General features: G+C 40.2%; 2 long non-coding RNA genes across 4 annotated transcripts; one reads left to right on the top strand and one right to left on the bottom strand.

Annotated features, from left to right (window-relative positions):
* Positions 1 to 31,237: 31,237 nt before the first annotated feature.
* LOC145344075 (uncharacterized) lies at positions 31,238 to 188,485 on the top strand. 3 transcript variants are annotated; one of them, XR_013886831.1, is made up of 7 exons: positions 31,238 to 32,391; positions 46,781 to 46,887; positions 48,817 to 48,903; positions 55,436 to 55,486; positions 154,450 to 154,537; positions 154,974 to 155,038; positions 174,365 to 174,539. It is a non-coding gene; the product is annotated as an uncharacterized LOC145344075 (long non-coding RNA). The 3 variants fall into 3 exon arrangements; XR_013886833.1 differs by lacking the exons at positions 31,238 to 32,391; positions 46,781 to 46,887; positions 48,817 to 48,903; positions 55,436 to 55,486; positions 174,365 to 174,539 and adding exons at positions 152,078 to 153,067; positions 174,972 to 175,019; positions 188,387 to 188,482; XR_013886832.1 differs by lacking the exons at positions 31,238 to 32,391; positions 46,781 to 46,887; positions 48,817 to 48,903; positions 55,436 to 55,486; positions 174,365 to 174,539 and adding exons at positions 152,078 to 153,067; positions 188,387 to 188,485.
* Positions 188,486 to 193,358: 4,873 nt separating this feature from the next.
* On the bottom strand, positions 193,359 to 201,392 carry LOC145344077 (uncharacterized). The gene is made up of 3 exons (XR_013886836.1): positions 201,090 to 201,392; positions 199,448 to 199,540; positions 193,359 to 193,434 (listed from the first exon to the last, which is right to left on the bottom strand). It is a non-coding gene; the product is annotated as an uncharacterized LOC145344077 (long non-coding RNA).
* Positions 201,393 to 230,647: the final 29,255 nt, after the last annotated feature.

Genomic DNA, 230,647 nt, shown 5'->3' with positions numbered 1-230,647 from the left:
GCGGAGAGGGAGAATATGTGCAAGGGGTAGGGGAAAGAGAGATTGTGTGTGAGGAGCAGAGAGGTAATGAGATGTGTGTGTGTGGAGTGGAGAGAAAGCAAGAGTTTGTGCAAAGGGTGGAGAGGAAGAGAGAGTGTATGAAGGGTGGGGAAGAAGATAGTGTGTGCGAGGAGTAAAGAAGTAGTGAGAGTGCGGGTGTGGGGTGGAAAGAAAGCAAGAGTTTGTGCTAGGAGTGGGAAGGAAGACAGAATGTGAGTTTGTGAGGTGGGGAAGAGAGTGTGTGTGAGGGGTGGGGAAGAAGAGATAATGTGTATGAGGGGTGGGAGAGTGAGTATGAAGGGTGGGGGACCGTGTATGAGCAGTGGGGGCGTATGCATGAAGGGTGGATGAGTGTGACGTGTGGATGGAACAGCATGTGTGTGAAGGGTGGGGAGAAGAGAGAGTATGCAAGGAATAGGGGGGAAGAAAAAGTGTGCGTGAAGGGTGGGGAAAGCAAGGGTGTGTGTGAGGGGCATTGAGGAAGAGGGAGTGTGTGTGAGGGGTGGGGAGGAATAGGGAGTGTGGAAGGGGTGGTGGGAAAGAGACAAGTGTGTGTGAGGGGTGGGGGAGGAAGAGAGTGTAGACGAAGAAAGAATGTCTACAATAATGATTTTAACAACAATAATGGCAATGTTGGCTTTAAGGATCTATTCTGGCTGCGAGTTAAACATGTTGGGATTTTTGGTCAAGATGTAATTAAAACAGATGCAGGGCATAAAGTTACTGAGAATCATGATGTGGTTTGGGAACTGTGACCTGAAACTTCCTGTGTTGACTAAATATGAGAATTAGCTTACTTTGAGGTAGACATTATAGCACCGGGTTTTATGGGTTTTACATGAGCTACATGCTATCTGAACCAAACATAATAGTGTCATTTATAGGTAATTTCATTGGCTGTTCGAGCTGTGTGATTGGTTTCCTGTTACACCATTGGCTGGGTGCCAGAGAATCTTCTGGAAGCATGTGAAACAACTTGTGGATAAAAGAGATCTGTCAGTCCTTCATCTGCAGCAACAATCTTGCAATCAACCATCGCAAGAAGTATGCCCTCAAGACTATCTTCAGAAAACACCACAAGAATAGATTCTACATTGGGAATGGACTTGGCCACTTCATTCTAACCGAGTAGAGTTTATTTTCAGTTAAAGAATTAGAGTTAATATTCAGTTAAGAGTTAAAGTTCAGTGAAAGAGTTAAAATGTTGCAACTGTTTAAGTTTCAGTTGGTAGCTAACGTGTTAAATAAAGGAAGATTGTTAAGAGAATTAAGAGTTCTCCTGTTCTTGTCACATTAAACTGGAATGCTTGGAGGATGTTTAAATTAGTATCCAAGTCACAAGACAGTGTGCAAGGAATGGAGGAAGAGAAAGTATGTACAAGGGATAGAGGGAAGGGAAAGTGTGTGAGGGATGGGGAAGAAGAGAGTGTGTATGAGGGGCAGGGAGGAAGAAAGAGTGTGAGTGAGGAATGGAGAAGAAAGAGTGTGAGTGAGAGGTGGGGGGGAAGAGAGAGTGTGTGTGAAGGGTGGGGAGGAAGAAAGTGTGTGTGTGAGGAGCAGGGAGGAAGAAAGTGTGTGTGAGGGGTGGGGGAAAGGGAAAATGTGTGTGCTTTTGATCTTCATTTTGTCAAAGCATTCATATGCATCTACCATAGGCTCTGCATCCTTTGTTTCTCGATCCTGAACCACATTTATTACAGTATGCTGAGCCTTTGTCATTTTGGTTCCAACAATACTAGCCTGAGCCTTGGCCATAACTGCCTTTAGAGTTTTTCCAGAAGATGTTACCCTCTATTCAGTTAAGCTTTTGATTGTGTCTGCTTCAGACTCTGACACAAAGTTCACTTTGGCCCAGTTTAGTCTGATTCTCTCTAGCTGGCTTCTCCCTAATAAGGCTGGATAGTTACCTCTAATTTAGTGCAGGGGCAGGTCAGCAGTCTGTCCTTTCAGCTGCACATTTACATTGACACGGCCCTTCAATGGAACCACTTCTCCAGTATATGTTTTGAATATTATCTTTGAGGGTTTCAAGTTGACGCGTTGTAATTTATCTTGGAGTACAGTTTCTGGTACCAATGACACAGTGGCTCTGATGTCCACCTCTATTTTTACTGGTTGTCCATCTAAGAAAAGTGTGACCCAGTAACAGTTGGTTGAACCAGCAATTGCCAATGCATGGAATGACAGTTCATCATCTGATTGTGACTCTGGACCTTTCTATTACCTTGCTTCGCTTTATTTTGTTTCAAACAAGGTGACTCTGAGCTTGTCTGTTCCTTCCCCAGCTTGCAATTAATTGTTGCAATACTCAATACTTACAGTAGAGGGAGCACTGTTCCAGAATATTCCAAGCAGAACACAGTAGCCTTTTTAAAAAAAAAGTGCTGTTTTCTTTTGAAACCTTTGTTTAAATGCCATTTTTTTGATGTTGTTGCTGTTATTTGGTACCCCTCTGTCATCAACTTTGGCGTAGTGATGGTTTTATCATTTTAATTCTTTCTGAAAGGCTGCAGGATTGATCAATGATTTCTTATTTATCAGTGTCACCATTAGATTTACATTGACATTGCAATGAATTGCTGTGAAAATCCCTGAGTTGCCACACTCTGGTGCCTGTTCAGGTACATTGAGAGAGAATTTAGTATGGCCAATGCACCTAACCAGCACGTCTTTCGGATTATGGGAGGAAGCCAGAGCACCCAGAGGAAACCCATGCAGACGGGGAGAATGTGCAGACTCCACACAGATAGTGATCCAAGCCAGGAATCAAACCCAGGTCCCAGGCATTGTGAAGCAGCAGTGCTAATTACTGTGCCACCATGCCATCCTTAAGTTGCTTTGAATCTATTGGTTGATCCGCTTGCGTTTGGAAGAATGAAAGATTATCTTATCAGAGTATGTAAGATTCTGGGGGCTTGACAGGATGGTTACTGAGAAGTTGGTTTCTCCTGGCTGGAGAATTTGGAATGAGGGCATATTGGCTCATAAGTAGTTGATCATTTAAGACTGGGATAAAGTGGAATTTCTTCACCATGAGGAATGCAGATGATCACTCCTTGAATATTTTCAAGGCTGAGGAAGTGAATCAATGGATTTGGGAATCAGGTAAGAAAATTGCATTAAAGTCAAAGATCAGCCATGATATTATTGAATGACATAGCAGGATTGAGCGGTTGTATGGTCTACTCCTGCTCTTATTTCTAATGTCACTTGATGTGACTGTCAGACACTGAGAATGCACTTACTTTGGAAACTTACCTAGAGTTGGAATCAGCACATGGTGCATCATAGGGTGCAAGTGGATTGCAACCAGGTCATGGATAAGCTTACTTGAGGGTGAAGAGGCAGATAGGTATTGCTGCAGAAGATTTCCAAGTGGACATAGGAGGACATTGCATGGGCATGCATACCAAGATATCAGGTGCATTGGCTGACTTACCAGGTCGCTTCCTCTCATTGTCAAGAAGCAAGTAGAAGTCCGGCTCCAAGTTAGAGGAAGGCATGTTGCAAAGGTTTACTGGACAGTCTGTCCATGTGGCGTTAGCCCCCTGTTGATGGTTATATTACTGACAATGGTGGGGTGGCATAGTTTGATTCCTGGCTTGGGTCACTGTCTGTGTGGAATCTGCACGTTCTACCTGTGTCTGCGTGGGTCTCCTCTGGGTGCTCTGGTTTCCTCCTTCAGTCCAAAAGACATGCTGGTTAGGTACATTGGCCATGCTAGGTTCTCCCTCTGTACCCAACAGGCGCCAGAGTGTGGCAACTAGGGGATTTATGGAGTAACTTAAATGCAGTGTTAATGTAAGCCTATTTGTGACACTAATAAATAAACTTCTTAAAAACTTTGAAAAGAGGCCTTTAAGTGTCTCTTAATTTATCACTTAATTTGTCCATTGATCTTTGGGTGGAAGGCAGTCCTCTGCCTTCTTCACTGCTGAGAATTCCAGGGCATCAGGAAAGTGACAGGGTGCAAACTATGAACAAGCATAAAAATAACTTAAATAGTAAGTCATATATTTATAGTAGCAATCTTCCACCTAATTTCTCAACTGGATGAATTAATGTAAAGTTTGAAATTGTTAGAAATAAATTAACTGTGATAAATATTTTTTGAATTTCTTACCATTAATTAATTAATGTTCACTCTGCCTTGGAAATTCAAACTATTTTTTTCTTTCTGTCTGGAATTCCTTTCAAACAAATCTGTGCTTGTTTATTTCCTAATTCAAAAAGAATTGGAGTTTACATCCCAGAAAAATCAAATATTTTGTACATCATGTACAGGAATGAGACAGAATCTGGTGAACTGGTGTGGCAACAATTATCTCTTCCTTAATGTCAACAAAAATAAATGCGAGGTGATTCATTTTGGTAGGACAAACTTGAATGCGGATTACAGGGCAAACAGCAGGGTTCTGAGGAATGTGGAGGAACAGACCAATCTTGGGGTTCACATCCACAGATCTCTGAAGGTTGCCACTCAAGTGGATAGATCCGTGAAGAAGGCTTATAGTGTGTTAGCGTTTATTAACAGGTGGTTTGAATTTAAGAGCCGTGGGGTTATGCTGCAACTATACCAGACGTTGCCAATGATGAGTTGTTCAGCTTAGGGTGGCCCTTCCCAATTCCAGAATATTTTTGGATTGTTCATCTGAGTTGTGATCCAATTAATAAATTTTTTCCCTGGAGTGGGGATGGCATAAGCAATCTGATTGCTTTCTTCTATTTCATATTTGGCTTTTTTAGGAGCTTGACAAACGTCCATGACGCTTTATGTTCATTCTATTTTGGATGCAAACACATGAGTCTGGCAAGATCTGTTCTTACATTTATACAATCGAAAACCTATCTGTTTTCCTACATAGGATAACTTCAAAATATTTATCTTCCTGTTGCAGAGAAGGCAAGTCTCATGACTTTAGGCTTTTCACATCTTTCTCAGTTGTTGAGTGACTAAATTGCATATTCCTTTGAAGGATGTAATTTTTTTTAAAAGATATGATCTGCAACAGTAGCAACATTGGGTTTCCATGCAGAGACAGATCAAGGCTGAACCTGAGGATTTCAAACAATAGCCAGGAAGGAAAATGGAATTGGTAGCAAAGGATACAGCATTTCTGGCAGGTGCCAAAGACAATGGCTTTTGTCTTCTCAACTGGACTGATTAGGTTTACAGCAAACACACATTAAAAAGGGGAAACTGCAACCACACAGTGTGTAGGCTTTTGATGTTGGAATTCAAAGTTCCTTACTCATTCTGTACCCTTCCTCATGTGGAATTCCATTACTGGACAAGCAACTGCTTCTGTTGCATGGCACCAAAACTAAATTAATGTTAACTGGAGACAACTGTAGGTCATTCAAGACTGAATAATCAGACAAGCAGTCTGAAAATACAGAAGTGGAAGGATAAAAATAAGTGGTGGAAAGCTGAGTGTCATCAGTATACACAGGGAAGCTGACCCCATCTGTGGGTGATGTCACTAAAAGGCATCTTGTGTTTGAGGTTCTCCAGAAATAATGGTGCAAAGAAGGCTAGAGAAATCACTGTTAAGACACATTTTCTTTGTTTTAAAAAGATGTTTTCATTGAAAGTTTTCTATTTTACAGTTTCCAGAAGATGTAACAAATTCCCAAAATCTAGTACAATACAGAGAAATCATTATTCTACATAAACATACAGAAAAGACCAGCAAATATTCATACAAATGACTCAAATTATCAGTTATTGCAATAATCATAGTCAGTGTCTCCTTTCGTACAGATGAAGAAAAGATACCAGAAAAGGTGTGGGAAATCACAGGATAACAGGGTAAAACTATGAGCACACAGTCCCATGATGCACATCCTCCTTAATGGGTAACAGAGTCACAGTTACACAATATATAGGATACCTTATAGAAAGCCTGAATTAGCAGCCCAAGACCTTCAAGCAATGAATGGACAATCCAAATTAAGGGAACATCAGAATACTGCCATCAGTATAAAATCTGACATATAAGCATAAGCTCTTATGTACAGTGTTGTGGGAAATTCTTTTAGGTGGCCTGATTAATTTAAAGACTAAATCTTTTCATTAAACATTTCATTTCACAAAGGCAAAAAAAAGTTTATTCAGTTCAAGGAAATTTTTCAATTAAACTAGTTTTATTAAGTCATTGAAATGTTAGAATCAAAAACATTACAAATTAACAATATTCAGACAAACATACAATTAAGGCAAGACAATCTCATTTTGGCCCAAAATGGGAGATCAATGAGCTAGCAGGCTTTTACAAAAGATCTCAGATTTCATGCTAAAGAGCAGAATTGGTTATAGTTTTCATTATCAGATTATTCAGATCAGCACTTAATTAAAAGCAATTTCATTCATTCACTGTTCTGTCAATCTAACAATGGCATGACCTTCAATCAATCATATTTTGACACTTTCAAATATTGATCTGTCATTCATCTGTCCATTTTATGGAAATTATCTCCCAAAAATGGCTTCTTATGATTCAGCATTTCTCTAACCAATTTAAACTGGTTCTATTGAAGGCACATTTATCTATTGGCTTAGATATGCATTGGTAATTTACTTTGTTGCATTATTTATGTCTGACTTGTGCTGATATCTTTCATGAATACATCTTTTATTGGCATGTTACAAATTCATTTGTTAGAGACATTATTAAGATGTTACTTGAATATTTTGTGTTATTCTCAAACCACATATTAAAACATCAGCTCTAATTTTTCTCATGTTGGGTATTTAGAATTAATCAGAATTCTCAACTACATACAGGAACGAGTAAGCCAAGGATTTGTACCCCTTGCCTAAGCTCGCAACACAACAAACCTCCCTCTTCTCCAATCATCTCAAAGGCAATGACCAGGCTCCCCATCACGGAAGAATTTGAACCATATTCCTCTAAGGATGTCCCACTGGCAGGGAGAAGAAGAATCATCAAGACCCCCATCAACGTGTGGAAAGATATGACCCTTCTCCTCTCAACAAGATAAGGAAAACCCTGTAGGATTAGCTATAACAAATTTATCTATTCAACACCCACATACCCGCATAAAGATAAGGAACTCAGGATTACGCAATAGATGCCAGATGTATTCTTTCAGCATATACTTTCGCAGGAAGGATACCAAGCACAGAATAGCATAACCTCATAAGGAGCAAGAAACTATCCCCATCCCAGGGAGCCCAAACCTAGAAGTTGGACATACTGGAAGTCTCCTTATAAGAGCACTTGGAGGAGGTGACCTTCTCTTCCAACCAGCCTGATTTCCAAACAGAGACTCCAACAACACTGAAGCAAAGCGTCCAGAGTCAAACTCAGGCCCCGCAGCTAATAGGATACTACACCCCAGGGGAACCAAGTTTCAAAAGGGAAAGCAATCCAGAAGCCCTCAGAAGGCGACATCTTGGGGGATGGCCTACTCCCCTGTCCAATATGACCCAGATAAACACAGCTACTACTACCCTAATCTGCTCAATGACACACTAAGGGCCAACAAGCGAAGAACATTCACATCACTCTTGCACATTGAACAAAACAAACTATCCCTTTTTTTTAGGTAACCTAAAGGCACCATTTAGGCCCTGCTATCAACGTGATTTGACCCATTTCCCAACATCAGAGAAATCATATGTTCCATAAGCCAAGTAATTAAGTAACCACTGCCATTACCTGCACGTCCAAATCACAAAAGACCAACCTAACAAGGCTAGATATCCAAAAATTAGTCAACTATGCCCTGGCATGCACCAGAACATAATTCCCCACTCAACAACACAAAACATGCCAACAGCAAAACAAAAAGAACCTGGTCTTTTCCAGGATATGTGATCTTATTCAGGAAACAAATAAGGATTCCTAAATCCCAGAACAACAAAATTACTAAAGAAAAATACGAACCCCAATACTTTTATTGGGGGAATTCTCCTTACCCACAAGGAATTAAAGGGCTATATCAACCATCTCTGTACCAAACCACTTACCCACCATCCTGCTATGGCGCTATTCATCTTATCTAAAAAAATTAAGTGAAGGATACTAAAAATGATACTCGCTTGGTATAAATGCAAGGATTACAGCGCATTTAAAAAAAACAACCCTCATGTCATACAACCAACTCAGCACGTTCCTCAATGGAAAGAAGGAGACCTACAAATTATGGCCTCCTTCATTCCATCATTGGAGCATGTGGGTAGATGAATACCATCAAAAAGAAAAAATAGACATGCCGACTTTCACGATATAACAGGATAGCAGGCTGCAAATGCTTCTGTGCTCATATATCATAACACCCTTGTCAGGATAGAAGACGTGAACATCACAAAATCAGGATTATTATCTCAAGGGAGCAAAATTCAGGATTAATTATTCCAATTAATTAAACCAATTCTTAACGGCAGTATAATATAACCATCCAGGGAGCTTGAAAAGGACAAAGCCATGACAAGATTATCGAACAACACTCAGGATCCATCCACTGTTTCACCAAAGCCTCTGGACCTCCACCATGCAGTTGTCCTGAAACCCTGGTAAAGAAAACCCTTGGCCCCAGTGGATGGCTAGGACACAATATTTCTGGCCAGCTTCAACCCTTCTCAAGAACACCAAGGATATGACAACGTAAGACCAATGATTGGAGTCTTTGACCAACCCCTAGCTTCGAAGACTGGATACAGTGTGCTTCACTAAATTCGACACCCCCACCCCTCATATCGAGATTGTAAAAGCATGGCAGCCAATTCTCAAATCCAGCTGAGAGTTCATTCCCAGCATCCCTTGCAGACCCGTGCAAGAATACTCCTTCTCCGGCCCCACCTCCCCAAGTGAACCAGGATGTCTGACTTACCATTCTGCAGGATTTTTTAGGTCTGAAGGTTGGCCCCCACCAAGGAAACTGCCCTCCTAACTAACAGGGCTCTCTTTCCGCTTCATCCATTCTCTTTAGGACATCTCACAGTTCATCAATTTGAATATAAAAACCCTTTGCCAGAGAGCCGAGACTGTCTTCCACAACTTCACTCATAAGTGGCGGCCATCATCTCAATGCCAATAGCATCACCAAAGTGTGGGCCTATGCATCAGCGAAACTGCTACTGCGAACTGGGCCCCACCCCGGCAGTCTCCGACCACCTCAACCAAACAAGAATTTTCTTGACTTGGCGTGGCCCATTTTATTACAACGAACATCTAATCCTTTTCTTCTCCCTTGTTTTCTCAGCACCTTCATTTTTATTCTGAGGTGGAATCTCTTTGGAATCTCCAACTCTCCCTTCTCTTACGTGACCTCCTACTCTTTCCTCACCTTCCCATTTTCTACTTCTCTCTGAACCAAACAGGTGCCAAAAAAAGCTTTGATTTAATCTATGAAATAGTCCATAGTCATCTGCTAACTCAGCTGCCTGCCTGGCAGTTTTAACTTTTTGCTCTTTCACATAAGCTTTTATTGCTGAAGGCAGCAAATCTTTAAATTCTTCTCTACAGATTTCATAGGTTCCATAATCTTTAATGCTCTCTATTTATCAAAATTAATCTGTTTAACCCTTTCAAATTCAATTTGATTTTGTCCAGACTGTTCCTTTATACTTCAGAACTTCTGTCTGTATGGCTCTGGTACCAACTCATAAACACCAAGCACAGCAAAGTACATTCATCATATTCCCCACATACTTCTTCTGACAGAGACATATACACTTCACTGGACTCTCTTACTGGTCTACTCTGTAAAAGTAATATTCAGCTTCCTTATGGTCACTTCATCTGTCTAGTTATTTTCTCAAATGAATTGAAAAATGCTTCCACCTTCTTAATATCAAACTTTGGAAAAGCCTGTATGAATTTAAACATCACCCCATTGGATTATAATCTGGAAGTAGGTTCCTTGACACCTTCCTCTTTTTAAACTGCCTGCATTTTAAGACAAAATTCTCTGTCTCGCTCCCTTTCTCTTTCTTCCTGGCTAACTTCTCCATTTTCAATTCCCTTTCATGCCTTCTATCTCTCTTTCATCCATTTCAAGTCTCTTAATTTCTATTTCTCTTTCTACTTCTAATTGTTTCATTTGTAACTGAATTTTAGCCAATTCACTTGCAGAACTTGCTCTTCAAATTAAAATATTTAGCTACATTTTCAATTCTGCCTGCTTTCTTTATTCCCATTGGCAATCCTAGTTGTAACTTATCTGCCAATTCCATCAATTTAGCTTTATTACTCTTTTAAATGATAGCACAGTGGCACAGTGGTTAGCGCTGCTGCCTCATAGCATCAGGGACCCGGGTTGGATTCCTGGCTTGGGTCACTGTCTGAGTGGAGTTTGCACATTTTCCCTGTGTCTGGATGGGTTTCCTCCGGGTGCTCTGGTTTCCTCCCACAGTACAAAGATGTGTAAGTTAGGTGGATTGGCCAGACTCAATTGCCCCTTAGTGTCAGGGGGACTAGCTAGGGTAAATGCATGGGGTTTTGGTGATATAGATGGGGTGGGATTGTGGTCGGTGCAGACTTGATAGGCCAAAAGGCCTCCTTCTGCACTGTAGGATTCTATGATTCTAGGATTCTAAGCCCTCCAATGTTATTTGTCTGCCGTCACCAAGTCTTAGAAATGCTAAAGTCATTTGCAGTCATCTACTCCAAAGTTTCACAATACCCTTCCTGATTCAATTCGCTCCTCATTCTTGTTACTTTTAAAATCACTAATTCCAGAAGAATCAAGGAAATATACTTTTAACATCTTGCCAAGGACCCTAATTTTGTTAAGAGCACGACTGATGTTAAATGCTGGGGTATTTCGGATCCCAGAAGGGAATGCCAACTCTCTACTGTATTTTACAATTATGGTATAATGTGAGGACAGATGTGAAGACCAGTGAAGGATGTCCCAGATGTTTATGCAATGATTTTAAACAAAAACAAATGTTTATTAAATAGTTAGACACACAAGAAAGTTTCCTATGAATGTTATTATTTGAAGGATATTATTGAGAAAGTGGAGACCTTAAGTGGATGACTAATGACCAGAACTATATTAAATTGTAATACTACCTGGTATAGGAAAGAAATTCAGCGAATAACTCATGAGATTCCATTAGGGGGACATTTAGGAATAGGGACAATCAGGCCAAGATACAGAAACACCTTTACTGGCCTACACTGCTCAAGGATGTAGTTAGATTTTGTTGGACATGCCACACATGTCGAGTGATAAGAGAACTGCAAGCTGTAATAAAAATCCACCTTTAATTCCTATTCCTACCTTTGAGGAGGCTTTCATGAGAGTTCTGTATGGGACTCCTTCAGTACAATCAGGATGAGCTTTAGTGCCCCTTTGGGCTCTACAATGAATCTTTGGGCCCCATCTGTCTTGGGCTTCTTGAAATTACATTGGACCCATACTCCCCATCAATTTTCATTGGCTCCTGGGCCCCAAATGCCTTAGTTAAGATTTTCATACTAGTGTTTAAAGCCCTTAATGGCTTCACCCATTCCTACCTCTGTAATCTCTTCCAGTCTAGAACTTTCCCCCAGAGCATCCTATTCCTCCAACTCTGTAGTCCATGTGGTATAGGTATTCCCACTTTGCTTTTAAGGAGGGAGTTTGAAGATTTTGGCCCAGTGATAGTGGAAGAACGGTGATGTATTTGTAAGTCAGAAGAATGCATGTTCGGGGTTAATTATGCTGGCTGCTTTTCTGAAGCAGCAGGAAGTATAGACAGAGTCAATGGATGGGAGGCTGGTTTGTGTGATGGATTGGGCTATATTCATGACCTTTTTTAGTTCCTTGCAGTCTTGGGCAGAGCAGGAGCCATACTAAGCTGTGATACAACCAGAAGGAACGCTTTCTACGGTTACAGATTGTGATCGAGTAAGATCCTGCTGTTAATGGTTCACAGCGCCTCATGGATGTCCAGTTTTGAGTTGCAAGATCTGTTCAAAATCCATGCCATTTAGCACAGTGGTGGTGCAATGCAGCATGACGAGGGGGGCATTTCTCAATCTGAAGACAGATGGCCATTTCTACCTCTTTAGGGCAGAAGAAATGGAAATGCTCTTCCAAACCTCACTAGGAAATCTTAGGCCTCTCCTGTCTCGTTGACCCTATCCCTTGTTCGATTGATGGGCCCCTGTGGGATGGCCTAGCAAATGATGTCATACACTTCCCTGGTTTTGGCAAGGAGCCTTGAAGGTGTGCAAATTTGGCAACTTCTGGCCTAAACCAAGGACTAAATTAATCGTGCTGTTTAAGTGAGGCCCAGGATTTAAAATATCTCCACCTTTTTTTTGCTGCCAACGTCAAAACTCACTTGTTGAAAACTGTCGCCCTATTAACATCAGGATCTTGGAGTCAATTTTATTTCACAATGCTTCTTTTGCTATGTTAAAGTTGCGGTATCAATGCAAGTTATATTTAGAGCCTTATTTGACACATTTACATTCTGTAAAGGTGCCTCACAAGAGGTTATTGCAGAAGGTCAGGGGGCATGGAGTTGGGGGTAGGGTGTTAGCGTGGATAGAGGATTAGCTGTCAAATAGGAGGCAGAGAGTGGGGGTCAATGGGTGCTATTCGGATTGGCGGTTGGTGACTAGTGGAGTGCCCCAGGGGTCGGTGCTGGGGCCTCAGCTATTCACCATTTATATAGATGATCTGGAGGAGGGAACCGAGTGTATGGTGTCGAAATTTGCTGATGACACCAAGATTGGTGGAACGGCAAATTGTGCGGAGGGTGTGGAGAGTCTGCAGAAGGATCTAGATAGGCTGGGCGAATGGGCCAGGAACTGGCAAATGGAATTTAATGTTGGCAAATGTGAGGTTGTCCACTTTGGTAGGAATAATGGTAGAAAGGACTATTACTTACGTGGCAAAAAACTGCAGCATGCGACGGTGCAGAGGGACCTTGGGGTCCTTGTGCATGAGTCGCAAAATCCCAGCCTGCAGGTGCAGCAGGTGGTCAGGAAGGCTAATGGGATACTGGCCTTCATAGCGAGGGGGATTGAATATAAAAGTAGGGAGGTCTTGCTGCAGCTGTATAGGGCGCTGGTGAGGCCGCAGCTGGAGTACTGTGTGCAGTTTTGGTCGCCGCACTTACGCAAGGATATTTTGGCCTTGGAGGGAGTGCAGAGGAGGTTTACTAGGCTGATTCCGGAGTTGAGGGGGTTGAACTGTGAGGAGAGGCTGAATAAACTAGGCTTGTACTCATTAGAGTTTAGAAGAATGAGGGGAGATCTCATTGAGACGTATAAGATGTTGAATGGGATGGATAGGATAGAGGTGGAGAGGCTCTTCCTGCTCAGAAAGGACAGTAGGACTAGAGGGCACAGCCTCAGGATAAAGGGGGGGCGGTTTAGAACGGAGTTGAGGAGGAACTTCTTCACTCAAAGGGTGGTGAATCTCTGGAATTCTCTGCCCGTTGAAGTGGGGGAGGCTGCCTCGCTCAATATTTTTAAGACGCGGGTTGATAGGTTTTTGATAGGCAAGGGGATTAAGGGTTATGGGGAGAGGGCGGGAATGTGGAACTGAGCCACGACAGATCAGCCATGATCTTATTAAATGGCGGGGCAGGCTCGAGGGGCTAGATGGCCTACTCCTGCTCCTATTTCTTATGTTCTTATGTATAAAAATATGATTTTCATGTTTTTCCATCAAGCACTGTGAAGAATGAACACTTACCAATATATCTACCTTCAATCTCCCTCATGATTGGTAGTGCTGGTGCTTACTGACTTCCAGTCTTTTCCTCTTGCTGACGGTGCAGGTAAGCTTGATTAATTTAATAATTAGCTTCTTGTTCCAAGCTCTATTGTGTTTCTGGAAGAAAAGCTGCATTTTTAATTAATTAGTTTTGGAATTTTCAGGCCTTCCCTTTAATTTCCAGCACTGACCATGCATTCCCCAACAACCCAAGACTCATAATGACTTCAGACCCTCGCATTTCTGTTACTGCTACTTCTGGATATACACATTTGCTCCCATCTGCATTTGATCGGATTACTAATTTTCACTGGCTTCCTAGCACTGAGTTGAAGGAGTGATAAAATGGACAGGTGATAAAGACCGAGTGGAGAAAAGAGAGAGGAGGATGGAATTGGGGGAGGGATGTTGATGGAAATCCTCAAAAGGAGTTGGAGAACTTTGCAATGGGGAATAATGGTTTAGGGAGTGGAGGAAGGGAGGCAAAAAGACCATGGAAGGTGAAGACACAGGGTGAACAAATTTATCCAAAATTAGCTTAGGTTTACAAGCATGATTTAGAGCTCCACCTCCTTCATACTACTTCCCAATGTTCTGCGGTACACAAGGTAGACTTCTTCCCTTTCCAATGACTTGAAACCTGACTGCAGTCCTGGGTGGATCCTTCCTCCAATTGATACCCTGACAACTTGCCTGCAAAACAGTCAAGATTCCTCTTTACAACTGCTGCCACTAACTGTGTCCCAGAAGTCATGTTGCAACTCCAAAGATAGTCTGCAGTTCTGGCTAGATTTCTCTCTCTACCTCAGACTCTCATCCCTACCTCCAAACCTGAGGATCTGAGAGACTGGCAAATTATTCCTGTCACCGGTACCTTGAAAAATGTGGTCTGTGGCTACCTGTAGCTCCCTGCCTTGCTTAAAAAAAAAACTACCCCATACCCACTATTGCAGCAATCTATCAGTAACCATCAGTGGCTCCTAACTATTACACCTGCTCCCAACGGTGAAGAAAATAGAAATGAAAACAGGATATCTGTCTGTTGCCTGCCTGTCTATTATCTATTACATTTTTATAAGATGCACACTTGCTGTTCACATTGCTCCTAGTTGCAGATTGTCTTAAAGTTTAAAGTTTATTTATTAGTGTCACAAGTAGGCTTAAAATTACACTGCAATGAAGTTACTGTGAAAATCCGCTAGTCGCCACCCTCCGGCGCCTGTTCATGTACACTAAGGGAGAATTTAGCATGGTCAATGCATCTAACCAGCGTATCTTTCAAGCTCTGGGAGAAAAACAGAGCACCTGGAGGAAATCCAGACATAGGAGGGAACATGCAGACTCCGCACAGTGACCCAAGCCAGGAATCGAACTCAGGTCCCTGGTGCTGTGAGGCAGCAGTGCTAACCGCTGCCACCCTGCCACCCCATGTCATCAGTATTTTGGTGGTCACATATTGTGCATCAGCAAACAAGAAAGCACTGGCAAATTAAAACTGAAAAGGTAAGAGGAAGCATATTAATCAAACATGAGAAAAACAGTGGGATACTGCCTTGAGATACAACAAAGGATTTATGAAAACAACTAATCCTACATGGTCAGGCAAGAAAAGCATCAATAAATTAAATTTAAAAAAATGAACCAATTGAATCACTCAAAATAATTTTTGAAAATAGATTTGCCTGCCATAAAATTAATTTAAAAATCCACACAAACATTGTATTTGGTGTCTATACAAGGTCTAATTTCTGAACTCACAAACATGCCCTCTGACCTGATATTTCTGATGTAGAGATGCCGGTGTTGGACTGGGGTAAACACAGTAAGAAGTCTCACAACACCAGGTTTAAGTCCAACCAGTTTATTTGATAGTAATCCCACAAGCTTTCGGAAATGGTGTTCCTTCGTCAAGTGTATGGAAGGTTCTGGTGTGGAAGGTGTGTGGAGCCTTCCACACACCTGATGAAGGAACACAGTTTCCAAAAGCTTGTGGGATTACTATCAAATAAACTGGTTGGACTTAAACCTGGGATTGTGAGACTTCTCACTGATATTTTTGCCCAGATCTGTGCCTCTAAGTTCAACATTGATTGTTAAGTCTGAGTTTGTATCAATAACACTCTCGTTGCTGTAATAATTCACTTCAATTTTCAGCAATATCTAATGATGATTTCTGAAAATTATTTTAATACTCATAAAACAAAAGAGTATCAAAATGGCTCATTTGTTGACAGGATTCTATTTGCTGTTAAATCAGAGAATTCAAATTTCCTGTTTTTTATTAACATAGACAATGTAACTTGAATGTGCCCATCCTCCATTCAATGACTGTCAGAGTTTTGCATCTGTTAATTATTTATAGCTATGGAGCATTGAATTTATTAACAGGTTACTCTGAAGTTAAGCAACTCCATATATTAATCAGCTGCCCTGTGCAATGCATATTGATAAATGACATTATCTTGGTGAACCTAGGTTTTGGACAAACTTCAAAATGACACCTGCTTATGTTACTTATTTTCCTAAATACTCAACAAAATTGTGAATGACACTTAGAAAGACCCTCTATTACTGCAATAATTATTGCTACAGTTATTATAATTACTGCAATATCTTAATATATTTGATACTTTCCTAGGCCCCACACCAACCCAAAGACCAGAGAATTGGTATAGTGCAGAAGGAAGCCATTTGGCCCCTCATGCTGGCATCGGTTCTCCAAATGGGCAATTCACCCATCTCCATTCTCCCATCTTCTCCTGGTAACTCTGCACATGCTTCCTTTTCAGATTACAGTTTAATTCCCTTCTGAATGTCTTGATTAAACCTGCCTCCACCATACTCTCAGGCTGCCAGGTTCTTGAGAGTTTTTTTGCAGAAATCTCAGGGGCAACAAAAGAACTACCAAAAGTCACCAATTGCATTTGTTGGTTTAGTTGGTAGTACTCTCACCTCTGATGAGAAGTTTGTGGATACAAGATCCAAATCAGAATATGAAAGGATAACCCAATCTGAGATTTAAAGGCAATACTGAAATAGTGCTATATAGTTAAAACACGTCTTTCGGTTAAAACCAAGACTCCACAATAATGGTCAAAGATGACACCACCATATTCCAACTGAATCGTTAATTATAAACCATGGGGCCTGAACTTCCTCAGATCGGCAAACATTGCCTCTCCATGCACAATTTCTTACTTTTTTTTACTCTATCTCGCATGACCTTCCAGGCCAGAGATTGGAGGATCAGATGTGGGAAGTCAGAGATTAGGGAGGATGGCGGTGGGGGGCAGGGGTGTTCGGAGGTGGGAGAGTTGGAGGTCGTGGGTTTAGTTGAAAGAAGTTGAAGATAGGAGTCAATGTTCAGGGGTGGTCGAGAGTGTTAGAGTGGGGTGGATCAGAAATTGAGGGAGTCAGAATTTAGGGGGTGAGGTCAGGAGGTTGGAGATTGGGTTGGGTTAGGCCTAGGGGATGGTCAGTTGGACAGAAGTGGGGGAGATTGTGTGGGATTGGAGATTGGGTCCAACCACAGTGAGAGGGGCTGGGGTTATCACCATTTCTCCCCCACTCCCCTCGAATCAGCAGTGGGTTAGCACTGATGCTTCATAACACCAAGGACTAAGTTCAATTCTGACCTTGCAGTTTGCATATTCTCCCCCAGCGTGGATTTCCTCTGGGCGCTCCAGTTTCCTCCCACAGTCCAAGGATGTGCGGGTTAGAGGGTTAGTGAAGTAAATATGTGGCATTATGGGAATAGGACCTGGGTAAGATGCTCTGTCAGAGAATCAGTGCAGACTCAATCACTTGAATGGCCTCCATCTCCACATCATCTCCTTCTCCACTGCAGGGATTCTATGGATTCATTCAGAGACTATTTCCTGAGGTGGATGTAGCTGTTACTAGGGGGCATAGTTATAAGGTTCATGGTGGGAGACATAGGAGGGATGTCCGAGACAGGTTCTTTACTCAGAGAGTGGTTGGGGTGTGGAATGCACTGCCTGCTGCAATAGCGGAATTGGACACTCCAGGAACTTTTGAGGGGTTATTGGATACGCACATGGTACACACCAGAATGATAGGGAGTGGGATAGCTTGATCGTGGCTTCGGACACAGCTCGGCACAACATCGAGGGCCGAAAGGCCTGTACTGTGCTGTACTGTTCTATGTCTGTGTTCTACTCCCCATACCCCTGACCACCCCGCTTGCTTGCTTGGTCTTTTTTCTAATTTAGCGGCAATTACTTGGAACCACTGGCAGAGGGAGTAAGATCTCTTTTTAAAAAATCAGGCAAACAACATAGCTGGAAACTGCCAACTCGGAATAAAACCCTGAGGAAAACTATAGCTGAGGGATTTTTTTTAGGAATTAGCACGTGTCGAAACGGCGATTTGAGTGACAGCACCACGTGACTCCGCAACTCTGCCACACAACATTCTAGCGTCACGAGACACCTGGGCTGCTCCCCCATTGGCCGAAATCCCCCCATACTACTTCCTGATTGACCGAGACCCCACCTCCCGGGGTCGGCGCCTTCATTTCTGTGCCGCTGCTGTCAGTCTTATTTACTGTGACACTGACTCATTCAATCTGTGTGAGGGCTATGCTTTGCAGAATTTCAGCAAACATTGCATAAAATTCCCAATAAAAAGATAAAATTAAAACCTATTCGCCTTCCATTAATTCTCAGAAACAGATGCCGTCTCGCCGGCCGCTTTCTGTAGATTATAAATAACCAGGTGAATTTCACATGCAGTGAGAGGTTAACACCCGAAGTGTTGCTGTACTGTATGATCTTTCAGGGCAATCGGAAGTAGCGACAGTGTTATTTTCAGAACAGTAATAGCAATATTTTACAGTGTATTCTTGGTTACTTTCTCCACTATTTTTAATCGGCTTATCTTGTTCGTGATTATGTCATGTGTTTCGTGAAAGTCCTTTCACCTTTTGTAAAGTGTCATTTATTGTGGTTTTTGTTTTAAATTTCCGTTTCCCAACAACACAAAAAAAACATGTTTCGAGTTCAATGCAACGGTCATTTCTGATCCAAACCGGTCTTTTCACGTAACGGTTTTGAAATGATACTTATATATTGATTGGAACCGTTTTAAAGATTATTCTTAATCTGTTCTTTGAAATGTATCATGTTTCCCGTTCACGCGCTTTTTTTGCGTATAAACAAAATCACAGGAGAAAGTCTGTTGACAAGTGCAGTGCGAGAAAGATTTCACATAAAACATTAACTCATCTATATAGATACACGTATGTTTTACATACTTTTATTTACGGCTTAAGATAAAGAGTTCCGATCCTTTCTGTTTCACTAGACTTTAAACAAGTTATAACGTTATTTTACATGCTTTATTTATTATATATATTTTTAACTAGGCGGGGCTAAATTTACTCAGTTTTCAGAGGCGGTAATTAATACTGGAATGAAGACAAATTCAAGCTTCAAAATGCTTAATTTTAACGTTTTATAAATGAGACATAAATTTTGTTTCGTCTGAATAAGTTAAGTTTAAATATTAAAAATAAATTTCAGAGGCACAGTGGTCGACCTTGTTTGAATTATACTTTTGATTCATCATCTGCTCTTAGAATAGAAAATGTTACACACCAAACTACCTATATGTATAGATTTTAAAAGTTGCATTGTGAATGTAAGCCTACCACTAATAAACTGACACTAATAAATAATACATATATCCAATCCTCATTTATAAAGTCACCCCTTTGTATTATGCTGCATTATAGACTGTTATCTACCGTTTCGCTTGTCAGATACTGCAGTTTTTTTTAAAAAAGGAGTGCAACTGTGTCTGGATTTCAGAAAGCTTTAAATATGCAATATGCGATATTGAAGAAATGCACAATGCAGCTGATTGAAATAAAATCCAACGTACATTTTTTTAAAAGCCTCCCAGTAAGTCATATGCTGTAACGGTGATCCATTTATCAAAGCAGATTGTGTCTTTATAAAACATGAAGTAAATAAAACGCATCTGTATTAACATTCAGGTGTGAAGTCGTAGTTGTGTAGAACATTAAGTCCGGTAATTATGTACTTACAAATTAATTCGCAATCTGTATCGGTGGCCTTTTCCTAATGTGTGTAAAATATGGCAAGCAATACTGCAAGGCGACTTAATTTCAGAGTGTATGAAACCAGCCTAAAACTTCTGTGTCATTTAAGGTCAGAACAGGCAGTTAGCAACAGCCCTCATTTCTCTCTCGAACGGATTCTGTTTATTGCCACATCACACAGGTTTAACCCTTTAACTGTTATACTGGAATTATTTGTTCTCGAAAAATGCTTAAAAGTAATTTGACCCCTCCCTACCGCAATAAAAAGAATGACTGCGTCAATGAAGAATTTCTTGGCATTCTGCTCTGTGGAATGAGGTTATTCATTATTACAAATTAAGAGAGGAATTTGACCATTTCGAGGATTGTTGCTAGCAATGGTATTATTTAAAATGTGGATTTGACCTTTTAAGGCGTCTTTATATTCAATACGTTTCCAAACAGACAGCTGAAAAGATGCACAATGTTAGTCCTGTAGCTTATTGAAATAAAATCCAGTTATATATATATATATATATATATATAATTGTGTCACAATCCAGTAACCCAAATGCTTACGGTGCATATTTTTAAAAAAACATTAAATGGACGCCTTTTTCATTTCAAAATGTTTGCCCTTAACATAAACGATTATAAAGGTGCAAAACACAATAAAGAATAAACGAACATTTTTACCGAGCTCCTTCCCTATGGCCGCTGGGGGCTGGGGGCTGGGGGCGGCGGGGGGAGGAGGGGAGTGGCATACCTTCGGCCTCCCGTCAACTCAATTGAACTCTTCAATCTTTTCAATGAACTTAGTTATTGGTCAACAAGGTGCCTTAAAGATAAACCGGTTAAGTACAGACTATTGATCAGAAACTGGCGAACAAATTTTGTTTGAACAAAGCCTGTGATGCGAGCAGCCAGTGCTTTCACTAACACTGAGCTGCAATGGCTATTGTTAATATTCACATCATACAAACTAGTTGCACTCGAAAACAACACTAAACATATTCTACTACATATGGGTAATAATGCATTTTTAAAAAATAACGAATAAAATATTTAAGTATTGAAATACTCGGAGACATGCAGTAAATGGGTAAAAATAAACGAAAAAAACTTAACAAAACTTCCGATGTCCTCATTCTTCCAGAGTAATGGAGTTGTTACTGTTGACAGGTTTGGATAGGTAAATTCCCCCAGTCAACGCCTCTTGCCTAAAACCAAGTCGTATAATCGGGAATTTCTTTCAAGGTCAACCGTGAGAGACAGAACCAGTATTTTATCCTGTGGTAAAAACAGAGAATTCTGAAATACTCAGCAGGTCCGGCAGCGTTTGGGAGAGGAAATCGGTTCAGGTCAAGGACCATTCACCTCTTGTTAGATGCTGGCAGGCCTGCTGAATATTTCTACCATTTTATATGTTCAAATAGTGTTTTGCTTTTGTATTTTATCCCGTGAAAAAAACTGAGAAATTATTGATACAATGCCGTCACAATACTTTAAGTAGATACTTTTACACACAGTATAATCCCTACTGCTGCTGATTCTGAAAGCAAGAGGTTTACAATGCTTTGACAGAGTAAATATTTGTTTTATCGGTTTGCAGAAAGAGGGAAGACTCTAGTCCCAAAGAAAGACTGACCCGGTTTAAGCTGAGTCCACTATTAAACGGCCCTTTCATTTTCCTCCCCAACTTTCGTTCTATCACACGATTCTTCAGCAAAATTAAAGTTAGGCATAAAGTAACCCCCAAAAACTCCTTTTTATTTTAAGCAGAAACAACACAATCAGAACCTGACTGACGTTTGCAAAAGTTACAGGGGAAAGATTTCCTGTAGGATTTTTCCAATACAAAAGGACGGATAATGACAGACATCCCTGGGTTATTTTTAAAACACCTTGTCTCAACAAATTATGAATAATATTATTAGATTAGGAACAAGAGAAACGCCGGATTTTTTAAACGCCTAAATGATCCGGTATTGTGCTGTGGGACTGCTTTTTAAATGTCAATGTTGTGATTAATGCACCAGAGAATGTGCTAGTAAAGCCAGTAACAGTGATAGATATTAACAAGTGTGAACCGAAAATGGGCTTCGCTTTGATACGGTAGGGCTATTATGTTGTGATAGAAACTGATCTGGAGAACAGGCTCGAGAAAGATCAAGCATCTGGAACATCATATGTAAAACCGACAGATATATCGAAAGTGGTTTGGGGAAGTGGTTTTGGTCAATGTGTGCTTACATATTACCGTACTCACATATTCACGTCCATATAAACATCAGTGAGATTTATTTTAACTGTTTTAAATATTTAAACGTTCATTTCTTTTCTTGGTGAAATCAACAGTTTACAAGTGACCACCAGAATCACAACCAGAAATAATTAGGGGCATTAAACTGTACATTCGGTCTCCTTAAAGTAGTTGGAAATATACAAATTTAAACACGGTGCTTTACTGGATTACACCTATTGTGTAAAAGGTGGAAAGTTCATTTCAGATTGATAACCCAAGAGCAAACAATGCATACTTAATAAAAACTTGATCCAAGGACTATTTCGTTTTCCCTCCAGGCTCCAAGTTTTCTTTCGTTTTGCTGAGGAAGAAAGTCTATTTGCTGTACTCCAGGCCTGTGGCGCATTTTAAAAGTGCTATCTCCAGTGGGAGAGGACAGTGGGGGAAAGTTGCTTGCTCAATTATTTAATTTTGCCTATTCATTTGGCCGGTTTGGGATGTGAACAGTATTTGTTTCCATCTACAAACAAAGGCTAAAAGTTAACCTAATACATTTCTGAGATATGCTCGACTGACCCTGGCCGCATCAAATCCCTGGCTTGTTTCTGAAGTATTCGCATTTTACCCGTTAATATTGTATCTTGCCTGAAGACCTTTTCACGAACCAATAAAATTAAACTTTTGGTATTAAATGCTGCAAATTCCTAGTTGATCTGAACTGAATTATGTTTTTTGCGCTTACTTTTGTTTAATTAACCCTTTCCTTGCACACTTCGGTATTTAAGACCAAAAGCATGCAGCAGGGATGTTACAGAACGTCGCAGTGGTGTGACTTACTGCAATGTTCGAGTTCTAAAAGCAAAAGGCGAACGTTGAAACGTTCCAAGGAGTAATCTCTAGGGAGTTTAATTAACTCATGACAAAAGCGAATCTTTATTTTTTTAAAGTTTATCTTCATAATAATATCTCACTTCTCGGGAAAATAAATATCTTCTACACACGCCTCAGAAAATCTACTCTCATTCGGACTCATGCCAACGAAAACTTCACATCTATTTCTTTCAGAGCCATACCTAAGGCCGTTAGTTTTGGGTTACTTTATTTTAAAATAAATCTCATTTCATGTATTAAGCATTAAGGGTTATGTTAAACTAAACTCAATCCTCTACTCAAAATTATACAAATAGATTTGTAAGTGCAATAGATGTCTAGTCTCGAAATGTATTAAATATTGTTGATTCTAAAAGATTTTCAGAAAATTAAATGTCTTGTGTAATAAACAGCTGGAGGTAAATACATTGAATCATTTCATTTAATTGCGGAACAGATGGAAATGAAAACAATTTGCTGCTCAAAACTTTGTAACTATTTAACACAAATGATACAGTTAACTTTTAAGATCTCTGTCCTTGAGAAATGAAAGCTTGTCTAGGTATCGTCGATGTACAAATATCCATATAGCCATGAATGAGTGCAAATTATTGTTCTGGATACTATAAACACTCATCGTTTCCAGTTTTTCTACAGTTGTTTGCTCACAGTTTCAATTTTATCTCTGTTGATCAAATTAAGTAATATTTGTTTAGTTTCAAAATATATCCAGGTAAAACTGTAAATTAGTGTTACATTTTTGCGTGCAGAGGGAGTTGCAGTTACATTTTATTTGGATGAGAATGAGGTCATTAATTTAATATTTTTAACTGGTGGGGCGAATAGGGATCAATGTTGCATATTCAAAGGAAAATCCGGAAATGAACACAAGGTTACATTTTCAGGGTGTGAATATGGGAATTGGATATTAATTCTTTGGGTAAAACTGGAGGGATTAATGCTAATTATTCTGGTGAGATCAGGTAAATTGATGTAATATTTTCAGATGAAAAATGAAGAATTAACATATATTTGGTGTGATTGAGAATTAATGCTACATTTTCGGGGCAAAAAAGAAATCAATGTTACATTTTTGGATGAAATTGGAAGTATTGATGTTACATTATGGATGAGAATAGAAGAATTGATATTACATTTATTTCTGTTGAAGAATGGGAAATTTAATGTTAAATTTGTGAATGAGAATGGGGGAATTAAATGTATAATTTACAAAGTGGAAATGGGGGAAAATAATGTTATATTTCTGGGTGAGGATTATGATAATTACTGTTACTTTTTGAGTGTGAATTAATGTGCTGATTTAAAAAAGGATAGATTTCAGGCTTATAATGAGGAATTAATGTTATAAATTCTGCTGAAACTGGAAGAAATTGTTGACATTTTTTGGTTTGGCATGGGAAAACGTTATCTTTTCTGGGTGGAAATGAAGGAATGAGTGTTACATTTTAGGGTGAGAATGGGAAAAATCAATGTTGCATTTTTTGGATGAGATTGGGAGAATTATATTTACAGTATCTGGGTTGGAGTGGGGAAATTAGCTCCACATTTTCTGAGCAAGAATGAAAATTAATGTTTCATTTTTTGATGAAAAGGGATAATTAAAGTTACATTTTCTGGATGAAAATGGGAGAATTGTAGTTAAGTTTCCAGGTGAATATGGAAATTAGTAGCACATTTATGGGTGAATATGGGAGAATTAATATTATGCTTATGGACAAGTATTGGGGAATTAATGTTACATTTCTTGGGTGTGAGTGGGTGAATTAATGTTACACCTATGTTTAAATATATGGGAATTTACGGTAAATTTTCTGGATGTGAATGAGGAAATTAAGTGTTAAATTTTTGGTTATTAATATTATATTTTCTATTAGTTGTATACTTTGTGAGAATTAAGAGACTGATGTTAGATAATCTGGGCAAGAGTTTGGAATTAATACATTTTCTGGGTAGCAGTAGGGAATTGATAAGTTTTATGGGTGAAAAGCAGAAATTAATGTTACATTTTGTGGGTGAGAATGCAAAAGAAGTCATGTTACAGAAAAAATAAAGATATCTGATTTTCAGTGACCTTGTCTTTATTGATGGTAATTAAATATTTTTATTTAACTAACTTTGCAAAATTGCTAAAATGGTTTAAACTATTTGGTTGTTTTTCTATACAATCTTCTAACTAGAATGGAGATTCAAACCCAGACAAATTTAAATTTAAGTCTATTACTTGGAATTAATTTTCACAGGTTGTCCAGATGCACAGAGAAAATATTTGGTAGAAAAGATTAGAAAGTCACAAAAAAGGAAAGAATGTGTTCAGACCAGGAACCTCACTTTGGAAAGTGTAAACTGGTAGTGCAGAATTTATCTAACTAATTTGTTGTTTGATGATACAGTGTAGAGAAAGGAAAAGCACAACATATATTGTCTCCCTGTGTAGAGGGAGGATGTGCACAGGCATAACTAGATGGGTTCTTAAAAATGATTTCATGAAATTGCAGAAGTTAGCACATCTATCAACTTTTATAAAAGGTAAAAGCTAACAGTGTATTTTTGGAGATTCAAAATTGTGATAATTGAACATGGGGAATTTTCAGAGTTCTGTAAATTCACATTTAGGTTTTCTTCTGTTGAGAGACATTTAACTAAATATATAATTGTTTTGTGATTCAATATTTCTCATTTTATAAAAAGACTCTATTAGATCATACATTTGACATTAAATCATATTTCATAAATACTGTGTACAGGGATTCAATCTTACTTTATCAATTTTTTTGTACATTAATTTGTTACCATTCTTACCCAGAAAATGTGATATTAACTTTGCAATCAAATCCAAATGACTTTTTTTTAACATTGGGCAGAGAATTCCTGGTTGATTATTTAGTGTCAGTCAATATTAGATCATACAGGGTTAAATTCTTTCTGGTGAATTTTCTTCTGCCTGGCTTCGCACCAGAAATAGGCAGCATGTTAGAATTGCATGCCAGAAGGTGGAAGCCTTAAGCTCACCTGAAATTTGTCCCCCCATCTAGTGAGTGATAGAAGTCAATTGGGTGCCCAGAAGTAACACATCAATTCTACGAGGACAAAGTTAGGTTAGGTGCAAGGCAATCAGGAGGGAAACAGAAAGTCAGGTGTTTAAGCAAGGACTGCCACTGTGGAGGTGTGAGGAGCAAGGTATGTTCCTCCTGGCTCCATATTGAGTTAAGTATCTATTTTCATTTTCCTTTATGGAAGCCTCACAAATCCTTTAAAGACTGCTGATTAGGTCATGTCAGCGTGCTTTATCCTACTAGGCTCAGCATAGGCTTTGTTCAGAACCACAGAATCCCTACAGTGCAGAAAGAGGTCATCTGGCCCATGGAGTCTGCACCAACTTTCCGCAAGAGTATCCTACTTAGGCCCTCCCCTCCATTCCATAACACTGTGTATTTACCAAGGTTAATCCACCTAACCTACATATCCTTTGGACATGATGGGGCAATTTAGCATGGCCAATCCACCTAACCTGCACATCTTTGGGTATCTTTGGACACTTAATTTTGGAAAGGGGATCAAAAGCAAGTGTTATTCCACTGTTCCCATCACCACCACCATTTGCATAGTGGTGTCCTGGATGTCTACACTGGAGCACTTACCAATATGGCAGGTGGCGTACTGCTGACGCAAAATGTATACACACACACTGCCCACCATATTGGATGATTAGGTGCCAATTTTACACATATAAAGTAGGCACAATGCCAATTAATTTCTAATACTTTAAGTTATTCCTTATAAGACATGATCTAACAGCATTACTATGTTGTACCAAAACAGCATACAATGTAATAAAAGCAAAATACTTCAGATGGTGGAAATCTAAAATAAAAACAGAAAATGCTGGAAAAACTCAAAGAAGGCTGTGAAGAGTAATTTGAGTTTGAAACATTAACTCTGCTTCTCTCTCTGCAAATGCTGCCAAACCTGATGAATTTTTTCAGCATTTTCTGTCCTTATTTCAGTGTAGTTTTGCCATCTGCCAGAATAATCTTTGGAATGGTTAAAAACCCTACCACCCTTTCCCAACAAAATTGCCACAGTAGCAATATACAGTCAGGATCTGATTACCATGGTGTCATAGAGTGTTAGAATTCTTACTCAAGCTGTTGGTTTTATTAGATCAATGTATTTCAGCATTCCATTGAAATGCACACGACATTTAGGTTTAAAGTCCCTGAAGAGTATGGCAAAGGTTATCACCAAGAGGTAGCATTGATGTATTATTTTGCTTTCTTGCTATTATCTCCTGAAGATATCAATACCTGTTGGATCCCAGTTTCAGGGCTACTAGGTGCCATTTATCAACTTGTACAATTGGCCAATATTTATACATGACGCTTGTCAGTGACTTTAAAGACTATTCAACCCAAAGGAAATCAGAGCTAAACAAGATCCTATCCTCATTTGACTCCGCACACACTCACAGCTGGGATTTCTATCAAGAGTGAATGCTATTGCCAAAAATTTCCATTTTTAGTCCAAGGTTACAGAGGCCAATTATAGCTCCACTCTGGGTGGAATCAGTTAACTCAATACTGACCAAACCAGGAACTTCCTTAAAACCAAATTAAAGTACCACAGGATGCTAGAGATCTGAAATGAAAACAGAAAGTGCTTAAAAACTCAGCAGATCTGGAAGAAATGTGGAGAGAGAAACAGAGTTAACGTTCTGAAGAAGAGCCATATAGACTTGAAACATTAACTCTGTTTCTTTCACCACTGATGCTACCAGACCAGCTGAGTTTGTCCAGCACTTTGTTTTTATTTCAGGAGCTTTCTTGATCTGTCAGGCTCACAATATGTTTAAAACATTTTGATGTTCAAATTAATTTTTAACACTTTATTTCCGACAATAACAGATAACCACCTGCTCTATTGGTGCATTCCCATAATTCAAAATTGACCAGTTCTCAGGGAGGTGAAAATTTCAAACTTTCTCTCCAAAAGGATCAATTGAAATTTGCCAGACTGAGAGTGGTAAGATTTTTGTTTGACAATAATTACAATGGAAATGGAACAAAACTGGGTAAATGGAGTTGAAATATAGATCCACCAGTGATTTAATTGAATGGCAGAACAAGCTGAAGGGGCTGAATGGCTTAATTTTATTCCTATCTAGATAAAATATTAGTGGGGCTTGGCACCTGTGTGCAAGCAATCATGCATCAAGCTCTTTCTCCAGTCAGAGTAACACAGGTATTTTCAGTAATTTGGGTCTGTCAATCTGTATTGTATTCTACAAATACCAACATGACGTAGAATGACAAAGCTCCTAAGAGTTCCATTTTTTTCCTCTTGTACCTCTATAGATATTCTTCTAGCAACTATTGGTACCAATAGTTTAACTCCAGTTTTTTCTAGCTCTGTTGAGAGAGTAAAGAAGTTTTGGATTTTTTAATTTGAAGAGGCATTTTTTATAACCACACCAGTATTTGTTTACGACTCATCTTTGCCTTAGGCTACATAAGCAACTGCAATGATGACCCCCACAATATACATCTGTCACTGCATTATCCAATTTGTTGCACCAGAATAAAATCCAACAATGTCTATTTTCCCCTTGATTTGCCATTTTAAAGCCATTAATACAGCCAGAGCCAATTTATAAAATGAAAGTAACTGCATTTCCACTGTTAATGACTTCATATATGCAATGTTTCAACTGTTACATGTAAGTAATTATTTTTGTATGTCACAGTGAAGTATCATTAGTAAAGACATTTCCAGCACAATTAACAAAAAATAAACAGGCAGAGATTATTGACCTCCGGTTGCCACTGCCTCGCTGAAGCAGAGAGAGAAAAATCTTCTAAATCACGCTTAATTTACTAGGTCCAAATGTCAGAAAATGAATTCAACAGAAATTTATTGAACATTATTTTCCAAGGTAGTTTTCTTGGCCAATGACCATGGACCTATCTGTTTGCATCAAATACTTTTTTCAGCTGCAGTCTTTTAGTATATATTTTTAGTAATTTTAATATAATTGCAACATAAATTACTTTGAAAGATTGCTAATCTGATTTGCCAAACAGCCAACGCCACCAGCTCAATTTGTCTTGTGCGAAATTATCCTGCATGTTTCCACATTGCATCAACCCAATGTGAGCAGTGCGATTAGATTAACACTTGAAACTTGTGTTAATTCAGTCTCTTTCTAGGGGTGAAGGATTATTTTAAAGGGTCGGCATAAAGTAAAATGGACAAATGTCCTCACTCTATACTTCTAAATGGTTCCAGGCTGTTCCAACTTTGTACCCGTTGCAGTCTTGCAATCGGTTGAGGTTTAACATTTAATGATGTTAATTGAAAATGCCTGAAGTTAAAGGTCAGAAATTTCAGAGTGGTACATTCATTCTCTAGGTTTAACTCACTTGTTTGAAATTTCATTCTTCATTATTTTAGTGAACGTGCTCATGTTTTTCAAAGGAATGGCTTAACACCTCTGCTAATATTGTGGAGAAAGAAATTTCAGACAAATTCGATAAACATTCCACAGCGTGACTGAAGCGCCAAAGTTTCTAACACAGAATAACTGACATATGTCAACGGAGCGGTTTCAATGGTAGTTGCAAGCCATTGTGAGTGGTGTGTTGGAGTGCACATACCAATCTTCCCTTTCCAAATGGACAGTAAGCATATGGAGGGTAGATATAAAAACAGTGGTGGAATGACACAATGTATCCATTAACAGAACATATCCTGTTTATCTCAATGTTAATACCAACTCCATGTTGCTTCCCTAGTCTAATGTTAGTGATATCATATCACATATCCCAATGGAATAGCTCCAGTAGACAAATGCAATAATGGAATTTTAATTTTAATCCTAAGATTCGAGAACTCAACCAAAGGCCGACAGGATTTTAAAAAAGACTGCATGGAAGATTTACTTACAATAGTTTAGAACAAAGTTTCTCGGACTAAATTCGAAAATAAAACTGAGGCCCTTAGAATTTCAATACAAATCTTTGCCTTTAATGTCTAATCCGTTTTAATGCGAATTGTCACCGACAGTCTTGAGTTTCTTATGTTTAATAAATGGCCATCTTGTCAGCGCTATGTCACAACTGCAACTTCAGGTGAAAAATGAGCATTGCACCTGCTGAGAGTGAGCCGATCAAGCGGTCACATCTCAACTCGTTTGCAGAGATACGTGCACCTTGCAAGAGACTGGTGGCCACTAATCTGCCTGTGCGACCATTTACTGCAACAAAAATCGAATTACAGAAGAAAACCACAACTGTCTCAACATCTGTGGGTCGTTTCACTCATCTGTTTAATTAATAAGATACAGATCTACCTATTCCAAACAGTGACAGATAGAGCAAGTTAAAATTCTGCATTCAGCTTCCGCTTTATCTAAGCTTGTACAGTGATTTATTCCCCTCCCATTAACTGTCAGCACATAAGAGGTTTTACTGAATCAGAAATGCTCAATACCGATTCATTTTCTATTGAGCCATGTGTTTGTTTATTCCTCAATGACTTCCAGAGAGAGGACACTGTGTACACCTTGGCACTGGGGCTGAATCCTTACGGACAGGGAACGTTGTTCTTTTGGCACACGACGACACGTAAACCCATCGCGGTTCAATGGAGGGACAGGAATAAAGTCTCGAACAACCTGGGTTTACACTACTTGTTAAGAGGAGCCATACTCGATATTGCAGTCTGATTCTCAGACGCTGGCACATCGGATCCCTTCACTTCCTTATAACAACGTGCAACAATGCAACTTTTAGAAACGTTCTCTCTGCCATTTTAGAGGGACAATGAATTGGAGATGACAAAATAACTTCAATTATTATTTCATTGAATTGATATGTTTGATTTGTTAAATAAATTACACTGATCTGGAGACGGGGCAGAACAACTCAAAGGACGACAGGATTTTTCTAAGTTCTAGTTTCTTGTTGAAAATTCAAGGATATATTTCCCCCAGTGCACGCGAATAGCAAAGATCATTAAGCATTACCACGCAACTCCGCAATAAATCTTTGCGTCTGTCTTTTCAAGTCGATATAACGTGTTGAGAGACGGTCCTTTAAACACTGAGGTCAGGCTATTTTAGTTGCTGCTTTGATATTTCGCGTGCAACATCAGAAACAACGCGGCCAGCTGGATTTTACAGCTGCGACACTGACTCTGGGATTTGCTGTTCCTCGCTCTACCTCATTCACCCCCTCCCCCCCCCCCCCCAGCAGCCCATATAGGGAGTTAAAAGTTTCATTTTCGCCCAGAATCTAACCCCGCAGCCCAAAGCCCACTTCAAGCATTTCGCACGGTATTATGATATTGTTATTACAAAATATACGCTCTTAGATTTGTTCATTCAAATTGTTTCCATTCTGCGATTTTGTCCTTTGCTGTTGACAGTTACATAATGCATTGAGCGCTCTTTGTGTATCTCTTTCCGCACACTCTCATTAAGGTATCGGATGTAACCATTCGCAACACAGAGAACTGCAGACTAGAAAGGACTTCCATTAATCTAAGAATGTGTATTTTATGTTAAATTGTATAAGAAGGCCGCAGATTATGTGAAGCTGGCTTTGGACTGCGGGGGTGGGGTACAATCAGCGTCCCATGTTGGATGAAAATGAAAGTGTGTTGCGCCCTGTCTGGTTACAGCGCGATTAAACATCAAAGAGGTTTAGTTGACTACCCAATTTCTTATCTAACGGATGTGATGATACAAGAGTGGTGACCGTTTTGGTTTCTCCGCAGATCGTCAGCAAATGGTTTATATTTTACGGGCAAATGAATGCTTTTCCAATTCTAGGAATATTATTGAATACAAATAGTTCAACGATCTAAAAGGATCCTGATTCTAACCCATAGCGTTGAATGGAAAATTATTTCATGTGGCATACAGAAAAAGATTAAATATTGTTTACGTTTAATTGAAATGACAGACAAAATAAAATGCAGGAGTTCCTTGGAATCTTGGAACCTATTGCATTTTTGGATGGTGCCGATGCTGCCGCTTGTGTTGTGCAAACATTTCAATTTTACCAACTGGGAGAGGAGCCCTGAGCATGCGTGTCCAGATCTAAGACTAGTTGCATGCCGTGCAAATGCTGCTTTCTAGCTCCTTTGCTATTTAGGGGAATCAAATATTTCAAGAATAGAATTTTCCAAAACTAACTGAGTATTACTTGAATTTTGGGCGAAAGATGCCATTTTACTGACAAAAAAAAGTCCTTTATTAAATGTACTTTATTGATTGATCAACTTGCTCCAAGATGGACCAGTGTACCTGTTTGGTCGAATGTGTATACGTTTCACTGTAGAGTGTCAAGACAGATTTTGCTGCAAGGTTGTATGTATGTATACACTTGCCCATGTGTTTAAGTGAAGATTTTCCTATACAGTAAAATGCCTGTGATCTACCTGCATATATTAAATTTGGCCCGTGAGTATATATTTTCTTGCATTATTGAATATCTATAAATTTGTCTGCAAAGCTAAATGAATGTGGAAATATGCATTGTTAAGTGGATTTGTGTATAAATAGACTTGTAGTCCTGTGTGTGCATAAAGCTGTCTGTACAATGTATGGGCATGAGCAGAATGTTGAGTTGAATGTGTTTGCATTTATCTCTGCAGCTGAGATTGTGCAGATTTGCATGTAGTTCAATGTGCGAATATTTTCTGTATAGTTTAGTGTCTGATTTGCATCCATAGTAGAATGTGTAAATCTACCTGTATAATTCTGTGTCTGAAGATTTGCCTGTAGGTATTTACGTGAATTATCTCTGGATTTTAAACTGTATATAGATATGCCTGTATTATTGTGAATGTCTAGAATGAATGTGTAGAATAATAGTTTCATGCATTTATGTAGATTTACCAGTAGATTATCTGTTTGATTTGTTTTTAAATGAGTATATCATTTTTCTTGTAGAGAATACCAGTGCTCATTGGTATTCTCACAAAAATACATATCTTTTTGTGTTAATATATCCATTACTCAAAATTAGTAATAGAAATAACTACTATAATATAACGCCTTTCATAACCTCAGAATGTTTTAACACTACTTCACATACAATGATGTACTGTACTTTTGAAATGCAGTCACTGTTTCAATTTAGAGAAAAGCGGTAACCAATTTACACAGTGCAATGTCCCACACACAACAATAAATAAAGTGACTGGCTAACTGCTTTCGCAACATTGTTTGGGGATTATATGTTGTCTTAATCTTTTCGAATAGTGTCATGGGATCTTTCACATCCATCCAAAAGGACCAACAAGGCCTGTCTTAATATCTCTAACAGTGCAGCATTCTTTCAGTACTACATTGGTATCAATTAAGGCTATACGCTCAAATCTTTGGATGTGAGCTGGAACCCATAACTTTGTGGTCAGATGCAAGACTGGCAAAAATTAACATCTTACATTTCCAGTTTCTATATTACTGCTACAATAGTAGCAAAGGCAATACACAAACATGTATTCAATAATGTTATATGTTTACTTGTCTGCATGTTGCAGGATTTGACTGTTTTTGTGTTATTATCTAAACTCTTTTCTAAGTCTGTTTATTTGGATATAAATCAACAATATGAATCAATGTTAATTATCAAAACTCAACATCCATTTGTCTCTGCACTTTTTCCTACAGTATAATAACACTTTCAATTTTCCTTTGCAGTGAGCATGTGGAATTCTATATAGTGTGCATTTGCCAAACATTGTATCTGGGATTTTATTTCTGGAATAGTATGCATATGGAGTTCCAGTTTCAGTAGGGATTTGTCCGTAGTCTGGTGTTGCATGAACTGATTGCATTTACACTACATTAGAAAAATTAATAGACTGTATAAGGAGGTCCCTACATTATAAAGAATATAAAGATTATCTGAAACATAATCCACAAGCAGGTCCAGGTAGAATATCTGCCCATTTCCTGATCATAGAAAAATAGAATCCTTCAGTGCAGAAGGGGGCCATTCGCCCCATCGAGTCTGCACCGATCACAATCCCACCCAGGTCCTTTGCCCATAACCCCATGCATTTACTCTAGCTAGCCTCCTGCCACTAAGAGGCAATTTCGCATGGCCAATCCACCTAACCCACAAATCTTTGGACAATGGGAGGGAACCAGAGCACCCAGAGGAAACCCATGCAAACATGGGGAGAATGTGCAAATTCCACACAGACAGTGACCCAAGCCGGGAATCGAACCCAGGTCCCTGCTGCTGTGAGGCAGGGACCCGGGTTCAATTCTCACCCTGCCGTCACTGATATTGACTATGTGTGCTATCCTCTATACTGTGAATTTTCCATTGATTATATGCTACACTATAATAAATCGCATTGTACTATATGCATAAGCATAGACCCTAATATTGACAGATTTCATTGAGCAGCATGTATGTAGTATTCCATGCTGTATATATGCACTGTACAGTGTTTATGTGCTTCTTTGTGCTGTGTGGATATTGGTATATTATGGATATTTCCAGATCAAAAGAGTCTAGCTTTTTTTCCCTTTCAAAATTGTATTGCATCTGTGGTGAAGCATGTGAGCAGAATGATGGACACTTGCTAGATACAAATATACAATATATTAACATATTTTATGTTTGTGGGCACCATCTGTCAACTTTTTTCAAAATAAGTTCCTATGCTTATATTTGTTATAGAAGCTGTCTTTGTAATTTTGTCACACTATAATTACACACTCAGCACTGGAGGCACAGCAGCGCTATCACAGGCAGGAAGTGTAATTGCAACACAGGTTTTGGCAGTGCAGACTGAGAAACGAAATTAAGGCACCATTGCACTGCCAAGTATAATTATATTGTGACTGGTTTACATGGGTAGTTTCTGTTACAAAATTGGACATAGGAACTTATAGTGGAAGACAGGTGTTATTTTCAGTTATATCATAAATAAATATTGCAATTCTTGTATAGGTTATACATTCAGTTGGAAATTATCATGTGAACATTTCTTTTGGAGATTCTCAGATTGAAGTGTGTACATTTGCCTATTTTACTTTCCTATAATGCCAGTAGGTGGCACTCTAAAGGGTATTTTATTATATATGTCATAGCCTTATTTATACCACCATGGGTGCTGTATTATTGTTTCCACAAAAGCACTCAAGATGGTTCTTGAAAAGCTTTTCCTCATCATCTTTTCTCTGTAATTGAAACTCTAGTGTTCAATATTAGGTTTTAAACACATATTTCACAATAGCATGCAAAGATTGATCAACTGAATTCTACTTTGTTTCTTTCATTGCATTCTTTAAAGCATTTCACTTAAAGGAAAGTCTCTCCTAAAGAGATGGGCTTAGACTTGATATTTTTGCACAGTTGTGATTCTGTTACTTGGATGCACGATGTAGTCTGAGAATGTGCAATGTAACCAGTTTCTTGGTTCTATCAGCATTGTTGTCAGATGAACTGTTAGAATATTTTCTTTGGTTTCTAGCATTTTGTATGCAAATTAATTAAAGAAAAGCTAGATGCTGAATTGTAAAAGCTTTATTCAGTTAGTGTTGTGAATAATTGTGGTTTAAAATATAACTAATGATGAAATAAAACAAGTTATTCATGTGTGTGAGGATGGAATAGTGGTAAGTGTTTGGCTTGAAATTTTCTGTTAATGACAAAGAAAGAAACCTGATGTTTCTTGAAATGGCCTAGCCACTTAAAAGAAAGTCAGAATGAATGCACATTGGGAGACCAGTATAAGAGGAAGCAGTGTGGCTAATGATTTAACAGAAAGCGGTCAGTGGGCATTGAACTTAAGTAAATCATAGAAGACACTGGGACAGGATGACATTAGTATAAGGAGTAGAATCATAAGGGTGAATCAATTTTAATTCAACTGTTTGTTGGGGTGGCAATGGCTTAGTGGGATTATTGCTAGTCTATTTATCCGAAACTCAGCTAACATTTTGGGACCTAGGTTTGAATTCCACCAAGGCAGATGATGGAATCAAGGATCTACTGACGACCATGAATCGACTGTCAGAAACACCCATCTAGTTCACTAACGTAAGGAAGAAAATCTATCACCCTTACCTGGTCTGGTCTGCACGTGACTCAAAGTCACAGCAACGTGGTTGCCTCTCAAGTATCTCGGGCAATTTGAGATGGGCAATAAATGCTGTAAGAAGTCTCACAACACCAGGTTAAAGTCCAACAGGTTTATTTGGTAGTAAACGCCACTAGCTTTCGGGGCTGTTGTGAGACTTCTTACTGTGTTTACCCCAGTCCAATGCCGACATCTCCACATCAATAAATGTTGGCCAGCCAGCGACGCCCATGTCCCACAGAAGGAACAAAACAAAATATGGAATGCAACATTGTGGAGCATCAAAAAGGTTGACAGAAACTCTGGTTATGGTTTGGATAAAATATACACTGAGAGCTGCATGGGATGAACACAGTGTTTCTGAAATTCTCCAGACTGTGAGATGGTAATTGTCGTTTTTAAGTATCCTGTGTGCATGTGCAACAATAACAAACCCTCTCCTCTACGGTCAGCTGCAAAGAGTCATCCTCATCCGCATGCGCACGCCCGCAGACTGCGCGCGGGTGACACTGCCGCGTACCATTGGTTATGGCAGCGCGCGCGAGGCGAGGCGGGGCGAGGCGCCCATTTCCGCTTCCGCTTGCCAGGTGAGTGAGGAAGAAGCAGCTCGTAGCCACAAAATGGCGCCGGATTTATCCTGCCGTTTGCTGAAGGAACGCAGCTGCCACCCCCACCCCTCCCCCCTCAGCCTCCAAACAACGGTTTAAAAACTAAAGACACTGAAAATATTAGTCTCGGTTCCTTGAGAAATCCGTCTGAATTCACTGCTCCTTAAACTTACACTTTACAGCTTTTTTCACTTCCAAAACCAAAAAAAAGTCAAGTTCAAGTTTGACAGCAGTTAAATGAGCTAATAAAAGCCGGTGAGATTTTAAAAATCGTACCTTTCGTGTGAAGGGAGCGATTAAAACAATTTAAAACGTGGGTTATTGATCAGGATCTTCAGTTAGCGGTTTTAACAATTTATTTAGCCGTTAACGATTTTTTAAATGGTGAATCGTTCAATTTTTCGGAAGCAGCACTTAACTTCTGTGCTAATTTCTTGAGCGCTATTTTTGACGGAGAATGGAAAAAGTAATAGGAAATGTCAAGTTTGAAGCTGACAAAAACTTTACACTTGGGGAGGGAAAATACTTTTAACACTGAATTAAGTCCAACTTCAAACGAATCAGATCACTTACGGTTGCGTAACATGAACGTCTGAAGGAAACTACTCTTAACGTGATCACTTTTCATTTTTCACTTTCCCAAGTTGGAGGGAAGTAGATTTTTTTTGAATAGCCAGACAGACATGTCTTTTAAAAACTTTCTTTCAGATGGTTCCGCACTCTCCTTCCCGCCGCCATTTTCAACAGTTATGATTTTTTTAAAGTTCAAGTTCATCGCTGGTAGATTCTACAAACACGGTGATATTCAATAAAACTTATAGATATTTGTTCTCAAAACGAGAAAATGCGACACTATTTAAAAGAACGAATTTTTACACTAAACACATTCGTCGACTTATTTTTTTCCGCTCTAGCTCGCAAGCAGTTTAAGCCAATAAATGAATTCCTGCCCATGCAGTTAAATATCGTGCCTTCCACAAGATAACGAAAAAACGTATTAAAACAACTCCAAAGTGTTACCCTGTTTTTTTTCTTATGACAACTACAAGTGTGTATATGTGCGAAGCACCTCACTTCGGAACAAAGGAAGAAAAAAGTTACATGGAAAGTGGAGCTGTAAAATCATGATTTAATATTGTTACTTAATAATTAAACTTAAATTCACATTGTATATCAGTGACGGAAGCGGGAGTGAAGTGTCGAGAAACCGGCAGCTGACTATCTGCTCTTTTGCTTTTATTTGTGACACCAAGCTAAACATAAACACTTAACTGTATCAACTGGTGCAACACAATGAATACGTGGATTTGTAAAATTAAATCTTGATTTCTCCTTGAGTTCCACAACGGTAAGACGATATAATCTTGACATGGCGTGAAAGAAGTATTGCTATAATATAGTTTTAAAAGCTGATTTGTTCCAAAATCTATTGGTAGCTCAGGTTTTGTTTTAATCTTTTCCCCAATTCATAACAAATAATGCTCGTAATTTTTCGCGTTTATGCCAATTGTGCGAATACACAGGGGGTTGAATAGAGAAGTCTTTCAGAAGTTTTTTACAATTTTGACTTATACATTTAAATTATGGAGATTAATATAGATGAACAGTTGATTCATAAACAAAGATGTAAAAATGAGTGGTAGTGTTATTCAATCATGAATAACATGATTGAAGGAATAATACTGACAACTTTTGGAAATTGTATTTGTACTATCTGCAATTTCAATTGTGGTTTTAAAACTGTAGTTGCTCTAAATATTGTTATTTGGTTTTGAAGAAGTGAGGTAGTGCAAAGCGTTTTAAGTGTCTTTTTAAATAAACTGTATTTCCTTATTTAATGTTTAGAAATGGTAATCAATATTTCGTTATGTTAATAGATATATTTTCGTAGGAACACAAACAGCATTTTTAGAAAAAGCTAACTGAAGTTTTTTTAAATTTAGAAGATGTGCTCAGCTCCCTCTTTCTATCTTTATTCTTCTTCACCACCCCTCAAGCATAGCAGTTAAACTCATGAATTTCTCCCTATAAACTATAACTGTTCTCAGTGTAGACATGATAAGAGTTGTCTTTAATGGATGGGGTGGATTTTCTTGTAAAAATAACCCTGGATGGATGATTGATTGTTCATCTACTGAGAGTTCCAGCAAGATCTGCTGAAATAAGCTTGCTGAAATGGCCTTGTCTGCCCCCAAACGTGGGTTGAGGCTGGATGTAAACATAAACTCACGAACAGGAGGCTGAGTTAGATCGAGGCATTGGAGGACTTGACATATGGAAGTCAGATTATAATCAATGTAAATAGATCTACCCTTGTTTATTGCGTATTGGACTGGGAATAAGAGGCATTGCTTAAAATAATTTGCAAAATTCATCTTAATATGATTCAGTTAAAAAACCAGTATCAGAATATGATTGAAATTCAATTATTGGTTGAACAGACTTAAAGGTTCCACCGAAAAATTTAAATGTTGTCATGATTTTGGACAAGTTTTTAATTATAGCATGGGAAGGTTGTTTCCATCATTTAGTATTACGTGATTGTATTGGCATTACTTTTATATTACGTGATTGTATTGGCATTACTTTTATATGTTTGTTTCTTTGTGCCTATGCAAGTGAAACAAATTATTGATAAAAAGCCAAAAATTGTTAAATTGCAGACACAAAATAGATAAATATTCTCTAGGCTTTTAGTTTTGTAATTAGAATTTAGACAGCTAAGTAGGTTAGCAAGCAAGGAATCAAAAATATTAATCTCTGAATTACTCCCAGCACACACACAGCCTTATAGAAATAGGAAGATAAAGCAGTTGAATGCATGGCTGGGAAGATGGTGAAGATGGGAGGTTGTTAGACTCTTAGAACATTGGGACTGGCTCTGGATGTGTTAGTACCTGTTCAAGCCAAGACAGATTGCACCTGAATAGAGCCTGGACAGAGTTCCTTCTAGGTCATTTTGCTAGTGCTATTGGAGTGGATTTAATCTAACTTGGTAGGGGTGTGGGAACTAAGATAATATCAGAGAGGAATACCAAAGTGCACTGAATAATGGGAAAGATAGATAGCACTAGAACAAGGAATGGCAAGTTAATATGTGAAGTCATAATAAGGGAGAAAGAAATGGAGTCTAAATCAGGGTTAATATGCAAGTTTGTGAATGTGCAAAGTATGGTAAGTAAGGACTGAGTTAAATATTCTTTTATGCATGGTTGTTGATGGCAGGGTGTCCAGGAAAGATAGGAAAGGAAGGAAAGTGGAAGAGGCAGTATTGATTAGGAACATTGTAGCGCTGGAGAAATGATATTCTAGAGGGGTCAAGAACATAATGTATTTGGCTGCAGCTAAAGAACAAAAAAGATGCAATTACATTGCTTGGTGTTGTCTGCAGGCCATCAACGACTGTGAAGGATGCAGAGAAACAATTTTACAAGGAAATTACAGAAAGGTGTAACAATTGTAGACTAGTCATAATGTGGAATGTTAACTATCCAACTATAGAGTAGGGATAGCAATAGTGTAAAGGGCGGGGGATGGTCGAACAGTTCCTAAAGTATGTTCAGAAACAAATTCAACAGTATGTTTTCAACTCCAATGACAAAGGAAACACTGCTAGATTGGCTCTTGAAATAAGGAGGACCAAGTGCAGGAAGTGCAAGTACAGCAGTGGAGATAGTAATCACTGTGTCATAAAGTTTAGGATGACTATGGAAAAGGACAAGGAACAATCCAGAGTAAGCCTAATTAACCGAGTCTGGGAGTTGGGGGGAGTCTTCAATGGATTAAGACAAAACCACAAAATGCTGAAAAATCTCAGCAAGTCAGACAGCATCTGTGGAGAGAGAATAGAGCTAATGTTACTCAAAACATTGATTATATTCTTTTTCCATAGCTGCTGTCAGTCCTATTCAAATTTTCAGCATCTTATGTTTTTGTTTCAGGTTCCATGATCCACAATATTTTGCTTTTATTCAGTGCGATAAGAATCGCCATGGGCTGAATAAATTGGAATCAAAGGTTAGCAGGGAAAATGGTAGCTAAACAATAAGGCAGTCTTCAAAGAGGAAATATTTTGGATGCAGTCTAGATATATTCCCTCAAAAGCAGAAAATAGGGCAAACAAAGCCAGAGTGCCCTGGAGACAAAAGTGATAGAATTAAGATAAAGGATAACAATTGTGTTTATGACAGATTTCAGGTAGAAAAAAAACAATTGAGAATCAGGCTGATTACGGAAGGTTCAGAGAGCAGGTGAAAAAGCAACTATGAGAAGCAAAGTGGAAATTTGAAAGGAGGCTGGCAGCCAACATAAAATGGAATCTCAAAGTCTTTTATAGGCATATAAATAAATAAGGGCAGTAAAATGAGTTGCTTAGTGACCAAAAAGACAATTTGCACCTTGAGGCAGAGGGCTTAGCCGAGGTATTAATGCTTTGTATCTGTTAAATAAACAAGGAGATGCTACCTGAAAGATGAGGCAAAGTCACACACGAAGGATTTAAAATTGATAAGGAGGAAGTATTGGATAAACTGTCTGTACTTAACAGTGGATAAGGCTCCAGAACCAGATGAGATGCAGTAAAGGACACTGAGGGAAATGAGAGTGGAAATTGCAGCAGCACTGGCTACAATTTTTCAGTCTTCCCACTTTTTGGCTAAGTGCAGTGCCTTTTCTTGTGTCTTGTATGTCTGTCTTGTGGGAACCATGAATTGGATTCAATTTGAATTTAAATTGTTTTTGGAGCAAGCAAGGAGATGGGTTCAGGTCTGCTTTGTCCACTTTGTGCATACGTTTTGTAACTTTAGGAATGGATTAAAAGATTTAAAAAATAATTTTTCAGTCTTTCTTAGCCTTGGAATGGTGCCAGAGGATTGGGGAATTACAAACCCTGGTTCCAAAAAGGATGTAAATATAAGCCTAACAGCTACAAGCCAGTCATTTTAACTTTAGTGGTATGGAAACATCTAGAAACAATAATTCAGGACAAAATTAATAGACAAAATAAATGCAGGTTATTGTTCATAGAATAAAAGGGACAGTAGCAACTTGGATATGAAATTAGCTGAGAGAAAGGAAACAGAATAGTTAATGGATGTTTTTCGGCTGGGGCATGCTCTGTGGTGGAGTTCCCCAGGGGTCAATGTTGGGACCTTTGCTTTTCCTGATAAATGTTAATGACTTAGACCTTGGTGAACAGGTTTATGGATGATACAAAACTTGAAACTAGTGTGAACTGTGACGAAGATTGTGTAGAACTTCAAAAGGACATAGGCAAGTTGGTGAAGTGACAGGACAAATCGCAGATGAAGTTCAATGTGGAGAAATGTGAAATGATTTATTTTGGTACAAAGAACATGGAGAGACAGTATAAACTAAAGGGCACAATTCTAAATGGGGTGCAAGAACAGAGGGATCTGGGTATATGTATCCTATGTCATTGAAAGTGGCAGGACAGGTTGAGAACATGGTTAATAAAGCATATGATGTCCTTGGCTTCATTAATAGCATCATAGATTATAAGAGAATGGAGATTATATTGAACTTGTACAAGACACTAGTTCAGCCTCGATTGGAGAATTATATTCAGTTCTGGGCACTGCACTTTAGGAAGGATTCAAAGAAATTGGAGCGAGTGCAGATAAGATTAATGAGAATGGTTCCAACGATGAGGAACTTTAACTATGAAGGTAAATTGGATAAGTTAGGACTGTTTTTCACGAGAAAGGCTGAGAATAGATTTGATGGAGATATTTAAAATCGTGAAAGGTCTGGACAGAGTAGATAGGGAGAAACTGTTTGCACTCAGGATCAAGAACGAGAGGCCGCAGATTAAAGTAATTGGTAAAATAAGCAAAAGTGATGTGAAGAAAAGCTTTTTCATGCAATGAGTGGTTAAGGCCTTGAATACCCTGCTTGAGAGTGTAGTGGAGGCAGCTTCAATCAAAGTATTCAAAATGGAATTTGACTGTTAAGAATATGCAGTGTTACGAGCAGAAGTCAGAGAATAAATGTAAAAAATAGGAGCAGAAGGCCATTCAGCCCTTTGAGCCCACTCTGCCATTCACTGAGATCATGGCTGATCATTTCACATTGTTTTTCTGCATCCTTTGATGTTTTTAATATGTAGAAATCTATCAACCTCAGTCTTGAACATATTCAACAAATGGGCTACCACAACTGTCAGGGTTGAGAATTCAAAGGATTTCACCCTCTGAGTGAAAAAATTCTCCCTCATTTCAGCACTAATTGGCCTACTCCTTTTTCTGAGAGTGTGTTCCCTTTTTGTTGACCCTCCAGCCAAAGGAAACATCCTTCCTGCATGGAACCTTTCGAGACTTGTCGGAATTTTGTATGCTTGAATGTGACCGCCTCTCATTCTTCTAAACTCTTGAGAATAAAGGACCAGTCTGTTTGGCACTCAGTGAATTTCTCATTCAGAGACCCAGTGCAAACACAACAGGTTGAATGTCCTTCTCTGCTGTAACAATTTTGTGATTTTTCAGTCAACAAAAATATTTTGAAGACCAGTTTAATCAATTTTTTAATGCCTGAATTATTTTAACTTCAGCTGATTCATTAGAGTTACAGTAAACCACTGCAGTATGATCAAACTACTTGTGTTTAAACTGATAATTTATGCAATAAGAGAGAATACTAAGAAAGACTGAGAAAGGTTTTCCCATGGAGTTCATTTTAATACAAGAAAACTGAGTTTGTTTTTAGGAAATTTAACAATATGGTCATTTTTTTGATATCAGGTTCTTATCTCTAGAGGTTCTTTTACTGATTTATATTATCAGTACGCAGTGCTGTGAATGAACATGTTCTCTGAACTACTACTTTATGCAGCTGGACTACTAGTCCAGTACTTTATGTAGTTACCTTATCATCTCTTCTCATCTGAAACCTGACCAGATTCTCAACTGCTGATGATGAAAGTTTACTTTCGTGGCCTTCCTGCTAGCTGACATTGTTAATGGTTCCCCTCTCATTTACTGTCCTTCTCCCTTTCAAAATTCAAAACTACAGTCATCATTCCCTTCACCAGAAAACTTACCCTTGTCCCTTGTGTCCTTGTAACCAATCTCGAATTGGTTTGTCACTTAAGTTCTTGAACGTGTTGTTGTCTCTCAAATCTATGACTATCTTTTGTGTAACTCTGTGTTTAAATGACTTCAATCAGGTTTTTGTCCCTGCCACAGCTGTGAAATGACTCTAACTAAAGTCAGAATCAAGATTCCTGTGACCATAGTGCATAATCCTTCCTGATCTTCTTGACCACATGAGTTTTCTCCATTGTCTCTCCACTTTGTGAAACTCACATAATTTGAGTCCACAATTGCTTGTCTGATTGTAACCAGAATGTGTCAAACAATGCCTTTTTTTCTTGTCTTTGCCCTGTTACTTCTGGAATATTTCAATAATCTATCCTTGACTTTCGCCTTTGAAGTCACCTGCAGATGTTGGGTCAGTACTCAATGCACAGTTCAACTCCTCAACCACTTGTCTCCACTGCTTGTTTGATCGATGAGCCACAGTTTGTTCCTGTTAAACACTGGGAAGACTGAAGTCACTATCTTTAGCCCCAGCAACAAACACCTTGCAACTTCATCTCTTCCTCAACCATTGCCTTTGGCTGCAATATTGGCATCATATTTGACCGTGTCCTAAATTAATGATGGCAAATCTCAAAGATGGCCCTCTTCAATTTCTGTAACATCATCCATTCCTGCTGCACTTCAGTCTTTCTGCTGCTGAAATCATCATTCATTTCACTGCAACCCAAGATTCAACCACACTCCCCTCCTCCCCCTCACCCCAGAAATTGCCATTCCTTAACCCTGGCCTTTAGCACACAGTCCCTGCATTTATCCTACCATTGGCGGTTGTGCTTAGGGTCCCTGAGATCCCACCCTGCTATTTCCTCATTATTTATTTTCCTCCTTTAATGCCTTTCTTAAAATTCCCTTCTTTCAGCAAAACTTTGGTCATCTCCATTCGAATGCTTTGTTTTGGCATCCATTTTTGCCTGATCATGCTTTTGTGAACTGCCATACAGCATTTTTCTTTATAAAGGCACTGTATAAGTGGTTGATAACCACATTAATTAGCATCTGCCACTCAGCTTTTCTCTAAAGCTTAGGCTTAAAAATTAATGTTTAGATCCAGAGCTGTAACTCTGTTAGCAATAATCCAATAAATCTGAGCAAGTGCAAGAATTCCTTATCCTGCATCATTTTGATTCTGCCATGTGAATTGTGGATTATTTCAATTGGAAGGGAATATTTTATTGCTGTATGTTTTTTTGCATTTATTACCAGTCTCTCTCTTTGAAAATTAACTCTAAAATAACTCAGGAAGTTCCGTGTGTTCTTAACTGTTTAATTTTTGGTTTAGAGGGAAAGCGGAAGTAGAGATAGTGTGCCCAGTTCTCCCAAAATAATTCTAAGTGTTGAATTGGCAGAAAAAATGGTGTAATACAGAATTGTTTCTTTCAGTGGGAGTTCAGACTCAAGTCTCCCATACTCTGTACAGTGCAGAGGTCACAATCGTGAATATCAATAAAAGCTCAGGGGGCCGGGGCCTATTCACGTTGTTGTCTGACAGTTGCGGAACTTTGCACATGCACAGTGGCCTCGATCTGTCAGCCTTCCATTTGCTGGCCAACTTGATTGCTGGCCAGCTCGGGACCCCCGGCAGTGTTGCTCCTCCAAATGCCCCCACAGCCCAATCGTGGGCCAGCCCTGACCTCACCACCCGCCCCATCCTGGAACACATCCCGCACCTCCCCCCCCACCAAGCAGTGATGATTCACCCCCCTCCCCCCACCCCAGAAGACCAGCCTCTCCCTCAACCCATTCTGATCACTGGCCTCCTTCCAGCCCCAACCAAATCCCAATGCAGAGTGGTAGCAGGATCCCCCAATCCCATTGATCGCCCATAGGCCCATGCACAATACACCCTGCCCAGCTCCCAGTGGGCAGTGCCAAGGTGCCCCTTGGGCATGGGCAATTTACCCCATGGGCACTTTGCCCCTTGGGCAGTGCCATGTGGCACTGGCAGGGTGCCCATACCCAGGGAGCACAACTGTCCACCGCCCAGCCCTTGGGGGGGCCTCAATTGCCCCCCTTCACTCCAGCAGGGTCTCCCACTAGTTCCCCAAACATGGGGAGCCACACTAAATCCCACTGGAGTGAAATACTCTTGGCAGGGTGGGAGATGCTATTGCGCCCGGAGAATTCAGTCCTGGCCTGATAAAGATATTTAAATTACATTAAAAACAGATTTAAATAATTTACCTGGGCTTCCTGCCAGTGTCCAGCACGGTCTTGACTGCGCCTGTTCTCCGCCAGCGGGAACACATGCGTGAATCCCGCAAAATGGCCGACATACGCATCCCCCAACCCGCCACACCAAAAAACTAGCGTGTCACAATGGGAGAATTGGGCCCAATGAGTCATTTTCATTCATTGGATAAATTGATCAAAGTACCAATCTGAAGTTACCAGCAAATTTGCATTTTGGTGGTTCAACCTCTTTCAGATTCTGTTGACAAGATGCTTATTGTTTTGAGAAAATAGGAAAACCAATCGGGTATCCACATAATGTGGACCTACAGAAACATGTTAAAGGGGATGGCTAGGCCAATTGGGGAGGTAGGGATTTGACGCGTAGCACTTATAAAGTTGTCAGAATTGGATTATGTCAAAGAGAACAATTTAAGTCACAAAATTACCAAACATCTTAATTGTTAATTTTGTCAGATCTGCACTGGGAAATCCTTTTAAGTTGTTTCTTGTTCTGGATAGTAAATGCATCTAGTACATAGTTTAACAACTCCCAAAATAATGTAATAGCAGTTATAATGAGGCCCAATTTGCATATTGTAAAAAGGCTCTTGTATGCTTCTGGTGGCAGCATGCAGGCTGCCTAAATTGAAGCTGAAAAATAGAGTAGCAGAGAGATTGAAATAAATTACATCTGGGGGAAAAATGTGGAAAGACAAAAAAAGTAATTTCCTACTGGTTTACTGATTTTGTGATAGCTCAGCCAATTCCCAAGGAGAGGCAAATGCTGAATAAAAATGTAATCACCAAAGGAAATAGCTTCAGATTTACTGAAGACATGTCTGTTTAGACCTGCAGGGAGTATGCCTCGACTTTTAAGAGACAGCCAGATGAAACACAGCTGTAGACCAGAAGCTGAATAGCACAACTGCTCTAGACCAACACTACAGAGATCAGGTACTATGATATTAAGTGCTTTTCTTGTAGCACCTGTTGCACTTTAAATATATCTTCCATAGATATAAATAAATCCTTTTTAATTTAACATGACCAGGAATCAGTTAACCACACTATTGTTTAATTGTCCTTGAAAATGTTTCACAAATTTTCTCCAAATCCTGGTGCTGCTTCTTCCAGTACCTTTTCACCTATCTTTATTTTGAGGAAAAACTTTATTCACAAAATTTCTAAAAGTACTTTACAATTGGAGTTCAAATTTGACGTTACAAAGAATGCAATATGGTTCAATTTCTTTCAATAGCGTATGTGGCACTCTGAATTTGGAATGGAGATTATATTTACAATATACATTTTCAGTGAAATATTCTCCGGTGCATATAACTCGAGGGGCATGGGTTCTTGCCTCTCAGTATACTATGGTATGAAGGCCTTAGACTATGGTCTTACCCACTGAGCCTTAGTGGCCACTGCCCCAAGATTTATTGCACTCCTCAGCACAAAGTCCTGGACTTTGGAATGTCCCTGAATGCAACACTCAGTTGTGGACAACTCCTTGCACTGGAAGAGCAGCAAGTTTTGGGTGGACCTAAAAGTGTCTTTCAAGAGTTCATGATCCTTCAATAGCAGTTGATATTTATCTTGGTGTGCATCTTTGAAAACAACCAATAGTGCACACAATCTTATGTTAAGGAGTTGCTGAGGATGCATCCTGATGAAAATCACTGATTTTCTTTCCAAAGGCACATTTCTGTAGAACATAGATTATGGCCTCTTCCCCACCACAGCCACCTCAGAGGTAGTGTAGAGACTACATAGAATCCTACAGTACAGAAGGAGGCCATTCGGTCCATGTGTCTGCACCAACCATAATCCTACCCAGGACCTAATCCCATGCATTTACTCTAGCTAGTTCTCCTGACACTAAGGAGCAATTTAGCATGGCCAGTCCACCTAACCTGCACATCTTTGGACTGTGGGAGAAAACTGGAGCACCCAGAGGAAACCCACAGATACTCCACACAGGTGGTGATGCAAGCCAGGAATCGAGTCTGGGTCCCTGGCGCTGTGAGGCAGCAATGCTAACTACTGTGCCACTGTGTCGCCCTAGATGTGCAAGAAGTATCTGATGGGGAGGCCCCTTTACAACTACTACTAAGCCATGTCTTGGTGCATGTTCAAAAATTCTGGCAATAAGGCATTCTGCCAAATGACTTTAGTAATCTTATCAGGAAACTGTTCTATTGGATTCACAATCTTCTTTTTCAACAGAACCTCAAGGAACAAACCACTGTCTGACTTGTGATCATAAAGATTTTCTGTATACAAGGGTCAGATTGTATGACATGATCCAGTTGAGAGAAGCGTTCCATAGCAATGTGGCAGGCCCATTCTTTGCAACACTGGGGACAGATAGAATCTTAGCACACAGTAATAATTATTACAAATTGGGTCCACCAAAGGTAGCCTTTCTAGTCCAGTAGCATCAGTCAATCCTGTATGCAATCTGACTATTTTATCAGAGTTGACACATGCTGTCATCCATCAATTTAGACAATGGTGTAACCTTGGAATGTATCAATGGCATCTCTATTTAATCTCAATTTGATATCAATGTTCTTCACACAAATGCTTCTTTAGTCTCTCTGAAAGCATACTGAGCAAACACTTGGGGACACAAAGCCTGACATGAATCGATAAGTTGCATTAGAACATACATAATGCAGTTATGATTGGATTTGATTCAAACAGCTTAAGATATCTTCACATGGCAGTATACAATATAGAACATGATGATTCCTTATATCTTGGGTTTAATTAAGGTAAACTTTGACTATTTATGACTATAACCTTCTCACAGCTTTTTGTTGATGACTCTTGCAATATTCTTGACTGGTTGTCTTTGTGTGTATTTCTCACAGTTCACAGACAGAAAAGGAAGGACTGCCAGAGGACCTGAGACCAAACATTCCATAATGCAACCACTGTGAGATATTTTTTGATCATCATGATAAGGTAATAATACATTGTTTATTATTTGCGTCATTATAAGAAATCAATATCAAAAATAGTGTGTTGGCACATTAACTACCTATTGTCTTAAACCTCTATTTGATTTTATTTGGTTTAGAATTGTCACATGTATTATCATAGTGAAAAGTATTGTTTCTTGCATGCTATACAGACAAAGCATACCGTTCATAGAAAAGGAAATGAGAGAGTGCAGAATATAGTCATAGCTAGGGTGGAGAGAAAGATCAACTTAATGCAAGGCAAGTCCATTCAAAAGTCTGACAGCAGCAGGAAGAAGCTGTTTTTGAGTCAGTTGAATAATCATGAACATACTATGCTTTAAAACATAACATTTAAAGTTCATGCTTTTAAAATCTGTTCTGTAGAAAAATTGTATTAAGACCCCAAAATATGACAACATTTGTTGAATTTATGCTGTATCCTGCAATTTACTGTAAGTAATGACATAGTAGAGCCACCAGTGCTTTACAATGAATAAATTAAATTGACAAGCTACTTTGTCTCAGACTGTGAAATAAATGTTAAAACACTAAATTCTGGACTTTTCAAAGAAATTTGTGGAATGTCATCTTGATTATTGATCAACATTTTTTTAAATATGGATAACATAGAAACATTTCAAGGAATTCCAGTTAGAAATTTTGATACAATGACAATATTTACTGTGCCAGTCAACCATTAAATTATTTAATCTGTTGAAAACTGCTTAATATTGAACTTTCACATTTAATCTTATTGACATAAATTTTTTTAATGTGGAAATTATCTTCTATATGTTTAGAGAGAGGTTGTTCTATGTGCAATAATATGACATTAGAATTGTTTGAATAACTCAGAGTAAGGCTTACCAGGGCCAGACCATAATGAATGAATCATTAAATTAATTTTCATTTACTGTTGCAAATTGGGATTTGTTGTTTCCTTACACTGTGACCCATCTCCACAGATTTCTTTCTTTCTACTTCTTAATAAACTATAATTAAATCAATGGGTCAAACACACTTTAGATTTAGCCCATACAAATAAGGTGAACATTTCTGCTGGTTTTTCAGGTTGAATACAAAATTAGTTTAAGCATTATCAATTAGTTCCCCTTCGACAGTGACCTGCAGTAGAGAACTGAGCTTAATTCAGCACTGTTTCAATCTCCTGTTGTATCTGTCCAATTCAGATATTTCAATCAGCTTCACAATCAAAGTTTTACCCAGGTGTCTTTTATTTATGAGACGAACAAAGTACGGATACGGATATAATGCAACAAATGTTATTGAATATAGTTAACCAGTAAATTACCCACTATGTATACAAGAAAATTCCCAGGATTCGTCTATACTACCCGTAAAGATGGCTTGGTAGGCTGTAGATCTGGTCTGTGAATCCGTCTAGGTCATCTTTGTGAAAGTGATTCTTGTTGGCCTTTTCTTTGCTTGCTTCCTTCCTTCCTTCTCTGGCCTGGTCTCGTGAGAATTTTATGAAACAATTTTTTTGCCAGTGGAAGTTTGTGTTTATTAAGGATTTTAAGTAAGCAAATTCTCTAATAATGCACTAAATTCTCTGCTCACGTACTCATAGAATATCAGAAAATTGTGCCTGTCAAAATCCATCCATTCATTTCAAGAACTAGAAAGTTAATGAAAGGAAATATAGATTAAAAAAAGGCATCATTGAAAGTGGTGGTGGTGAAGGTGTGGCCAAAGAGCTGCTGATGGAATGGCTGTGTAGGAAGAGAGCAGGGTGGAAGTGGTTCTCCAAAGCCATGCTGGTCAATCACAAAATAATTGACCCACTGTCTCCACCACTGCTCACTTCTGCAGGATTCTGTCCCTGCCCCTGCCCCTTAGTTCTACAGCCCCTTTTACTAATCTTCATTGCACTCTCACTAATAGATTCCAGGACATCACATTGAGGCTTGCAAAGCTCTATGCAGCATTTCCAGTGCTATTTGACTTACAGTGAGTTATGCAGTTGAGTTCTAGTGTATGCATCTCTGTGTACGTAAGGAGTGTTATTATAAAGATGTTGGCACAAGAGGAAGACATTTGATAAAGTTAAAATACTGTGGATGCTGAAATCTGAATTAGAAACAAAAATTGTTGGAAAATCACAGCAGGTCTGACAGCATTTGTGGAAAGAGAATTAGTCAATGTTTAGAGTCAGAATGACCCTTCGTCAACTCAGAGATCAGCCGTGATTTTTGCCAGCATGACACAGGAGGACAGAAGATGCTGTCCCAGATGTATTAATAGGATTGAAATGAAGTCAATCCTATGCAAAAAGGCTTTCTGGATGCGAAGCCAATCTCACTGACAAAACATAGCTCAGAAGAGACCAGGGCGCAAAGCAGACTTTTGGCCTCGCATGCAGTCTTCCCAGTTTGCTGCACTGATTGGTGCGGTGAGCAAGATACGATGGTGCCCATGAAATTTCAATTATATCAGTATCAGGTGCCTTCATACCATGTTGCGCATAAATGTTTGGGAGTAGATATGTGCCGCATAAATCTAGGAAACTCATGCAAGCTGGACTTTTGCATGGGACAGAGGTATGTAAATACACAGCAACAATTTTGGAAGACATATCTGAAATGGCACAAATTAAACTTGCAGGTAGTACTGACTTAGCTACATTTACCTCAGTAAAAAGAATTCTGTTTTCTGAATCATTCTACTCTTAAGATAATCTTTGGAACATATATAAACAATGAATCTTTGAGGATTTTATGAGATAATTTGTTTGCTAATGAAGGTCTGTGTTTATTAAGGACTGTAAGTCCAATAAATGCTGCTCTTGCCCCATATTATGTTGAGATGTTGCAGCAAATTTGTAGCCTCCTTTAAATAGTAATTCCATGTCCTTAATATAAGCAGTTTGGCATTAATCACCACTTATAAAAATCTTTATAAATCCCAAATCAAGCCTCACCTTGAAGATTGTGTCTAATTCTGGGCACCACGTTTTAGGAAAGATGTCAAGGCCTTAGAGTGGGCGTGATTTTCTTTGACGTTATATGAGGTGCTAGAGAAGCTGAATTGTTCTCCTTATAATTGAAAAGATTAAGTGGAGATTTAAAAGAGATGTCCAAAATTATGAGCCATCTGAATATAGCTAATAAGGAGAAATTTCCGCTGATGCACCTATCTGTGGAAAATGGGAAAAATGGGTTTATGGGGAAAGAGAGGGTAATTGGGATTAATTAGATAACTCTTTCTGAGAATTGGCATTGTATAAAATACTAGTTAGGTTACAGCTGGAGTACAGAAGGCAGTTCTGATCACTGCATGAGAGGAAAGATATGATTACACAAGAGAGGAGATTTATAAGGATATTACCTGAATTGGAGATTTTAGTTGTGAAGAATAGTTGTTTTCCTTGGAACAGAGGTAAATTGAGGGGAGATCTAATTGAAATGTAGAAAATAATGAATGATCTAAAGAGAAGGGATAGGAAGCCCTTAATCATCTTTGGTTGTGAGGTCCATACCAAGGGCATAGATTTAATGTAAGAGGCTTAAAGTTTTGGGGTGATTTGAGGGGTTGGGACCTGGAATTCATTGCTTGAAAGGGAGTTGGAGGCAAAAACACTCTTAACATTTAAAAAGTACTTGGATATGAAGTAACTAACAAGTCTAAGAACAAAGTGCTGAAAAGTGGGATTAAGATATATGGCTGCTTGTCAGCAGAAACAGTAGGACGAATGACCCCCTCCTGTGCTGCAATTTGCTATGGTTTGGTGTGGTACAATGGATCAAACAGCCATTTTCAATGCCATAAGATTCTGTGATTCTTGTAATAGCAACAGTCAGGTTACTCCACATGGCTGTTGAGTAATGAGTGATGTACTAACTGCAGATATAGCTAACCTAGGAGTGCTAAGAAGTGTGGAGAGAAAATAATGTGCAATTGATTACCGTTAATTATAATACAGATAATATATAGAATTTATAAAGTTAATACATGAATTTTATTAACTCAGTATGGAGTGAGAGAAGAGAGGACAGCATCATGAACTTAAGCTCTAGCCACACCATTTGTGCTGGACCCTTGAGCTGAGTGCACATGGACTAATCAGAAGACAGATATGATGGTATCACTTTAAATTCTGCAGAGAGATGTTATTCCAAAGCTTTTGGAAGCAGTTTTTGATTGTTAACCCCAAGATCTAAGGGTTAGTGGTGACAACATTCAGTTTGGATGCACTGAATTGCCTGAAGCCCGTTCTATCAGGGGAAAAATAAGAATTTCTTGGTATCACCACCCTCTCCAGTGGCATTGCAATAAGTTATATCTTATATCAGATACTGCATTGACAATATCACAAGACTGTTGTGCCCTGCTAATTGTTTGAAGTGCTCTGAGTTGGTGTTTTGTTCCTGTGTGCTATGCATGTGCAATATCTTTATTTTTAAGAATAAGACCCTGGAGTTGTGAGTCCACAGGTTTCGGAACTAGGAATTGACCAGACAGTTTATTTGTAAGGTCAGTGATACCATGTGCAGACAGATAGACATCCTGTTCTGCCTCAGTAGTTGCCATCAGTAGTTTGGGTCCCTAATGTTTTAACGTTTGACTCTGTAGTAATTTTTATTGCTCTACTTACCATTAACCAACCAAGAAGCTTGACAATGAATCCATTCCCAAGTGTCTTTGAATAAGGCATGCATAAGCAGACTTGTTCATGACTTGTTCATGGTCATTGAATAAGAGACATTCATCCTGGGAATACACTTTTCTACCTTTGAATCAACTGCAGCATTGTCAGTGCAAGCAAAACTCTCTGCTCTCTGTCCAACAACAAGGCTGAGTTTCAATTTCAGAAGTTCCTATTGTACTATTGCAACATTTCTAATTGCAATATCAAATAGCCATTTTCAATGCCATTAGATTCTATGATTCTATTTCTGTTTGCAATATTAGCATTACAAGGGGCCTCTATTCAATTTGAAATTAACACCAGATCATAAATTAGAAATTGACCTAACGGTTCTCCAAGTTAAACACAAATTACCACGGGTGTTGAAGTCTGAAACAAAACAGAAAATGCTGGAAAATCTCAGCTGGTCTGCTAGCATCTGTGCAGAGAGGACAGAGCTAACGTTTTGAGTCTGGATGACCCTTCATTAGAGCTCCAAGTTTGTCTATGAAACATAGTTACAGTTTTTAAAGGAATCTCGTGACCTGGATCTGAGGTGAGTAAACATTGCGTAACAATAGAGGCATCTAGAACTTTGAACCATTCATACCTAATTCTGTGTGGTTAGGAACTTCAAAAAAACCCCATAATTTATCAGTAATTGTGATAAATTGGAAGTTTCATGGAGAAATTCTGCAAAGATAGCATTTGTACTGAGGAAGACATTTCACTGATCAGATGCTTATCATAGATTGAGGTTAAAGTAATGCAGTTTTGATTTTTTTAAATTCAAATGTTTGGTAATTTTTTTACAGATAATTTACAACACAAAAACATACCAGGTTTGGGGATATGGAATGTGCCACTGTTATTATAGTAATATGATTATGATAACACGACTTCTGAAAGTCGTGCTGGTTGTGTGCATTGACCTGAAATGACTGTGGCGACTAGGGGAATTTCACAGTAACTTCATTGCAGTGTTAATGTAAGCCTTACTTGTGACTAATAAATAAACTTTACTATACTTTTAATATCATAGACAAGGAACATTGATATTTCAGAGGATTTATTTGGTGCATTGTCTCTATGCTAAGAAATACTAAAATATTTACAGGGTGTGATGAAGATATTGTTCCATTAAGGCACAATATTAACAGCTTTTGTCAGGATTAACTTGCATGTTATAGGAGACCAAAGACTGTAAGAAGTATGTGTTCCATACCTTAGTATTAAATGAGCATTATTAATATTAAGTACGCAAATTCATCAAAATATAATGCAGTGAATGGCTGTCATTCACAATATTAAACTAATTAAGTGATTTTTAACTACACATTTCCTCAATGAATTTTTAGCAGTAATATTTTAAATGTTTGCTGTTTTATGACAACAATTTTAGTTGTGTCATAATGATGAAAAAAATAGCTTTAGCTTAATTATTACATGAGTGATATCCTATGCAGGATGGCAATTATGCTGTTAATTTTACAATTTCCAAAGATCTGTATGTCCTGAACACTGTTGTGAACCTGATTTATAAACCTTGATTTTACAAAGCTTTTCAGGAGGCAGGCCTGTGTAAGAAATTTGTATGCCTGACCCCTGACACCCAATTTTATGGCAATAATTTGAGGCAAATAATGAGATTGTGTTGCTAGCATGCTTAACCTCATTTCAATACATAACTAAACGGGAATAAGATCCCTTGTGCAATTTTCTGTCTTTGGGCAAGACTGTGGATTTTTTTCTGCATTTTAATGTACTTTTTTACTGTTTTTTCTGAGTGCATGTTTTGCTGGCCTGTCATTCATTTTTGTATTTTTTTTCTGTTCATTCTTTGCTCCATTATTGTGTGCTGCCTGTGACATTACACTGTGCAAAGAGATGAAGATGGCTATTCCCTTGAGGTTTACAAAAGTACTGAGTAATTTAGGTGAGGAAGAGGAATCCATCAGGTACAACTAAATTAAGCTGCAATGACTTCAAATGGTGTTGGATGCACTCGACATTATCGCGTGGCATACATTTATTGACCCCTCCACATGTAACTTAACATGTCACTGAAGACTTGTTCACTGATTTACTTTCATAAATATGCTCGGGCCACATGTTGCACATTAAACTGTATACAATATCTTGACCAGGAACAGCTGTTCTTTTAGAAGGATTAGCTGGATGGGATGCACTGTTTTCACCAGGTGGCATGATTCCTTGAGTGAAAAGTGTTGCACATGACAAAAAGAAATGTATTTGATTGTTTTATATACTTAGGAAGCAGTCATGGTGCATTCATTGTGTAGTATTCCACTGTGCTTACATTATTGATGAAGAAGAAATGCTTGATGAGTGGCTGTCTGGATAACAACTGTTATCTGTCTCTGTGGCTGCAATTTCATTGCAAAATACCTAATTTCAGGGGAGCATCAGTATTTTTGCTGAGGTGGTAAGGTTGCTGTTCTAATTAAGGATGACATTAATTAGAAATGGCTTTAGTTCAGAAGATCAAGATGTAGTATTGGTTTCGGTAGAGATAGGAAATAGCAAAGGAAAGAAGTCATTTGTGGGAGTAGTTTATAGGTCTCCTAACAGTAACCACATAGGGTAGAGTATGCAGGAAGAAATAATGAGGGCTTATAAGAAAGGTACTACAATAATCATGGACGATTTTAATCTTCATATAGATTGGACAATTTAGATTGGTAAAAATAATCTGGAAGCTGAGTTCATAGGGTCTATTTGAGCAGTACATTTTAGTGCCAACCGGGGAGCAGGCCATTTTAGATCTAGTAACGTGCAATGGTATGGGACTAATTAATTCCCTAATAGTAGAGGAACCTCGATGCAACAGTGATCATTATGCAACAGAATTTCATGTTCAGTTTGAGAGTGAGAAGCGTAGGTCTAAGACAAGTGTGTTAAACATAAATAAAGGTGATTGCAAGATTATGAGGACAAATTTGGCCGAAGTGAACTGGGAAGATAAGTTAATAGGTAAGACAGTAGAGAAACAGTGGTAGATATTTAAAGAGATATTTCATAACTCTCAGCAAAGATATATTCCATTGAGAGAGAAAGATCCATGAAAGGATGCACTATAAAAAGTCTGACAACACCAGGTTTTAGTCCAACCGATTTATTTGATAATAGACTCACAAGCTTTCGGGTTAGTCCCTTCGTCAGGTGAGGGGACTAACCCGAAAGCTTGTGAGTCTATTATCAAATAAATCGGTTGGACTAAAACCTGGTGTTGTCAGACTTTTTACTGTGTTTACGCCAGTCCAACGCCGGCATACCCACATCAAGGATGCACTATCCATGGCAAACTAAGGAAGTTGAGGATAATATTAAATTGAAAGAAAAGACATATAATGCTGTGAAGGTTAGTGGTAGCGGAGAAGATTAGTCAGATTTTAGAAACCAGCAAAGAGCGACTAATAATAAACTAAGGGAAAAATTAGAGTATATCAGAAAGCTAGCTAGAAATATAAAAAGAGATAGTAAGCATTGCTGCAAGTATTTAGTAAGGAAAAGACTGACTGAAGTTAATATTGGTCCCTAAAAGGGTTAAATGGGAGAATTAATATTGAGAAACAAGGAAACAGCAGATGTGTTGCAAATGTATTTTGTGTTTGTCTTTTGTGTCTGTAGAGGACACAAAAACATCCCAAGATTAATTGCAAATCAAGAGCTAAAAGAGAAGGAAGACCTTAAAACAATCCCCATGCAAAAAGGTACTGGTAAAGTTATTTAGAACTAAATAAGCCCCCAGACCTGAAAACTTCCATCATTGAGACTTAAAAGAAGTGGCTGCAGAGATGGGAAATACACTAACTGTAATCTTCCAAAATTCCTTTGAAAAGTCCCAGCAGATTGGAAAATTGCTAATGCAACAAGTATGTTCAAGAAAGGATGGAGACAATTATAGGCCAGTTAGCTTAACATCTGTCATAGGGAAAATGATAGGATTCATTAATGAGGAGTTATTAACAGGATGTTTAGAAAATCATGATATAATCAGGCAGCGTCAACATGGTTTTGTGAAAGGGAAATCATGTTTGCCTAGTTTATTTGACTGATTACATTTATCTGAATGTATCAGGCGGATGGTTAGATTGTTTGGTATTATTTAATTCTACCATGTATTGGATTCTTTGTGGAATTGATAAAATGTAATGTTTTGTAACTGGATTTGAAATGTAAATGCTTATCTAATTTTTTTTCCTGAATGCAGTGTTTTGAAAATTATTTGGAAATGCCGACTCTCTTTGAACAATCTGTTGATTATGCAGACCTTGAAATGAAAATAAGTCTGAACATTTATATGAAGAGACCTAGTAACATGTGGCTATTAACAGTAACTCGCTGGTTAATATTTGATAACAATTTACTGATATCCAATGGTTCAGAGGACTCATAAACTACATGAGCAGAACTTGTGTTATTTATCAGTGTTATCTAAACCCCCCAACATGTGTTATTTGAAATAAACATAATCCTGTATTATTGTGGTATTCAGTTGCAGCATGGAATAATTTTTTGAGGTTCAGTTTGGCAGCTCTGTGCACCATTGTGGACATTTATGGAGGTATTTGTGGTCAAATCACATGATGGTTTGATTTAATGGTTCCCCCTCATCACTGCACTGAAGCGGAAATGCCAAACCCTATTATTTAATAGATTAAAAGATACTATACATTGTTTTGTAGTTAATTGTATTGTGTGTACCTCATGTACATTGATTGTTAACTTGAGAATTAAGATGAAGGACATGATGCCTCAGGCAGTGTGCACTGATATTAATCCAAGGTCACTGTAACCAGAAAAAAGAGGCAATATATTGAATGATAATTCCATGTATAAAACATATTAAAGTTAACATTTAATAATACTTTCAGTTTTGTTCTTCTGCCATTCTGCACACTACTCACTATAACCTCCTCAAATGTAAAATTACAGAAGGTGGTGCAGGAATTTCTGCTGACATCGTAGGTCCCAAAAAGACCTGTTTATGTCCATTATATAGTTGTTCACAAGCTCTGTCTTCAAATCTATTGTTTCTCACTATTGCTGTGCTGTTCATCCATATCTTTTACTTCAAAAGGCAAACTATTTGCTCCGTACTGTCTACTCAATCCTATATTTATTTTCAAAAATATTAATTATGGCATTTTCCATAAATTAAATCTTTTCTCAACACCAGCTGGGAGAATAAGTAGAGTTTTCTCCTAGATATCTTCCTGCACTGTTCTTTATCTGGTCATTAGATCACATTTGCTCATTATTGAGTAATGAGCAGAGATTAGTGAATCACCTCATAGTTAAGAATCCTCTAGAGAAGAATGATCATAATATGATATAATTCAAAATTTAGTTTGAGGGCAAGAAACTGAAATCCCACACTCGTATTCTGGAGTTAAACAGAGGTAATTACACAGGCATGAGAACAGACTTGGGGAATAGGCAGGAAGACTAAACGGCAGGACAGTTGATGAGCAGTGGTCGTTATTTAAGGAGATATTCAATTCCCTCCAACTGAAATATATTCCAGAAAGGAAGAAAGATTGTAGAACAGTACAGCACAGTACAGGCCTTTTGGCCCTCAATGTTGGGCCAAGCTATGTCCGAACCCAAGATCAAGCTATCCAAGCCCCTATTATTCTGGTGTGCTCTATGTGCCTGTCCGATAACCACTTGAAAGTTCCTAAAGTGTCTGACTCCACTATCACAGCAAGCAGTCCATTCCACACCCAAACCACTCTCTGAATAAAGAATCTACCTCAAACATCCCTCCTATATCTCCCACCATGAACCTTACAGTTATGCCCCCTAGTAACAGCTGCATCCACCCAAGGAAATAGTCTCTGCACGTCCACTCTATCTATCCCCTCTTATAAATTTCTATTAAGTCACCTCTCATCCTCCTCTGCTATAAAGAGAAAAGCCCCAGCTCCCTCAACCTTTCCTCATAAGACCTACTCTCCAAACCAGGCAGCATCCTGGTAAATCTCCTCTGCATTCTCTCCAATGCTTCCACATCCTTCTTATAGTGAGGTGACCAGAACTGCACACAATATTCCAAATGTGGTCTCACCAAGGTCCTGTATAGTTGCAGCATAACCCTACGACTCTTAAACTCAAACCCCCTGTTAATAAGCGCTATTATAGGGTGGGGAAAAAGGCATTCATGGCTAAGCAAGGAAGTTGAAGACAACATAAAGACAAAAACTAAGGCATACCATATTGCAAAGGCCAGTGGCATGCTGCGAATTTGAGAGACTTTTAAAGATCAACAAAGTGTTACTAGAAAAGTAATAAAAAGAGCAAAGGTAAACTATGAAAGAAAACTAGCGTAAAATATAAAAAAGGAAAGCAAAAGCTTCTTTAAAATATAAAAGGCAAAAGAGGTGTTAAGGTGAATGTTGGTCCCTTGGAGGATGAGACCAAGGAGTTAATAGTGGGAACACAGAAACGGCAGGGATGCTAAATCAATATTTTGCTTCAGTTTTCACTGTGGAGGACACTAGTACCATCCCAATAGAAAGGGAAGAACTTAAAAACAATTATCATTAATAAGGAAATAGTACTTAACAAACTATTGGGATTGAAAGCAGACATGGCCTAAATCCTAGGTATTTGAGGAAGTGGCAGCAGAGATAGTGGATCCATTGGTTATAATATTCCAAAATTCTCTGGCTGCGAGGATGGTTCCTGGATTGGAAAATAGCTAATGTAACACCCTTAATCAAAAAGGGAAAGAGGCAGAAAGTAGGAAACTATAGACCAGTTAGTTGGGAAACAGTTAGAATCCATTATTAAGGAAATAGTAACAGGACAATGGAAAGTCAAAACACAATCCATCAGAGTCAGCATGATTTTATGAAGGGTAAATCATTTTTGACTAATTTGCTAGAGTTCTTTGAAGATGTAACAAACCACATGGAAAATGGGGGTCCTGTAGTTGTAGTATATATGGACTTCAGAAGGCAATTGATAAAGTATCACAGAAGGTTAAGGCACAAGGTACATGGGTTTAGGAGTAATTTATTAGTTTGGATAACTGGCTAACTAACAGAAGGCAGAAGTTGGGATAAATGGTTCTTTTTCTGGTTGGCAAGATGTAACTAGTGGAGTGCCGCAGAGTTTGGTCCTTGGGTCCCAACTATTTACAATCTATGTTAATGACTTTGATATAGGAATGAAAGGTATATAGTCAAATTTGCAGATGACACATTAATAGGTATGATAGTTGCAATGAGGAAATAAAAACCTTACTAAAGGAATAGGGTATAAAAGCAAGGAAGTGTTGCTGTAACTATACAAGGCATTGGTGAGACTGCACCTGGAGTGCTGTGTGCAGGTTTGGTCCCTTTATTTGAGGAAGGCTATAGTGGCATTAGAGGCAGTTCAGAAGAGGTTCACTAGATCAAATCCAAAGATGAGAGGTTTGTCTTATGAAAAGAGTTTGAGCAATTTAGGCGTTCCCCAAGGCCATGTGGTCAGGCCAGACCCTATGAAGTGTTGAGGCGGGAAGCTAATCTAGTGCAAGGGCACCTATCCGGGTCAGGAAGGATCAGCAGTTGGAGCCAAAGAGGAATAGTGTACAGTCACATAATTATTTTGTTGGACCCTATTTGCATATATAATTAATCATTGTATTGACAATGAAGCCCTTTTGTTCTGAAACCTCATTGAGTCACCCTTGATTTATTACAGGTGTCTTAGTGGTATTGTCATAAGATGAATAATTCAGAGACCCGTGGTAATGATCTGGAGGTCCGGATTCAAATTCCACCACGATAGATGGTGAAATTTGAATCTGGAAAAATCTGGAATTGAAATTCTAACAATGACCATGAAACCATTGTCAATTGTTGTAAAAACCTGTCTGGTTCACTAATGTCCTTTAGGGAAGGAAGTCTGCTATCCTTTCCTGGTTTGCCCTGTATGTTACTCCAGACTTCTAGCAATTTAACTGATGTTTAAAATGCCTTCTGTAATAACCTAACAAGCCACTCAGTTCAAGGGCAATAAGGGATGAGCAATAAGTGCTGGCCCAGCTAGAGGACTCACATCCCATGAACGAATAAAAAACATTTTTTAAATGAAATTTATGGGAACTCACGTCTTTGGTGGTGTTGACAACAGAATAAACGGTGCAGCTTAACTCTCTAAATATGGTTTATGTAGTGAAATGGATGTTGAAGATTATTAACAAAAATGCCCATGTAGTCATTAGAGAATTATAATAGACAAATGTTAACTGTGATTGAGATGACCAGAGCAATATGCTGTTGCCATTATACAATAGTTTTTGATTCTTAACGATGCCACCTTGAACAGAATTATACTTCTTGCTCAACATTGCAGATTTACATAGACCAGTGCTAATTAGCATCTATAATTGGGATCATTTTTAAAAAAGAACTTTTGTCTTATTAGCTCATCATTAAATGTTAAAGTTGTCCGTATTACTGTCTATTTAATTTTAAACAAGCAGTTTTGTACCAGGTAATGTTATGTTGTATAATTTTGCAGTAGATTAGTGAATCTTAATGTTTTCCTCCTTTTTTTGTGTTGTCTGGAAATGCATTCGTCATTCTTCAAGCGCTCATCAGTGAGACATACTAGGCACAAAGTGAAGCTTTGTAGGAAAACAATTTAGAAGAAATATTCAAAAGCAGTCATCTTCAGAGATTAGCTTTTATTATATAATTGGCTAAATATTGGCCTTGTACTATTCTGCTGTATTATTCTGCACTTTAATTTGTTTATCATAGATCACTGCATAGGTTTTGTGAAGAGGAGGTTGTGTCTCACAAACTTGATTGATTGAGTTCTTTGTGGAAGTGACAAGAAAAACTGATTAGAGCAGGGCAGTGGATATTATATACATGGACTTTAGTAAAGCCTTCGATAAGTTTCCTCATGGTGTGAGGTGAGCTGGTAAGGTGGATACAAAACTGGCTTGGGCATAGAAAGCAGAGAGTAGCAGTGGAAGGATACTTTTCTAACCGGAGATCTGGGACAATCAGTGTTCCATAAGGATCAGTGCTGGGGCCTCTTGTTTGTAATTCATGTAAATGATTTGGAGGATGGTGCGCGTAGTCTGATTAGATGATATAAAAATTGGGGGAGTAACAGATAGTGAGGAGGATTGTCAGAGGATACAGCAGAATATAAATAGGCTGGAGACTTGAGCCAAAAGATGGCACTTGGAATTTATTAAGTAAAAAGTCTGACAACACCTGGTTTTAGTCCAACCGATTTATTTGATAGTAAATGCACAAGCTTTCGGGTTAGTCCCTTCGTCAGGTGAATGGAGAGTTCTGGCCTCAGACAGAGCATATAAAGCACAGACAGTTTAGAGATTACTGATTAGAATGCGAATGAGGCCAGAACTCTCCATTCACCTGACGAAGGGACTAACCCAAAAGCTTGTGCGTTTACTATCAAATAAATCGGTTGGACTAAAACCAGGTGTTGTCAGACTTTTTACTGTGTGTACCCCAGTCCAACGCCGGCATATCCACATCATGACTTGGAATTTATCCCAGACAAATGAGAAGTGATGTGATTTGGAAGGTCTACTGCAAAAGGAAAGTATACAGTAAATGGTAGAGCCCTAGAAATATTAGCGTACAGAAGAATGAAGGTGACAATTAGGTGGACAGGGTGGCCAAAAAGGCATATGGTCGGTCGGGGCATTGAGTATTGGAATTGGAAAATCGTATTGGAGCTGTGTAAAACTTTGGTTAGGCCTCATTTGGAGTAGTATAGTGTACAATTCTGTCGCCACACTACCAGAGGATGTTGATGCATTGGAGAGGGCGCAGAAGAGATTTATCAGGATGCTGCCTGGTTTGGAGAATGTGGACTATGAAAAAAGGTTGAACAAACTTGGATTGTTTTTATTGGACTGTCAGAAGTTTATAAGATTATGACAGGCTTGGATAGAGTGGACAGTCAGAATCTTTTTCCCAGGGTCGAAGGATCAGTTACTCAGGGGCATAGGTTGAGAGTGAAAGGGGGGAAATTTAAAAGAGACGTACGAGGCAAGTTTTTCACATAGTAGATGGTGAATGCCTTAAACGTGCTGCCAGAGGAGGTGTGGAAGCAGATTCTGTAACAAGAGGCATCTGGATAGATACATGAATAGGTAGGGAATAGAGAAATATGGATCATGTAGAGGCAAAAAAGTATTAGATTAGGGAGACATCTGTATCAGCACAGACTTAGTGGGCCGAAGGGCTTGTTTCTGTGCTATACTGTTCTTGGTTCATACAGGTTAACCTTTGAAGCCTTGCAAGGTTTTTCCTAAAATAGTAAGTTGGACTTGGATGCCAAGTCTAAAATGTGAACCACCAATGTCAGTTTAGGTGACTACTGTTGTTAGTATGTTAAATATAATAATTTAAATAAATGTATATGCAATCACAGGAAATTATGCAATATAATCACAGGAATTGATTCCGTTCTCTCGCACTGACAGTTACTACATGTAAACTGAAGCAAAGAGTCTCCATTAACCTCAATGCCTGCCCTCAGCATTGTTTATGTTAACCTAGAGAGAGGTAATGCAACTTGGTAACAGCGGTAGTGAGTTGACAGCATGAATCAGCAGCTGAAATTTAAGTAAGAAGCCCTACCTGAAGCACTGTGATTGGATCTTTGCTCTCACATCAGGAGAGCAATGGTGAGTAGAGATTGAAGGTGATTTGGATGCACCCTCAGTATTGGCTGAGCTAGCAAGATAAAATATTAACAACAGTTTCAGCTGCAGTGATCAGTGTTGTTCAATTATGGGATATGATCATCGCTGGTTTGGCCAGCACTTATTTCTTACCCCTAATTGCCCTTAAAAAAGTTGTGGTGAGTTGCCTTCTTGAACTACTGCAGCCTATGTGTTGTAGAAAGACCCACAGTGCTGTTAGGAAGGGAGTTCTGGGTTTTTGACCCAGTAACTGTGAAGGAGTGGTAATACTGTTCCTCGTCAGGATGGTGTGTGACTTAGAGGGGAACCTGCAAGTGATGGTTTCCAATGCATCTGCTGCCCTTGTCTTTCTAAGTGGTAGAGGTCACAGGTTTGAAAGATGGAGGGAGTGACATTGAAGATGATGGATGAGGTGCGAATAAAATGGGCTGTTTTGTCCTGGACGGGGTCAAGCTCCTTGAGTGTTGTGGGAGCTGCATTCATTAGGCAAGTGGAGAGTATTCCTTTACACTCCTGACTTGTGCTTTATAGATGGTGGCAGCACCTTCTAAACCCATGACTGCTGCCATCTGGAAGGACAAGATCAACAGACATATGAGAACACCATCGCTTGGAAAGTTCCCTCCAAGTCATCCGCCATTCTGACTTAGAAATATATCGCTCTTTCTTCGGTGTTACTGGGTCAAAATCCCAGAATGTCCTAACAAAACTATGAATGAATCTACACTGTGGTGACTGCAGCAGTTCAAGAAGGCAACTCACCACCACCTTCTTGAGGGCAATAAATGCTGGCCTAGCCAGTGACACACTCATCCCATAAATGAATTTAAAAAATCATGCTTTAAGGCGTCAGGAGTTGGGTTACCCTCAGGTTCCGTTAGTTTATCCATGCCAATGCCCCAATCGCCTGAAAACTCCAAGCCTATGCAGAAAGTAACACAGCTCAGCGTGTGACTTCTCTTCAGACATGCAGGCATTGCAGCTTGCTGCAACTTCTAAAGCAAGTTAAGGTCTGGAATGCACTGACTGGGAGTGTGTTAGAGGAAGATTAAATTGAAGCATTCAAAAGGCAGTTACCTAAAAAGGAAGAATTTGCAGGGTTACAGGGAGAAGGCAGGAGAATGGCACTAAGTTAATTGCTCATTTGGAAAGCTGGCACAGACACAATGGATCAAATGGCCTCTTTTTTGCATTTCTGTGTTTTGTTCTGAAGGGGGAGAAGAGAGTACAATGGTAGTCAGGTTTCCAGAGATGGATGGTAAGCATCTGATGTTGCAGGCATATCAAACTGTTTAGGCAGAGGATAGAACTATGCTTCCTGGACCATGGAGCTGTGGATGCAGAGAAACAAGCTTGAAAAATTATGTTCATCATAGAAAATGAATGCAGAATCAATATCTCTGGTTTATCTGATACCAACCGAAAGGATCTATCAAAGCTGAGGACATTAGAAAATTAACTTAGAATTAAAGGCATTTTGAGAAAACACAGTCTGGAATTCATGCAGTATAGATAGAAAACCAACAAGAGATTGTTATTATTAACTTTGTTAACTGATGCAGAGAAAATGCAAAAGAATGTGACTTATTTGATGCTGATCTCTTAGACTGAATAATGGAGTTGCTTATCAACTCCACAGCTATTGAGGTGTTCCAGAAAGACCTCCTGAAAAAGCTGAAGGGGGACAGCGTGAAGAACAAACTACAAGACATACACAGATACAAGGTCATTGGGGCTGGGAGACAGTGTTTGCAAGCCTTAGGGTCTGGAATGCCTGTCAGTACAATATTCAAGACACGCAAGCAAAACAAGGTGCGCAGTAACATGGACTGTCCCAAAAACCATGTAAATGCCCACATAATGTGGGTATGCCGGCGTTGGACTGGCGTAAACACAGTAAAAAGTCTGACAACACCAGGTTTTAGTCCAACCTATTTATTTGATAATATACTCACAAGCTTTCGAGGGGACTGCCTCTTCGTCAGGTGAATGACGAAGAGGCAGTCCCCTCGAAAGCTTGTGAGTATATTATCAAATAAATAGGTTGGACTAAAACCTGGTGTTGTCAGACTTTTTACAATGCCCACGTATGCAGACATATAAAAAAGCCTGTGGGATGGAAGGCACTGAACCTATCTTTGCAGAAGCTCCTGCAGCAGGAATGCCAGAAGAAGCCAGGATGAATAGCGCTCAAATTGTAAAGTATGCCATCCTGATGTGAAGGAAGGCAAGACACTTGCAAGCATTGTGTGGAGTGATCCATAAAATGCGGAAATGCCTGACCAAAATGAATAATGTGAATTGAGATGACGGCATGAAAGGTGAACAACAAGCATGACTAATAAATTATTTTGTTACTGTGCATATCCTATTCCTCCACAAGATCTTACCCCAGAATTTAAAAGCAATTGTGTCTGACTTTACTTTAAGTCTAAACTCTTAAGCAATGCATTAAACAAAAGCAGACAAGTTCATAAGCAACAGATTATGACAAAGATCTTTCCGACTAACTCATGAGTGGAGAAAAATAAGATTGCAACTCAGTAAATCAGCTAATTTTTTGTAAGTAACCTCTAAATAATGCAATGTTCTTATCACTATAGAAACCTAATCAACTTGTAGTCTCCTTGATAATTGAAACTGATATTCAGGAATTTCAAGTAGGCGCCATGATTTAGCAGAGTAGGTCCTTTTTATCACTCAATAAAGAATTACTTTGACTTCCTGGATTATTAATATTTCACTGCTTGAGTTTAAAAATAAATTGTTAGTGATGTATGAACAGGACCAATCACAAGACATCATTTAAATTTGAATTATTTCTTTCTTCAGCAAGTGAGAACTTGCAACATTCAATCAGTGTAAGCCTATTATGAAGCTTGGAACTGTTATTACATTATAAACATTTTCCATATTATGATTGGATTTAAAGTGGATAGCCTCTAACTCAAAACTAGGCAAAAGAACCTAATTGTTGGGATATTTAACATTTTATTAGAAACTTGTTTCTGCAGGGAGGGTAATAACCAGTTTCAGCTTCCATGTCTTATCTGACAGTGAATAAGGGAAAAAGCTGGCTGCCTGAATTCAAAGCACTAAAACCGCCAGAGGCACCAGAATCAGAGGACTAATTTGGAAAGAAAGAGGAGATTTAGTTTGTTTGACAAGCTGAAACCCAGAGTCACATACAAACCAGTAAATCTCAGAAGTTAGCTGAAACAATAACAAAAGATACACTGTTGTAGAATGAGAAGCGGTGAATACTAATTAGAAGACATTTGAACATGAGTTATAAGTCATGTTTATATTAACTGGTTTTCTAATTCTTAAATAAGTTATGTTCAGAATTTAATACCTTAATTGCCAGTCACAACTTTTTATATTGTAGTGAAAATCAATTTTCACAATTTCCAGGGACAAATCTATAAGATACTTTATTGATTTTTATTTGCTAAGTAGTCTCAAAAAGGCATTTTATCAGATTGGCTGCCCATTATTTGCATGGTTGCTGAATACTTTTTTTTAAACTATGTTGGTATGAGTGTATGCCTACAAAAATGAAGCTTTTTTTTGTATAATTGTATTTCAGGAAATTACTGAACATATGATATTTACAAAATTTCCTAATCAGCTTTAAAGCCTGATTCTAGACATGAAAAGGACATTGTACAATATAGTATCTTATAGGTGACCACTTTGTTTACTTTTAATCCTATTGAGAATCCGGTCGTTGTGGTACATGTGGGTGCCAACAACGTAGGCAAAATGCAAACTGAGGATCTGGGGAGGGAGTATGAAAAGCTGGGAATGGAATTAAAAAGTAGAACCGACAAGGTGGTTATCTCTGGACTACTGCCTGAACCGAGTGCAGACGGGCGTAGGGTTGATAGGATTAAGGAAGTGAATGGGTGGCTCAGGGATTGGTGTGGGAGGAATGGGTTTGCATTTATGGGGCATTGGCATCAGTATTGGGGTAGGTGGGACCTGTTCAGGTGGGATGGGGTTGGTCTGAACCGGGCTGGGACCAGAGTCCTGGCGAATCGTGTAAAGAGGACTGTAGACAGGGCTTTAAACTAATTAGGGGGGGGAGGGTGTGAGGGTAGGTGACATTATGGGGTCTAGAGTTAAGGAGAGGGTACAGGTAAGGGTAGAGGCCGAGGATGTCCCAATAATAAAGGGAGTAGGGGGCATGTTTATGGTTGGTGGCGTTCCAGCAAGTAGGGTCCAGGTGAAGGCTGGGATGAAGGCACTTTATCTGAATGCATGAAGCATTCGGAATAAAGTGGATGAGCTGGTGGCGCAGATCAGCACAAATGGATATGATCTGGTGGCCATTACAGAGACGTGGCTGCAAGGTGACAGGGACTGGGAGCTGAATGTCCAGGGGTATCAAGTGTTTAGGAAGGATAGGCGGGAGGAAAAAGGGGGGGGCGCGTAGCTCTGCTGATTAAGGATAGCATCAGGGTGGTAGCAAGGGATGATATAGGAACCAAAGAACAGAACGTGGAATCGTTGTGGGTAGAGATTAGGAACAGCAAAGGGAGGAAGACGCTGGTGGGTGTCGTCTATAGGCCCCTGAATAATGATCTGGAGGTGGGGCGGGCTGTTAATGCGCAAATAAGTGTGGCGTGCAGGAATGGGACAGCCGTAATTATGGGGGATTTCAATCTGCATATTGATTGGTCGACCCATGTTGGATGCGGTGGGCTCGAGGAGGAGTCCTTGGAATGCTGCCGGGATAGTTTCCTCAAACAGTGTGTGTTGGAGCCGACGAGGGAGCGAGCTATCTTGGATCTGGTGCTATGTAATGAGGCGGGTAGAATTAGGGACCTTGCGGTGAAGGATCCTCTTGGGGAGAGTGATCATTGTATGGTGGAGTTTCTGGTGCAAATGGAGGAGGAGAAAGTGGGTTCCCGGACACGCGTCCTTTGTTTGAACAGAGGGGAGTACGGTGGGATGAGAGAAGAATTGGCGAATGTGGACTGGGGGAGCGCGTTGGAAGGTAGGTCTGCTGAGGAGCAGTGGAGGATCTTTAAGGAGATCTTTCTTGGTGCTCAGCAAAAATTTATTCCGATGGTTAAAAAGGACCGTAGGAGGAGAGGTAATAAGCCGTGGATAACGAAGGAGGTGAAGGAAAGTGTTAAATTAAAAGCGGAGGCATTTAGAGTAGCTGAGAGTAGTGGGTGAGAAGAGGATTGGGAGAGGTTTAAACGTCAACAAAGATTGACAAAGAAGTTGATAAAGAAGGGTAGGATAAACTATGAAGCTGGGCTAGCGCTTAATGTAAAAAAGGATAGCAAGAGTTTTTATAAATATATAAAAAGGAAGAGGCTGGCTAGGGTGAACGTTGGACCCTTAGAGGATGAGAAGGGGGACAGTGGTAGGGGATGGGGATATGACTGAGGTCTTGAATAACTTTTTTGTTTCGGTCTTCACGGAGGAGGACGTGAATAATTTGCCGGGTGTTAGAGATGGAAAGATGGTAGGACTGGAGGGTCTCAATGACATTACTGTTACTAGAGAGGCGGTGCTCGACAGACTGGAGGGGCTGATTGTGGACAAGTCCCCAGGACCGGATGGAATGCATCCGTGGGTTCTGAAAGAAATGGCGGAGGTGATAGTGGATGCCTTGGTGGTTATTTTCCAGACGTCGCTGGATTCCGGGCAAGTGCCGGAAGATTGGAAAACGGCTAATGTTACGCCGTTGTTTAAGAAGGGTGGCAGGCAAAAGGCAGGGAATTATAGGCCGGTTAGTTTAACGACTGTTGTAGGTAAAATGTTAGAATCCGTCATCAAGGAGGAAATAGTGAGGCATTTTGAGGGGAATTGCTTGATAGAGCAGACGCAGCACGGTTTCATTAAAGGGAAGTTGTGTCTGACAAATTTACTGGAGTTCTATGAGGATGTGTCTAGGGCGGTGGATAGAGGAGAGCCGGTGGATGTGGTCTTTCTTGATTTTCAGAAGGCGTTTGACAAGGTACCTCATAAGAGGTTATTGCAGAAGGTCAGGGGACATAAAGTTGGGGGTAGGGTGTTAGCGTGGATAGAGGATTGGTTGTCAAATAGGAGGCAGAGAGTGGGGGTCAATGGGTGCTATTTGGATTGGCGGTTGGTGACTAGTGGAGTGCCCCAGGGGTCGGTGCTGGGGCCTCAGCTATTTACCATTTATATAGATGATCTGGAGGAGGGAACCAAGTGTATGGTGTCGAAATTTGCTGATGACACCAAGATTGGTGGAACGGCAAATTGTGCGGAGGGTGTGGAGAGTCTGCAGAAGGATCTAGATCGGCTGGGCGAATGGGCCAGGAAATGGCAAATGGAATTTAATGTTGGCAAGTGCGAGGTGGTCCACTTTGGTAGGAATAATGGTAGGAAGGATTATTACTTACGTGGCGAAAAACTGCAGCAGGCGACGGTGCAGAGGGACCTTGGGGTCCTTGTGCATGAGTCGCAAAAACCCAGCTTGCAGGTACAGCAGGTGGTCAGGAAGGCGAATGGGATGCTGGCCTTCATAGCGAGGGGGATTGAATATAAAAGTAGGGAGGTCTTGCTGCGGCTGTATAGGGCATTGGTGAGGCCGCAGCTGGAGTACTGTGTGCAGTTTTGGGCGCCGTACTTACGCAAGGATATTTTGGCCTTGGAGGGAGTGCAGAGGAGGTTTACTAGGCTGATACCGGAGTTGAGGGGGTTGAACTATGAGGAGAGGCTGAATAAACTAGGCTTGTACTCGTTAGAGTTTAGAAGAATGAGGGGAGATCTCATTGAGACATATAAGATGATGAATGGGATGGATAGGATAGAGGTGGAGAGACTCTTCCCGCTCAAAAAGGACAGTAGGACTAGGGGGCACAGCCTCAAGATAAAAGGGGGGCAGTTTAGAACGGAGTTGAGGAAGAATTTCTTCACTCAAAGGGTGGTGAATCTCTGGAATTCTCTGCCCGTTGAAGTGGTGGAAGCTACCTCGCTAAATATTTTTAAGAAGCGGGTTGATGGGTTTTTGATAAGAAAGGGGATTAGGGGTTATGGGGAGAGGGCGGGAATGTGGAACTGAGCCACGACAGATCAGCCATGATCTTACTGAATGGCGGGGCAGGCTCGAAGGGCTAGATGGCCTACTCCTGCTCCTATTTCTTATGTTCTTAATATAAATCAAAAATATTTAAAATCAAAATCTGCATTGTGGGAAAAAAAATCCATTACTGACATTTATTGTTTTCTGTATTGATTGTGTTAGCCATAAGCTGCACAGGGGTGTATTTTTTATTTTAATTTTAGATTGGAATGCACACCAATTTTATTGCAAAACAGAATGTGTGATCTTCAAACAGTAATCGTTTTACATCAAAATGCTTTCTAAAATATATGTTTGTCTATTGTGGTTGAACTCATCTCTTTGAGCAATAAATTTCTTATGTGGCTTGTATCATTTCTTTTATAAAGAGAGACTTGAATTTCTCTTTTCACAACCACTAAACATTGCAAAGAGCTTTTAGCCAAATAAGTATTTTAAAAATGTAGTCAATGTTGTAATATAGAAAACGTGGCAACCTATTTGTGACTTCCACAAACGTAAATGTAGTAATGGACTGAAAATCTATTTCTGTGCTGGTCTTTGTGAGATATAAATTGATCAGGACACTGCTCCACGGCCCTTCCTTGAGATAATATTGTGGGATCTTTTGCCTCCATGTGAGAGAAAAGGTGGAGCCTTGATTTAACATTTCATCTGAAAGACATCACTTCTGACTGTGGAACATTTCCTCAGTGCTGTTCTGCAATGGGGCATCAAGTGTAGATTTTTGTACTCAAGCCCTGGAATGAAACTAAAACCCATAGGTTTCTGACTCAGAAGCAAGAGAGCCATTAGTAAACAGCTAAGGCCATAAAAATCTAAATGTTAATCAAAATTATTTCAAATTTCAATTTAGAAAGTTAAATTATCCATTGTTGTATGTTACACTATAGAGACATAGTACCGCAGGAGAGAGCCATAAAAGTCATTTCCAGAAATTAAAGGTCAAATCAAAGAATAATGGGAACATAATGTCCCCAGGGTCAAATAAAATAAATCATTTTAGATATTCTCACTCTGTTCTCCAAACACATTTGGTTGGAATTCCCACATGAATAGCACAACTTTGCAGTTGTACAATATAGTGTAATACAGAAGTATTGTATTGTATAAGTGCTGTTTAGTTCAAAAGTTTCTGTATGAGAAGAACAGTTACCTAAACTCCAGAATTGGAAATCGCCTCAGAATTATTTTGTGGTGACTATTGTGTGAAAGTAATACATTATGAAATTTAAGAACTGAATTATCTAATTGTGTGACATGACTTATTTTGTAAATTCCAGTGCATGTTTTATTGAAAAATGTTTTTATTTGCAACATATTAAACTTATAAATAGTTAACTTGCCTTTGCTGAACAAAATGTTACATTGCTGACAGATATATTTCTGTCCTAAATGCTTCTCTGTTTGCTTTTTGATCAATTACTTAAGTTATAAAAAACATGTATTCTCAAATTGTTAAAGAATTCTGCATTTCCTAAAAATGATGTTACATATTTATTCCCATGTTTACAAAACCATACTACAAAATATAATGATTAATACTACAAGTTTATTGAAAAGTTATTTCCAGAAGGTTGTTAAGAAATGCTGCAGGCTATATATGTTCAGTAATAAACATGTGATAGAGTTAAAGATAGAGGTATTGCCTCACATTTTAGAAGCTGAATATCTAAACTTATTCCATAATTTATTTTATACTTTTGGGAAATATCTCAATGAGATGAATAATTAATAGCCTGATCCTCAGGGATTTAAAATGTATCTGAAGTGTAGTATTTAGGTGCTGCAGGCAGTAGAAGTACACTGAAATGTAATAGCTTTTGAAGCTTTGCAACATTTCAACGTGATAAGTTTCTGTGTAAATGCTAGTATCTCTATAATAAACACATTATAAATGATGGTATAAAAAGCTTCATTGTAGGTCATGAGCACAATTTTCATGTAATGCTCAGAAACTGTTGCATTGTTGAAGATGCTCATAAGATGGAAGAGCAAAAGTGGGCTATTCAGCCCATTGAGTCTGCTTTGCCATTCAGTGAGATCATGACTGATCTGACAGGACAATTCTCAATTCTACTTTCTTATCTTATATCCATAATCCTTGATTCCTTGCTGATTAAAAATCTATATATCTCAGCCTTGAACATACTTAATGACCCAGCTTCTACAGCTCTCTGCAGTAAAGAATTCCACAAATTCATTACCTTCTGAGAGAAGAAATTCCTCCATGCATCTTAAATGGCCAATCCCACATTTTGAGATTATGCCCTCTGATCCTAGATTTTTCAGTAACGAGAAATCACTTCTCAGAATCTACTATGTCAAGCCCCCTGAGAATCCTATATGTCTCAATAAAGTACACATTGCTATCAACGACATAGGTAAACAAAGGGATAAGGACCTACAAGCTGAGTAGAGAAGGTTAGGAGATAAATTAAGAAGCAGAACCCTAAATATAATAATGTCTGGATTATTGCCAGTTCCACACACTAGCGAGAGCAGGAATAAGAGGATAGACCAAATGAACACATGTCTGGGGAGATGGTATAGCCAGGAGAGATTCAGATTCTTGAACCACTGAAACCAGTTTTGGGAAAGGTGGGACCTGCAGAGCTGTGGCCGTTGCCCTTATGGGGACTTTTGCTTGTTCTATTGGGGAGTATTTGAATTGTGGCAAGAGGATGGAAAAATTGCAAGTGAAAATGATGGAGTTAAACTGTTTACGCTCTCCATGGTAGACAATGGCTGAGTGGTACTATCACTAGACTATTAATCCAGAAACTAAGCTAATGTTCTGGGGACCTGGGTTTGAATTCTGTTGCGGCAGATGGTGGAATTTGAATTCAACAAAACTACCTGGAATTAAAAATCTACTAAAACCATTGTCAATTGTCGGAAAAATCCATCTGGTTCACAAATGTCCTTTAGGGAGGAAAATTATTATCTTACTTGTCTGGCGTATATATGACTCCAGAGCCGCAGCAATGTGGTTGACTCTCAACTGCCTTCTGGCAAGTAGGGATGGGCAATGAATGCTGGCCAGCCAGCGACACCCATGTCCCATGAAATAATTTTAAAAAGTCACACTGCCAAATGGATTGTTTTCGAGGTTGCTGAAGGAGATCAAGGAAGAGATAGCAGATGCTCTGAGGATGATTTTCCAATCTTCACTAGATACAGGAGAGGTACTAAAGGACTGGGGAAATGCAAAAGTATTTTCATTGTTTGACAAGGAATTAGAAGAAATGTCAAACAATTATAGGCCAATTAGTCTTACATTGGTAGTGGGTAAATTAGTAGAATCAATCCTGAGAAATAAGATCAACTGTAATGGAGAAAGGCATGGACTAGTCAGGGATGGTCAGCATAGATTTGTTAAAGGAAGGTCTTGCCTTACAAATTTAATTGAATTCTTTAAGGAAATGACAAGAAGGGTTGATGAAGGTAGTGCAGTGAATGTTGTGTACGTGGATTTTAGCAAGGCGTTTGACAAAATCCCACATGGCAGATTAGTGAAAAAAGTAAAAGTCCATTGGATACAAGGTAATGTGGCAAACTAGATAAAAAGTTGCCTCAGTAATAGGAAACAAAAGGTAATGGTTGATTGATGCCCTTGCAAACAGAAAGTTGTTCAGCAGGGCTCAGCGTTGGGACTCTTACTGTTTGTGTTATATATTAACGATTTGGATGTAAGACATGGAGGGCACGATTGGGAAATTTACAGATGACACAAATTGGCTGAGTAGTGGATAGTGTAGAGGATAACTATAATCTCCGAAACAATATAGATAGGTTGGTGGAGTGGGCAGCAAAGTGGCAGATGGATTTTAACGCAGAGAAGTGTGAGGTCGTGCATTTAGGGAGGCCAAACATTTATTGGGAGTACACAATATACTGGAATATACTAAGGGGGTAGATGAAGTGAGAGATCTTGGCATACAAGTACATTGGTCCCTAAAGGCAGTGGTTCAAGTCAACAGCGTTGTAAAGAAGGCATATGGAATGCTGTCCTTCACTGGCAGAAGTGTAGAATATAAAAGTAAGGATAGGACGTTGGAATTGTATGAAACACGAGTGAGGCCACAACTGGAGTATTGTGTGTAGTTCTGGTCACCACATTACAGGAAGGATGTAATTGCTCTGAAGAGAGTTCAGGAGAACTTTACAAGTATGTTGCCAGGGCTAGGAAAGTGTGGCTATGAGGAGAGTTTGGATTGGTTGGGATTATTTTCCTTGAAACAAAGAAGGCTGAGGAGTGATTTGATTGAAATTATGAGAAGAGAGTAAATGAACAAGATAAAATTGTTACCCTTAGTGGAGAATTCTAGAACCAGGAGAGACAGATTCAAGACAAATGGCAGAAGGTGCAAAGAGTACATGGGGAAGAAGGAATTGGCTGTCTGGAATTCTCTGCCTGAGTTGGTGGTGGAGGCAAAAACCCTAAATTCTTTAAAACAAAAAGTACTTGAATCTGCACCCTAAATGCTAAAAGCTACAGGGCTATTGGCCAGATGCAGGCAGATGCAGGAATGTGGATTAGAAAGGGCATCTGGTTGTCCTCAAGCTGACATGGATAAGATGGGCTGAATGACCTCCTTCTGTGCTATAATTTTTCTATGGCTCTAAGATCGCCTCTCATTCTAAGCCCTAATGAGTATGTGCTCAACCTCTCCTCATAAGAGAATCCCTCCATACCAGGGATTCAACCTAGTGAGCCTTATCTAGACTGCTTGCAATGCCAATATTTCTTTCCTTAGATATGGGGACCAAAACTGTTCACAGTATTCCAGATGTGTTCTAATTCATGCCCTATATTGGTGGAGCAAGTCTTCCCTAATTTTATACTCCATTCCCTTTGAAATAAAGGTTAACATTTCATTTACTTTCCCTGTTACCTGCTGATCTCGTATGCTACTTTTTTGTGATTTATGCACAAAGACCCTCAAATTCTACTCTGCTGCAGCTTTCTGCAGTCTTTCTCCATTTAAATGATATCCAGCTCCTTTACTGTTCCTACCAAAGTGCATAACTTCACATTTTCCTACATTATATTCCATCTGCCAAGTTTTTGCCTACTCACTGTACCAGTGTATATCCCTCTGTATATTTTGGATGATGTGTAAAATTGAGACCCTAGGCATGTAAAAATCTCATGTTACAGTTCAAAGAAAACTGAGTCCTCCTGGCGGTATTTCTGCCTGAACAAACATAATCAGAGACACAGTAAGTCTAGATGGATATTTGATTGCCAAATCGGATCGCAGAATATATCCAATGATTCACAACCATTTTATTGTAATACTGTGGTTCAGTACAAGTATCAGTTTGCACACTCTCCTTTTCTATCCTCTCCCTGTCCAGAAGCAACCCCACCACTCGGGTAAAAACTTAGCTCTTAAGTACAGGCTTCAATAGGCATCATCTGTTCTCAACTCACTCTGAAGCTTGTACTGGCTTACTCTGAAAGGGACCTGCATTTCAAACATTGTCATTGGCATTCATATCATTTATTGTTCACCAGAACTTACTATGTGTGAATTGGTTGCCAAGCTTACCTACATAACAACAGTGATTATTTTCAAACTTAATTTGATGCATATGCTGCAGTTTGGGAGATCCTGGTGAAATATTAATGTTTAAAAGCAAGATCTTTCTTTCAAATGTTGTGTTGAAGACAGGATTAAAATGCAGCATTCTCTACTTTTATTTCCAATTTCCGTTGTATGCTTTTTCTTATCCTTAATAGGTTACAAAAGGTTTAATTTATTGCTAGTAAAATTCTTGAACTGTATGCTGTAATCCACTTCTGAGAAAGATGTCAGGATGTGTGTTAACAGATGTTAAAGATGCCATGAATACAGTGACTAAACTATTCCAGATTTATATGAACACACTAGATTGCTGCCCACAAACTCTTAGAAGCATCACCTGTGAAAGAACTCAGGGCTACTATTTATTGATAAAATGCAGCAGCACCCTGAAATAGATGCATTAAAAATAAAGAATATTAAAAAACCTCCCAGAGTACTTAACTTACCTGTTGCTGTATAGTACCTCTTTGTTGCTGTTCCATTTCAAGCAGCACTAGTACTTTTTATTCATGCCTACTTTCTTCCCAAAATTAGCAGATGAACCCCAGCTGAAATAATAAATTAGTTGTTTCACTGTTTGTTGAACCTTTTGAAATATAACCTTTAACCCTGTTATTCTAATATTGTCTTGCACATTTCAGTTTTTGCTTTGTTGTATTAAAATATAATGACCCTATCAGATCCTTTTTCAATCCATGATAGTGTATTCTTCCAACTTCGATCTACCTGGCATTAGTTGGCGTAGAATAATATAAATTAGACTGGTTTTCTAGGTTTTTTTCAGTTAGGTTTGTGTGAAGACAGATCCAGAAGAATGTCTTGTTGAAGTACATCTTCTTGGAAACATTATTGGTGTTTAATTTAGCCTCCTATTAAATAGGAATAGAATAGATAGTGCATGCTTGGTATCGGAAAGAGCAGGCTCAGTGGGGCAAATTACCATTCCTTATTCCATGTATTTTTTTTATATTCTTTGCAAATGAAAACATGTTCAAACTGGTAAAAGTCTTATTTCTACTTGATAATTTGTCAATTTTAATTGTTAGACCTATAGACAGTACGCAAAAGAAACCCAGGCAAACTTTTTAATTTGTTAGTGAGGTTTGCACAGTGAGATTTCCTCTTTGTGTTGTGTCCTATTGTTTGCAACCTACCCTTTTTGGGACAACCAGGAGTTTAGTTTTGAGGATGGTTCAGTGGCTTGCCTTGTCTTTTGTCAACTTGTGTTATAGCATTTTGAGTGTTTGTGAACATCCGTTATAATCACAGTTGGTTAATCAAAGATTGTTTTCTTCATACTATCTTTATAACGCATTAAAGTACTAGAGTCAGGACATAGTGCTGAAAAGTTCATTTATAACAAACTTTTCTGTAACATATTGTAACTTTTGTTCATTTATTTTCTGCTACTTTGGTTATGGAATGAAATTTTCATTATCTAATGAAATTATTTTACAGAGCTTTATTCCAGATTTCACATCTAAGCTTGTTGTCTTTTTCATCCTTCTAGTGTCACAAAAAAAATCACTTTTTAAGTGATACTCAAAGAATGAAAAAGTGGTGAGGTATACTTGTTGTTGCATGTCTAACAGTTGGTTTAAGCACCATTGCTAGCACCTTGGGAATATATTCTGTTGGCCAAGAAATCATCTGCTCTGTGGGAGAAGAGAGAGAATAATTAAATAGAAAATTTGAGGGAGGAGGAATACAATAAAAAAAATTCTGCCAAAGCTAATTTAAAATAATTTTGACTTCTGTAATTGATCAGCTGCTTAAGGTAGTGAGTAGTTGAACCGTATAAACAAACAAGGTATCGAACTTAATCTCTGGCCAGTGCTGGTTTAACTGATCTGTCAGTTTTCTTGGTATTGTGCTGATAACTTATGATAATTGTTGAATATAGTCAAATGTAATCTGATTTTACCAATATTCAGTGTTAAGCTTGCTTGATATTATTGCTGATCTGTAGCTTTATTAGTCTTATTTCTACATGGTTAGAAATAAATTAGGAAAAAAATCTAAACTGAGGGTTTAAATTATAATTAGAACTCCTGTTTTCAAGTATCATGGGTGAATTATCAATTCTGAAAATAGAAAAATCTTGTGCTAAACCTAAAAGCAGATAAGAAAGGTCAAAAGGCTGCACCTCGCCACAGAAACTACTGCTGTGCCTATGATTGAATGGAATGATCCATACTTTTGTTCTCTGGGATGTATCCTAGAGGGTTTGGGACATTGTTAAGGCAGAGAAGCCAAGAAATATACTAGACCAATGAATACATATGTGAATGGTTCATGCTTTCAACTTAAGGATCAATGAAGTAATGTAATTCTTAATTTTTTTTTGTAAACTGCTGCTTAAATACTGCGATGCATTAATTTCACATATACTTAAAAATCATAGCTGATCCCATGTTGGTAACACTTTTTGAACCACTAAACAGACAGCTTAAAGGGATTTCAAATTTACTGCAAGGGTGTATAACCTCAAAAGTTAATTCCACAAAATATTCATGTAAGAAATATTCATGAGTGCAGAAAAGATTTACTAGGATGCTACCAGAATTTGATGGATTGAGTTATAAGGAGAGGCTGAATAGACTGGGACTTTTTTCTTTGGAGCATAGGAGGGTGAGGGATGATCTTATAGAGGTCTATAAAATAATGAGGGACAGAGACCAGCTAGATAGTCAATATCTTTTCTGAAAGGTAGAAGAGTCGAAAACTAGAGGGCATAGGTTTAAGGTGAGAGGGGAGAGATACAAAATAGAGAGGGGCAATTTTTTCACACAGAGTGTGGTGAGTGTCTGGAACAAGCTGCCAGAGGTAGTAGTAGAGGCGGGTACAATTTTATCTTTTAAAAAGCATTTAGATAGTTACATGGGTACAATGGGTACAGAGGGATATGGGCCAAATGCGGGCAATTGGGATTAGCTTAGGGGTTTAAAACAAAAGGGCGGCATGGACAAGTTGGGCTGAAGGGCCTGTTTCCTCTATGACTCTATAACTATGTGTGCGAAAGCCATTAATTTTGGTGGGACATATGAAGGTGTTCCGGGCCTGCTGATTGTTCCAGGATTATCTGCCTTGTCGAGGAACCTCACTGAATACAGGACAAAGTATGGCATTGTACTCTGCCATCTATTGCACATCTTCAGAGTGTTCTTGCATTGTCTTTGAATGGTTCTACTGCTCTGGCATAACCCTTAAGATCATTGTCCATATGCACAATAGTCAGGGTCTGACATCTCCTAAATCTCCACCCAGGTATATCATACTATACCACCAATAGCTTGTATAGCTTCCTGTGAGTTATGAATAACCCTGTGTCAATTCCTGATCTGTGTCAATTATCTGTATCATCCCAAGTTAGTTAATTGAGTGATTGGAATTGTTAGGCATCTGGATAAAATGTGAATTTCTTTGGCAGTGAAGATTGTGGCATTGGTTCCTTCTGTCATCCTCCCTGCATCCAACTTCTTTGGAGATTAGAGGAGCAAGGAATGCCATTTCCTGACCTCCATTTTCTCCTTCCCATTAGATGTATTGAAAGGTCTCCTCACTGGATGATCTTTACAGAAGAGAAAGCATTTCTGATTATTGACTGTTAACACAATTGTGTTTGTAGAATCAAGCCTTTCAAATATCCATCCCTTATTACAGCATTACTGAGTGAGTTCATACAATTTGCTTTCCCTTTCTGTGCCTTGCCCTTCCCAGAAATTATGTGCAGTATTTTCCAACATGAGAAATGCATGCTTGTATTTACTGGTCACAGACTTTTGATACTTGCAGTACTGAATTTCACTTTAAATAAATAATACTTGTGTAACTCTGAAAAAATTTAGCTTCTTCCTGATCTATTTTCATTCCATGCTTTCAACATGGTCATAGAGAATTGCTGATCAGGGGTTATATGACCACTTCGTGATCACTAAGAAGTTGGCCAATTTTTCACACAGCTGTGACTTTTTGAGTTGTGTATGATGGTGTGTCTTCCCAATGCGGCAATTGGAAGGCTGAACTACATTGAGGTTGGGACCTTGTCAACAATTTTTTTACTTAACTGCTGCTGCATTGCAGCTTGCCTGTCAGCTCAGAAGCAAAATCTGACTTCTTGTGCACAAGAATGGATTAGTAGTTGGACAGACGATTTTTGTGGGTCCTGGAAGTGCAAGCTGCCCCAAGAACGGCCAGGGGACCTCTGATGGCTTCTAAAACCCTAATCTAATTGTGTCTCTTGGGCCAAGTCAATCAAATTTGAAGTTTGAACCCACTTAATAATTTAATTTTAACTCCATTTCCTGCTTTCAAATTATTGTATTTCATGCTGGTATTACTTTAAGAGTAGTTCATTTTAAAGGCAAAAGTTCGAACCTTACAACAGCTTCTTCTCCAAGCTCCCTCTCCAGCCACCCTTCACCATCATTTTAGGTAGATAAATCTACTGCTGCAGGATCCCACCTAGAAACCTTTGTTGACTGGCTTTGATGATTTTCTGTTTGTTTGCTGCCAAAGAAAAAATAAGAATCACGACAAAATTGTACAATTTGCTTTGCTCTACAGCAAGCCTTAAAATGGCAAATGTTCAATTTATTTTGTAGTATTTTAGCAGGTGAATTTATCCAATAATCCAAGTGAACCAGCAGCTTGCTTTATTTGGAAGTGAAATTTATAGCTTAATTCTGATAAGGTTCTGGTGTTATCAGGATAGAACCTCTTAATTAATTCTGTCATGAATGTAAAAACTAAAACCCCAAAAGCTTCTCTTCAATAACCCATTCATTGCTTGTTAGGAAAATTATCTTATTTTTCCACATTTACTGGCTACTTATTCTCCCAACTTCTGCTTTTAACTGAACAATGTTTTTTTTTAAGTAGTTATTTGACCAGATGTTTTCCTATAATTGATTGTATTATTTTGAATAGCGTTTGTTGAGAACTAAATTAGACAACATTGTTGGTCCTGATTTTTCCAAGTTGCTGGAGATGAAGCAGGATTGTGCCAGGAAGGCCAGAAATGCTATGCCTGCAGGATCTCATTAACATTTTTTACTTTGTTTCCTGTCAAGCAGCCAGCCAGTTGAGGCTCTAATCAAAAAGCAGTATATTGCATATGCTGGAAATATGAAATAAAAATAGAAAATGCTGGAAATACTCAGCAGAGCAGGCAGCATGTGTAAAGAGAGAAGCAGAGTTAACCATTTCAGGTTGATGACCTTTAGTTCTTCAAGGTAGTAGTTGGAAGTGTGATAGGCTTGGGACCTCATTACAGCACTGCAGAAGACTTGCAGCAAACAGCTTCTAATAAACAGCAATTTGCACCTGCACTATTTGCCTATTATCTGAATGCACCTTCTCATTTCTCACATATGCTGGTTATGTCACAGAAATATGCATCAGGCTCATTTAAGGTGTAACTTGCCTGGTATTCAAGATAGTTGAATCCAGATGCATAGATCACCCAAGTCAGAATTTTGAAAAAGGCACATTTTGTGATGTAGGCTGAAGGCAGGAAAACTGAATGGTCTAGAGTTTCAATGCGAAATGAAAACACTTTGGATTAATTTTAGATAAACACCACATTTATCAAGTAAAGTATCATGAAAGCAGAGGCTTTCCTTGGATCTGACAGTATCTTTGAACAGTGTCTGGACATCATTATAAATTCAGTAGAAAATTTAGGGCAGGACAGAACTTAGTCTTATCCTTACCTGTATTCCTACTCCCAGTCCAAATCCTAGGGTTGGGCCAATTAAATGCTTGGTTGGCATCTAGACCTTCAAAACTTGGATGAATTGATTGGGATTTTGAAGCAGATGTGGTTACCAAAAGCAGCATGTAAAGCAGCTGGGGGAGCCAATGACAGTATATAGGATGAAAGATATAGAGGATGAAGTAAAAAGAGAACATGAATTTGTTGAGAAATTGCTAAAAATAGATAAGATGGTCAGAGAAAAGGACAGTTGGGGAAGAGGATAGAATTGGGACTGATGGGGTGATGTAAATAAAAGAAGGAAATAAGGGTAAAGGGATAAAACGATTAGAAACAAGTGAAGGTGGAGGAAGAAAGCAGAAATAAGTTTGAACTGGGGTGGCACCCAATATGTGAGTATAGATGTATGTATAATGTTAAGGACCAGACCAAAAACTCCAAGATATTTTTTGAAGTTAGTGTACTCCCTAACTTCTACATTTGATTGGCATCAGGATGAACATAAGGTGTTTCACTCCAGGCATGATTTAAGTGACGCACTAGGAAGCTTTTATCAAAACAAACTTTATTTAAAAACACAATTAGAATATAACAAAAAGAGTTGGCATATCTTTTAGCAGTCAAAATATGTAAACATGACAAAGTATCATTCTGAACCGCTAACTATCTCCATTGTTCCAATTCATCAGTATCTCCCATTACACAAACCCTTCTTCAGAATTAGCACAGAAACCAAAGATGCTTATGTGATGCTAGACTTACAGCTTCTCAACACTTCTGGACAGAGATCCAGACAACAATTTCCAGAGAAGGATACATCTTCAAGTCGGCAGAACTCCAGAAAAGTAACCTGAGCTCTCTGCCTCTTTAGAGACAGAAGACACTGCTCTCTCTTAACTCAAAAGCAGCATCTAAGATTGAATATTCTATATAAGCCTAGCTTCACCCCATCACATGACCATACTTGTCAATCACCCCAATCGAGTTTGACTCTGCAAAATCCCAGGGGAAAACACTAAGAACAGTAGAACAGTGTTAGTTTAGATTAAGCAATTATGCTGCTACAGTTATAGACAGAATGGCTCCAATAAAATGGAAGGGACTGCTAGAAACATCCTGCACAGAAACATAACAAAAATACATTTCTTAAAGGCACAGTATCATCACAATAAGAAAACTATGTGCAACGTAAATTTGCAATGGTAACATGCTCAATAGACAGCCCATGGTCAGCAAATTAGGTTGGAGAAGTTCAGAATCTTGGAGCAGGACAAATAAGTTAAGTATCATAATGGAGATCATGGCACTATAGTGCTGATTGAGAACTGCCAAAGAAAATCAGAGGAATTGAAAAGGTAAAATCAGAAAAATCCAGATAGGAATGGTCAGAAAACATGGAATCAGTGAAAATTCACAGGTGGTTCAACATGAGAACAGTATTGCAGTCAAGCCCTAGGTGGCCAGCAGAGTTCCTGTAGCAAAAGATCAAATAGGAACAAAGAAAAAAAAAATTTTGACTTAAAATAACAGCAAAATACTATGTTTGGAACTGGAAATAAAAAATTATTTATTTAAGTGGTTATAGATTGCTGTAAGAGCTGATTTGAAGTTGATGTTATTAGGGTGTTGCACAGGCTCCTGTTTTAGTTTCAGCCTACTCCGTACAGGCAACAGCTCATTCAATAAATTCGTTGTTAGTTTGAATCTGCATGTGTAGACCACATTCTTTTCTGTTTTTAAAAAAAACCCCACAACCCCTAACATAATTAGGATATTACAAAAAGAAAATTGGCAATGAATCGAGATTTTATTTGGTTGAAAGCAGCAAGAAAGGATCCTAAGTAGAAGAAAAAAACATGATGCATCCTAACGTTTTGAATATTAGAAAGCTGGGAAAAATCAACATCAGGATTAAAGATTGGAAAACTAAGTAAGAAAAAAATCTCTCTGTGCAGTGTTAAAGGAGGGGACTTTTCCAATCTGAGAAGGGTGAGATTCCAGGTTGTATCTGGCATATTTGAAAAAGAACAGATGCTTTGCTCTACGATTGGGGCCATATGAAAATAAATACATTAAATCAACAGCCTCCAGGGTAAAAAAGTACTGAAAAGACAGTTAAAAATATGTATATACTGAGCAGTCTCAGGTCATTAGTGCCCACAGGAGCATCAATTCAGACCCATGGGCCCTTTCAATGAAGAAAATTAATCACGGACTTTCTACGTTGAGCGGTTTCAGTATCTTGTATAAGTGAATAAAATTGCAAATGAATTGCCTGCTCTCGCTTTCTGATGCAATAGGAAGTAAGACCTTCAATTTGTTCTGATGCTTGGTTCATCCACCAAAGCCAGAAACCAAAGCTTGCAATAATTTGAAAAAAATCCTTGAAGAACATTACTATCCAAAGCCACTGATCATTGCAAAATTGTTCAGCTTCCCCCGAAGGAATCAAGTGGAAGGTAAAAGCATTGCTCAGTTTATGGCAAATTTAAAAAGATTCTCAGAACATTGTGAGCCCAGTGAGTCATCAGAAGATACTCTTTGAGATTGTCAAGTTTGTCGTCTCCAAAATGAGGCTATCCAAAGAAGATGGACATATTTTGACTTTAAAGACAGTAATAGAAATCGCAGTGTCAATGGAACACTGCTAAAGAGGTTTCACAGTTTGGTGCAGGAATGAATATCCACAAATTAGGAATTGCCCATAGAAGTCAAAAAGACAACAAGCGTGTGACAAATATACCAAAATGGACCATTTAAAATAAGTGAATGCTGGAGCAAGGGTAGTCAGTGCTAGAATTGTGGCAAAACGGGTCACATTGCAAAAGCTTATTCGGTTTCCTGAGAAGCATATTCAGAAGAAAAATCTGGATACCTTAAAGATGAAAAACATAAGAACATAAGAAATAGGAGCAGGAGTAGGCCATCTAGCCCTTCGAGCCTGCCCCGCCATTCAATAAGATCATGGCTGATCTGTCGTGGCTCAGTTCCACATTCCCGCCCTCTCCCCATAACCCTTAATCCCCTCTCTTATCAAAAACCCATCAACCCGCAAGCTGCATTCTACAAAAATAATTTACAACATGGAAGAAAAGATGGATATGCGATGCTCCAAATTGGCCCTTAGTGCCCAGAGATACGTAGGTTAGGTGAACTAGTCATGGTAAATAAGCAAGGTTATGGGCATAAGGTGAAGGGGAAGGCCTGGGTGAAATGATCTTTCAGAAAGTCGATGCAGACTTGATGGGCCAAATGGCCACTTCTGCATTGTATGGATTTTATGAGCAGGTTGGTCAATGGCAAAACAGACCTACAGCACCTGCTGGATAAATACAAGAGTGTATTCGAGGAGACACTTGGCTCAATGAAGGGAATTCAAATGAAACTCAAGATACAGCCTAATAGTCAACCAAAAAGTCTTGAAGCAAGAGTGTTGCTATATGCAATTCATCCCATGGTCAGAGAAGAACTAATATGACTTGTTAACACAAGTGTGTCAGAGTCAATTATGATGAGTGACTGGGCTATTCCCCATTGTACGAGTCATGAAACCAGATAACTCAGTTAGTATGTGTGATAATTGAAAAAAACACAGATCAACGTCTGCTTCCTTCTAATTGTAGATGTGTTTGCTGGGTTATCAGGTGGTCAGAAATTCGGCAAGATTTATTTTTCACAATCATATTTACAGGTGAAAATAGCTGCTAAATCTCAACCATTGCTTACTATCATTCATATAGGTCTTTGTCGTTTTAAAACATTTTTTTTTGGAATAACATCCACACTGGACCCAATCCAAGCATCAGTGGATCAGATTTTTAAGTGGTCTCTGTGGTTACAGTTTTATTTGGATTTAGTTATAGGGTCAAGTGAACAGGAGTATTTGAATAATTTAGAAGCAACATTGCAACATCTTCAGACATGGTCTGTGTATCAAGAAAGAAAAGTGTGACTTTAAGACATCAGTCCAGTAGTGGGTCACATTATTGATAGTAAAAATGAACATAGGAATTAGGAGCAGAAGGAGGCAAATTCAGCCTTCACATAAAGCACCTAAAAAGATGGAAGCTACTTTAACAGTACCACATTCATCGAAAGTGGTGCTTCTAAGGTCTTTTCTAGGATTAGTAAATTATTATGGCAAATTTATTCCTAACTTAGCTACATTATTGAAGCCATTGCATATTTTTTATATGTGAAACAGTCATTGGACTGGATAACAATGTGAGAAAGCGTATAAAGAAATCAGCAGAAGCAGAAATCTGACATTGGTTCATTTTAATCCGAAGCTACCATTACTGCCTGCTTGCAATGCTTCATCTTATGATATGTATAATTACTGCATATTATACATATTATGCCTTCAGGAGAAGAATGACCAATAGTTTTTGCTTTCCGTATTATGATTAGTGGTGCATCTAGCTATGGTCAGCTGGGAAAAAAAGCATTGAATATAATATTTGGCATAAAATTATTATTCATCATTATTTATGTGATCTTCATGTTACATCATTGACCCCTAACTAGTATTTTTGGGCTGTATATACGCACACCATCATCAGCTGCGAGCCGATTGCAAAGACAGCTTCTCAAGTTCAGATCCACATCAGAAATGATCCCATGGTGGGGGAGGTGATTGATATGGTGTTGAAAGGAATGATAGCTGGAATGCATCATACACATTCTGATTTGAAACCATTTGTGTCAAGAAAATGTGGGTTGACCTTCCAAGATGGGTGTATGTTGTGGGGAATCCAAGTGATCACTCTTCCTAGTCTGCATGGAAGAGTTCTTGAACAACTGCATGAAGGACATCCTGGTGTAGTTCAGATGTTATAGAAGCTTATAAAATTCTAGGGTAGATTCAGAAAGAATGTTCCTGACTGTGGGAAGTATAGAACTAAGAGTCATAGGTTGAGGAAAGGAGTAAACCTTATAGGTCTGAGGTGAGGAGAAATTTCTTCCCCCAGAGAGTGGTGGCTCTGTGGAATTCACTACTACAGAAAGTTGTTGAGGCAAGAATGTTGCATGATTTCAAGAAGAATAGCTCTTGAGGGCTAAAGAGATCATGGGATGTGGGGAAGGGCGGGATCAGGGGATATTGAATATGATGATCAGCCATGGTCAAAATGAATGGCAGAGCAGGCTCAAATAGTTGAATAGCCTACTCCTATTTTCTATATTTCTATGAAGAAATTAACATAGTTATTCTTGGTTGCCAGGTCTGGGTGCTCAGATTGGAGAAAAAGTGGGAGACTTTCAATCCTGTGTACAAATGAGAAATGCTTATTTCTTATTTGAGCTAATGCTGATTCTTATTGATTCTTATGCTAAGCTAATCTCCTTTGCCCCATTGGGAGTGGGCTAAAATGCCATAGCAATGATTGCATGTAGATCTTGCTGGTCCTTTTGAAATTTCTCAGAATCATCTCCAGAAGTGCCAACTTCTTTAATCCCCAATGTTGTGAATATTACTATGGAAGACTTATTTAAATCTGAGTTGTCTAATAATGTGTGTATGCTCCTATATCACACGAGAATGATGCAGAATTAATTCAAAAAGACAAAGTGTCTACTGAAGTTCCAAATCCTACTTCTGTGGTCAAGGACAGCCAAATTCCAGAACATGATATATGACCAAAGAGGAATAGACATCCTCCTGATCGACTTTCTTATTGACCATCTATAATGAGTAATGATGTACATAGTACTGTGCGTAAAGTATTATTGATCCTATTAATAACATTTGTTGTCATGACCACATGAAGTGGAAGGGATGTTATATATTTAAGTGGTTGCAGATTGCTTCAAGAGCAGATCACATGATTTGATGGGATGTCATTCAAATGTTGCACAGGTTGTTAGTTCAGTTTGTCCTTTGTACAGGCACAGGCTCCCTCAATAAATCTATTGTTGTTAGTTTGAATCTACATGTGCAAACCACATCTTTTTTCTTTTTGTTAAAACCACAAACCCTAACATAGTTAGAACATTACAAAAATAGATTGCTGGAAAAACTCAACAGGTCTGGCAGCATATGTGGAAATAGAAACACAGTTAATACTTAGAATCCATGTGATACTTCTTCAGAGCTGAAAGGAGGTAGAAATGTGATGATCAGCCATGACTGTAATGAATGGGGGATCAAGCTCAAAGGACCAAATGGCTTATTCCTGCTTCTATTTTCTATGCCAGTATAGAAAGAAAAAGCTTTGTGCAGCCTGGCTGGCAGGTAGAGTTGAGTATGTGGAGCAAGATAGATCAGGGCTAGTTGGAAGTTCAGGAGAGATTTCAAAATATGTCATGGGCACAGACAAAATTGTGTTAAGGCCTAAGAAAGGTGTTAATAGGAGCATAAAGGTCAGATAGCAGAATGTATACATAGTAGAACAAGGGTTAGGATTTTCTAAAAGAAAAAAAAATAAGAACAAGTTACAAACTGATCAGATGTGGTGAGGAGGTTCAGAAAATAAATTGTGAAGAAAAGTTCAAAATGGGAGTTCATAGTCTGAAGTTGTTGAACTCAGTCTTAAATCCAGAGGCTGTAAAGTGCCTAATCTGAAGATGAGGTGCTGTTCCTCCAGATTGCGTTGGGTTTCATTGGAACATTACAGCAGGCTAATGACAGAAATGTAGACATGAGAACAAGATGGGGAATTGAAATGCTGAGTGACAACAAGTTCGGGGTCATGCTTGCAGACTGAGTGGAAGTGTTCTACAAAGTTACCCAGTCAATATTAACTGGGTTTGTGTTTTGGTCTAGTTTTCATTTGGAATTAAATTGAGATGATTCAACATTTTTTACTTCAACCATTCACTATCTGACTGAGATAACTTTGCCATATCAAACTAGGCTGGCTTTAGATGAGGCTCCCATGTTGTCCTAACCAACTTCAGCAGTTAGCCAGGCTGCACTAAGTATTTTCTTTCTGCAGGCAGCGTATGCTTTTATTTTTGCTGACGGACGCATAAAATGGGCACAGTCTGATTGTTTACAATTCATATCATCCAGTAGAAACATACAACTATGGAAAATAGAAGCAGAAAGAAATAGGATCATTTGATCCTTCGAGCCTACTCCACCATTCATTATGATCATGGCCGATCCTCAAATTCAATACCCTGATCTCACCTTCCCTTCCATATCCCTTGATTCCTTTAGCTCCAAGAGCTCCATCTAATTTCTTCTCGAAATCACATGTTTTGACCTTAACTACTTCCTGTGGCAGTGACTTCCACAGATTCACCATTCTCTGGGTGAAGTAATTTCTCCTCATCTCAATCCTAAACTATGACCCCTAGTTTTGGACTACCCCATCATTGGGAACATTCTTTCTGTCTAATCCTGTTAGATTTTATAGGTTCCTATGAGATCCCTTTTCACTCTTCTAAACTCCAGTGAATATAATCCTAACTAATTTAGTCCCTCCTCATATGACAGTCCTTTCATCCCAGGAATCAGCCTGGTAAACCTTCACTGTGCTCCCTCTATAGCAAGAAAATTCTTCCTCAGATAAGGACTCCAAAACTGCACACAATGCTGCAGGTGTGGCCTCACCAAAGCCCTATATAATTGCAGTAAAACATTCCTATTCTTATACTCAAAACCTCTAACTGTGAAGGCCAACGTACCATTTGCCTTCTTTACTGCGTGCAGTACCTGAGCACACACTTTTAGAGACCGATGCACGAGGATACCAAGGTCTCACTGAGTATCCACCTCTTTTAATTCACACGCATTAAAATAATAATCTGCCTTCTTATTTGTTCTGCTGAAGTGGATAATCTCAAGTTATCCACATTATACTTATTGCGCTTGCCATGCATATGCCCACTCACTCAGTCTGTCCAAATCATGCTGAAGCATCTCTACGCCCTCCTCACAACTCACTCTCCCACCCAACTTTGTAGATAATACATTTGGTTCCCTCATCCAAATCATGGATGTACAATGTGAACAGTTGGGATCCTAGCAGAGATCCCTGCAGTACCCAATGTCATTACCTTTCAGTTAGAAAAATACTCACTTATTGCAACTCTCTGCTACTTGTTTGCTAACCAACCTTTTATCCATCTCAAGATACTACCCACAGTCCCATGCACTTTAACTTGTCATAGTAATCTGTCATGTAAGACCTTGTTGAAATCTTTTTGAGAATCTAAATAAACAACATCCACAAGTTCTCCCTGATCAACTCTACTAATTATATCCTCAAAGAATTTGAGTAGATTTGTCAAGCATGATTTCCCTTTGTAAATTCATGTTGACTGTGTCTGATTATGTCACTGCTTTCCAAATGCCGTGCTAGGAAGATTCCCTATTGTGCTTTCTTATGTGCTTCCCCAGTACTGATGTTAGTCTCCATAGCCTATAATTGCTTGTTTTTTCTCTACCTCTGTTTTTGAGTAATGGGCTTACATTAGGTACCTTCCAATCTGTAGCAACTAGTCCAGAGTCAAAAGAATTTTTAAAATGACCACCAATGGATCTACTAATTCTATTAAGTCTGCACCAACTCTCCGTCAGAGTATCTTACACAGGCACTCTCTCCATAACCCCACATATATACCCCACTAATTCATGCATCTTGGGACAAGGGGCAATTTAGTATAACCAGTCAACCTAATCCACATCTTTAGATTTCAGGAAACCGGAGCACCCAGAGAAAACCCACACAAATACAGGGGAAACGTACAAAATCCACACAGCCAGTCACCCATGCTGGAATTGAACCCAGGTCCTGATGCTGTGAGGTGGCAGTGCTGACCACAGTGTCACCATGCTGCCCATATTGGAAGAACATTCCCCATAATGTGTCCCTCTGGCAAAAGGATAAAATATTCTGAGAAACTGAACCATCAGCGAGACATTCATTGTCCAGAACTACACCATGTTTACATCAAATAACTTTGATAATTAACTGCAATTTAGAGTAACCAGTGAAATTTGCAAACTGACTTTGTAAAATTCAAATGAAGATAATTCTTTATTCAAACAAAAAACAGCAAGCAAGGTCAGATGTAGCAGAATTATTGGCAAACCATTCAGTGAAAATTTCTGTGTCTATATTTAACATGGGAAATTGACCGGAGAAACTTGTCATCATCAAAGGATAATTCCTTGTCAGTGGAGTGCCACTTATTAATTGTTTTTGTTAAGTTTAATGAAGGAAAAGTTACATGACAATACTGACCACAGCATTTGCTGTTAATTGTAAACTATTTCTCTATAAACCTGTAGCAAAAAAAAACAAATCACTAATCCTTCAGTGCAAACATCATTACACATTAGTGCCACCTTGTAAATTTAGCCAACATCTGTTTCTGGCTGTCACAGAATTCAACTCATTCATTGGTGGCCTGATATCATTAATTAAGTGGCCAAGAGCTGGATCCAAATTCAAATACAAGTTTTAAATGCCATTTCAGTTGAATGTCTGAGTCATGTTAAACTCAATTTTGTTTGATTGAAAATTATCCAACTATTCCCTTTGCATTCAAACAGTGTTTCCTGAATGGCAGTTAGATAATCATGATATTCAGCTGAGGCCTTCTGAGTTTTGATCCAGTTTCACATTCCAAAAGCAAAATACTGCAGATGCTGGAAACCTGAAAAAGGAGCAAAAATGCCAGAAAAACTCAGCAGCCCATGCAGCACCTGTGGAGAGGAACAAAATTAGCATTTCAAGTCGATCACCTTTCATCAGAACTGAAAATAGAAATACGGACATACAATTAGGACCAGGATTAGGCCATTTTCGAGCCTGCTCCACATTCAGTAAGATCAAGGTTGATCTGATGGTAACTTCAACCCTACATTCCTGCCTACCCCTGGTAACCTTTCACTCCCTAGATTACTTCCCTCTGCCTTAAAAATATTCAAAGATTCTGTTTCCACCGCCTTTTGAGGATGATAGTTCCAAAAAATCCTCAACCCTCTGAGAGAAACAAATTTTCCTCATCTCTGTCCTAAATGGATGATCCCTTATTGTAAAGCAACCGCACCTAATGCTAGACTTTCCCACCAAAGAACACATCTTTTCCACATCCACTCTGTCAAGACACCTCAGGATCATACATGTTTCAATTAAATAGCCTCTTACACTTCTAAACTCCAACAGATACCAGCCTATCTTGTCCAATCTTTCCTCATAAGAATACTCCCCTGACTCAGGTATCAGTTTAGTAAATCTTTTCTGAACTGCTTCCTTAAATAACCCTTCCTTAAATAAGGAGACTCAATACTGCACATAGTAGTCCAGATGTGGTCTCACCAGAGCTCTGTATAACTAAAGTATAGCCTCCCTACTTGTGTATTTAATTTCCTTCTCAAAAATTGTAATTTTCTATTAGCTTTCCCCAATTACTTGCTATACCTGCATACTAGCCTCTTGCAGTTTATGTATTAAGGCTTCTTGATCCCTCTGCATCTCCGAGCTCCGCAATATCTCAATTTAGATATGCTTTTTTATTTTTCCACACCTTCCCACATTATAATCCATTTGCCAGGTTTTTGCCCCAGTTTCAATGTGTCCTCTTCACATATCTTTGTGTCATCAGCCAGTGGAATGGGGAAAGATGCTAGAAAAACAAAGGATAAGGCCTGTGATACGGTAGAGGCTAGAAGATGTTAACTAACAAAAGAGAGTGGTAATGTGTAAGTAAAGAAGTAAGTGTTGTGTCCAAAGGAGGCATGAAGAAAGGAATAAGACAAGACCAAAATGGCAAAACAAAAAAAACACGGCATCCCTCCATCTTGTCCTGTGTGTTTTTATCACAGACTATTTTTTGGCAGCAATGTTAACTTTGTTTCTCTCCACAGATGCTGCCTGGCCTGCTAAGTTTTCACAGCATGTTCTTATATTAACTTAACTTTGTCTTTCAAGTTTAACAAATAAACCTTTAAAGCCAGTTTCAGGGAATGAAAGCTCAATCTTTTCAAACGTCCCACCTCCAAAATAGTGCAAAAGGAGCTGGTGAAAGGAAAAAACAATTTAAAATTATTTAGAAAGGATCCTGGCTATATTACAACAAAATGAAATACAGTTGAAACAATAAAAATTGGAGAGCATAACTGTAAAAAAAAGAGAGACAACGAAACACATTTAATTTAAATAATTCTTTATTTCACATTTAATCTGTTGATTTTATAGATTAGGGTTAATATTGCAGTAATCCAGAACCCCCACACCCCAGCCCCCCGCCACCCCCACCCCACCCCCCCGCCACCCCCACCCCACCCCCCCGCCACCCCCACCCCACCCCCCCGCCATCCCCACCGCCACCCCCACCCCACCCCCACCGCCACCCCCACCCCATCCCCCCGCCACCCCCACCCCCATCCCCCCGCCACCCCCACCCCATTCCCCCTGCCACCCCCACCCCCATCCCCCTGCCACCACCACCCCCATCCCCCCACACCCCTACCAGCCCCACCCACCCCACCCCCGCCACACCCACCCCCCCGCCACCCCCATCCCCCTGCCACCCCCCCCGCCACCCCCACCCCCCCGCCACCGCCAACCCCCACCCCCCTGCTACCCTACCCCCCCAACCCACCCCCCCGCCACCCCTACCCCCACTCCCCGCCACCCCCCGGCCACCGCCACCCCCACCCCAACCCCCACCCCCCCGCCACCCTGCCACCCCCACACCCCCAACCACCACCGCCACGCCCACACCCCGCCACCCCCACCCACCTGCCACCCCCCCAACACCCCCGCACCCCCCCAACACCCCCCAACCCCCCCAACACCCCCGCACCCCCCCTCCCCCTCCCCCCCAACACCCCCCCCCCTCCCCCCCAACACCCCCCCCCCTCCCCCCCAACACCCCCCCCCCTCCCCCACACAGAGGAATATTTGAGTGGGGGGAGGGGGGTAGTTTGAGCAGATTGATGCTGATTGCCACTCCTCAGAAGGTCCAGATCAATGTATGCATGTAGTAACTCTCAGAACTTTCCAACGTGCTTTACAATAAATGGGTACTTTTTGAAGTGGAGACACTGCTGTTGTTGTAGACACGCAACAGCTAAATTTGCACACTGTGAAGGCCCGAAAGCAGTAATAGAATGAATAGCCAGCTTTATTTATTTTTGCATGGCATTCAGGGCAAGCTGTTTGCCAGGGCAGTGCTCCCCGCACCACTTTGAATACTGTAGAGACCTTTTTTGTTCATCTGATCAGACTGATTGTTAAAAACGGCTCCCGCAGCAGTGCAGCAATTAATGTAATGAGTATTTGTTAGTTTCTGTTTTAACATGAAATTTTCTTAAAATGGCTCCCAAGTATAGACTGCCAGAAGTTACAAATATACTTACATGGAGAATACTGAGACAGATGGCAGTTATTCTAGAATTGGGGGCTTTAGATGATGTCATAAATGAACCATGACTGATATTTTGAGTGGAAACCTTATGCACCTCTGAGATGAAATTATTTTCTCTGGAATCTCTTTAATTCTTCCAATATTAATCGCTTAGCAAGTTTCCTGTGTTGGGAAGTCAAAACCAAATGTAATCTTCAGATTAAGTCAGGTTAGAGGCCAGAGAATAATTGGACAAGGGCATGCAGATACAATTCAGACTCCATTTTCAAGTCATTCTTTCTGTCTGTTTTTCAGTTATAAACACATATCTTTACATTTGTATTTGTAACTGCCAAAGTAAATGTGCCACTCTGCAATCTCACAATTTTACCAATGGTGACACTATACTGATTCCACAAAGGTATAATTATCATATTACAAGTTTTCATAGGTAATATTTATGTGAATCTAAGAATTTATGAAAAGGTTGTCAAGAAGCATGAACAAATATATAGTTTTGTAATATATTATAGCTACATAACAGTATTAATTTTAACAGAAAAGTTGTGTATTAGTATCACAAACTGCTGTCTGGAAAGGATTGTTTTTCTATTCTTACTGTTGATGTCATGATAGACAGCAGCTGTGACAATCTAAAGTTGTTACTTGACAATGTGTCACTGAAACGATAAAAGTAAGAAATAATCACAACCAGTTTGGAATTGAATTTGCATCAGATTATTGAGAAATAACATTAAAATGTAATCATTACTGCGTATTATATGTACACCATTGAAATAATTCAATCTTGCCCATTGTTTTAACTGATCACTATAGCTGTAGAAAGATGTTGTCTTCTCTCTCAACTCTCATTTCCATGGAAGAAATTGCAACTTAATTTCCCCAAAATGTTCAATCTTTTTGCAGAAGAAATATAAGAAATATAAATCTTAATGTTCATGTGCTATTGTGTTACTAACAGTTAATTGTTTGTATATACACATTAAACGGTTCATCCTAGCAACCTTTTACATAGCACTTGCTATTCTAATAAATGCTTAAAATAGTGAAGAAACATTGGTGAAGTTTCAATGAGTCTGTTCCAAATAGAATGATTCTGTACAATTAACCTGGGAGGGGGTAGGTGATAGTGGATGAGAAAGCTTTCAAATAAACTAATTTGCGTAAAAGTGCACTTACCCATAAATCCTAGCTGTTAATACTTCATGTAATTCTTCTGAAATACTTAAAATAACTGACAGTCACTTTTAAAACAATTTGGCATGTGTTGAGACCTTACTGAATGAAAGGGTTCAATAAAATTCTTCTTTACCTTCGACAGTTAAAACCTTACAATAAGGCTCATTTGCATGTGGGCGAGACTGCTGTTTTGTGCTTCTTTTTTTAAATTGAGTTTTTTGTTTTCAGCCTCCAATGGCAGATATTTACATAAAACAAGGAATCCCTTGTATTCCGTTGTGTTTTAGAAACATTTAACAAGTCAGACCACATTTTTATTGATGTTTTACAGACCAAAATGGCTACCAACAGCTTAATTTTACAGAAAGAAGGAACATCATTTGAGGCTTGAGGACTGCGGGGAATGTTTTTGTGCAAAAGATATCAAATTAGATAATGTAAGCAAGACAGAGTTTGAAATAATTATTGTAGTTTTCTTTCAGTTTTCTGCTTGGCAAGTTTGGGTTGTGGGGCAGAATTGTCCAAGTATCCAGCTGACTCTGTCTGGAATAAAGCCATTGTTGAACAATGAAGCTGTTTGTAATTGCTTGGCTCTGTGGCTGTAAATTATTGGGTTCTTTAATTATATATTTAAATGTCATTATAACCATAAGGCCACCACTTCCTAAAACAAAAAAAGTGTTCAGCTAGAGCTACCCTAGTGTTAGTGTCAATTTCAGCATATTAAGTAACCACAGGTAAGCACCTTACCTCTTTGTATGCTGCCAGTCCTCTGTTTATTGAAAGAACCCTGGGTTAACAGATTAGCAGTGTTCAAATAAAATCAAAAGTAGGTATCAATGAAACACATATCATTGATACTTTCAGATACATACAAATGCAGAGATAAGTTGAATATTTTGTCCAAATCTGGGGAGAAGGTAGCGGGGGGAATGTTTTATAGGTAATGGTATTGAACATCTGTGTGCCGTTTATCATTAATGAGCTAACACAACACAAAATCCAGTCTCATTGTGTCTGTTGTCAGCCAGCTTGAATATTATGCTTCAGTTGTTTTTGAAGCCTAATTTCAAGCTGCAAGCTGTTCACTTGTAGGACAGAATTGTTAGGGTTATCAGCCTACATTTAGGAGCTTATTTGGTGACAGCTTGCCATTTGTATGTATAAATATCAGTATAAAAAAACACTTCTCTAAAACCAGGGAAAATAAATAATAGATTGTCATGGAAAATTAATATGAGACATTTAATTTGTGCCCAAACCTGAAATATAATTTACAATTTGATTGATAGTGATAATGCCTTTTTAAATATACATGTAATATTGACCCAAAAATAAAAGTGAATTCTATATGAGGGGGGAGAAAGGTTAGCAGCATTTTGTCCCGTACAGAAAAAATAAAGCTTTAATTTGCAGGTAGTCAGACATAGAAAGATGAGGTCAATCTGCCTAGGTAATTGTTTTGATTAGTGGCAATTTCCACCAAACATTTTGCCTGTATTTGATGGGGTAATATAGTGTTTTTATCCTTTTATTAAGGAAGGCAAGAAAATTTGAATTTTGAGGTTTATGCAGATTTGTACTCTGGGAAGTTTTAGAATTGGAGTGGTGGTAGTGTTTACAGAGTTCAGCAGCATCCAAACTGATTATCAGAAATTACAAAAGTTAGGTTTGTCTACACTGATGTTTGTTTAGTTGTTTGTATGATGAGAAGAGCACAATAGGAATGTGCTTTAAGTAATAAATCTTCCAACTTGTTTGTAGATAGACATTTGCACCAAATCTATGTCAGTCTTTGATCAGCCAGAGGGGACATTTTCAACTTTGTAGGAAGGAGTAGGAGTCTTCTTGCTAACAAGTCTCATTCTATTCCATAGCTTGTCCAATTGAGAACAACCAAATCCATCTTCTTCAAACGTTGCAGGTATTAGGGAGGAATTGGCTTCATGAGAAACTGTTTGGACACCACCCCTGTGAAACTAGTAATTCATAACCAGAAGGTTATAAGAATAGTTCCCAAGACTACTGTCATGACTTCACTCAATTATTCATGATTCAACTGAACTGTTACATGGGAATGGCATGAAAATAATTTAAGGAAAGGAAGATTCTGCATGACCAGCTTCAATCCTCAATGGCAAATCATAGAACTGGACTGATGTGGTAACAGTGATGTCCACAGCTTGTTGACGAATGTAAGGGAGCAAATAGTCTGCAAGGACAAAAATATGGATGATGATAAATTTTCAAAACAGTGGGAAAAGATTTTTTGGAATACAAGCATAAATAATAAATATCAAACACATGTTTTGCCAGGAAATAAGATATTAAACGATTAATTCCCTAGGAATGAATTTCATGCTTAGTATAGTGAGAACATATTATGAATTAATTCCCATGATTATTCAGCTGCCATAATCTTGTAAAATGATGATTCATTATACTGGCAAATGCCGTTTCAATTTAAAGTAGAATTATATAAATCACATAAAAAACATTGACGATCTTTGCTATGTTTGAATTTTATTCCATCTTTAAGCTGCATGTTTCTTGGGATTTGAGTTGTGCCATGGGTTGATTCACCCTGGAACCTGCCTTTAAGAAAATACCATTTGCATTGACTGAGTTATATTGGAAATTTAATACAAGCTGTAGCTACTTAACTAAAGTCTGTAGTCCTGATGGTCGTTGATGCTTTTAGTTGGTGGAAATGGTGTATTTTACAGTGGTGACTATAAGTTTTAGAGAATGTGACAATTTGTGAAAAGTCAGAATCATTGGCCTCGGATTTCTAAAGCTAAGAAGTGGTGTATTTAATTTTGGAAGGCTTGTATGTGAAGAATGCCCTTATTATATTCAGATTGTGTTGGGTAAATGGGCATGTGAACCACATGAATGGGCATGTTTGTTGTGTTATGTATTGCATGCTAAAGGTAAGAAATTAAATTACCTCTCAGCAATGCTTTTATTTGGATTCTGCAACAAAATGGAAAATGTCAGCTGCATTGTGATAAGTTTTATATAATTAAGAATATATTTCCCTGTCCAAGCAATGTTTATGTTGTACTTAACAGAAAATGCTGGAAATACGCAATGAATTTGTCAAGATTTAAAACAAAAAGGTTACTATTTTAGGAGGAGTCCGTCATCAGAACTCAGGAATTATAACGTAATGAATTGCAAATGCTTGCTTGACAGGAAGTTTGTAACTAACTGTGCTGATTACTTCACAGTTATTAATCTGTCAATGTGGATGTCATTGCATATTAATGAGACATGGCCTTTAGTTTTCCACTAACATACAGTGTTAGCATAGACAATTGTAACACAAACCCTCATATATTCACACTGTATTAACAGATATCCCAGCAGTGATTTTGAGGGTAAATTTCACTTTGAAGTTCTAGGGCAGTTAAACTTGTTGTGCAGTCACAGTTTATGACATCATCTAAATGCCTCAATGTATTTGCTGACGTAGTCATTTCTTGATCTGCAATAACTTCTTCCTGAGTATCTAAGTTGACTCAAGTATTAAGTGATAGGATTTTTATACTGTTCTTGAAAAGTACTAATCACAGAGGTCCTTTTTGTAAATGTCTGCAGTGTTTGAGGATTCATCGACATCAAGCCCTACTTTTTAGATACGAAGAAATTACTAGGGGCTAACATTTAATTCAGTGCATTTGCCAGTCGAAGAATTCAGATCATCCTAGGACTAAGAATGATACCAAAGTGGTTTGAAATTGATATTTAACATTCAGTCATTTACTACCAGCTAGCTGCAACATTATCTGTAATTTGCAAACAACTGTTATTGCTCAGTCACCTATAGTTGATTAAACATTTGAAGTATCATTTGCAATTCATTGACATCAGTAGCAGCATTGCTAGTAATTCACAACTAAACATTGTATTGGCTGTTACCTATAGATCATATACACCAGTTGTAACATCATATATAATTTGTTCACAGCATATTTACACTATTTCTTTTTATAATATTTGCAAGACACAACAATTTTATTCAGTGACAGGTTCCACTAAAGCTACCTTGACAATGGGTCTTTATCTAAATTACAGCAGATGTGTGAATGACACATAATATAAGATTGTTCTGATGACAAATTACAGAATTACTATTTACTACAAAAAGTTACTTTTTCCAGATATTTTGCCGATTGCCTTTTTGTTTCTGTTTGCACATGCTCTCTCCTGTATTTGGATATAGGAAAGGTTATTTTTTGTGTCCGAGAAGAGGTTCCCCAGCCGGCGTGTAGCCTGCTGTTTGCTCCAGGTATCACATATGGTGAATGCAGTGCAACAGGGCAGATGTCAGTGATCTCATACAATCATGTAAGAGGATTATTGAAACAATGAGAGGGCAGTGGAAGCTTCTTGAGCACACAGTACCCAGTTCACAGGTGAGAGCAGAATAAAGGAGCTGAAAAAAGGAAACACAATCTGTTAGTTAGACCAATTGAGGTCATCAGAAACAATTATGGGGTGTTATTACAAACCCTCACCACTGAGGAGCTAATGAAGACACAATTATTAGGAACCTGGAGGCAGGCCTAATGAAGCAGAGGTAAATCACCTGAGTTGTAATTAATACTCAGCAGCAAATAAATAACAAGCTTACCTTTACTATGGTATTGCAATTAATGATTACTAAAAATACCAGTGTTGAAGAAAGCAAATGAGAAATAATTGCACTATAACGTTCACGCATTTTCTGTGTGTGAGATGTTGTTGGGCAAATGTTAAATCCGAATGGCTCACTAGTCGATTAGCAAACTGTAGTTAGAAAATAGATTTAAATTGAACAATTAGTTTAAATACAAACATAATCACAAAAATGTTGCCATCACCATCTTAAAGAGGCCTGAAAACGGCAAAATTGATTTTTTTTTGTTTAATACAAAATGGAATTTATTTCAAACAAATGTATTTTAGTTGGAGATCATTGTTGACGTAATGATTCCAGTAGGAAAAAAAAGATACTCAGGGCATTGATGCTGTGCCAAAGAAGTGTTTAATTTCCCTCAAGATGATTTTGTGACTAAACTCTACCATGCTGGAGAAATAGGAGACAAGTTACACTTCAAATTATGCCCACTTGTGCCCATTTTGCCGATGTCAATTGATACCTAAATTACCTGCCAGTCGCATTAGTATAAGTAACATAAAATTTCATAAACAAGCAGAATTCCGCCAAAATATTTAGGGCCAGAGAAAAGTATGAAACGCGCACTATATATACCTTTTTTATTAAAATTTCAAGCAAACTGCATATGATTCATGCAAGGAACAGAGATTTTGCTTTCAGTGCAGTTTTGAAGAGTTCATCTCCCCTCCCCCACTCCCAATTTTCTGCTCAAACTCATTTGCATCACTGCAAAACTGGGCAGTGAATCCTCATTATCTTTAAAGATGGTAACTTGATGAAGTTTGATTAAGACAACTGAGAATAGTTTTATCACAATAAGCAAATATTTTAATCAGTGTCAATCCACCACCTGAGTAACCTAATTTATCCATCCTGATATTAATTTTTAAAAATATTAAGTCTATTTTCTTGTTAGAGCAAAGTGTGCAGAAGACAGTGAAAGTCTACAAAGGGATATAAATAGTTTAAGTGAGTGGGCAAAGGTCTGGAAGGTAGAGTACAATGTTGGCAAATCTGAGGTCATCCATTTTGGTAGGAAAATGGACTATTATTTAAATGGTAAAAAATTGCAGCATGTTGTTGTGCAGGGGGACCTGGGTGTCCTTGTGCATGAATCACAAAAAGTTGGTTCGCGGGTACAGCAGATAATTAAGAAGGCAAATGGAATTTTGTTCTTCATTGCTAGAGGGATGGAGTTTTAAAACAGGGAAGTTATGTTGCAGTATAAGGTACTGGTGAGGCCACACCTGGAGTAATGTGTACAGTTTTGGTCTTCTTACTTGAGAACAGATATATTGGCACTGGAGGGAGTGCAGAGGAGATTCACTACATTAATTCTGGAGTTGGGGGAGTTGGCTTATGAGGAGAGAGTAAGTAGACTGGGACAGTACTCATTGGAATTTAGAAGAATGAGGGGGGATCTTAAAGAAACATATAAAATTATGAAGGAAATAGATGAGATAGGAGCAGGGAGGTTGTTTTCACTGGTGGGTGAAACCAGAGCTAGAGGGCAAAGCCTCAAAATAAGGGGGAGCAGATGTAGGACTGAGTTGAGATGGACCTTCTTCACTCAAAAGATTGTGAATCTGTGAAATTCCCTGCCCACTTGAAGCTACCTCATTGAATGTTTTTAAAGCGAAGATAGATTTTTGAACAGTAAAGTAATTAAGGATTATGGTGACTGGGCAGGGTAAGTGGAGCTGAGTCCACGAAAAGATCAGCCATGTTCTTATTGAATGGCGGAGCAGGCTCGAGGGGCCAAATGGTCTACTCCTGCACCTTATGTTATATTGGAATACATTAAATCAATTCTTGATAAATCACAATTGATAGCTTTTAAAATATATTTTTTCCTGTCTCTGCACCCAAAAGAAGCAATTAAATTTTAAAGCCTTCCTGAAGTTCTACAAACGAGTGTAATTAGTGAACTGTCCAATGATGATTAATTCATCATGGGAGCATAACCCTTCCACTGTCTCTTCTTTAAGATTAGCACGGAAACTTAAGTTGTGCTGAATGCAAATTGTGCTTAAATTTCTGCAATCTTTTGTTGATTCTGCTCAGCTAATTTTGGTTGAAAGAAATACCATGCAATGAGTTGAAACACCAAGGCAGCAAATTTAAGAATATGGGAACTGTGACTTATTTAAAGTGACTCATGCTGAAACTGTAAAATGCATTCACAGAAATAGAAAATGCAAATCCAGTCTCAATTTAGATAAATTTTTAAATTGCTTAAAAAGGACAATTTAAAAAATAATTACTTTATTTCTGCCAAGTCAAAGATGATGGTTGTAATTTTACGCCATTCGGAAACAGTGTTATTGCAGGAAATTAATTAATAAAACAGCATTTTGTAGGAAGGAAGAAGAAAGAGGAAATCAGTTATATATGAGATTCTGTTGCCAGAATTTTTTAGCATGTTAAGTAGTGCATATTCCTTAACTGTTAAGACACTGAATTACTACCTCTTACCAGGTCATTCATTTGTTTGCATTTGTGGGTGCTTTGCAAACTTTAGCTGCCATGTTTGCCTGTATATTGCTTTGGCACAACTTCAAAAGTAATCCATTTCCTGTGGATGTCAAAAAGATGTGAAAAGGTGCTGTAAAGATCCAAGTCTTAGCATCTCATCACAAACTGGATTTGGTGATCTGAAAATGTAAAAGCTGCTGCTTTGTTCCCAGGTGTGCCACTAGGATCGTTATTTCTCTTGTGTGTAAGATTCAAAGGATTATTTTGGCCTGGTGTCCAACATTATTACAGTCTACAAAATAAAATTATTGCAGCTGAGAAAGATAAGAAATTAAACATATTAATGTTTCTGAAATTTACAGTCTGATGGCATGAACACAGCATACTGAACAGATGAAGAATTCAGTCCAAACTGGAGTAGCGTCCTGGAGAAAGAGTTGGTAGGAGAAGTGACTGAGTTCAATCATGGCAAGAAATCTCTTTTTAAAAGAGGGACAGGAGTAACAAATGTGAAACTTATTTTTAGTTTGTTGTCAGTAGTGGATAATCACTTTTTGAACAGTCATTGGATGTTAATAAAGGTGTTGCTGCCTCTTTAAAGCAGGTCATTAATGATTGGACCCATTCTTTAAGGATAATCATTATTGACAAGAAAATGATTAGGGCTCAATAATGGTCCAAATCCCTCTGAGGGTAAGATATTCTATTTGAAATGGGTCTGCGCACAGTTTTGCCGAGACATTCCCTTTGAAAGGAGCCAAAACAGTGAAAAATAATCTCATTTTGTGTAAATTATTTGTAGACTGCTTTTATTTTAATGATATTTTATTCTTTCTCAATGAGTATTGTATTTCTTTTTTCTTTTACACTTCTTACTGATTTGCACACAACCTGAATCACCTATTTGTTTACATTTACATCACACATTGCTGATTGATATCATTAATAATAATAAACTCTATACCTGGTTAGTCATCTGTATTTAGTGGTTAGCCACATACTTTTGAAAGCCCAAAGTGGGTCATCATCTTTATTGCTGTGAAGTTACAAAAGGACAAAGCTCTGTGGTTATTGAACAGCTGCTGGTGTGCTGCTTCTATTTTACAGACCATTGTGCTGTTTAAAAAGCTGTCTTTAAACTCTTCATATTGCCAGCCAGACGTGAGAGTATTATCTGTTTTTGTTCTGTTGAGAAATCAAAGGGAAGAGTCAAAGTTCCTGATTTAAGATATCTACAAGATTGATGAGAGCTACAGCCTGAGATTTACCCTGTGACAGTGATTCTGTGACATCAAGTTTGAAAACTTGAAGGGGTGAAACAAGAATTCCATATTTGGGTGAGAATTAGTTCAGCATTAGAGGCAGTTTGATGACTTGATTTTAACACAGTGGGAGAGGGATGATAAGTGGCTTCTATCTGAAATGGTCTTTGAAAACTCCTGTGCTGCACTGTACTTGATATTATCACATTTCCAGAATATTTACAGTTCATAAGGTTTCATTGCCATTTAAGTCATGCGATTTTTATTTAATTAGGAAATGCAGTACTAACTTAACAAAATAATTCCATATTGTATTGAACTGGTTAAATTCTAAACATATTAGCATTTGCTGTTGATTACACAGAAGGCTTGCTTTTAGGCTTATGTAAAACGCTACAAAACATTGAAAAGAAAGAAAATAGTTCTGTCAGTTGTTGCTTATGGCAGTGTTGAGATGGTCTTTCCCTTCTGTGGGACTGTGAAGTTTTGGAGAGAATTCATTCCTTCAACTCTTTGGTTGCGGATGTGCTGGCAGGAAGGAAGTCAACATAGTCCGTTGTTTTGTCTTTTCCTGGTTCCAGGTACATTGAGTGCATCACTCATTTTTCTTGGCAGCTGTCTGCCAGATTCTCTGTCTTACAAATAAATTACTGGAGTGTAGGGGCGAACAGGCTGCATTAAAATTGAAATATAAATGAAAATAAGATATTTGACTTTAGAATGGGACTGTGTTATGTCGACAGACTCCTAATTCTGTTTTATCCTGGCCTCCTACTACTCCTAATTTGAAAAGTACACCTCATCTGGACTCCATTTACACAATGCTCAGGAAGATCTATTCATGTTTGTAGAACCATAGAATGTGTACAGTACAGAAGGAGGCCATTTGACCTTTCATGTCTCTATCGGTTCTCTGCAAAAGGAACTCAGCCAGTCCCACCTTTCCCCATAGCCCTGCAAATTTATTCCATTCAGCTAATTAACAATATTAACAAAGTGTTGGTGAGCTGTCTTCTTTGAACCTCTGCAGTCTTTCAAGTTCGGACATGTCCATAATGCTGTTGAGTTCCAGGTTTTCGACCCAGTGACAATGAAAAGGAATGGTGATATATTTACAACTCAAGATGGTGTGTGGCTAGGAAGGGAATTTGCAGGTAATTGTGTTTGCATGCATTTGCTGCCCTTGTTCTTCTAGATGGTAGAGGTTGTGGCTTTGAAAGGTGCTGTTGAAGGAGGTTTGGCTGAAGTGCATCTTGTATATCGTGCACACTGATGTGACTATGCGTCGGTGATGGAGAGAATGAATGTTTAAGATGGTGGATGGGGTGTCAATCAAGCGGGCTGCCTCTTCCTTGGTGCTGTCAAGTTTCTTGAATGTTGTTGGAGCTATGGTCATCCAGGTAAGAGGAGAGTATTGCTTCAGACCTGACTTGAACCTTACAGATAGATGTTGGACAGGCTTTGGGAATTGAGAGATTTGTTGCTTTTTCTATCCACCCTTAGCTCAGTGTCGTCCTTGATGTTGATACTGGGGAGACAGCATAACATCATGAATTCACATCTGTAGCTGCAGAAGTGGCTGTCTATTACCTTAATTCTGGAATTCCCTATCCCCATTTTTCCACATATGGAAATGCTAGCCATCATGGATTTAGCTTTTGCTGCTCTCTCCAGAGGAACCATCACTCTCCCCAGTATTTTGAATGGAATACTGGCTGGAGTTGTGAGATGCATGTTGGTGGTCCCCCTTGTTAGGCTGAGAATCCCATTCCCTCTTTGCAGGGCTAGGTAGATAAATCTTGGGCCCTAGTGGTTTTCCTCATCTGGGCCCTTTACTCCCCCTCCAAACCCTTAACCATCCCCCTCACATCTTTTAGGTGCCCAGAATTGGAAACATAGTCACTGCTTTTGTACTCTATGCCTCCATTTACAAATTCCATCAAAAGCTTGGGTTCCATTATGATGCCTTTTACAACCACAGCTTTGTCAGGCATTTGCACACAACTTGGTTGCTTATATCAGGCAACCAGTTCTGCTTTTTTAAACCAGGCCCTGTGCAATTGCCAGACAGCAAGGTCCAAAAGACTTGAACCTTAAAAGCACCACAAACAACAATCCTATGTACAAATGAGAATATCCTGAACCAGTTGTGACAACATTTATTGCCACATAACTTCTGGTTTCACTTCCAAGTTTAAAAGTGACCTTCCAGTAAAGTAGCACCAACCAATAATGTTCTATTTCTATTCAGACAAGTCGGATTTGTTAACAGAAAAATGTACTTTACTTTGACAAATATTTTCTCATTTTAATTGACACTAACCACACTTATAAATGTCCAGCATGAGAATGCAGCCTGTTGAGGGAAAAAATATCCTTCTAACTCTTTCAATGCTGCTAATGATTTACTTTTGATTCCCACTATAACCCCACTCACTGATAAATTAATGAAGCAAAGAAGTCCTAAGGTAAGACACCATTTAATAATGTTCATTTCCTGACTCCAAAATGTATTAGTTGTCATTCACTAGCCTCTGACTGCAAACATCACCAATCATAACCTGGTAATTGACCCAAGTGATGAAGTCTCAGGTTTCGATCTTTCACGGAAGATATGGACAACCGTCAGCTGCTTGAGGATGGGCCACGGAAGATGTAGCCAGTTGCGCCACAAGTGGGACATGAGGAACAGTTCAAGTTGTGACTGTGGCCATTCAAGTTAGACCATCACCCATACACTAAACCTCTGCCCTGAGAGATCTATTTCTGATGGCATCACAATTATTCACAATGCATCAGCTCAAGATGTTGAATGGATTGTTAACTTAAACATCAAACCATATCTGCTTCCCCAGCCATATGAATAAAAACAAAAACCTTCTTGCAAACCATCCCTCAAAATAGGACATTTTGGTTTGGATTCAAACTTGATTTTAAAAGTCACACACTTGGTTATAATTAAGAATATACTGGCTAATTATCAAACAGTGAAACTCATTCTCATCCAAAAGAATGAATTTGCACAAAGGGGCAACTCAGATTCTCAGACGAGATGCGTTTTTGTCACAAAGAAAGTTAACTTTCCTTTTTCAACACAAGGACTGTAAGATGAGGTACTCTGTCTAGCTGCAATGTTACTCCCTTCTGTGGGAGAAACCATTCCTTTTACTGATTGTGTTTGAGAGTCCAAGATACCAGACACCATGCCCTAAAGCAATTATACTTGAACACATAGTAGTGATTTTTAAAAATTCATTAAGAAACTGGATTGTTGACATACTGTCTGCAAAATACAGTGCCACCCTTGTTTTAACATGCTTTAAGAAATGTCTTATTTGTTCATTGGAAAAGTTGTATTTTTTGCCCACCAATGAACTTGTGAATTTTCAGCAAGTTGAATGAGTTAATTCAAACTGCAAAGGAAATTGTCCATTTAGCATTTTTCCTACACATAGCTGTAATTTTTAATAGGACCTTATTGCTCCAATAATATACAATGGGCTCTGTACAGCTCCACATTATCATCAATGTCAAGTATCATTATTTTTCATCCTAAGATGTCTAGCTTTGAAATGGCTAAAATAAAGATGTATTTATGAGGTAAATCTGAAGCTGGCATTGAATTATTTATTGTAAATATCAGCAAATTTCCTTTGAATAACAGTTGGAAGTAGCCCTTAACCAGTTCAAGGAATTGTGATCAATGTTCTCATTTTAGATGGGTGATGGTTTGTGCATTGGTTGCTAAAAGAATGACATAAATGGAGCTCTGCATCATGTTATGTGATTACCCACTTAGCTGGAAACAGCATCTAACATGTACTATTTAAATATATATTACTAAATATAAAAAGAGGTGGAAATGTTTTCCAATACAGAGACTGGGAAGAACCCAGGGTTTGCTTATTGGGTTTGTTCATCTTAGTCAAACAACAGTCGGCTCTTTCTACTGTCCATAGTATCCCCAGGTTAGGAAAGAATAAATCAATTGGGATTCCTACTCCCAACTGCTTTTCATTTATTCTTGTTGAAGGTACACATATGAATTTTGAATGAGAACAAACACAAGTTAAGAATCTGCTATCTGAAATTCTCAGGGCCAATCATGCTTCAGATTTCAGATCATTTTGGTTTTTGGATTCTGCATATATATATTTATGCCTATTTACATTACAACAGTCTAACCATAGGCTCCTAATATTAATACAATAGCTGGGAATGTAAGATGTATCACTGAGTTATAAATGCAGGGTACCTATGAAAAGTTCCCATCCATGGCACCATCTAATTCTGCTTGTAGGATGAGAGTATTGATGTACACTAATGGGAGGCATTCTTCAATAGTTCTTCTAACTTCATCTGCCTCAGCAACATTGGTTTTTGTTTCATAAGTTTGACTTTTGTTTTATTGATAAGCGTCATTTCTTGCTGACTTATAAATGCACATTGTTCAAGTGCATTTATCTATCCATCACACATCTTAAAAATATTGTCTATGGGCACTTACTCTGCTATATTCACTGCCATCCTCATCGTCACTGTTAATGCATGTGACAATAATAAATCAAATCAAATTATCAAGTTAATCTTAATGTAGCCATTTCTGCAATCTCTCCATCAGAGGAAGAATGCATGATGGGAGTATTGTTATCAATTTTAAACACTTCCTTGACATCTTCAACCTCCGACATATTTATATATTCTAATGAGATATATAAATATACCTTTTGCATACTCAACGAACTGGTTTACTAGATTTCTTTCCTTGTTTGCACAAAAACCTTTACAGTCTTTGTTAGTATTATTGTCTTTAATGAACAATGTTTTGGGCCAAAGGTCATGCCAGCCAATGGTCAAGGTGTCTTTATCCTTACCTTTTTACTCTTCACTCAATTGGCCTCTGAAATCAAGTTTCTGCAGCAACTCTACTTTCTTAGTAATTGATAAATAATTTTGCTTCCTTTTCTGATTGTTACCCGTAAGGGTATCTGATGGTCTTTTTGACATGTTCCAACCAAAAATTACAAGGTAAATCATACAAACAACTAGATTTCCCTCACTAAAGGTCATGTGTGGTAGGTGGGGTTTGCATTGGCTTGGGTTGTTTCAGCTCTGGCCAAGGATTTCCTGTGCTAAAATTCAGGTGCGGCTGGTGGGGTTCGTGTTGAATGCAGACAAACAACTAGACTTCCTGTGCAAAAAGTCAGCTACAGTCGGCAGGATGTGCATCAAATGCAGACAAGCAACTAGATTTCTTGTGCTAAAACTTGACTGTGGTCGACAAGGTTCATGTGGCTTAGATTGTATTTGCTGAATTGTGTCAACTGGGATCCAATGAAGTTTTAAAAAGTGTATCTGTCTTTCAGATTTGTAGATAAGTTTGGCTATGCTATCTGCACACTCCACAGTACATACTTTCACTTGAATAGCTTATAGCCTACCAACATTCAGGAATAATAGGCACTTTCTGCACAAGGTACTGGAAGTTGCCTCATGCCTGTGGTATTATGTATAATAGATAACTGGGAGTAATGACAAAGTTAGAATGTAATTAACCATAGGATCCAATAGTTGACATATTTAAGTCCTGGTTTTCATGCTGACATTATATAATTTTCTTCTTGTTTTTGTTTCTTCCTGATAGCTAGGTACTTTGGAATTGATAGGTGATTGTTGCATTCCATGCAGAGTTGCATGTTTTGCTTTGTACCTGTCAGAGCCTTCTGTATGAAAATGTTTCAAAATTCAAATATTTCAATTCACTGAGTATTATATGAAATGAAGCAGTATTTTTTGCAGCTATACATCTTGAATCAGTTTGATAATTAACAGTGAAATGTCTAAGCACATCACAGTGTCACAAACCACACTGATGTTACCTCCAAAGGTGTCCCAACTTGAAACGTTTGTTCATGGTAGTGTATAGTTTTTTGAAATATTGTGAGGAGTCATGTAAAAACCCAGAAAGGGACCAGTCCTGTCATTATGTAACAATTACTAAAGAAGATTAATTTATTAACATAAAAGAAAAATACACATAAAAATGGAGTACAGTACACTATGACACTCAGGTACCTGAATAACTACACATCGGGTATATAGAAATTACCCCTTGTTCCAAAATATATCTACAATCCCTTCCCTTCCCTTTCTCAAACAGCATCCAAATTAATAAATCAAGTCCCCCTTATATTTACCACGTCATACAGGCTGATGATCAAGTCTGGGTAAATTTCTTTTCCTGGTCCAGTGACGATGTTCAAACTGCTTCTACGAAAGTTTTCTCACAATGTCTTGACTCTAGGACATAGCTGCAACACTTCAATTTAGCATGCTTAAAGTGTTGAAACAAATTACAAACTTTCACTTTGTAATGTAAGCAAATAAGGTTGTGACAATTATAATCCTACTCTGCTTGGAAGATCAAATTTCTTTACATTATGAAATTCTAATTCACCTTCCACCTTTGCCTTTGATGTAGATTTTTCTTAACTTGTTCTTTTCTCCACCCCCCTGACATTGTTGATACAGTCTTGGTTATGAGGAAAAAAAGACTTGCATTTGTATAGCATCTTTCATGACTACTAGATGTTTTTGAACAAGTCAGAGCCAATGAAATAATTTTGAAGTGTTGTTATTGTTGTAACGTAGGAAATGCAGCAGTCAGTTTGTGCACAGCAAGCTCCCATGCACAACAACATAATAATGAGCAGACAATCTGTTTTTTGTGTAATTGTTTGAAGGATACATATTAGCCAGGACATTAGGATAATGCTCCTGCTTTTCTTCAAAATACTGCCATGAGATCTATTACGGGAAAAAAGGGCAATTACCTGGTTTATGGCAGCTAGTGCCATAAGAAGGAATAAGTCTTCTTTCACTTTGACAGACCTGGACTTTGACACTGGCCTTTGGGATGAGTTTTCACTCTGCCTGAGTTAGAAGGTTGGATGAGATAGAATTGGAAGAAAAATCATCTAATGATTTGGGCATGGAGTGGCAATCTGATGCTGATTGCCACTCTTAAAGATTTGTGTACATACAGCTCCCTGATGTCTCTGTTTCTTCACCCACTTTAAACTTGTAACATTTATTTTATATTGCCTTTCCTTATTATCCCTACCAAAATGTAACACTTCACATGTTTTAGTTACATTTAATCTGCCATGTATCTATTAAGTCTAGTATTTCCCAATGATCTATCCACACCCCCTCCTATTTCTCATCTATGTGTTGTCCCTTGAAGGCGTCCTCAGTCCCCTACTATACTTATACACCAATGACTGTGTGGCCAAATTCCCCTCCAACTTGATTTTCAAGTTTGCTGATGACATCACCGTAGTGGGTCAGATGTCAAGTAATGACTCGACGGAGTACAGGAATGAGTATCTGGTGAACTGATGTGACAACAATAATCTCTTCATCAATGTCAGCAAAACAAAGGAGATAGTCATCGACTTCAGGAAGCGTAGGAGAGCATGCTCCTGCTTCATCAATGGGGATGAAGTAGAAATGGTTGAGTGCTTCAAGTTTTTAGGTGTCCAGATTACCAACAACCCACCCATGCCAACACTATAGTTAAGAAAACCCACCAACGTCTCTACTTTCTCAGAAGACTAAGGAAATTTGGCATGTCTGCTATGACTTTCACCAACTTTTACAGTTGCACAAAGAAAGCATTCTTTTTGGTTGTATCACAGCTTGGTATGACTCCAGTCTGCCCAATAATACAAGAAACTACCAACGGTCATGAATGAAGCATGATCTAGCACACAAACCAGCCTCTCATCCATTGACCATGCTGACTACACTTCCCACTGCCTCAAAAAAGCAGTCAGCAAAATCAAGGACCCCACGTGCCCTGGACATACTCTCGTCCACCTTCTTCTGTTGGGAAAAAGATAGAAAGTCTGATGTCACATACCAACCCGACTCCAGAACAGTTTCTTCCCTGTTGCCATCAAGCTTTTGAATGAACCTACCTCACGCTAAGTTGATCTTTCTCTATACCTTAGCTATGAGTGTAACACGACATTCTGCACCCTCTCCTTTCCTTCTCTGTGAATGGCATGCCTTGTCTGTATAGCGTGCAAGAAACAGTACTTTTCACTGTATAATTAATACATGTGACAATAATAAATCAAATTAAATCAAATCAAAAACATTACCTGAAAGCACATTGTTAGCGTTCGAATATATATATATGATAACCAGCTTTGCCTCTCTATCATTTCCCAGTTATCTGGCACCCAGATGAACAGAATTTTATTCCAAGTAAATATTGAGAAGAATAAAGCTATTGTTTTTGATCCCTGCTTCAAACTCTGTACCTGGTCTAGTGACTCCATCCCTCTACCTGGTAATTGTCTGAGATTAAACCAGACTGCTTGCAGTCTTAGATTTGTATTTAACCTCAAGATAAACTTCTAATCATGTACTTTTATCATTGCTAAGACCAGCCATTTCCATCTCCATAACATTACTGGATTTAGCTACCTTAGGTTAACGGAACATCTGATGTTGAGTCTCTCATTTATGCCTTACTTACACTGGTCAGAGAGGGAGATTGTATGTGAATGAGAAACAGGCCAAGTGAGTATACTTGAGAAATTGGTTTAAAGTGAAAATTAAGGGGAAAGCGATGCTTTAGATAATGTTTGCTGCAGGAGGTAATGTATACTGAGTGGGGAGTTTGATGAAGGGCAGGGAAAAGATGTTTTTCTATTCCGTTCTTTTCAAGCTTAACAGTATTTGATTTGCATTTTGGTATGGCAATAGCAGCAGGTAAATCAGTAACTGTTATTAGTAAAAACTGTGAGTTTTATCGTATTTAAATATGATATAAAGTTTATTGGCAGTGTCAAAACCTACTGGGTGGTGTAGACTTTAATTTACTAAGTGGGGACCGAAAACAATGGCTTCATCTTTCTTGATATATAGTTGGAAGAAATTTCTGTTCATTGAGATGTGTGTTGAATAGCAGCTTGATAATTTAGTAAGAGGAATTCATTTACTAGCAATTATTAATTAATTAATTAATACACACTGGAGGTACAAGGCAGGTGTGATGTGCTACAACTAAAAGTTGATGGAACTTCTGGATACTGGTTTGATCCAAGGCAAACACGTCTGCAGGAAGTGTTTGCAGCCGCAAAACTTTGACTCGGAGTTATTGAGCTGAAAGATAAGCTGTAAATGCTTTGGCACATCAAGGGGGGAACATTACCTGGATACTTTATTCCTTAGGATAGAGTCTTCTGATTTGATTAGTGGTCAGGGACACAATGATGTGACTGCAAGTGAGGCATGTAAGAGGACCTAAAGGGCAGGAGCCTCGGCTTTTGCAATTGACCAACAGATTTGAGTTTTTTTCAGTTGTTTGGATGAGAGTGGGGGCTGCAGCCTGGATAAGCTAATTAGTCATGGCACCATGTTACAGGAAGCCATTCAAGCAAGGGGTAACAAGGGATGTAGTGATAGTAGGGGGATAGTATAGTCAGACGGATTGGCACCTTTCTCTGCAGTAAATAACTTAAGTCCAGTTGGCTGTATTGCCTGCCAGGTTTGGGGCATCTTGGGGCTGGAGAGGAACTTGCACTGGGTGGGGGAGGACCCAATCATTGTAGTCCATGTAGATACCAAGAAATAAGACAAAGAAGGGAGGCTTTGCATAGTCATTATGAGGAATTTGGCAGCAATTTAAGAATTAGAACCTCAAAAGTCACATCCTCTAGATTATTACTGCAGCCACGTGCAAATTGACATTGGAATAATCAGATTAGAGAGTTGAATATCTGGTTCAAAGACTTAGGGAGAAGTAGGTTCCAGTTCATGAGCACTGACACCAGTATTGGGGAAATCAGGATCTGTACTGTTGGGACAGTCTACACTGAACTATACTGGCACTTGTTCCCACAAGCCATATAACTAGGGAAACAGAGAGTGTTTTAGACTAAGTAGTCAGGGTAAAGGATAACATTTGGGAAGATGTGATCAATCAGAGTAGAGAGAAGGCAAAAGGGTATTATTATAGGAAATATAAAGCAGACCGTGACTAGACGGGGATGAGAATCTATTAGTAAATCAAAGATCAGACAAGAGGCATTAAAAATAAATAAAGGGTAAAACTAAAGTCTCTGTATCTGAATGTACAAAGCATTCAGAAATAAAACAGATGAATTGAGAGTGCAAATAGAATTAAATACATGTGATTTGAAAGCAATTACAGAGGCATTGCGCAGAAGAACATGAACTGGGACTTGAATATTGAAGGGTCCAGGACATTTAGGAAGGACAGGAAGCAAGGAAAGGGTGGAGAGATGGCTCTGTTAGTTAATTATGGTATTAGCATAATAGAAATGAACTAAGTTCAGGAAACTAGGTTGTGGAAATAATTTGGGCAGAGATGAGAAATGGTAAAGGCAAGAAGTCACTTTAGGATTAGTGTACAGCCCCTAATAGTAACCACATGGGATGGTGGAATATAAAGGAAGAAATAATGGAAGCTTGTCAGAAAGGCACAGCAATGATCATGAGAGATTTTCATTTATATACTGACTGGAAAAGTCAGGTGGACAAAGGTAGACTGGATGAGTTCATAGAATGTTTTCCAGATAGTTTCTTCGAACAGCAGGTCTAGTATAGCTAATCAGAGAGTAGACTGTACCAGACCTGGTGTTGTGCAACAAGGTAGGTTTAATTAATGATCTCATAGTGAAGGTGCCCAGAGGTAGCATAATATGATTGAATTTTACATTCAGTTTGAGGAAAAGAGGCGCGGGTCCAAGACTGAGGGGATGAAAGCTGAGCTGGCTAAAGTAAACTGGCAAATTAGGTTAAGGGATAGGTCAATAGAGATGCAATGGCAAATATTTAATGGGATATTTCAGAATACACAGAATAGATATATTCCAATGAGTAAGAAAAAGTTCAAGGGACAGACACACCACCTGTGGTTAACTGGAAAGGTTAAAGATTGTATCAAACTTAAAAAGAAAAAAACATATTATTGTGCAAAGATAGGTAAATTGGACAGAATGTAAGAAACAGCAAAGAATGACTAAAGATTAATAAGAAGGAAAAAATTTGAGTAGAAGAGAAAGCTAGCTGGAAATATAAAAACAAATAATATGAGTTTCTATAGACATTTCAAAAAGTAATGAGTTAACAAAGTGAGTGTTGGTCCTATTGAAAGTGAATCTGGAGAATTAAAAATGGAAACAAGGAGATGGTAGAAGAATCGAATAGGTGTTTTGCATTATCCTTCATTACAAAGGATCCAAGTGACAACCTAGAAGCAGCTGTAAATCAGAAAACGAAGGCAGAGAGGAACTCAGGAAAATTACAATCACCAGAGAAAGTGGTACTAAGTAAATTATTGGAGCTGTGGGCTGATGAGTGCCCGGGGCCTGATGGACTTCATGTTGGAACATTAAAAGAAGGGAGATAGCTGATGCATTGGTCTTACACTTCTAAAACTCCCTAGATTCCCTCAATCCTATTAGGTTGTAAGCTGACAAATGTAACTCTGCTATTCAAAAAGGAAGGGAGATAGAAACCAGGAAACTACAAGGATGTTTCCTTTTGTAGGAGAATCTAGAACTAGGGGTCACTGTTTTAATGTAAGAGGTTGCCCATTTAAAATAGAGATAAGGTGAAATATTTTCTCAGTATCGTGAGTCTTTGGAACTCTTCCTCAAAAGGCAATGGAAACAGAGCCTTTGAATATTTTTAAGGCAGAAGATGTAAGTTTCTTGGTAAGCAAGAGGGTGTTAAGTTATTGGGGGTAGGCATGATGCAGGTTTGAGGTTAGTATCAGATCAACCAAGGTTTTATCAAATGGAGAAGTAAGCTTGAGACGCTGATTGGCTTATTCCTGCTTCTCGTTTGTATGAATGTCCTCTCTATAAAGTTGAGGCTATCCAAAACTCAGCTGCCCATGTTCTTACCTACACTTCGTACCATTCACTTTCCCACCCTTCTCGCTGACTTGTATTGGTTCCATGTAAAGGAAAGTATTGATTTCTAAAGTTTCATCCCTGTTTTCAATTCCCTCCATACTTCTTTATTTCTGTAATCTCTTTCAGTCCCATACACCTCAGATCAGTCATCATCTAGTTCTGGCTTCTAGAGCATCCCCAATTTTAATTCTGTGCTACTGTTACCTCAGCCCTAATTCTGGAATTCTTTCCCTACACTAATACACCTTTTTTCTTGCTTTCCTCTTTTGTAACACATTTACTTATTGGATCAAGTTTTGTTGTCTAATGTAGTTCAATGTAATTTTATTTTATAACGCTCATGTGAAATCCCTTAGATGTTTTGTTCATTAAAGGCACTGTATAAACATGTTGCCATCTTTTTCTGTTTTATTGATGTTCTTAACTTGGTTCTCTTCTGTTATTTGTTCTGAGCTTCATTTATGCTCTGCTGTTCACTCTTCCTTTTCAAAATATTCTCACCGCAATGCAGTTGGGACTTGACACACAATTTCCAAATGTAAATTGCTGTTCCCTATTACCTTGAAACAATGGAACTTCTGCCTACTGTGGATTGTCCTTCTTTTTGCAATCCTAAGGCTTTTAAAAGCCAAATTTTGCACAATCAGATCACAAATATCTTCAATCTTAGTAGGTTCTGCACAGTGTGTTTTAGTTCATCAATTGGGTTTTCAATAGTGAGTAAAATCTTACTAGATATATAAAGCTCTAAATATATCAATAATTCTATTATTCTACCCTCCATTAATATACTTCGATAATATTGCAATAATCTGTCCCATGTTTCATCATCATCTCAAATCTTTGAACTGTCATTAACTTGTTTTATTTAAACCGAATTGTAAAAATAATTATATGTATTAGAGATTAATAATGGCATGAAATCCACCAAGGGCTTTGACCTGCATTCATACTGTAAAATTCATACTCTACACTCAAATAGCTTTTGGATTTCACTCACTTCACTGGTCTCTGAATTCAGACAACAGTTCATTGATACTTCATGCTAATTCCACCCTTTTTAATTTGTCATTACTCCACCATGACAACTTCCTATTATCACCATCTATTTTGTACTGTATGTTTTCTGTCATATTTTAATGTAAATTAATTTCTACCTAACTCGACATATGTAACTTGAGCTCTCTCTGTTCTCATTCACATTGATATTTTCGTGTTGCTTAGGATTAGAGCCTATTCAATTTATTTCCAGTTTTGCCCTCCTTAATATTTTTTCTCTTTGGCCCTCCTCAACTGTGTTCCAATGTCATGCCTCCTTTCACTCCCCCTCTGTCAGGTACTTCACAATTCCCAACCTCAACTCTTCAGTACTCCTTGACCTTCTCTGATTTCTTGTTACCATTCTAAGCTTGACTCCCTGTTAGACAACATTACAACTTCCCTCCATGGTTTTCGTGGCATCCTTTAAAGGACTTATCAAGGTACTCAGTAGTAAGCCCAATTTCACCATCCCACTTGTCAACTTGCCTTTCCGTTGCACATGCTTAAGACTAATCTTGCCAATCACTTTTTCATCTAAGTCATCACTTCCATTGCTAATCCTGTGGTCTCTATTAGCAGATCAACTTTCACTAATTCTTGATACATCTACCTCCAGAATATCTGTTCACTTTGGAACAAGGCCCTTGCCATCTATTAATTTATTGTAGGTGGTTGCCTTAATAGACACTTGGTTGAGGGCTGATGATACCTTCCCCCTTAATGAGACTTCTCAACTGGCAACATCTTCCGCCTCTAATTCCATCAAGATAGTAATGGCATGGTGCTTATCACAAAATCACACATTTGGTCTGGCCTGTATTACTTTGGCAATTCTCCTCTTTTGAACTTCTCATCTTGTTCCACCCCTCTTATCTTTTTCAGAATCATCATGCAGTCTTGTCCTCCCAGGTATGATGAAAGTTTTATCACAAAATTTTCTTTGCTGCTTTCCTTCAGCCTTTACACCAAATGAATGCTCATACTTAGTGATTCCAATCTCCATCTCAACTCAGCATTTCCTTGCTCCTCTGAGTTATCTACTCTCTTACCCTCTCTACAATCTACCCCTAAGTGTAAGATCCTCAAGCTACATCTTTGGCCATTCCTTGACCTTGGTATTTTGTGGTATTTCGCTACTCTCAAAGTTTCAATCACAGATCAGGCCATATTTGATAATTTCCTTGTATTGGTCACCACCCACATCCACCTTTCACACTCCAACCATACCTGTTTCTATGTTTGTTCCTGGAAAAAAACTATCTTCCAATTCACTTACAGCTGCACTTTCAAAATCCAAATTATTTAGTCTTTGACTTTCCATTCACCCCAACATTTTGGCAACTACTGATGCTCAAGTGCATCATCTTCACTTCAGTCCAAGTCCCTAACAAAACATTACTCTCTCTCGGCCTGGCTCTTCCCTGGGACAGCCCTCACCTCTGGTCACTGAAATCCAAGGGGCACAGACTTGAAGGGAGATAATGCACAAGTGGCTTAGCCATACACTGTGGAGATGCCGGTGTTGGACAGGGGTAAACACAGTAAGAAGTCTCACAACACAAGGTTAAAGTCCAACAGGTTTATTTGATAGCAAACGCCGTTAGCTTTTGGAGCGCTGCTGCTTTGTCAGGTGAATGCCCTGTTTGTGAACAGAACTCCCATTCACCTGACAAAGGAGAGGTGCTCCAAAAGCTAGTGGTGTTTGCTACCAATAAACCTGTTGGATTTTAACCTGGTGTTGTGAGACTTCTTACTAGCCATACACTGCCAGATCTGGCTTAAAACACTACCAGGCCCTACTTATGTCCGCTAAAACAGCTGACTACTCCAGAATCAGGGGGGTGGGGGGGGATAGTGGGTGGGGGGTGGGGGGGATAGTGGGTGGGGGGTGGGGGGGGATAGTGGGGTGGGGGGTGGGTGGGGGGGATAGTGGGTGGGGGGTGGGGGGATAATGGGTGGGGGGTGGGGGGGATAGTGGGTGGGGGGTGGGGGGGATAGTGGGTGGGGGTGGGGGGGATAGTGGGTGGGGGTGGGGGGGATAGTGGGTGGGGAGGGGGGTGGGGGCTAGGATGGGTGGGGGGTGGGTGGGGGAGGGTGTGGGGGGAGGGTGTGGGGGGGGGTGTGTGGGGGGTGTGTGGGGGGAGGGTGGGGGGGGGTGTGTGGGGGAGGGTGTGGGGGGTGGGTGGGGGAGAGTGTGTGGGGGGGTGGGTGGGGAGAGTGTGTGGGGGGTGGGTGGGGAGAGTGTGTGGGGGGTGGGTGGGGGAGAGTGTGTGGGGGGTGGGTGGGGGAGAGTGTGTGGGGGGTGGGTGGGGGAGAGTGTGTGGGGGGTGGGTGGGGGAGAGTGTGTGGGGGGTGGGTGGGGGAGAGTGTGTGGGGGGGTGGGTGGGGGAGAGTGTGTGGGGGAGGGTGTGTGGGGGATGTGGGGGATGTGGAGGAGGGGGTGTGGGGGGGTGTGGGGGGTGTGGGGGAGGGGGTGTGGGGGGATGTGGGGGAGGGGGTGTGGGGGGATGTGGGGGAGGGGGTGTGGGGGGATGTGGGGGAGGGGGTGTGGGGGGATGTGGGGGAGGGGGTGTGGGGGGATGTGGGGGAGGGGGTGTGGGGGGATGTGGGGAGGGGGTGTGGGGGGATGTGGGGGAGGGGTGTGGGGGATGTGGGGGAGGGGTGTGGGGGGATGTGGGGGGATGTGGGGGAGGGGGTGTGGGGGGATGTGGGGAGGGGGTGGGGGGATGTGGGGGGATGTGGGGGAGGGGTGGGGGGATGTGGGGGAGGGGGTGTGGGGGAGATGTGGGGAGGGGTGTGGGGGGATGTGGGGGAGGGGGTGTGGGGGGATGTGGGGGAGGGGGTGGGAGGGGGTGTGGGGGAGGGGGTGGGGGAGGGGTGTGGAGGGGGGGGGAGGGGGTGTGGGGGAGGGGGTGGGGAGGGGGTGTGGGGAGGGGGTGTGGGGGGATGTGGGGGAGGGGGGGTGGAGGGGGATGTGGGGAGGGGGTGGGGGGAGGGGGATGTGGGGGAGGGGGTGGGGGGGGTGGGGGTGGGGGGTGGGTGGGGGGTGGGGGGTGGGGGGAGGGGGTGGGGGGTGGGTGGGGGGTGGGGGTGGGGGTGGGGGGGGGTGGGGAGGGGGAGGGGGTGGGGTGGGGGGGGTGTGTGGGGTTGGGGAGGGGGAGGGGGAGGGGTGTGGGGAGGGGAGGTGGGGGAGGGGGTTGTGGGGGGTGGGGTAGGGGTGGGGGAGGGGAGGTGGGGGAGGGGGTGTGTGGGGGGGTGGGGTAGGGGTGGGGGATGGGTATGGGGAGGGGGTGTGTGGGGGGTGGGGTAGGGGGTGGGGGATGGGTATGGGGGGGGGGGGGTGGGGGAGGGGGGTGTGGGGAGGGGGAGGGGGGGAGGGGGGGTGTGGGGTGTGGGGGGGTGGGGGAGGGGGCTGTGGGGCCTGGGGGAGGGGGGTGTGGGGGGTGGGGGGGGCTGTGGGGCGTGGGGGAGGGGTGTGGGGGTGGGAGGGGGCTGTGGGGCATGGGGGAGGGGGTGTGGGGGGAGGGGGTGGGGGAGGGGTATGGGGAGGGGTGTGGGGGTATGGGGAGGGGGTGTGGGGTGGGTGGGGGAGGGGGTGTGGGGGGGTGATGGGAGGTGGGGGAGGGGGTGTGGGGGGGTGATGGGAGGTGGGGGGAGGGGTGTGGGAGGGTGGGGGTGGGGGATGGGGTGTGGGAGGGGGTGTGGGAGGGTGGGGAGGGTGGGGGCGTGGGGGGGGAGGGGGTGTGGGGGGGTGGGGAGGTGGGAGGGGTTGGGGGTGCGGTTGGGGGTGGGGGATGTTGGGGTGGGGGGGTGCAGGGTGGTGGGGGGTGGGTCAGGGGTGGGTGGTGGTGGTGGTGGTGGTCGTGTGGTGGTGGGGTGATGGGGGGTGGGTGGGGGTGGATGGATGGGGGGCTGGTGATCTGAGAAGCCTCGGAATAGTGCCAGTTTAGTGAAGATAATTGTCTGTGAAAGAGTTGGAAGTGTGCCCATAATTAGAAGTAGGAGTTCAGGTTTGTGAGTACCATGGATTGCAGTTTCAGGAGAAGATACAGAGCCATCAATTGAACCACTGTTGAGCAGTCATTAAGGATGTGTAAGTTAGAGAAGCTATTGAGAGAATTTAAGAAGGTAGATCTTTGAAAAAGAGGAAAATCCATTGTGGAGAACAATTATAATGAGATTTTGTGACTCACTGTGGTCACTGATGTCTGTGTAGATTGCTGAGAAATCTTTGGGGTCTTCGTTTGCCATTCAATGTACAGTATGGTGTGTTCATCCACAATTTGCCTGTTAGTTTATGTTTACCACATGTTAATTCTGATTGTTAATGCTTACTTCTCTGACTTTGTAAAGTTTATTTTATTTAACATCCATGGTTTTATATTATGGGCATCATGGTAGCACAGTAGTTAGCACTACTGCTTCACAGCACCAAGGACGCAGGTTTGATTCCCGGCTTGGGTCTCCGTCTGTTTGGAGTTTGCATGTTCTCTTCGTGTTTGCGTGGGGTCTTCCGGGTGCTCCGGTTTCCTCCCACATTCTGAAAGACATGCTGGTTAGGTGCATTGACCTGAACAGGTGCTGCTCTGTGGACTAGGGGACTAATAAATAAATGTTATTTTCCGAGGGGGTAATTGGGATTTCGAATCTTGCCTGTTTTAAACAAAAAAGTTATTGGTCTCTAACTACATCGTAACAAGGGCTTGAAATGATCATAACATAAAGTGCTGGAAAAGCTAGGCAGGTCTGGTAGTATCTGTGGAGAGAGAAAGAGTTAACATTTCAAGTCCAATCTGAGTGATTCTTATTTAGAAATATCATACTGGTTTTGAATCATTAACTCTATCTCTCCACAAATGCTGCCAGACTTGCTGAATTTTTCAAGACGTTTGTTTTTATTTCAGATCTCCATCAACCGGAGTATTTTACTTTTACTTTAACCTACATTATTCACTTATTTTGTAAAGCCCCGCACCTGCAGGTCCACCTGAGGCTCCCTTTCTGCCAGACCTTCATTGCTTTGCTGGGCACTCAGAAAATGATGTTGCCTCCTTCCCGATCCCTTTTACGTAAAACCCTGAGCTATTTCAGGTGGAAATTTCAGCTGTTCACTCTAAACCTAATGCAGTGGGGCTCCAAAAACCTTTGCGATCTGAGACAAACATGACGATTTTTTCCCTCAGAAATAGATGGCAATTGTAATTCGCCATCAGTCACTAATGTGACAAATTGTGAATCTAAAATAGTCTCTATCTTAACCTCCTCCTTGTCGTCCCTTTGATTTAATTTGATTTATTTTCAAGTTGGTCATTTTAAGTGTTGGCTAAGTTTTGTACCTTCTAATTCCATGAAGTTTCCCTGAGTGTAAGATCTTAGCATCCCTAAACTGTTTGCTTCTGAACGATTTCCCCCGTCAGAAATCTCCAGTAACTGTACTGCTGTAAACACCATTGAGATGTAAATAATGATATTTACATAATGCTCTTGTGTCGGATCCTTATTCGTTCCACCTGTTGGCGGTCACAGTGAACGAACTTATTGCCTCTTTTTTTACCACCAGAACAAGTAGATACTGTAAAACGCTAATGAAGCCTTTTCGGCACTTTGTCAGCTTTTAGGTGGATCATTAGTTGAGGGGGTGGGTGGAAATGGCGGGGTACAAATGCAATGAACTTTGTGGTAGCAAGTCCAAGAGCATCTGTGCAATGGTGGCTGCGATATAAAGGCTGTCTGTGTGAATCGTAGCGGCTGGTCTGCGAGTGTGCTGCAATGAATTGAACTAATTGAAGATTATGCCGTGGAGTTTGCCGTGGCTCAACGAGCGGATAATCCTTCATCGACTGCGGTCACTGCCAGTAATTGGAGCATATTACAGGGAGGAGTTCCCCTGCAGCGTCGCCGAAAACTGAGAAGCTCACTGTTTAATTACCGATTCTATAGAAACCGAATAAAATGAGTACGAGCGTCTGCAGGAAAAGATATGCAAGGTGCTGTGGCAGTCTGCGCATACTTAAACAAAAGGGATTTTATTTTGCCCCCTGCTCACTCAGACTACTTTTCCTTCTTCGACATGGCCAGCAACGTTTGGTTCAGTGTAATTAAACCGTGCCGTTTTGGGGAGTGGTAATATAGAACGAGACACGACGGACAGAACCAGATTTCATACCTTGTCAGACTAGTATGTAAAATACGTTTAAAAATGTCAGCATGTGTTTATTTATAGATTATAAGGTAGGAAACTGATATTGACAAGAATAATGTTGCCACCACGCAGGGAAGAAGAACCGGTGCCATGAATATATTTGCTTGTCAAACAGACTCCAAATCCAGCCCAATAAAGCCTTCCCGGTGATTCCAGCCCAGTTTCCCTCCATTTAATAAATCCAGACTGATACGAAGCAACCTTCTCCCCAACGTATTATTTGTCCCTTAAATATAAACTGTCCATTTAATTACGATCTTTTATAATAGATTGAGCCTAAAGGAAAACCTAACTTTAAACCCGGAGGTTTGTATCCTGAAATCAAATAGCGAGTGATGGAGCCACATTTCTTTTGGGACGCTCTTACCTTGCATAATGATGGAGGTCGGTTAACTCAGTTAGTTAGTGGGTTCAATCCCCGCATTGCCTGTGGTATTTCATGGAGGCTTGCCTCCATTATCGTGTCCCACACTTGCAAGGTGGTGCCCCTCAAGCTATATCTAATCAATAGTATTTTTCTAATGGAGCGAGATGGTGATTGTCCTTTGTGGACAATAGCAAATTACCTCACAAAGATATAAATTGTGTTCTTGTATTGACAGCTCCTGTGGAGTAAAATAATGATACTTTTTTTTCTCTGGAAAATCTTGTATTTTGTTGATAGTTGCATTTGCGTATTTCTAACCTAGTTGGTCCCATCCCTATCTTTAAGATTAACAGTGGAGAGATAAATGTGAGAGAAAACTAAGCATTTGCAGCTTCCTAGGGCGTGGATTCAGCTTGCAAATATGCAGTCACCACTTGTTCAACTTGTACAGATTCAAAAGGCCAGTTATAACAGGTAACAGCATGTGTTTCTCCATTCAGTGAATTACTGCATCCAAGTACTGATGTGAAAATCATACTTGTTTTTGTGTTGTGTTCTCTTACTGTAGGCAATAACTTATACAATGAGGGCATTTGTGCACAAAAGTGGTTACAAAATGCAAGAGTGACAGTTTTGCTTTGCAGTGGCTGTATTTAGTTGGCAGATTCTTGGTGGTAAAATTAAAATATTTGTGATTTTATTTCCATTATCACTGAAATGCCTGAATGACATTATTGTTACTAGAGAGGCGGTGCTCGACAGACTGGAGGGACTGATTGTGGACAAGTCCCCAGGACCGGATGGAATGCATCCAAAGGTTCTGAAAGAAATGGTGGAGGTGATAATGGATGCCTTGGTGATTATTTTCCAAACGTCGCTGGATTCCGGGGAAGTGCTGGAAGATTGGAAAACGGCTAATGTTATGCCGTTGTTTAAGAAGGGTGGCAGGCAAAAGCCGGGGAATTATAGGCCAGTTAGTTTAATGTCTGTTGTAGGAAAAATGTTAGAATCCGTGATCAAGGAGAAAATAGCGAGGCATCTTGAGGAGAATTGTTTGGTAGAGCAGACGCAGCACGGTTTCGTTAAGGGGAAGTTGTGTCTGACGAATTTATTGGAGTTCTATGAGGATGTGTCTAGGGCGGTGGATAGAGGAGAGCCGGTGGATGTGGTCTTTCTTGATTTTCAGAAGGCGTTTGACAAGGTGCCTCACAAGAGGTTATTACAGAAGGTCAGGCGGCATGGAGTTGGGGGTAGGGTGTTAGCGTGGATAGAGGATTGGCTGTCAAATAGGAGGCAGAGAGTGGGGGTCAATGGGTGCTATTCGGATTGGCGGGTGGTGACTAGTGGAGTGCCCCAGGGGTCGGTGCTGGGGCCTCAGCTATTTACCATTTATATAGATGATCTGGAGGAGGGAACCAAGTGTATGGTGTCGAAATTTGCTGATGACACCAAGATTGGTGGAACGGCAAATTGTGCGGAGGGTGTGGAGAGTCTGCAGAAGGATCTAGATAGGCTGGGCGAATGGGCCAGGAACTGGCAAATGGAATTTAATGTTGGCAAGTGTGAGGTGGTCCACTTTGGTAGGAATAATGGTAGGAAGGATTATTACTTACGTGGCGAAAAACTACAGCATGCAACGGTGCAGAGGGACGTCGGGGTCCTTGTGCATGAGTCGCAAAAACCCAGCCTGCAGGTGCAGCAGGTGGTCAGGAAGACGAATGGGATGCTGGCCTTCATAGCGAGGGGGATTGAATATAAAAGTAGGGAGGTCTTGCTGCAGCTGTATAGGGCGCTGGTGAGGCCGCAGCTGGAGTAGTGTGTGCAGTTTTGGTCACCGCACTTACGCAAGGATATTTTGGCCTTGGAGGGAGTGCAGAGGAGGTTTACTAGGCTGATTCCGGAGTTGAGGGGGTTGAACTATGAGGAGAGGCTGAATAAACTAGGCTTGTACGCGTTAGAGTTTGGAAGAATGAGGGGAGATCTCATTGAGACGTATAAGATGTTGAATGGGCTGGATAGGATAGAGGTGGAGAGGCTCTTCCCGCTCAGAAAGGACAGTAGGACTAGAGGGCACAGCCTCAAGATAATGGGGGGGCGGTTTAGAACGGAGTTGAGGAGGAACTTCTTCACTCAAAGGTTGGTGAATCTCTGGAATTCTTTGCCCGTTGAAGTGGTGGAGGCTGCCTCGCTCAATATTTTTAAGACGCGGGTTGATAGGTTTTTGATAGGCAAGGGGATTAAGGGTTATGGGGAGAGGGCGGGAATGTGGAACTGAGCCACAACAGATCAGCCATGATCTTATTGAATGGTGGGGCAGGCTCGAGGGGCTAGATGGCCTACTCCTGCTCCTATTTCCTATGTTCTTGTTCTTATGTTCTTATAAATCCTCACATCATGCTTGTTCAGTAGAACCACACATGGAATGTGAATGACCTGAAACACTTTTTCTTGAAAGTAGGTGCCATTGCTAAGGCTAGAGCCATTTTGTATTGGATAAAGTTCAGCTGGTGTGAGATGGCCTCTGGAAAAGTATTTCACAGGTCAGGACTTTACCACTTGATCATCCTTTACTGCCATTTTTGTACTGATGTGCACCCTAAACTACTTGGTGGTATATCTTTACTGTAAATCTTACATTAATAAAGAATGACTTCCAACAGACAACAAATTTGAACTGTAAGTGAACTGTGATCATTTATCACTGTTTCCATAGCCAGCAATAATGCTGTGTGTACCATTCACCTTTTCCATTTAATCTTACTCCATTGTAAGGATTTGAATTCTACTAAACCCCAGAGTAAGAAAATTATTGATGAGGCGTGTATTGATAAAAAGGATCATTCTTAATTTAGACTGCAAACCAACAGGTTTTATTGAACAACAAAGATTAATACTTAACATTCCACTAGTTGGGACATGGCATGATACAGAAGTCCAATATGTGTGAAGTCCGTCTTTAATCATGGAACTTATGGGATCTTCTCCCTACTTCTTTGAACCTGGGCTTTTGATTCAAAGTCCTTTTGAGATTTCAACTTAGTTATCTAACTGTAACATACATATAAATCTCTTTGCAGCATTAAGACTCTAACTCTAGCCTCCCTGTCTATCTTAATTGCTGAAGCTGCACATTTCACAGCAGCTGCTTGCTGAATGTTTCTTTCTCTCTCTGGCTCTCAAGCTGAAAGTGGTTTTCGAATGAAAACTTTTCATTTTAAGCCCCAATACTGAATTCTAGTGCTGATCTACATACTTAATTTTTGCAGCAATCCTTAACCTCTGATAATTATTTTAGTCACTTCTGGATTCTTATGGCAAACCCCCATGACAATTACCTGTTGACTGGCAATGTCCTATGCAAATGCTAACTTCCTAGTAAGTATCTTACTCCTAATTCTTCTCTCCTGACAAAATGCCTCCCAGCAAAAGTTTTGTGATGAACAAGTGTAAGGGGGTGGCATGGCAGTACAGTGGTTAATACTGATTTTGCAACGTTCAGCTCAGCTGTGTCAACACAACTAATAATTTCTAACCAGATAAGTGTTTTTCTGGCTTTCCCACAACAAACAAATGTTAATATATACTTTGTGATTGATGGCCCTAGTGCATTTAACCCTCAAGCTACCCTTCCATCCATCAGCATTGCTGACTTGGTTTCTTTTACTGCTAATGCTAGACTCGCTGCAGCCCAAATATGACATAAGACCATAAGACGTAGGAGCAGAAGCAGGCCATTCTACCCATTGTCGTCTTCACCATTTAAAACGATATGATTGATTGAAATGATAATTCTGAATTCCACTTCCCTGCTTTTTCCCCATGATTCCATTGCTTATTAAAAATCAGTCTATCTCAACCTTGAACACAGTAAAGACCTAGCTTCTATAGTCCTCTGCAGTAAGAAATTTGGCATGAAAAAGCAGTAGAGCTGAGGATTTAGGGGAGCAATTTAAAATTCAGCAAAAGAGGATCAAGGGATTGATAAAGAAGAGGAAAACAGAATATGAAAGTAGGCTATTGGAGAACATAAAAACTACCATAAAAGTTTCTATGTAAAATGAAAAACATTGACAAAAACAAATGTAGGTCCGTTACAGTCAGAAATGGGAGAATTCATAACGGGGAACAAAGAAATGGCTGAGGATCAAATTTGTACTTTTGCTAGAGTTCGTTATCAAGGATTTCATAGCTGAGCATTTGGAAAGCAATGGTATAATCCAAAGTCAGCATGGATTTACTTACTTGAGGAACGATATACTGGCACTGGAGGGAGTGCAGAGGAGATTCACTAGGTTGATTCCGGAGTTGAGAGAGTTGGCTTATGAGGAAAGACTGAGTAGACTGGGGCTATACTGATTGGAATTCAGAAGAATGAGGGGAGATCTTATAGAAACGTGTAAGATTATGAAGGGACTAGATAATGTAGAATCAGGGAGGTTGTTTCTGCAGGTGAAATTAGGCCTAGGGGGCATGGCCTCAAAATAAGGGGGAACAGATTTAGAACTGAGTTCAGGAGGAACTTCTTCACACAGAGTTGTGAATCTATGGAATTCCCTGCCTAGTGAAACAGCTGAGGCTATGTCATTAAATGTTTTTAAGGCAAGGACAGATAAATTTTTGAACAGTAAAGGAATTAAGGGTCATGGTGAGCAGTCGGGTAAGTGGAACTGAGCCCGTGGAAAGATCAGCCATGATCTTATTGAATGGTGGAGCAGGCTGAAGGGGCCAGATGGTCTACTCCTGTTCCTAGTTCTTATGTACAGAGGGGAAGTCATGCTTGATAAATCTACTGGAATTCTTTGAGGATGTAAGTAGTAGAGCTGACCAAGGAGAACTGGTGTATGTAATCTATTTAGGCTTTCCACAAACTTTCAACATGGTCTCATATAGCAGACTACTATGTAAAGTTAAAGCACATGGGATTACAGGTAGTTTCATGAGAAAACTGGTTAGCAGATAGGAAGCAATGAGTTGTCATAAACGAGTCTTTTTCTGATTGACATGCAGCAACTAGTGGGGTACCACAGGCATCTGCGTCAAGACCCCAACTGTTCACATTATGTATTAATGATGTGGAAGTAGGAACTAAATGTATTATCTCCAAGTCTGCAGATGATACAAAGTTAGGTGGGAGGGTGAGCTGTGAGGAGGAGGATGCAGAGATGCTTCAGCGTGATTTGGATAGGCTGGGTGAATGGGTATATAGAGTCAGATGCAGTATAATATGGATAAATGTGAGGTTACCTACTTAAGTAGTAATAATAGAAAGGTAGATTATTATATGGGTGTAAATTGAGAGACGTGGATACTCGGTGAGACCTTGCTGTCCTCTGCAACAGTCACTGAAAAGTAAGTACGTAGTAAAGAAGGCAAATGGTATGTTGGCCTTCATAATGAGAGGCCTATGCTGTATCAGTTGAAGCAACATAGTGACACAGTGGTTAGCACTGCTGCCTCACAGTGCCAGGGACCTGGGTTCAGTTTTGGCCTTGGGTCACTGTGTGGAGTTTGCACTTTCTCCCCGTGTCTGTGTAGGTTTCCTCCAGGTGCTCTGGTTTCCTCCCACAATTCAATGATGTGCGGATTAGGTTGATTGGCCATGCTAAATTGACCCTAGTATCAGGGAATTAGCAGTGTAAATATGTGGGGTTACAAGAATAGGGCCTGGGCGGGATTGTGGTTGGTGCAGAATCGATAGGCCGAATGGCCTCCTTCTGCACTGCAGGGATTCTATGATTCCAGTCTGTGAGAGGATTTGAGCATAGAAATAGAAATGCAATTATATAGGGCATTGGTGAGGCCACACCTGGAGTACTCTCTGCAGAAGGCAGAGAGTGGTTGTGGATGGGTCTTTTTCTGAATGGTGTCCGTCACCAGTGGAGTGCCCCAGGGATCTGTTCTAGGACCCTTGCTGTTTGTCATTTTCATAAATGACCTGGATGAGGAAGTGGAAGGATGGGTAAGTAAGTTCGCTGATGACACGAAGGTTGGTGGTGTTGTGGATGGTCTGGAAGGATGGCAAAAGTTGCAGCAGGACATAAATAGGATGCAGGACTGGGCGGAGAAGTGGCAGATGGACTTCAACGCGGATAAATGCGTAGTCGTCCATTTTGGCAGAACCAACAGGATGAATGAGTACACTATCAAGGGCAGGAGTCTTGGTAGTGTTGAGGAGCAGAAGGATCTTGGGGTCCGCGTCCACAGGACTCTTAAATCGGCCTCACAGGTGGAAGATGTGGTCAAGAAGGCGTATGGTGTACTGGCCTTCATAAATCGAGGGATTGAGTTTAGGAATCGGGAGGTAATGCTGCAACTTTATAAGACCCTTGTCAGGCCTCATTTGGAGTACTGTGCGCAGTTCTGGTCGCCTCACTATAGGAAAGACGTAGAAGCTATTGAAAGGGTACAGAGGAGATTTACAAGGATGTTGCCTGGACTGGGAGGCATGCCTTATGAAGTTAGGTTGAGGGAACTGGGTCTCTTTTCCCTGGAGAGACGTAGGTTGAGAGGTGACCTGATAGAGGTTTATAAAATGTTGAGAGGAATAGATAGGGTGGATTCTCAGAGGCTATTTCCCCGGGTTGAAATGGTCGCTACGAGAGGACACAGGTTTAAGGTGCGGGGAGGAAAGTACAGAAGTGATGTTAGGGGTAAGTTTTTCACTCAGAGGGTGGTGAGTGAATGGAATCGGCTGCCGTCAGTGGTGGTGGAGGCGAACTCACTGGGGTCTTTTAAAAGACTTCTGGATGAGTATATGGGGTTTTATGGGATTGGGGGTTATAGATAGGAGTTGATGTGATCAGCGCAACTCGTGGGCCGAAGGGCCTGTTTGTGCTGTAGTGTTCTATGTTCTATGTACTGTGCACAGTTTTGGTGTCTTTGCCTGAGGAAGGTGTCCTTGCCTGAGGAAAGTGTCCTTGCTATAGTAGGAGTACAGCAGAGGTTTACCAGGCTGATTCCTGGAATGGCAGGTCTGTCGTATGAGGAGAAACTACGTCAGGTAGGATTATATTCATTGAAGTTTAGAAGAGTAAAAGGGGATCTCATAGAAACTTGTAAAATTCTAATGGGATTAGACAAGGTAGATTCAGAAAGAATGTTCCCAATGGTGGGGGAATCCAGAGCTAGGGGTCATAGTTTAATGGTAAGTGGTAAATCTTTTAGGATTGAGCTGAGGAGAAATTTCTTCACTGAGAGAATGGTGAATCTGTGGAATTCACTACCACAGAAAGTAGGTGAGGTCAAAATGTCGGGTGATTTCAAGAAGAAATTAGATAGCGCTGTCGGGACTAAAGGGATCAAGGGATATGGGAGAAAGACAGGATCAGGATATTGAATATGATGATCAACCATGATCAAAATAAATGGTGGAGGGGATTGAAGGGCTGGACAGCCTACTCCAGCTTCTAATTTCTGTGTTCCTATCTAAAGAAATCCACAGATTCACTGCCCTCAGAGAAGACATTCCTCATCAGTGTTAAATGGGTGCCCCCTTACTCTCAGATTATGCACTCTGGCCCCAGACTTTCTCAAAAGGGTGAAACAACTTTGTAGCATTTTCTCAGCCCTGTCAAGCTGCCTGAGAATCTGATATGTCTCAATAACGTTGCACCTCAATCTTCAAAACTTCAATGAGTACAGACTCAACCTAATGTCCCTCTTCTCATAAGAAAATCCCTCCATACATAGGGATCAACCTAATGAGCCTCCTCTGATATATCATTCCTTAGATGTAGTCTGACTGATGCCTAGTATAGTTTTAGCAAGTTGTCCCTATTTTTCTACTTCATTTCCTTCTAAATAAAGGGCAACATTCCGTTTGCCTTCCCTATACCTGCTAAACTTGTATGCTAACATTTTGTGATTTATGCATGAGGACTTCCAATTCTCTCTGGGCTGTGGTTTTCTGCAGTCTTTCTAAATTTAAATAATACTTAACTTCACATTTTCCTATGTTATATTCCATTTGCCAGATTTTTGTCTCTAACTTGGCCTCTTTATATCCCTCAGTAGACTCTTTGGCTGTGATGGGCAGAGTGAGCCAGTAAAATCACATGAGAGCCAAGAAATTGGGGGGGGGGGGAGCAGGACAACCCGATTGGGGAGGGAGGGGGGGCTCACTGTCGATCTGCTTTAAGGTTGATGGGGGGGCAGGGGCTCCTGCTATCACTTTGCAGCTGCCATCAGTGGGGCGGTGAGGGGGGGGGGGGGGGTGGCGGGGGAGGGTGATGAGGGCTATATGTTCTGTTGGCGTGGGGCTCGCAATTGGCTGCAGGCACCTGAAACTGCAGGGAGGAGTGCTGGGTTGAGGCTCGTTCCAACAACAGAGGCCTGACAGATCTCAATCTCTCTCTATTAGGGCTCTGCTGTTGAAATTGTGCATGTCCAGCCACAGAGGTCTGCACATGCTCAATAGCTGCTGCCTGATCAGGCTGGCTGATGAAGTAAGCTGCACCCACTGCTTTAAGTAGCTAGAAACCATCTAGTCCACTTTTTCATGCACTATGTGCATAAAGTGGAAGTAAAAACTCACCCAACAAATGGATCTTCAACTCTCATATTTTCACTGGACACTTAGAATTATTCTCATAAAATTCCACCCTTTTTGTCATCTTCACCACTTGCCTTTCAACCTATTTTGTATCATCTGGAAATGTGACAATAATACATTCACTTCCCTCATTCAAATCACTAATATATACTGTAAATAGAGGCCCCAGTACTGAACCCTGTGGCACTCCACTCGTTACAGGTTGTTACCCTGAAAATTCCCCTCTTATTCCAACTCTCTGCTGCCTTTCAGTTTGGTAAGAAGTCTCACAACACCAGGTTAAAGTCCAACAGATATATTTGGTAACACAAGTCACAAGCTTTCAGAGCACAGCCCCTTCATCAGGTGAGTGGGAGTTGTGTTCACAAACAAGGTATATATAGACATAAACTCAAACTTTACAGCTCCCAGGTCCTGGGTTCAATTCCTGGCTCGGGTCACTGTCTGTGTGGAGTTTGTACATTCTCCTTGTGTCTGCATGGGTTTCCTCTGGGTACTCCGGTTTCCTCCCACAGTCCAAAGATGTGTGGGTTAGGTTGATTGGCCATGCTAAGAAATTGCCCCTTAGTGTCCAGGGATGTGTAGGTTAGAGGGATTAGTGGGTATGATATGTAGGCATATGGGGTAGGGCCTGGGTGGGATTGTGTTCGGTGCAGACTCGATGGGCCGAAGGGCCTCTTTCTGCACTGTAGGGTTCTATGTTCTGTGTTCTATTTGGAATGTTGTTAGTGTTTTCACTGTGAAGACTGATGCAAATTATTTGCCTGATCAATAACTCCACGTGTTCTTTCTTAAAGCTACAACAAAGTATTTTGGTTCTTAAAGAGGTGCCAACTTGATGACTTTTTAACATCCCAATAACATACAAATTCCCAGCTTATGTAGAATAAAATCAAGCCTTATTAATTACACAAAAATGTCAACCGGTTGAAGCCTTAACACCATTCAAAATTATTTTATTTTATATATATTACACATGGATAATATTTGAGATTTTTCACCCCTTTCTCTCCTCTTTGCACTTTGTATACCTTTTTATGTTGCTTCTCCTGAGAAGTTTTTTGGTTCCTCTCATGAGTGACCATTGAGAGCTAGTACAGCCATGAACTCTCCTCTTCCCCTTCTGGCACTCCCCGCTGTAATAATCTCGTCGAGGTCAGCCTTCTGATGCTATAATCCTTTTTTTTTACAATATGCACAAAGGACCGCTTCTGCCACTACAGTGTACAGGTCAAGCCCCGGAATCCTTTGACTGCTGGCCTGAGTGGAACCAGCTGGTATTAAACCCCTGGCGGCTTCTTCCCTATTGGGTGAGCCTCCACTTGCTTAATAAGCTTGTACTCTACGGGACCCAAGGGGAGATCTATCCCTTATGGCTAACATAACACCCATCCTGCCCCATTCCACTTCATCTAAAACAACACTATAGTTGTAAAGATTCTGTGTTGACCTCTACTATACAGACCAAATATTCAAGTGTGTATTTTGCCTCATTCTATGCTCTTCATTCTGTTCATTTAACAATTGGTTTGATTACTCTGCTACACCTGTAACTTTGTTTTGTACTATATCCTCCAGTATCACATAACTTAATGTTTTTCTTTGATTATGTATGCTTAGGCATTCCTTTTTTTTGTAAGGTTTAAAATATTGATTTTTAATTAGTTCAGTAACCTGCAATTCTGGAGTTGCAATTATATAACTGGTTTGGAACAGTACAATTGACCTAATATTTTTACTTAACTGAATCGTTTAATTTGAGATGTTCTGTTGTTTATTGCAGGGAACTCTCGAAGTTTTAACAGCTTTGGTTCATTAGTGTGACTCTGAAAGCCTGTTCCATCTGTCAATGATTTCAAAAGTTGCCAACTAAACTGAAAGCCAAGAGCAGACATTTGTTGTTGCATTTAGTTGTTGCAAATGCAGAGCCGAGTCTTTGGTAAACTGGATGTGGGAAGAGAAAAAAACTGTTCGTGTGTTTTAAGTGTCACTGTGAAAGGGGAAACATTTGGCTGCTATAACACTATAACACTAATAGTTGTGTTGTAAATACATTGACTCAGATAATGTGTGTTTTAGCAAAATTAAAATATATTTGACCTAGGATTTCTGACAGTGATATTTTTGCTGTACTGTGTGATGTGTTGAAAGCATGTAAACATAACTTGATTTAGTAATTTAAAAGCAAATTACTTTGGATGGTGGAATCTGAAACAAAAACAGAAAATCCTGGAAAATCTCAGCAGGTCTGACAGCATCAGTGGAGAGAGAATACATCTAATATTTAGAGTCTGGATGACCTTTCATCAAAACTGCTGGAAGGTCATCCGGACTTGAATTGTTAGTTTGATTGAGTAATTAGTTGATTTGTGATAAGGTATATCCATTTAGGGTTGTCATCTTTACTAAGTCTAGAACAGAAGGGAAGGCAGAAGAGGAGTGAGGCAGTAGATGAGAATGATGGCTTTAGCTCAGATTACTTTATCTTAATGCTGATAATTAAAATTCTATAACTGATGTCAGTGCAACAGAGAAAATATACATCTAATTTAAGCAAAAAATAAACTTTTAATAACTGGGTCATGTTGTGGAACCTTTGGACAGCACATTTAAAGACTGGACTTCTAATTAGTGTAACAATGCTAAGTAATGTGCAGCTGAGGTTGCTGCTTAGAAGTCTACCGGTGAAATTATTTTCCTGGACTGCTGATTATACTGTTGAATAAATGAGGGTAAAGAGGTCACAATCCATCATTAAACTGTGATGCATGAAAACCCATTGTTTATTCAGGTCAATTTGTTTTCATCGTGACAGCATCAAACCATAATAATCAGAGTAAGGTCAGTAAAATGATTAAGCACAAATGAGTGTATCCTATTTAACAGAAAGAAGATCACATTTCATGGCAAATGTCAGGGTTCATGGAATTATTATCCGTGGAACAAGATCCTTTTTTTAAAAAAACACTATTACTCTGCTTTTTGATAAAGTTCAATGCCTCAACACTTTTGTGATATTCTCTAATTATCTAGTCCTTTCTTATTGTTCAGCTTGTTCTCTTATCTCTTGTTTTTCTATTTGTCCTTATGTGTGAGAGATGCATGAAAACAAAGCTGCTGAGTAATGAAACCAATTGAAGTGCATGCAGAGGCTGAGCAAAGTATAAAAATAAGTTATGAGATAATGAATCTAGGCACCCATCAAGTACAAGGAATGAAATAGGATATACAGAGGGATTTGAGTGTGGAGATGAAAGGATCCAGAATAAGACAGAGCAGAGGAAAAGTTAAAGAAAGCCAAAAAAACTGAATGAGGTATCAGAATTGCTGAAAATTTTAGAATGTGGCACAATACTTTGAAACCTCTGCAAAATTGGTTCCACAATGAATTTTAAATTATAAAGCTGTTCTGTCTCAAATAATTGCTAGGTGACCTACCTAAACTTAGTGTACTTTAAGCACCAGAATTAGACAAATAATTGCATGGAAAGTGGCCAAAATTCAGAGGGTATATTCATTTTTTCTAAAATAACATAATTTCTAGAGACCCTTAAGTACTCTATAAGGATATAAATTGTATTGAGTCTACAAAGTAAGAATTTTGAAATAGAATATGAAAATCAAAAGTGCTGGAACTACTCAGAAGTCAGTTAGCATCTGTTAAGAGACACAGAGTTAATATTTCAGGTCGAGATGATCTTTCATCAATTGAAGAAAGATAAAAATGTAAGACTTTTTAAGCCGAGGGAGAGGGCAGGAAGAATATAAGGAAAACTATGAGATAGGGTGGAGGGCAGGAAAGTTTAAATAACAAATGTTTTAAAATATTTTTCTGAAATCTTTTTTTATTAATCTCTCAATGAAAAGTGGCTCAAGGTTTTGGATATTGCAAAGATGATAGTCTCTGAAAACATTCCAGCAAGAGTACTAAAAACTTGTGTTCCAGAACTAGCCGCGCCCCTAGCCAAACTGTATAGCTACTGGCATCTACCCAGACATGTGGAAATTGCCATGGTATTTCCTGTACACAAAAAGCAGGACAACTGCAACTCAACCTCATCAAGCTCCGGAGGTAAGATGAGAGTGACTGCCCTTAACATCAAGGCAACATTTGATCAAGTGTGACATCATGAGCCCTCACAAAACTGGTGTCAATGGGAATTAGAAGGAAAATACTCCACAAAGGAAAATGGTTGTGGTTATTGGATGGCCCAACCATCTTCAGTTGCTTCATCAATTACCTTCCCACCATCATAAGATCAGAAGTGTGGACGTTTGCTGATTGTGCAATGTTCAGTACCATTTATAACTCCTCAGATACTCAACCAGTTCATGCCCACATGCAGCAAGATCTGGACAACATTCAGGCTTGGTGATTAACATTTGTGCCACAGAAATCCAGGCAAAAACCATCTCCAAGAGAGAATCCAACCATCTTCCCTTGACATTCAATGGCATTACCATAGCTAAATCCCAACTGTCAACATCCTGGGAGTTACCATTGACCTGAAACTAAACTAGATAAATAGCCATATAAATGTTGAGACTATTAGAGCAAGTCTGAGGCTTAATTCTATGATCACTAACTCTCACCTCACAACTCCCCAGAGACTATCAGCCATGTATAAGGCACAAATCTGGAGTGTGATGGAATACTTTCCATTTGCCTGGTTGAGTGCAGTTCCAACAGCACTCAAGAAGCTCAACATCATCCAGGACAAAGCAGCCCATTTGCCTGGCAACCTGCCCACCACTTCCAGCATTCACTTTCTCCATCAGTGACAGCACTGTGTACCATCCATAAGATGTCCTGCAGCAACTCACCAAGGCTCCATCGACAGCTCCTTCCAAACCTACAACCTTTACCACCTAGAAGGACAAGACAGCAGATACACAGAAACACCACACACTGCAAGTTCTCCTGCAAGTTACATTCTCACTCAGAATTACGTTACCATTCATTTACTGTTGTTGGCTCAAAATTCTGGAACTTCCTTCCAATCAGCACATTGGGTGTACCAACACCACATGTACTGCAGAGGGTCAAGAAGGCAGCTCACCACCATCTTCTCTAGGGCAATTAGGGATGGTCAAAAAATGTTGGCCTTGCCAATGGTACACATATCCCATGAAAGAAATAAAGGTTTATATGGTGCAAATGAAGGAAAGCAAACATCAAAACTGCCAGCAGCGGAAAGGTGAGTCTGGATATCTTGAAATTTTGCTTAATTAATTACCTTTCCTGCAGAACATTTCCTTATATAAATTCAATAAATAGCTAGTTGTCTAAATTCAGAATCGGCAGTGTAGCCTCAGTACAGTTTTGGTACGCTATAGGTATCAATTTTTGTTCAGTAGTGTCACTTAATTTGTTTCATAGTGCCTTGAGGAGTTTGACACTCATTACCCTAAAATCTACTTGCATGATTATGCAACCTAAGAATCTAATAATTGAAATTACCTTCTGATTTCATAGTCAAGTTATTATAGCACAAAAGGAGGCCATTCAGTCCATCATCCATGCTGACTCTCTAAAGAGCAGTATAGGCAGTTCTATTACCTGACTCTATTCCTGTACCCCTGAAAGTTTATTTGGATCTGTGAGTCTTTGTGATTTATACATCTCTCCTCCTAAACTGAGTTAACAATAGATAAGATTTGGATTGTAAACTGTTTTATTCCACAGTAGGTAAAACACTGAGATTTATGATATAATGGTGCAAAAGTAAACAACAGAGAAGCACTTGCCCCCTATGGTGGAACATCTCATTCAAATTAAAAGTACATTCTGTTTTATTTCCAGGAGAGTCCTTTTGCAGAATTCTATTTAAGATTGACTCCTTGTCTGATTTAACCAATCTGAGAGGCTGTACAAATTCAAGGTACAAAATTTGTTTGAGTAAGCAAGCATGGCTGCTTGTCAGGGTTGTTGGGATAACTTTCAATCATGAATTGTAGTTAGCACTGATCTTGTCTATTGCTCCACAATGGGGAAGGACACTGGCAAGTTAATGGGGGCACTGCACAGTTTTTATAGCGCAGCAGGCCAAAGGACTCTGGTGGCAGCTGATTTGCAGGATTTGCACTGGCAGGTCTCCCCGCCTAAACTTTGTGTTGACGGATCCATGTTGAAAATGAGGATAAGGATATTAGTATGTGTTAACATACTTTAACATCTAATGGGCAGGTCTGCAACTAGAATCCCCACCCCTGGTAGTGTTCCCCCCTCCCTGCAGTGACATTATGTTGGTGGGGTTTACAACTGCCCTATAAAAGTCAGGACCTGGCATGGCAGCGTTGAACAGGAGTAAAGAGGTAAGTGCTATGGAGTTGCAGCCTCTGGAGTGCAGGGGAGGTTGGAGGCAGGGACTGGAAAATTTCTGCTTGTGGAGAAGTTCCTGGAGAACTGGAAGTGCTGTCCTCAGGCCCAGGGATGTTCTATGTAGTCTCTGTGTGGTGGGGTGGAGCCCTTTACTGAGTGATGATCAGATTACTATCTGCTGCCACTGGGTTGCTCCTCTGGGGTGGGGCCTTTTACTGAGTGGGGGTTAGGCTGCTGTCTCAGCCACTGGGCTGTTCCACTGTACTGGTTTTAAGGTGTGGTAAGGATTGCACTGAGTGCTGGAATTTTGGGGGCGGGGAGTGCACCGTGTGCTGCTTGAGAGCTCATCAATTCAGGCAGCTGGTGCTCGAAGCAGGGTTGCTCTTGTTAACACAGGCACTCATGCTGCATGTACTCTGCAGTAAATGGGAACCCATCTTGTGATAATTAGGAGTCTGTCCCTGCCCCATGTTCCTGATCTGCAATGTATGCCTGGAAGGGAATGCTGTAGTTACACTCATGGCAATGGCTCAAGGGAACACAATGGCCATGGCTGCATACCACCCTGTGTTTTCTCTCTCCCTGCCTGCCATGTTAACGATGCCAATGGCAGGCAATCAAATTAGGTGACACATGGCACCACAGACTGTTAAGTGTTGCCAGCATCCACAAGTGGGAGTACTGGTCCCAGTGAGGAATGGCGTGGGGTTGGTGCTGGGATCGTTGCAAACAATGACATGTATCTATCAATCACTCTCTCTAATCCCCATTGCGTCGAATGGATCTCAGTCTTATTGATCTAGAGCTGGCCATTGTGGTGGCGGCTGAGAAGGAGGAGGCAGCTCAGACAGTGGAGGGCATAGGTAGGCCAGGGGGCTGCCACTGATGGCCATGTGGTGGCTCCTGAAAGGATGGCTAGGATGCAGAGGTCTAGGCAGTACCAGAAGAGGACATCACTTCAGGGCTCATCAGAGGTGACGTGCCATCACTGTGAACTTGGCAGGCAGGGACAGCATGTAGGTTGATGTGCAGGCATGGCCATTATGCTCCCTTGAACCATTGCCTTGAGTGCAACTACAGCATTCCCTTCCCAGACATGTATTGCAGGTCAGGGACACGGGGCTGGGATAGACTCCTAATTATCTCAAGATGGGTTCCCATTTACTGCAGAATATATGCAGCATGAATATCCATCTAATGTCACCAGTGTGAACTGCTCTCACAATTAGTACCTTGGGAGGGGAGGTCACCTGCTCCCACTAGAAGTTTTACGCAACAGGGTCATTTCACGCACCCAGTGGCGACCTATGTGGAATCTCGCAGGCCTCAGTCCACAGATGTGTTGCCAGGTGACAGATGCCTTGAACGCTCAGGAGGCCAACATATCCATTTTGATATTGGAGAGGGTCAGCAGGAGGCTGGGGCTGCAGGCTTTGCCGCCATTGCAGGGATGCCCCATGTGCAGGGGGCAGTGGATAGTTCCCCACGATGTGATGGGCAACCATTTATTAACAGAAAGGGATTCAAATTGTTTGTGACCATCGGATGAACATCATGCAGGTCTGTGCACGCCACCCAGGTTACATGTAAGATTATTTGTGTTATGATACAACTTTTGTCCTACAAAAACAATTAGTATTGGCTTACAATTGCAGTATTAAGATTTTTTTTTATGGGAATTCTATGTGCTGTGGTGGTCGAACTTTCCTGGGCTCGTCAAAGACCAGCACAGGCTACCAGGATAGCTCATGAGGATAAGGGGTACTTGCTGAGTCATGACTGATGATGCCAGTGTGGAGGCCGCTTGAGTGAGGCCCACACTGCCACCCAGTCCATAGGGGACTGTTGCATAGGCCTGCTGAAGATGCAGTTCCACTGCCAGCGCCACTCTGGGGGTGCCCTCCAGTATGAACCTGTGTGGGCCTCGTGCATAATAATTGTGCACTGCATCCTGCACAACACAGTGCATCAGCAGGGAGACCAGTTGGAGGAGAAGGATTGACATCACCAGGCAGAACTCAACAACTTGCCAATGAGGAGCCAGAGGATGGAGGACAGGTGGCGATGGCAGGAATCCAGCAGGGAGGCCTGCAAGGGAACCCAGATAGCAACTTTAACTAGCCAGTGCTGTGCAGTGAGGGGGCTGCTCCCAACACCCTTCCACCACACCCCAGAAACCACTGCAGCCGCCACCCCATCCCAAAGCTGGCCACTCAACCCAAATGACTCTTCTGCTACTTTGCCCTCTCTCAACCCACTCCCCACCCTCTTTCAGCAGCAGCACCTCCCCCTCCCCCCCACTCCCCGAAATATGAGACATTGGGTCTTGGCTGAAACTGCTAGCAACTCTTTTTGGTGAAGGCTTGAGGATGCTACCCTGGTGCCTCTCAAGTCTGTCTCTTATCTGTTCTCTGAATGAACACTGTCACCTGGGCCCAGATAGCAGTAAGGGTTGGGAATATCATAAGTGTGTGGGGCAATGGGTCAGGGACTCGACATGGGGTGGGGGGTGCGAGGTGCATGCTGGGGGTGGTGTTTGACTAAGGATCCAGTGGATGTTGAGGAAAACAGGGCAGGCAGTGTATAACTTTTGGCCGAGGGGCTGATATCGCGCAGCACAGTGTGGCCTTGATGCACGAGATTGGAGTGCACTCAGCTCTGTGATGGGAGAATCAGAGACAGATTAGTCACAGCTGTGAGATGCAAAACATTTAATTGTGATCTTAGCATTGACCAAAACTTAACCCTGACTACTGCTGACCATCACCCGTGCCCTCTTAGTGACCCTACAACTTTCTAATCTTCTGTGGCCTACTGCTTCATCTAGATGCTCCCCCAGGATGCACATCAGAGGTGGAGGTGACCAACTGTGATCCACGCCTCGTTGCCTGTGATCCCCTGGGGCGTCAAGATCTGGAGGGCCCTGGCTGACTTCTGGATGACACTGATGTTTCTGTGCTACCCTATTCATTCAGCTGGCCCCGAGATGCCCCAGTGTGAGGAATGGGGGAATCAGAAGGTCTCAGGACGTCCAGAGCCTTTTGGGTGGAAGACCCCAGCATGGGCTGCAGCCCTTCCTTCTCCCTTGGGTGCCATAGGCCCTGGGGACACACTGTGAATTAGCTGGACTGAGCTCCAGAAAATCCAATGTCACCTGGCTCTGCCGCATGGTCTATGATCCCTCTGAGACCGGGGCAAGCTCTGGAACCCCTCACCATTAGTCCTGTGAGACTGGGCTAAGTTGTTGAGGCCCACCGCCATGGTCTGCTGTGTCCCCAGAATCCCTGTGGGAGCCCCAGCCATGGCCAGCAATGTCTCCAACATGCCCCCCAACACCCATGACCATGGACTGATGTACCTGCAGGATGCTAGCAACACCCTTGTCTGTGGCCTGTTGTGTCTCCAGAATTCCACTGAGAGCCCCAGCCATAGCCAACTGTGTTTCCAACGTGCCCCTAACACCCATGGCCATGGACCAATAATGCCTCCAGGATGCTAGTGACATCCTTGGTCGTGGCCTGCTGTGTCTCAGGATGGCCTGCACTCTTGTCACCCATGAGGCCAAATCCCTGTACCAGACTTTCCACTGCAGTATTGGCCTGGTTAACACACTGTGCTGGCAACACCACCTGCAATAGCTCTCTGACTCCTCTAAACAGCCTTGCAGTCACAGCATTGTCGCTGACAGCTCATCCACAACTCCCCGTGTTTGCTGATGTATCTCCACCAACTTCGGGATGAATGAACCGTGAGGCCCAGCATTTGGCTTGGGGTCAGCTGATCCTTGCCTCTGGCAGGCTTACATATGCCCCAAGCCCTCAGATGTACCCACCTTAACCAAATGTGCATCAGTGACTGCCATGTGCTCACCAGGAAGTGACCCAAAAACCTCAGACCTAACATGAGCCACCATCATGATAGTCTCTGTGTTGGTGGGTTGTGTGGTTGATGCCTGAGCTGAATCACTGGTGCTGTCCTTAGAAGATTCCTCAGGGCCTTCCTTTGAGTTGTTGCCCAAGGCGTCCATGCGAGTTGGATCAGGAGCAGCGGTGGAGTTGTGACATCATTATGGCCTGGTGCATCAGGGTCCAGTACTGTAAGAAAGAACACGTTAGTGGAGGGAGGAAAAACAGCCTGCGTAACATGTCACTTCAAAGACTTATGGATAGGATTCAGCTGATGCTCACTTGCACGCTGGACTCTGACCTGACTGTCGTTGACCATTCTAGGTGTAGGCCATGCTACTCTCAAACCGTCAACAGCCACAGCTCGGGTATGTCTTCACCAGTATTTTTTCCCCTCTTGTGGCGGCTGTGTGCTTTTTTTCTCCTATGGGAACATGGGGATTGAAAGCATGATGTATGGAAGGGCATGGAGTGCAGTGTATGCCAGGGTTGGCAGCTTGTGTTGGCTGTTTTGAGGAAATGGGTCCCCAAAGGAGGAGATGCTGATTGGGGTGGGGGTGGTTGCTGGAGGCAGTAGTAAGGAAGGGGGGGTGGGGGTGGGTTATTGTAGCTGCCCTTGAAGTGTCAAGAGATAGTTTGACATTGTAAGTACAACACATGTACAGGTTTCAGAATGGGATGCACACTCACCCTTGCAATCTGAAGAAGGTCATTTTTTTTTTGTAGCACTGTTCTCTGGACCAAGGGGCCAGAGTCTTAGCATTCACAGCAGATGCCATTGCCTCCCATAACACGCTTGCTGCAAGACCCCTCAAACAATGACCCTGAATGGGCTACAGCAGCTGGTGCCTCTCCTCCACTGCATCCAGCACATGTGCCTGCTTACTTTCAGAAAATTTGGGACCATCTTCCTGGCGTGACTGCTTGTGTGTCCATAATTGCAACTTATATACAGCTCTGGCTTGTTGAGGGATTCCAGGTGCAGTCAGTTTGGGCCCGTCATAGGCCCATTAGTTAAATTTCATTGTGAAAATGTATAGGCAACCTGGTTCAATAGAGGATGCTGATTGGATTAACTCAACAAGCTACTGTGTCCGGAGGGAGAAGGGGTGCCATCCTCGAGGCTCTCACTGAACAAGGGGGAATGCTCGCTGGCAGTGGGTGTGCGTGGCAGCACAGTGCTCTGTGTGAGAAGGGAAATGAGTGGAGAGTGATGGGGAGGCCAGGAGGCCAACTATGTCCGGGTCAGTGTGGGATGGGGAAGCCAGCTATGTCCGGGTCAGTGGGGGCTTGGGAGGCCAGGAGAGGGGGGTAAGAGGCCGCTAGTATCCATAGGGGGAAGTAAGAGGCCAGCAATCAGGTCAGCAATGTATGTGGGGGGTTCAGGCCAGCGATCTCAATGCTGGGGGGATTTGTTTAGTGATCTCCCAGTGATCAGCGCATGCGTGGTGGCCCATTCAGCATGCTGATTTCAGCCTCTGCAGTGGGAAAACGTCCCTCTGATTTTTCACACGATTTGTGCTAGTGCTCTCTGCAGCGCAGAGTTGAGGATTCATTCTGAAAATCCTGCTGAAAAAACTAGCGTGATTTACTCCAGTTTTCATGCAAATTCGACATTTAGAATTTTTTTGGGAGAATCAACCCCCATGTCTTTGAGGTAGGCTTTGACTGAAAAACACATCAATATAGCTCATGTACCTGAAGAAAAAGCCATAGAAGTTGGTGATATAGCATGCACTTGTAAGGAGCTCTGAGCCTTAAACTGCATGTACAGCACTTGAAAACACCAGTGCATGGTTTGTAATGAATCCAGAGCAGTCAGCCTAGCATCGGTAATGAACCCATAACCATCAATACTGTTTCCATAATGAAGCCAAAGTTAGCAATGGACAGCACAGCATGTGTACCTAATCCCAGAGTTAGTAGTATAATACTTCTAGTGAACCTGGAGTTAATAGCATAGCAGTGACAATAAACATGAAATTGTCAGCACAATGGCTGTTGTTAAACCACAGTTAACCACACATCTATAATGAATCCAGAGTTGTCTGCACAACAATTATAATGAACTTGACAGTGCAATATTTGTAATTAATTTGTAGTATCTTTATGCAGCCCAGGATCAACTGTCAACACTGATAGTGAGCGAAGAATTGATAGCACAGCATTTGTACTGAACGATGGTGATCATAGCATTTAGTTGTATATAAAGATTTTCATTACTATGATGTATTAATTATCCTATCTATATACCTCATTTTTCCAAGGAAGTCCTTTTAAAATAACAATTTCCAGTTTACTAGCCTTAACGAACTCCTTTCCTCCATGGACATCCAATCTCTCTATGCCTCCATCCACCACCACGGTGGGAGCTCATTGCTTGTTCACTGAATGGAGACCCACCCAGTCTCCAACCACCAGCACCCTTCTCCAGTTGGCTGAACTTCTTATATTGAACAATTTCTTATTTAACTCCTCTAATTTCCTCACATATAAGGTATCATTAGGGAACCCTTATGGATCATAAACATGCCTGAATTTTTATAGAATACGTGGAACATTTTTTGTCCCAGTTCTACTCAGATTCTTTCCTTAAACCTTATTTTTCTGATACTTCTGGGCGGCGCAGTGAGGATTAACCATGGGTTAGCAGCACACATCTCAGTGCCAGGGACCCAGGTTTGATTCCCAGTTTGGGTCCCTATCTGTATGGAGTTTGCACATTCTCCCTGTGTCTGCATGGGTTTCCTCTGGGTGCTCTGGTTTCCTCCCACAGTCCAAAGACGTGCAGATTAGGTGGATTGGCCATGCTAAATTGCCCCTTAGCGTCAGGTGGACTAGCTCGGATAAATGCATGCGGTTATGGGGATAGGGCCTGAGTGGGATTGTGGTCGGTGCAGACTCGATGGACTGAATGGTCGCCTCCTGCACTATAGGATTCTATGATACTTTGACTGTATCAGTGCTGCTTTCTCCTCATGTCAAGGACTGGAAAATTTAATCATTTTTACTTCCAATTTACACCTTTCTCCCACTTCAACTTGGTTCATCTCTGACTCTTCCCTTCTTGAATGTGTCTGTCTCAATTTCAGACTCTGAACACATATTCACTATAAGCTCATTTTTTTTTAACCAGCTAACCTGACTATACTTCATCACACTCTGAAGAACTCTATTCCATTTTCCCAATTTCTTCCACCTTGTCACATGTATTCTGATGAACTCTTTACCAGTGTTCCACCATATTTTCCTGATTTCTCAGCTGAAAATTCCCCTTCCACTATGGACAACAGGGCACTTGACCATACCTGTTTCACTTTACACACTCCTAATCTCCCTCCTTCCCTTGTCCCCAGAATCACGATAGGGAGTCCTGTCCTCACTTCCCATCCATCAGTGTCCAACCACAATGATCATCCTCTGCCATATCCTGCACCTCAGGCATGATGTCGCCATCAAACACATCTTCTCCATCCACCCCTTTGGACATTGCAAAGGTACTGTTCCTTCCGTAATGCTCTGTGTCCATTCTTCGGTCGCCCCCATTACCCCATCCCACAGCACCTTTCATCTATTTTCATAGGTCTAAGGCCCCAAATACTGTTTTCATGTGAAACAGCAATTTGTGTATTTCTTTCAATTTTGTATATTGTAATTGCTCTTATGATGCAATTTACTTTATACTGGAGCGACCAAATGCAGATTTGTGGAACACCACAGTTCATATTGTAAGCGTAACTGTAAGTTTTCAATTATCTGTCATGTTAATTCTTTTCTCCACTTCCACTTTACAAGAGGCCTAGGATGGAGAGGTTAATGTTCCAATGAAGCTGAATGTAAACTCACCTTTACTTAGGCACTTTTCAACCTTCTGAACTCAACTTAAAAGTAAATAATTCAAAATGTTGTAACCTCTGCCCCCAGTTTGTTATTTCTTTCCCCAATTTGGGATTTTTTGAATTTTAAATGGCAGCTGTTCATAACTGCCCTTCACGCCTTCTTTAGCGATGTCTTTTGTTTATAAAAGCAAATTACTGTGGATGCTATAATCTGAAAGAAAAGTAAAAAATGCTAGAAAATCTCAACAGATCTGACAACATCTGTAGAGAGAGAACAGAGTGAACATTTCAAGTCTGGATGACTCTGTTATCTTTTGTTTCTGTACTTTTAATGTTACCACTCCCTTTTGCCTTGCATCATTAACCTTTTTGACATTTAATCTCTCCTGTCTTCTATCATTCACTGAGTTTTTATTTCTTTTTCCTCCTTTCTCCATTTCCCTGCCTCCTATATTTGCTTAAAACCTATTAACTACAACTCTAACTTTTTCCAGTTCTGATGAAAGATCAGTAACCTGATTATCTGATTTGTGTCTTCACAGATTCTGCCAGACCACTGAGTTTTTCCAGTGTTTTCTGACTTTGTTTCAAATTTTCAGCATCTGATGTATTTTTCTCTTCTACAATTATACTGCCCCTTTCATTGCAATGCAATGTGAATTTTACATAACACATTGGTTAACTAAGTGCATGTCCTCATCTGGGATCCAAGTGTACAAAAATTGAGCAATGTGAATCTTCTGCAAAAGTCAACCTTGCACCATTTTTAGTTTGCACCAGCTGTGGGACAATTCCAGTCCTGCATAAAACAAGTGGATCAGTTGGAACTTGGAATTTATTCATATTGGAACTTCATCACAGTAGGATGATATGGCAAATCTCACAAGTGCCCAACTAACATTAAACGTGACTGACATGGGAAGCTGTGTTGTGTGGATGTCACAGAATCACAGAATTGTTATTGCACAGACAGGGGAGGCCACTTGGCCAATCGTATCTGTGCTGATTCCCCAGAGGGGCAAGTTATCTTGTGCCAGTCCCTCGTCTTCTCCTGGTGACCCTGCGCATTTTTCCTTTTCAGACAACAATCTAATTCCATCATAATGATCAAGAGTCATCCAGACTTGAAACGTTGGCTCTATTCTCTTTCCACAGATGGCGTCAGACCTGCTGAAAATTTCCAGCATTTTCTGTTTTTGTTTCAGATTCCAGCATCCGCAGTAATTTGTTTTATCTTAATTTTTAACTAATTGCCATTTCTCTTCCAGGAATGCCAAGCCTGAAGAAATACTGCTCTTCTTTCCGACAAGATTTCCATTTGTTTCTTTTGCTCTGTCCAATTCATTTCTTTCCATTTCCCTCCTGGTGTTTGACAAGGTCTTAACCAAAACTCACTTTCACAGCCATATTGCCTTCCTCAGTGACTGTCTCCTATCTCTGACTTACCCCACGTGGATTCCAACAGAGATTCCACCCCTCACTTTTCGAATCCACCTAGGATTACAGGTATCTCCAGGATATGCAATGTTCCTCGGACTGCTGTTCTTGCCACATCCTGAAATTCAGTGCCACACACTGCCATAGGCACATACTTGATATCTCTCTCCAGCACACCAACTCACACTAAGCCCTCCTTGTCCCCAGTTTCATTTCGTTCTTTGTCCCATCCGACATCTTAACAATAATTTTTTTCTCTTCCTTTCAGGTATTAAGAAATGCAAACTCCAACAACTCCCATCCAGGACTCGCCTCCCTGTCCCATTCCTTGGATCCCATCCCTTCGATCCCATCTCTTCTAACCCCAGCCCTGGCCGTATATTCACCATATCCTCCGACCTTCCCCTCTCTGAAGCTGGCCATGCTATACTCGGCAAAGGACTTGGCTTCGTACCCTTAAGTCCTCACCTCAACCAATCCTGGACTCAACTGGATGCTAAACTTTTCTTCTGCCGCCTTTATCTCCATGTTCTCTTCTTTAGGCAGAAGTCCTCCCCCCATTCAGCAGATCTTTTCATCCACCTCCAGCATTCTCCCTCCACCTGGACCCCATCCTCTTGCCTGCTCTTGATCTTTGCATTGAAAACTCTTGGTTGACATTGGCCGTCGCAATTTCTTTCTCCTCTCACCTACCCAAACCTATCGCCTTCTGAACTTGCTGCATTTTGCTCACTCAGGTCCAACCCTGACTTTATCATCAAACCTGCCGACAAGGTTAGTGCTTTTGTTGCCTGGTGTATTGATTTCTACCTCACGAGGCTGAGAGCTAACTCTCAGACATTTTCTCCTACCTTCCCCTGGACCATAACCCTACCACTGAACATCAAGCTACTCTCTCCAGGACTGTCACTGACCTCATCTCTGGAGATCTTTTCTCCACAGCTTCCAACTTCATAGTTTCTCAAGCCCTGACAACCCACGTTTGTCTCCTCCCCAAAATTCACAAACAACAGGCTGCCCTGGCAGATCCATTATGTTCTTGCTCCACTGAACTAAATTGTTTCTATCTTGATTCCATTCTTTTTCCTCTTGTCCAGTCCCTTCCCACCTACGTCACTGAATTCTCTGATGCCCTTTGCCATATCAACAAATGCCAGTTCCCTGGCCTAAATCGTCACCTCCTCACTACAGATATCCAATCCCTCCACACCTCAATTCCCACTAAGATGGCCTGAGAGCTCTTTGCTTCTTCCTTACACAGAAGCCTGAAGAATCTCCATCCACCATCACTCTCCTCTGTCTGGCTGAACTTCTCTCACTCAACAATTTCTCCTTTAACTTGTCTCACTTCCTGCAAATAAAAGATGTGGCTATGGGTACCCACATGGGTCCCAGTTATGCTTGTCTTTTTATGGGGTATGTGGAGCATTCCCTGTTCCAGTCCTACTCTGGCTCTCTCACACAACTCTTTCATCGATACATCAGCAATTATTTCACTGTCACTTCTTTGTGTCCTTGTCTGAACCTGGAAAAATTTATCAATGTTTGTTTTCAATTTCCACACCTTTACCACCTTCTCATGGTCGATCTCTGATACTTCTCTTCCCTTCCTTAGCCTGTCTGTTTCCAATTCTGGTGATAGACTGCCCACCAATATCTATTACAAGCCCACCAACTCCCACAGCTACCTTGATTACAGCTGTTCATACCGACATCCTGTAAGGACTCCATCCCAATTCCTTTGCCTCCACCGTATCTGTTATGATGATGCTACTTTACAAAATGGCACTCGGATATGTCTTCCTCCTTCCCAAATCAATGTAAACTGGAGAAACAGCATTTTATCTTCCGATTTGGCTCTTACAGCCTTCTGGACTGAACACTGAGTTCAACAACTTCAGAGCATGAACTTTCTCCTCCACATCTCCATTTATTTTATCTCACTTCTTTTCATCCGCAATCCTACACTCTGCACCTTTTAAATGTTCTGCCATTTACATATTGAGCTCTGATGAAGGGTCATCTTGACTCAATGTTAGCTCTATTCTTCTCCATTGTCAGAGCTGCTGAAATTTTCCATCATTTTCTGTTTTTGTTTTGAATTCCGTCTTGAATGCCTTAAATGGACCTGTGCATTCTAGATCTTATCAACTCGCTGCATGAAAACTTTTTCTCATGCCATCATTGCATCATTTGTCAATTCCTTTAATCTGTGTGCCCTTTTGCTCTCAATTGTTCCATGAATGAAAATATTTTTCCCCATCTATTCTGTCCAGACCTCTTATGATTTTGAATACCTTTATCAAACTTCCTCCCAACCTTCTTCAGAGACAGCAGTTACAACTTCTCCAATCTATCTACATCTCTAAAGTTCCTTAACCCTGGGATCATTCTTGTGAATCTTTTCTGCACTTTCTCTAATGCCTTTATATTTTTCCTGTGTCAAATCACATAGTGGCAACCTCTTTTATCATGGCATTTTGTGACAATCTAGCTAATGTAAATTTGTAGCATAATGAGGATGAATTAATGCACCATAGCAAGAAAATGCAACACTTAAATTGCTAGCTGCAGTCTAAACCTATTTCTGTACTAGGGCTTCCAGTTTGTGTATGTTAGGAATGCTTGAGATATTGTCCCTAATGCTTTCAATCATCCTTATTGAGGTATTCACTGTATTCAGCTCAAAAGATGTTAAGTTTCTGGCTGATCTGCACTGCAGATTTTTTTAACCATGCCACAATTTCCCCCACCCCATCTTCAATAGTTTAATTTTACAATCATGATCCTTGTTTAGAGGTTTCACAATAGCCTCACCCCACAATACTCTCTAATACTCTACTCACAATATTCCTCTAATTCTGCATCCAACCTTGCACCCTGCATCGTAATATTTTGTACAGCCTGCTCCTGCTTTTACAGCATAAATGGCAAAACCTTCAAACATCTTGACCTTGCAGTCTGAAATTCTTTTGTTAAATCCCTGTGTCCCTGGTTCCCAATCAGTGCTGCTCTTTAAAAATGGAACATTTTATTATATTAGCTTTTTGATGCTCTTAAGTATTTTGTAAACAATGGATTACTTCTGAAAGTTGGTGGCTGTTATTAAACCATAAAAACAAAATAAAACTTAGTTTATCATAGTGTTGTGAGAATTATTGTATGAGTGTTTTTATAATTGCATGAAATGCAATCCAGTTTTATAAACTGAATATTTTGAATAGGAATTATAGAACTTGCTCCACAATTGGAGGCCATACTTTCTAGGCTAGATTTTTTTTCCTTAAATACTTATGATCTCTAACCCACTGCTTCCCCCTACCTTAAGGCCGTCCTTAAGCCCTACTTTTTGACTACACTTTTGGTCACCCAGCCTGATGATTTCTTTGAGTGAATGTTCAAATTTGTGCCCCTGGGGTGTTTTACCACCTGAAGATAAGTGTTTAATACAACAAATAATGGAGGTTATTTGGTCTAGTTGACTAGAGATGGTTAGAGTGTGGTGCAGAATGATGCCATCAGCAAGGGTTCAATCGCCGTACAGGCTATGGTAGATAATGGAAACCTGCCACCTTACCACCCTCCCAGTTCCGACCCCCACCCCCAGTGGAATGTGGAGCGATGCCCCTCAAGCTATATAAAACAATTGATTTTCTCTGATGGAGAGAGCCCGTAGTCCTAGCCGTGAATAATACATGTTTTACCGGTTTCACCTAAAGTGTACCACTTGTTCAGTTCTTCTCCAAACCTATATAAAAATCATATATATATATATAAATAACCATAACAAAAATCAGTTAATAAACATTGTATGGAATTTCGTATAAAATCTACGTGTTTCTTTAAATTGAGCTGTCCTGACCGAATTGAGGAGAATCAGTGTTTGGAAGAGCGGCGTGATATTTAAGAGCGGTAGACGAAGCAGCGGAGACCGGCACCTGTCGTCTGCGCTAGAGTCAGGTTGGGGCAGGCAAGCGTTCAGTGGCTTGTTTGGAGACAGTGAGCCGAGAACATGATTTGGTGGGATCTGTTCCCTTTTACGATGTGTTCTCTGCTTGGTTCGTGTTACAATTCAAACCGTCATCTTTACAAATAACCAGGAGGCCAGGTGCGAAACGCAGCCACGGATGGCGATTAGCTGAAGTTGTTACCTTTTGCAACCAAGAGCCAATGGGTAACTGGCAAGGTCGGTGAGCACATGGCAGAGCGATGATGCCCTTTGCAAAAAAAAACCGGCTGAAAGACGGTAAAAAAAAATGAACCTGGTTACAGCAGACAAGGTCAAAGACGAGTGCCATACTGGAGCTAGTCCTATATCACATCGAACTGACAAAACTGCAGTGGACGGCCGGCGCTGACACATCCTTTCTTGTGTGGGGATTTGCCCTGTGCATGCTTTGATTGTTTTTGTTATTGCAAAACACATTTACCAAAAAGAAGTCAGTTATTGTTTTGCCAGTAAACGTGATGTCCCGTGGCACATGGAACTGCGATAACTGCCCCTGGAATCAGTGCGAAGCTGGCTTGCTTGCTGCTGGAAATTGCTTCTTTTATATCTTATCTCATTCGTGTGTCTTGTTGATCTCCCGATGGAGCTTCACTATTTTGCGCGTTTTAAGGTTTATGTATGGTTTAAAGAAAATTCGGATTTGCGTCACTAGCGCCTGGGATAAACACAACTATTTCAGTGAAAGGAATGCATGGGTGGAGGGCAGCTGTGTTTTCCGAGTGCTGGCCGGAAGCAATTTTAAAGCTGAATTATTGTGTAGAGTTGGTGCTCTCAATTTAGTGTATACTGTTCCCTTAAAAAAAAGTGCGTCCCTTCATTTATGTGTCGGAACTTGCTAAAGGGCTGAGAACTGATTAGCAGCGACTGAGCAGGGTCAGGGTGAGTGCGACCTAATCCTTTAAACAATTGTTATTTTATGTTTTGTTTAACGCCGTGATCATCAAAGAGATTAATAATTGTACTTATGATGCACTTTAAACAAATCATTTTATTTAAAAATAATGTTGTAAGTCTTGGCCGTGATCTTTAAGAGTGTTTGCAAATTTCTGAAGTGGCTAGAAAACAAATTCTTAAGAATTGTAAACATGCTGGTTGGGTTAAGAATGTGCTGGAGGAAGCGTCAGTATTTGGCAGGTACTGTGCAGTACCTCGTAGGTGTGGCTCTGGGATCATCAATTGAAGTGCTCTTATGTACGTTGCAGAACTGACAGCGAATGACATAGACAACCAGGGATTTAATACATTTTGACCAGCATATTTACCAGAGTTAATTTTCAACCATCAGTGAAATGTTTGTACTTCCGTTGCACTGAAGAAAATAGGTGCATCTGTACAAGGTCCAAATAGCTTTTCAAAAAACAATTACTCAATCCATTAAAACAACCGGGAGTTGTCTTGAGAGCTTTAACATTTAAAAACAAATTGCGAATATTCCTCGCCAGCCGTGAATAATCCACAAATGCAAAGTTTTATTGAATCAAATTCAATGCGTTTTGGAAAATCACAGAAGAATCATTAACTTACAGTATATCTTTTTAATTCCGATGTAATAAAATTAATGTCGGAAATTTGAAGTAAACCTGCGGAGGCTGGAAAATAGCAGTTGTGTTCAAATGTAAAAGGGAAAAAATAATGAATGTTTCCGGAGGAACTGTTTGCAACGAATGTTTTAACTAGCAATGCATCTGTTACATTGAAAGAGATGGGTGCAGTGTTGATGTTGTCTCTGTATTGGGGTGAAAGGTCATCGTGTAGAGATAAATTTGAAGGAATATATCCTCTCAGATTGAGAAAACATCTCTCCTTTCTCCAAGACGGTTTCTCAGTGAGCTGTTTATTTAGTTTCAAGATAGAAGTATAACTTTTTTTAGTAGGTGAATATGTTGTCCATTCTACATTATTTAAATCTCCTTTCAGATAATCATGGTACAGGTCAAAATCTTTCCTACCATTTTACCAGCAATGCTTCAACACATGATAAATCACTGTTTTTATGTAAGAAAAACATTAACATGAAGGAGCCTTAAATAGATAGGCTGGTACGCAAGCAGCTTATCGTGGCTGAAGAAGAAAGAGCAGTTCAAAAGGGAGAAAAAAATGGCAAATAAGTGCATGGACAAAAATGCGGATGCTGAAGCTTGTAATTAAACTTACAAGTTAAATTGGAAATTATTTAAATTACTTTATATGAATCTTTTTGCATATTATTTGTAGCCATTCTAATTCCTCAAATTTTACAGTGCTTTCTGCTTTGTCTGCAGGAGGAAAATATCTATCCAATGAGAAGGCCATTCCTATTGTCAGAAATATTCCATTGAGCCTGCATCCAACACCCAGTCTTGTGTACAAGTAAGATTGCTCTTGCTTTGCATGTATTAAATTTTTAATTGGAAGTTTTTGTGATAAGTCTCAGTACCACAGCTCATTAACAAACTGTTCAAGAAAGGTATGATCTCCTCAGCCATCCTCCAGTCCTGTCCTTGGGATGCTTACCTTTTGTTCTCAATCACCATTTTAAAGGAAGCTACAAACAGCTGGGTGTGCAGTTTTGGGACTAAAATGAATGTTAATATAATTAACAGTAGTTTTTAAACAGAAAAGCTTCTTTGTCCAAAGGATTATGATTTCAGTTCATAATGCATGTATTATTTCTAATGTAATTGATGCTTTTAAATGTTTGTACAAAATCAAACACAGGAATTGATTATTTTTGAGACATTTCACAGATTCAGGTGAAAGTGATTATCCAGAATGTTTTTTCCTATTTGTGATACTTTTCCCCCAGGATTGAAAAGTTGACTGATAACCAAGATGTCACGTTCTCAGCTTTAATTATTCTGCTTTTGGAAAGTGAGTTCTTTTACATACCTCCTCCCATTCCAAACCCTCTAATACATTGTGTCACAAGATGGAGTAACTCTGATGAATGAATATGCTCTTTTTTCCCTCTTGTCTGAAGACTGTAATTCACCTTGAAACATGTTGGAGTATGGTGGGACCTATCTGGTCCCTTCTCCAGTACCTTATCCAAGAAGAGGTAATTCTATGTAAGCCTAGTCAATTGTATAGCCATTGCAGCCAAGCTTGCTATGATTGACAACAGCATATACGTTGTAGCAGAAACAACTGATTAGTGGCCAGGACCAGGAATCATGGTCGATTTTTTTTTCTCTCCGTTTCTAAACCCATTGAGATTGGTGTGAATAAAAATGACCATCTCCAACCTGGCTGAAATCAGATAATTCATTACAAATCATGAATCAAACCCTCATCCAGAAGGCTCATAGCCATCTTTGGGCAGTATAATTATCCACTGAATAATATGAAGAGATATTTGAATCTAATTATAATAATCAAGTACGTAAATATAACTCAGGAAATAAATATGTTACTGTATGTTCAACGCTATGTCCAATATGTATAAAATAACACATAGGCTGGTGTATATTAGAGAGTAAAATGAAGAGGTAGGACCTTGTTATGGAGAGGAAAATGAACATGCTGGATTATGTTACAGAGTGGATATTGGCTGGAATGAATTGGAAAGGTTAGGGCATTGGCTGGAAATGTGCTGCAAAGAGGATAATTTGTTAGTTAATCATTGCATTCCCCATTTTGCATTCTGTATGTATTCACTCATTTAATTTTGTCAGTTGAACAAAGTTTCGGCCTATCAGGGAATCAAGGGATAGGAGCACTGGTGGGAAAGTGGAGTTGAGGTCAAAGATCAGGCATGATCATATTGAATGGTGAAGCAGTCTCAAGGGGCAGTATGGTCTACTTGTATTTCTTATATTCTAATTGAAATGTGAATGTAAGTGACAAACTGCAGCGTCATTTTTTTCAGCTTTCAATATCATTTAACAAAAATCTGTAATGGTTGCATTTTGATTATTTTAGTTTGCAATATGTTATGATGTAGCAAGTTGGAACCTGTGTTGTTTTGTAACATGAATCTGCTAAATGCTGATTGCAACCATTGATCATCTTGAAATAGTTTTTTTTCTCTCTCCCCACATTCTCCATTTAAGTATCTTTTTGTCTAGCCCAGAAAGAGTGTGGGCTGGAAATTTCCATTAAAAAAAATTCCAACTTTAAAGCAGATGACAGTGGGACAAGAGTAGGTCATATAATTGAAGCAAGCAGAATCCTTATGAATACATGCTATCGGGAATGAAAATAATGTAGCTGAAACCTCAAATACCATTTTTGCCTCTGGCCAGATTCATTTCCACCATGTTGCCATTGAATTTGGGAAACATAAGAAGTGGCCACTGTCAGCATAAATTACAATGATCTTTAGTTAGGACATATTTTTACAGTAGTTTCTTGTGAGTTTTAAGCTTTTAAAACTTCCATTTTGTTTGTACTTGTTGCTGTAGTTTTGTTTAGAAAATGTGTTCCCTACTTTTCCAGTGCTTTTTTTGTCACTCCCAGCACTTCTACTTCCCCCTTTAAAGAACTGCTGCAGGCCCTTCACATTCAGCTGCTCTGTTCGATTTTCTGCCTGTAGTTTGCAAGCTGCTTATCAGGGATGATGTTTTGCACTGGCGTATTATCGACTACTGGATTGGTTCCTTCATGGGCTGGTGGGATGACCTCTCTGTTTACCACATGTCTGCTTATATATCAGTCCAAATGAAAGTCTCTTCCCCATCTCTATTTGTTTACAGTATGTTTGTCTCACTTTCTCTTGTCCATAGTTCCTCCTCCACAGGATTTGTTTTTGTTTTTCTGTCTCCCTGTCCCCACTCAATCATCCAGTCCCCCAAGAGGGCTTCTCTAAATTTTACTCCCCTCAACAACTTCTTCTTTCTATTTGTTTCTTCTTATTCCCTGAACACATTGCTGATGGAAAAAGTTGGGAATTCATTCATCAGGAGGGAACCTTGTGCATTCATGTTTTTGGCCATCCTCCTTCACTTCACTTAACAGTAAAGAAGAAAATTGACAGAGTTAACAGATATGGCAGACAAATGTTATTATAATGGTATTTACATGAAATTTACAGTTACGAGAGGCGAACGCAATAAAATCAGTCAAATATCTTTGGTGTACAGTATTGATAAAGATCAACTGTACCTCTCTAGTTGATGGAAAGTTGAGCCCAGTGATTCACATCTACTGCATTTGTGTTGTGAGTTTTCAGGTGGGAGTACGGTCTAATGAGGACAGCATTGTAAACATCATAGGCTCTCATTTGTATGGATCACTGCTGCATGATCCTTCCTATGATGCTGCTTTTCTGTGGCAATCCAAAGATATTGTTCTTCAAATTCCTGTGCTTCAGGTTGGAGACTTGCATGCCAAGTCCTTTGGTCGTGTTCAGGCTGTTCCAGTTATTGGAGTCAGTCTAACATGAAATGATGTCTCGCTTGCATGAATCCTTGCATCTTAGTTGTGGCTGTGCAATATGTCTACAGGCATCGTTAAGCCCTCCATGTAGTGCATATTAGGCCATCATCCATTCTAACAACACAGCCTAACTGTCGCAATCAACGTTACTTGAGCGTTGCCATAATGCTTCCTGTGTTAGAAAGCTGCACTGTTTCTGTGTTGGTGACATTATGCTATCAATGGACCCCCAAAGGATCTTCCTCAAGCAGGGCATATGAAATGAGTTTAATTTACGTTCCTGCTTCTGATACATAGTCAAAGTCAGCACCATACAGCAGCCTATGTAGTATGCAGGCTTCTAGATTATTAGTCACGTGGCAATTGAGAGTTTGGGATTTTTCCAGGCTGTTGCCTGAATCTTTCTCAGTGCTATGGCAGTACTACCAATACAAGCTGATGTCTCCTCATCAAGGTTCATTTTACAGGAAGTGGCAAAATTGATCTTTCTTTCAGTTTTGTGTTATTTAATTGTAATGCTGCTTCAGACTGAGCTTTGAGCTCATGATGTCCTAATTTATTAGGTGTTGCAGAAAATGTAACTGTACTATGCATAACAGTTGGGACCTAATAATAAAAAAGTAGTAATTGATATAGGACCAAATACACAATAGTTGTTTTCAATGAGCCCTGAGATACTCACCTGACCGTGATGTACAACTTGCCATTTTGAGTTGCTAATTGGAGTTCATCTCATCAAAAATGTTACAGGCTGTTAATATTCTGTGAAGCAAGATTGAAATTAGTTCAAGCTGCTTATAATATTTATTTCTGCTGACTTAATCCTGATGTTTTTGATGGATGTCATAAAGCACAAATCAAGTCCTATATCTCACTACCAATGTAAACATTTAATCTGTGTACATTTCAGGCAGAGTTGATTGCTTATTGTTACTTCAAATCAACCATGCATTGATTTAGGCTGTCCATGCTTTCCTCGCAGCCCTATTAAACCATTGAGATATGACCCACATGAGCCATGCTATCAACGAACACATGTATATGGTCAGATTCTAGTGCACATTTCCCATCAACCAAAAGAGAAAATGCTGCAACATCTCAGCAGGTCTGGCAGCATCTGTAAGGAGAAAAAGGAGCTGATGTTTCAGGTCCGGATGACCCTTTGTCAAAGCTAAAAGGCAGAGAAGCTGAAATTAGAGAGTAAGCTATGACATGAAGATGTGGGGAGAGATGGGCGGGAGAAAGGTAAAATTGAGAAAAAGGGAGAAAATGGAATAACAGAGGAGGGAAGAGTGGGGTAAGAAAAGTCAATAAAAAAAGGTAGAGAACAGTTAAAAATGAAGCAGTTTTTCATGGAAATTTAAAGTGTTGTCTCTTTTCAGTGTATAGCTGATGCCAAATTCTAAGCCTCTTCTAACAAGCTTTTGATCTCAATATGATTGAAACCTGTTAAGTTCAACCTTTAGTTAACCTCAAATTAAGTGCAACTAGGGATATGGTGGCAGCTGTATTATGGAATATGTGGCATATTATAAATTCTGTATGGAACATCAAAAACAAAAGTGAATTCTTTTGCAGTTGGCTGGTAGGATGTGATTTGTCGGGTTTTCCTGATTATCTGGAGCAGCAGCAGTCCTTTACATGGTGCTTTATTGAGTTGAATGATATAACTAAACAGCAATTTGAGTTATGTGCTTAACCTTTTTTCAAAAAAATTCTCCACCTGACAGTAATGTTAACTGATCTTCAAAGGATTATTTCTCCTCTTATGTGTACTTCAAAAATAGTGTAGAAGTATATCTTGAGGGAATAGTGTATTTGTTGCTTTCCACCTTTGATTTGGACTCCATAAAGGCCAAATGAAATTGGTGAATTACTTGAACTTTATTCTTATAGTTTATGTTAACTTTTGAAAAGCTTGGCATGTTAATGCTGTGAAACATTCCATTAGGCATATCACCTAGGCATAATTTGCAAAATTTGCTGTCCAAAGGATTAGGAAGAACTAATATGATGAAGAGAATCAAGATGCTGTTTGTCCACAGTCCCATATGGTCAGCATCTCAATAATGTTTCCTAATTAGACTCCTACTGCCCAGCTTTGGAACATAAGAAATACGAGCAGGGGGAAACCATATGGCTCATTGAGCCTACTGCATCATTCAGTATCGTCATGGCTGATCTTTAACTCCACTTTCCCATCCACTCCCCATTTCCTCTGACTCTCTGAGAGACCAGAAATCAGCCTGTGACAACCACATCCACAGGCCTTTCGGTGAAAAAGTTTCTCATCCTCTCAGTCCTTAATAATAAGTTCTAGCACTTTCCTAATGACTGACATCAGCCTATCTGGTCTATAGTTTCTTGTTTCCTTGAACAGTGATTGTTACGTTTGCTAACTTCCAATTTGATGGGACCATTCTAGAATCTGGGGAATTTTGGAAAATGATAGCTGCAGAGACAATAGTTGTACTATCTCTTTTAGAATCTATGATGTAAGCCATTAGATACCAGGGATGTCACGTTTTAATTGCTTGTGTTTCATGGTGCATTATCGCTACTGATATTAATTGCCTTAATTTCCTCATTCTTATTAGTTTTAGTTTACCCTTTATTTCTGCTATGTGACTAGTCTCTTTTTCTCTGAAGACAGTCACAAAATATTTGTTCAGTCATTCCCCAAGAGAATTTCTCCTGTTTCTGCTCCTAAGGGACTGACATTTACTTTAGCTATGTCTTTTTCCATATATTTGTAACATTCTTACAATCTGTTTTTATATTGCTGGCCAGTTCACACTCATCCTTTTTTTCCCTTCAAGTTTCTGGAGATCCTTTGTTGTTTTCTAAAATATTCCCAATCCTCAGACTTGCTACTTTTCTTGCAAAATTATAAACTTTCTCTTTAAACTTAATACTGTCCTTCACCCCCTGACTAAGCCATGGATGGCTATTTCTTACTGAGTTTTTGTTTTCCAATGAAATGTATGTTTTTGAACATTTTTAACTATTTCCATTAATGTTTCTCACACTTTATTTACCACCATACCTTTAAGTCTATTTTTCCAGTCAAGCATAGCTAGCACTCTCACCATGTCCATGTAATTGATTTTGCTTAAGATGCTTGCTTGTGTTTGGAGTTGTTTTCAAATTTAACATGGAATTGTATTGTATTAAGATCAGTATTTCTGAGTGGATCTTTTGCTATGATATTATTAATTAACCCTGCCTCATTGCACAACATTACATCTAAAATGGCTTTATCCTGAGTTGGTTAGGCGCATTGACCTGAACAGGTGCTGGAGTGTGCCAATTAGGGAATTTCACAGTAACTTAATTGCAATGTTAATGTAAGCCTTACTTGTGACTAATAAACAAACTTTTATTTTACAATATTTTACTCCAGAAAACTGCCATGATGGCATTCCAGAAATTCATCTTCAGACCATCTTTGTCAATTTAATTGATCTAATCTACAGGGAGATTAAAATCTCCCAAAACTATTACATTGGCTCTGTTACAGGGCAGCTAGGTGATACAGTGGTTAGCATGTTGCCTCACAGCGCCAGGGTTCAATTCTGGCCTTGGGAGATTGTCTCTGTAGAGTCTGCAAATTCTACCGTGTCTGCATGGGTTTCCTCTGGGGCTCTGGTTTTCTCCCACACTCCAAAGGTTAGGTGGATTGGCCGTGCTAAATGCCCCTTTAGTGTTTTCTGACCCTTGCTATTCCTAGGTTTCCCCCCAGGTTGATTCTACTTCCTGATTTTCTCAGACATGATACTTTCTCACTAATTTTAGGTCATTTCTTATTATCAGGACTACACATCTTTTTTCCCATTTTGCCTCTCTTGAAATGTTGTGCGTATTTGAATATTTATTTCCCAACCTTGATCACCTGTAAGGGTCATCTCTTTATAATGGTGATCAGACCTAACGCATTTGTCTTTATTTTTGCCTCTAGTTCTTACTGAAGATGCTTCATGCATTCAGTGACTTTAGTTTTATATTTTTACTGCAATTCCCCACAAGGACCTGAGTCTCTGTTGCATCATTACCATTAAACCCTCTCCTTCCTGTGCTATTCAGCTTGCCTTTTACCTACATTGATATGCTTACTATTCTATTGTCTCAACTCTTATCTTTGAACTTCTTAATCTCTAATGACTATATTTGCTGGTGCACTCTTTGTGTGCTCTGTTCTTCCCTGTCACATTCTGGTTATCGTAAACCTGCTGCATATTCTGATCTTTGTTTGGATCTGTGGGCAAAAGTATGAAAACAAGTGTATGACACCCTAAAACCAGATAGTTCATCCATGTAGGACTCTTTAACTTTGCTTGGCAGCCATCCTAGAAGGGGAACTCTAATTTTAAATCTCCCAACAATGGGCCAAATGGTAAAGTCTTTGTTGGCTGATATGGCGGAAAAACACAGATAGTGCCAATAGAATGAATGACAATGTAGAACGAATAGGTGAGAACTCTATTTTGTCTACCAGTTCATTTTAGGGAAGGACAACTCAAATCTAAACCTGCATTCTTTCAGCTGGTGTACTTGTTGCACACATTGAGCATGATCTGCCTGGGACAAGAGAGTGGGACTCTTTTTGCACTAACCTCATCCAGTTATACTAAATGTACAAGTTAATGTGCAAACTTCAATCAGTATATCAGATTACAAAATCTTACAGTAAAGGGGAAGTGGTGACAAGGACAGAGAGAGGATGCTATTGACAGTCTTCTGGCCTTGAGTGATTGTCTCTGTAGAGTCTGCAAATTCTACCGTGTCTGCATGGGTTTCCTCTGGGGCTCTGGTTTTCTCCCACACTCCAAAGGTTAGGTGGATTGGCCGTGCTAAATGCCCCTTCAGTGTTTTCTGACTCTTGCTATTCCTAGGTTTGCCTCATTTTCATGGTCACCCTCCGTAGATTGGGGCAGATTTGGACTTTATATCCACTGAAGTTGGCAGAACAGTTCCTGTTGTAACAGTGTGGGGAAGGGGAAAGAAAACAAAACCGAAACACAACCTCTCCCCCTACTATACCTGCAAGGTCACCAATCCTGGCTGGTAACTAATCACCGTGGTTGGAATATAAAGAAAACTCCAGGGAAAACCAACTACCATATGTCACTCAGATCATGGAATGTCAGGGCATTGCAGAGAACAATAGAAAACCAGAACAGCCTTCATAGAATGTTGAGCAGGTACAATGTTGATGTAGTTGCTGTCAGTGAGCTGAGGTTTGCAAAGGAATTTCATCTTGAGGAAGTAGGTGCAAGCTACAAATTCTGCTGTATTGACCTCAACATTGAGCTGTAGACTTTGCCATTTGAATACTTCAAGCCTTGTTTGAAATCTGTATGCAATGTTTAGTAGCAGCAGTGGCACACACAGATAAGATCAAAGAAGCATTCTGTAACAGTCTCATCCAAGGAGTACCACGCCAGGATTAACTCATCACCCTTGGTGATTTTAATGCCTATATTGGTACAGACTGGAATAGATGGAGGAGAGTATTGGGATACCACAACATTGGTAGAGTATATTCTAATGGCCAGTTTCTCCTCTCTAAGTGCAATGAATTTGTCCTTACCATCACAAACGTAACCTTCCAACAAGCTAATCAACCAGAAACAATATGAATGCACTCCAGATCTAAACATTAGCATATGTTAAATTACCATTATTGTATGACAGTGACCTCAAGCATGTGCATTGCCTTAAGAGGTAGATGCTGGTCAGGAACTTGTTGAGAGCATAACATCCTTGAAGGTAGCACCTGAAGTGCTGTGATGGGGTCAAACTACAAAGGAAACTTGCAGACTTGGCTAAGAGATAGAATTATCATAGTGGTGCAGAAAGAGGCCATCTTTCTGTGGTGCAGAAAGAGGCCATCTGGCTCGTCGAGTCTGCAACTCTTCGGAAGAGCATCCCACCCAGGCTTTCCCCTCCATCCCAGTGACCCCCTCCATTTACCATCCACCTAACCTGCACATTTTTGGCTGGGGGAAGAAACCAGAGCACCTGGAGGAAACTCACACTGACACAGGGGATTGTGCAAACTCCACACAGACAGACACCCAGGGCTAGAATTGAACATCAGTCCTTGCTGCTGTGAGGCAACAGTGCTAACCTGGAACAAAAATTTGTTGTGGAGCATTCTCTTGTCCCAGAAGATAATATAGACATTGATGATTTTTGGAATACGTCACTTATGACATCTGAGACCCTTGGCTTTGTAGAAGTGGAAGAATCAAAATTGGTTCAAAAAGAATAACCAAAATGTAACCAAGCTACTTGATGTGCACAATGCTCATAGGTCTGAAATATCTGATAAAAAATTCACTAGCAGGAAAAGCCTGATAACATCAAGCAAAACATATGATGTGGATCAAATTAATATAAATAAAGGAACAATTGTGGGAGAACAAGGTTGCTGAGCTTCAGGAAGCTGTCGATGAGCGTGACCTGAAGGCTCTCCTTGATGGTTTCTGATCTGTCTGTGGCTCCAAAACCACTTGTCCTCTCAGCAGTTGGCAACATGCTCCCAAAGCACAGACATGAAATTCTCTGAGGAATCAGTATCAAAACTGGAGTTAGCTTCCTTTGTTATTCTGGGTGTGAAACATCCAATGTACAAGTTGAAATACTATATTGTACATATACAATACTGTGGATTCTGAGCTGAAATAAGTTGCAAAATCAAATAAATTACTAAATATAAAAGAAATATTGTGCAGATTCAAATTGGATCACATTCACGAATCTCTTCTTCTTCTAAGATAACCCTTTGGGTTTGATGGGTTATGCAATGGCTGATAAGTGCAATTTGTGATCTGCAGTCTCTGCCACATATGTGGGATAGATGCTGCTTGGAGGGTCAGTTAAATGAGTTGTTTGGAGCTCTTTGCACTCTCTCTATTGCCTTGACTTTGCCTCTGAATATTCATGATGGAGTCTCTTTATGTTCAATGTCTTCCCAAATGTACATTCTCCCATTTTAGTCAGTCATTATGAATCAGTGGAGATGTTTTACCTTTTCAGGGATGCTTTGAGGACATCCATGAAGCACTTCAGTGGAGGTGGCTTTGGGTGGTCACTTGATGCTAGGCATATTGGCTTGTAGGGAGATCTTGCTGTTGCACCATATTTTTTGCCACTGGATTCGGAGAATCTTTCAAAGATATTGCCAGTGGTGCTATCACCTTAGTCTCAAGTTTGAGATCCTATTTCTGAGAAGCTCAGTGACTCAAGTAGAAGTGATTTTGGTTTTGTACGAAAAGATGTGTGCAACAGCCTGCTGGAGTTAGTGGGATGAAGGGCCAGGGTTGTGGTCAACTTTGAAAAATTTATCCAAGGACTGTTGCACAGTTTTCTTACAAGTGTGAGGTTATCTACTTTGGCAGGAATAATAGTAGGAGGGATTATTATTTAAAAGGCGAAAAGCTGCAGCATGCTGCGGTGCAGAGGGACCTGGAGGTCCTTGTGCACAAGTAGCAACAACCCAAGTCTGCAGGTGCAGCAGGTGATCAAGAAGGCAAATGGAATGTTAGCCTTTATAGCGAGGTGGATCGAATATAAAAGTAGGGAGGTCTTGCTGCAACTGTACAGGGTACTGGTGAGGCCGCAGCTGGAGTACTGTGTGCAGTTTTGGTCACCGCACTCATGGAAGGATATATTGGCCTTGGAGGGAGTGCAGAGGAGGTTCACTAGGCTGATACCGGAGATGAGGGGGTTGGACTATGAAGAGAGACTAAATAGACTAGATCTGTACTCGTTGGAGTTTAGAAGGATGAGGGGGGATCTTATAGAGACGTATAAGATACTGAAGGGGATGGATAGGGTAGAGGTAGAGAGATTCTTCCCACTTAGAAAGGATAGCATGACTAGAGGACACAGCCTCAAAATAAGGGGGGGCGTGCAGTTTAGATCGGAGTTGAGGAGGAACTTCTTCACTCAAAGGCTGGTGAATCTCTGGAATTCCCTGCCCGTTGAAGTGGTGGAGGCTATCTCGCTAAATATATTTAAGTCACGGTTAGATAGGTTTTTGATAGACAGGGGAATTAAGGGTTATGGGGAGAAAGCGGGGAAAGTGGAACTGATCTTATTGAATGGCGGGGCAGGCTCGAAGGGCTAGATGGCCTACTCCTGCTCCTATTTCTTATGTTCTTATGCTTCTCCCTATAGATGCCCTAGTAATAGTTAATGCCATCATTAGTCAACCTGTTCAATTTGGAACAGCATTCTCTGTTTGAGTCAGCCTATGTGAAGATTTCCATTGCCTGTTCTTGCCAGTTGCTTCCTTGACAAAATTCAAAAGGACAATGTTCATTGTGGTTGCTCGGCTCATTGATTCTCCAGAGTGAAGTCTTCAGTGCGCAGTTCTTCTCGGGCTACATCAACTCTGCCACTGGTCTGCCTCATACACATCAGCAAAACTGGCCTCCCGTGCCAAGCTGATCATTTCATGCTAAACATAGAGACAACATTGTGAGATTCTCCATGGCCACTAACACACTCAGGCCACAATTTATGCCATGCATTGTACAAACAAAACAAAATGAATTCATTCCAAGAATCGGCAATATTGTTGATGCCCTTCATGATGTTGAAGCCACACCAATTCTCTGGCTAATAGTATGTTCTCACCATCTGTTGCCTTGATGAGTTGGGAGAAGTATGGGGAGGGTAGTGAGCCCTGAATACTGCTATTTCTCCCTGATCTATGGCTTGTTTCAAAGAAGTCACGTTGGGTGGCTGGCAGATCACTGTCCCATTTTAAGCCAAGTTATCGAGGTTGAGAGAATAACCTGGGCAATTATCTAAGAGGAGCAATATCTTCAAGACAATATTTTCTCTGGAAGGAAATGCCCATGAGACAGAAACACCATACAGAAGGAACCATTCTTGAAAGAGTGTCCTTGTCATCATCTAGGCTTTCTTACTTGCACGCCAAATGACATGCAAAAGTTCCAAAGAATACCCTCTTCAATGCCTGTTGTGTCTTGCAGCATTTCCACCAAGCATAACAGTTAAGCAATTTTTGAGAAGTTTAAATCCTAGCAACATCTTCTCCTCTTTAGAAATATACATTCTCTTGGTATTGACTTCCATTGGTGGTGATTAGCCACCTTCTTCAATGACTCTCTTCAAATAGGCAGCAAAGTCATTAGCCACTTCTATGTCAGCAGTAGCTGCTTTGTCAATCACTTTACAGTTGTGCAGTTAGGAATGCTGCTTTGAAATGTTCAAACCATCCATCTCGCATCGAGACTTTCCAACTGAACATTCATCCCATTCACTCTGTAAGTCTTCATAGAGGCGTTTGGTTTTTACTTAGATGATCATCAAAGTAAGAGCCATTTGGTGCTGGTTGTAGTCTTTGATCCAGACTGCCAAGAGTTTTTCCATACTTTCCATGATGCTACTTCTAGTCTGACTCACCATGTCAGCACTTGGGGTGTAACACTTGGTGCATGTTGTTTAATTTTAATAGCGTTACCAAGGATTGATCTCACCAGTGTAGGAGATAGCCCTAGTGCTCTGGTGTTGACGCTTTAAAACCTCTGATTTCACTGCTAGGCTGATAATTTTCCCTTTTTCTTCACTAGCACCAGTTGCTGAGTGTTTCTGACTCATGTTTAAGAGTGATTCCAAGAAGTGTAGCACTAATTCACAAGCCTGAAGCAAGGGACTTCTAAATGGCTCCTCTGCTTCAATTGCAGCCCATACCTCTCTTGTTTTCATTAAAATGGCCTTTCTGCCTCACCTGCTGAACAAGGGCCAAACTTGGTTTGGGCTGTGGGGGTGCAGAACTGAGCAGACGATCGTTACAGAAATCAGCCTTCTGAAGAACATAAGAAATAAGAGTAGGCCATCTAGTCCCTCAAGCCTGCCCCGCCATTCAGTAAAATCATGGATGATCTGACAGTGGTTCCGTTCCACTTACCCGCCTGCTGCCCATAACCCTTAATTCCTTTATTGGTCAAAAATCTATCTGTGACTTAAACACATTTAATGGGCTAGCTTCCACTGCTTCAATGGGCAAAGAATTCCAAAGATTCACTACCCTCTGGGAGAAGAAGTTCCTCCCCAACTCTGTTCTAAATTAACTCCCCCTTATTTTGAGGCTGTGCCCTCTAGTTCTTGTTTCCTTTCTAAGTGAAAATAATCTCTCTGCTTCTACCCTGTCTAGCCCCTTCATTATCTTATATATATCTCCCCTCAGCCTTCTAAACTCCAATGAGTACAGCCCAGTCTACTCAGTCTCTTCTCATAAGCTAACCCCCTCATCTCTGGAATCAACCTGTTGAACCTTCTTTGCACCCCCTCCAGAGCTAATATACTTTCTTAAATAAGGGGACCAAAATTGCACACAGTACTCTAGGTGCAGCCTCACCAGTACCAAGACCTCCCTGCTTTTATACTCCATCCCTCTCGTGATAAAGGCCAACATTCCATTTGCCTTTTTGATCACCTGCTGCACGCAAACTGACACAAGGACCTCCAGGACCCTCTGCACATTGGATTAAATAATAGTCCATTTTACTATTATTCATTCCAAAGTGGATAACCTCACACTTGCCAACATTATACTCCACCTGCCAGATCCTTGCCCACTCACTTAGCCTATCCAGATCTCTCTGCAGACTTTCTGTGTCCTCCACACAATTAGCTTTTCCACTCATCTTTATGTCATTCGCAAACTTTGTTACCCTACACTCGGTCCCCTCCTCCAGCTTATCTATGTATATGGTATACAGTTGAGGTCCCGATTCCTGCGGCACATCACTAGTCACCAACTGCCAACTGGAAAAGCACCCATTTATTCTGACTGTCCGCTTTCTGTAAAAGTACTGTGCACTGCATCCTGTATTTTACCTGTGTATGGGAGCAAATGCTTTGACTTTAAAATGGCCTTTCTGCTTCAGCAACAGAAGCTCCAGAGTAAGTAACTCAGGGCTACAGTATTGAAATCAACTTGTGGAGTCAAGAAATCAGTCTTTTCACACAAACAAGCAGTCAATTTTTGCAAAGAAATCTGGATTTTTTTTCTAGAGAACTTTGCTTCAGAGTTTTTTTTTAATTGCAGTTCCCTCGGGTTCAGACAAACAACTGAGCTTGAGAATGGCACCGATTGGGTCATGAAACCCAATGTCACATCAGCATGAAACAATACAACGTTGCACAATAACAATGCGTAAGTACTGGAGTACTGCGTGTAGTTCTCTGGTTACCACATTACAGACAGGATTGCATTAGATAGGCTGCAGAAACTATTTACCAGAATGTTGCCTGGGAAGGTCTGAGCTATGAGGAAAGATTGGATAGGCTGGTGTGGATAGAAAGGCACTTTTTCCATTAGTAGAGGGGTCAATAACCAGAAGACATAGATTTAAGGTAAGAGGTAGAAGGCTAAGAGGAGAGTTGAGGAGAAATCTTTTTCTGTTTCAGGTGGTGGGAGTTTGGAACTCACTGCTTGAAAGGGTGGTTGAGTCAGAAACTCTCGTAACGTTTATGAAGTATTTAGATATTCACTTGTGTTGCCATAACTTCCAGGGCCCTGGGCCAAGTGCTGGAAAATAGGATTACTGTAGTCAAATCTTTGTTGACTGGTGTGGACATGACATTCTGTTTCTCCATTTACTTTTTGGATACACTGTTGTGTGTGCTCAAAAGATCTCAACTTACGAGTGCACAGTTCAGGACAGACTGCAACCTCCTAATCTGCAAAAGCTATGGCTCACACAAAGATCACAGAACAGCTAATAAGTTTGTGGTTAACTGTACTGTAAGCACACATGCCAGAGGACATCCAGCTGCTTAGTTAGCATTTTTCCCAAGTCTCAGAATGCTTTGAAAAAGACAGAGAATTTGTACTAACCAGTATCTGACCACCTACACCATGAGCCCATGGATCCAATTAACAATGCACCTCTCAGATTAGTTCAGAAGTTCTGCTATTCTGGGAGTATCCTGTCTACTAACACCACATTGGATGAAGAAATGACTCATCTCCTGGCAAAAGCAAATTCAGCATGTAATATGTTCAACCAACAGGCTTTAAAAAAACCATGGAGTTTGCCTCAAAATAAGTAGTTCACTTGTGGTGATTCTCACACTGCTTCTCAATGGCTGTGAGGTATGGACAACCCTCCACTGTCACATAAAGCAGCACCTTTGCTGCTTTAAGATCTTTCTGCAATATCAAATGTCAGGAGAAAATCCCTAACTGCAAAGTTCTTGCAAATTGCTGCATATCTGGTAAGAAGAGCATACTCAATCAGAGCTCAGCTTCACCAAGTTTGTAAGGAACATTCCTGTATACAAATTATGATATTCTACTGAGAACAGAAATCTGCATTATATGATGTCCCAAACTCGGATACAAAGATATTCTGAAAGCCAGTCTCAAAGCTAATAACTTGGACCCCATTACATGAGGAAAAATCAACCTTGGACAGATCTAAATGGAGAAGTCTCTGATATCAAGCGATCTTGGGTTTTGAGAACAGAGTCGGGTCCCCACACAGCAAATGATCATACTGCAAAGCTAGTGCCTTTATCCACCCCTTCAACGGTGACTTCATAGATGGTATTTGCAATTGGATCTGCAAATCAAGAATAGGTTTAACATCATACATGAGATGACATCAATCTGGATGGTGAACAGTTGGTCCCATTGCTGAGCACTCACCTGTCAAAACAACAGGCAAATCCATCATGATCTCCAAAGACGCATAAAATGCAACATTTAGAGGGTTGGTAAGGTCGTTCTGAGGTAAGCTGGGTGATGCAGTGTAATGGAAAATGTTGAAATTGCTCAGCAAATCTGGTAGCATCTATGGAGAAAGGAATTGTCAGTTTTATTTCAGAATTTCAATATTTGAAATGTTTTACTTTTTGTTCAGTTGTAATCCTGTTGTTGTTGGTCTACACATAAAAGTCTGCATCCATTGACATTAGATTGACTGTCATTGGATGTGACAGTTGTGAAAAATGTCAAATTAATGCATTTCCACAATTGCTTCTTTTACCATGAAGATGCATTAAACTTCCTCTGTCTATTCTCTCAGGTAGATGTGAAAGGTCTTGTGTCATGATTAATTCATAGATGGGCAGTTTTTTCCCCTCAATATTTATCCTTTAATATTTATCCCTCAACTAACACCAAAAAGTGATGATCTGGTTACTTATTCAATTGCTGTTTGTGGAAACCTATATGTTTGAATTTGTTGTCTCATTTCCTACAGCACTTCAACACTATTGCAATTCAAGAAATATTTCATTAACTGTGAAATAGTTTGAAATGCTTTGAAGTCATGAAAGGCTTTATATAAATGCAAGTGTCTCTTTTATTATGACTTCAAAAGGAGACTGCAAAATTCACTCCCCCTCCTCCAAACAGTAGATTTGTTCTCTTCCAAAATCATTGACTGAAGTTATGGTGTGGGTGTGCATAAATGGCAACTCTGCAGTCCTTTTACAAGTGGTCATTCATCATATGCAATAACATTGTGAATACTAGTCAGACACTTAACCTTGGGGATATCGTAATCAAGTCTGATCTTGTCCACACACAATACTCTGGATTTTGTGGCTGTGGTTGGGATGGTCTGTGGCAAACTGACAACATTGTCCATCCTTACCCTTGACATTGACAGCAATTTTAGAATATCCTGAAGTGGTAGTAAATGCTAGGGGTCTGGCATAGGCTAGGCTTCGAGTTTTAACAATATGTTATTAAATTTGATGTAAAAGCAGAACTTGCCCTGAAAAAAGTAATTTTGTAAATGATTGACCAATATGTATTTAGGCTAAATGTTTAAAATAATTTTTATAGAAATTATTCTTTGAATTTTTATCTTCTCCCTTTAGTCAATGTACATGTGGCAGTGTTTTTTTTAATTATATAATTAAAAGTTTTTATTTAAGTGCCTTTAGTTTCCTGTTTGGGTGTCTGAGAGAATCCTTTCGTATGATCGAGTGCTTGGACAGCCAGATGACTGTACTGCTGCTATATGCTGTGGATGCCCAGTGATAGTGGTGAGATTTTTGCCTTCCCAGTAAGGTCTTGAGACTTACTTTGCGGCAGCAGTGATTGTGCTTGTTTTGCTGCTGATTGCAAACTCTGCGCCATGGATTTTCTACTGGGGCTCACTAGTTAGTACTTAGCCCAAGCATAGCAACGTGACTTGTAATACCATTAATATAACAGGAGCTTGGAATAGTTAACTCAGCTTAACTCAAAGCTGGCAACTTTGTGGTCCGCGTGGTTTGTTGCTACATCAGGTATTATAATCCTTTGGGAAAGCAAGGTCATCATTGATCAAAATATTAACTTGCCTGTTATGCCCTTCTGATATATTTGCATTTTTAAAATTTTATTTGTAACACTCTTCCTAGTATATATTATTCTATGCATTAAACATCTGAATCCCTTAATTGGGACTGTAGTTTGTAAATCACTCTTGGGTGTCCTTTATTCATTATTTTACGTTCTTCTGCTGGTATATCGGGCAAAGCTGATGGCTAGGTTGTTGTTTCTGATTTCTGCCACTGATAGGGTTTGGTTTTATCTTTCATGTTTTAAATGAATAAAATATTCAGTAACTTAAGACACAGAGAAATTATTATTGATGATTTAATTCTCACATACTAATAAAATGTTGTGAGCTTTAGGTTTATTGTTTTGGAAGAAAATAGAATTTTATTTGGAAATATGCCATGGGATTTGTAGTTTTAAAAACTCCCAAGTATGCCAAAAAATCTGTCATGCTTCCTTTTCAAACCTTCTAAATTGTTGAATCCAGATCCTTCCCCACAGGAAAAAGGATAATTAACCTCTGAGGGGAAAAAATCAAGCAGAAATGGAAAATTCAGCCAGGCAACGGGATAAATGATCTGCAACGTAAAATGTGAACGAACTCCTGAGAAATTAACAGGCGGCACTACTGCTTCACAGCACCAGGGACCCGGATTCGATTTCAGCCTTGAATGATTGTGTGAAATTTGCACATTCTCACCCACAGGCCAAAGATATGCTGGTTAGGTAGATTGGCCATGCTGAATTGCCCTTTACTGCCTCAAGATGTATAGGTTAGGGGGATTGGCATTGGCCTTATGGGGATAGGTAAGATGGTCTATCGGAGAATTGGTGTAGACTTGATGGATCAAATGGCCTCCTTCTGTACTGTAGGGATTCTATGAAAAACTGACAAATGGAGCCAACAGTAACTTCATCTGGAAAATGAAAACGTTGAAAGAAAAACTGAGGAAGAAAAATCTGTAGAATAATCTGAGTAATTTTAGAAATAAAAATAGAAAAGTTGCAAATTGGAAATTCAGTATTTTAGCCATGACGTAAACTAGAAAGTGCTGCAAATAATAAGCAGGGCAATATCTAAAAGAGAAAAATAAATGAACATTTTAAGCAACATCCTTTTAACAAAAGCGATAAAAGACTGGAAAAGTCATTTTACAAGACTGAACAAAGAGTGAAGCAAAAAATACAGGTAATATTGAAAAGTCCGCATATACAAACTGTTATGACAAAAAGAGGAGAGAGTAATCTGTAATCTATTTGATTGGACCTAAGGAACTAAAATTTGCAGTTACATTGCTTAGTGTAATGCAGTCTGCAGCTACCAACTAGCAGTTTATTAAGTTTATAGTTTATTTATTAGTCACAAGCAAGGCTTACATTAACACTGCAATGAAGTTACTGTGAAATTTGTAGAAGAACAAATTTGTAAGGAAATTGCAGAGGAGTACAAGAATTATAAAGTAATTATTATGGGGGCTTAAATAGACCAGGATAGTAGTAATAAGGAGAGGATGACACTTCAATAGTACATCGTTGCCTTAGTAAAGTGTTAGCTGGGCTTCATGTATGATTTTCTGACTCAGATGAGAATGCTGCCACTAATCTAAGGCTGACATCTAAATATCTGAACCTAATGAGTGTCTTAGAGACAATTTCTCATGATCACTAATCTATTTTTCTAGCATTACCGAATTAATCAACTGTAGATTCCTGAATCGGTGTTCATTGCTGTTTCCTAAGGTAGTGCTAAATGAAGCATGATGCAAGAATTACTTATTAAAATGCATGTGTAAAATCTCTGAATCACTTACACGTTATATTTATTTTGGGTAAACTGGTTGTCCAATTTTTTAGTTCAACCTCTAACTTTTCTGTTGACCTTTTTAGGGAGGAGGCATGTTGTTTACCAGTGTTAAAAAAGTGGCTCACTTTTGCAATATACAATGCAGTTCAGCACCTAGTAGAACTTATTAACCAATTCAGAATGGAGAATATTTGTCGAATATTGTTCCAGAAGGATTAAATCCCTCTGCGAATAATAGTATTTTCATAGATTTCTTCTTTTTGTGGATACTTAGGAATTTAGAACTTGTGTTTTTTTTTCTTTTTATGTTGACATTTAATTCGGAATCTATTTTGTATCAAAATGATATTACTAGGAACTAAGAGTTTTTGGCTAGTTATTTGGAAATGTTAGAAAGAAATAAAACTAAAAGTTGGACAACATCAAACCATGCGCTAATAGTCAAAATTTTAAAAAAAATACTGTTTTGGCAATCAAAACCAGAATAAGCTTTTTACAAATAGACAGTCATTATAATTGGCAGCTATTGCATCCATATAAGCCAGACCCACATGTAAATATTCATAATTTACTCCCATGTTCATTATATTCTGGCCATTATATATTAAGAGGGTTATCTTGGATTAAAAATAATCATTACTGTTTGCTTTTGTTTCTGCATTTTTCTGTTTCTGTTCCCTGTGGATTGTGTCAGTGTCAACTGGAATAACGAAGTGTGTTGCATTAACATGGAACTATGGACAAATACTTTCAAAGTTGTGATAACCTATACATGTGACAGTAGACAGTTCAGTTTGATGAGATGTTATGAGTAGATTTCAGCAGATGTCTCAAACAGAAACTCTGGCCAACACGGGCACACAATCTAGAGAAAGCAGTCTGTCACAATTTTTTATGCTGGAGGAGGAGGAAAAGACCCTGTGATGGTAAATAATTCTTAGAATATTTATTCTAAATGTTATACTTTTAACATTTGTCCTCCATGTGAATGTTGTCCAGACTTGTTGCATTAAAACAGATAATGGACCAGATTTTGCTCTCAAAGTAATGGTGAGGTTAAGGCTGCTCTACGTTACTTATGCATAAATGGTATAAGTTCATGTGAGGGTAGACATGCTAGGTCTTAATTGCTGCTAATCAACCTCTCTGGTACTGAAAATCAACTATAATGCATGTGATGTCTCATTCATTAAAGTATTAATTATTCGAGATTTAAAAGCTGTCAAATTTAAATGTTTGTTTTAACTTTGCCTTTTGTCTTTTTATCTGTCTTAACCTAATCTTTCTTTTCCATTCTTTAGGCTGGTTTCTGCGTGGGCTTTGAGACCCCAACATAAGACCAAATGCAGGTATTGAGTCCACATTTTGAATGGCAATGTGCCCAATAGTGGATTCTTCCGGGAGACAGCCCCCAAATTGGCCACCTTGCCACTTGCCATCTTATTAAATTTGGCAAGAGGACTCTGCATGCAGGTGCAATCAGAGGGTCTTCAACCCTACTGGGAGAGGTGCATTGATGCAGGTCATTGGTCGGGCGGGCACCTCAACGTGGAGGTACTCTGAGACATGTATTTCAAGTTAAAATTATGAGGCACAGTTCTAAAGGCCTTAACGGTGGAAGGGCATCCCCTATAGGCGCAACATTTGAGTCACAGGTGCAGCCTTTGCTGCTAACTGCCCCCCCCCCACCTTTCAGGGCATGGAGCCCCCGGCCGCTTTTATGGGGATGGCAGCCTTCACACATGATGGTGGGCTACTCTGCCAAAATTGGACCTGTAATAGATTTACAGTGCTATCTGTCACTATTGTGCACTCACCTAGCACCCAAAGGAAAGTTCTCTTCAGTAGGAATGCATCAGGGAGCTGTCCCAAAGCATCACCCTCCTATTTTCTCATTGCCGTCATGAGACCAAAAAATTCAGCTATTCTGTTTCTCTTTATGTGCCTGATTAGACAACTAATTTACCACCTTTAAAAGTTTATTTGTTGTTTATTTCTCAACCCTTTAATCTGATTGGTTTAGGATTTGCTTGCCCTGTTGACTCGTGTTCCAGATACTCTTTCCCACGTTGCATCATTATTAACTTGTACTTTCAGTAATTTGCCATGCAATTTTTTTAAGAATTAGACATACATGGGCTAAATATTTAACAGTTGTCAGATGCTCCAATGCAATAATGTGAGTTAACACCAAAATAACAGAAAAAGTTAAATTGAACCACTCTTTTTCTTTTATCGATTAACAATACTGTCATTAAGTAAAAAAATCCTCCTTTCCAGGATTATTTGATTGGTGAATAGTTTATCCAGTGAACAACTGATCTAAAGTGATGAGAAAAGTGCAGGGTTAAATTGCAAGGCTGTGCTAAAATCAGATTTTAGCTGGGGAAGTGGTAATCTATTTCAACAGCTCTCCATTAGGACAGGAAATAATGGTCTGCTCTTGATTTTCGATGTAGTGATCCTTGCTGGTTGTGGACATGTATAGACATCAAGTGAAGACAGGATTAGACTTGGCTCACATGTGAATAATGATCACTTGAGTGAGATACTGGAGGGCACCCAATACCCATGAAATTGTATACAAGCAAGAAGTGAACGCCTTCAGGAGGGGAAGGGAAAAAAATTGGCGAGGAAATAGAAAAATATTCTGTTAAATTGTGTTTAACCAGGCCTGTTTTTTGGCATGATGGGGCTTATTTTTCTCTTGTCTTTCTTGGCTGCACTCAGAGTTCTGTGCAGTGAGCCAAAAATTCTCATGTCATCTAAGGACACTGTGAATGAAGCAAGGTCTCAAGCCAAGCATTTCCTCTCTTAACCACTTGAATCTCAATAGATTTCTCTTTGTCATGGTGCATTTTTTTGGGATGTGTAACCCTTTCATAGCTACCTCACTGATTTATATATATATGTATCTATATGTGTACAATCGAGGCCTAATTCTTATTGTTCATTTGTAAACAGTAGTCTGTTCCTCTCAAAAATCCAAAAGTATACTCCAGTTTAATTCTTCCTACTTCAGTGTTTGAGATGGTTGTTTCAATGTGATATATCCTTTGTGGCCTATTGTGGACTTGTAAACTGATGATCTGATTTCCTAATGTTCACCTCTTCATTACTGTACCTTTTTGAGAGTTTTATCTTTTTAGTCTTGCAAGGATTTGTTATAACTTATGTAAGGTTGCTATAAGGTTAGATCTGGTTCACAAGGGAGTCCTAGAGGCAGACAAGCTATCCAAGATGTTCATTAGAGGCTTTAGTTGAAAAAACAAGTATAGCAGTTATTGAAAAGTTGTGTATTTTCATATTCCATATCAGTTTCAAGTCAGTGGTAAACCATGTAGCACACACTAGAGCTATTTGCATCTCACATTCTGAATTTCATTCAGTATGCTCAGCAGAGAGGCATGAGGATGAAAACTAAACAGAAAGTATATAACTGTAGCTCTCAGGCAAATGCTGCCTTCCTCATTAAAGGTGGTTGCTTTGATGAGCAACAAAGCGAGCCTGTCCTTGACACAAAGCTTGAGGCAAGTCAGTAGTAACCCTTTGTTTAACCATTCCTATCTCTGGAAAACATAGTTTTGAGCATTGTGAATTTGATACATTGAGAGAGGCCTGGAAATCTAAATTTCTCCCCACTGTTGAACAAGGCTATCAGGCATTAGGCATAGACATGGGTAAAATTAGTACTTATTAACTAAGGATAAGATTATTGCTTATTAATTTAAGGGTTGCTTATTTGTAAAACACCTGTGAGGCTAAATTGAAATTTTAAAAATATTTTTCATACAAGAAGCAAGGGGAGGGAGGAATTGATTGAATCTTACTGTAAAAATAAACCAGCTTGTTGGCTTGTAATTGGACTCATCTTCGCAGAGTGCTTGTTTTCTGAAATGCATGCAAAATTATAGTATCCATTCTGCAAAACAAAGGCCCTTCCTTGAATAAATTAGGTCGTAACTTGTTTAACTTGAATCGCAAGGGGACCAATATCCTGGTGGGAAGGTTAGCTAAGGCTACTGGGGAGACTTTAAACTGGAAAGGTTGGGAGGGATTCGAGATGAGGTGACTGGGAGCGAGGAGGTTAGCTTGCAAATAGAGAAGGATTGTAGACAGTGTAAGAGGGAGGATAGACGGGTGATAGAGAAGGGAAATGCTCAGACTGAAGGTTTGAGATATGTCTATTTTAACGCCAGGAGTGTGGTGAATAAAGTGGATGAGCTTAGAGCGTGGATCGCTGCGTGGAAGTGTGATATGATGGCCATTACAGAGACTTGGATGTCTCAGGGACAGGACTGGATACTTCAGGTGCCAGGTTTCAGATGTTTCAGAAAGGACAGGGAGGGAGGTAAAAGACGGGGGAAGTGGCACTATTGATCAGGGATAGTGTCACGGCTTTAGAGAAGGTGGACGCCGTGGAGGGATTGTCTACGGAGTCTCTGTGGGTGGAAGTTCGGAACAGGAAAGGGTCAATAACTTTGCTGGGTGTTTTCTAAAGGCCGTCCAATAGTAACAGGGATGTTGAGGAGCAGATAGGGAAACAGATCCTGGAGAGATGTAGTAATAACAGAGTTGTCGTGATGGGAGACTTTAATTTCCCAAACATTGATTGGAATATCCCTAGGGTAAGGGGTTTGGATGGGGAGGAGTTTGTTAGGTGTGTTCAGGAGGGTTTCCTGACACAGTATGTGGATACGCTGACAAGAGGAGAAGCTGTACTCGATCTGGTACTGGCTAATGAACCTGGACAGGTGTTGGATCACTCAGTGGGAGAACATCTTGGGGATAGTGATCATAACTCTTATCTCCTTTACACTAGCATTGGAAAGAGATTGGATCAGGCAAGTTAGGAAAGTGTTCATCTGGAGTAAGGGGAAATATGAAGCCATCAGGAAGGAAATTAGATGAGTAAATTGGAAGGAGGTGTTCTCAGGAAAAAGTACCGAAGTAAGGTGGCAGATTTTCAAGGAATGTTTGTCTAGAGTTCTGCACAACAATGTTCCGATGAGACAGGGAGGTTTTGGTAGGTTATGGGAACCGTGGTGCATGAAAGTTGTAATGAACCTAGTCAAAAAGAAGAGTAAAGCGTACAAAAGGTTCAGAGAGCTAGGAGATGTTAGGGATCTAGAGGAGTATAAGGCTTATAGGAAGGAACTTAAGAAGGAAATTAGGAGAGCCAGAAGGGGTCATGAGAAGGCCTTGGCAGGTAAGATTAAGGAGAACCCTAAGGCGTTCTACAAATATGTGAAGAGTAAAAGGATGAGATGTGAAGGAATAGGAACTATAAGATGTGAAGGTGGGGAAGTTTGTAAAGAATCGGTAGAAATAGCAGAGGTGCTTAATGAATACTTTACCTCAGTATTTATGGTTGAAAAAGATCTGGGTGGTTGTACTGCAGGCTTGCTGCGGACTGAAAAGATTGAGTATGTGGACATTAAGAAAGAGGATGTGTTGGAAGTTTTGAATACCATCAAGATAGATAAATCGCCGGGACCAGATAGGATGTACCCCAGGTTACTGTGGGAGGCCAGGGAAGAGATTGCAGAACCTCTGGCGATGATCTTTGCGGCGTCGATGGATCGGGAGAGGTTCTGGAGGATTGCGAATGTGGTTCCTGTATTCAAGAAAGGGAATAGGGATAGCCCAGGAAATTACTGACCAGTGAGTCTAACCTCAGTGGTTGGTAAGTTGATGGAGAAGATTCTGAGGGACAGGATTTGTGAACATTTAGAGAAGTTTAGTATGTTCAATAGTAGTCAGCATGGCTTTGTCAAAGGCAGATCGTGCCTTACGAGCCTGGTTGAGTTATTTGAAAATATGACTAAATACATTGACGAAGGAAGAGCGGTAGATGTGATTTATACGGACTTCAGCAAGGCATTCGATAAGGCCCTCCTTACAAGACTTCTTGAGAAAGTGAGAGGGCATGGGATCCAAGGGGCTGTTGCCTTGTGGATCCAGAACTGGCTTGCCCGCAGAAGGCAAAGAGTGGTTGTAGATGGCTCTTTTTCTGCATGGAGGTCAGTCACCAGTGGAGTGTCCCAGGGATTTGTTCTGGGACCCTTGCTGTTTGTAATTTTCATAAATGACCTGGATGAGAAAGTGGAGGGATGGGTTGGTAAGTTTGCTGACGACACAAAGGTTGGTGGTGTTGTAGATAGTTTGGAGGGATGTCAGAGGTTGCAGCGTGACATAGATAGGATGCAAGGCTGGGTGGAGAAGTGGCAGATAAATATGTAGTGGTCCATTTTGGCAGGTCAAATGGGATGAAGGAGTATAATATCAAGGGTAAGACTCTTAGCAGTGTAGAAGATCAGAAGGACCTTGGGGTTCGGGTCCATAGGACTCTTAAATCGGCCTCGCAGGAAGAAGATGTGGTTAAGAAGGCGTATGGCGTACTGGCCTTCATCAATCGAGGGATTGAGTTTAGGAGTCGGGAGATAATATTGCAGCTTTATGAGACCCTAGTCAGACCTCTATTGGAGTACTGTGGTCAGTTCTAGTTGTCTCATTACAGGAAGGATATGGAAGCTATTGAAAGGGTGCAGAAGAGATTTACAAGGATGTTGCCTGGATTGGGTGGCATGCCTTATGAGGATAGGTTAAGGGAGCTCGGTCTTTTGACGAAGGATGAGAGGTGACCTGATAGAAGTGTATAAGACGTTGAGAGGTATAGATTGGGTGGATTCTCAGAGGCTTTTTCCAAGGGCTGGAATGGTTGCTACGAGAGGACACAGGTTTAAAGTGCTGGGGAGTAGGTACAGAGGAGATATCGGGGGTAAGTTTTTCACTTAGAGAGCGGTGGGTGGGTGGAATCGGCTGCCGTCGGTGGTGGTGGAGGCACATTCATTAGGGTCTTTCAAGAGACTTCTGGATGAGTACATGGAACTTAATAGAATTGAGGGTTATAGGTAAGCCTGGTAGGTATGGATATCATTGATGCAACTTATAGGCCGAAGGGCCTGTTTGTACTGTAGTTTTTCTATGTTCTATGTTCTTTTTCTATGTTTTAACTTGTTTAACTAGATAATGAGTAGTAACAGTATTGTAGATTGCACTTTACAGGCTAACGTAGTGTATAAGATGACCCCTGTTCTCTGTGGTAAAGTTTAAACATTTTAAGTTTATCCATGGCATCTAAGTTGACCATTCATTTTTCAGCTAATTTAATTTTCTGCACATTTAGGTCTATACTTGCATTAGGAGTCAGCCTCAATTTTTCAGCTCAGAAATACGTGTATAGAATTATACTTGCTTTTTAAGTCGGTGCATGGGATCAAGCAGGGCTGTTGCCAAGAAGATGCATGGACGTTTAAAACACAACCACACAAAGCAGACTATGTATGGCAACCTACAAACAGAAATGAAGTGCAAAGCTGCTTTCGAGCTAAAAGTTGTAACAGCTAATTTGTCAAAGAACTACTATGATGCAGTCTGGGAATTTGTATTAGTGAAAAACTGGTGCGAGAATGGAAGATGTTGAAAACTAAATGTGCCATGAGAATAGGGACCAGCTAATTTCCTGATCCTTTTTTCATTTGTTCACGGATGTGAACAATAACACGGATAATTGGCTAGGCCAGCAATTATTTCCCTTTCCTAATTACCCTTTAGAAGGTGCCTTCTTCAACTGCTGCACTCCATGTAGTGTTGCAGCACCCACTCTGTTATTAAGAGGAGAGTGCCAGGAATTTGACTCAGCAGCAGTGAAGAGACAATGATGTAGTTTCAAGTTGAGATGGTGTGTGTTTGAAGGGGAACTTGCAGGTAATAGAGTTCCCATGCATCTGCTGCCCCTGTGCTTCTAGGTAGTAAAGGTCATGGGTTTGGAAGGTGCTATCGAAAGAACTTTGGTGAGTACTGGAGAAACAAGTATGAGAACGGGCCCTCAAAATTTCAGAATGGTAGCACTGTCATCAGAAATACATTGCTTATATTCTCACTTGTGGTCCAAATCAAACCTTGACTCCAGTGAAGAGTTCAGACCAACAGCTTGTTGGTGTAGTCGCTTTACGTAACAAAAAATGTTGAGTACAGCAGCAGAAGACCAAGGTTGCTAAGAGACTACCATAAAACCTCAGTACCAAAATTACCAGTTAAAGTTGTCCATCATCAGACAAGAGCAAAAACATAATTGGACCAGACCTTCCAAGGAATGGCAATCACTTGGATTACCACTCCACTCCTACCTTGTTCCTGTAAGATGGATTTTTGTATTTCTGGCCCAGATCTCTAAATCAGGACTCTTCCGAAATGCGGAGTGTATTTATTCTGGAGTCCTTTGTGGTGCAGGATCTTTGGGGGGAGTGTGTATGGCAAGTGGGTGAGGGGGTAGTGTGGCAGATAGGTGAGGTGAGGGCAGCAGGTTTGCAGGTGGGTGAGTGGGGGTAGGTGGTTTAGGGGCTAAGGGGGAGTTGGGTGGTGGGGGGCAGGATATAGATAGGCTGGAAAATTGGGCGGAGAAATGGCAGGTGGAATTTAATCCAGATAAATGTGAAATGATGCATTTCGGTAGATCTAATGTGGGGAGGAGTTATACAATAAATGGCAGAACCATCAGGAGTATAGACACACAGAGGGACCTGGGTGTGTAAGCCAACAGATCCCTAAAGGTGGCAGCACAGGTGGAGAGGGTGGTGAAGAAGGCATATGGCATACTTGCCTTTACTGGACAGGGCATAGAGTATAAAAGTTGGCATATGATGTTGCAGCTATATAGAATGTTGGTTAGGCCACATTTGGAATACTGTGTACAGTTCTGGTCGCCACACTGCCAGAAGGACGTGGAGGCTTTGGAGAGAGTACAGAAAAGGTTTACCAGAAATTTGCCTGGTATGGAGGGTCTTAGCTATGAGGAGAGATTGGGCAAAGTGGGGTTGTTCTCCCTGGAAAGACGGAGGATGAGGGGTGACCTAATAGAGGTATATAAAATTGTGAGGGGCATAGATAGGGTGAACAGTGGGAAGCTTTTTCCCAGGTCAGAGGTGACAAACACAAGGGATCACAAGTTCAAGGTTAAGGGGGCAAGGTTCAACACAGATGTCAGGGGCATGTATTTTACACAGAGGGTGGTGGGGGCCTGGAATGCGCTGCCAAGCAAGGTGGTTGAAGCAGACACGCTGGGATCATTTAAGACTGATCTAGATAGCCACATGAACATACTGGGAATGGAGGGATACAAACGAATGGTCCAGTTGGGCGCATGAGCGGCGCAGGCTTGAAGGGCCTGTTCCTGCACTGTACTGTTCTTTGTATATACATTCCAACAAGAAAGCAAAATTCTAAGGGGACAACCCATCATTGTGGTTTACTAAAAATGTTAAAGATAGTGTCAAACTTAAAGAAAATTGGGCAAAGATGTGTGGCAGAAGATTGGACAGAATATTGAAAAGAATCAAAGAATGACTAAAGCATTAATAAGGAAGGAAAATTAGAGTACCAAAGAAAGCTATCTAGAAATATGTAGATGAATAGTCAGAACTTTTATAGATATTTAAGTAAGAGTTAGCAAAATGAGCCTGGGGAATTAATAATGGAAACTAAGATGATGGTAGATGAATTGAACAAGTATTTTGCATCAGTCTTTGCTATAGAGAATACAAGTAACATCACGGAAATAGCTGTAATCAGGAAATGGAAAGGACGGAGGAACTCAGGAAACTACAATCACCAGGGAAGCACTGAAGTACTGAACATATTGTTGGAACTGCAGGTTGACAAAACCTTGGGTCCTGATTGACTTCAAACTCTGGTCTTAAAAAAGGTGGTTAGTGAGATAATTGATGCATTGTTGTTAATTTTCTCCAGAATCTGGGAAGGTTCCATTAGATTGGAAAATAGCATTGTAACTCTCAATTCAATGTAAAATGGAGAGAAACAGAATGCTGGAAACTACAGTCCAGTTAGCTTAGCATCTGTCATAGGGGAAAATGTCACAATCTATTAGTAAAGACAATGTAGCAGGGCATTTGGAATAAGCTAGTTTCAGCATGGTTTTGTGAAAAAGAACTGATGTTTAACTAAGTTATTGGAGTTCTTTGAAGAAGTGACATGTGCTGTGAATAAAAGGAAACTAAGGATACTTAGATTTCCAGAAGACATTTGATAAGGTGCCACATCAAAGAACAAAAAACATACAGCCTACCAAGTCTGAGCCGACACAGATGCTTCTCTAATCTAATATTTTCTTGCCTCTATGTGGTCCATATCTCTCTCTCTCCTACCTATTCATATATCTATCCAGATGTCTCTTGAAGGTTATAGAATCTGCTTCCACCTCCCCTTTCAGCAGCATGTTCCAGGCATTCATCACCCTCTGTGTGAAAAACTTGCCCCTTACATCTCTTTTAAACCTTCCCCTTCTCACTTTTGACCTATACCCATGCAATTGACCCTTCGACCTTGGGAAAAAGACTCTAACTATCCACTCTATTCAAGGCTGATATAATCTTGTAAACCTCTGTCAGGTGCCCCCTCATCTTCTGATGTTTCAGTGAAAACAATCCAAGTTTGTTCAAACTTTCTTCAGAGTCCATATCCTCCAAGCCAGGCAATATACTGGTAAATCTCTTCTGCACCCTTTCCAATGCATCAACGTCCTTCCAGTAGTGTGGTGACCAGAATTATACACAATATTCTAAATGTGGCTTAACCAAAGTCTTATACAGCTGGCAATATGATTTTCCAGTTCTATTCTCAACTCCCCAACCAATGAAGGCTGGCATGCCATATGCCTTCTTGATCACCTTATCCACCTGAGTTGCCCTTTTCAGGTGGATATACAGATATAGGCATGTGTGTGGATCTGCACGCCTAGATCCATCTGCATGCTAATATTTGTAAGGGGTCTACCATTTGCTGTATATTTTCCTTCTGAACTAGACCTTCCAAATTGCATCACCTTACATTTGTCCAGATTAAATTGCATCTGTTATCTTTTGGCCCAGGTCTCCAGCTGATTAATATTCTGCTGTATCATCTGACAATCCTCCTCAGTCCGCTACTCCCCCAATTTTTGTAAAATCTGCAAATTTATTAATCAGACCACCTACATTTTCCTCCAAATATTTCGTATATATTATTAACAACAGAGGCCCCAGCACTGATCCTTGTGGAATGCTACTTGTCACAGAACTCCAATTAGAAAAGTTTTCTTCCACTGTTACTCTCTGCTTTCTGTGCCCAAGTCAGTTTTATATCCATCTTATCAGCTCACCTCGGGTCCCATATGACTTCACCTCCTGTACCATCCATGAGGAACCTTATTGAAGGCTTCATTAAAGTCCATGTATACAACATCCACTGCTCTGCCCTAGTCATTTTTTCTTGTCACTTCCTCAAAGAACTCAATCAAGTTTGTGAGACATGACCTCCCTTTCACAGAACCATGTTGCCTATCGCTAATAAACCTATTCTTTTCCAGAGGTGGGTACATCCTGTCCCTGAGAATCTTTAGTAATTTCCTCACTACTGATGTAAGGCTCACAGGCCTGTAATTTCCTGGATTGTCTCATTTCCTCTTTTTATTCAGGAACAATGATAGCTACTCTCCAATCCTCTGGTACTTTGCCTTTTGCTAAAGAGGATACAGAGATTTTGGCCAAGGCCTTAGCAATTTCTTCCCTCGCCTCTCTCAGTATTCTGGGAATAGATTCCATCTGGCCCAGGAGACTTGTCCATCTTAATGTTTTTCAAAAGCCCAATACCTCCTCCCTTTTTATCTCAACATATTTTAGAATGTCAACATCCTCTTTTCTACACTCACCATCCACCACCTCCTTCTCCTTTGTGAATACTGATGCAAAGTACTCAAGGCCTCAACTATTTCTTCCTTTGTCTCTCTCAGTATTTTGGGATAAACCCCATCTGGCCCTGGGACTTGTCCACCTTAATATTTTTCAAAACCTCCAATAGGTTAAATAGTGGACAAAGATCAACTGAATGGAATGTAATACGAGGCCTCGGGCATGAGGGAAGGGGGAAATGAGTGAAGCTTTGGGCATGAGGGAAGAGAGGTAAGAAACGGAGCCCTTGGGCAATGAATAAGGGAAGGATCGGAGCCCTTAGACAATGAGCAGTGGAAAGAAGCAGGGCCCTTGGGCAATAAATAGGATCGGTGTGGAAAGGAGCAGAGCATTCGGGCAATGAGTGGGGCCAGTGAGGGAGTTAGAGCAGGGGCTTCAGGGAGGGCCGGGACATGGTGGAAAGGCTTGCAAAGTGGGGACAAAGGTGAGGTGGGAGAGAGTGGGCCTACGATGTTGGGGCAAGGAAAGAGTGGGGGCCTGCGAGGTTGTGGGGGGGGGAGGAGGAGAGCAGAGCTGCAAGGTGGAGGGGGGAACGAAAAGATCAGGGCCTGCGAGGAAGTGGGGAAGAGAGTGGGGTCTGTGAGCTGGGGCAAAGTGGAGAGCCAAGCCTTGGAAAGAGTGGGTGGCACAGTAGCACAGTGGTTAGCACTGCTGCTTCACAGCTCCAGGGACCTGGGTTTGATTCCAGGCTTGGGTCACTGTCTGTGTGGAGATTGCACGTTCTCCTCATGTCTGCGTGGGTTTCCTCTAGGTGCTCCAGTTTCCTCCCACACTCCAAAGATGTGTGGGTTAGGTTGATTGGCCATGCTAAAATTACCCCTTAGTGTCCTGGGATGTGTAGGTTAGAGGGATTATTGGGTAAATGTGTAGGGGCCTGGGTGGTATTGTGGTTGGTGCAGACTGGATGGGCCGAAGGGCCTGTTTCTGCACTGTAGGGTTCTATGTTCTATGAGTGTGTGTGATGGAGATGAGAGTGCGTGTGAGAGATGAGTGTGTGTGTGGTGTGTGTGAGATGAGATTGTGTCTGTGGAAGTTGAAAGTGAGTATGTGTGTGCATGACATGTATGTGCTTGCGCGAGATGAATGAATGTTTGTGTAAGATGAGAGGATGTGTGTGAGTCTGTGTGTTCAAGATGAAAATCCAGCATTGAAGCCGTTGTCTTCCCATTTGAACTAAAGGAGCAGGAACACTCCTCCCTTTAAAAATAACAAGGCAAGATCTAAGTACGTTTTTAATAAGAGAACATTTAATTATAGTAAAACGTATATATTTAAGAAATAGAAAAGACTTCTATTAATTAAGTTTTTGTACATCGGTATCTGTATTGAGCGAAAACAATAATTTTTTGTGTTTTGACTCTTTAACACAGTAAGAATGTTTGTCAGGGGCCTTGTCAGTACTTTTAACTGGAAAAGTTTGGAAAACCCTATCATAAGATAAAAGGCAAAAGACTAAGGGGGTGATTCTCCCATCCTAACGCGCACATTTTTTGGCGCATTGGGTTGGGACAAGCATGTGTTGGCCATTTTGCGGAATTCACGCATGCGTTCCCAACTGTGCGGAAACTGGTAAGAAGAGAGGTAAGTATTTTAAATGTGATTATCAGACCCAGCACAGAATTCTCCTGGCCCTGACAGCATCTCCCATCCCAGCAGGAGTATTTCACTTTGGCGGGGTTTAGAGTAACTCCCCACTTGTGGGGAGCTAGCGGGAGATTCTGCTGGAGTGAAAGAGGGACAGTCAGCCAAAGGGAGTTGGGTGGTGCCTTCTGGGTATGGACACCCTGGCAGTGCCAGCCTGTGCCCCAGAACTGCCCAAGGGGTAAAGTGCCCATGTCTAGGGGACACCTGGGCATTGGGCAGGGCCAAGGAAGAACAAGGACTTGGGGGCGAGGCCAAGGACAGGGCCTGGGGATGATTGGAGGGGGTGGGGGGTCCCGCTGCCACTCTGCATTGTGATTGGTCAGGGCAGGAGAGAGGCCAGCAATCAGGGCAGGCTGTTGGGGGGGGGGGGTCTGTCACCTGGAGGGATAGGAAGGGTAGTGGCCTGCTGAGGTGGGGGAAATCGCCACTGTTGGGATGGGGGAGGCTGGAGATTGGGGTGCTCTTGGGGGGGAAATCAGGGTTGGCCCATGAATGCTTGTGGGGCTGTGATTGGGTTGTGGGAAGGTTTGGGGGGCAGTATTGTGAGGGTCTCGGGCTGGCCAGCAATCAAGCTGACAGATTGGGGCCACTGTGCATGTGCAAAGCTCCGCAACTGTCAGACTACAGTGTGAATAGGCGCCCCCTGCCCCGAACTTTTAATGAGATTCACGATTGTGACCTCAGCATTGCACAGAGTGGGGAGATTTGGGTCTGAAGTTGAACTGAAAAAACGGTCGTGATTTAAACCAGTTTTCTTGCCAGTTCAGCACTTTTGGGAGAATCGCCCCCTAAAGTTCTATATATGCAACAAGCTGTAAGCAGAAATGAGAACTGGTAAACATTTCCCTTTGTTGTGTTTGTTGTTTATGATATTGCTTCCTCTACGTCTTCATGCTGTCAGTGTAGAAATGGTTCTTTAGGAAAAGACCTATTACTTCTGACTCAACCAACGATTTTTGCTTGGTTGTCTGGTGTTGATGAGTTGGGGAAGTATTTTGTTTAACACAGATCTTTCACTATAATTGAACAATTCAGTTTCAAGTGCCTACTTTTACTCTAATATTTGATTAAGAGACAATTGTTATGTTCAGCTTGGGATTTTTCTCTTACTCTGCATCAAAATACATGCAAAAAGTTACTTGTGAAATGCCCAGAGCTAATTATGCGATGTCAACTAATTGTAATTCTGTTAAAGACTCATACAGCTTTGACAATGTATTATGCATTTTAACGTGCTCCTGTGACACATTTCATTTCATTCCAAGGTCTTTGTGCGCATACATAGGAGAATGTACCTCCCTCCTGCAACACAGTAAACTATCGACTATCACTGTTTAAATTACTTTGATGAAGATGAATAGTCATGGGCAACCAAAATTACTGCAGCTGATTGAAGTGCCAGTTCGTTATTAACGTGCTAATTACCACTTTTATTAGTGCCGGTACATTAAATGATAACATATATGCTTGTGCCTCTGCAGCCATTGTGGATATCGTTGGTGTTTAATGAACTGCTTGTCAGGTGCATAAATTTTGCCTGATTACGTATTTAAGTTGATTTACAGCCTGGCTTGCTGTTTATGTACAGTATGGCTCATGGGACACAGTGGCTCTGTAATGTTTAACCTGCAGTGTCCCATTTGATTTATTTATTTTTAAAAATCATTAATTATGACAATTCTGTGCAATGAAATGGCATACATTTGAACCATATAGTCCAGCTTTAGAAGTTGTTACTCAGTAATTTTATCTGTAAAACTCAAATCTTTAAATTCAGCATCAGAAGAAATGCTTTATGTATGTGTGTGGGCCCATTTTACAGTTGTTTTTGTGCAAGTAGATCTATCTTAGCCATACACAATATGTCAAATTTTACTTTATAATGCCTCTGAAGTGACTTGCATCTAAAGGTGCTATAATTACAAGTTGTTGAGGTTTTAATCACTTCCTTAAAATATCCTGTGATCTGAGTAAGAGTCTTTAATTGATCAATTGATTATTTTATGTTCCATCCAGCAGACAATCATACACCACAGGAGGCTATTTGGTAAAGGCTATTCATGTCTCTTCAATAGAGCTTTCCAGTTGATCCCATTCCCCTGCTCTTTCCTCCCATAGATCAGTAATTTTTTCTCTCTTCAAGTATTTATCCAATTCTTTTTTGAAAGTTATTTTTGAATCTACTTCCACCACGTATTCAAGGAGTTCATTCCAGACCACCTGAACTCATTGTATAAAAAGAAAAACACGTCACCTTTTTTTTGCCAATCCCCTTAAATATCTGTTTTCTAGTTACTGATCCTTTTTTATTCCATCAAATCTGTTAATCACTTTGAACAATTCTTTCAATTCTCCTCTTAACCTTCTCTGTTCTAAAAAGAAAAGCTACAGCATTTGTAGTATTGCCACACAACTGAAATACTTCATCCTGATCCCATTCTATGACCTTGATATCCTTCCTAAAGTGTGGTTCCCTGAATTAAAATTGTATGTCTAGTTCATATTGTCTGTTCACATTTTTCTACCAAAGTGCATCATTTCATACTTATCTGTATTAAATTTTATCCGCTATGTATTTGCCTGTTTCACCAGTCTGGATACGTTATCCTGAAGTCTGCTACTACTCATTGTTCACAACTCATCCTAGTCTTGTGTTATCTTCAAACTTTCAACTTATGCCCTGTTTGGTATGAACATTGCTAGCAAGTCCAGCTTTGTTGTCCACCTCTAATTGTCCTTGAGAGGTGATGGCATAGTGGTATTGCCACTGGACTAGAAATCCAGTGACCCACAGTAATGCTATGGGGACCTGGGTTCAAATTTCACCACAGCAAATGGTGAAATTTAAATTAGATTCAATAAAAATCTGGAATTAAGAGTTTAATGATGACCATGAAACCATTGTCAACTGTTGTAAAAACCCATCTGGTTCATTAATGTCCATTAGGGAAGAAAATCTTCTGTCCTTACCCTGTCTCATCTACATGTGACTCCAGATCAACAGCAATGTGGTTAGCTCTTAAATGCCTTCTCAGTTCAAAGGCAAATAGGGATGGGCAGTAAATGCTGGAACAGCCAGCAACATACACATCCCATGAATTAATGAATTAAAAAATAATGTGGTGATGAGCTGCTTTCTTGAACTGCTGGAGTACATGTGGTATAGATATACCCCAGTGATGTGAGGGAGGAAATTCCAGGATTTTGACCGAGCGAAGCAGAAGGAACGGCAATATAAGTCAGGATGATGAGTGACTTGGTGTGGAATTTGAAGTTGATGTTCTTGTGCATTCGCTGCCCTTGTTTTTCAAGGTGATTTAGGTCACATGCTTAGATGGTCAAAGGAGCCTTGGTGAACTACTGTACCACCACATCAATCCCCTTCTTTACTTGATCAAAGAACTTTATCAAGTTATTCAACCATAAAACAAAAAAAGGAAAAGGCTGAAAATACTCAGCAGGTCAGGCAGCATCTGTGGATAGAGAAACAAGGTTGATACGGTTGACATTTCAGATAGATGAAAGTTCTAACCAAAAAACTGGAAACAGCTGCTGATGACTACACACTATTCACCACTACTTGCAACTCCTCAGATACTGAAGCAGTTTATATCCAAATGGAACAAGACCTGGACAAATCTAGGTCAGAAGGAAGGAAAGGGTTGTTGTGTGGAAGGAAAAAGCAAAAAGGAAGATGTTTGATGGGGTGTAAGACAAAAATAAATAACAAAAGGCAAGATGATACAGGGCAAAAAGAGAAAATTAAAAACAAAAAAAGGGCCCAGAGGAGTTGTAAAAAGTTAAAGAAGATTTATTACCATAGCTGCCATCAAAATAGAGGCTGAAGATATGATCTGAAATTGTGGAATTCAGTGTTGAGCCTTATTCTTCCCTTTTTGTTCTTTCCCCTCCTGTCCTCCTTTCTCTGCCACTGCACTTGCTTAAAATCTGTTACATTTCTAACTTTTTCTAGTTCCAACCAAAATCAACCTGAAATGTTAACTCTTTTTTGTTCTGTGGGTGCTGCTTGATCTGTTAAATATTTCTGGTATTTTCTGTTTCTACTTTCAGCTTTTGTAAAGATATTTTGTTTTTGTATTGGTAAAAATGATTTGTGTGTAACAAATCTGTGTTGTCTTTAATTATTGGCCCATACTTTCCCAAATTTCAAAACGTTAAAATCGAGAAAAATAGTCAAAGGTCAAATTAAACATAAATCCTTTGCAATAACATGATAAAATATTATACTCAGAAGTTACTGCAAGAAAAGCCATGTTGCGATATTTTCCTTCCAAGGTAGTTAATTAGCCGACATGGGCTAGGTTATGTTAAAATTTATATTGCAAACAGAGTAGTGACATCACAAGTTCTTTGAAAATTGACTTCGTGAGTTCATAACATTTAACGGTAATTTAGCAAATGGCATCCAGTCAACGTAAAGAAAGTATATTAACTGTTGCTGTTTTATTGGCTGGTGTGCAGAAAATAAAAGTACTCATGGCCACTTCGCCCTGAGCATTGCTCCTCCTGGAATCCTACTGCTATTTGAAGTCATTCCAGCTGTTCACCCAAGTGAGCTGTTAACATTTCAAAGCAGTAGGTATAATCCCAAATTCTTCAAGCATATGAACGAATGAACTTTCTATCCAGATTGATGTAACCTAGCCGTTTTTCTGCATCACCTGGACCCCATAAAAATAAATATTGTACCTTCAATTTTTATATTTGCCCTTTAGTCTTTAAAGTACGTGTGTTTTTCCCTCTGATACAAATGAAGCCATACTGCATACATCTTAAGTTACAAAGCCACTCTAACTATTTATTTTTGCTTTTCAGAGGTTTAGAATTAGGACTGTTATTGAGTTGTCAGATTTTTATGAAGCTGTTGGTCAGCTTTTCTAGGTCGACATGTACTGTATACTCAAGGGCGGACTGTGGCTCTTGGTAATGTTCGTTTACTGAGCCTGATCACCCAAGCTGTGTTTGCATTCTTGTTTGCACAGTACAGTAATCTGTAACCAGCCTTTGACCCTAAATAAAGTCTTTGTCAATGATTAAACAAGACCCAGAGTGAACCCTGACTTTGTTTATCACTGATATGTAGTTTTGAAGCATGGCAGAGAGGATTTTCTTGCACAACTAATTCAATATAGGGTCCTATGACCATAATCTTTTGCCAGTGTGTCCTGTGTTTCTGTGACATCAGTGTTTGGTTCTGGTTGAGTTATCTTGTCATGATTTGTTTTAGTTGTTGCTTGTTATGGTTAGAATAATTTATTTTGAACATTTCAATATTTTCATTTTTTGAAGTTATTATTGATATGATAATATCAAACCTTAAAGTACACCATCAGGTCAGAGTTAAATATCAGTAACCATTTTTATAGAAACAATTGTGTGCATGTATATATGTTTGTGCTCAGTGCAATCATTCATTCTTATCTATAACAGATATGTATAAATATTATAACATGCCAACATAAATGGTTTGTTTCATTGATGCAGGAGGGGAGCAAAGTAGCAAAAAAAAACTACTTAAAACATATGTATACTGCCTATCCAGAATGATCTTATTTACTACCCCTTTTATAAAGGAGACCTGGAAATGGCATCTGTTTTTACAGAAAAGGCCTTGAACAGCAATGCCAGTTACCATGTAAATGGAAGATCGGGAGATTTCGCAATCTTAATTGTGGCTGAATACTTTCTTTCTCAAGGGCTTACAAAAGGGGAAATCCTGAAAAGCCACAGAGAATCCTGGGATCAGTGTAGTGCTGGTGGTGCACTGTGAAATGGGCAATTTCAGAGCATTTACTTGTGTAGAATAAACTGTGGTTTTGCATGGTTTTCATCCAGAACCTGCAGATACAATAACACACGGCACCATGGCTGTTGGTAGCAGTTTCCAGTGGCAGTCTGGAAACAAGCAGTAGGGAAAAAAATGTTCAAAGTGTTGGCAAATGTTATCATCACGAGCAAAACTACACACATTGAGATTTGTGCTAAAGATGTAACAATAAATGTGATCAAAGTTCATCCAGGGCTTGTTTGCTGCAGAAAATTCCCATCACTTTTCTCAAGTATTGGCACAAATGTTGAAGCCTGTACACTGGAAGGGTCCCAATGTACCAGATAATTTGGAGCCTCCTGTAACGCGTCCTTGTACACGTGTTCTGTATACTTCCTGTTTCCCTTTCCATCAGAATACTGAAAGGAGGTGTTCAATTCATAACTCACCAATTGTGAACAATTCCTTGTGCTGTCCTTTCCTTGTGCTATCCTAGAGGATGGCTATCCAAAATGCAAATGCATTCTGCGTGAGAAGAAAATAGTACAAATAAAAATTGAGTTTTCAAATGGACTGCCAGAAAAGGAAATGGAAAAGCTCAACAGGTCATGTTGGTTCTTGTTCAAAAAAAATCAACTCTGCATTTAAAAAATGGTGTATTGCCAGAAGCCTAGAATTTCAGGGATCAAAGGTTATCAAAGTCAACCTCTTAGCAGCCTGTGGATGAACATTTTTGAAGTTCAGTCTTACAAACTGAAACAATGTGGGAATCATATTCACTTGTCACTCGTTATTGCCCTTCCAGCACTATCTACTCTGCATATGTGCCCCAAGATCCAATAGATAAAAATCAGGGCAGAAATCTGCCACAAAATAGTACAACCCAAAACCTATCCATCTTGACTTTGCCCCAAAGCTACAGAATAACAGATTTTGAGTTTATAAAAAAAGTCAAAGTTTTGATGCACATAAACCTTACGTAGCTGAAAAAGACATGTTAATATTGACTCTCTCAGGATGTAGTACACAAGTTATATACAAGAGGCTAAACAACTGATTTTGCAATTCAGGTGCAGGCCTATAATCAAAACTATAACAAGTTGCATTAGAGTACAACACTGTAGCCCAACTTGTCTGACCCACATTTTCATTGAATGCAGCTGCCTAATGGAAACACAAGATTACTCTAACTTAACCAACTTATCAAGAGGAGAAATTGCAGAGTTTTGGAAATACTATTGTATTTACAGTTTAAATTTAAATGTAGTAAAATTGGGTGTACAGAAGGTAATGGAACGACAAAAATAAAATTTGAATGACAATGAAAGGAGAAAAGTGGCAATCTTTTGTGACAATTAAACTGAAAGCATAAAGCCCTATTTTCAATTACAGCAGCTGCCTCTTAGACACCTGGCCCACTACAACAATACTGCAGAAATACACTAGAATCTACTCTTAGCAGTGCAGAGGATCAGAAGGACCCTGGGGTCCGGGTCCATAGGACTCTTAAATCGGCCTCGCAGGTAAAGGATGTGGTCAAGAAGGTGTATGGTGTACTGGCCTTCATCAATCGAGGGATTGAGTTTAGGAGTCGGGAGATAATGCTGCAGCTTTATAAGACCCTAGTCAGACCCCGCTTGGAGTACTGTGTGCAGTTCTGGTCGCCTCACTACAAGAAAAAAGTGGAAGCTATTGAAAAGGTGCAGAGGAGATTTACAAGGATGTTGCCTGGATTGGATGGCATGCCTTATGAGGATAGGTTGAGGGAACTCGGTCTTTTCTCCCTGGGGAGACGAAGGATGAGAGGCGATCTGATAGACGTTTATAAGATGTTGAGAGGTATAGATCAGGTGGATTCTCAGACAGTTTCCCAGGGCTGAAGTGGTCACTATGAGAGGACACAGGTTTAAGGTGCTGGGGAGTAGGTACAGAGGAGATGTCGGAGATAAGTTTTTCGCTCAGAGGGTGGTGGATGAGTGGAATCGGCTGCCATTGGTGGTGGAGGAGGTGAATTCATTACGGTCTTTTAAGAGACTTCTGGATGTGTACATGGGATTTAATAGGATTGAGAGTTATAGGTAGGCCTAGTAGGTAGAGATATGATCAGCGCAACTTGTGGGCCAAAGGATCTGTTTGTGCTGAAGTTTTTCTATGTTCTGTCATAATAAATGCCCTCAATTGGAAATGCCAAAATATTCTCTGTCAGGGAATTCATTTGTTGGTGTGTGCACATTGTCTGCTGATGCTTCATTGGCTTCAAGAGCCAATTTCTTGGCAGTATTTTTCAGTAGTGGTTTGCCATTGCCTTCCACACTCAGACAGGGTGAGGAGGCAGGTCCCTGGTTTACCTTAGCTGGAACAGGAACATGTCTTTTTAACAGTTATAACCGTGTTGAAGTAAAATTATTTTCTTTAGAACATTTTTTTGCTTAAGATTTATATCCATTCAGAAACATGATTTTTAAGCAATCCAATCAGATGTTAATTTGTAAATGAAATGCATTTGATGCTGCATTTCTTCAATCCTGACCTGCATACAGTAATAAGATTATGCTACGGCCAGCCTGTGTTTATTTAGTTGGTTCATGCAGGTGCTGGCTCATGGGCTATTAAGTTGATAGCATACTATGTAGTTTGTCTACACTCCTAAATTTTCCCTGTGACCCAGACATCACCTGTCTGCTACCATAGTTACTAGAACAACCTTTTGCAGAATGAATCGTGTGGACTTTGGAACAGTGGTTTCTGTCATTGTTCAGTAAGAAATGCTTGCTCCAGCATTAGTTTTTAAGTGTGCTCGAAATAGTATTGGGCCATGGGTGACTGCATTTGAATTGCATTGCTAGTGAGTCTGCATCTTAATTATGCAATGCAGGACAGTGAGAGCCTGTTACAAATCCACACTGATTTTTCTTTTTAAAACTACAATTTGCAAATGTATGACATGGTTGTTGAGCACTCTTTAAAAAAATAAAAGCTGATGAATAAGGTTGGGGGTGGGGAAAGTTGAGACTGTTTTAGTTCATTCGGATTGGCTGCAGTGCAGTCAAATATTTCTCTTTACTGAAACTCATTGGCATTTTTAAAATAAATTCCCTGCCTTTTTGAATCTCATAAAAGCTGCAGGAACTTTGTTGTACTAGCAAGTGGTTACATGCTATGTGTCATTTTCTTTTTCAACCAAATCTAACAAATGCTTTGAACAATAATGGTCCCCAGCTGTGCCCTCCAGTCCACTGTTCACCCCACAGTGCACTCCTGACTAGAAAGACATTGAAACATCTTGAAATTGTTTCACAATTGATGCAGCACTTTTTTGACATGTAGTCACTGTTGTAAAGTATAGGGAAACACAGTTGGTCCCATAAATAGCAATGAGTTGAATGATCAGGAAATCAGCTCTGGTGATGTTGTTTGAGACGAACATTAGCCTGGACAACGTTGAAGTAGTATGAAATCTTCTACGTCAACTTGAGAAATGAGAATGGCCAAGATTAAAATCTTCCCCAAACGATAGCAAATAAAGCACCATTTCAGCACCACATTGAACTGAGAGTTTCTGGGCAGGGGTTTTGAACCCAGTACCTTCTGAATCACAGTCAAAAGCAAGGAGCCATGCATGACATTAAATTAGTATTCTAGATGATTAACTCCTACAGGTATTCACAAGGTTCAAGCATGAATAATGTGCCATCTCCAACTAGAGATAACTAAAGGTCAATTAATGACATACATAAGAGCTGTAAGTCCCAGCCCTCAAAACAGTTGAATCCGCAAAGATAAATGGCATTTATCCCAGAATCCTGAGAAAGAGCTGGGATGAGATTTGTGAGGCACTGACAATCATTACGAGGAAAGTATAAGAAGCAATTTCAGTGTTGCTATAACACTGGTATCTACCCAACAAGATGAAAGATTGCCCAGGCATGTCCTCACCACAGAAAGCAGGTCAAATCCAATCTGGCCAATTACCACTCCATCATTGTACTCTCAATCACCAAGGTGATGGGAGATGGCAGTGTGATCAAGTGACATATTTTCAGCAATATCCTGCATATCAGTGCTTAGTTTGATTTCTGTCAGGTCACTAGGCTCCAGACCTCATTAAAATTTCTGTCAAAATATAGACCAAACACTGAACTCAAGAAGAGACATGAGACTGATTGCCCTTGATATCAAAGGAGCATTTAACTGATTGATTTGGTTTTAAAAAAACCTTGGTAGGTGGGAGGGGAGGAATCCTCCACTGATTGGAGTCATACATAGCACAAAGGAATATGATTAGAGCTGTTGGAGGCCAATTATCCCAACCCCAGGACATGGCCACAGGAGTTCCTTAGATTAGTGTCCTACATCCAACTCTCTTCAGCTACTTCATCAATGGCCTTTTCCGTAGCTGCAACGTATCACCCACCCTAGCATCTTTATTTAATTAAACTCTCTAGTCCCATCTGTGCTTACCTTATTATTATTTAAATAAATGTTCTACTTACTCTGATTGGGATTCTTTTAGATAAGATAAATGGGAAATACTCACCAGCCAATCACTTTTCTGCTTCTCTGTGATATATTTTTTGCTTTCCAAATGCAGATTCTCATTGGTTGCTAGTTCATTGGTCGGGATATAAACATTCTTGTCTCGTGGACTCCTGGAAGTCCTGCTCTCTCTCTCTCCCACTCCTCCTCCTCCCCCCCCCCCCCCCCCCCCCCCCAACCAACCAACCAACCTCCTCACTCTGGTCATTTTGATTCTGCAAAGTTTTCTTCCTTCTCCCCACTGTTAATATTCTCGCTATATATATCTTCATACTGGTCTTACTAATCTTGGGATGTCCTGTTCTCTCTCTTTGCTGTTATATCCTCACTCTGCTCTCACTGATTTTGAAATGCCCTGCTTTCTGCCCCCATTGTTTATATTTTTACTCTGGTGTAATTGATTCTGGGAAGTCCTGCTGTCCCTTGCATTGTTTATATTCTTGCTCCGGTCTTGCTTACTGTTATTAATGGAGAAGGATAGAATGATTGGATTATGAGAGAGAGATAAAATAGATAGAAAAATAAAAATGTATTTGATTTTGGCATGTTCTAGTATGTTATGAACGTTCAACCAATACTTTTTAAAAAAGAACAAACTTGCAAATCATGTGACCATTGGCATTTTGAACTGAAGACGGTCTCAAATTCAAGCAAATTAAAGATGGACATTCACAGCCATCCAAGGAATTTTTTACATTTCCCTTTAAGGATGGAACATCAATGAAAGAACTGTAGCATTCCAGTTGGTCCATCCTTCTATTGCAACATGGGCAAGAGAAACATCAAAATACAATGGGTGTTAGATGAATGGGATAGATTGTAGCAAACATCCATAGTATTATGATGATACATTATCCAAACTAGGCTGGGTGAATTTTAAGGTATTAAACAGTAACACAGCATTTATAATCAACAAACTACCCCCTTTTGGAAAAGGACTTTGAACTTGTGCATGTCACATAGTAAAGGAGCCAATTTGTTTCTTCCTTTCAAAATAATAGCAAAAAGCTATTCTGCAGACAAAATTCCATCAGAGAGCCATTGAACCAACAGCGAGTTATCTCAGCAACCATAATAATAAACAATAGCTCGAAAGTGAGAGAAGCCCGCTCCCCCCCCCCATTCCAACTTCAAATTCACTTGAAAACCAACCTTTTGGAAATACAATTTCAAGAAGTATTGCAGCCTACTGAAAGTCCTGTGCTTTGCTCTGGTATAATTGATTGTGGGAAGTCCTGCTCTCCATTGCGCTGCTTATGTTCTTGCTCACTCTTGTCAAATTAGGTATAAAGTGCAATAGAGAAGGTTAGAATGTTTGGACTAGGAAAGGGAGATAAAATAGATAGATAGAAAATCAAAATAAATTTGATTTTGTGCTTTTTAATCTTTAATCAGGACCTTCACATTAATGAAGACATCAATTCATTGAAGAAACTACAGATCTGAAAAAGAGATTGAGATAGTCTTTAATTGTACTGCTTTACCTTCACCATATTGTGTGCGATACAGTGTATAAATTAACTGAGTGAGATGTCATATTTTATGCATCCAGTAATAGGTGTAATAATAAATATCCATTTCAACTCTCAAAAAGCCTGTTGCTCCAATTTAAATAATCCCAGCAATCATTTTAAGGGTAAGAAAGCACACATATTTTGCATACAAACATTGATCATAGGCAGTAAAAAATAAATACAAATTCTGTCCATGACAATTAAAATCTGAAAGAATGAGACTCTACCTTTCTAAAGTTAATTTCAAAAGGTAGAGAAGTAACTTGTCAGTCGTAAGATGTAGCATGCTTTTAAAATGGCCTCGAACCTTTCCTCCCAAGTTTATTGTGTGTCTATCAGATACACAGGATTCCATGAATTTCAGTAGTACCTCAGAGTGATCCCATATAGCACAGCTTCAGGAGGAGCCATGCATCTCAGTCAGTAACCTCCTGATTTATACATTTACATACACGAATATAGTCATTGGGAGTTGCTGTCTGGTTTACCTGTTAAAAATGGTGAAAACTGTTTGCATCGCTAACATTTTTACTGCCGATCCCAGCCCAAGATGTTATACACACATCCTTTTGAGGGAAATTCTGTAAAACAGGTCATATACTTGTAAGAGTGCAGCATGTATTGATGCACTATGGCTTAGCATCGTTCAACAGTTGTTTGATTAAATTCCCTAAAATTGCAAGGTTTTCCCCACCTCCTCTCTAAGTAGTAGAGAGAGTTCACGGCTGCTGTCATGCTCCCATAAACTCAATGTAAAGTGACTTGGTCTGCTGTAGCAGCATCCACAGGTCTTCTGTCTATCTGCAATACAATAGCTTGTCCCTGAAAGCAAGCTACTAATATACTTGAAATTTCTACAGTAAAAATAATGATTATTAAATACCTAATCCAGTCATGGGTGCACTAAAAGCATGTTGTTTTGGTGCAGTGCATTGTGGACAATGATCACTGGAATGTGGCAGCCATGAAGCAATCTACTTAAATGCTTTTGGCTTTCTTTAATAATTCCAACTATATGCAGCATAACTGTATGGAAGTGGATGTTCAACTTTGAAAGGGATACAAAATGGATAGTAGCAGGTTGACTGCCCAGCACAGTTTTATAGTTCCGGAGAACTTAAAATCAGAGAATAGGCTATTCAGTCACCCAATAAACCTGTCTTGTCTTTCAGTCAGGTTATGCACTTCAGATCCATTTACCTGCTTTTATTCAATGTTATGATCTGCGTAGAAACCAATAACTTCAAGAAATTTGAGTTTCTAGTTACTAGCTGAAAGAGTAACAGGGCAAGATTTCACATTTTAAAAGTTTTACCGTAAGGCGTGACTAAAAGCAGCTCGACAAATCATTATTTTCCTTTTTGTAGGTAATTTATACTTTAAACAACAGAGGAATGTTCCCCTTAATACTCATCACACAGAACTCCTGTGGAATTATGGTATTTGTAGCAAATAGCCCATAGTTGCTCCCAGTTTCCAATAGTGCTGCATTGTTGGAGGTGCTGTCTTGCAATGAGATTTCAAACTGAGGTTCAGTCTGCCCTTTCAGCTCTAAGCAAGTAGCCCTTGCACTATTTTGTAGACGAGCAAGGAGGTATATCTGGTGTACTGACCAGTATTTAATCCTTCTATAAACTATCTCAGAAACAGATTATCACATTGTTGTTTGTGGGAGCTTGCAGTGCACAAATTGGTTGCTGCCTTTCCTACATTACAATAGTGACTACACTTCAAAAGTATTTTTTTGGCGGTAAAAAGCTTTGGAGTGTCCTGTGGCTGTGGAAGATGCTTTATAAATGCAAGTCCTTTTTGTTTCACAAGTTGATGTCACCTGTGCTCTTACATATTCTGAAGCTCAGTGCCTAGAATTGATGGGGGTCTCATCAAGGTTCTGTACATCTGAAGCATAATTTACTTGCTTTTGAATTCCAGGCCCTTTCAGATACTCAGCAATGTACAATTTACTCCTATTATCTTCAGAACACCATGTTTTGACAAACACGTTCTAGTTAATAAAGAATGCTAAAACACACTACCACATAATTTGCCTATCTACAAGTTGTGAGAAAAATAGTGCATAGTTATTTCTATCTGATCATCATTGGAAGACTTGCAGCCACTTGTACTCACCCTAGTGTTAGATAGCTGAAAATGCTCTCTCTTCACACAACCTTGTTTAGAAAAGGTTAAAATGTGCTGGAACAGTGTGCTACAGCAATCCGGGTCTTCAACATAAATCTAGCATTCAGCTGCTTGCAATCTGTTCACCCGCAAAGAATGTAAAAAAAGTTCCAATTCCAGATTCAGAGATCTCTTGCTGTCAGGCTGCAATTCTTTTTAAATTCATTCCAGACAAGTATAGTTTGCTGAAATCCCGAGCAGCCTGCTTTTTAAACTGTTTAATGGCTGGAGTTTCTGAAACACTTGGATTTTTACCATTCACTTCCTGAAACTGGCATGCATCAGGCATCACTTCCTACATCTACCTTGACCTGAAATATTAATTCTGTTTCTCTCACCAGTGAAGAAAGTTTCTGTTTTATTTTTCCACCCTCAACAGGCTTTCAGAATTGCTCACTATTTGTTTGTAGCCACCATGATGCCTCTTTAATGAGTGTTCTGTTAAAACATAATACAACCTTTTTGCCCTCTCAGATGAGGAATAATTACTGATGAAATATTATGCAAGTATTGCTATGTCTTTGAGTCACAAATCTGCTCCCTTCGCTCACCATACTGAAGTATACCTCAACTCGATCACTTTTTGTGTGAAGGTTGAATCATATCAGGGACTGAAAGAAAATGAGAAGTCAGTTTTACAATAAATGTTTTTAAATTTAAGCAGCAGTTAATTTCACTCACTTCCAAAAATTTAAAGAAAAATGTATATACAGTTAGTAGCATGTTTTAATTTTATACGTAATTTGACTTAGTGAAACAAAAGAGCAACTTTTGATTACATTTCAACACAGCACTCATTAAAACATATCATGGTCACTACAAATGTATGGTGAGCAAATCAGCTTTTCAGTTGTGGGTGGGAAAATAAAACCAGAGGAACCATTCTTCATTGGAATTCTCTGCCCGTTGGAGTGGTGGAGGCTGCCTCGCTAAATATATTTAAGACGCGGGTAGATAGGTTTTTGATAGGCAAGGGGATTAAGGGTTATGGGGAGAAGGCGGGAAAGTGGAACTGAGCCACGTCTGATCAGCCATGATCTTATTGAATGGCGGGGCAGGCTTGAAGGGCTAGATGGCCTACTCCTGCTCCTATTTCTTTTTTTTCTTATGTTTTAATTGTTTGATACAAGGGAATTTTATACAGTAATATGTTTCTGTACAAAATGTTGCAAACTGACATAAAAGACTTGACAAACACTTTAACAATTTTCCCTTTACAACCATTAGAACCCCTACAGTGTAGGAGGCTGTTTGGTACCAAATCTGAAGGAGCATTCCACCCAGAGCGCCCATAACCCTATGCCCATAACCCCTCACATTTACCATGGCTAATCTATCTAAACTGCACATTTTTTGGACACTAAGGCAGCATGGCCAATCCACTGAACCTGTACATCTTAGGGCTGTGGGAGGAAACCAGAGCACCCAGAGGAAACCCATGCAGACATGGGGAGGACATTCAAACTCCACAGTCACCTGAGGCTGGAATTGAACCTGGGTCCCTGGAACTGTGCAGCAGCTCTGTTACCTCTGCCACTTTTCTTTAAGAAGTTTGACACCATTCCAGAGCTTTCATTAAGCTCAATTGCATTTTTACCCTGTTTAAAATTACTAATTGAAACATGCCCATTATCATTTTTTTTTGGGAAAAGTCCTTGTGCAAATTTTTGAAGGAAGCTTGTCATCTCAATAGCCTTTTTTTCTTGGAACCAAAAGATACCAGTTTCACCCACTTGCTTTATCAAATTACTTAACTATATTTTACCGAAATAATTATTTCAATGTGCCTGCTGTTAAGCTTCTATGAAAATAAGTGTAAACAAAAGTCATTTTTTTAAACAGAAAAAGCAACAATACATACCTGACACTTTGCTGGATGTTCGAACGTTGAAGAGCTGCTCTGGCACTGGGTTAAACTGAGGCAGACCTGTGCACCCATAAAATCAGGTGTTGCTTCAAAATAGCAAGTTGCTCAGCACTGCTAAGCAGATTCCTGATTGAAACATTTTCTCTTAGCCAATCATGTCATGTAGGTCCCCTTTTGGGACTGGTATTGAATGTAACAATGATGCACAGGCTTTCAAACTTGGTTTCCTGAATTTTGCAAGCTCCTAAACAAAAAGGTTTGCTGAGGTCATCAAATGCTTTCATTATTCTGTGTCTATTGACCTCCCAGCATCTTATGTCTGTTACTGTACCCACATGAGAAACATTTCTGCGATAATTGCACTGTTTTCCTTTGGGTAGTTAATGTTGTTTTTGGAAACTGAAACAAGGACCCTGGAATTTGCTGATGTTTGCATGGATTCTCCACACACAAAGTAGTGAATCCCACTGCAGTAAGGGCTTCAAAAAAGGAAGCTGATTAGATTATACAGGTTATGATGTCTACAGTTAGTGTCCCCACCCTTTGACTTAATTTATATACTGATGTTGATTTGAGTGTTCATCAGATTTCATCTGCTGACAGCACATGAGTCTGCCTCAGCCTGCAGACTCATTGGAAGGTTAATGCTGGTGGTCGTGTTAATAGTGACTAATAGATTGGCTACTTCCGTGATACCCATTCTGTGGTTAAAAGAAAAGCACTCACTATTATGAAGGAGTAAATTATACATTAACCATTGGTGCCAGTACTTGCAGAGGAAGTTGCATTCCAAGTTGCCTGCTCCTCCTGAATATATGCAACAGTGGTAGCTCGTCATTCAAATATGTGCAATAGTGTGTCGTTGAGCTATGTGTTATGTACTTTGGAGCATAGCCCCTTTAAGGGAATGGATCATGTGACCTGTTGTGTGGGATGAGCCGATTAGGAACCGCCGTAAGTGGGCAGTCAGTGTTTGGAATGTGGAACAAGTAGACTGAATGAAGATCTGTGTTCCCTGATGCCTGGCTGTGGAGTAGTCCTTGAGGAGACACCTCAATACAAAGACATTTAACAGTATTTATTTGATACATACCCACTAAATATACTAGAAAAAGTTTAGATCCTGACCATTCTGTTGAAGGTGATTTTTTAACAATGTACCAAGTCTTAATTAAGAACATAAGAACTAGGAGCAGGGGTAAGTCATCTGGATTCTTGAGCCTTCTCCGCTGTTCGGTAAGATCATTGCTGATCTTCTTGTGGACTCAGCTCCATTTACCCCACCTTTAATTCCTTTATTATTCAAAAATCTATTTATCTTTGCCTTAAAAACATTTAATGAGATAGCCTCAATTGCTCACTGGGCAGGGAATTCCATCTATTCACAACCCTTTGGATGAAGAAGTTCCTCCTCAGCTCAGTTCTAAATCTGCTCCCACTTATATTGAGACTATGCCCCTAGCCTAGTTTCACCAACCAGTGGAAACAACCTCCTTGTTTCTTTCTTATCTATTCCCTTCATAATGTTATTTGTTCCTGTAAGATCCCCCTTCATTCTTCTAAATTCCAATGAATATAGTCCCAGTCTACTCAGTCTCTCCTCATAAGCCCAACTCTCTCAACTCCAGAATCAACCTAGTTAACCCTCAACCCCCGTGCCAGGTTATCCTTTCTCAAGTAAGATCTGTACACAGTACTCCGGGTGTGGCCTCACCAGCACCTTATACAACTGCAACATAACCTCGCTGTTTTTAAACTCCATCCCTGGAGCAATGAAGGAATGAAGGACAAAAAGCCATTTGCCTTCTTAATTACCTGCTGCATCTGCAAACCAACTTTTTGTGAATCATTCACAAGGACACCCAAGTCCCTCTGCACAGCAGCATGTTGCAATATTTTACCATTTAAATAATAATCCATTTTGCTGTTATTCTTACCAAAATGAATGACCTCACATTTACCACCATTGTACTTCATCTGCCAGACCTTTACCCACTCCCTTAAATTATATATATCCCTTTGCAGACTTTAAGTGTCCTCCACACATTTTGCTCTACCACTCATCTGCAAACTTTGACATACTACACTTGGTCCATAAATGGTAAACAATTGCAGTCCCAACACTGATCCTTGAGGCATGCCACTAGTCACTGATTGCCAACTCGAAAAACACCCATTTACCCCCACTCTTCGCTTTCTGTTAATTAACCACTCCTCTATCCACGCTAATACATTACCCGTAACACCATGCACCTTTATGTTATGCAGCAGCCTTTTATGCAGCACCTTGTTGAATGCATTCTGGAAATCCAGATACACCATATCCACGGTACTCCACTGTCCACTGCACTTGTAATGTCCTCAAAGAATTCCAGTAAATTAGTTTAACATGACCTGCTTTCATGAACCCATGCTGCATCTTCCCAATGGAACAATTTCTATCCAGTTGTCTCGCTTTCTTTTTCTTGATGATAAATTCAAGCATTTTCCCCATATAGAAGTTAAGCTAACCAGCCTACAGTTACCCACCTTTTGTCAACCTCTTTTTTTAAACAATGGCACCACATTTGTTGTTTCGAATCTGCTGTAACTGTCCCAGAGTCCAGTGAATTTTGGTAAATTACCATGAAGTGCATTTGCTAATTCCCTTGCCATCTCTTTTAATACCCTAGGATGCATTCCATCAGGGCCAGGATACTTGTCTACCTTTAGCCCTATCGGCTTACCCGACAGTGCTTTTTTAGTGATAATGATAGATAATTACTTCCCAAAAATCTTCCTGACACTGCAAATTCTGTTGAATCATAGAACCCTGCCATGCAGAAAGAGGCCCTTTGGCCCATCGAGTCTGCACCAAACACAATCCCACCCAGGTCCTACCCCCATATCCCTACATATTACACTCACTAATCCCTCTAACCTACGCATCTCTATACACTAAGGGGCAATTTTAGCATGGGCAATCAACCTAACCTGCACATCTTTGGACTGTGGGAGGAAACCGGAGTACCCGGAGGAAACCCACACACACACAAGGAGAATGTGCAAACTCCACACAGACAGTGACCCGTGCTGGGAATCGAACCCAGGACCCTGGAGCTGTGAAGCAGCAGTGCTAACCACTGTGCTACCATGCTGCCCTTTAATAAAGTTAATAAAAATTAACTTTTATGAACATGCAGTGTAATTTCTTCAAATTTTAGTTATTGTTGGAGGTTCAAAACATTAAAGGGTGTAATTTTTAAAAAATCTCTTAACTCTTTTTTCCCCTCTTTTTTCATTCCCTACTTCATTTTACATGGCATTAACTATTCTAATTTATACTTCCAGGTTTAGACTCAGCGTGGCTCAGTAAAGTTTCTTCAGTCCAATTGGTTAAGAAGGCGTAATGTTGCATGCCCTATCCGCACAGGTCCTAGATCCTCTGGAGAGAGGGCTGGGCTGTCCTTTGATTTCTAATAACCACAACTTTCAGTGCAAAAGCCCACAGAATGAGTCCACATTCACTACTGACCACAAAATTTGGGGCATTGTCCAATCAGTTCAGTTCATTCCATGTGACCTTCAGAAGCAGTGGAGTTTCAGGAGCATATTTAACTTTGAGCCCTGACAGCATCTCATGTGTAACTCTGAAAACCAATGCACCAGAGCTAGCTGCTCTCCTAGCCACACTGTTCTTGTACATATATAACATTGGCATCTATTTGACAATTTGAAAGATTGTACATGTCTGACCCACAAAAATGAAGATAAATGTAATCTAGCCATTTCACTTCCTAATTCATCCCAATCATTGATAAAATGATGGAAGGATTTTCCATAATGCCATTAAAGAAAACATATCTACTTTCCTATAATATGCTAACTGATGAATAGCAGGTTTCCATAGAAGTCACTGAGCAGCAGATCTTGTCACAGCTTAATGCAAACCTGAGTTTCCTGAATGCCAATAAGAGGTAAGCACAGTTACTCTCAACATGGACTTAGAATGGCACCAAGGAACCAGAGATTAAAGGGAAAACCTTCCAATGGTTCCCCACCTGACACAAAAGATGGTTGTAGTTGTCAAACACCAGTCACCACAGTCTGAGGCTATCACTGCAGACATCCCTCAGCCCAACCATTTTTAGTTTTATCAATGATTTCCTTCCATTGTAAAATCAAGAAAGCCAATCACTGACAATTTCACATGTTTTTCTCACTTAGTGCTTCTCCAGTGATGGAAGTGTGCATGCCAGTTTATAACAGATCTGGATAACATTCAGACTTAGTCTGATAAGTAGCATAGTGTTCATGCCACATAATAAAATTACCACATTAATTGAGCAAGAGAAGACTAAACCATCTTCCCTTAATTTTCAAGGCACAACTTTTGTTGAGTAATCTAACAATTTGTATGGTGCCTTTAAAGTAACAAGCTATTCCCAGGTGTTTCACAGGAGTATAAGAAAAAAAACACTGAGCCTCATAAGGTGATATTAAGACAAGTGGCCAAAATCTAGTTGAGGAAAGTGGCATGGTGGGAGAGTGGTTAGCACTGCTGCCTCCCAGCACCAGGGACTCGAGCTCAATTCCTGGCTTGGGTCACTGTCTGTACATTCTGTACTTTCTCCCTGTGTCTGCATGGGTTTCGTCTGTGTGCTCCTGTTTCCTCCCACAGTCCAAAAAATGTGTTGGTTAGGTGCTTTGGCCATGCTGAATTCTCCCTCAGTTTACCTGAGCACGTGCTGGTGTGTGGTGACGAGGAGATTTTCACAGTAACTTAATTGCAGTGTTAATGTAAGCCTATTTGTTACACTAAATAAACTAAACTAAGTTTAAAGGCATACCTAAAAGGAGGAAGGAGTGGTGGAGAGATTTAGGGAAGAATTCCATTTTTTTAGGTCTTGGCAGCTGAATGTATCAGTGGTAGGCTAATTAAAATTGTGGATGCATAAGAAACTAAGGTTAAAAAGAGAAGTTACCACGGAGGGTTGTGGGGCTGGAGGTTATATAGATGAGTAAGACCAAGGAGGAATTTGAAAACAAAGGTGAATTTTAAAGTGGGAGTATTGCTTGACCTGGAGTCAGTGTAAGTCAGCACAAAGATGACGGGTGAACGTGATTATTGTGAATAAAGACATTGGCAACGGAGTTTTAGATGACATCATGTTTACCGAGGGTAGAATGTGGAACACCAGCCACAAGTGCATTGGAATAGTCAATTCTAATATAACAGTAGCATGGATGAGGGTTTAATGTGCTGAAGAGCTGAGGCGGGAGCAAAGCCAGCTGACCGTATAGAGGTGGAAATAGTCAGCCTTAGTAATGGCTGAATATGTAGTCAGAAGCTCCTCTAGGGACCAAATATGACACCCAAAGTGGCACGTAATCTGGTTTAGCCTCACACAATTGTCAGAAGATGGATGAAGTCAGTGGTAGGGAGGGAGTTGCAAGATTTTGATTCAGTAGCATTGAAGGAATGGCAATGTAGTTCTAAGTCATCAGCATGCATGTTAAATTAATGCTGCACTTTTAGATGATGTCACCAAAAGGGCAGTTTACAGCTGAGAAGTAGGAGGGGCTAAGGATAAATTCTTGTAGGGACACCAGAGATAATGGTGTGGGAGCCGGAAAAAGATTAATTGATTGTTATGGTCAAGGTTGGTTTTGTTGTGTTAGCTTCCTTGAAGTTGTTGGTGGCCAGTTTTTTTTTTCTAGATTACATATCAGCATGTATTACCATTTTGTTTTGAATAACTCTGTATCTTAATCCTAATACTACAGATTTGCCGGTGGGCTGCAATTATTTCCTGGCAGTGATTATTATTATTTAATCTTATTACTTTATCTTACTTCCCATTGCACAAAGCCAGGGAGTTGCTGTTGGAAATGTTTCCTCTCCGTTTACAGTAATTATGCAATAGTATTCTTTGTATTGTTAGGGCGTGAGTAAATCCTCGAAAGCATTTTTCTCCTTTGGCAATTTGAATTACACATCCATATGGATTACACCAGCAGGATTGGTCAAATTGCCCTTATCACTCTCCAAAACAATCACCTTGCATTGAAACCTTTCTTCCCCAAGTTCAGTTGAAACCAATGGTAAGAAAAATAATACCTGATTGGTTGTCACATCATTCAGTCACACCCTTTAACTGTTTTAATATCTTTGACCCATAGCAGTGTTGCTGACTCTTAACAATTCTCTGAAATGGCCAGAAAACCACTCATTTCGAGTGCAATTAGTGGCAAGCAATAAATGTTGGACAAGAACATCCCAAGAACAAGTAAGACTATTGTTAGGTCTTGAAACTAAGGATTTGTACAAGTTCAAGTCTGCCATGGATATCTTTTCGGATTTAATGGCATCAGTTGATCCTACAAACAGATCCAAGGCTCATTACGTGTCGCAGTTTACTCAATGGCCAATATCTACTTATACAATAGTGTCAGATCCAACATGCAGCCTCCTAGGTTAGAAATAAAATATTGTATGTTTCATGTAACCTTTAGTCAAATACTTCAATTTTTTGATGGTGAACTAAGAAAACACTCAGTAAGATAAATTGTTAAGCACTTTTTTCACAGCCAGTCAAAATACAGAGTAACATTTATGAACAGGCTCACTAAATCCAATCAGTACAACTTGTCTTCAAGTAATTGTACAAAATAATGAACATGCTATGTTCTCCTACAGCAATGAATCAACTTGCTTGAATTGAATAAAAGTCTCAATTCTAGCCTTTACAGTCTTTGCCAGACCTGACTGTTGTGAACATCTTAATGTCAATTCTGACCAAAGAAAGTGGCTGTCCTGGGGCGGCATGGTGGCACAGCGATCAGCAGTGCTACCTCAATGCACCACGCATCCGAGTTCAATTTCTGGCTTGGGTTACTGTCTGTACAGAGTCTGCATATTCTCCCCATGTCTGTGCAGGTTTCTTCCAGGTGCTGTGGTTTTCGACCAGTCCAAAGGGTGTGCTGGTTAGGTACATTGGCCACACTAAATTCTCCCTTAGTGTATCCGAACAGATGCCAGAGTGTGGCGTCTAGGAGATTTTCACGGTAATTTCATTGCAGTGTTAATGTAAGCCTACTTGTGGCAATAGGTCTAGATAAAGAACCGGTTGGAATGTACAACCTAACTTCCTTTGTCTAAAACATACATAAAACTGATCTCCAAACTCCGTGGCCTGTGCCTCGGTTTCTCCCTCTGTGACTGGATCCTGAACTTCTTAACCCACAGACCACAATCAGTAAGGATAGGCAATAACACCTCCTCTACGATCATCCTCAACACCAGTGCCCCACAAGCTGTATTCTCAGCCACCTACTATACTCCTAATTCATCTATTACTGCATGGCCAAATTCCCCTCCAACACAATTTTCAAGTTTGCTGAAGACACCACTGTAGTGGGAAGGACCTTAAACAATGACAAGTACAGGAATGAGATAGAAAATCTGGTGAACTGGTGCAGTGACAATAATCTTTCCCCAATGTCAATGAAACAAAGGAGATTTTCATTGACTTCAGGAAGCGTAGAGGAGAACATGCCCCTGTCTACATCGATGGAGATGAAATAGAAAGTGTCAAGTTTTTAGATGTCCAGATCACCAACAACCTGTTCTGGTCTCCCCATGCCGACACAATAGTTAAGAAAGCCCACCAATGCCTCCATTTTCTCAGAAGACTAAGGAAATTTGGCATGTCAGTTACCGCTCTCACCAACTTTTACAGATGCACCATAAAAAGCATTCTTCCTGGTTGTATCACAGCTTGGTATGTCTCCTGCTCTGCCCAAGACCGCAAGGAACTACAAAAGGTCGTGAATATAGCCCAATCCATCACACAAACCAGCCTCCTATGCATTAACTCTGTCTATACTTTCTGCTGCCCAGGCAAAGCAGCCAGCATAATTAAGGACCCCGTGCACTCCAGACATTCTCTCTTCCACCTTCTTCCATCAGGAAAGAGGTACAGAAGTCTGAGGTCACTTACCAACTGATTCAAGAACAGTTTCTTCCTTGCTGCCATCAGACTTTTGAATACAAAGAACAAAGAACAACCCAGCACGGGAAACAGGCCCTTCGGCCCAACGAGCCCGCGCCGCCGCATCACCCTACACCTATTCTACCCTGCATGTCTACGAATGGGACCCTACTCAGTCAGATTCAGGGAAGAAATAGTGTCAATTTGGTAGAAACCGATTAGCCTAAGAGCACATCTTTGGGGGTGTGGGAGGAAACCGGAGCGCCCGGAGGAAACCCACGCAACCACAGGGAGAATGCGCAAACTCCCACAGACACAGGCCCAAATCCATGTATCTGCACAGCTAGCAGTGCTAGTCACTGAGCTGTTGCGGCGCCCGTCTACCGGTCCAGGATCAAGCACACACACCGACACGAAGTACTAGGCCACTCCCGGAACCTCCAAGAGCAGCCCACGCACGACCCACCGTGTGCATGCCCCTCGTTTGACAACAAGGTGGACCGCCACCTGCGGAATAAAAAGACAAAAACGTTAACATGTAAGTCTGCATTTCCGGTGTCTCCCGAGGCTCTGACCCTATTTAATACCCCCTACTATAACCCTCCATCCTTGTTTCGCTCATGTGTCTATCTAAGTAAACCTTAAACAAGTCCAACGTTCCTGCCTCCACCACCCTACTCGGTAGCGCGTTCCATACCCCCATGACCCTCTGCGTGAAAAACCTTCCTCTCGTATCCAAATTACACTTCTCCCCCCTCACCCTTAGATCATGACCTCTCGTAATTGTACCCAATCTAGGGAGTAGCCTATCACTATTGACTCTATCTATTCCCTTCAGTATCTTATATACCTCTATCATGTCTCCCCTTAATCTCCGTCTTTCCAAGGAGAAAAGTCCCAGTTTCTCCAACCTTTCCTCGTAATTCAGTCCTTCCATGCCAGGCAACATCCTGGTAAACCTCCTCTGCACCCTCTCCAGAGTCTCCACGTCCTTCCGGTAGTAAGGTGACCAGAACTGGATGCAGTACTCCAAATGCGGTCTAACCAACGTTCTGTACAACTGAAGCATTAGACGGCAGCTCCTATACTCTATACCCCTTCCTATAAAGGCTAGCATTCCATAAGCTTTCCTCACAACCTTCTCCACTTGTGTCGCAACCTTCATAGACTTGTGAACCTGCACTCCCAGGACCCTCTGTATTTCTATACTCCTTATCGGTCTACCTTTTATCACGTAGCTCCTCTCTGCATTATTCCTTCCAAAATGCATCACCTCGCATTTGTCAGGATTAAATTCCATCTGCCACCTATCTGCCCAATGTACCAACCTATCTATATCCTGCTGTATCACCTGACATTCCACCTCAGTATCTGCCAATCCTGCCATCTTGGTGTCATCAGCAAACTGGCTGATCACACCGCGTACGCTCTCTTCCAAGTCGTTTATGTATACTACAAAGAGGAGAGGTCCCAGTACTGAGCCCTGCAGCACACCACTGGTCACTGGCCTCCAGCCCGAAAAGGTCCCCTCCACAACTACCCTCTGTCTCCTATTGCCCAGCCAGTTCTCAATCCACCTAGCTACCTGCCCTTGTATCCCATGTGCCTTAATCTTTTCTACCAGCCTACCATGAGGGACTTTGTCAAACGCCTTACTGAAATCCATATAGATGACATCAACGGCTCTCCCATCGTCAACCGTTTTTGTCACCTCCTCAAAGAATTCTACCAGATTCGTAAGGCAAGACCTCCCTCTAACAAAGCCATGTTGCGTATCCCTAATCAGATCGCAACGCTCCAAATGCTCATACATCCTACCCCTAAGTATTTTTTCCATTAATTTCCCTACCACCGATGTCAAACTCACCGGTCTATAATTACCAGGGTTATCCCTACTCCCTTTTTTAAACAACGGTACAACATTAGCTACCCTCCAGTCTTCTGGGACCTCACCTGTGTCCAAAGAAGAGACAAAGATTTGCGCCAGAGGCCCAGCAATTTCATCTTTCACCTCCCTAAGCAGCCTGGGATAAATACCATCAGGCCCCGGAGCTTTATCCGTCTTTATGCTACCTAAAAACCTTAGCACTTCCTCCCTCGTAATGGATATTTCCTGTCACTGATCTACAGCTCCCTCCAAGACACTGCACGACACCGAATCCCTCTCCTTCGTGAATACCAACGCAAAGTATTCATTCAGGATCTCCCCCATTCCCTCCGACTCAATACATAACTCCCCTCCTTTGTCCCTAAGAGGACCAATTTTCCCTCTAACCACTCTCTTGCTCCTAATATAGGAGTAAAATGCCTTTGGATTTTCCTTAATCCTATCAGCCAAAGCCATTTCATGCCCTCTCTTCGCCCTTCTAACTCCCCTTTTTAGCTCCCTCCTACTCTCTCTATATTCCTCCAGCACACTCTCCATGCCCAGTTGTTTTGACCTAACATACGCCTCCCTCTTCTTCCTAACCAAGTCTTCGATACCCCTTGTAATCCACAGCTCTCTAATCCTACCTTTCCCATCCTTCCGCTTAACTGGAACATGCCTTTCCTGCAACATTTTCAGTTTGCCCTTAAAAGCCTCCCACTTGCCAACCGTGGACTTGCCAGCTAACAGTCCCTCCCAATCAGTGTCCTTCAGCTCCCTCCTAATCCGGCTATAGCGCGCCTTCCCCCAGTTCAGCACCCTCCCCTTCGGACGGCACTCATCCCTTTCCACTTTTATCCGAAAGTAGACGGACTTGTGGTCACTGTTAACCACATGTTCGCCTACCTCAACCTCAACCACCTGCCCCGGCTCATTACCCAACACTAAATCCAGTATAGCCCCTTCCCTAGTCGGGCTAGTTACGTACTGCTCTAGGGACCCTTCCAAAACACATTTTACAAACTCCTCTCCCTCCGTACCCCCAGCTCTAGGCCCCCTCCAATCCACTCCAGGAAGATTAAAGTCACCCACTACAACCACCTTATTCTTTATGCACCTATCCAAAATGCCCCTGCAAATGCCTTCCTCCACTGACCTCAGGCTGTTGGGTGGCCTATAGTATACCCCTAGCATCATAATCTCTCCCTTCTTATTCCTCAACTCCACCCACAGCGACTCAATCCCTAATTCCTCCATATTGTCCTCCCTCTGCACTACTGTGATGTTCTCCTTTACTAACAGTGCCACCCCTCCACCTCTCTTTAACCCTCCTCTGTCACACCTAAAACACTTATACCCAGGAACATTCAGCTGCCAGTCCTGCCCCTCACATAACCACGTCTCAGTTACTGCCACCACATCTAACTTCCTCACAAACATCAAGGCCCTAAGCTCATCCGTTTTTCCTGTCACACTCCTCACATTGAAACAGACACAGTTCAACCCACCAACGTCCCTCGGAACCTCCTTCTCCCTGATAATTTTCCTTTCACCCAACTCTCTCCCGGCCCCAGCGTCTAATGAGCAATCAGCCACATCCCCACCCCCCCTCCCTATTAGTTTAAACCATTCCTAAACACCCCAGCTAACCTCCCTGCTAAGACACTAGTCCCCCTCCCATTCAAATTCTCCCCACCCCTCCTATACAGTTGCCCTTCTCTCATAAATACCTCCCCGTGGTCTACAAAAGTAAAGCCCTCTACCCTACACCCTATTTAATGGAGGGGAGAAGGGGGTGGCATCCAACCAATTCCCAGGAAATTAGTTGCTAATTTAAATGTTTAATGAGATTGTATGCCTCAGATATGACTTGTGTTTCAGGCTGAATGCTGGCAGGCCAAAGTCTCCTGGGCTTTGGCAAGCCTAGCAGCAGAAAGGATGCAAGGACTGCTGCATGGAATAGGTTAGTGCTTTTCTGACACTGTCACTGGAAGAATAGTAATGACCTTGTCAAGCCCATCAAGTACACCCATAAAGTTGCTCACCCCTATGACCTCTGAGCATCAATTCTCTCCCGATCGTTTCTCCCAACCGCAATCACCAATTTCCTAACCTTATCTCCATATTTGGCCCTGCCTCCTTTTTTTTTCTGGCCCCTTCATCTACTCTCCAATCTCTCTCTGATGCCACATCTCTTTTTCAATCCCACCTCCTTCTGAAATCTGGCTGAATCCGTTCATGCCAACCATCTCTCCCCATGCCCCTCATCTCTCTCTCCCTCTCTCTCTCCTGGAGACTCATTCACATCTCTCCTTTTCATCTGATACTGGCCTAACAATCATTCTCTACCAACTCTACAAACCATACTCTACCCCATACATAATTTCCAGCCCAAGCAGCATGAGCTTATTTGCTCTGGGTTGTGGCCTCATCCATAGTTTGCCCTCCCAAAACAGAGCCAAGCAGATACTTGACAGGGTATCTGAACAAAAAGTGCCATGAAATGAACAGTGGAATTGGGGAAGTGTAGATTTCTGGGGTTTCTGACAAAAACTCCTCTCCACTGCATTGAAATCCCACCCAGTAAATACCATATTGGGAATCTTAAGCTATTTCTCCTGGTCTGGCCATTTCATGATTTTAACCCTGTGAGAGTATTACACAGCTATAATATTTTTGACATACACACATACCAAGGCTCTCCATTCCCCCCATGGAAGCATAGACAAAATCCCAGAGCATGACTGTCTCCTCTGTCTGTCTTTTCTGCTTTCTAGGTTCATATCCCTCCCAGTTCCCACTTCATTGCTTTTCTTACTAATCATTTAATCTTGTCTTTCTCCAGTCCTTTTCCTCCATCTCTGCTTCTTACTGGTTCTTTGAGAAATCTGTCCAGAAATAATTAAATAGTGACTGTGAAAAGCTAGAAGGTGTTGTGAAAACAAAGATGAAAATAATGTAAAGATGGGGTGGAAATAAGAGGTAGAAAAAAATGAGAAGACATGGCACATGAAGTGGCAGAGTCTGAATTTTACTCCACAAAAACCCCAAGTGTTTAGTTACAGATTCTGTTATGTGCACAGTTCTTCTAAGTGTAAACACATTAAGAATAAGTGCAACCTGACAGTACTCCTACTTCTATTTCTTATGATCTTATGAGACATGAGAGTAAGCAATCAACATGGTTATATGAACATAAAAAAAAGGACCTGGAGTAGGTCATTTGTCTCTTCACAGGAGGTAGACAAAAGACGGGTAATTATAGGCCAGTTAGCTTAGCTTCTATGGCAGGGAAAATGCTTGAATCTATCATATAATGAGACATCTGGATATAGATTGTCCCATTGGTAAGACACAGCATGAGTTCATGAAGGGAAGGTCATGTTTGACTCATTTGGTAGCATTCTTTGAGAGCATTACATGTGCAGTGGACAGTGGGGAACCTGTGGATGTGGTGTATCTGGATTTCCAGAAGGTATTTGACAAGGTGCTGCACCAAAGAGTGCTACATAAGATAAAGGTACACAGTGTTACGGGTAATGTTTTAGCATGGATAGCGGATTGGTGAACTAACAAAAAGCAAAGAGTGGATGTAAATCAGTGACTAGTGATGTGCCTCAGGAATCAGTGACTAGTGGTGTGCCTCAGAGATCATTGTTGGGACCGCAATTATTTATGATTTACGTAGATGATTTGGACCAAGTGTAGTATGTCAAAATACGCGGATGACACTAAGATGAGGGATAGGGCAAAGTATGCAGAGGATGGTGAAAGTCTGCAAAGGGATATGAATAGTCTAAGTGAGTGGGCAAAGGTCTGGCAGATGGAGTACAATGTTGGTAAATGTGAGGTCATCCATTTTGGTAGGAATAAAAACAAAATGGATTATTATTTAAATAGTAAAAAATTACAGCATGGTGCTGTGCCGAGAGACCTGGGTGTCCTTGTGCAAGAATCACAAGGAGTTGGTGTGCAGGTGCAGCAGGTAATTAAGAAGGCAAATGGAATTTTGTCCTTCATTGCTGGAGGGATGGAGTTTAAAAACAGCGAGGTTAGGGTGCAGCTGTATAAGGTGCTGGTGAGGCTGCACCTGGAATACTATGTACAGTTTTGGTCTCCTTACTTGAGAAAGGATATATTAACACTGGATGGGGTGCAGAGGAGATTCACTAGGTTGATTCCAGAGTTGAGAGGATTGGCTTATGAGGAGATACATAGTAAACTGGGGCTGTGTTCATTGGAATTCCGAAGAGTGAGGGGCGATCTTATAGAAACATGTAAGATTATGAAGGGAATAGATAAGATAAAAAGAGGGAAGTCTAGGCCCCCAAGTTCTAGGGTGAAACTAGAACTTGGGGCATGATCTCAAAATAAGGAGAAGCAGATTTAGGACTGAGTTGAGGAAGAACTTCACACAAAGGGTTGTGAATCTGTGGAAATCCTTGCCCAGTGAAGCAGTTGAGACTACCTCATTCAATGTTTTTAAGGCAAGGATGGATAAATTTTTGAACAGTAAAGGAATTAAGGATTATGATGAGTGGGCAGGTAAGTGGAGCTCAGTCCATGAAAAGATCAGCCATGATCTGATTGAATGGCAGACCAGGCTCGAGTAGGCCACATGGCCTACTTCTGCCCCTGATTCTTATATTCAAGCCTGCTGCATTTTTCAACAAGATCATGGCTGATTTTCTATTTGAACCCCATCTTCTTGCACCTATATTCCCCAAAATCTATTACCCTCTGTTTTGAATATACTCAATCAACTACTGAGCAATCATTGCTTGCTTGGGTAGAGAATTAAAAATATTCATGACCGTTTGTGAATTCTTTCAATGAAACTGTCATGTCTTTCAATATCATTTTCCAGTCTACTTTAGCCCATTGCTTTTCATAATTACATAGTTTTCTTTATTTAGACTCAAACTCTACTTTCAAATTTAACTAAATCGCTTTTTTCATATTATGATCGTTCTTCCCCAGAATGCTCTTTACTACAAGGCTGCTAATGAACCCTTTCTCATTGTAAATAAGATCCAGCATAGTCTATTTCATTGTTGGTTCCTTGACCTACTAGAAAGCAATCTTATACACATTCATGAACTCCTCTATATTGGTTTGCTCCATCTATATGAAGATTAAAATCTCCCTTGATTATTGTATTACTCTTAATACATGCACTTCTAATTTTCTCACTTATACTCTGTCCAAATTATAAACACTTGTAGAAGCCCTATAAACAACTGTCACCATTTTTTCTGTCCTTGCTTTTTCAGATTCCACCCAAATTGATTCTACTACTTGGTTTGATTTGATTATTGTCACATATTGTAAAAAAAATTGTATATTGTAAAAAAAAATTGTTTCTTGCATGCTATACAAAGCATACCATTCACAGAGAAGGAAAGGAGGGTGCAGAACGTAGTGTTACAGTTATAGCTAGGCTGTAGAGGAAGATCAACTTAATGTATGGTAGATCCATTTAAAAGTCTGATGGCAGCAGAGAAGAAGCTGTTTTTGAGTCGGTTGGTTCGTGACCTGTCTTTGTATCTTTTTCCTGATGGAAGATAGTGGAAGAGAGTATTCGTGGGGTCTGTGTGACTTCCAAACTAAGACTCTTTCACTCTATCCTTCCTTGTTATCAGGTCTACCCCCTCCTCCTTTTCCATTTTGCTTATATCTTTTAAAGTTTAATTATCCTGGAATATTTAATTTGCAATCTTAGTTGGAGAATATCTGTGATGCGAGCAAAAAGGAAGAGAATTGTTTTTCCCAAGGAAGACCAGACAAGAGAAGTGAAAATACTGAAATGCATAGACATGGGTCTCCCACCTTGTGAATACTTGGCAGAAATCACAGCTGTTTTTCATCACTGGTGGTTTTTAATGCCTGTGCAATAATCTTGAGATTTCAGAGGTCTTTGGCAAGATCAAGAGTGAGGCTTAATTTTACTTAGAAAGCGAGTCTCTCTCTTTCTTCATGTGAGTTAATTGTAATGGCATAATTTTTAATTGATAATTTTTGAATCCATATTTGATTTGCAAATTAATTCCTCTTATTAAAAAATTGACTTCTCAAAAATACTGTTCAGCTTTTAGCATTTAATTAAGAGTTTTGTTTAAGTTAAAATTGATTTCACTGCAGCAAAATATGAGATCACTCTAAATGCTCACAATGGGCTCCTTAAAACATACGACCTGGAAATACAAAGTTGTGACATTGCTTCAGAAGATGGGAAATCAGGCTCTCAGTGGGAGGTGATTGTTCATGAACTTTATAAAATATGTGTAATGAAATTGTACTTCCAGCAGATGGCAATGCAATAGAAACTGTAAGAAATGAGTCTTCAGTGCTAATGTTTTTAGTTCAAGTACAAGGGAGTAAACTGGCAATGATGATTTACTCTGCCCAAACTTCCTTGGAGTGACGGTCAGAGTTGGATTGCCACTTTGCTCCTACCTTCCTACCCAGAAGTTTTTTCAATCCTGTTTTGCCTGACATTCCAATTCAGGCTAAGTGAGATCCTGATAGTACAGTGTGTCACTGGGGTCTAGGGACAAGGAGCTGTATAGTTGGATTTAAGGAGGCCACACTCTCTTTTTACTGTGCTAGCTGCTGTAAACCAGCTATGTTAAAAATCCAATCAGTTTAAAGGCCAGGGGGAAGCAAATTGTATAAGTGTTGTAGGATTTGGGTAGGTGAGGTGTTGGGAATGGGTGGGTCTTGGGGCGGTGGGGGAAGGGAGGAATGTTGGGTTGGGCTTCAGGAAGGAGGGTTTGGGTTGGGCCAGGGGAATTGTCGAGTTGGGCCTTGGTGGGGGTAGGGGCAAGAACCCTATGAATTGGGGAATTCCCATTGGGTGTATAGTGTCTTGGGCTGGGTGGAGTCTCATGGCAGGTTTGTGTGGATCTGTGTAACAGTTACCCAGAAATTAGAAGAAATTTTAATTCTTATTTGTGTAACTATTGCTACAACACCAACCAAAGTTTGCAATTTAAATCACATTTTGGCTTGGTTCCCAATACAGGGCACTTCTGGGCAATTACCATGAAAATCTATGAATCACTTGGGGGATGTTTCCCAGTGTATCTTTGGGGTTACACCCCTCCAAATACAATGCTCTGGAGTTCATAAGTCACTGCCTATTATGTATAATCAGGTAGAAATTTATTACTTTGGGATTGCCCTGGTATTCTGGCTAGTAGAGGCAGGGTCAAAGACTTGGAATCCAGTGGTCTGGGGTGTGGGAAGAAGGACAGATATTGCTCCCCAAAGCAAAAGCTCAAGCTCATTAGGCATTTTCTTTCATAGAAGGCAGGAACATATTCACACAATGTGGCCAAAAATAGTTGAAATATAGACTTGTTACTCCAAGAACAAATGTTTTGCTGAATTTTCTGTAAATTTAATCAGGAACTTAGTGTAAACATTTTGATATTTGACAGGCTAGGAGTGTGACCTTGTGGTATTGTGTTTCCCATAAATGTAGCCTCCTAAGTTGCAGATTTTGTTAGAGTTCATTGGTATACTTTATAAGCTCATTTCTGTCATCGATCGCTGCATTTTCAAAACAGAGGGCACTATCTATGGGCCAGTAATATGAGGCAAATATCTGAAACAGTGCAGAGCTTCAGGCACTGGACCCCGTCTTATCCACCATAGAAACTTGAGCTTGTCCCAACCCTGATGCCCATGGAACATTGTACAGTGCATAGCCTGCACTCAGACCATGTTTAAGGCTCATGCAAGTCACAAATTTTATTCAAAATTGGGGGCCTTTCCAAAATATGATAGAGTTCCTGAGCAACTTAAGCTATCTACTCCTTGCAAAAGGGATTCCTTCCATTTATGCCCTTCAATTACCTTGGCTTCCAGCAGTTAGTTCTTCAAAGGTGTCTTTATGTGAAAGCATTTCTAATTGAGGAAAAATGGTGGCACACAATTCAGGCATCCAGAAGCTGCTAGATCTCAATATTGGAATGCCATGAACATATTTAAATAATTTTGCCTGATGTTACTACGTGAGATTGATTTTCTTGTGTAAAGATGCGTGCAACTTATGATGAGCAGTGCTCCTAAAAGCATACCACCAGGATGGCATTATTTGCCCTTAGACTTAAATTAGGAGGGTTGCATGAAATCATGGGGAATATTTTGATGTAAAATACTTCTTAACCTATGTAAAGTATCATACAATCTCTTACTTTGTTGGAAATGTCTAGAAAGTTATTGCTGTACTTTTAGCTCCTTCAGTTGTTGTGAGTTCATGTTGATGTCAGTTTTGGCATCTCATGAAGCTGCTCCATAGGTGGTTTTGCAGATGAGCATTCATTGGCAATCTGGCTGTTAATTCAGAAAAGCCTAAGCTAAGAAAGGTTATTCATAGAAAAGTGACAATACCACCCAGCAGTGGACACTCCTGCTGGTGTTGCACACCTATGTTCAAGTTTCCCTATGGGATCTCTGAGCTAACTGTAAACCTCTTTTTTCTAAGGGACCTAAACGAGTAGTTCTGCTTTTTACCCAAGTGTTTTTTTTTAATGACCTTCTGTGGATGATATTAGTTTGCTTTTAGGTAGTGTGCTGTTTCTTATAGATTTATACATGTAAAAGTACGTGCAATTTATCCTTATAAATCAGTTCTTGGATAAATTTGAACTAATGAAATGGAATGTATTGATCAAAGTGATTCTTGAAAGGAATTAGTATGTAAAATTCAGTTAAGACTTAAGAACAGGAATAGGCTATTTGGCCCTTAGAGTTTGCTCCACCATTAAATGCTCACTTTGTGGATTATTGAGGAAATAAATATTTTTGAAAAATATTAAAAGCAACTATATCATATAACATACAATACCTGAACACTTGAAAGCAACCAGCTTTTACTGTAAACAAAGCATGCCTTAGCTTTGTGCAGAATCAAGTTAGTTGAAGATTTAAATACAAGAATATCCCATTTTAAGTATGTTCCTGGAAACCACTAGCCAAAAATAAACAATTCACAATAAACAAACACAATTAACATTCGCCAGCAATGAGGTGGAAGGATTCACTGAAAAATAAATGGAAGGTTTATTCTCTTTCACATTTTGGCACTCTACATCTTGTACAGCATAATTGAATTGCAGACTTGAGAAATGTTCAAAGGCATTGTTTTATCCATACTTTCGCTTTTCTTGGTAAACTTTCCCTGTTGCAGCTTGATGACCCTTTTAATCTCTCTGATGACCATTAAACTTCTTTCCGGAGAAGGATTGTTATCTTCATAAATTTTCAGTGCTCCTTCAATGATCTTGAAAGCCTTTGAAATGTGTTGCAATGTTAGTGGCTTGCTTTGTGATCTTCCTCCTCTTTTCCAGCTTTCCCTAATAGAGCTTGCTCTGGTTCAAGCTGAATCAGCTCCTTATTGGTCAGTGCTTTGCCATGGAACTGCTCAATGTTCTCTTGGTCCACCTTGGAAAATCTTGTTGTGTTGGCCATTGTCATTGTGCCTTGTTGAAAAGATTCAGTGGGCCCATCAAAGCTGTGGAAATCATTAGCAGGCATCAGGGAAAATCTTAGGCCATACAGAGTTCACAATTTACTGTTTTACCTTCTTCCAAGCATTTGCAATGTTGTAACCACACCAGAACTCACATGTCATGGGTTTTTCTTTGTTGTTGGTCTCCTTGATGAGTTGTGTAGAAATACTAAGAAGATAGTAATGCAATGAATGTCATGATAGTGCCTTTATCCATGGTCTGGATCAAGGTTGTGGTGTTCTTAGGAGATATTCTACATAGACATCTTTGGAGAGATCATTCAGGTTTGAATGGCACATTGTCAAAAGGTAGAAAAGCTTTCTGAGTACTCGTTTTCCAAGCTCAATATTCTTTGACAGCTGGATAACAATGCACTGAAAGACATGCTCATTGTCATCCAAGCTTTCTTATTTGATCTCCGAGTTACAGGAAGATATCCCTTTTTGTAACCTTCCATTGCTTGTTGAATTTCTGAATGGTACAAAACAGAGGCTTAATCTTCAAGGTATCTTCTGCGTTGCCACCCAGTTACAAAGTCAACTGATCCTTAATTGGCTTGAACCTTTTGAAAGTTCAACATTGAAAAATGGCGTGATCAAGATGGATTCTTTGATCTCCAACAGGAAACTCAAGAGCAGCATTGGCTTACAATTAAAAGCGAACACCATGAATTCATGCCTGCAAAAATTAAGGAGATTGCTTTAGCCTGTGCATCAAATCCACAATATGCATTCCAGAATCCACAACAATAGTCTGTGTTATGGAGTTTTGTAGAGAAATTGTAGATCTGTGTTTGTACAATTGTAAAATGCTAGGGAAAAAAACATTGCACGGTCCCTTTAAAAAGATGGTGTTTTTTCTGTGCTTAGAAAGGTAAAACAAAATGCAAGTACATGTAGAGTGCCAAAATCAACATCCGAAATGAAATATGTATCGAAAGGCCAAGCAGCAGTGTTACTAAGGCAACAGGCTTTCAGACTTTTGATTTTTTCTAATTTAGCCAATCAATTTGAAGTAGGCACTTAGGTACCAAGAACCTATTACATTTGAGTCTGATGGTTTTGGCAATCTAGGACCAATCCTATTGTGTGGCATATTGATATGTCATCACAAGTATAAAAAGAAAAAGGCAGTAGGACAAAAGATTCCAGAAGATGCAAAACCTGGCTTGTAATTTAGAGAGTGACTAAAATTCTATTTTTTTTGTTAATAAGTGGGAATTGTATTTATCTGAACAGCATTCAATTAGAATTGTGTTTTATTTGGTTTGTTAATAGTTTAGTTAACTTGTTCACTGTTAGTTAGATAAATAAATTGTTGTTGATTTTAGAGTATGTCGGAGTTATTTTGATTTAACCACTAAAAGTTGCTGAAAAGCAGATCATACCACTTCATACTCACCTGTTACAGATTATGACGCGAAATACTCCTCTTTGAGTGTTTTGATGTTCGCACTCAGAGAGGTGAGTCCACTTCTACTTTATCACATCTGAAACACAGAATCTAAAATTTTCTGGACTAAAAAATAACTCATTAGCTTATCCATACCACCGATGTCTAATTCTCTTTTGAAGTCTAATTATTTTAAAGAAATAATAGCATTTGCCTTGTCCCAGGACTATTTCTAGCAGGAAATACTGGAGGCTGTGATAGAGCAATGAAAGCAAACACATCCCCTAATTTATCACCAGCGGTGAATCCAATAGCTCTTTTTCCTTCTCCGCCACCCTGTTCTCTGATGTGCTTTGGCTTTCATGTGTGCATAGACAACATCTTGATAAACTATTTAACTATGGGTTTGTCATTACCACGTTCCATCCAGTCCTTGCATTTATTTTCCCCAGGGTTTTCAGGCAAATGATCAGAAGTCTTTCCCAACACTTCAAATGCTGAGAGGTTTAACGGCTAACCCAGATTCCATCTTCAACAGATACCCAAGCAGCCACATTTAGCTTAGATCATGGATTAACAATTGAAAAGGAATGGGAATCCTACTGAATACTTGCAACCTCCCTAACTGAGGTCAGTTGTAAAACCTCTATTGCTGATACAGCTCAGATCAGGTAATTTATCATAGACAACTGATTCAATTTGGCACTTGGCTGATTGACTGTACCATCTTGACTGTACCATCTGTTTGGTACATTTGTCCACAAAGCCAAAATGGAGCTGTTAACTCAAGTTAAACGATGTGTTTTCTGCTACATTATTTACTTCTTTTACTACATAAACTATCTGGACTACATCTCCTCTTGATCTTTTTAAAATAGTAAATTTTAGTTTCTTAAATTTTAACCTTTTATAATTCAAAGTGCTAAATCACAAATTATTTACTCAATGAAGAACTTTAGGAATAGTCAAGGGTGTGGAACATAACATGGCTGCTCTTTCAAAGAGCCAGCACAGACACAGTGGATAAAGTTCTCTGCCCATTGAAGTGGTGGAGGCTGCCTCGCTCAATATTTTTAAGACGCGGGTTGATAGGTTTTTGATAGGCAAGGGGATTAAGGGTTATGAGGAGAGGGCGGGAATGTGGAACTGAGCCACGACAGATCATCCATGATCTTATTGAATGGCGGGGCAGGCTCGAGGGGCTGGATGGCCTACTCCTGCTCCTATTTCTTATGTTCTTATGTTAATTACTCATAAGATTGAAGGTAGCAGATGTAGCATCTAGTGATGTTCTGTCATTGATCTCAACCGACTTTCATACTGCATATTAAAGCAATTATGTGGGTATTTTTGATGCAAACCACCTGAATAATTGGAGTATTTAAGACACATATTTCAAGGAGCCAAAAGCCCTGTTCATCACAGAAAGAGCAAAGAACAGTTTTCACCTTTGGAGATTTGTTCATGTGGTGCCAGAGCATCTGACACTGAGTCATCACGTGCATTTAAAACCCATATGTGCTATTTGTTGAAACAAACCAAACAAATTTTCCAATCAGTAGCAAATACCGTATACTGTGAAAACTGTGGGTGGCACGGTGACACAGTGGTTAGCATTGCTGCCTCACAGCACAGAGACCCAGGTTCAATTCACTGTCTGTGCGGAATCTGCACATTCTCCCCGTTTCTGCGTGGATTTCCTCCGGGTGCTCCAGTTTCTTCCCACAGTCAGAAAGACATGCTGGTTAGGTGCATGGGCAATGCTAAATTCTCCCTCAGTGTACCCGAACAGGTGCTGGAGTGTGGCAACTCAGGGATTTTCACAGTAACTTCATTGCAGTGTTAATGTAAGCCTACTTGTGACACTAACAAACTAAACTAAAACTTTGAAATTTAGGAAGGTGCTTCACCAACCCACCTCATATCAAGATATTCAAACTTTCTTTTGATATATGAATCATGGCATAGCATTAGCTCTTGCCGACGGGTTTTCTCTTTCTAAGTATACAGCTGTTTTAAAGTTACTATTCAATCTGTTTTCACTGCCTCTCAAGCAATATATTCCACACTACTGCAAAAAAAGTTTACCTTTAATCTTTGTTATCAGGTTTCTGATATTGCTGTGAGTGGAATAGTTTCTCCTTATAAATTCTAGATCCTAAGCTGCAGAATTCCAAACATGCAGCTGTCTGTTCTTTATCCCTTCTATCTTCTTTTAAACACCTAGATTAAAGGTACTATAAAAATGCAAATTGTTTCTAACAGTTGGGTTTTATAAAGGCCCAACATGCTTCTTGCCTTTTTATTCTCTCTTATTTCTGATAAACCCAAAGATTCTATTTGCTTTTTTACATTTCTTAAGTACTTCAACTCTTCTATCACACCAAATCTACTTCCATGCAGAGTACATAATTAATGCTTTTTTCACTTCATGTTTACTGATGTTGAATTAAATTTGCTATTATTTAACCCATTTCCTCAATTTTTAAATATCTTTTACTTTTCTAAAGAGTGAACTATATTTTTTTCCTGATCTAAAAATGTAAGCATTAATTCCTTTAGGTCTACATTCAAATCATTTATATATCACAGTGAGCAGCAATGGTTTCAGAACTGGGACACCACTGCCTGATCCACTCTGAAAAAGTACTTTTAACATAAATCTGCTGTTTTCTCCCAACCAACTTTTTATTTGGTTTGTTGTTACCTTACTAAATGCCCTTACATTCCTTTAATAATTTCCGAAAGGCTTTCCCAAAGTCCATACACAATACATTTACTGCACTTCCTCCATCTACCATATCTGTTACTCCTCAGTGAATTCTATGATGTTTGCTGAGCACAATTTTTGAAATCTTGTGGCTACTTCTATTTGCTGTTTAATTCAGGAAGAAATTACCATTCGTTTAGGTAAGGGCTTAAAATTTTCCCTACAATGGATGTTGAATTAATTGGTCTGTATCGCGAGGGGTTTAGAATATAAAAGCAGGGTGGTCTTGCCGCAACTGTACAAGGCACTGGTGAGGCCGCAACTGGAGTATTGTGTGGAGTTTTGGTCCCCTTATTTGCGAAAGGGTATATTGGCCTTGGAGAGAGTACAGAGAAGGTTCACCAGGCTGATACCGGAGATGAGGGGGTTAGCTTATGAGGAGAGATTAAATAGACTGGGACTGTACTCGTTGGAGTTTAGAAGGCTGAGGGGGGATCTTATACAGACTTACAAGATAATGAAGGGGCTAGATAGGGTAGAGGTAGAGAGATTCTTTCCACTTAGAAAGGAAAACAGAACTAGAGGGCACAGCCTCAATATAAGGGGGGGGGGGGTGCAGTTTAGATCAGAGTTGAGGAGGAACTTCTTCACTCAAAGGGTGGTGAATCTCTGGAATTCTCTGCCCATTGAAGTGGTGAAGGCTACCTCGTTGAATATATTTAAGTCACAGGTAGACAGATTTCTGATAGACAAGGGAATTAAGGATTATGGGGAGAAAGCGGGAAAGTGGAACTGATCCACTTCAGATCAGCCATGATCTTATTGAATGGCGGGGCAGGCTCGAAGGGCTAGATGGCCTACTCCTGCCCCTATTTCTTATGTTCTTATGTTATGTAATTACCCACAATAGTTGTTTCTTTAAAAAAAAGTAATGGGTACTCTTGTGACGACTCTCAAATGTAATAATACACTGTCAGAGTTTCTAGGACTTTAGCAATTTCATCCTCCCTCAGGATCCTAAGATGTATCTCATCAGGTCCTAGTACTTTAGCACATAAAATCATTAGATAAATCAAATGCTCTCAAATGCCTCCCTCCAATATTTGTTTTAGTAAAGACTAGCACAAAATTCTTATTAAGTCACTTTTCACAGGGATCCCACCTTACGTTTCACAATACTATCTCTACTTGGGGGTCTGAAATATAGTTCTATTAATGTAACATTTCCTTTTTACTTTGTAGTCCAGTGTTATTAACTGTACACTCCCCTTTATCCCAGAATCAATCTAATGAATCTTTGCTATACTGCCTCAAAGGTAAGGATATTGTCCCTTAGATAAGGAGACCAAAATTATGAACAGTCCTCACCAAAGCCCTGTATAACTGCAGCAAGTCTCCTAGACTCTTGTGCTGGAATTTTACCGCCTTGTCCACCCAAGGCTCGTAAGATCCTGTTCAAGGCCAACGGAGAATGCCTTTCTGCGAGCCTTGCCCATCCTGATTCTGGGGAAGGTGAGGTGGTAAAATTCCAGCCTTGATCTCTAATCCCTCTGCAATAAGAACCAACATTCTATTTACCTTTCTAGTTGCTGCCGTAGGCGCATGCTAACTTTCTATGTTTCTTCTACAAGGCCCCCATAACTGTCGGAACATCAACTTTTAAAAGTTTCTCACCATTTAAAAAATATTTGGATTTTATTTCCACAAATTATTCTCTTTCAACTGTTACTTTCTTAATCTCTCACTTCACTTGTCTATATCCCTTTGCATCCTCTCGCATCTTTTTATTCCGACTAGCTTTGTCAGCTAACTTGAAACACTACTCTCAGTCCCTTCATCTAAATTGTCAACAGATTGTAAATAGCTGAGGCCCCAGCACTGATCCTTGTGGTATCTCACTAGTTATAACTTGCCAACTTATGACTGTGTGGCCAAATTCCTCTCCAATTTAGTTTGCAAGTTTGCTGACGACACCACTGAGGCGGGTCCAATCTCAAACAATAAACAGATGGAGTACAGGAATGAGATAGAGAATCTGGTGAACTGGTGAGGCAACAATGATCTCTCCCTCAATGTCAACAAAATGAAGGAGATTGTCATTGACTTCAGGAAGTGTAAAGGAGAATGTGCCTCTGTGTACATCAGTGGGGACAAAGTAGGAAGGGTCGAGAGTTTCAAATTTTTAGATGTCCAGATCACCAAAAGCCTGTACTGGTCCCCCCATTCCAACACGATAGTTAAGAAAGCCCACCAACACCTCCACTTCCTCAGTAAGCTAAGGAAATTTGGCATGTCAGTTACCACTCTCACCAACTTTTAGAGATGCACCATAAAAAGCATTCTTTCTGGTTGTATCACAGCTTGGTATGTCTCCTGCTCTGCCCAAGACAGCAAGGAACTACAAAAGTTCGTGAATGTAGCCCAATCCATCACGCAAACCAACCTCCCATCCATTGACTCTGTCTACACTTCCCGCTGCCTCGGCAAAGCAGCCAGCATAATTAAGGACCCCATGCACCCCAGACATTCTGTCTTCCATCTTCTTCCGTCGGGAAAAAGGCACAAAAGTCTGAGGTCACATACTAATCGACTCAAGCACAGCTTCTTCCCTGCTGCTGTCAGACTTTTGAATGGACTTATCTTGCATTAAGTTGATCTTTCTGTACACCCTAGCTATGACTACAACACTACCTTCTGTACTCTCTCATTTCCTTCTTCATGAATGGTATGCTTTGTCTCTATAGCATGCAAGAAACAATACTTTTCACTGTATATTAGTATATGTGACAATAATAAATCAAATCAAAAAAACTTTCAAAAAAAGGCTTTTCACAGATGATTTCTCTTTCTTTAAATAATGTTGATTTTGCCTAATCACATTATGGCTTTATAATGCCTTGTTAGCATCTCCTTATTCATAGATGAAGACATTTTCCCAATGACTGATGCCAAGCTAATTTTCCTGTAGTTCTGAACAGTCCCCCCCCACCCCACCTTTTGAATAGTGGTGTGATAATTGCTATATTCCACTCCATTGGACCATTCTAGAATCAAAGGAATTCTGGAAAATCACAGCCAATGCACCTACTATCTCTGCAGCCACTTCTTTAGGAACCCTAGGACATTGGCTATGAGGTCCTGGGGATTTGTTGGGTTTTAATCCCATAGGTTTTTCTAGTACATTTTCTCTGCCAGTGTTACTAGGTTAAGTTCCTTGGTCTCATTAGCTCCTTGGTTTCCCACTATTTTGGTGTGCTTTTTGTGTCTCCTGTTGTGAAGACAAAGACAAAATATTTGATTCGGGTTTCTGCCATTTCCTTGTTCCCCATTAAAATTTCCCATGCCTCAGCCCCAAGAGATCAGTATTTTCTTTCTATTCCCCCATCTTTTTCAATTATTTTGTGATGATTAATTCTTTATTCACAATAGGTCGATATGGTTGGGATTGGGGGTGCAAAAACTCTGACACATAGTGGGCACTAGAAGTTTCTAGTTGAATGGGACAGCAGGCACTGATGATGTGTCTGGATGGACATTGGTGTCCATTTATCACATGCAAATAAAATATGTGTCTCACCTACATACCCACTGTAATGAGATCATGAACTGAGGAATTTCAATCCCATTCTCTTGTAAAACCACTGTTTGACTAATAGATTTGGATATTAGTATTCAATGTTAGCAAGTTAATGTTCTACTATTAAATGTGAAGAACTACTATGAATTTTAAAGTATTGAGAACCTCTGATATAGTTCAGAGTACATAAACTTTGTTTGATCCATGGTTTAAAAAAAAATCAATTCTTTGCTGAGGGTCAAGTATTGCTGCACCATGATGCAACTTGGATTTAAGGTCCTGGAACCAAGCCATCCATTTGATTTTATCACTGTGATTATATTATGGCCTTTTTATCTACAAGAACACAAGATAAATTAGCATAGGAAAGACCATTTGATAAGACTTGGAATATTTTAGTTTTGGTTGTTAGCTTTTATAATTCAGAAACTGTCCAATTTCTAAGGGTCAGGCTCATGATTGGGCCAAAAGATTTATTATGCTCTCAGTGCTTGGACCACACTGCATCCTATATGTGTGCTAAGCCAACTCATTGGGCCAACTAATTTGAATAAGCTCCCTGCATGGTTTAAACATGGGACTGTTATATCAGCTGGGCTAGAT

Source organism: Carcharhinus amblyrhynchos, chromosome 6, assembly GCF_965287045.1.
Source record: "Carcharhinus amblyrhynchos chromosome 6, sCarAmb.v2.hapA, whole genome shotgun sequence".
In the NCBI taxonomy this organism is placed as follows: Eukaryota; Metazoa; Chordata; class Chondrichthyes; order Carcharhiniformes; family Carcharhinidae; genus Carcharhinus; species Carcharhinus amblyrhynchos.
This window is presented reverse-complemented; position numbering and strand designations above follow the sequence as displayed.